The 288358-nt window shown below is 46.4% G+C and overlaps 3 protein-coding genes and 2 long non-coding RNA genes across 9 annotated transcripts; 2 read left to right on the top strand and 3 right to left on the bottom strand.

Annotated features, from left to right (window-relative positions):
* Positions 1-9081: 9081 nt before the first annotated feature.
* On the top strand, positions 9082-11809 carry LOC142802740 (mid1-interacting protein 1A-like). Its single transcript, XM_075887768.1, has one exon. It carries the CDS (start codon positions 9421-9423, stop codon positions 10183-10185), a length of 765 nt encoding a protein of 254 aa, XP_075743883.1. The 5' UTR covers positions 9082-9420; the 3' UTR covers positions 10186-11809.
* Positions 11810-24081: 12272 nt separating this feature from the next.
* On the bottom strand, positions 24082-27121 carry LOC142802736 (uncharacterized). The gene is made up of 2 exons (XR_012893974.1): positions 26663-27121; positions 24082-24294 (listed from the first exon to the last, which is right to left on the bottom strand). It is a non-coding gene; the product is annotated as an uncharacterized LOC142802736 (long non-coding RNA).
* A 52050-nt stretch (positions 27122-79171) lies between these two features.
* LOC119178569 (tissue alpha-L-fucosidase-like) lies at positions 79172-118718 on the bottom strand. 5 transcript variants are annotated; one of them, XM_075887723.1, is made up of 8 exons: positions 118700-118718; positions 97230-97493; positions 90427-90545; positions 89184-89290; positions 87693-87965; positions 84481-84701; positions 81070-81311; positions 79172-79922 (listed from the first exon to the last, which is right to left on the bottom strand). In XM_075887723.1, the coding sequence occupies exons 2-8, from the start codon at positions 97481-97483 to the stop codon at positions 79372-79374; spliced, it is 1767 nt and encodes a 588-aa protein (XP_075743838.1). In that variant the 5' UTR covers positions 97484-97493; positions 118700-118718; the 3' UTR covers positions 79172-79371. The 5 variants fall into 5 exon arrangements, with proteins under 5 accessions (XP_075743838.1, XP_075743821.1, XP_075743829.1 ...); XM_075887706.1 differs by lacking the exon at positions 118700-118718 and adding an exon at positions 107996-108149; XM_075887714.1 differs by lacking the exon at positions 118700-118718 and adding an exon at positions 106575-106815.
* LOC142802729 (uncharacterized) lies at positions 108540-282980 on the top strand. The gene is made up of 3 exons (XR_012893970.1): positions 108540-108678; positions 212567-212692; positions 282758-282980. It is a non-coding gene; the product is annotated as an uncharacterized LOC142802729 (long non-coding RNA).
* Positions 208273-220801, bottom strand: LOC119178570 (carbohydrate sulfotransferase 13). The gene is made up of 4 exons (XM_037429775.2): positions 220238-220801; positions 214674-214895; positions 212577-212812; positions 208273-210008 (listed from the first exon to the last, which is right to left on the bottom strand). The coding sequence occupies exons 1-4, from the start codon at positions 220418-220420 to the stop codon at positions 209534-209536; spliced, it is 1116 nt and encodes a 371-aa protein (XP_037285672.2). The 5' UTR covers positions 220421-220801; the 3' UTR covers positions 208273-209533.
* Positions 282981-288358: the final 5378 nt, after the last annotated feature.

Below are 288358 nucleotides of genomic sequence, written 5' to 3'. Positions count from 1 at the left end.
CTCATTGAACAATGCTATTAGTCAATCTGGAAACCGATGTTCATATTGAGTTCCATTTGAAAGTATATTTTTAATTTTTACGTAAAAAATAGTATCTATGTTCACAAAAACAAAATGGCCTCCATGACGAGATGAGAGTTCCCGCTTGTAATTTTTCCGGATTTACATCGTTGTTTATGTGCCTCAAGCTCGGCGTGAAATCCGTACATGTGCCGGCTTCTGGATGACGTTTTATTGAGTAAATGCTTACTATTCTTAACTACACTCATGTCAACAAGGCTCCTATTCTGGAGAATATGAGTTCGGCAACCTGGTGCGAACGTTCATGACTTAACTGGGAAAGTAACAGTTCAACGTGTGTCGGACCAGGAAAAACAGTACAGGTATACAACTCTCCAGCTGCATTATATTACAGCTTTTCTTTTTGGTTTCGGCAGTATAAGATTCGGTATATGCTAGAATATATCTTCAATTATTAGCGGACGCAAGTAACACGTGTCGATTTTGCTAGTGTCAAAACAGTTTCGCTTATTTAAGTGTCGGCAGGAATTTGTTTACTGTGACCAAGACACTTACTTCGTCACCATTAGAAGTGCCTGCCGACGTTTCCTCAGAGGCATTCTTCGTAGCAATAGGAGATGACAGGTGCGTTAGTTCAGCCTCATTATCTTTATCATGTAATGAAATAGATTTATTAGAAGGTACATTTGGATCCTTCTGGAACTGTAATGCGCGTGCAGTCAGCCCGTCACATTTCCGCAGAATGCAAGATTATCGTAGCGATTGCTTCTCGCTCGAGTATATTAATGTTGTACCTTCAAGGAAAAAAAAATGCAGTTGCAATTCTGCACTTCGTGTGCGTGCGCGTTCTCTGTTTCTAACGCGTCGTCTTCTTCGCGCAGTTTAAACGTGTCTTCAAAGTCGACGAGCCAACTTTAGTCCTGCAACGTGCATTACTTCCGTATCCAACACGCTATGCGTTATGCTTTGTGAAACACGGAGCTAACGAAAATTAGGTGTCACACTTAATGCACCGGTTGCACGAAGCGCCCTCATATCCCCTTCAGGCGCGAATTAAATCTGACGTAGCGAAAAAAAAATTTTGTTCAGATTATGAATACATAACGCTATTAAAGAAGGAATCCACAAGAAATTCAGAAAAAAATTCATTGGTTCAATTTTTCAATGGCGTCCACATATGTGGACATTGCGCCTCAAAGCAGTCATATTGTCACGTGACCGTTACCCAAGCGCGCGCACGAAGACGCAGGGAAAGGAAGACGACGAAGGTGCGCCATGGCTTGTGCGTGGGTTTTTCGCCATACTGCCTGTTGTATAGGCTCTAGTAAATACATATTTTACATCTCGCTTTCCTTGTTGCAATACCCATGAACGGTGGAGAAGAAGAAAACAAACGCTTTTATTTCGGAGGCTCGCAAATAATCATTGCAGGAACACTGCTTAGGAAGTCTTTTCCGCAAAAATAATCAGAAAGAGTCTATTTGGTATGAAACAAATAAAAACAGTCGTTCTGAGATGTCAGACAAAGGAAAATGTTGCATTTCCTGCAGCGGACACGGCTTTTGGATGTGCATTCCTCTCTCCGGCAGCGTTGTGCGTTAGCCATGTTTACTTGCTGCGGCCAATGATTAATCCCATCATAGCGAACAGTGCTGACTGGTAGTGGTGAAGCATTGGGTACCTTCTTTTTCACTGTTCGGGAGTTGTCATTGCTCGGACGTCCACGCTTCTTTTGTGGCTTATTGCTGTTCAGCAGGCAATTCGCGACGTCTGTTTGGAACGCCATCATGTCCAGTGTCTCTTTTCTTAGTAGCCCTGCTTTATTGGCATCCCTTAAGTATTCAAGCCAACTGTTGGAGAGCGCAAAAGATGCAAAATGGGAAATCACTCTCACAGGCCACTTTTTCGTTCGCGTCCGCATTGGGTAGAGGGACATGATGAAGTCTAGTTTGTCTACTCCACCCATGTATTTGTTGTAGTCCAGGACTACCTCTGGACAGTCAATGTCAACGTGGACCTTTTGGGATTCGCTCCATCTTCTCACGGTGCCAATATTTCCAACTCCAAGGTGGGTAGAAGCCATGTTGACGGTCCCGTTGTCTTGCCAACGAACAAGGACAACTTCGTCGTTCTGGGAAACCCGCTCATCATAGCTTCCCCGTCCTTCTTTCTTCATTTCCTTGTCTGTTTTCATGACGCATCCTGCCAAGCGGTTTCCCCTAATTGTGCCACTAGCCAAAATGCCGATCTTTTTTAACTCAAGAAAGAGCTTCACGGACGTAAAATAATTGTCCATGTAGCACTTGATGTTCTGTGCCTTCGGGAGGCTTTCAACAAGGCGCATTACGACGGAGCCACCAAGGCCAAGATGTGCATGTTCTTTGCTCACTCCCGTTCCCTTCCCTTGGTAAAACTCAAAGTCATGTGCAAGACCGTCAAAACTGCAGCGTACAAAAACCTTCACGCCTTCTGGGTTCGGTTTTCCTTTCACAAATTGCTTTGCAGCAATGCGTCCTGTGAACGGCACCATCTGTTCATCGATGCTATTCTGTTCCAAGGGAACAAGCTGTAAGCAGCGGCTTCTGACAGCTTCTAGCAACGGCCTAACTTTCCAAAATTTGTCTTGGCTGTTCGGGTCCCGTTCTTCATTAGCGTCGCTTATGTGGAGAGCGCCTCTGATTTTGAAGAATCGCTTCACGCCCATCGAATCGGCTATTGCGGGAATCCTCGTTGCAGTTTGCCAATACATTCTGACGCGTGGGTATTTCAGAACACCCATCAGCATGAGCATTCCAAAAAATATTTTGATCTCTTCTTTTGTAGTGGCTAATACGGCACCGTCTCTTTGCAGGACATACCTGTTTGTGAATTCAGCAAGGTCTTCAAATATCTGTTCGGTGAAATACTTGCTAAAATACACAAGTGGCTGCTGGCATGTCGAGGCTACTTCAGGATTGTAGTGGCAGTCAACATCACTTGGAGCAAAATCTTTCTTCACCCATTTGAACTCAGCCTTCGTAGATGCCGCAGGTGCGTTCGAGCTGACCGTGGCGTCTGGTCGTGCAGGCAGTGCAGCTGTGGTCGTGGATGCGGTCACCTGACCATTGGCAGGCTGAAACAAACAGCGTAAATTAGGGTCAAAGTACCTTTAGACAGTTTGGTGCCATATGTTTCCCGAGAACACAAAATAATGTCTCACAATCTCGAGCAAACTTACTATGTTTTCTTCATTTTCTGCTTCCAATTCGTCATCTGAAAAGTCGCCATCTGAGATATCTCCATTTGATATTCTCATGAGGATTTCTTCTGCTGTCGCATCATCAACTTTCTGACGTTTTGAAGCATGATCTTCAAGTCCTGGAGACAAAAAATCACACATAACCATCATATCTGCGCACACGGTGCGAAATGGCTGCCCTGCAACAAAGGCAGCACTAAGGCGCAATGTCCACGATCGTGGACGCGGTATTTTACGCACCCTTTTTGACGTTATAAATAGTTTCTAGTTGCAAAAGTCTTGTTTATTGGCATGAGGTATCTCTTAGCTCTTACTGACAAGTGCATAATTTCATGCCACCTCGAATGAAACATAGCAAGGGCTTGAAAAGTGAGAGCCACTTACGTGCGCCGCCGTAAAACGTGGAGGCGTCCATCTTTGAGAGTTGTTTTTGTAGTTATTTTGTGTCAGCTGCGGCAGATGGCGCCACGGGTCGCTGCAGCAACATGTAGTGATAGAGAGAGCACTGGTTGCGCGCGAGATTCAAAGTAAATTTCGAGATATTGAGCTGTGAAGTTGGCGTCCACAAATGTGGACGCTGCGCCTGAAGGGGATATAAAACAACGGCGCGCAGATTGTCTTTCGGCGGGACGTGCCGATTTCATGCTAACCCGCACAGACGTGAGATTCTGCACCGCGCTCCTGCATGGTCGACAGCTGGAACACTGCCCGAACTGGGAGACGCGTCTCGCACTGTTGAGAAAATAGTTCCGAGGAAAGAGAATAAAATAAAAATGTAGCAGCAGCAGAAAGCAGCAGCTGTATTCCAGCTCTCGACGCGGGCTATGCGATCGCGCCAGTTTCCGCACGCGAGCCGCCGTCGAGCCGTGATTGGTTGCGAGGCTCCTGAGGAGATATGCTCGTCCAATCGGGCCAGTGTCGTATCACCGCGACGACGTTGCTCTCGTAGGCCCGTGCGTTCTTTCTTTATTGTACGTTGGCGCGATTGCCGTGCGTATACAGTCTCGTATTCACGCCATTTCTGTGATCCCCCTTTTTCTTTACGGACGATCATAAAAGAGCTAGCTCCCTCTCGCCTCTAGAAGACGATGATAGAGTGAGCATAAAGAGCGGGTTTGTTGAGGAGAGCCTAAAGCCCGTAGATCTTTTGGAGGGGCTGCTGTTTAGAGCTTTCGCCGCATGGAGGACACCTACAACCCAACGTTTACTCGGTCCTAACACGGAGATGCTCCTGATAGCTGCGCGTTAGTACTGATAATGGGTATAACCATAGGCGCCTGCACGGGGAGGGTGAAGGGTGGTGGGGTGTAGGCTGCGGATAAATGTTAGCTGAATACTTGGCATATGGATGAAATACCAATGAATGAACCTAAGACCTTACTTATTATTAGTTTTTAAAAGCTTCACCATACACTGATCGCGTGACTTGCGGTCTTTAATTTTTGACGCGAAGAAGAATCTTGATTTGGGCAGCAGCAAAGTTGAGGCACAACAAAGCTAGACATTACTCATACCAGCTTCGTCGTAATATAACTCTTTCCGAGTTGCAGTCCTATTTCCCTTTTGCCGTTGGAGCATCTCTCCCTTCCTCTTTCCATGCAGTCGTTCCGCCTTTACAGGCCTTCTCAGCCGAGTAATTTTTATTCTCTCCCATACACAGCGTCTCTGCCACCATGTGTGCCTTACAGAGTACGCCACTTGCACAACACCGTTGACAGTCGCCCTTTATCTCGCTCTTCAACTTCCTCGTCAGCTCGCAGACGCAGGCGGAATTGGATCGCAGTCCGTTGGCCTTGGCAGTGACGCTCTTGCTGTGAGAGTGTTTGGAGTCTGACCAGCATTGCACGCTTCAAGTATTGCAGATTGTGCCGCCGCGTGTTGCACCGCATGCGAATTCAAATACGATTTTTATCGGGAATATCAAGAACTTCTATCAGTTTTTTTTTTTTGACAAGCCGGCATTAGATATTGCAGAAATACACGAAACACGGTTGGGTAAAGCCTGTTGAAGGTTACCAGCCAACAATGTTGGCTATCAATGTTCTATATGTAAGGTTACCGTACTTGTTTCGCATTCACTGATCAATCACCCTTCATTTTGCTATTTAATACTTCCATTTCCGGACACCTTTTCTTTTCACTTCGATGCTTCCTTTACTTCAGCATCGTGACTGCCACTAACCTTCACGATGACCATCAGTAGTCGAACATGAAGTAGCAGTAAAGCAGCTAGCAGTGGGGGGTATTAGTAGTACTATAGCAGTACTATTAGAATAACAGCAGGAGCATTACTAGTTGTAGTCGGTGCCGTAATAGTGGTCGTAGAACTTTTGGGGTTTTCTCTTTGTGTTTTCACCCATAGGCGCGACCCAACGAGGCCTGTAGACGTTGGGTGTGGTCAATTTTTTTTTCGTTTCTTTATTAATACTTCAACCCGAAACAACAAACAAGTGCGTGGCCATTTGTATACTTCATTAATGTGGCAATCACGAACGTACGAGGTTTAGTGCGCCGAAGTGTCATACAGACACGTGTGAGTTCAAATTCAACCTTCTTCATTTCCAACTTCTGTAAGGCTCGAGATAAAAGTAAAAAAAAAAAAAGGGGGTGGGGGCTCGATTCTGAAGTAACAGCCGTGTCACCTGTTGTGCAGTACATCCTTATATTTGTTTTCTCTTTTCGCAGTTTTTCCGTAATTGTCTCTATCTCTCTTTTCCTTTTCACATATGGTGGCCACCGTAGAACGTGAAAGGCCTCCATTAGCAGAAGGAAACATGGCTGAATGCAAAAATAAATAAAATAAAATAAGAAACATACGGACAACCTCGTCTCTCATGGTTTGTCAGTGATCACTTGACGTCAAAGACCATGTACGCCTGTCCGAGCTTTTAAAACGCCCGTAAATAATGGGATGTTTTGATGCGATACGTAATTAAGGTTCTTTCTCGTTTTCGTTTTACGTTCTTTTGCAGCATGTTTTTTTTTTGGAGTAGTTACTTTCCTAGGCAGTTTATTTACGTCGCATAGTTTTATTCACTAAAACGTAATAATTAATTGTCCCTTGAGTCTTTCAATTAGCAGTATTAGTATTGATTGATATGTGGGGTTTAACGTCCCAAAACCACCATATGATTATGAGAGACGCCGTAGTGGAGGGCTCCGGAAATTTAGACCACCTGGGGTTCTTTAACGTGCACCCAAATCTGAGCACACGGGCCTACAACATTTCCGCCTCCATCGGAAATGCAGCCGCCGCAGCCAGGATTCGAACCCGCGACCTGCGGGTCAGCAGCCGAGTACCTGAGCCACTAGACCACCACGGCGGGGCTAGCAGTATAGGTAAGGCAGTTAGTATATTTGGAGAACTTTCATTTAGTTTTTAAGGTATTTGTTACTTAGAAGCTTGGGATAGATTACTATTGACGTAATTAATAAAAAGTTAACATTTCCGGTAATGTTACTTTGGTGCGATCGTACCTGTTGTATCTATTTGACAGAAAATGGATGCGTCTGCGATGTTTACTCTGAGTTTAAGTCACGCCTAAGAACGCACTACTAAGCCATGCACCACACCTGTTTTTATAGACAAAAACTGCGACACTAAGCGGTAACCATTTTAGACCACCTTCTGACGTTCGCAGTTCATTACTCTTGGTGGCCGTCCCCTATCCGCTTGGCGAACGCACCATTAATGAAAACTGGCAGATAATCAAGCCGAAGACCGTATTGGGGACGTTAATTGTGTTGTTTAGGTGCATTGCGGTAATTGCGATGAATATGTGGACGAAGAGACAACCATGCCACCGGCCGGTTCCTGCCATTCCTTCCCTTCATCCTGGGAATGTAAGCTAGAGGTAATTAAAGTTTGTTTTATAATGAAGAATGTGGTACGGAACAGATAACACGCAAGAAAAAAAGAATACCCAAGTGATCATATAATCATCATTACTTAGCGACATTACTAATTTATTTGCCAACACTGCGTACGGCAAGTGCTGTTATGACGTTAAATATAATTTTCAAAGCGATACGACCGAAGTTAGTTTTACAGAAGCGCTCTCCAAGAACGTCTATAATTATTAAGCGGACTGAGTAAAAAAAAAAAAAAAAAAGCGATACAGGTTTGTTCTGACAACTCTATTCCACCGGTAACATATGCCTGGCCACAACATCTCCATGATCCGTTTCGGGGTGCTTGACTATATTGTTCAGCCGAAGTATCCGCGGCTCTCATCAAACACTAATTATAGCCATTCCTCCACCTGAGTAATTTATACGACGGCGATTCATGAAACGAAGCCATCGAACTTTGATTCTCCATGGTTTTAACCAAAGATTACTGTTTTGTATATTGCGAAAGCCGACCTTCGCTTATATATTTCACTGTGTAGGCTGTTGGGCAAACTTTCGAAAAAGAAATTCTTTCAAGTGATTAGTGTTTGGCCTTTAGTGACACGTCGGGTTCCTATTAACGGCGATCAAGAATGTGTATCTGTACATGCTCTTGAAGACATACATGAATGCATGATAACAGGCTTCGTCAGTCTTTTCTAAGTAATTCTTTTTTGAAACCTGAAAGATAATGTACGCGTGCTTCAAAATAGTGTCTTGGAACATAGGCGATCCTGTATGTTTTTTCTTCTACTGAGTCACTTTTTTTTTTTTTATCTGACGAAGCTATCGCTGCTGCATAGTCTACGTATCACTTTATGAACAACCCCATTCTAGGCTAATCTAACCCCGTACAAAGTGGGCTGTCAGAAAATCATTCGAGACTGTAAATTTACAGCACTGCCAAGTTGCTTTAATTACAACTAGCAAAGTGTCAAGCCCGCGAACCCATGTTACTGCAAGCATTCTCAGTCACGAAAAACTTATTTTCGGAGAAGCTCTTTCTAGCCCCGCCATATTAACTAAACAGTCGTTTCTATGAGCAGAAAATAAGTCAACTATAGGAAACACGAGGAATTGTTATTTGTCGATTGGCCGCTTAAGGGCGCAGAAATGAGGAGCTATCGTGGGAAAAGTTTGAAAGCGCGCGCCACTGGAAACCGAGATACGCCATCCGGATCATGCGCTACATATTCTATGGTGCTTCAGCAGGTTGACTTCGATGAACGGAGGTAAAGTGCTTCTAAGCTTCTCGAAAGCGCAAAACTGAGATTGCTGTGAAAACTAGCAGAGGCCACGAACTTTGCGGTTTGTGTTTAGCGTCGCGTGATTTGCATTCTTGCAGATCTAGCCACATTGAAAGCAATAGTTCCGCACTGTTTACCTAGATGGCGGTACTAACTCAGTGACTGCAGTATTTATTGCGCAAAATCCCGATTTAATGGGATAGTACTCGCCAGTTCGCGAAAGGGTGCAGAAAAAGCTGAGGCCAGTGCAGCGCCAGTTAAACACAGTTTTCTTTTTTTATATATACGCTAACACAGAGGGAAAAAAAAAGCTAGCTATGGATCAAAAACACGGGCGAAAACAGCCCATCGGATCACGGCCGCCTCGGAACATTTCCATGATTTTCCTAGGAAAGAACATCACCGCTACCCTCTCCGCGATTCTTTAAAGGCGTCCGATGCTCGTAATAAGCGCTTGAGAAAACCCTCTCATCAACGCACAAGTGTAACGAAAGCGGCCCATACATCGCATGAGCGTCAGCGATGCACGCCACAGCCGCGCCGGCAAGCACGTGTACAGCCGGGGTCACGTGACAAGGCGGCACCCATCAGAACAGATGAGCCGACCAATGGCGAGCCGCGCTCATCACCTGATAGTGGGGCGACATCGCGGCGGAAACGGGGTGCCACCATTGCATTCCACGCAGGGAAGAGTGAGAGACGGCTGCTACAGTTGATCGTTGTTAACCCGCGCCGTATTTCCCCGCTGTCGTCACCGGCCTCCCGGACGATCGACCTCGAGCGCGCCCAGCGTCTGCCCGACGAGCGTGGCGCAGCGTCGGGCAGGCCCCGCAGACGTCAGTGCAGCCCCCGGCGCACCCCCCTCGGCTCGGTGAGTGGGACAAACCCGTCTGCGTCGCTCGGGTGGGGGGACCTTTTTCCGGTCGCGGCCTGGCGTGGGGGCATAAAAAAAGTGGTCAATCGAGACGTGTACGCTGCGTGTGTATCTGCCCCCCGAGAGAAGAAGTCCTTGCCTCCTCGCGAATGGAGAGTGCAAACAGTCTGAGCCCCCGGCGACTTTCCGCCATTGGTGGTAGTCAAAAGTCGCGGCGACAGTCTTACGCGGGGCAGTCTCCCTCACAGGACTCTGCTCCTGCCGGCGGCCAACTCAAGCGGGTGCCCACTGTGAGCGGACCGGTGTCTGGACTGGACAACATAAACATGTATCGGCTCGACGCTAACCACCGGGCCTCGAGCTCGAGCGCGTCCCGGCGCACCAGCCGCAACGAGGATTCCTTCACCTGTTCGCAGCAGAGCATCCTCAGCGCCATGGATCGGTTCGTCAAGTCCGTGAACAACATGGATGCCACGGTGCTGGTGCCTTCGAGATTGCGTGACATGGACCTCACCGACAAGGCGGGACGTGCGCCGCCCGCGAACCTGATGCAGACCGACCTCTACTCCTTCTACAACATGCTCAACGACGTCAAGAACGAGCTGCTGTGGGGGCCCAGCGCGGCCGCCACCTCGGCCGTTGTGCCGCTGACCGGGGCGCTGCTACGGCCGCCCCCGAAGCACACGCGGCAGCCCTCAGACGACAGCCTTGGCTCCACGGGATCCACGTCCGACACTGATTCGGACGTCGACAGCGTGGTCACGGACCGCGACGGGCTCGAGCAGAGCCTTCACCTGGCCGCCGCCTTCAGGCATCACCTGCAAGGACTGCACGCCATCCTGCACCAGCTCGCCGACTCGGCCGACTACCTGGCGTGCAGGTACCAGGAGGAAGTGGACGCGTCGGCACTCTGATCCGTTCCACGTCGTGGTTGTGCGCGTCGGGACCCACACAGGCCACAACGGGATACTATACAGTGCTCCATCGTCGCCACTCCGAACGATGTTCATACAGTGTGCTCGCTTTTTTCTGTCGACCCCCGCCGCCGCCTGCCCGCCGCCTGAAGAGACCCGAGCAACGGAGAAAATTAGCCTTCCCACCCCAGCGCAAAACCTTGCGAACAACAGGGCCGTTTTAAATCCCCCGTGATAAAAAACTGCCTTCGTTTGCTCGCACTTTTTTTTTCTCTTCGCCATGACACGTGGATGACGCGACAGGTCTGTCTCGTTTTGTGCCAGTTTCGGTTTTCAGCGACCGAATCCATGCCACGCGCTCAGATTCGGGGCAGTCTCGTTCTGTGATCAACAGCTCTATCTTTTTCGTTCAAGTTTTGAAATTCGACTCCGACTCCGCTGCTCCTTCGTAGTAGCGCTAAACCATCATTTATTTTTTGTTTTTCCTGTCGTCGTCCCCCCCACTTATTGCGGCTGGTATGTCCATCAGGTTACCCGTTAGAAACGTTTATCTTCGTAGCAAAACGGCTGTACGCCCCAGGGTTTGGTTGTAAGCATCACGATATGGCCGTTCGTCCTCGTATTCGCGGCGCTCGGAATAAGAGGGCACGCAGAATGCGTAGCGGGAAGTTTTCGTTTTCCGGGTGAACCTGGTAAGACTCCGCAAAAATGGCTGCGGGAGGTCCCGTATGTGGGCCAGTAGTGTGTTAACTTATTTTGCTGCGCCTCGCGCATTTTGCCCGAAGCTACGACGTCTTGTCACGATGGTTTTTTTTTTGTACCTTCTCGTCCATTCTCTATTATATATGCCAGCAGAGTAGAGCAACCGATCGTAACAGTTAGCTAACAGCCCCGCGATGCGCACACTTTTTTGTTGAGCGGCCGTTGCCAAAATTTCTGAGTTCTTGCACGAAGCGCCATTTTGTAGCTGTCTCTTGCCACTCACTGTTTTGCATTTAACCGAAACGTCACACGAGTGATTTTTTTTTTTTCACGTGATAAAAGGGCGTTTCTGTGTGTCGGACGTGGCGCAAAGTTCTCGAGTCATGTAACCTAAAAAAAAAATCGCGCAACATTCCAAGCTGCTTAATTAGTCGCTAACCGTTGTATGGAAGGATACTCACATTTTTTTCTTCTTCTCATCTGACATGGTTGTTCTTCGTTCGGTGTTGCGACGCGAGCTATGGCTTCTCGGGGATAGTTGTGTGTTGCGGAGCTTTAAAAAAAAAAAAAGCGTGTGTTAGAGCGAGTGCATGATTGTACATATGTAAATATGACTACATACTTTTTTCTTTGGCTCAGTAGTGTGCACAACGACGTAAACTAAAAAGGCTGAAGAAATTTAGACACTTATGAAATGTTCTGTTTTTTTGTTGTTTCTAATGACGAAAGTCTAAAAAGTAACCAGTCAGAAAAAAAGCGTGATTGTATTGTTCTCTGTTGAAACGAGTGAGAGAGAGGAAAACATTGTATTTGTTGCACCTTTGTAAATTGGAAAGGAAAGCATGGAGGATGGTGGCCATCACACTTTGTTGTTCATTTGACAGAAGCGAATTAAAAACAGAGCTACATTGACGAAAAAAAAGCGGTCTCCTGTGTGTCTTTATTTCTTTCCTGGCTTCCTTCACTCGGTGGCCGACGCAAGCAACGTCGTCGCCAGAATTAGAAGCGCGTTTGGGCTTTTGCTTGAACGTGCCGAGTGCAGACGGAAGTGGTACAACGGTCGTAGTCTTTTGTTGGGCCGATGGAAAATAGGTTGGCGGGTACGGTCTCTGGCTGCATTGCCGTCAAATGAGCCGGATAGCAGCATCGAGTAACGCCCCCCCTTGGTATCTGTGGCGGGAAAATTCGAAGTAGACTGAAACTACTGAAACGTAGATGAGCCGCGCCACTGTTTCGAGAGCGGCCCACGGCGTAACTATATCCTACTAAATAGAATGGCGTCGTGTCCCCATTTTCACAACGGTTGCGTCAATGCCGTGGCCCACTTTTTTAGCTGCGCGCACGCGCCGAGGTTCTGTGTCGGGAAGGATCGCCCAATCTGCGATTATTAGCCGGCAACGCAGTCCTTTGTTTGTTTGTTTTTCCGAGACTTGGGGGGGGGGGGGGGAAATACGGAAATCTCGCGGATTGCGTCATTGTTATGCTTCAGAGCTGTGTTTGTAAGCGTACCTTTGCAGGCTGCAAACTGTAATGTCGCTGGTCGTGTATCGAGTCAGCCCTTCGTAAGTTAGATGGTGGAGCATGAAAAAAATAAACGAAAGATTGTTTACACACACACACACTCGCACATCTACGAGCACACACTCCGTTCACTTCTCGGGGCTATGACCTCTTCTCGGCATTCCGCGCTGGGCCGAAACTGGATCGTTGGCTGACCTTGACCGAGGAGTGGGTAATGATCATCGGCGCGACCGCATGAGCGATCTGCGTACAGCGCATAAATGCGGTCTCTTGCGAGATACACCTGCCAGGGTGCGTTATTAGCTACAGAAACGGTCCTGCCGTTTTTTTTTCTCTTTTTTTTCTTCCTTCTCGCCTACGTTGATCTTTTAGGTGAAATGGTCGTTTGCGGCTTGCCTCTCCTGAAACGCATTTTTTTCGCGCATCTCCTCCACGCTTCGACGAGGCAGAGTGCTAGCAAGTGGTTGCTTAATAAAGGAAACGTTTTCAAAACGTGAAAGTTTGGGGGGATGGTGTGGGGATAGTAATGAGTGATGGCCGCTATAACTGTCTCGCTTAAGAAAGGTGACACTGAACCGGTGGATGTAGTGTTCGAGGGGGGGGGGGGGGAGACGAGTTATTTTCTTAGAAAAGAGGGGGAGAAGCACGATCACTAGCCTTCTAACTTGCTACGTGGTATGAGGGAGTAATTTGGAGAAAGGGGAAGAGAAGAAAAAAAAATGCGGTTTGGGTAGACGCGGTTTCGCCGTCCCCTTTCCGACGTCTTGCCTTCCTTCGTTATCTAGGATGCTTCGTTTTTTATTTTGTTTACACTACCTCGGCGTGAGGGGCACGTCACCACTGGAATGCTACTTTCTTCGGGTTCTCCCCTTCCCGTGCTTGCAACTGTTGAGTTCCTCGCGTTGTTGGCTTCGCCCCTTCTCCTCTTACCCCTTTCGAAATCGCCCGGCGCTTTTGTTAACGGTTCGCGCGGGAATGCTGCGTCCCCGCTCGTCTCCAGGAAGCCAGTGTGCGAAGTTGGTTGCTTATCTGTGGCCTCTTTTGTACCTCGCCCACCCATCAGCCGAAGTTGTTAAGATAGCGATAAGGATAGTTATTTCACTGGAAATACGTTGAAGGAGAGTGGCCCCGCGAACGTAGTGTTCTGGAATGATCGACTTATTCGTAGTGAGTGAGTAAAAACTTTATTGAACATGTCCGGCGTCATTGAGCGGGGTGGGGCTACAAGCACCCCGGCCTAGGTGACGGCCTCGAGTGCTTGGACCCGGGCGGCATCCTGGGCTTGCCGGACGGCCCACAGTTGATCAGCAAGGTCGTGGCTGAGCAGAGCCGCCTCCCATCGCGCCTCGCGGTTCGAGACTGCCATGTCTGCCGGGTTCGTAGGGGACTGCTGCGCGTTACCGGAACACTTCCACAGCATGTGCTGCAGCGTCGCTCTGGCTCCGCACGCCTTACACGCGTCGGACGTATAAATGCCTGGGTAGCAGAGGCGAAGGATCACCGGATTCGGGTACGTGTGTGTCTGTAGTTGTCTCCAGGCAACCTGCTGTTTTTTGTTTAGTTTGGCGTGGGGTGGTGGATATTTGCATCTGTTCAGTCTGTAGTGTTGCGTGATGTCTCTGAAAGTGGTCATGCGATCCCCCCACGTCCATTCCCGCATCGCTGTCGAAGTGTGCGAGACATCGGGACTGTCGGCAGTCGTCGCAGCTCGGCGTGTAAGTCCTCGAGCCGCGGCGTGGGCAGTCGCGTTGCCCGCAAGCGGAGGGTCCGTGTGGGCGGGGGTCCATACGAGGAAACTGTCGTTTTTGCGGCAGATGTTGCGTTCGTGAATTTGGAGAATGCGGGCCGCTTCGCGGGAGATCCGGCCGCTGGCGTAGTTGCGTATCGCCGCCTGCGAGTCGCCTATTATCACCTCAGCGTCCGTGGTGGCCATCGCGAGGGCTATGGCAGCTTCTTCAGCCGCCTCCGTGTCTTCCGTGCCTATCGTCGCACTCGTGACGCAAGTTCCTACATGATCCGTGATCGCGACCGCGAAGCCGCGGTGGCAGTCGTAACGGGCCGCGTCCACGTAAACTGTGTCTTTGCTATTGCCGAATTTCTTTTCAAGGTCTTGGGCGCGCCTGTTGCGCCGACCGATGTGATGTGTCGGGTGCATGTTCTTAGGCAACGGCATAACGACGATGCGCTCGCGAATACGTCTGGGTATTCCGACCTTTTCGCCGCGCTGCGTATGGTAGTTGATACCCAGTATCTCGAGGATGTGTCGACCAGTTCTGGTCTTCGCCAGACGTTCGTACTGGGCGATGTTGTGTGCTTCGATTATCTCATCTAGAGTATTGTGCAACCCCAGCTCTAGAAATTTATCCGTGCTGGTATTGGCCGGTAATCCGATTGCGCGTTTGTACGCCTTGCGGATGAGACAATCTAGTTTGGTGCGTTCAGTCGCCTGCCACTTGAGGTAGGAGGCGACGTACGTTATATGGTTCATAGTGAAAGCATGTACCAGGCGAATGGTGTTGCTTTCCTTCATTCCGCTATGCCGATTTGTTATTCGTTTCAGCAACCGGATTGTTTCATTGACCGCGCCCTCTAGTCTGCGAACGGTTTCGCCGTTGTGGCCGTTGGCGGACAGGCGCAAGCCCAGTACCCTAATGGTGTTAACTTGTGGGATGACAGCGCCGTCTGATGTGCGTACATTAATTTCTCTATATGCGCACTCGAATGCGGAATCAGCGTTCTTGGGCTTACGGCCGACTTATTCGTAGTAAAAAAAAAAAAATGCCGCCACCTCCCCGAACGTAATCGTGAGGAAATGCGTTGGGTAGCGTCCATAACGGGGTTTCGCACGTGAGAGCCCAGCGTTAGAAGAATAATAGACAGTTATAGTTTACCGTCAGGTGATAGCAGAGGTTAAATGAATGGCGTTACCGTGCAGCAGATGTTCGTTGCTGACAGTGCCTTTCTTATAGTTTAGCGGAATAGCGTTTACGTGCCCCAGTTCGAATGGTGGCGCCACCTATCGGAGGGTTGAAAAGTAAGAACACTGAAAAGGAAAAGAAAACGAGAATGTCTGCCTGGGTCACCGCGCGAAGCTCTGTTACAAGTTTATTTTAGTAATAATGAAAGTAAGTATTGTCACGGAGTCGTGACGTGGACGAATGAAGCAGAGTGCAGGTCTAATAATAAACTGTTTATTTGGGCGAATCTGTGCCCGGTAAACGGAAAGTTTTGCACTGATAGCGGCGAACGGAGCGTCGGCAGTCCATCAACTCACAAGCGGCGAAGCGCATCGGCATTTATACACTTGCCATCGAATGTTCTAGCGTTATCGCTGGCGGCGACGTAGGTTCTAGAATAATTTGAAATGTTAACGAATTGGACGCAATCTTAACAAAACTATCTACTAAAGCCTACAAGCTTCTCGAACATCTTAGGCGCGGTTTGCGCTGAACGTAGTGTAACAGGGTGATAACACAACTTTGGGAAAGGAACGTGGCAATATGAACCACGCACCAAACGCGAAAACATTTATGCTGGTGATTTGTTCACATCGATCTTGTAGTTAGGCCTAGACAAGTTCGAAATGGGAAGCTATTTCAAAAACTACGCCAACTTATCCGCAATACTCGGTAGTCGAAGCTAACTGAAGGCAAACGAAGCCACTTGAAACAGTCGTTTGCTGCGCCAAAATCACTTCGAAGCAGGCGTCCGAGAGCACCGCCATGTTTACACGGTAACGTTAAATAAAAAAAAAATAGCGTTCGTACGGTAAGCGGTACGGGTAACGTACGTATGCGTATGCGCACTTTGATTCCGCTATTACGGTACGCCCGGCATCCCGGTAAGCCAGGTATACTATAACTGTCTGTTTTCTTTTTTTCATTTACACCGTGTAGCTAATAGGACACTGTACTAATGGGTACCGCGCACTGATCAGAGGGAGCTGCGTTGCTCACACTGTCCCGCCTCAAAGTTTCCGAGATTCGCCGTTAGGGGCACGCAGAAAAGAGACGAGTGCTCGCGTCCCCAATGTATCCCGGACACAATCCGCTGACAGATGTAGGGCGCGAGACGCGCGCGTTGGGTTCCATTTTCACCGATGCCGTCTCAAGGTTTCTTTTTCTATCCGCCAGGCTATGTATTTAGGCGTTGCAGTCAGATTGGAAAACTCGACTGAACGGAGCCTATAGCGCCATTTGCCGCATGTGGCGTTTTTTTTTTCTGTCGCGAGAAACGCGGTATGCGTTTCCAGCTCTAGTAGCTAGCGTGCACGGATAAAAAATTGCCCGCAGCTTCCCTCGGGGGAACACTGAGGAGGATGCGGAGCATATAATTGGTTAACGGGGTGTTAAAGTGCGACTTACTTGGGTCGATGGCTAAATTGGTTAACGTGGTTGTAGGAGGGGGTGTTAAATGAGTGAACACGTACACACGTATGCGAAAGGGCGGCGCTGGTCGAAGGGACGTCGATCATTGTGTTTGTGGATTCGTTGGAATTCATTTCACCGCGACCTTGGACGTCGACGCGCCGTACAAACCAACCGACGAGCGGCAACTGAGCGAGCGAGCGCCGACCTTGAGTATATATACAGCTCGACGGCGCATGCACTGTCAGCTGTTGAATGTTCTCGAAGCGCGACGCCACATGCGCGTCCACTGGAGAATCAGGAGAATTGTAGATGTCGAACGCGGTGTGTAGAGGAGGAAGGGTGCACAGATGGTGGAGGAGTGAAGCACGCGCGGTGTGTAGAGGAGGAAGGGATGCACAGATGGTGGAAGAGTGGGCGACGGCGCGACGGCGCATGCGCGCGCGTCAGCTGTCGAATGTTCGAGAAGCGGTGCGGACGGCGCGGACGGCGCACTACAAGGCGCGAGTATAAGATGCTTCCACATCTAAAAATGAATTGCTCGGTGGATCAACGCGCTTAAGTGTCTCCTTTTTGGGCGCCTTTTTCAACGAACGCTTCCTACGTGCGTTCATAATCATTTCAGGGATGTTGCCACCATCTAGAGCACTGCACGGGCTGATTTTTCCGGCCCGAGTACCCACAGCTCTTAGCAAGCGAGCCACTGTCCTCGTTGTTCCCTGATTATGCCTATTTTTGTCGTCTTCTCTTGATGGCCTTCGATCTTTGAAATTGTTATATCCTTGTGGGAAAATCTTTGAGCCTTTATTGGCGCTCAGTGCAGTGTCGTCTACAACATGGCGTGCATTCCAACACTCCTAGAACAAACAAGTCTCTGCCCCACAACCTTCTTTCGTCTCTTCAGTCCATGTCGCGCGCAAGTTTCTACATCTTCCCATCACAACAATTTCACTAACATTTCCCTAATATTCCCCGCAGGCACCCTTATTTTAAAGTCCTTGTCATCCTTCCCCAAATCCTCCCCACAACAAATGATGCTACAATTTTCACCTTACAGCAAAGCCCTATAATAATGTGTTTCAAAAGCCTCGACTTCAGTTCATGACTATCTGTATTGAGCGTTACTTCCTTATCAGAATATAAACTCTGCACTATAAAAGGACAAAAAAACCTTCAGAGATAGCCTCAGTGACACTTGAAATGTGTGCACTGTTCGAACTGGCACACGTGTAACGACTTTCGTGGTAGTCTCCTCTCGCAGCCACAGACACAAAGTCGACACTGCTGACTCGAAGGAGCTTCGATTGGAACACACTGTCTTTTGGAAAGCTGTTGTACTTGTGGAACCATTGAGTCTGGATCGCGTGCATGCATGAAAATTACAGCACGCTAATTTAGCACGTGGGTGTTATCTTAGTGACCAGAACAGTTCACATAGCCCAGCGATAGTGCCACGAAGGCCACCATAACGACCACGGCGCCGATGCATGTCACTCGCATTGAGGTTTGCGTAACTCTGATATTGCGGCAGCCATTTAGGCCAATTGCCGTCTTCTGGAGTTGTCGCGTCGTCGAAGGTAGAGGCTGACGTCAGGAGTACCTGTCTTCAACTGCCTCTTCAAGAGTGACTTTGAGAGCTACTTTTCTGCTCCATTCGAAGAGGCGTCATACACCGCTGGAGTTCTTATCGTACCTGTTTCACCGGTTACATCTGACAGTTTATCAGTGGCGATTTCCTCCGCATGTCCATTTTTCTCGTGTGATTTAATACTTTTTACACAAGGTTGAACTGGTTCTTTCTTCAAAGAAATGGCAACACTGTCACGATCCTTCGCTGATACATGCCCTTGGTAGCGCAACTTCATGGCAACCATTTCGGAAATCGATGGCTTTGTTTGACCCTCTTATGTCGATGTCTTGCTTCGGGAATGTCTTTCCTGCAATACTACTGGTATCGAGCTCCGAAACCCGTTGTGACGAGTCAGAGAAGTTCTCCTCCTGATAGATAGACCTCTGTTCGCATGACGCACACACGACTGCTCGAATACTGTCCACTTTCCTTCTTGACGGATATATGGTCATTGGAGAGTACACTTCGTTTTCGTGTTAATGGTTATTAACGCGCTGTTATCCGACACCCAACGGACTTCGCTGTCACTTGGTGTTACTTTCGGCAATCGGTCCGACCCAACCAGAAGACTTCCTGTGGGTTCGCTGGTGACGCTTGGGAAAACAACTGCATCCGCCAATGGTTTAACTTCTGGATCGATGGCTTCGTGAATTCCATTAGCCATTGAAGATTCACTGATGTCGCCGCAGATGAAAGGAATGACCTCTTCTATCTGCATAAATTACGGCAGTAATTACAGAAATTAAAACAACCGACTTTTACCCAGTGAAAATTTTTAGTTGAGTCAAATGGACGAATGAAAGTTTTTCCTATGGTGTATAGCCGCTTTGCAATTTTCGAAAGGTGGCCGCTGTAATCACGCCGGAGCGATAAAATCTGGCTAATTTAGCTCACGAAACCGACGCACAAAACAGCGCATCTACCCTTCTCTTCGAAAACGCGCTAATTGAGAACGTTTTGTTTCAACTTGTGCAAAATTTTAGCTGTTTTATTTTCTTTATTTACTTCTGTACTTAATGTTTGTACACATCTGAAGATGCATTCGGTTAAAGTAATGGCAACGCCGCATGTAGCATGTAGATGGCTCGTTTTTGTAATTTTTAAATAATATTGTACACATTTCTTGAAACACCCTGTATATGAGACCCGGCCCTAGTACGGGCCTGACTGAGGCTCGAGCCCGAAGCTCATAGGCCCGATCTCGGCCCGGGCCCGACCGAACAATGCCATACCCGGTGCGCGAGCAGGGCCCGTGCAGTGCTCCATCACCGCCTTCAATGCAGTACAAACGCGTTGAGAAAGCGCTGTTTTCAGGCTCTACCAAGGCAGCACAAATGCGTTTCAAACGCGCTGCATTCGCAAGTCTAGGCGGTCGCAAGGCGGTCGCCTTGACGAGGCGGTCGCAAGTCAAGGAGGTGGGGGCACCGGTTGCGAGGGCCGAAGATAAGCGCGCGCGCCCGCAGCTGTTGCTATGGGAGAGGGTGGTGGACAGATCTCGACGGACGCCTGACATAGCCCGTCTAAGAAATACATTCGCATTAAAAATAGAAAATTGATGTGGTGCACCCTTGATGATGGGGAAAAACATTTACGGAGGTTATCTGCAGAAAGGGTGGGGAGCGGACACGTACTCACTCAGCTGCCTGCGCATATAGATCACGGCGTTATAGGCACAGTGCAGTCGAGTTTTTCAGTGTGACTGCAGCGCCAGAACGCAATGCCTAGCGAAGAAAAAAAAGCACTAATGAGACGGGGTCAGTCAAATATGGAATAGATTGTCGCTGGGATGCACTGCACAGAAAAAATTTTTACACCCCTATGGGTGTAAAAAGGGTGTTTTACAGATTTACACTCTTTTTGAATGAATGTAACACCCTTTTCTTTGCTGGTACACCCTCAGAGAAGGGTGTAATGGGCATAAGGGTGTTATTATGCCGTTTGTGAGGGTGTTGAAGAACAGAAGAGTGTACACCTTATATGGGCGACGCGTGCGTGCGTCTTTTTTTTGCGTGCTCCTAACGGCCAACGTCATCGAACTTGGGATGGGCCAGTGCCAGCAACGCCGCAGCTCCGTCTGGTCAGCGGAAAGCGCGTGTCTTGTACAAATGCTGTAATGGTGGTGCGGACGCATGAGACGCGACTGTCTGCTCACGTACGTCACCCGTGCCGCGCATTTTGCTGCCTTTGCGCACACGCCTGTGCTCTGAAAATTTGTTAACATTGGTTAGAATCAGTTCATCTATCCACGTCACATGTAGAATCGAACTAACACTGAATTTCATTACCAGAATACTTGACCGAGATCTTTCGGCTAATAGTAATAATATGGGGGGGGGGGTGGTTACGTCCCAAAACTGCAGTATGATTATGAGTATACTCAGCAGTGAATAGCTCCGGGAAACTCGACCTTAGGGGGTTCTGCACTGGCGTCGCACATTACTCGGTCCTGTATCTCCAATGGCCGTTGGGCTTGGCAGTCCACTTGGACGGCTTTATTCGCGTGGACCTATCGTTGTGTACGCACACGACGTAATTTTTGTCGACGATACCTCATCAAGTGTGAAGCCCACGCGACGGCTTCATGCTCTCCCATAGTAGAGTATAGTACTCTGAACACACCTGGTACTCTCAATCGTTACCCACTTTTTTTTAAACACATCAACGTGCCTTTATCGAAATGCGACCGCCATGGCCGGGATCGAACCCGCGTCCTTTGGTTTAGCAGCCAAGCACCGTAATCAATGTTCCACCGAGGCGGACACTCGTGCACCTGACTGCTCTACGACATCTTTTTGTATACTTAAGCAGGTACGTTTCATACAATAGTAAATAACCTGAAACTAATCACCGCTCATGAAACAGGAGGTCGAGTGTTCGACGAGGTTCGTGTCAGGACGAGAATCTAAGGCGCGAAACGCCTCCGCTGGCGCCAAGTGAATTCAAATCGGCGAAGTTCTCAAGGCCCGTATTCAAAAACGCTCTTCGACTCGAAACTCGGCCTCAAAAAATCTCTGAGACTTTCCGCGTTGCAAAAATTGAAAACGAAACAGTCCTCAAGGATCCATTGAGGTCGAGTTTCGAGTCGAGGGGCGTTTGTGAATACGGGCCTGTTGAGTATATAGTCAAAGCTGCATTCGCACATATCAGACCGCGTAAAGGGCTGGATAGATCAGGCAATGAAAGCGTTCTTTGAATTTCGCGGCCTAACCGTGGCGCCCGCGTGTGACTATTAAGTAGCGGCTTTCGAACTTTTACGCGCTAGCAGCCCTCTCCATCGAATTATATTCACTCAATATTAATCTCAATATTATATTCATCTCAATATTCACTCAAAGCAATGTCTTGTTTCGACAGACTTCAAGGCGAGTCGCTATGCACACTTTGATGTCTTTCGTCAGGAAAATTGAGTTGTGACTGTGCCTTCATAATGTGTATTGCGCATTAATATGACATGGATAGTCGTCCATCGGCTGATTCGATAAAGCTCTTCTCTCTCTCTCTCTCTATTGTATTTTTATGACACTGTCGGACATCCTATAGTCTTTTTTTTTCATTTCATTCTTTGAAGCATATTTTTCCCTTTGTGAAGTGCAGGGAAGCCAGCTTGAGTGCTCTTCTGGTTAATCTCTCTCTCTCTCTTTCAGCATTGCCCTCGTCTCTCCATCTCTGGAAGCATACTTGCGTGTTTGAATCGTGTTTTTGCGGTGAAAGGTCTCGGCCCGCCAAGTAGGTCTAATGGTTAAGATGCTCGGCTGCTGACCTGCAGGTGGCGGGATCGAATCCCGGCTGCGGCGGCTGCATTTTCGATAGAGGCAAAAGTGCTGTAGGCCCGTGTGCTCAGATTTGGGTGCACGTTAAAGAACCCCAGGTGGTCGAAATTTTCGGAGCTTTCCACTACGGCGTCTCTCATAATCATATGGTTGTTTTGGGACGTTAAACCTCACATATCAGTGAGAGCTCTCAAAAACCGATTGACCATTTGGTCGCCTTAAAACGCAACGTAATCCTAAGTGGTAAACCGAGCATGTGCTGTATGAACGTGGTGTGTTAGCGTGGTACATAAAATAAAGAAAACACGACACATATGTAGAGACAGCTACGCTGTTAACTTCCTGCGGTTTATTATGGCCTCTTCACATTCATTTTTATACATGAGCGAGAAAACACAACTCTTCTTGCACTCGTTAATCCAAGGAACGTCATTTCCTATTCCGGTAAGGAAATTGATGTCGAGCTGACACACACGTGTCCTGGTTTTGTTTGTTTGTTGGTAACCTGGATGTCATGGCACATACCCACACTCAGGAGGATTTTCCAAAAAAGGGAATAAATGGTAGTCAAAGAAATTTAAGGGGTCAACCGTTCCAGGATAACTAATTGCTACCCTACATTATCGCTTACTAACAAAATAATGTAAACAAAAACACCAGAAAAATAATTGTGCTTCGGCTTTCGTTTCCCGCGTGTGCTGACTCCTGAAACGGCCGACGAATGCAAACATACAGATCAGGTGTACTGTGCTGATACACACTACGCTTATAGATGAACAACTCCTCCGAGCCGAAAAACACTTCTGAACGTGCCATAATGCCATCAATGCTAACATCGATGACGTCACGAGCCGATGCCACTTGCGCAATGCACCAAGGATTGCCAGTGTTTTATTCACCATTGATGTCAGACGCTCGTCGACGAACGAATATAATTGAACGCTTGCGCGCACGAAGGTCACAGCAATGTTGATGTATATACACCACTTCCGATGTTTGAGTTCGAACCTGACATTTCAGACAGTCGGAATAAAAAGTTTGGAGGCCGCTGCGTATGAGAAAACTTTTGATTTCCCAGCTATTCGTCACTGTATTCGGCTGAACTGCTCAACGAATCATATTAGGAAGCTTTAGATCAGGCGTTCTAAAATGATACGCTTTTTCTTTTCTTTTTTGGCAGTCGTCGCTTGCCACCTATACATGACTCCCTTTAAATGAGCATGTCAGCCCCTTTGACTCCCATGCTTCTTTACCAAGAATATATTCGTTGTCAAACAAGATTTCACGAGACTCTTTACCGAGAGTCAATTATGTGGCAAGGCAGGATCAACACACGCTTTCTTTTTTTCTTTCTTTCTTTCTTTCTTTCTTTCTTTCTTTCTTTCTTTCTTTCTTTCTTTCTTTCTTTCTTTCTTTCTTTCTTTCTTTCTTTCTTAAGAGTGAAGGCAGCCTGCCGAAGTAGTGAAAATACTCAGTGCAGGGTAGCAAACCGGACGTGCGTCTGGTTGACCTCCCTGCCTTTCATTTCTTCCCTTCTTCGTCCTCCTTAGCATTTTCTTGTGTTTAGTGATCTCTAGAACTTCTGAAGCTGACTGTCCGTTCCTCGCGGTGAACTCTCACACGGTAATATTTCGGCCGGCTGTCGGCCATCGAATGCAAACTAGGCGTACTTTGTCGTACCGCAACGCCACGGCACAAGCGATATCGCGCTTTCCTCTCACGTTCGAGTGCTAGAATATCTGACAGTGAGACATCGTTTTAAACGTCTTGTGCGTGCGACATGATGCGTGTGCGTGCGCGGAACCATAAATTTTCTCTATTGCTCTCTCCCTCTTCATAAGCTGTGCTGTTAGCGAGAGCTTCAGAGTTGACTGCGCTTGTGGAACTCTGTCGTTTCATTCATTCATTTTCATTCATTCATTTTATTACCTCAAAGGTCCCAGTTGGGATATTACATGAGGGAGTGGGTATTACAAAGGCTAACAATATAATGGTAGTTATGATGGGATAGTTTCGATGAGCCGTTTAAATGCTTGGGTGTCGATGATGGTGGTGACTTCGGTGGGCAGGTCATTCCAGTCTTGGGCTGTGCGCAGGAAAAACGATTGATCTTCCATTGCTGCAGACATAGAGAAGAACAAAGCAAACCAATCGTTAAAGGGATACTACTCTTGTACGAACTAATCTTGCTTTTTTCATTAATTAGAACTCCACCGCTCTAATGTAATCTCCATGCAGTTTTCTTCGTCAAGGATTTATTAGAACTTTCATTCTCGAACTTTTATGTTCAAGACAATGGACGACCTGTTTTGTTCATACTCTGATAATTACGTTAACATTATCGTTGTGTAATCTTCTAAAATGTCCATGAAATGGTGTGTACACATTGTGCATGTACATAGATTATGCAATTATGATGTGTATGCATTATTTTCAATGGCCCAAGGTCGTGGCGCTCATATGTCGAACGTAAAATTGTCTATTGTACGCGAGAAAAATTGTACGACATTTTTCATTCCAGTGACAATGCATCATTGCTCGTGTAATCGTTGCATATTGAGCTTTGCCGAGCTCAACTTTTGCGGTGTTCACGCTTTTTATTGTTCTATTATTGTTCACGATTAACTTTGCATCACATACCACATGTCTTCCTTCCTATGTCCGCTAGGTTAAGTGTGCAGGAACTGTGGAAAGTTGGAGTGGTAGGTGTCTTCCGTCGCTGGCTTGGCAAGGGTAGGGTGTTAGGGGGGTCAACCCACCTTCAGGTATATACACGCACACATACAAACACACGCGTGAACCTACATAAAAAGTGGTTGAAACTCCTCCTACTCCCCCCCCCCCCCCAAAAAAAAGAAAGGAGAATCTGGCTACACTCGTCCCACTGACTTATGAATCGCTATATATATTGGGCGAGAACGGCACAACACTTATAGTCGTATGCACCTTATGAAGACCAAACAACCAAAGCGCGACTGCCGGTTGCTTACGTGACTAAGGTATATAGTGCTGGACTTCGGCACTGTTCTAATGTCCTCACTGACCTTCTTGCTCATGACGTCAACTCAGTGTACGCGCTCATTGGTGCAGGCTTGTGTGGACCCGCCTTCGTGGAGCAAATTCAGCGGACCTCTAATGGGGTATACTGCTACAGATGGGATCTGTCAGGAAATCTTAGGGCAACCAAAGCCATTTAAGCGTGCCAAATCTAGAACACTCACACCTTATGGATACATGCCTTGGTACACGACCACCGGCCACACTTTGTCGACGATAAGATGAAACAGGTGCACAACAACGAAAAATCTAGCTCGCTACTTGAAATAGTGGTATATCTTGATACGAAGCGACGCAAGTATTCACTTCGTGGTCTCAAGTGTACTGACTCCTGATCGCCACGCGTGCGTGATATAACGCCATTACTCACCTACGGGACTAATGACGTCATGCTGTGACGTCAACGTGTGGCATCATCGGGTGGCAGCCAATTTTATAATTAGCGTTAGCAAAGCGGGCTTCTAGAATTTTGGGAAGCGTAGGCATTTCGTCGGAAGCGGCAAGGGCTCTGACCGGTAGACGGCTAAACAGAGAAATTAGCTTAATTTGGAACCCAGCACGCATGCAGGTCCGTTCCTGGGAACGCGGTGGCCCACGACTTTGCCCGAGTCTCAACTTACAGGTGACTTCGGAGTAGCCCGAATGCCGGAACATGAAGGAGCGTTCTAAAAATTATGTGGGGATTGTTGAAAATGATCGCTTTCATTCGAGACTGACGCTACCGCCGCATAAAAGTTTAAGCTATAAGGAATCGCACGCCGGCGCCCGCAAGCTGGAAATTTTTCAAGGCGTATCATCTTCAGATAGCTGATAGGTGAAACGATAAGCGTGGTGAGAGGGATCTTCGAGCGCATACTCTCGCATTGCGATAGCTCCCCGGGGGCCAAATCAAACACTACTATAGTAGAGAGACCTGGAAAGCCCTGTTGTGGAGCGAAGACCCACTGAGAAACAAGCCGTTCGCTTGGAAGAAGAGGCCACGAAGCCGATACCTCTTTGTTTGTTTTTAATCTCGGATGATTTGACCCCCCTCGCCTAAAGGCTGGCGTGCCAGGAACGGGGAGCAAGGGGGTCTCCTTACTTGGCGGAACAATAAAGTTGTCATCATCATCATCGTCACTTGGCGTCTTCGCTTGGTCAAAGATGGGCCAATCTCGGGATGGTGACACCAGGTAAGGGTCAGAAAAGTTCAGGGAGCAAGGTACGGAACCAACGCATTGGACTTTGAGCACCAAGGCAAATTAATCTGGTTCTCTCGCACAAGGACTGGTTATTTCTTGCAAGGACTATTACCGAGCTTGAAGCAGGCTTGTACCTTCACATGCTACTGGACGTTATACGCTAACGAACACTTTCCGGTTTGGGAACGGCTGCGATCATGCGCAGTAACGGCGCCTATACCCGAGCAAATGGCACACCGGTTTCCTCGCCGGCAGCTGTAGACGGCAAAGTGGTGCGCCCGAGAGAAGGCGACGCAGAGCGTTGACATCCGCCTCTGTGACGTCGCGTCTTCCGAGCTCCAAGTACAGCTGCACCGAGTAGCGGGAAGGTCGCCTCACGATGCGGTTGTCCTACAGATGTGTGATCGATAGCGCGGTTCTCACACCCGTTTATTCGCAGTCTGAAGTCGAAAATGAGGACAAAAACGGGGTCGTTGTGATTTCGTTAAAGCTGCTGGCTACATGTCGCGCAGGAAAAGAATGTTTTTCTTCTTTTTATCTATTTTCTCTGTTTCTGCAACGGAATCGCATTCCGTGCAGTGTCCTTGCAGCGGCAGCGTCTTTCGAGCTTCACGCTTAAGCTTCTGTCTCGCGTGCTTGAGCATTGTGTTTTGGGAATGCGAGTGTGTGGCTGCCATTGTATTATTCGCTTCTTCTCGTCATCTCGTGTCGTATCTTTAGACGGGAATGGAGGGCGCACTTTAGTTCGTAGTGTCTCAATTGAAAACGTTAACCTGCATGATTAATGCATGTGCAGGGGGGAAACGGATATGAACGACTCTGGAAGAATGCGGATGAAAGTGTTCGTGCCCAGACAAAAGTGCGAGAATCTACCTTTGTGGACAATCACGGTAAAGCTATAGACTGTGTCCGTGTGATACGGTTGGTTATGCGTGACAAAAAAAAAGTGGGACAGACAGACAGGCAGACAGATCGATCGATCGATAGATAGATAGATAGATAGATAGATAGATAGATAGATAGATAGATAGATAGATAGATAGATAGATAGATAGATAGATAGATAGCATTGCTGGCTGGTCAGGGGTCAGCTGGTAAATACTGTAACATATTGATGACATGTCTAAACCCGCATTCACAAACCAACCGTACCCTTATCGGTTTCCCTTATCGGTTCGGTGCCTCCAGTGCGCGTCGATAAACAAAATATGTCGCTATTCACCAAGAATTCTTGCATCTTTTAAGGAACAGTGACAACAAAATTTCGAAGGCGAGATTAATGAGCGAGATAGATTTTCGGAGAAGCATGCACAACATTTACGAAACATCAAGGGTTAATATAGCCTAATTAAAATGGAAGTTTTGAAGTGCATGCCGCGTGACTGAGCGAGATGCGGAGCACCTCGCGACATCTACCCGGTGCCAACGCAAACGAAATTATACTTCACGAGTTGGCTGGTCAGCGTGGCGCCTGCTCACGCCTCGCACTCGGGCCCACGCCACAGTTTTCCATGGTCACGTGGCCAGCTGTGTTTACCTAGCCTCCAGATCTGCTCTTGCCTAGCCGGGTGCTCTTTGAAACTGAAACTGTGACTGGGCGCTATAAAAACGTCCCTAAACAAACAACCGCCGCGCACTCGCTCAAATGAGGTTCTCGGCCGTGATAAGTGGGTCATAAGCTACCCATCAAAAAAAAAAAAAAAAAACAAGCTGCAAAATGATTGTGTCAGTGCTCTTTTTATTTACCCTGCTCGCGTCTTCGTTCCCTTATAACGCGTATAGAGAGTACAGAAACCTAAGGAAAGCGTCGGATAAGGATAAAACTATTTTGTTAATACGTGACTGAGTTTACAAACCATGGGATGCGCTGCACAGACGCGAACATGTCGGGGCGAGTTTTGTGGGCTCGCTTGTCGGATCCATTCGTCGATATGCTCTCAAACATAGTCGAGCAAAAGCTCGCTCAGTTCGTCTTCTGGCTTCAAGTTTCTGCAAACGAAACTTAATGATGCCCCCCCCCCCTCTCTGCCACTTGCCACCCCCCCCCCCCAGCAATGATTGAGGTAAATGTAAAATAAATAAACAAGTAATGGCACACGCCAATATATGATTAGGCACATGAACTTAATTTTGTTAATCAAGTGTACGTCAATGGTGAAGTTAACGATAAGAAGGTGCACATAATAATAATAATAATAATAATAATAATAATAATAATAATAATAATAATAATAATAATAATAATAATAATAATAATAATAATAATAATAATAATAATAATAATCGAAGGTGGCAATAATAAACGACGAAAAGACAGCGGTGCTGGTGGGAGTCCGACTCGCACCCTCTGCACGACTAATGTACTACGGCACCGTCTATCCCTGGTCTCTTGACAGTATGTACGACACTCATTTACAATCGGCATTGTTTGTTTGGTACAGATGCTCTTGGGGCCTGAATAATTTGTCTGACCTGGTTATTTTTCCGTGGACCTATCTGACCACACGTTGTGAACATAGAAATGTAAAAACATTGATTCTTAAAAAAAATTACGGCATATTCACGGGGTGAATGATGATGAATGGGCGAAGCTCCGGAGGGATTCATCGGTAAACTGTGAATCTTCTGTGTAATTCGCCCAGTCGATCATCATGTAAAGACGTGAGAAACGCTGTGTGTGTATATACACAAATCCACTTTTATTTGTTCTTAGACGATGGATGGCTTGCGATGTCCCTTGCCTCGCGCGCTCGCACATCGGGATTCTGTCTGCGAGCGCGCGCTGCTGCCGCCTTGCGCTCTCTCCGCTGTGCAGCCTTATCCATCCGGCGACTCCGAGCGCGCGCCAACAGCGAACGGATTTTATTACAACGCTCCCCCTAGCGTACGTCGCCGCACTAAATCGAACGATTGCCTTCAACCAATGACACGCGCCATATGTGACATCATTCCTATTTTATAAGATCTCGCGTCTTTCATCAACTACAAGTACCGCTTTCTAGTTTATAACATCTTGCATCTTTTCATCATCAGCTACAAGTACCACCATCTAGTAAACACTACAAGAACTAAACGAGAGGTGGCTACATACAGGAGACGGTACCGCCATCTAGTGAACACTGCAAAAACTAAACTAGAGGTGGCTACATACAGGGGACGGTACCGCCATCTAGTGAACACTGCAAGAACTAAACTAGAGGTGGCTACATACAGGTTACAGGGGACGCACAGCCCACGCCCTAAGGAGCTTCGCCCCTAAAAAAGAGTTTGGGGACCAAATCATAACCCCGCTACATGGTCGGCGTTTCTATAGTCCGGGACACCGCTTGACAACGTCCCCACTCGCGCCCGTTTCACCAGAGTCCGTTGAGACTCCAGAGATGAAATGTTTTAAGAGTAATTGGGGTTAACATAAGTATAACCATTAATTTCTTTTCCTGAGCCTTCTTGTCGTCCATAGACAAAGGAACCAATTCGTTTTTTTTAAAATGTGCTCTTGTCACCGTTTCAAGAAGAATGTTCGTGCAGCGAAAATTTTCGCGTCAAAATAAGATGCTAATATTCGAGAAGTGGACCTTGGAATACCGGATGCAATGCCCAATGTGTCACCAATTGTGAAAACACAAAATTGCGTCGAGCTTATTAGTTGAATAAAGTGAAGACTTGTACACTTTATATTTTACATGTACTCAACTACCCAACACCTATATGGAATAAAATAATGCTGTAAGCAACGTGATTGAGTAAACTTCAGTTAATTTGGTGTGGCGACAGCATGGTAAAAAAAAAAGATGTTAATGTATACCTTATTTCGTTGCACGTACTTTATTCCTTTCACAATAACTCGAAGTTCGTTCAACTAGGCATGGTTTCTAAATTATAAACAGCTGAAAAATATTTCATGTGTTCAGACAACGAGAATAACAGAAAAAAAAACGTCAGCAGATGTTATTTAATGCAGTGTTCATCGGTTAAGGTATATGTCTGGTGAAACATACCTTCCGGCGTAATGTACCTGATCTCAAACTGTGAAAGCTTCGATGCGAATCCAGTGTGAAGATTCTAGAAAGACGACCTTCGAATAGTTCTTCATTCACAAAGCTCTATTGACTAGAGTCCTGGAGCCCGGGTTTTTCGTATTAAAGCGGATGACGTCCATGCATGTGAGTACCGTTAGGTCGAGCCTTACGGCGCCATCGTCGAGCCTCTGCAAATACCGTAGTTGATCTTGATATTGATGTTGAGTTGATCTGCCAGTTGTACATTTTGTTTTCTGATTTCTAAAGCGAGGTACAGACGACGACAACAAGGACGACGACGGCGACTACCGCGCAGAACTGGAGCTTGTTGCCGCAAGGGATCTCTAAAAAATCGCAACTGGTTGCTTCCAACTGAACTATATACAATACCTCTGAATTAGTACAACTGAATTAGTACAACACCTCTATTTTAATATATTGTAGCGAAGCCTCCGAACTATGAAATGGGTCGAACTCTTGAGTACCTTCTAGTGGGGCTACCCAACAAGGACGCCGCTCGCACTGAGAGCCCGTGCTTGGCCGTTACTGTCGCCATTGTGCTTGCTCGCTGTGGACCGGCTATTAAACGCCTTAACATTTTGGTGGAGAGTGCTGTGCCCTTCAAACATCTTCGGTTCACATTCGATGCCCTTGGAGCTTAGATCCCGTACCGTGCCTTCAACCATGCAACAAGACGCCGCCCAGCAAACGCTTCCTCCTGCGCCGACGCCATGTTCCGGTGTCCCCCGCATCCGCGACCCACCTGTCTTCACCGGCGCGGATGGCACCGACGTCGAGGACTGGCTCGTCATGTACGAACGCGTCAGCGTCCCCAATCATTGGGACGAGGCAGGTAAACTCGGCAACCTAGTTTTCTACCTCGCGGGTGTGGCCGGCATGTGGTATAACAACCACGCGTCTGATTTCGCAACCTGGCCCGATTTTAAGACCGCTATCACCAACGTTTTTGGCCGCCCTGCCGTTCGTAAGCTGCAAGCCGAGCAGCGCTTACGCGAACGCGCTCAGCAGGCCGGTGAATCATTCACCAGCTACATTGAAGACGTCTTGGACCTATGCAAGAAATGCAACGACAGCATGTCCGAATCAGACAAGATCCGGAACGTCATGAAGGGCATTGCCGATGATGCCTTCACGATGCTGCTGGCCAAAAACCCAGGCACAGTAGCTGAGGTCATCACGCTGTGCCAGAGCTACGAGGAGCTCCGCCGGCAGCGTTCGATGACCCGTCGCTCCACACCACGAGATGCAGGGCTTGCAGGCTTGGAGGCGAGCTGTGACCAGGTGGCACTGCTGGCAGACCTCAAGTCCTTCATACGTGAGGAAATCGCACGGCAGTTCTCTCTCCTGCCCTTCGCCCACCCACCGGCTGCTCAACAATCGGCCACTACCATTTTCCCCCCCATCCGCCGAGCGATTGAGCAGGAAATAGCGGAGGTTATGCCTGCGTACCACCCAAAACAGCTTCCGGCTCCTGTACCCCCAAGTTACGCCCAAGTGGTCGCCAGGCCGCCTCCAGTCGTTCAAGCGCCCGCCCCACTGACTTACGCCGAAGCTGCCGCACGACCTCCATCCTTTGCAGCGGGTATGCCGGCTACGTATGTTGACGTGACCTCTCAGACTCAGCTCCAGCACCCCCTGCAGCCTTTCCAGCCACCGTTTCGTCCATCGGCTCTTGCGTCATGGACAAGACCTACCCCGGCGAACCGATGGCGCACATCCGACAACCGGCCCATTTGCTTTGCCTGCGGTTACGCCGGCCACGTAGCACGTTATTGCACTCGCGTACAGACGCCCCATATCTCGTCGCCTGTTGCTGGCCAGATTAGGCGTACCTATCACGAGGAAACGCCGTCTATGCCACCGCCAACTCGCCTAGCTTCATCTTCTCGTAGGTCACCGTCTCCACGACGTCGTTCCCCGTCCCCCATGCGACCAAGTTCAGCTGCTCACGAGCGGGAAAACTAGTCGTCGCAGTCCCCGAGGCAAGGACTGCGATGCTATCGCATTGTGAAAGCCCTGAGAGCCGCCCATCTAATGTCATTGACGTGCTTGTGGACGGTGTTCACGCATCTGCTCTTATTGACACAGGAGCTGCAGTATCCGTTATGGACGAAAAATTTTGCCGCTTGCTTCGTAAAGTGACGACGCCAATTTCTGGATTGTCCCTTCGTACCGCCGGTTTGCATCGTATCCATCCTACAGCAGGGTGCACAGCTCGCGTTGTCGTTCAGGACGTTCTGTATGTCGCCCAATTCATCATCATTCCCGCATGCTCTCATGACGTCATCCTGGGGTGGGATTTTCTCTCCCGCAACGACGCCGTCATCCATTGTGCCGCCGCCGAAATTGAACTCTCCCCCTTCTCGCATTTGACGCCGGAAGACAGTTCTTCGAAAGTGAGCAAGATTCTCGTGAAAGACGATACCATAGTGCCTCCAAGCTCCACGATGGGTGTATCTGTCTACTGCGCTGGACTCTCCGACACAATTGCACTCGTTTCGCCATCCGACCGTGCTTGCCGAAGGAAAGGGTTGCTAGTACCTTTCGCGACCGTGCAAATCACCCAGGGCAACGCCTCTATTTTCGTGACCAACCCATCCCCGTACACTGTTACCTTGGTTCGAGGGGAATGTCTCGGCAGAGTGGAACCAGTGGATAACGCACAAGTCCTGGACGTACCTGATGACTCGCGTTGTCCCAATTTGCGTACCATCAGTGCTGTTTCCACTTCTGATTCGTCATCTCCTGATGTATTTGGCCCTTGCATTGATGACAACCTCACGTCGGTACAGCGTTCCCAGCTTCTGAACCTGTTGCGAGAATATCGTTCTTCTTTCGATGTCGGGCGAAGTTCTCTCGGTCGTGCGTCCGCTGTTACGCATCGTATCGACACTGGTGCCCATCCACCATTACGGCAACGTCCCTACCGCGTGTCGCCTGCTGAACGTCGGGAAATTAACGAGCAGGTTGATGATATGCTCAGACGCGACGTTATTCGGCCCTCGGACAGTCCATGGGCGTCTCCAGTTGTTCTTGTTGCGAAGAAAGATGGTTCTGCGCGGTTCTGTGTAGACTACAGACGGCTCAATAAAATCACTCGCAAGGATGTTTACCCACTGCCGCGCATCGATGACGCAATTGACAGCCTTCACGGAGCCGAATTTTTTTCTTCTCTCGATCTGCGCTCGGGGTACTGGCAAGTACCCATGGCTGAAGACGCTCGACCGAAGACTGCGTTCATCACACCCGACGGCTTGTACGAATTCAACGTCATGCCGTTTGGTCTATGTAATGCACCTGCGACCTTTGAGCGCATGATGGACACCGTTCTGCGCAACTTGAAATGGCACACGTGCTTGTGTTACCTCGATGACGTTGTGGTGTTCGCTCCAGATTTCTCTACGCACCTCCAACGTCTGAAAGAAGTTTTTGCACGTGTCAGCAATGCCGGCTTGCAACTAAATCTGAAGAAGTGCCGCTTTGCAGCACGGCAACTTACCATCCTTGGGTACGTCGTGTCCAAGGATGGCATTCTTCCTGACCCAGCCAAGCTTCGGGCCGTGGCCGAATTCCCCAAACCTGCGTCCGTCAAAGAACTGCGTAGTTTCGTGGGCCTGTGCTCGTACTTCCGACGCTTCATACGAAACTTTGCCACGATCATATCACCGCTGACGAAGCTCCTTGGAAGTAACGGGTCCCTCAATTCGTGGTCGTCTGAGTGCGACGACGCGTTCGCGAAGCTCCGCCATGTGTTGACATCTCCTCCTATTCTACGCCACTACGACCCTACGGCCCCGACGGAGGTGCACACAGACGCCAGCGGTGTAGGCCTCGGCGCTGTTCTGGCGCAGCGCAAACCCGGATTCCCTGAATATGTCGTAGCATATGCAAGCCGTACGCTCACGAGAGCTGAGACAAACTACACCGTCACGGAGAAAGAGTGCCTGGCGATCGTCTGGGCTCTTACAAAGTTTCGACCGTATTTGTATGGTCGCCCATTCGATGTCGTCACCGACCATCATGCACTATGCTGGCTTTCATCATTGAAGGATCCCTCAGGCCGTCTCGCCCGTTGGGCTCTTCGTTTACAAGACTACGACATCCGCGTGCTGTACCGCAATGGACGCCAGCATGCTGATGCCGACGCCCTCTCGCGCTCCCCTCTGCCTGAAGGTGATGTGCTCTGCTCAGTATCCTCGGCTGCTGTTTCTGCCATTGACGTTGACATAATCGCTACCGAACAGCGAAAGGATAATTGGATCGGCTCGCTGATCGACTTGCTCTCTGATCCATCCGCAACGCCATCCACACGTGCATTGCGTCGTCAAGCTCGCCATTTCGCCATTCGTGACGGCCTTCTACACCGACGCAATTACGACGCCGACGGCCGGCAGTGGTTACTCGTGATACCCCACAGTCTGCGGTCAGAGATATGTGAATCCTTCCATTCTGATCCGCAATGCGCGCACTCTGGGGTATTCAAAACCTACCATCGCATTCGACAACGCTACTTCTGGCGCGGGATGTACCGCTATGTGCAGCAGTTCGTTCGCTCTTGCCTCACTTGCCAACGCCGTAAACCGTCAGCTCACATGTCGCACGCCAGTCTACAACCGTTACCTTGCCCTGACCGTCCCTTTGGGCGCGTAGGTATCGATTTGTATGGACCACTTCCTCTGACGTCGGCTGGTAACCGCTGGGCCATCGTTGCCGTTGACCATTTAACGCGATACGCCGAAACCGCCGCTCTCCCTGCGGCTGCTGCGCGCGATGTTGCGTCCTTCCTGCTGCATCGATTTATACTGCGCCACGGACCACCCCAAGAGCTTCTCAGCGATCGAGGCCGTGTCTTCTTGTCGGAAGTCGTCGAAGCCATTCTGACGGAATGCCATTCTGTCCACCGCAAAACTACTGCTTACCACCCACAGACGAATGGCCTCACCGAACGCTTTAACCGCACCCTCGGCGACATGCTTTCTATGTACGTCGCTGCCAACCACACTAATTGGGATAATATACTGCCCTTCGTCACCTACGCCTACAACACCGCCCCTCAGAGCACGACTGGTTTTTCACCTTTCTACTTGCTGTACGGAAGGCACCCGTCGCACACCATGGACACGATACTCCCGTACACGCCGGATCCATCTGAGTGTACACCTATTTCCGAGACAGCCAGGCTTGCTGAAGAGTGTCGCGAGCTTGCCAAGACTTTTACGACGCACGAGCAAGAGCGGCAGAAGAGTATCCGTGATGCCAGCACCACTTCTGAGCCCACGTTCCTTCCTGGTGCGCTTGTATGGCTCTCGATTCCGACCTCTGCCGCTGGCCTCTCTTCCAAACTACGTCCCAAATACGAAGGCCCCTACCGTGTCATCGAGCGCACCTCACTTGTCAACTATCTGATCGAACCCGTTGAACAATCTTCGGACATGCGCCGCCGTGGGCGAGACATCGTCAACGTGGAGCGCCTGAAGGCTTATTATGACCCGCTCATAATAACAAGCTGTTGGGTCGCCAGGCGGCTCCCTCTTCGACCCCGGAGTAATTGTAGCGAAGCCTCCGAACTATGAAATGGGTCGAACTCTTGAGTACCTTCTAGTGGGGCTACCCAACAAGGACGCCGCTCGCACTGAGAGCCCGTGCTTGGCCGTTACTGTCGCCATTGTGCTTGCTCGCTGTGGACCGGCTATTAAACGCCTTAACAACATATTTATATAGCGTGAGGCGTGCTTGGAGACGCGCTTCCGTGCATTTAGTTTGAGTTTAGTAGCGTCGTTGTTAAGTTTGTTTTGCTGGCGGAATATATTCCTGTGTAAATTAATCAAACTGTTTAGAAGGCGCAGTTTGACTGTAAATCGAGACGCTCCGGCTACAGGCAGAAACGAGACCGGGCAGCATGCACTCGCGTGAGCATTTCAGCAAGTCTATAGCTGTGTCCTCGTACGGCGTCACCGAAAGGACGAAATGTTACCTGCTGTGACCATTTTTCCGCCTTAATTGATGTGGAGCTTCTACAAACCGTGATTACGACTAGCTACGTCTGCGCAGTATGTGGAGGAACCGTAAAATTCGTAGAGAACACGGCTGATCGCATTTCTTGCAAGGGGAACCCCCAGAACTGCCACTTTTGAAACCATTGTACCTTTCATAAAAGCGTGCGACCCGATGAAACGTTCTTAAGGCTGTTTGGCATACCACCTCGGCGTAATACTGTGATATAGCTGGGTAAGATCAACTAACATTGACAGTATAAAACCAATATTTAGAAAAGCCCCGAAAACACGAAAAAAGAAATCGAGAAACTGCTTCGGTGGGATGAATATATGGCAGGCTGATATATTGCGTCGTTCAGTACCTCTTCTTTTTCAACACAACACGAAATAAACTTGTGTTTCCTCCAACTCTCGGTATGTTGAGGTCAACATTTCGTTACATTGGTCCCATTATCTAAACAACTTGAAAAAAAAAACAAAAAAAAAACGAAAGGCTGATTGTTTACAAGAATAAAGCAGACATTGATACGAAGCTACCGAGCTAGGATGGTGCACGTAAACAGAATATTATTATTTTTGTCATTTTTACTTCAAACATATTGACAAAAATTACTTACTTTGCTGCCAAAATTGCGAAAATCTCGGCACTCGAGGTATACACCGCTGTTTTGTAATTTTATTTCTGTTGTAAGAAGAAACGCTGACGAATGAAATGAGATCAATCCTAACGCTCTACATATTGTAGTCTCAGAACAAAGGGGTCTTAAATAAGCCTTAAAATACACGGGAGGTATAGGGCCGACTAGTGTGCATTTAATACTGTGACGCGAAAACCGCGGCTATCTTGTATGGGAACGGTCGTCGGCCGCTTCGAAAATACCGCGTGACTATAGTAGCTACGCACACGTCGTAGTTGGTTCGCTTTCTGCCATGGGCGAGCTCTATACCACAACGCTATTGTAGGGAGTTATTATTCAGACTATACAGGTCTTTTTAAATATATCGCCCGTGACTGATAGCTTGACTGTACCACTCGGGGAACATTACTTGAATAAAAAGGTGGTGTACATAATGGACACGTTGACTCGCACATTTGTGAATCACGACAAGTTCCGTAAAAAACATTGATTAAAAGTTTGATTTGTGATCTTACGTTGTTTAGCAGATTAGCTGTGCTTCAGTTTTCGCGCCATGTCCATGGCTTTAGATTGATCAGTCAGCCCGGTTACAGCGACGCCACTTGCCACAATTGGACAAAACTCTTTTTTTTTTGCACCATATACAATAAAAGAAAATAGTATGTCACGGTACAATGTCTCTTGACTTTACATCAAAAGAACATTACTTCGACTTTTCATCAAAACAACTGTCGTTCCAATCTCTTGCTGCCATTCAGACGTTATTTAGCAGTGACCGGTGAAACGAGGGAATGTTGATCAGTCCCAGTTTCATTATGTCGCTGTTGTGTTCCGAGTACAGATGTTCGATGCTCTACGAAAAGCGCCATTTCTTTCGCGACGCTACAAAAAAAAAAAAAAGGGAGATAGGACGATTAGAAACACGCGGATAACATATTTATAATCTATTTCTGTAGTGTCACAGATTTTCTTTCTTTCTTTCTTTCTTTCTTTCTTTCTTTCTTTCTTTCTTTCTTTCTTTCTTTCTTTCTTTCTTTCTTTCTTTCTTTCTTTCTTTCTTCTTTCTTTCTTTCTTTCTTTCTTTCTTTCTCTGCGCAGTCGCAGTGGGTGGGACAGAGTAATGACAATGAAAAGGGCTTCGTTTAGACGTATCTCGGACAAAAAGAGGCTGCTGGAATAAAAGAAAGTAAATGCGTCAACATGGTACACGCATGCGTCAAAGGCACAAGTGGCGTAGCCAGGGGGGTCGTTTGAAGGGCCCAGTGCATCCCCACCTCACGGAATTGTTTGTACTTTGTATGTGTATATGCAATTCGCCCCCTGAGTTACTCAGCAACTCAATGTCATCGGCGAAGCGCAGGTTACTAAGGTACTCTTCATTAACTCTTATGCCTAACTGTTCCCATTCTAGGCCTCTGAAAACCTCCTGTAAGCACGCGGTGAATAGCATTGGGGAGATCGTATCCCCCTGCCTTACACCCATCTTGATTGGTATTCTGTTGCTTTCTTTATGAAGCACTATGGCAGCAGTTTATCCCCTGTAGATTTCTTCCAGGATGTTCATATATGCTTCGTCGACGCCCTGCTTCCGCAGTGCCTGCATGAGTGCGTGCTGATATTTCTACTGAATCAAACGCCTTCTTGTAATCTATGAAGGCTATGTATAGTGGTTGGCTATATTTTGAGCATTTCTCTATTACCTGATTGATAATATTGTCACGTGCTTGATCAAGAAAGACGATGGCAGTCGTGCATGTGCCATGAAGGACTATAAAATGGATGAAAAAGAAGAACTCGCTTGCGCGTTCTAATTAAAAGATCGACCTGCTTCTGGTGTCTCAATCTCTGCGGCAAGACCACTGTATTGACCTCGTGACAATATGAATGTGGTCGATTGTTGAGTAGCCTGTTCGAAATCTTGCTCGTTCCTTTGGTTGATTGAATTCTAATGTTGTGTTAATTCTGTTGGCAATTACCTCAGAGTAACTCAGGGGACGAATTGTAACTCATGATTACGGAGTTAGACAAGGAGAGCAGAAAAGTAGGTCTTAGAATGAATCTGCCGAAAACGAAAGTAATGCACAACAACCTCAAAAGAGAACAGCGCTTCGAGATGGATTATAGTGCACTTGAAGTTGTAGAAGACCATGTCTGCTTAGGACAGGTAGTAGCCGCGGAGCCAAACCGCGAGGCTGAGGTGCATTAAGGGAGTGTCGAACACCCCCTCCCCCAAGTAAGAAAGAAGGAAAGAAAGAAAGAAAGAAAGAAAAAAACAAACAAACAAAGAAAGAAATGTCCCTGGCATGCAGGTGCATGTGTACAATGTGTAGTACCAGGCGCGTGTGGAACGGACGCATCATAGGCAGCACTTCCTGAAATCTCGTTATATCGGTTAAGGTAATTAAGGCGCGTAAGCTTGCCTTAATCAAGTCCGCCTATGGCGTTCTGGAGACCATCCGTCTTCAGTCAGCGCGAAGCGAACCGTCACTTTCGAAAGCTGTCTGTGACGGCGTCGCTTTGCTTTGGGCCTCCCAAGCCTCTCGTTGCACAGCTGTTGCCTGTTCTGTCAGTCAGAGCCAATGCAATCGTCGCTCACACAGCTGACGCACCGGATAAGTCATGAAAGCGAGGCAGTGTATGGGTTCGTCGGGGGAGGAGGAGGGGTATGAGGGGGGTAGAATCAAGCCGGAATAACTCTGTATTAAATGACGTACACAAAATAAACCAGTCATTGCTGTAGTCACAGCTGCGAAATTTGTTTGCGCAAGCTTCGCACTAGCAGTGTACATCTTGGTGCAATCACGGTCATTTTAAGATACCACGCAATCTGTACTTACAGGACCCAGCTAAACACTCACTTAGGACAAACCATAATAAGGTAATCTTTCAAACTGCTAGCCGTCTCAATACACATAAGTATTCTTTATTCCCAATGGCCATTAGTTATTGGAATAGGCTGCCAGTCAATGCTGTGAATTGTTCTACGCTGCAATCTTTTGTCAACTGTCTAGAAGAGATTGATTTTTCTAAAAATGTATACATGTGAATTATGAAGTATCCAATGTGTATCAATACTTTCTTTCTTTTCTTTTTGTGGAGCGTTATTATGCCTCATGTTACTTCTATGTATCCACTCCTGCATGGGCCCGATTAGGGCCTGCAGTATGTACAAATAAATAGAAAAATAAAACGCAGCCACTGATAAGTGTTCGCTAAGCTAAAGGCCTGTGAAGCTCTTTCGTGGATGACATTGAGGAATAGGGGGTGAGGGAGAGAAGTGAACTCTCCCCTCCCCCAGCTATCCTAACGGAAACATATGATAGACAGACTCTATCACTGTGCATTTATGTGTACGTGCACTGCCTCGGGTACAGTCGTGACAAAGTCCGCAGACTGCAGATTTTGTGGCTTGTTTTCGTTTTATATCGTGCCCTAGGAACGATCTGAAAAACAAATTTAGCCATCGTCTGCCTGCTAATGTAATGAAATTCATTGACAATATTCCACTTTGCCCAGCTGTGCCGTACGTATTGGATAGATAGATGAACGGAAAAGTTTCTCGACCGTTCGTTAAGTCGCACTAGCTTCATATATGGCTCCAAACGGACCGCTGCCACGTTGATACTGAAATGTCTGTCCTTTCGGTTGCTTCGCGGGCCCGTTGGACTGCCCATATCTGTTTTTTTTTTTGTTGTTGTAATATGAGACCCCGTTAATATGAGACCACTCTTCAGTGTCATTCTTGTCGCTGCGTAACAAGGAGCAACGCCGGAGCATATGACTGGTGTTGTTGAATTTGTCACATGTTTTAGGAGTGGAGAACTTCGCATAAACCTTGAAGTGAAATATTGATCAATAGCTGTTTCGGAAAGGTTTTTATTTGTAAAACATCTTGTACGCGCTAAGGAAACCCAGGTCGACGAAAGTTCCGGATCCCTCCACTATACAGCGTCTCTCATAACCATATAGTGGTTTCGGGAGGATAAACCCCACATATCAATCAATCTTGTACGAGCACTATCGGGCACGTGCAGCTATGTTTATACGGTACGGAACTACCAAAACCACGATAAACTGCTAAAGCTATGCTATAGTATAGTTATAGAAGAATAAGGAGTATCAGCAGGATACTGCTTCGCATATACAAATATTGTTCGCATTGTTAATAATTACCAGACGGTTGTGGTCGCAATTTTTATAGTGTTTCACGACAACTGTGTTTAATGTACGGCCAAGTGCCGTGTGAATGTTGCGCGAGAACCACCTGCAAGAAACTGTGAGATGAACTATTATCTAAAACACGAACGCTTCTTAAGTGTGAACATTCTTCATGGCACGTCGAATTGCTTTTCTCAACAGACAACTTCGTGTGCGAATTTCGCATTACTCTATCGTTATTGGTAACTTGATGACGCCAATTATTGTGTGAAAGAATAAGAGTAGCCCGAGCCATAACTAGGCGCCAACGTCTTAAACACATTTAACAACAAAATAGCACAGCCTGCACTAGACAGTCACACACTTGTGACTGACCCTGCGGTGATATCGTCGTGCTTTAACTGGTATTTCCAGTCTGTTTTTACACGTACAGATAGGGTTGGCGCTCTATCCTAGTTTAGCCATGAATGCTCTGGCGCACCGGTGGCTGGTTCAGCATTAACACACGGTGTAATTCTATCCCTTATTCTAGAAATGGACGAAAAGAAATCTATTGGCCCAGACGAAATACCTAATGCATTTTTGCGACGATATGCGGAATGGGTAGCCTATTAGTTGGGAAATGATGTTTACGGCCTCAATCACACAAAAACAGCTTCCGGACGATTGGCTGGTGGCGAGAGTAATACGTATACATAAAACCGGTGACAAGCAGCAAATTGGAAATTATCGTCACATAAATTTGACTTGTGTTTGCTGCAAGCTACTCGAGGATATTATAGCAAAGTCCATATACACTTATTCTGAGGGAAACAACATATTTTTTCCAGACCAGGACGCGTTCAGACAACGCCTTTCTACCACCACACAAATTAAGCAAACTATCAATAACTTTTGCAAAGCTTTGAACAATAAAAACAACTTGATACGGCTTGTTTAGACTTCGACAGAGTCGCTCACTCTTTGTTGATAGACAAATTATTACAAATGGGAACAAATCGCAAGTTAGTAGAATTAATCGAAGCATATCTGTCCGGTCGAACACAATACGTGGACATATATCGCACAAAATCGAACACCTTATCAGTTAGCTCAGGCGTACCACAGGGATCTGTTTTAGGCCGTGTTTTATTTTTAGCGGACAAAAATGACATCAGTTTTGGCATCAGGAAATATGTCACTGTATGGTTGTACGCAGATGACCACCTGATATACCGTGAGATTAGTGACATGAGGGATCAACAATTACTTAGTGATGCGCTGACTGCGATTAAAGCCTGGTGTGAAAAGTGGGAAATGAAAATAAACGAGCAAAGGACAGTTGTCTTCAGGGTATCGAGCAAAGTGAAAAATTAGCAGGACTATAAATACTTTGTGAACTCCCAAATGCTTACTGAAGTTGATACGCTCAAACACTTAGGAGTAAATATCGCATCAAACCTAAGATGGAAAGCTCATGCCACTAATATCACTAGCGCTGTGAAAAAGAAACTTTGGTTCTGGCGCAGAAAGTTGAAGTTTGCACCCCAATCTGTCAAGCTAACTACGTTTCTAACCTGTATGTTAGGCCAACGCTGGAATATGCAAGCGTTATATGGGATCCGTTCCAAGTTGGTCTCATAAATGAACTCAAAATGGTACAAAAAGGGCTGCATGGTTTATTCTCTCTAAGTATTCATCGACTGACTCAGTAACAGTGATGCTGGAACAACTCATGCTACCACCATTATCACAGTGGCGCCTAGTAGCAAGGCTCAAATTTCCGTTTTTACTTTCAAAACACCAATTTCACATTGACATTTCACGGTACCTTATGCCTGATCTAAAGCGAACTCTCAGGCAAAAGCATGATTTCACGTTCATGGTGCCAACCCTACATATCGATGCATATGCAAAGTCCTTCCTGCCACGAACTATAAAAAAACTGGAACGCTTTACCATCATCAGTTGTGCAGTGCATATCAGCAGAAGCCTTCGAAAATAGCGTAATAGCGACATTACAAACGTGAGTGTGAATACTTATACTTGCCTTATCTTTTTTCTTTTTTGTCACGTAGCTTAATTTACTGATTTCATTGAAAATATTGCTCTTCAATTGTTGATTTGTAGTTTGTTTGGGCTCAGCAGCTAACGTGGATTTGTAAAACTCTTTTAATGTTTTGATAACTACTGTTTAGATTATGAGCATACATGTATTTTGATATTGTATTGATGCACTTTTTCTTTTAACATTCACTTTTGTTGCGTGTGTGTTGCCTTACAGCCTAATCTGTAACGCCCGTGTGGCCAACAGTATTCTGAATAAAAACGTCGCACAAAGCTTGATCACGCCAGAGCTGGTGTGCACCTTGATAATTCTGAATCGGCTAGGCTTTTACCCTCTCACTTGCTGTTTCTCACACTTGCTGTACTATACAACGCAATAGTGTTTATACTATACCATACCTGTACTATAATGTATTATGCTGTACACGGTTACGCTTGCTGTCTTTTTTTGTCTATATCGATATAATTGGAAGGTCTCTCGCATAAATATATCATTACTGATTATTGGCGTTGTAAAAATCATATTAATTAACTGCCAAATCTAGAAATGATACACTACAAAAATACTGGAAAAGTCCACTCGCTATTCGGCTGAATCCCGAATTTGCTGTTTTTCATATTTACTTTATTATGAACAAAAACAACAAGAAAACATGAAAATTGTTAAAACATGGCAAACGAATGAAATAATAAGGAAAAAAATAAAAGCACTCTACACGTGAGCCATGCTCAGGGGACGACGACGACGACGACGATGACGACGACAACAACAACAACAACAACAACAACAACAACAACAACAACAACAACAACAACAACAACAGCTGACCATCTGTGTGGCTGTGGCAGAAAGCGCCCCTTCGCCCGCGAATTTCGCCATGAGCGCATAGATTTTGTCTACAATGACAATATACGTATATAGCACTCGCTACGGAGCACGCATGCGCTGCATCAAGCGTCGCGATCACTTATTCTATTTACGTACGTTGATAACAGTACCCCAAGTCATGCTTCGTTTATTCTTGCTTTGTATACGCTGTCATCGCAAGTCGCGTTGGAAGGGTGAACTTGACAGGACGAGCAATGTGGTATGTACCGACTGCACTGGCCTCGCGTATTTCCGTCTTTCTCTGCACCTGTGTCGCTTTGCTTGTGCTCTATAGTACATGTCATACGCTTTGCTATGAAATGCAATCATCGTCGCTAAGTGTGACGTTCTGTAAATGAAAACATGCCCTTTCGCGAATGAATAACCTCTGGCTTGGCGGACAGTCATTTGATTGATTGATATGTAGGGTTTAACGTCCCAAAATCACTATATGATTATGAGAGACGCCGTAGTGGAGGGCTCCGGAAATTTAGACCACCTGGGGTTCTTTAACGTGCACCCAAATCTGAGCACACGGGCCTACAACATTTCTGCCTCCATCGGAAATGCAGACGCCACAGCCGGGATTCGAACCCGCGCCCTGCGGGTCAGCAGCCGAGTACCTTAGCCACTAGACCACCGCGGCGGGGCGGCGGACAGTCATTTGGAAATTCAAGTTAGACCACGATATGATACTATCAGAGTATACTGTCGAGGTAGAGTAGCTCTACGTGCGATCTAAAAAAAAAAGCGCTAAGAAACAGACGGGGGCTAAGCAAGACGCGACAAGGGCGCTGAACTCGCAAATAAAGATTTTTTGTAAGGCACACGCACTCGTATCAAGCAGCCGACCTGGAGTCACGTGGCACACCCTGTCGTCAGCGCAGCGGGGCAATTAGGGTAAAGAACTTACCTAACCACGACGAAAAGCTACACGTGCGTAAACACCCGCGAGAAAAAAAAGACCACGAACTGGCCCAACTTTTTCATTATAGAGTTACTGTCTACGGTAATTATATGTCGGGCTAGTAAGACATGCCCTAATTGGGTGGACTGTATTTTCCTCTTATATCTGCTTATTTATTTTCAATATTTCAACTCTCATCTGAGAGCATAGAAAGTGGGTGGGCAGTACATAGTGTTCCAATGTCTTACAGAGTGTTATTTGAAAACTTTAATGAAAGCCAACATATATTGAAGCCATGAAAGGTGCAGGAGACTTCGATTGGTCTGTTTCAACTGCATTGCAGTAGTTATGCTATAAATCTGAAGCTAGTAAATGGTTCGAAAAGACAACTTGGCACTGGCAAGGACCAAGCCAGCAACCTTCGGATAACGCGCCTGATGGTTCGTGCTAAGTGAGTTACTTTATTGTGTATTTATGTGTATATATGCGAACCTGAGAGTGTTAGTCAACGTAGTGTTACTTGGTCGCTTTCAAAGACGGAATGTAAGACTTTCGAAGCAAAAAATTAATGAGAAAAAGAATACCACGCAATCCGAAATAGACAATTGTACAACCACTAAGCGAGTAGTATCGTGTTTGATAATACTATCTGGAATGATGAAGAGCAGCTTTTCACAGCTTTCGAAGCACATATGAATCAATATAAAGGCGTACACTCAGTTTGTCTGCGCGTATTACGAACAGCCGAGCATAAATTCAAAGATGAGACAAAAAGCGACCGGATTTCTCTCTATCCCTCTCAACTGTACGCGCGCATACGTTTCCCAGGAAAAAAAAAAGAAAACCTTTATGTAACATGCGTTTTCATGAAGTTCTCGTGTGAAACACACCTGTTTCCTTTGTAGCTCTCCCAATTTCAACGGTGACACCAGGGAAATTTGACGGATTTGAGGCCCCAAACCCAGCTTTTGCTTTTCGTAATTGGTCGACCGCCCTTGCTCGTCGGCCACATTGCGGCAGGAAATGTTCGTTTACGTCATCACCGACAATAAAGCCGATATCACAGAGAATCGGCACAATTCGCATTGCTAACAGGAGTCCACATTTCCCCCGTTTTCATACACGTTATTTCTGCGCGCATTTTTTCTCGCGAGCTTGCGTCGCCTCGCTTGATGTAGAAGCTGCTGTATCAATGTGTTGCCCCTTGGAAGCAGCCAACGGCGTGGTTTATCTTTCACGGTGGATCTTTCCGTGGATGCTCGCGCAAACATGAGTGTTGAAGATAACCGTTAATAAATCTGTACAGAGTCTACGGGAACTCTCGCATCTAATCTGCTTTCAAGAGTCCGCTCGTGCTGCTATACTGCAGCTTTGCTTTTGCTGAAGGTCGTGAGGGCTTATGAGGACTTATGAGGGCTTATATGAGGGTTTATGGTTAACGACCGCGACCATTTCATTCTTATTAAACCATGAACTGCCGTCTCTCTCTCCTTTCCGTGCCTACAGTGTGTACATTTCTGGAAGCCTCGTCTACGTTACTGGCCTCACTGACTGCGTCGAGAGTTTTTCTTTGTAGCTTTTCTGTAGCGTCCACCAACAGTTTCCAAAGATGCCAGGTGTACGATACGCTTCCAGCCGCTTACAGTTGCATTTTTTTCCGCGTTATGGTGTTTATTACGATGCGCCGAAGCTCGGAAAATGCAACTACGTTGCTAGAAACGAGTGACAAGAAGGTTCTGCGTGCGGTCCGAATACCGCACACTAATGGCGTTCAATGGCTATTGCATTGATTCCCCGAATACTTTCTGCACCTATAGTGATGTTTGGTACGGCTTCCGTGATCAGAGGCACCTTAACTGGTTTTTCACGGCCTCTGCGATCAGAACACCTTTGAACGAGCTACGGTATCATGTGGTGACGTCATCGTGTGACGATCATGTGACGTGACAGTGACTTCACGAGGACGCCGCAGTGCTGCCACAAGTTCCGGAGATAGGTGACATCGTGGTGACGTCATCACGTATTGATGGTTTTCTGCATCACTCGTACCGACGCCGCCGACGCGAGACGCTGGGCAATGTTCGCGTTTGACGAGGTATGTGCGGCTGTCGTCATAATGCATATGCGCTGCTTAAACTATACTCTTGAACTGTTTCAGCGCTGTTGGTCACGTGACCACGTCCGTCAGGTAACGTTACCGTACACGGCGTTCCTCGCCTGCTTTGTCCCTCAACCCAAATGCATGCTTGTAGTTTGTATACGGATATTGCGAAGGAGGAGCCGCACTCGTCTGCACTCATTTCGCGTTCCTATCGAGAGAATAGCTACTTCCTTCAACTGAGTTCAAGCTATTACATCGCAGTTTACGCTCTTGGACGCTTTCTTGAATGCTTTCCATTCTTCCTCGCCATTAGCTTTTCAGGTGGAGGCGCTCGAAGCTTTCACGATAATCAAGGTGTGGCCTCTTTGTCTTTAGTCGTTGCTTTGGATGAATAACGAAGATAAAACGAACGTGGGGATCAACTTGCCGGAACCGATATATTCGTCACGAGCCTCGCTATAAAGAAATAGTACCCCAATACTGCGTGCCTCGCTTTGTAATTGGATGAGTCTGTATTAAACATGACCGCCTGGGATTCTTTGACGGGGCACCTCGATTTAAGCAGACGGGCACTTTTGCCGCATTTAGCTCTCCATAGAAATGGGACCGCCGTGACTGGGAATCGGAACTCACACTCTCACACATCGCGGTGAAGTGGCCGTAGGTGTAGAACTGCAATTTTGGACGCACTTTATCAATGTCTGGCAAAATTCAAGGTGCGTTGCTTCTGTCTAAACAGGTCTGTCTTCTCGGGTTTATCATATCTAACGTTCTTGTCACCGACAAATCGTTACTGTTGACAGATATTTCAGAACCGTTTTTCTTTCAAGTCTACTCGACCTTTACTGCTTCTTGAAATCACACTCGCCGGCTGCAGCGTGACGCCGTAACAAGAGCAGAGAAAGAGTGGAAGAAAAACGCATGAAAGAGAAAAAAAAATGAAATGAAACAAGGAAAGCTGTGGGAATTTCCTGTCAAGCCGTTATGTTCCTATAGGGTTTCTTACGTACGCAGAACCTCGCTATAGGCTACGAGACGTAACATCTGTGCATGCATTACTCGCAGCGCCAGAGGGTGCTACAGCGGCAGTAATAACAGCACCGCATATTAGCACACGTGGGGCTACTGCCCGAAGTAAGTGCCTTATTTTCTCGAATGTAATGACCTACGCATACGTTGCTCGGTTTTTATTGTCATCTTGGAGGTGTTAGCTATGGAGAGAGAGAGAATCGGCGCAATTTCCCTAACGAGAACTGTCGCGTACTGTTTGGATTATTTCATTAATTGAGCCAGGCGTATTATAGTATACACGTGTATTGATAACAGTTACCACTCTGTTGATGTTCTGTAGGCGTTGTTTTTTTCTCAGTTTTATTTATTTGCTCGAATCTCGGGAATGATTAGAGAGATGAAAAAAGTGCGAATATTTGGTGCTTTGAATAAATGCAAGTGTTTTTTTCTTCACCCAAAGAGCCTACTTAGTCTGAAAAGCCATTATTCGTTGCTGGTTTCTTGGACTGGTTTAGCGTGTGTGATGACCATAGGTAGGCAAAACTTGTGGAGCTTACTCACATTCACTCATGTATTATATTTTGCGCTTTGGACTTACTCGGACAGTGACTCACGACAATTTTTTTTGTGCCAGTCTCACTCGGAGTCACACGCAACCACGAAAATTTTCTTCAACATGACTCACCCGGAATCACCCACACTCAAGGCTTGGTCAGAGTATGGGTGAGCCAGAGTGAATCGATTGATGAGTCCGTTAGCCTAGAAGTTGCTTCTTCGACCACAGTGTCTATGTTCTTTAACCCCAATGTCTCACGTAATCGGTGCTCTTCTTGGCGCCATCTGGCATCGTATCTTCGGATACGAGTTTTAAGTACTTGAAATCCAGAAAGGACATTTATCTTCGAAGAGATGGCAACATAAAGTATAATTCCCATAAAGATCTTCCCTGGAAGTGTTGGTGGCGGAGGTCAAGGCAACCTCCTACGTGATTCAGGTCTCTGATCAATAAATATTGAAATCGTGCATGAACGACACTGTTTTGGAATAGATGGGAGTAGACGGGGATACAAACGTATATCCAGAAAAGGCTGATAGTAATGCTGAGGATGAGTTGAAAGGACTTTAGGCCGGCAAAAGACAGTCGAACTCACTCAGAATCATTAAAGAGATATAGATTGCACTTTGAACTCATTCAGACTCGGACTCATGAAACTTTTCCTGAGCCGAACTTGCTCGGACTAACACTCGCTAAAACTTTCTTCAGCCGGACTCACTCGAATTCATACCCACCAAAATATTACTTGTCCTTACTCACCCAGACTCACATTAGCGGTTTCGTCCTAGTCTTAGCGAGTCCGACTGAGTCGACTCATGAGTTCGTCGCTGACCCATGGTGATGACAAACACTGAACTGTTGCTACGTTGCCGGCAACAACAGCGGCCTTTCTCTTCGCCTCGTCTCTAACTTTTTAGGGGTGATGCTCCTTAAGGCGCGGGTCTGTCCATCCACCGTCGTTTCCGTTCGTAGCCACCGAGATGCGAGATGAGAAATGGCGGTACTTGGAGTGTTCACTACATTGACGCACGGATGGACGGACGGACGGATGGATAGACGCATGGAGCATGTATGTGCCACAGGAGATGCGACATGCGAGATGGTGGTACTTGGAGTATTCACTATATTGGACGCACGGACGGACGGACGGACGGACAGAGTAGAAGACGGATGGACAGATGGACGGACGTGCGGACGTACGTAAGGATGGGCGCACGGATAGACGGATGGATGCATGGATGGACGCACGGGTGGTCGCGCGGACGGACGGAAGCAAGCACGAACTGATGGACGCTTCACCCCACTCATCATCATTCACTACGTGCATATGCTGCGATTTTTTTTTCACTTTCATCATTGCAGGGTAGCCAACCGGGGCTCAGCTTTGGTTAACCCCTGCCTTTCTTTAAATCCTCTTCTCCCTCTGTCTTGTCTTGGCTCACTGGCTTTCACTGATACTTCAAATCCAAGGCGACAAATGAGCACGGCTTCCCGCAATTCTTCACGGCGTTCTTCGCACAAGTCATGAGTTCGACGGCTGAAAGAAGAAATAATAAAAAAAGAAAGATGCGAACAATGCAGTCAGATGATCGAGATTGAATGGAGACAGTGTTGTTATCAAAAAAGAGGAAAACAAACAATACCAAACACTAGAACGTTTGACTATCATTTAACCAACAGTTAGACAACATTGACGAGCGCTGGTACTGAGCGAGTAACTGAGGTAGCTGAATCCGGTCGGCAATTACTCCCTTCGACATTACGCTCCCTTATATACACAAAGTGCGCGGAACCGTCCAAATGGACGGTTCCGTACACTTCCATGAGAGCGCCTTCAATGCCTTCACTTCAGAGACTGCCTTCAAAGTACAGGTCGGTTGTGTTTGAACGCATACGGTACCTTGCACCGCTCCCTTCGACACATCGCGCCATTTAAAATGAATGCCTGCTCAATTTTTTCTGCACGCGCACAGTATGGGGGGAGGGGGAAGGGGAGGAGGAGGAAAAGCGATCACGCCACCGCAGAAAACAGACGGGCGTACCTCCGTGCATCGTTCCTTCCCGTACAGCCACAGTGATTTACGAAACTCGTCTGTGCGCACTGCTCGGATTTTTTGTACTTCTTTTTCGTTGTTGTGGTGCGGTACGTCTTGTGACAAGCATTTGTGATGAGTGCAGACGATCTCCAGTGTCCAAACGAAGGGCTGATGCACGTCTTTCAAGATTATCATTTCGGTGAAAAAGAAGCACCCAGAAAGCACATTAGCATCTTGCGCTTAGTACAGGTAAATCAACCCCCCCCCTCGCTTTTTGATAACAAAGCCTGTTGGTCACGTGACCGTGTCCGTCAGGTAACGTTACCATACACGGGTTTCCTTGAGCCTCCAACCTTACACGGGTTTCCTTGAGCCTCCAACCCTCCTTTCAGGGCTTGTTTTGCACCTCCTATCGCCGATTAGAATAAATAAGTGGGACCGCTGCGAGCACAAATTAACAGTATTTAATCTCTGATGGGGTCCTTGTGATGATAGTGTCGCGGGGTTGTGACGCTGATGAAGGCTCCAGGCAGCGTGTCCAAGATGAAACTCTTTATTTGGCCGAACGTCAGTGGCTGGAAAACAAAAAACTCGTACTATAGCAAGCAATGCACGCTGTACACTGATATCGCTGATTGAATGAGATGTGGAGTTTAACATGCCAAAACCACCAGATGATTGAGAGGCACCGTAGAGGAGGGCTCCGCAAATTTCGACCACCTGGGGTTCTTTAATCCGATTCCATTTCTAGGGTTCGCGATCTCAGCATCTTTAACACAAAAGTGTTTATGCCGGGGTCTATTACGACTCCGCTGACCTACATCCGTCACGGGAGTGACGCTGAAAAATATATACTCATATATGGCAAAAAAAAAAAAAAACGAAGACAAACACACGACGCGCGGAATCGAACTAGCAGCCTCTCGATTCTAAGCACTCGACGCTATCCACTAGGTGTTGAATCGTTTTTTTTTTCTCTTTATTGCCTTGCATATTAAGACTGTTCATATTGACATGTTGGACGAATACAAGTGCGTCACGAAATTCACCAACAAAATTCAATGAAGAACCGGCAGCTCTGATCTGACTATTGATCAATACTTTGGAATTCGTAACAATTATTTAATGAGCACAATACACTCTGGTACATCCTCTTAGCCATTTTTTCGTCTTTCCACTTTTGTTCAGTGAGATTTTCGTTAGAGTATCTGACTGAACTATCACGTGAAAAAAATGTGTAAGGACCTAGTGGATGTTTTACCGCCTCAGCTATACTGCGCAGGCCCAGGACAGGATGTTCTTAAACGTGTTAAAAGAATGCTTGTAGCGCCAGGGGTCAGAACTTTTTCTTTAACTTACACACTGGTACTTTACAAGTTAAAACGTAATTGGAGAATAACGGGTTATTCGTCCCATGGAGCACACATTTTCACTTTTGTAGTAAACAGGAAACAAATGAACATGTGTTTATAGATTGCTGCAGCGGGGTCCTTTTCGGGGACATATTGCAGATAACCTTCAAAAAAAGAATCACCGTTAAGTCTACATGACATCCTTTTTCTTTTTGATAAAACAAGGCCAGCATACCTTATGATGTAATGATGCTTCTGGGCCAGCACAGTAAATGAAAAACCCGATGTGCCTTTGAAAATGCCGATGTAGAAGTGCTATTTGTGAGCCAATATTTTTGCGAATAAGAGTGCCATTTACTAGGCCACGAATGGTAGTTGTCTGCAGAGCTAACGACAAGCCATTTATAAACACCATACACCGTTTGGCAGTCCTCAGAGCTTCGAAGCTTTAGCGCGTTTTTGTTATCAGTGGTGAGATGGCGCGACGGGCACGCGTTGGGCCAAAGGTCATCGCTTACACGAAGCGCCGCCTCCATGGAGCGTGGCCTCTCCTGCGCGCTCTTACCAGACTCATAATTCGGGATAGGACGAGTGTCACTTCGCACGCTGCCGTGGCCGCGTTTACGAAAAGAGCAAGCTGATGACACACGACGATGTAAGAATTATAACAGTTGTTTGCGCTTGTATTGCGGATACGTTTTCGCTCGTTTTGTGCGTCTTTATGTTCGACCAGTGCGCTTAGTGTCAAGCTGTAACTGTTGTAAGTCCGCGCTTGTCATGTGTCTGCTAATTTCGTGCGTGCTTTCCGCTAGGTTTCGAGCTACTTGTCGTTCCTAACGTGACTTCACAATTTGTTGATGTTGCTTCAGCAATTTACAATAGACGCTAAACTTCCTCTCGAAAAACACGTTTGAATTTCGTGTTATACCGATTTCTATTTGGGGGAATCAACTATGGTTTTAATTTAATTTCCAGAAACAGCGCGAAAGATTGTGGAATTCGTGACAGTACAATTTTAACGACACCTTGAACAATTGGTTGGCCGACGTGCGTCTCTTCGAACTGAACCTGTGTCAATCGGTGACCCTTGGTCAGACCAGGTGAGCCAGGTTTCACCAAGCAAGTAAAGCCCTGAAATATGGGCTCTAGCGGTAGGAACCAAGCACAATAATTGTTTCAGTGAAACTTGATATCTCTCCGGCTACACACACAGTCACTATGACTTCATTGCTTATAACTCAATGTCTACTAGAACGCCGTATATCACTAAGGCCCTGGGATTTCTACGTATGCGTAGCTATAGGTGACGCTGCGTTGATTCTACGTTTATTTTCAGCGGAGAGAGGTTCGGGATAGACCACAGACAGTCACAGACGCGACACGGGCTCGTCGTCGTTGGCGCAGGCATTCCATCAGTTTGAGGTCTTCTCGCAGCCGCCGTTGTCTTTCCCGTTCCCTATGGTATTCTTTCGTTGTACGTATTCGGGGTCTTCGAGGGACCGTTTGCTTGCTTGCTTTCTTGCTAGTGCTTTGACTTCTCTATGCGAAGCAGCTCTTTGACTAGCCCGTGTAACGCTGTCCCTCCTTCCGCACCGCACTTCCCTGGCCGCAGGTGTTGGGGCGGTGCCAAGTAGGTCACGCCTTCGCAGTGCGCGCGTTAACGTCACTCTCTCCCTAGCCTGTCGCTACTCGCCGCATGTCATCCCGCTCGCTTCACCCTCTCCGCCACTCGCAACGTTCGAGCGCACATAGAGTTGAAACACTCTTTCGGCTTGTTTATCTGCAATGAAACTTACGCGAAATCCAACCGGTCTTCCGTGTCTTTGTGTTTCAAAGAAATGTTTACTTGAGTAAAGGCTACAGCGAGTTTCACTTTAAACCGTTCTTCCAGAACCCGCGTCGACGCCCATTTATTTCAACCGGGTCAACGCCGTGCGCACCGCTGCTGCTTCGCATCCCATTATGGTTCCTTTCGGGGAGATGGGGTCCATACCTTTTATTTACCTCGGGGGGGGGGGGGGGATGGGCTATGAAACCGGTAGTTAAATTAAGGAGCTTTTCTTTTTATATTTGAAAAAAATAAAGAATGTGGAAGAAAGTGATCGTCACCGGAATTAACGAACATTTAAGCCTACGCGAGGCACACACACAAAAACATTTTATAATAGACTTTAACGTAGACAGAGGCTGATTTGGAGGTAAGTAATCACTTTTTTCGGTGAAAATAACCTATTGAGAGAGGTATTGAGGAGTTGATCTCTACTAAATTGTGCCTAGATGTTGATGTTTCTCAAGGAAACCTGTAACATAAAATACACACATCGAGCACTGTATGTCCAAACATATTACCCAACGGTATTTTGACGGGTTTTTGCATTCACTTTCGAGGCATATATTCCACTCCAGTAATTTTCTAAGTCCCCCTTGAATTGCCTAAGGCGACCACAAAGCGAAATAAATTTACATTTTTATGTACAACTTACGTAGCTCAATATACATTAAATGGGGAGTTCCCGGGTCACGCATGGTTAACCACTGATACGATGCCGAGAGATTCGCCCATTCTTCATGATTCACTTCGCGGAGATGCTTGAAATGATAAGAACACTTGAAATGATAAGAACAGAGTTTAGACAGACCTCTGTATAGAATATGAATAGCCCTTATGTAGCGGTCGACTGACTGATGTGGCGATCATGATATTGCAATATAATAAAGAAATAAAAACGTCGAAGTGGGGTGCCACGTTTTGATGCGTTATACGCGACATATGACGGGGCAGGGGAGAGTGGGACTTGGTGATGATTGAAAGGTAACATGAATGGAGGCCGTCCACAGCCGTACACTAAGCCGTTCTGTGCGTACAAGTATCACTATAGCGATGGCTGAAATGCTATTGCAGCTGTTGCACTATAGACACTGAAACGCCAGAGTCTAGTGATTTTCGAAGGAGGCACTTTGGTTACGCGTTCGCAGCGCTCCGCAAGTTGCCGAATGATTTGCGAACGAAGCGTCAAAGATAGACTCGCGTATGTGACAACAGACAAAGCTGAAGGGGCAGTGCGCAGCGCACATGTGCAGCGCGTCCGGACGAGGCGACTTCCATGAGCGTAGTTGATTGTTTACATCGTGGCTCGCATGGGCTGGTGGCCAAATTGAACGACACCGCGTGATTGACAGGGACGCGTCGTGCTCTGACATTGTTACATTTCTCTTGGACTGCTAAGGTTACTGCGCGAGTACGTGTATGCGCGTGTGTGCGATCTTTTTGCTGCGACGCACCGTGTGCGTTTTTTTCTTCTCTAGCGCCCCGCCGCGCACATGAGCGTCTCCGTCTCATACATTGTTTTTTTTTTAAATTTTTTTCAAGTATGTTGATGAGCTACACAGACATGACAAGTTGCAAGCATTATTTTTTTTTTGTGACGCGCTCCCTGTGGTTGCCAAGGGTCGAAAAGCCACAGTGGAACAAAAACTCTTGTATTCTAAATGATTCACCCGAATTTAAAGCCGCCACGGTGATCTAGTAGTTAAGACACTCGAATGTCGACCAGAGGGTTGCGGCATCGAATCCCTTCTGTGGCGGCCGCATTTTCGACAAAGGTTGAAATGCTTGAGGCCCGTATACTTAGATTTTGGTGCACGTTAAGTAACACCAGATGGTCAAAATTATCCTATAGCTCTCCACTATGGCATCTCTCATAATCATATCGCGGTTTCAGGATGTTAAACCGCAACAAATATTATTACTATAGCCCCGATCTAAGTCATTCCGAAGCTCGGTATACACGTGCTACTCGAAACCTGACGTCGAATTTTCTTCAGAAGTGAACAATGGTAAATGCCTTCTTTCAAATGGTAACGTATAGGCTCACATGCTGTCCATCAGTGGAGCACCATAGCGAGCAGACCATTGGGGCGGATGAATATCTTTGTTGTGGACGGAACACATCCAATGAGGTATTTTACAGATTCATTGAACCACCAGTGTACATAATTGATTCTTTGTAGCCATTCATTGTTTTGCTACATGAAGAGTATGGGTTGGCCGAGTGGCACTTTGGACTTTGTCAACCAACAGGAAGTTGATATGATTAACCTGGCATCATGCGCTTATCAGGCGAGAAGCCGAAAGATGACTTCCGGCAAACGCTGAGATTCTCGGTTAAAAAGAGAAACTCTGCTTTCAAAAGGAAAAACACAGTGTAAACAAATGTGCTTCATATACACTTCTCATCATCGTCGTTGGACTATAATATTTTTTAATAGTGCTGAACAGTTGCGTAATTCTTATAAAACACAGAAAAGTAGGCCCCTCCGTTCGTCGTTTCTTCTTGACGCGAAACTTATTTGCACTGGATTGACATCTATTTGCCTGTCCAGCTGCGTATTTCCGATGTGCTTGTTAAATTTGTACGACCACTCTGTCGTTCCAAAGTGCAGCTGTCGTGAAAATTGTCGGTCATTGCCTTTGACGCTTCGTTCGAACTTCATCCGGAGAGCCCCGGCAGGAGGCAGCAGTGTACAAGTATAGTGACTCAGTGCCACCAGTGCCTGCATTGTGCAGCTGTGTCGCGTACGTACATCGTAATAATTTTTTATCGCACGGAAAGAGAACCGAAAGACACAATACTCGCGAAGAGGTACACGGCTCATCTGGTTTATACTTAAAACTGAGACTAGTCAAATCTGTCACCTAAACGTGAACGCTGTGGGATATAATTATCGTTATATACATAAATGTTTTGATATTTGATATAGAGGCGCTGAAAACATATTGCTACCAGCGCAAAGCTGTAGGGCTTGAAAAGTTCTTAACGTTAACTGCGGATAACTGACTTATTCAAAATTTACGACTATAAGATAACCATGCACTGACTCATATTAACCGCAAGTTCGAACGCTTTTTATCCTCCCCCTCCCCCCCCCCCACATAAAACGACGTCACATCAAGTGACGTAAGTGACGTTGACCACACGCTTTAGAGGCTCAAGCGACTCGAAAAGAAATTGTTTTTGTTTCAGGGCACATAGTAAGAAAAAACTCAGAAAGAAGAATGCAGAACATTAATAATTGTTGGGGTTTTACATCCCAAAACCACGATATGATTATGAGAGACACCATAGTAGGGGACCGGAAATTGCGACCTCTCCTGGTTGTTTAATGTGCACTCAAACCTCAGAACATGAGCCTCGCAGCCATTTAAACAAAAATATAATGATTACAGATGGACCAGCGAAATAAATACAGAAAAATCTCAAGTTCTGACACATCTTGCCGTTTTTTTTTCTAGATGTGGGTTTCGTTTTTATTGATATCTAAAAAGTAAAAATTAAAAAAATAAAATTAAGAAACGCAAACATGGGCCTCGGCGCCTAGTTTTGGAGCTTAACCTGACAGGAGTTAGCAACCAATAGCAGAAACATGAGTTAGCATCATGAATGGGCTCAAGCATATTTTTAGTTGATATGTTATTATTGTTATCCATGCTTTTCATGGGCATGATTGTCTTTCAATTCTCAATAATATTGATCCACTAATTCAAGTTGGATGACTCCTCCCCCAGTTTGGCTTTCCCGTTTGTTTTGTTTATCTTATGCTCTTATGAAAACGGTAAACGTGGGCGAGGCATGTTTTAAAACATAACGATAATAATAATAAAAAACACGATAAGAGTACGAAAGACGTCGTAGGAAAGGGCTCCGGAAATTTTGACTACCTGAGGTTCTTAAGCGTGCACATAAATCTAACTACAAGGGCATCTAGCGTTTTTGCCTCCGTCGAGGAGGTCGCCGCGGCCGGCATCCGATGCCGCGACTTTTGTCAACCACTAGACAACCGTCATCGCGGGTCCACTGTCAAACGCAGCAGCCATGACAAACGTAACAAAAACTCAGGGACGCTCAACGAAGACGTTTGGGGGGTGACACACGAAATTTTTAAAAAAGGCATGTTAGTCTGTGAGTGCTTTCTTCTGGCGTTGTTCGAGCTGCATCGAGGCTGGATCTATTGATAGGCTGAGAGACAACTGTATTTCCTATCCATTGATTGTACTTTTGCGAGGCGTTAGCCTGTCCATGTAAAGATATAGTAGTTTAGTATTCCAAGCGGGGCGTGTGACGGTGGTTGCGAAACGATGCTGCCTAAATATGTGGTTCCCGGTTTTCGAAGTATGTACGCATTGTTGCGAGTTGGCGCCTGTTTTTGTCACACCTTTCTTTGTGCGTTGATAGAAGCTTCCCTATGACATACCAACACGCCAAAAAACGCTACGTTGCTGAGCTCCAGCTGTATGTCTTAATGATTCGGACATTTTACGTAGAACAGGCATTCTCGACGTGCTCGAGTTTGCAGCTGACACGAGTGAAACACACACACACACACACACACACACACACACACACACACACACACACACACACACACACACACACACACACACACACACACACACACACACACACACGCACGCACGCACACGCACACACACACACACACACACACACACACACACACACACACACGCACGCACAGCGAAAGAGAGAGAGAGATTTAAACTATTCACTTTGATACAAACAGGTATAATCTTTTTACAGGAAGCGTTTTCTTGCTGTCCTATTAGACTGACAAGCTCGTGAGCGAGGAAGATGCCACAAGGACACATCATGTAGGCTGCGATGGAACGCTATTCAGTTTTTATAAACGTTTGTCACGGTGGAACGCTGTTTTACAGCAGGGCATCGTGTTCGCATTCCAGTGCAGCCGTTTATGATAGAGCACCTTGGTTCAGTGTCAGAACCCTTGTAATTAAAACAGCGTCAGAAAGCTCTCGTGTGCTTTGATTGATACACAGCTGCTGGGCTTACGAATTAATTACTTTTTACTGGTCTGGGAAGTTAAAGAAAGATGAACTCAAAATTTTCAATGGGGCTTGTTGACGCATCTTAGGAAAGAAAAAAAAAAACGCATCAAAAAGTGTTGCACGGGACAAATACAGCCATTGAAGCCTCTGATTGTGGAACCTCTGCGTGTTATTTGTGGAAACTAACGATATCAACGAAAAAAAAGTGTGCCACATCCCGTGCATTCTGGGTATCGATTTCACGTGAAGCCGCCACACTGGCGAAATTTAAGCCAAGAGTTGCGGGGTGGACCGACGTTGTCGTGCAAATTGAGCAGTTGTGCGCATATATAACAGGAACGCCGAGCGTACTTGTGTGTAAAGGGTACTTCATGGTGGAACGTAACGTCGACACTGGCGTTAGAGCACAGATCTGATGCTTTATCTTCACGAAGTGCACGCTAAGGCAATATGATGTGCTTATTGTCACGTTACGTCGAAGAAGGCGGCAGTCGGGTTGTTAAAGAAGACTCTTTATTTGAACTCTTTACTTGGGTACCTGGGAAACGAAAAGTCAAAATACCAGTAATACACTGATTGCAGCAAACAGAGCGTCAGCCGTTGATGATCTACGAAGCGGCAACGCGCGTCAGCTTTCATTTGTGCTAATGAAGATCGCTGCATGAACTCTGCTGGCCGCGTGCCATTCTGAAATGGTTCTAAGAGAGGGAAAAGAAGAGAAAAGTGAGCCCCGTAACTGTCTGCATCACGGTGCGACACCTCATCAGTAGCTCACAGGGGATGGGGGTGAGGAGGGATTAAAAGGACAGGAATAGAGGTGCAGAGAAAGTGAGATGCGCTAAGCCAGCGAGCGAGGACATATTGAGGGGATAGGAGAGATAGGAAAGATGGAAACACGGTCACTGGAGTCCGAGGACGGGGCACCACTTGCGAGAGCTCTTGTCGGCGTCAAGAGATGGCGTAGAGCAAGTCCAGTAGGTCAGAGCTACGCTGTCGTCGGAGGTCGGCGTCAGGAGATGACGTAGGGCGAGCCCAGTCGGCCAGAGCTACGCTGACGTCGGAGATCACAAGGGCACAACTGGTCGGCACGGAATCCAGCGAGCGAGTCGTGCCGTTCTCAAATCAACCATATCTACCTGCTGCGCTCAATCTCGACAAAAGGGTCTCAAACGATCACAAAGCGTCCCGTGTTGCTAACAGTCTCTATGGGTGAAATCTGAATGCATCAAAATAAAACATGCGTGGAAGTACCGTAAGTATAGTGTAAAGCTTGAATGTAGCTTACGAAGTCACAGCTATTAATATTTTATGTTTAGTAAGTTTATATAAAGGGCGTTAGGCAGCACTGAAACCACAGTTGAAGTTGACCTGACATACTGCTTGCCTAGGGTGTTTTTCCGAAGCAGTTTGAAGTACTGACGTGTCTTTATGGTGAAATACTTGACTGACACGCAGAATGCCTGGGGTTGATTGAGAATTGAGTCGTATTTACTTTTGTTATTTTTATATTTGACCCATCATTTAAGCTGCCGATGTTAGCACCTGAGTTTCTGTGACACGGGTTCCTTTACGCTGTTGCGTTAAGGTTTCGAAATTCTGTGCATATGTACTGTGAATCACACGTCGTGCATACCAGTACATAGAGGGCCGTGCTATACGGTTATGCGCCACAATTGACTGTGGTGAAAAGGATTTCATGACATGCGTGACAGAAAGGCAAGGTTGTTCATGTCAGTGACCTGCGAATAGGCTTCGTCATACACTGAAGTCTTAGGGTAGCAGTATTGGTATGTATCAAGTTATGGAGATGACCATGAGAGCGCCATGACTTAGATGGCTGATGGATGGGTATGTTGAAACGGTCAACGTGCAACTTAGAAGTGTGGCAGCTTGGGCTAGTTGGTATGGCATGACGATAGTTAAAGCGCGAGAACAGAACGACGACACAGAGACAAGAAGGACACGAGCGCTACGAAAAGGACACGAAGGACACAAGCGCTCGTGTCCTTTGTGTCCTTCTTGTCTCTGTGTCATCGTTCTGTTCGCGTGCTATAACTATCGTCAGGTCAACGTGCCTTCGGTTCACTTACAATAATCATCTGGAACTGAAGGGCGCAGCGTTCTGCCATGTGTTCCCGTTCAACATCCTTGGTAAAGCTGTGTGATATTTCTTTTTAAAGAAACAAGACCTGTGACGAAGTGCATTCAATACGCCTCTTATCAAAACGCCACACTGCACAGACGCGACGACATACTGCCGGTGCGTAGGTGAATGCATATTAGCACTCGTAGTGGTTTAGCTTACGCTGCATGTTAACTCAGTATGCAGTGTGGCCAATGCACCTTGACCCTTGGCGGTTTGCAGCACTAGCCATAAAATAGACGGTTGGAGCTTGAGCAGCAAGAATTGTAACGTTTTACTGCAGTACCATTGCCCGATACACGCACTCGCTGTTTAGTTTATTAGCTTAACCAGCTGCATGTAGCTAGGGTCATACTGCTAACAAACTGATGCAGTAAAACGGGTTGACAAGCCCTCTGTTACGTTGGCCTCATTGTAATGCTGTAAGTTAAGTGGTTTGTTCGTATACCAGTACAAAAATAGGTTCAGAAGTAACGGGATGAATGCCATAATTAGTGTACTATATAACAGCCCCGCGAAATAAAAGAAAAAAGGAGAAGAAGAAGAAGAGAGAGAGGAATGTACATAAAGAACAAGAACGAGGGACAGAAGAAAGTGGGTGAAAGAGGAATAACGCAAATCTATTTCGATTCTTGCTTATGCCTGCTGCGAACGTGCAGTGTCAATGACACCATTTTCTCTTTCTGTCCTCTTTCTAAATCTGTTTGCCCTCGGCTGAAATAATTACGGGGTCTGCTAGGTTTGTGAATTGCCGTCTGGAGGACAATTGCTCGAAAAAGATTAGCACCACAAGCGAAGCGCGTATTGCGTACACATCAACAAACTCGCCCTCATGCGTACCCTTTCCACCGAAAAGGAAGAGGAGAATAAAACACGGGGAGCATGTTAGGGCTCTTTCACCTTGACGCGTGACTCGCAGCGGGATTCGGTCTTGGAGGGTGCATACCATTGCTGCATCGCAGCTGTGGGAGAAGGAGAGTACTAGTGTATAGAAAGGGTGAGGAGGGCGGCCGCTTGTGTGGTTTGAGGAGGGCAGGTGCTCCTTTTCAACTCCTTTGCCGACGCCCATGCCTTTGATTTGTCTATTCAATTGGAGCAAGCGCCCGCCGTATCTGCTGCGCATGTACACAGTCAACTGTATTCAGGGTGAACACCTCGTTCTTATTGTAGTCGTTAAAACAAGAAAGCTTCATAGAATGAGAGCCCTATATGGCTCATCAAATGCCAATATTGATCGTCGGAGTCAACACGAGTGTTGTAGTAAAATCGTGTGATGACATCGTTGGGGGACCACATTATGACGTCGCACAAATCGCCACGATTTGTGACCTCGTCGGGGTATGACTATGACGATGCGTAACGCGACGTGACGTGTGGCTTCAAAGCATGACGCCGTCGTTTTGTCAGAGGTGGACCTGATCAAGGAGGCAGTGCGGAAAGAAGCTCGTTAGGAGCAGAAAGCTTTTGGAGGTTGGCTGGAGACGAAAAGTATGACGACGGAGACGAAACAGAGGAAGATGAATTTCGGGTACTGGTTGTCTTAAGCAAATGCCCAAGCGATCCTCAGAGTTTTAATTCTGTCTCACGAGAGAAAGGTTCGTTATACGAGTGCTAATCATGACGTCTATAAGCACAATGATAGTTTTCCGAATAGTTTATTGATCATTAGCGTCTACGAGGCCTTGGATGTTAATGAGTTGTCCCCCTCTTACTACCTGTAACAAGTACAGGTAGAAACAGTCTGTATGTACAGTCGCGCTTAATATGACTTGCGAACACGTTGTGTGGGCTCAAAATGACGCCAACACTACAAATCGGTACCTACAAAATAAAATTGGTGAATTAAACTGTCTCAGTCAGCGGTACTTTCTGAACCAATCTATCGTTTGCCGGTGGCTTTAACCACAGCCAGCATGTTGCAACTGATATTCAATGTGACTGTGCATACCACAGGCAGCTTTTGCATAGCGTGCGTGTACTGGATTGCAAAGTTCGTGCACGCCTAGTGGGACGTTGCTGCACACGCTGTAAATGCATGCACAGCTTTCACATGTGCTCCACGTACACGCTCGTCAACAATGCTTCTACGCTGCGCACTGCGTACGTGAGGGGCACTAAAACCGCTTCTCTCGCGAGAAACTGCCGCTCATTATAAAGAGGCCGTACATTTTGTTGTCAGAAGACATCGATGGAAAATTAAGGCATCACCTGATATGAAGTAACACCTGTTGAAAACTTTTAGCAGCCTTTGTGTTGAAACCAATGTCGACGGCCACTTTCCATGTTTGGCGAGGCATTTAAGGCTTTCGCCTTGCTGTGGTGTGTTTCGAGTTCGGTTTCCTGCAAAGCTAGTTACGGTTTTATGTAAAGCATTTTCGTCCTTAGGAGCGCTACGCTGTGTACATAACAAAAGAGTCCCTGCTCGGCTAAAGGCTGCTGCAAACTTCCTGTGGGCCGGCGTTTCGGCACCGTGCCCTGTGTTCTCCGTGTGTCGCGTCCGACGCACGATACTACACTTACAAAAGGCTTTTGCGATACAATAGTTGTCAAGAAAAAATTTCAGCCAATCGTATATGGATCGTGCGATACAACCTACGAAGTCCGGAGATGCCCCAAACAGATAAATGAAGAGCAGCAGCTGATCACCGCCGCGACTGTGAAAAGACAATGCCACTCATGGACTCGGAAGCGTTTTCCGCAGGTGGGTTTACCCCGCTCGAGAACGTCAGTGCGCACCCTTTAAGGAGAACATGCCGCGGACTTATAGAATTGTATCCCTGTTTAGTGACGGTCGTATTATTTTGTGCAAAACACCTTATAGGCTATAGACTTTCCGCGTCTTTTTTCGTCACGGTGTGTCGTGCAGCCCGGGTCCATCCTAAAAATGAGTATGGGCCACAATGGCTAAATCCCACCACTTGGCTCCGGTAAACGAAGAAGGCGATGGTGAGCCCAACGGCGATGTTAGTAGAGCGGAAACAGCTCTTCCCTACATGTCGTAAGAGACTGAAATTGGACATCTAGGGAATAATAATAATAATAATAATAATAATAATAATAATAATAATAATAATAATAATAATAATAATAATAATAATAATAATAATAATAATAATAATAATAATAATAATAATAATAATAATAATAATAATAATAATAATAATAATAATAATAATTATAATTGTGGGATTTCAAGTGCCAGAACCATGATGTGATTATTTATGAATGTCGAGACACGCCGTAGCGGAAGGCTTCAGAAACTTCGACCACCCGGCCTTCTTTGACTTTTTCGAAGTGCATGGGACTCTAGCATTTCCACCTTCATAGAACGTCGCCGCGGCCGATACTTCAACTCGCGATCTTGGGGTCGGCGGCCAAGGGGCCGAGCATCCTTACCTCTGTGCCACCGCAGCGCCACACACAAAGCCTTAACGAACAATCCTCAACCATGCAAGAAATGCCAATGCATTTTGGGCTCGAAGCCTTGAGTACTTATTTCCTTTTCTCATAATAATAACTAATTTGGTGAAGCATAAGCTGATATATTGATGTTCAAGCTAAGGCGAATTCACGCATCTCCACGAAGAGTAAATTACGACGAGTGGGCGAAGCTCAGGGTATACTGTATCAGTGAGTAACCGTATACGTTACCCGGACGTTGCTCCATTTAATGTAAATTGAGGGGCATAAAGTGTGTTTAGATATGTAAATTTATCTTGCCTTCCAGGAGGATTTAGGAGGATTTGGGTAATTTCTGGAGTGGAGGATGTCTTACCACCATCTACCGGTAGCTAATAGAGGTTGGGACATATTGCGCTCGAATTGTGCCCTTGTGTGAAAGGTTTAGTTGAGAAACCACGACATCTAGGTACACTTTAGTAGAAATAATCTCATCAATACTATTCTGGATATAGGTTATTTTCGTTGGGAGCAGTGATCTCCTACCTTATAACTACTCTATGGCTATACTATAATGAAGTCTCTTGTAAAACGAACTTTGCGTGTGTGTGTCTATGTCTCACACGTGATTCGACTGTAGCAACGGTTCTATACCGTGACCACAATGGAAGACAAGGCTATAGGTCCTAGGGAGTTTCGCCCCTACAGACGTCTTTGAACACTTCAGCATTTATCCGTCGTTATTTTTCTTCCGGAACCCTCGGCCCCCCTCTTGCGTCTTCAGAAGAAGTGGTGCCTCCAAGGGCCATTCGAGGCAGTGCATTTGAAATGTACGTTACTGAATAAAATACGGACATTATCTGCTCGCGCATGGCCATGGCGAGTCACACAGTGGTGCAGTGATAAGAGCGCACTGCCTTTACGAGCCCACCGAAGAAAAATATTGTAATATCTGAGGTTTAACGTCCCAAATACCTATGAAGAACGCTGTAGTGGAGGGCTCCGGAAATTTTGGCAATCTATAATATTCTTCAACGTCGCTCAGCATACGAGCCTCGGGCATTTCGCTTCCGTCGAAATGCGACCACCGGGGTCGGAATCAAACCCGCGACCTTCGGTTCAGCAGCCGAGCACCTTAGCACCTGACCCACCACAGCGTCGAACTGATGAAATAAAACGCAACGTATTAATGAATCGTGGGGAATTCCTACTGGCCGTGCATGTATAGCATCGCTGAAGCTAAGCTAGATGTGACAGCAACATAAACAGATTATCTTAAATATTGCATTACGCACTGTAAGTCGCATGGACCCTCATAGACATAGTCGCCATGCAATGGTGGCAATATTCGCTGGCGGCAAGTAAGTCCTACTGTGCCCAAATGATTCCACAGTTGCTCCTGCATGCCTCGCTTTTGAGGCCGCACGACGTCGGAGCCGTTCCCGTTTGGACGTGTTCTGCTTTAATGTCACGAAGCGACATCCCCGCGTGCGTATACTTGTTTCCCGCCTTTGCTGAGTATTTTAACGTTCCGCAGCCTCCGATTGCTTATTGTAGGGGAATGTTTCTCCCAGCTTCGCAATCAAAAAAGTGGGTCGAGGACTGCCGCCGTTTATTTTGTTCACATTATAATAAAGTGATGTTATTCGCATACGACAATAAAACCAGGATTATAGTCGTGCGTTTGGCTTTGGGTTTTCGCGTAGGATAAAGTTGTCCTATGTAAATCTAGTCTGTGCGCAAGATCTAGATTTCGTTTATTAAAGGTTTCTGCCAATCGAAATGACATTACAAAAGAGGCGTCGAATACATATCGTGCTTGCTTGGGCTCCCGAATCTAAAAGCGGCAGGTGCATACATACGTAACGAGACACTTTCATAACGGGATTATTATAACAGGATAACAGTCATCAATGTACCCGTCAAGGTGGGGCAGTGGTTACCGCGCTTTGGCTGCTGACCTGGAGGTCGCGGTTTCGACTCCGGTCACGGCGGTCACATTCTGATGGAGGCGAAAATTGTGTAGGCCCGTGTGCTCTGATTTCGGTGCACGTTAAAGAAGTTCAGGTCGTCAACATTTCCTGAGCCCCCCACTAGGGCGTTTCTCATATTAATATGGTGGTTTTGGGAGATCAAACTCCACATGTTAGTCAATCAATCGTGTACAAATTATGCGCAATCTGTCACGGTAGTCCCATAGTCAAAGGCTAGTGGGGGTCCCATTCAGAAACATACACCACCAATACTGTATTAGTTACTATAAAGAGGCGGAAATGTTGTAGGCCCGTGTGCTCAGATTTGGGTGCACGTTAAAGAACCCCAGGTGGTCTAAATTTCCGGAGCCCTCCACTACGGCGTCTCTCATAATCATATAGTAGTTTCGGGACGTTAAACCCCACATATCAATCAATCAATTAGTTACTATAAAGATAACCAGAGGTAGGAAATTAAAAAAAAAGATATCTTTATGCAAAAAATAACGTTTGACTACTAGCAAAAGTCACCTGAATTAGATTAAACAAAAGGAAAAAGAAAGAATATGATTTGTCGTAAACGCAAAAAAAATGCTAGCTAAATGTGGTACACAGTTCGGCAGAGTGAAACTTTGAGTTACAAGTAATCGATGTTTGCTAATATTTTAATCGCAGCTTTTTTATTACTATGGAATGCACAGAGTTTCCCAAAATTAAATAGAGGGGACTCTTGCGCTGCGATCGTTTAGAGACCATGGGAATGATAGGTAGTACACGAATTTGTCTAGTTTTGTACTTGTGGCGGGTGAATCACACTTGTGGCTTCGTTTATTGCTGTGTTTCGGTTTTGCTTCAAAGGAATAAACGAACCCTTTTGAACTTCGTGACTCCGTTTGAAAAGGTAAGCCTAAAAAAAAAAATAAGGTGGTGAAGCACAACCGCTGATCATTTGCCGATTTTTGTTTCGTGAGAAAACAGCTCCAAGTCACATGAACTCACCCGGAGCCAGAAGCAGGCCAGAAGTACGAAGATTAGACAAATCTGTGTATTACCCATCATTCCCATGCTCGCTGAAGAGCCGTGCGTTGCAGCTCCCATAGACACCAGCGCCAGAGTTCCCTCTAGTGCATATTAGAAAACTCTACGGTAGAATGTGATTTTTCTATTTGTCCACGTTCAACTGATTCTTCGTCATTTCTTGCGTACGGTGGCGTTTGCGTCTTGCGCGACCCCCAATACAGCGATCTGTACAAGACTTAGCAGAGAACTACATAAGTTGAACTCCCTGGTGACGTGGCTCGCGTAGACGTTCACACGAGGGTGGGAGGGGGGGATGATCGGTATTATAACCCCAATGACCGTATCCGTATGTGGAGCGAAATGCAGAGACAAAATTCCGCCATATCCACGAAGTGAATGATGATGAGTGGGCGAAGCTCCGGAGGTAAACCTGGTAAACCATGAATCCTCTGTACATTTTGCCCACTCGATTTTATTACATCGCTCCCCCTAGCGTACGTCGCCGCACTAAATCGAACGATTGCCTTCGACCAATGACACGCGCCATATGTGACATCATTCCTATTTTATAAGATCTCGCGTCTTTCATCAACTACAAGTACCGCTTTCTAGTTTATAACATCTCGCATCTTTTCATCATCAGCTACAAGTACCACCATCTAGTAAACACTACAAGAACTAAACGAGAGGTGGCTACATACAGGAGACGGTACCGCCATCTAGTGAACACTGCAAGAACTAAACTAGAGGTGGCTACATACAGGGGACGGTACCGCCATCTAGTGAACACTGCAAGAACTAAACTAGAGGTGGCTACATACAGGCTACAGGGGACGCACAGCCCACGCCCTAAGGAGCTTCGCCCCTAAAAGGGGAAGGGGGAGTGGCAGGATCCAGTTCACAATGATTGTCGAAGTCAATGTGACTTATAGCGTGCAGATAATGCATAAGGATATGTGTGTACTTATTTGATATATTATTTTGTACACTGTTACAAAGGGGCTGGTCACTTTAGCAAAACCACTGTTATGACGGGCAATGTCTCACAGCGGCTGTGCCGGCACACGGTGGCCGATACTAACCCCCGTATTTACAAACGCTCCTCAACTCGACTTTCACCCTTCACTTGACTGAGTTGAGTACCTCGCCGCTGCTCGGCTGAAAATGACGCTGCGCTGCACAAGAATCGCACCACATTATCGCTAGTACGCAGTGACTCACCGTGCCTGGAGAGGGCGCTTCCATCGGTTTTCACACGTGAAGGTGAAGCGTTGAGTGAAGGGACGTTCTAGAATACGGAAGTAAGTTCGCAATGGTGACGCAGCGTTTCTGAAGCGTGAGTGGTGTGCTCGCGTCGTTTAGGCGCACGTAACACGTAGTTCGGCCACCACACCGGTACGACAGTTGTTGTCTCGTCACTATACACTCTAAGAGGTAAAGGAGGAAGAGGGGCATCGAGGTTGCTTCTTCAAAGGAGTAACTAACCTACCACACCCATTGCACCATTTTGGGAGTAACTGCGGACGAGTAACTGCGTGCTCTCGTGGTTACTTCTGTAAAGAGCAACGGTTATCTTGCGCGAAAGAAAGAGCAGGTTTTGGTGGACTTGACTAGACTTTCGAACTGCGTGGAGGCATTTGATTAGATGCACAATCGATGTGCAAGCATCACGCTCAAAAATGAATTTCGGGAAATTTGCAGCAAACACACGGGATTCGGACTCAGGACTACTCCGTCAGCTTGAGCGTGCACTAACCACTACACCACACTGCGATATGGCACCGTCTGAAAGGAAGCAGGCTTGTATAGGAAACAATAGGTCGTTTCCACATGGCATGAACATTCCTCCAGTTACTAAACACACACACACACACACACACACACACACACACACACACACACACACACACACACACACACACACACACACACACACACACACACACACACACACACACACACACACACACACACACACACACACACACACACACACACGTGCTTTACTCCACAAGGAGGAAAGTGCCCCTTGCCGTGCCATGTGCTATCTCTTGTGCACATTTCGTCTTTTGGAGGAGCAAAGATCCTTTTTTGGGTTAACTCTGCAGTTCCCCTGGAAGGAAACTTTTTAGAGTGTAGCGCTGTTGAAGTTACGGGTCCTCACTCTGTGTACAACTTCACTTCCGTTTTATGACTTGATACTCGCGCATTTACGTAATATTCTTTCCCTTGCGCCTACGCTCTTTATGAGCCTACCACTGTGCCACTGTTTTTTTTTTTTCAGCATGCGCCAGAAACTTGCCAGTCACGGCGGTCGTTTACATGAAGCACGACGCCGCGGTGTTGTCTTTTCGTGCCCGCTCTACAGAGCGCGACAAAAAAAGGTTCGCACTGTCGCTAATCGTTTTCTCCAAGATGTGAAGATCTACTTGGCCGTAAGATTTCGTTGAAAACAGGCTTGTCGACGTAAAAGACGGACTGATATATTGTCGGGAATGGCTCAAGTGTTTGCTCTTGACGGCCTCTTAATAAGCGAGGGCAGAAAAAAAAAAGAAACCTCAAGAGTGAATAGGCCCTCTAAAGAATGAAAAAAAACTACACACACAAAAAAACGAGACGTACCGCCAGACTGGCGGCGATAGCGCCCAGATATCGTCTCATTCGTGACTTGCAAATTTTTGCTGCTTCTTGCCTGCTGAGTTTCGCTCATGTCTCACGCCACGCTTTACGTCACGATAAGACGACGAGTCCTCACGATAACGCGAAGCTGTCGCTGTCAAGATCGAGCTTGGCGGTGTTGGCGACAACAACCCTTTCAAAAGCGCAACGAGCGTGCTGCATGATGCAACGGCCAAAAGCGATAAACCCGTAGATGTCGCGTTGCTCGCTGTCTGCGAATGACGCGCGGCAGCAGTTGAAGGCGTGCTGCGGTATGCTAGTCCACTCCACACTCTGGCTAGCCCCATCACCGACGGCCGTTGGTGCAATTCATTCTTGATCGTCTTCATGCCATTGGTAGTGTCTTCGTCGGATCATAATGATCTCCTTGAGGACTTCGCGCCGTCCACCACAGTGCTTCCGTGCTCGACTGCTGCCTAGAGAGACGCGAGCATGATCCAGGCCGCAGCGGTGGCATTTAGATGGAACCGAAAAGCCCATATGCTCGTGTACTGTGGGTTGTCGGTGCACCCTAAACAACACCGGACGATCGAAATATCCGGAGCCCTTAACTTCGGCGTCCCTCATAGTCACATCGTTGTCTTTGAATGTTAAACTCCTGATATTATTATCAAGGACTGCACTGGATTTTTGTTTTATTACAATGATGTAATTGTAGCGGTTTTAGGGTTGCGAAACTAGGGAACCACTACGAGAGACGCCGTAGTAAAGGACTGCGGAAATTCCGAACACCTGCTTTTTTTTATTGTTAACATGCTCCTAAATCTATGTACATGGGCCAATTTCATTTTGCCTGTATCAAAATGCGGCCGCTGTGGCTGCAGCCGAGATTTTATCCCATGACCTTCGGGTGAGCAGTCGAGCAGCATAACTACTATAGGCCACAGCGTTGGGTGTGGTTTTGCGGTGAGGCCCCTTTGTTTGATGTTGCCGTGGAAATTTTAAGCTCATACGGTCGGTTGCTTGGTTAGGCAGTCGGGTTTAACATCCCGAAGCGATTCAGGTTACGTCAGACCCCGTTGTGCTGGTCGTCGGATAACTTTTATCATTTGGTGTTTTTTTTTTTTTTCGTGCACTGACATCGCACACTTTACACGGGCGCCTCCGTCCAAATGCGGCCGCCGCGGCTGGTATCGAACTCGTGTCCTTGCGGTTGGCAATAGCGGCTGAGGTGTCAACCCGCTAAGTTCTGAATGAGTGGATTGAGTCCCTGCCACAACGGCAGCGTTTCAAGGAAGGCGAAGTGTTAAAACACACGTGGACTTATTTATGGTCGGGTGCGCGTTGATAATGCTCAGCTGGTAGAAATTAATCGGAGTCTCTTCTGCATGACGGTAGACCTCACGCCTTTTCCCATCTGTAGTGCATTTACCATTTTCTGTTATTTCGGGACATTCTGATTAGCCAACACCTGACGCCCATACTTTTTTCCTCCTGCTATTCTATTTATCTAGTGTTTATGGGAATGAACTTTTAAAATCTAATTTATGATGGATATCGTAATTCAGGGGAACCTTATGGGAAAGATATGTGACACACAGTGACGCCGCGAATTAAGTCGGTAGTTAAGTGACGTGACTTCTGGTACAACCTGTCAAGGCAGCAGTAGTTAACGACGAATGTACTGTCCCAATACTGTGTAGATATAATGACAAAACTTTTCAGTTTGAATACCGGCAAGATTCATGACACTTCATGTTCTAGGTGCACCTGAATCCACCGAAGACTCTGACGGGTGATTTTTGTTTTTAGCGCCTGTTTTTCGAACTGGTGCGTCGCTGCGACTCTCATAAATGATTTACCGTTAGACACAGAGCCGCGCGCTGGTCTATCTACTGTCACGGCTTAATTGAGCAACTGATTGATGGAGTTCAATGTCCCGTAACAACATGTAGAAGTTGTGAGGGATGCCGCGAAATGGAGTGCACGAAATGATTTTTGAATACGGCAGGGCCTTTGACAATGACTGAAAGCGTGGTACATGGCCGCGTACTTGCATTCTGTTCACGCCGCAGTATAACCGCTCATGGCAAGAACCGAACCCGGGACCTTATGCTAGCAGTCCACTGCGCAGCTTATTGCGAACGCACGTCGCTCCCATGCTCGCACACAAAATGCGCAAGGGACTGCTGAAGTGTGTGTTGTTTTGAAAATTTTTGCCTGCAAGTCTTCGTTGACGGCGAAGGTAAACCAGGGGCCATTTGTTAGTTAACAAATTACTAAGGCAAAAGCCTTAGACGCTTCATGAAACTAGAAAAATGAGATTTGGCGTCCCGTGGCGTCGGCTTCAACAAGACCGAGTGATACAAAAAGGTATCACAAGAAGACGTCAGCATGCGACATTATCATGACGTCACAGATTGTCAAGGTATATGAATGTAATGTAAGGTATATGGAATGTAATTCCTGTGTTTAAATCGGGTAATAAGCAACTTATTTCTAACTACAGGCCTATTTCATTAACGTGTACCTGTTGCAAGCTTTTAGAGCACATAATTCATAAACATGTACTTCAGCACCTTACTAATAACAACTTATTGTCCCGTAATCAGCATGGCTTCCGCTCTGGTTTTTATACAACTACACAGCTCATTGAATTCACTCACGACATCGCTTCGGCTCTTAATACTCGAGGACAGGTTGACGCCATATTCATAGATTATAGCGAAGCATTTGATATGTTACAAAAAACTTCTTACTAGACTCAGAAGTATTAATAACGATGACAAAATAATAGGCTGGATAGCTGATTGGCTACGTTTGAGGTCACAATTTGTTACGTTTGAGCATACGCAGTCATCGTCGTGTGCAGTCATTTCCGGGGTACCACAGGGCTCGGTGCTTGGGCCCCTATTGTTCATTATTTATATTAATGATGTCACACAGGTCATTAAGGACACACCGGTGAAGCTGCAATTGTACGCTGACGACTGCGTTTTATATACTAGCGTAAATAATGCTCATGACTAAGATGTTCTGAACAAAGTATTTTCGTCTTTTTGTGGTTGGAGCGCCACGTGGCAAATGAACATTAATTACCAAAAAACTGTTCAAATGACAATTACTAATAAAAAAACAGCCGCTAAGGTTTAGTTATAGTTACAATGGGCACTACCTAAACTCTGTTAATACATTCAAATATCTTGGTGTTACCTACACTCAAAACCTAAAGTGGCACCATTACATTGAAACAATTTGCGCTAGAGCACTTCGAAAACTGGGATACATAAAACGAACACTCAAGCACTCTACCAAGGACTGCAAATTAACGGCGTATTAATCGCTCGTCCGACCATTGCTAGAGTACGCCTCAGCGGTATGGTCACCCTATACTGCACTTGACATAAATATGCTCGAGGGCATACAGAAAAAAGCAATACGATTTATATTTGGCCGGTATGACCGCAATTTTTCTCCCTCATCTCACGCATGCTCATTGTCGTTAGAACCCCTTGCTTTCCGACCCACACTTGACCGCATCACTCTGCTACATAAGATTGTACGCAGCCGCAGTTGCATTGAAGCACCGATTACTTTTTGTGATTCAGCACGACGAACCACGCGCCGATCTCACCCACTCAACATTGTTCCCTTCCAGCCATTTGTAAATTGCTTTAAGCATTCCTTTTTTCCAGCCATTGTTGAGATTTGGAACAACCTAGATGGTTCCCTACGCGAAAAATCAATTGAACTGTTTTTGAAAGAACTGCCTAACCATATTTTGTAATATGTTTTAAATGCTTTGTATGTTTCTTTGGTATTGCTTAATGTATGTTCGTTCCTTTTCCTAATGTACCCACTTCTGCTATGTCTCGTGTATCGAGACAGCAGTATCTGCAAATAAATAAATAAATAAATAATGTCAACATTGCGAGACAGTGGCATCATACTTTCACATGGCATTTTCTCTTCATCAAAAAAAAAAAAAAAAGTACCGATCACAGAGGCAATGCAAAAGCGTTAGGTGCAGAAAGATTTTATATGTTGGGTGGTGGAGCGGATTAGTATATCTATTGAGAGGAAAAAAAAAAGGATTTCGCTTTTGAATCGTCTTAGGCAAATGCATAAGGTACCTCTGAGTTTTTATAGTGTAGGTAGGATAAACTTTTTATATAAATTCGGGAGATCCCACGCACTTTAGCAATCGATGTTATGCGAAGTATGCGGAGGGAAGGTGACTGTGTTGTAATTCGACTATTAAAAAACATTTATTTTGATTGCCTATTTTTGGTAGGACAACTTTCTCCATGAAACTTTTGGGGAGGCCCGTATCCTTAGGAAAGTGTCCCCACTCTCTCCCCCGGCTTCGAGCTTGCTAACAGCTTTCACAAGGAACGAGCCAATAAGAAATACGTCGAATAATGTCGCTGTTGACGCCACGGTCATACCTTGCCAGTAAAAAAAAATAACTTTGGAGCACGCTGATGTAGGATTATATTACTCGAATAAACACGTTGTCGAAAGCTTTTTATAGCGCTTTCTTGACCTTCGTTAGCACCCAGTAATTTACCGCGCCTTCGCGCGCATTTGCACGCACATAGGGGTATCGACTGCGATGGGTAATTTCCAAGGCTGGAGATGGTGAGGCACGATTGCTGGACTAACTACTCTGGTGTTATGACTGCGCGAAACCCCAAGCAGTGAGAGACGCGTGGCAATCTGTTATTGACCACCTGCGATCATACAACAGTTAAGCCACGTATCCTTAGAGCCGCATGCATGTACACGTGGGAATGGCCCATCTCCAAAGGCGGTAAAAACCGCTTAACTTGTGGACGTTAATTGAACCCCTATAGCTTTCACTGTGCTGTCGTTGCTCTATTGATTGGAGGAAACGGCGAAGCGTTAAGACTATCGTATGTGACTTTCGCCTGTACGTACGCTTCTTCGGAGAGACGCTTGAAGCTTGCGCGTTCGAAAGAAGAGCCGACCGCGAACGTTTCGAGTGTCATTCGTTAGGAAGCACGTGTGGGGCCATCCGGTGTGTACCAGTGACTCTTTGATGAGATGACCGACTCTCGGGGGCGCCATCCTTGGATTTCCCTAACGGTCGTGCACGTGACGACCGGAGACATCTTAGACAGTGCCGATTGCACGAGGCGTGTGATTTGTCTCTGTTGGCGGAGCTTAGAGAAATCGCGGGTGTCAAGCGCACTTGCTTTGTTAGTTTGGTTTCGCCAATTTAAGATTGAGTGTAGTTGTTTGCGAGACGACTCTACGCAGTTAGTAATTTATATATTCTCTACGAAAGGGAAATATCCATTGATTTTGTGCATACCGTATGTTAGTTATGAAAAAGAAGAGCTGGAATAAGGTTTGAATATTCGTCGATAACATTTAAAAATGAAGAAAGAAATGCAGCGTTTTCTTTATTGACCATGCTTCCTAAAATTATAAGCGATAATTATTGGACTGTGAAAGTGGTGAGCCCATAATTATAGTATATGGTTATGATACGACGTGTCAACCCCTGAAATATATACGCATACGTGTCATCTTCACCATCTAGGTGGGTCAGTCCGCCAGGAAGATGAACCGACACAACGAGAACAATTTGGAGTTCTTAAACTTGTTGTCACGGTAAAAAAAAAAGGCAAATGTAAAAGTGACAAGCGCACAGCGTTGACAGACGATCACGATCTCAGAACGCTCTACGCATTCTACTTGAGGCCCGTATCTAGTCTATAAAGACCCCCAACGGCGTCCCGCTGGGGCACTCTTAGTGATGCCATATAGCTAACGGAGACGTCTTGCCAAACTGTGTGTTCCATCCCGTGCTTCCATTCCGGCCTCTGCACAATGCAGCCTCTGCAATCGGGAATCGAACCTATAAGCCCTCCTGGTCTGCAGCTATGCTCAGACTGCTGACAACGCAGGTGATGTTTTTGCTTGGTTCATGTCGATCCCGCACCACACTCCCACCGCTTAGTCTTCAAGTTTATCCCTGCGCTTAATGGTCAAAAAACCATCGCCGTAAATTTTTCACAGATAAAGTAGATAATCGTTCACACTCAAGAGATTAAAGTGTTAGGACACGCTGGAAGCAACTAATATTGACACTAGCAGCTCTCGATGTGCTTCTCCGTTACTTGAGCCGGCTTGGCCAGACCGTACCACACATATCTTGGCTTTTTGATACTGCGCACCGCGAGAAACTGTAAGGCTATCTTTGTGATAATGCCTAGGTGTCTGCAGACACTCCGGCTACACGCAGTGTGTGACGATGACCAAATAAATGGCACTTCTCTGTGGTACTTCATTTAGAGACGCAACATTGGAGACACATTTGGTAAATATTTCCGCCTCTCCTTCGATCTCCCTCGCTTCCTTTTAGTTTTTTTTTTGCGTGCACAATGAGTGAAACAGCTCGCTTGGGAATGTCTAAAACCAATTCCCAAAATAGAGAAAACGAAATGGTGTTTTCGTGTGCTCGTAAATATGGTGCATGGGGCACAAAGGTGGGCTGCACGTATACACGAAACTTGCCAGAACAACGTATACTTGTGAGACATTTGGGAGTATTCTGGGTGTCTTTTGTTTTTTTTTTCTTGCAACTTAACAGCCATTTGGATTGATTTCTTGTTCGCTTGCCTGTTCTGTATAACCTGTTCTATAAACGTAGGTGGTAGCCATCAAACATGTCGTAATGCGATGTGGCAAAACCAGCACTGCGAACCATTGCGGTGATGTGTGTCCTGGAAACCTTATAACTTTAGGTAAAGAAAACAGCTATTCACGACGAGTTCGATGGTTTCAAATGACATTTCTTGGGAAACGTGGTTGTGCCAGGCAATCGCAAAGGCTATGCGTAATTGTCCCAAGACTTGTCACAAGCGCAGTAAACCTGCTGAGCCTTTGAACAGACCTATGAGTGTCTTGCACTGCAATTACAAAGTAATGCCAGGAAACTGTAATGTGAAGATGACCCGCCATCAGTGCCCTTCCGTTGCTCTCAAACCTCCTTTCGTCTGCGAATTCGAGTATCTCCGAAGTGACCAAAACAGAACGCTACAGCCGATCAACAAGAAGCTACTTAAAAAAAAATAAAAGAATACGTGACCGCAATCTCCTGCTGGGTTATGCAATTGACGTCATCATTGACGTCAAAAGAGATCGTGGTTAAAAAAAAAAAAGAAACTGCAAGAGCGGATATACCAGTCGCGCGACAGTTGACGCGTCCCCTTTCTTCACGATTGCTTTCTGCGGGTTCCTTTGAGCGTGGACGTTTCGGAAAAGCAGCTTGGTCCCTCTCCAGCTTCTTTCCGGAAAAAAGAATTTAGGTTCGGTAAGCAAGTCTATTTGTGCGTGCTCTGGCGCCGTGAACTCTCGATCACCGTCTCCCGTACTCGAAGAATTCACAGATGGGGAAGTGATTAGAAACACACACACACACACGCACACACACACGCACGCGCGCACATATAGAGGGCGTTTTGCACTGAAGCGTACCTCAGTGGAATCCGAGGTCAAACGACGATGCGGGTCTATCTTTATGTGGTGAGGTCGCCGCTTGAAGATTTTTTAACCTTTAGAGGCACCGATCAGGTTCGGCATACGTGTTGTGGGATATAAATACTGCCTCTGTACCAAGCAGTAAGGATGGTGATATATTGTTTAGGCAACACTTTTTTTTGTCTATTGTTTATTTAGCCTCCCCAACGCCCAGACTTCGTAAAATGCTACGCGCTTACAAAATGGTAAGTGGCGTACACTGATGACGTCAAGGAAGCTCTTCGGCAAACTTTCGTATTCTGCCAATGTCCTCCCCCCCCCCCCCCCCCTTCCTTGGTAAAGGGCACGCGAACAGGACATAGCCTTAGTTTAAATGTTTTAAAATTACCCTGTTTGACTTGTTCCACTCTCCAGTATGTAGCAGTGTACGCCCTTGATTTCCAGACGCCACTTGAGGAGGAAAAGGTTTTTTTTATTGCAGCGAACGTCTTTGGTTAAAGCCACGCTTGAAGAATTGTGGCTCTCGTTCGCACACGGCATTTTGACGCGGGAAAAACGGGGGCAAATGAAGGCGACTTTCGTCACTTTGTCTCAGCGACTGTAGCTTGCTGCATACGTCCGCGGGATCCCTGCTGTATAAAGCGCCGTTTGATTAGATATGTAGACCAGCGTGGTCGGCAGTTCCGAGTTACACTCTTCCTCGGGGAAGAAACCACATTGCTGTACTCAGAGTGTCGCCATTACTTCGTTTACGATCTGTAAGTGTCATCGTCGAATGACGCAGAAAGATAGGTGTCAGCAGTAGTAGCATGTCGTCCTCACATAAAAAAAAAAAAAACGGGCCCGATAGTAGACAGAGAGCCCCGCCGCGGTGGTCTAGTGGCTAAGGTACTCGGCTGCTGACCCGCAGGTCACGGGATCGAATCCCGACTGCGGCGGCTGCATTTCCGATGGAGGCGGAAATGTTGTAGGCCCGTGTGCTCAGATTTAGGCGCACGTTGAAGAACTTCAGGTGGTCTAAACTTCCGGAGCCCTCCACTACGGCGTCTCTCATAATCATATTGTGGTTTTGAGAAGTTAAATCCCACGTATCAATAGTAGACAGAGAAAGACAAACTTTGAATTGCAAGCATCCTCTCCACATTCTAAGCTTTGTTGTTGCCTTTTTTGTCGCTATTTACGGTTCAAGACACTAAACACTGCAAAGTCACTACTGCCAGAAATACCGGGCGTGATGATTACGACAAAGTAATTACCTCGCACACGCATTCAACTTTTGAATAAGGAGCTGAGGCTGCTGATCCGAAATGAGGTAGTTCAATCCCAGCCATGGCGGTCGCGTTCCGATAGAGGCGACATGCTATAATTCCCGTGTACAGTGCCATGTCACTTAAACACCTGACTATTGAAATTTCTGTAGCTCTCCACTATGGCATGCCTCGTAATCGCATCGTGGTTTCCGCACGCAAAACCTCAAAGTTTAGGCTATAGGGCTCGGACGAGTAAAAAAGAGAAGCTGCATGTGCGTAGCAATGTCATAATTTATTTTACGCAGCATCAAGAACCGTGTAATTCATCCACTTATTCCACGCAAAAGTTAGAACACGCAATTAGCTAAAAGGTCACCAAGTGCAACCACTGTTAGAATTATTGCCGTCATTTGATGCACTGTTATGGATGCACATATACGAGCAGGCCATTCGCCAATCCGACGAAGCAGTTCACGCTACTCCTTCTACCTTGAGCACCCATGCCCACGGTGTCGGCAGGATGTCCGGCGTTAAAGGTGGCAGCGTGACCACCAACGCCCGTGCGCTGCTGCTGTTCTTCTGCACGACGCTGGACAGCCGCAGGTTTGGAACTCCGAGCATGGTGATGTTAGCTCCTTCAGTCAACTCCAAAGCACCCAGCGTGAGGTTGCTTCCTCTGGGCCACTTCAGTATGAAAGCGTAGACGGTGGAGCCAGTGGACGCCTGGACGCCCGGCTTGGACGTGTACCAGACGTGGGAGGCCAGCGGGTCCTTCTGGTGTTTCCACGGTCGCGAACCGTACACGGCTTCTCCGTTCACGTCGAGCCACGCACCGAGCTGCGTGAGGCGCTCTTCGAACGCGGCCGAGATGGTGCCGTCGCTGCCGGGTCCGATGTTGAAGAGCAGGTTGCCGTTGCAGCTGACCGTGGACACCAGCTCGTGAATGAGCTCCTCGATGGTGAGGTATTGAGAGGCACGAATGTTGCGGCGGTAGCCCCATGTACCACCGGTGTTCGAATCGCCTGCGTGAAAAAAACGTTTGCCGAGAAACTCAATTTGATGTCCTTGAGTTGAAACAGGTGATAATAGTCTCAGGAGGTGCCAGAGAAAGAATAAACTCCTGCCCAGGCAAATGACATCGGTTCATACCACTTGTTGACATTTATCCACGGAAAAGGGAGTGCCTTTTCTCTGCTACTTTCTGCAGTAATAAATAAACGTTCGTATGGGATTGTGCGGTATAGGTTAAAACCGCGTTGATTGCACGATGAATGAAAGTTATTGTCGGTTGCAAAACTGACAGGTAGCATCGATGAGGGTTTATTCGAACTGCTGGCTCTCTTGCTGGTGGGCTTGGGGCTTGCGCGTTTCGCAATTTTTTCTTGTAACATTATTTGAACGTGACTGCCAACGTTTTAAATACAAGCAGCGCATGACGCGTGTCATCACGCTTCACAAAACCCCGCTGTCTGAGAACTCTGCTTCAGGTATAGCGTTAATGTGTCTTTTGTTATCGACATGACAAGATATGGGTGGCGCTGCGCCGCTCGTAAGCGTCTCGGCATCCATCAACTGGTGCAACAAAGGTACGGGAGCACTGACTTTCGTGTTTGTTGGTATTCCATCGCCAAACACTTATACGTGCTGTACCGTGTGCGTCAGAATTAAGTATACAATGAGGTACCATTGTCACGCGGCTTCACCTACATCGGCCAGACTGGTAGGTGTCGGAACCAAAGACTTACGGAACTCACAAGGAAGTTGGAGAGCTATCGTTACTGCAATCCTTTGGCGCTGTGTCGTGAATGCGGAATAAAGAATGGATAGCCTTGTAAACCATTGTATGATTTGTGTATAGGGTGGTAGCTGGGAATAGAATCCAAATTCTGAGGGAGATGATAGAGGCGGATTTGATTATAAAGGCGGTTCAGTCGTGTGTAAGCGCAATTTTATCCGTTAGTTTGTCATCTAAAAAAGCACAGTTCCTGAAGATGTTCCCGTGATATCAGTATTACGTTTTTGTGACGTCATAAATGAAGTGTTCATATCAAGCATTTACGCGAATAAATGGTCAGTTGTAACTAAGTGCTCTCGTTGTCGTCACTTCCCTTTGCCCTTGTTTGCGCGCACCGAAGTGCAAAACAATTGCTCATGTAAGCTTGTACGGACCCTTGTCCAGTGGCATGGCGTTTTCCCACTTGTGGGGGACCAGTCTTCCCGGGTTGTAGTGGTCGTGGCAGGCGTAGACGTCTCCGTGTCGGCAGCTGGTGTTGACGCCCCAGCGGTCGTTGACAACTACGCTGTTCCGGACGGGACTGTCGTTGTACAGCCAGGCGAGGAAGTGCGTGCTGTTCCAGTACGTGTCCGGGGCCTCCCAGTCACCGTCGGACCAAATCGCGTCTGGCCGGTACCTGCTCCCGGATGACCGGTGAAGAGCTCACCATCAAAGAAGAGCTAGAGGTGACCAATCAAATGTGGCCATCAAAGGTCACCACCAAAGTGACATACTTGGTTTGAGAACTTGATTGGCGGTTTGCATGATTGTTTGGGCGCACGAACAAAGGAAAAAGGACAGGGTAGACAGAAAGAGCGCAGTGATCTTTCTGTCTACGCTGTCCTTTTTCCTTTGTTCGCGCTGAAACAATCTTGCAAATATGACTACGCACCAACTAGCCCAAGCTTCCACACTTGATTGGCGGTGTTTGGCTATTGCTGGTTTATTATTAGAAGAGGAAATGACGAATCGAAGCACAAGAATTTTCTATAAATCTGCCTCCCCAATCGCGATGCTTGTTCGTCAGCGTGGGGTCGCTTATTCCGACGTGCTGTCCATAGTATTGCTACGTTGTAATAAGAAATGTTCCTGAAGCTTGCATTGTTGGGTGTTGGGCTTTCCTAGAACATAGTGTAATTTGTATCTGCCGATAAATAACTGAATGTACCCTAACTCAGACGTCGTCAGAATCTATGACAACAGGGAGAGTGGACGCGTTTACTTCAAGGCGGTGTCACCATTCGTCAGTTACTTAGTGCGTTTTCTTTGTTGCTTACTAGATTGATATGTGGAGTTTTAACGTCTTAAAACCACCATTTAGCTATGAGAGACGCCGTAGTGGAGGGATCTGGAAATATGGAGCACTTGGGTTTTTTTAACCTGCACCCGAATCTGAGCACACGGGCCTACAGCATTTCCACCTTCATCGAAAATGCAGCCACCACAGCCGAGACTCGATTCAACAACCTCTGGGTCAGCAGCCGACTACCTTAGCCACTAGAACACAGCCGCGATGCCTTTGTTGCTTACTAAGTATCTCCTTTACGCGAGTATGGTGTTATTGAGAATTTCATATGGTAATTTACTAATAAAAGACAATTAATTTTATAAACCCTTTTTACATCGAAAATGCGTGGTTTGTTTTCGGAGAAGCGTCTTAGGCTGGAATTTTTTGTAAGAAAAGTTTTTCAACCAATCGTCAGGCTGGTCGTATCACTAATTATGCCGGATGAACAATGATTATTTTCTTTTACCAACTGAAGGCTTCGTAAATTCGGTTTCGTCGCATGAAAGGAGAGGAAGCATGAGGGAGATCAGTATTGCCAATAAGGACAGTTATGGGCAGTTTTATATGGACGACGTCGTATTTTTGCTCGAAACACGTACCGAACAGTGATAAGACTACCACAACAAATATGCCGCATTTACGAGAGTTTGGGCCATTGATCCCTTCCCATGCTACTCCTACACAGGGCATACAGTTGTTGCGGTATTGACAGTAACGGTGACGTATCATCGACGCCACAAAGAACGAAAGAGGAAAATAAACAAAAAAGAAAGATGAACAAAACCTGGCATGCTCTTCACCGTCACCGCATTGCCATTTATCGCCACGATCGATGGTCTAGAGCGATTGATGGTGATGATTCAGACATCAATACAATAGCAAGAACATAATCGTAACGAAATACAGCAGCTGTGAACGGTGTACGAAGGTAACGGCGGATGACGTTGGAAGCGTATAAAACCAGAGAAAAAGAAATCGCCCTTCGCCACCGTTCTTCTTTCCTTGAGGACGTTGTCTTCTTATGGCTCACAGCGGCCGCATCTTCGATGGATGCGCAAATGCTTGAAGCCTGTGTGCTCTTATTTAGGTGCGCGTTAAGGAACCCCAAGTGGTCGAAATTTCCGGCGCCCTCCACTAAAGCGTGTCTCAGAATCATATGACGGTTTTGGGATGTTAAACCACACATATTAGTCAAAGGAAGAAGGAATCACCTTGTGGAATTCATGAAAATAACAACTATTATTATTATTATTATTATTATTATTATTATTATTATTATTATTATTATTATTATTATTATTATTATTATTATTATTATTATTTTATCGTCTCTCGTGTCATGTCATTGATTATGGCGATAAAAGTTGAGTGGAAGCTCGAATACCATTGACGAGGTACGTCCAGGAGGGTGTCAGAATCGATACCCGTATGCTCTCCCAAGTCTAAAATTGTTATGCCGCGATCATTTCCTTCTTCCATGAACAGTATCAGAAAACAACGGCCTGCCTGGTTTCCACAATCACGGAGTTGACCATGTTTATTGGCGAGCGTCTCCGCGACTGCCGTACATTCCTGAACGGGTCACTTTTAACGACGGGCACACGGCGGCACGTAGGCATCTTTCCGCGATGATGATAATTACTACACACGGTCTGCGTTTGGAACGGTAACAGGTCAACGCACGTGTGAACAAATAGCTGTGAAACAGTCGTAAGCGTCGTGACGAAGTTTTGAAATTTGTGGTATATCTCAGAATTACGAGACATTCGAGACACTGAGAGCTACGGTTTGCATCGCTGAGTTCGAGGACGCGAGTGCGACTCCCGTTTCACGGGGGCCGAGTTTCTATGGGCTCGAAATGTAAAGAAAATTCGTGCACGTTTCATTTAGCTGAACATTAAAGAACACCAGTTGATGAAGATCAATCCGTCATCTTCCACTACGGCATGATTCACGATCATGCCGGAGTATTGACGCATTAAGGGAATACTGACAAGAATTTTAAATATTTGGAATCGTTGCGCTAAATAGGAGCCCTAGTCGTGAAAACTCTGGAACGAATGTTGCGGTGCGTGGAAATGCACCGCATATTTTTTTTTTCATACTGCTACCTTGAATAGACACTATCGGTTTCGATTGTGAGGGGTGGCTTCTCCATGACGTGTCACGGCGGTGTGACGTCACGGGTAGGTGAATTACTAGCGGCGGATCTGCCATCTGCTCGTGGCACACGTAAACATCAATGAGTACATTGTTCCCAGCCACCCTGACAGTGATTGCTGCTGGTTAAGTGGCATGCTGGACGTCGAGTTTGCAAACTCAGTGGAACTTTGTTGACTCGTTGGGATAGTGTCTATAGCGCTGGGGCTGGCTCGCTGACGCTCAGCGATGTAAACTTTAAAATTGAAGAAAATATTTTGCACGGATTGGCAAAATATTTTCTTCCCCCCACAATCAGCACGGGCGCACATCATTAGTTCGGTCACCGGAACACATCCTCCGCCTACTGCAGACTCACGTCTCCACGATGTCCCTGAGTTCGGGCGTGACCTTGGCCCTGACGTAATGGTCGGTCGTCCAGCCGGCGTCCTTGTCTCGCAGGTAGAGTGGATTGAACCACTCGTAGAGGGAGTAGTACAGGCCGAACCGCATCCCGCCCGCCTCACGTACGGCACGGGCAAGTTCCCCCACTAGGTCCCGCCGAGGACCCACGTCCCTGGCGTTCCAGTTCCACGAGACCTTCGAGCGAGCGCATACGAGAGAACGCAGGAGAGAGCGTTTTAAGCAAACTTCGTGAAATGAAGCTCATTATAGACGGGACAACAAAATAAGAAAGAGACAGTACTGAACCCGTCGTTCTCTCATTTTGTCGTCCCGTCTAATGCGTTTAATTTCGCCAAGTATGCATCACGAAATGGCCCAAAATTCTGCTCTTTTAAAGTAAATTTTAAGCGAACCTTCTAATGACGAATTCTGTTAGGAGAAGAGGAGCACTCAAAGCACACGGGAATTGTTCTCATCGGAGCCGGCGTGTTCCAGTGGTCGAACAGGAGGAGGTGTATTGCCATCCAGTGTCAAAGCGAGTGCGCTTTTTCGACGCCTAGAGCAGCCAGGAGGAGTGAGCTCGCCTCAAAAGCGGAGTAGGCGCAGTGCGACGAGAGTCACGAGACTTTTAAACGTCACGTTCTCTCTATTAGCTTTAATTTTGCTACAGCTGGCGAGCGCGGTGGCGTTGGTAGACACCACTGATATTGGCCAAATCGTTTGTACGGGTAAGGAACAACGAAGGCTAGGAAGTGTACGTAACTACGATAGCTGGATCCGTCGTTGCGCAAACGAAGGATGTAACTAGTAGCGAAAGTTGGCCAAGTTTGTGCTTTATGCTTGGGTGTAAAACTACGTAATTGTGATTTAGGATAATGGCGACTGACATATTTCACGCGTATTTCGCTGCTACCACAGACAATGCGAGGGCTTCGAGTATTTTGATCACATATGGTATATTTCTTCCCATTTGTCACCCTCTACTTTGCTCTCCGGAAGTGTGCCGCATTTCAGTGGTAGATCAATTCAAATCAAACTTTGTTTCTTCCACGAGTTTGTGTGTTGTTGAACACGAGGGCTCCAGAAAACGTCAAGCTATCCGCTTGAGAAGCCTCGAGCACCGTTTTACTTGGCATACAACGAGAGCGCACAATACATATCCACTTTTTATGCAGCATATCTGTTGTACAAATGCTACAGAACAATACAATAGTTACAAGAAATACTATATAATACGATATTTATAGAATAAATTCGTCCGAAATCATGACAACAAAATTTGCTTGCCTTTACACAATTTTTAGGTGAACATAGGATAGTGGCCCTGCTCTTGATGCTCGGCCCGCCACTCTAGAATTCACCGCACGATGCCCCTGCGGAATTTCCTATCCCGCTTATAATAGGACAATTTCGGGTTCTTTTTCACCAAGTCACTTGCAGAATTTTCCCGTCGCTTGTCACGTTTTTTGGCTTATTTGCATGCGTATAGAACGTTTCGCATAATGTCGAAGTGTTTGAATTTGGCCCGGCCTGCGTTTTCGCGAATTTGCCGCGTTTTGTGGTGTCTCTAATCTCGGGGCGGAAGACATGAAGACTGTAGCTGAGTTGTCTTCAGGTGATCAAATCAATCGAAACGATTGTTTATATTTCAATGACAAGCGTGGATGAAGCGGGGGAAAACAGCCGCAAGTCGATCTCTCCTCTCCCTCTTCGCGATTCCAACGAATGAGAAAAAAAATAAAAGACGTATATGTTAGCGATTTGTTAGGCAAGGTACGATGTTTGGCTAGTCGTTCTGAAGCTGTAAATGGCTGTCATCATAACCTTCGTGCTAGAACCAGTCGTGCTAACAGTGGCTAATTGATAAGGGTTGCATAGAAAACACACACACGCACAAACACTGAAGCAGCGAACATACCAATGAACAAGAATACCTCAGATGCACCGAGATTGGCATTACAACTGCCTGTGTAATATACGCACGTGGCTTAAGAACTGACTGTGCTGTTTTGAAGCTGCGGGATTGGCGGCTTCATTTTCTACAATCTAACGTAGTGGGTGAAACAAAGGTAGCCTTAAATGAGCCATGTAGTGTCCTTCAACATAAAACACAACATTGAGGTCAAATATGCAACAATTGGAGACAACACTACGATAGAACTGTGACAGCACTGTGGCGGTATACGGCTGGAAAACGACGATGACCTAGAGAATACAATCATTGTTTTGTCACAGGCATTAATTTAGTTCATTGAAATATGTGAGGTCGTTACCGAGAGGTCTTACATAAGATCGGCTTATCCATTGAAAAAATAATAAGCGGGCTGCTCGGTCACGTTGTAATATTAAATGTATATCAATTGCGTAAAAATTCAACTGCCGTTTCAAAGAGCAACAAAGTAGAAGTACGGTGAGTTCGGAATATATTGCGATGGCCATTTGGCAAAGAAGGAAAGCTGTTCTGTCCCGAGCTTCATATGTTTGATTGGCATTAGCTTTAGTGAGCCCGAAGTAGTTTTCTAAAGAGCCTATATTATGTTTCACTAATCGCCTGTAAAATTTATGCGTTCAATAGAAATATTTATTCCGCTACCAGTCGCTTATTAAGTGCGGAGCGCTTTGGACGGCCAGGCCGTCGTTGCGATTCTACGCTGATGCCACGCAATATATGATGCGCCAAAGAGACTCAAGCTTCCACTACATAAGATTCCTATAATGCTGTTTTTTTCCAAAACAGCCTCTACTAATATTGTGGTTCTGGGGTAGAACATCTACTTTCCACGCAGACGACCTGGGTTTGATGCTAAACTTGGACCCGGAAATTTTCGCTATTTACTTTACTTACATCTTTCTAGATTTCTTAGTGACGAATAAGATGATTTTTCGCTCACATTCCAAAAGTGATGGAATATCTGCGAAACGAGCTCTGTAAGTCTATCACGTTAAAAGCGCGAAGAGAAGCAAAGAAGGCCATCTGGCTCTGTCCAGGCTGTTTTGATAATTTCTGTTCTTTTGCTTTCCAAATCTACTTTTTCTGTAGCAAAAGAAACATGACGAAGGAAAAAGACCGAGAAATGGGAGGATATAAGAAAGGAAACAGGGCTGAATGAAGGACGGAACGAAGAGGTAAAATGGAAAGAGTGAAATTGATAGGAAGAGGAATAAATGAATGAATAAATGACTTACGCTGGAGGGCCACAGCGTGTAACCCTCGTGGTGCTTGCTGGTCAGCACCACGTATCGCGCGCCGGCCCTCTTGAACAGGCGCGCCCAGTGGCGCGGGTCGAAGAACTCCGCCCTGAATCGGGGTGCGAACTCCGCGTAGGTGAAGTCCGACCGGTAGTTCTGAGCCACGAAGTCGACGACCGCGTCGGTGCGGTTCATTTGCCAGTGCCACCAGAACCACTCCGAGTAGAAGCCGGGCACCGAGTAGACGCCCCAGTGCACGAACACACCCACCTGCGCGCGAATCGTTTTCGCACACCTCTGGCTCGTTTCTTTTCCGCCGGTTTCTTTCTTCAATGGAGGCGCAAATGCTCGGAGCCCGTGTACCTTTAGAGTTAAATGCACTTCAAAGAGCCACGGTTGGTCGAAATTCACTGAGTCCTCTACTACGGTGTGTCTTGCAATCGTATCGTGGTTTAGGGACGTTAAACGTCAACAATTATTTATAAACACATTTCATTCAATTGAATTCCTTTTCAGTGACAAGCATAATGCACTGTACGTACACCCCTAAATGTTCGGACGCATAGCCAAGCGACAGCAGTTGTTCTAATACGAAAGTACTTGTGAACTTAAACATAAAGATGTGTACAGGTGCATACCAAAAAGAGCAAATTTGCATGTGAATTTTTGAGTCAAACATTGTTACGCTTAAGGGCAGACTTTAAGGGCCGATGAAAGGGCAGATATTTTTGAAGCAGATGAAAGAAATGAATGATGTACACAGCAAGAAGGTGTGCTAAATTACCTTTGGTAACATCGCAGAGAATCGTAATGCTGAGAGACAGATAGAAAGCAAAGAGATCGTTCAGTATATTCAAAGCTACCAATTACACTATCATTGCGTTAAGGGCAAGTAAAGTATGTACAGGACTACTTAAGGAGGCTGCTATCATGATAACGCCCTGCATTTGTGGCACTAGCCTTGTCATAGGTGTCCGTCGAGATGTATTTTCTTGCTTGCGGGCGCAGGTATGGTGCGCTTCAGTGTGTAGTGTACGTGAACGCACGGGTATACGTGTACTATGCCTCAGCGTAGCGTACTTGAATATCTACTTAAAATATGTATAATGCTTAAGAAAGATGGAATAGTGCGTGTCTTTCATATAAACAATTTACTATCTCTTTTTGGCTGAGATTTTCTTAAGTAACATCAAACGTATTTGAAATTATAAATTTTTCATTAGGGGATAGGTGCATTGCGTTGAATTTACAATCGCTTCTCGGCTGAGATTTACTTAAGTAACATCAAACGCAATTGACAACTGGGTTTAGGGGATGCCTGCATTGCGTTGAAGGCAGCGTGGAGACACGGGACTTATCTGTTTACTTATTATTATTTTTTTTGCTCTCCCAGTCCAGAGCTCTTTGAAAGCTGCAGAGGTGAGCATGTAATTTTATGTGGAACGCTACAGTAACAATCGTAACCCTATTTTGACATTAAATTCCCACCTTGGCATCGTCGTACCAGGCGGGCAGCGGGCGCGTGTCCAGGGAATTCCAGTCGGCCGTGTAACGTCCGAGCGGCGCTTGGGTCAGCGAGCCCATGGAATTCTGAGCTGCATGAGTGCGAAGATGATTGGATAGGATTCGATCACTATTCTTTGCGACCTTCCATCTCAAGGTGAAGCAATCGTATTGAGAAAAATAAAAGAGTACGTAAGCGATCTATAGGTGTTATTTCTTATTGCCTTTCTTTGAAGTGGAATGCGCAACGTGGTGACATTTTATCTTCAATTTTTCACCATAAAACCAATGCACGAGACTTCATTTCTTGAATGGAACATTTCGTTATCACGTGAAACAGTACAGTATAGACGGTATAGACAAAGAGACCAGTCACCACGAACACTGTACCCCCTCCCCCAACCACTCCCCTACCCCTCCCAACCGAAAATTGTTCAAGACCAGCCTGACGTCCTCCCACATTATATGGTATCCGCTCCCCAGCCTTCCCCACCCCGTGCTGGTTAAGTCCCTTCAATATCAAAATGCCAGAAAAAAAAGCCTAGTTTATCGTTGGCCACAGCGCAAGGAACGGGACAAACAGACAGAGAAAAGCGAAGTGCTGTCAAGTTCCAATGTCTTCAAGGCCGTTGCTTTTCGCACGCTACACGCAACCTTCTGTGCCAACGATCTCCGAACAATAAACATGGATCATTTGATCTAATGCCATTTAACCTGAAAAAAACTTCAAAGAAATAGCGATTAACAAATTTGGCGTGATAATTGCCAATACAACTAACTAACCATATTTTAGTGCTGAACTTTCTTAAATCAAGAGACGTTGGGAAGCATGTTGTTATTGTAAAATTGAAGTAAGATAGCACTTAAAGCATACTATTTTGCTTAAAACAATGAGTGAACATATATCAAAAGTTAAAAGCAGTATAGATGCGAAATCTACCATGCTTCGCAACATGGTACAAGAGCGATCTGACTGCGCGTGCATTGCCATGAAACCAGCCGTGCCATTGTCACGGCTGGCAATCGAAGCCGTGACTCGTCGCTGTGCAGGAGAATACCTTAATAGGCAAGCCACCGTGTCAATTCTGCCACGGCCGCTCGATCTCGGATCGAGTGGCCGAGGTCTTACGGTACCTTAATATTGCGGATCATCACACTCAAGAGGACAAACGGCGCATAGGAACGAGAGAAAGAGGCAAACGCCGCATGCGCGGTGTGATGTGTATACCTCTGACGGCGGCCCTGAGTCCCCGCACAATGTAGAGCACGACGAAGACTTGCACGGCGACCAAGCCGATCCAAAGCCGCGACTCCTTTGACAAGCGAATGCTCGGCCAGTGGTAGTGTCTGCGGCAGAGGGTGACAGGAGACTAGTGTTATTCAAAGCATAATTTCTTTTTGAAAGGAGCGAAGCTCCAGAGGGCCCACAGTTTGGGGGAGGGACATGCCCTTCCTGTCCCAACGTATATAGGTGCGGCCCGCAGCCGACCCGCCCTCTTGAGGGGCATCAGCTCCTCAGGGCGATTTGTGAATAACGTTCGTTGACTGACTGACTCATAAAGCTCAATTTAAAACATCAGGTGTCCACAAAAAAACCTTCCGTGCTTATCAGCCGCGTCCAGCGACGCCGAGTTTCGCGGCATGGCGCGAGCCAAGTACGAGCAACACAAGGCCCACCCTTCTACCGGGTGTGCCAGGCAACTTTGCATGTTAGTTTTGGCGCTGGATGTAGGACATTCTTGCATGGTCTGTGACGAGCTGTGGTTTTACTTTGTCTACGCCATCGCAAGACATAGCATCAGCCAAGAGGGCTGCGTTTAGCCCCTCAGATCAACCGGCTTCGTTGTTTCGTAAGCTTCGCACAATAGTGTAACCCACCAGCCTTTTCTTTCTTTTTTTTACTCAACTCTAAATTGACTGCGTGCGTTGTTATCTTAGCCGTAGAGTGAGATATTTATGTGGCGACGATAAAAAAAAGTGTAAAGGACGATTGTTTGCAACTCAAAAGTGACCTTTCCTTAAGGTGTCTGCGCAACTACGAAATCATTCGATCAGAACAAGTGGTGTGAATGTTGACGCAAGAGTTGCTTTTGTTCCGTTCTCATTGTTGTAATATCCTGTTGCGAGAAATGCCGGATAGTCGACGCATGTTTCTCATGCACGAACGCGAACCTTTTCTAATTGCATTTCGGAATAAATTGGGGCATCGTTCTCTCACTCAAGCGTTGCGGGGTGTTTGCTAATAGAAACCACACGCATGCACATTGGAATGAACATATCATTTGTTCAGTAGGTGATTATTCAGTTGATAAAATTTAGCGAAGGTCGTCAAATAGACTGCATAATTAGAGCCAAGCAAGACGTTGGGCTGTGCTTCGAAATCACCGTGCCTTTTAGATGAAGTTAAGTTCGCATCTTTTGCACGCAAGGATGCTGTGCTGTTGGATTTTCTGCACACAAGATGAAATCTGGTCGTGTGAAAACATCTATGATGTGTAGATTTTGACAGACACGGTATTTAACTTGCGAAACGCCTGGTGAATAGCGTAACGGTGATGAGTAAATGTTGGACTGTTTGACGGCAGTGGGTTTCTATGCTGTGTTCAGTACCAGGTGCGCGAACGGAAATAGCGAGAAAACATGACGCCGACTTTCGAGTTCAAAACCTCTTCGAATAACAAGTCATCCGCAGTAACGATACGGAAAATATTTTGTCAGCGCACAAGCGTATTAAACACACTACGACACGTTCCACCGTTTGCATGTAGCACTCGCTTCGTTGTGTTTGATTCGACCAAACATCGGTTAATAAATACCGTAATGCGGGTCTGTTGAAGACGCACGAACCAGAACTGCGTGTCAAATAGCGGAATTGCCGTATGGGGAAATATGCCCCGCACGCATAGAATATATATATAAATATATATATATATATATATATAAATATATATATATATATATATAAATATATATATATATATATAAATATATATATATATATATATATATATATATATATATATATATATATATATATATATATATATATATATATATATATATATATATATATATATATATTGCAGCTTGTACTAGCACCTTTAGTCAAGCATCGCATGACCAAGTCACACAAGCACTGTTAAGCACCTATCTGGTATTGGCTTGGCTAGACTTTTACCTTTTCATTTTACACTAGCTACCTTATACTTTACATCCTTATTCGTGCTCTTTATAATAGTTTTTGTATCTTTTTTCTTTTCTGTTTCTTCTCTCTCTTTGTCTGTTTCTCAATTTCTGCTTCGTTCGCTCTTCGTCTCTCTGTGTCTCTCCCGCTCTATAGCTGTTCTCTAGCTTTCTATCGTCTTATCAATTTATTTGATATATATTTATCTATTTATGTTTTTCGATTTCTATCTCTTTCTTCCTCCCGCACTCTTTGTACTCCTTATTCTCTCATCTTTTCCGTCATCATCGCACTCACTTTGCCTTTCCGTTTTCCTCGCTATAGTATACAGTAGTTTGCCCGAAAGCCGAGTGATTATGACACTCGCCTTGTCATCGTGTGTATGCGGGTTTGACTGACACCTTGCCGAGAAAACACCCCCCCCCCCCTCCCCCAAGGATTCCTCTTTCTTTCTCTCCTTTTGTACCCGCCCGCTCGCCCATCATAGTTGTCGGACAGCGCGTCGTCGCAATAGGCGCACGTGTTCTGACAGCGAAGCAGAAGAATGAAGGCAACGATGACGAAGAGGAAGTCGAAGAGAGTGCATGCCGGTTATGACGACGACCATTTCTGTTCCCTCTGCGCGGAGTAACTAACGGCAGAGTCCTTCTGCCTGCTAACGGCTTGAACAGCTCTGCTGTTAAAAGATGAAGAGTACTCACGAAACGAAAATTTCGTGAACCATGGCCATGAAATCTATTCCTGTCGCGTGCGTAGCACAACCCGATGACGTCTCCGAGTGACATGGCGTGGTATATAACGTCTTTGTATAACTCATCGAATCACTTGTGGCGCTCTCATTGCAGCTTACTTCTAAATGGACCGGCTGCAGCATCGGTTGACTGCGCAGGTAACGGTCGTTCGTTACCACGCGTCAAAACTACCCCGCTTGCAAAACAAGCACACTGCAAGCTAAACGTGATAGTGTATATATAAGCTGTCACCTACGTCTTTCTTCTTGAGCTTTTAGGCAGAATAGATCGTGTGGACAATCTGTAGGCTAAGTGAAAAACAGATAGAGAGATAGTAGGGACACATTCTAGGAGAGCCACTCGAATCAGCAAACCATAAGCTCGGACGGAGCAACGTCGTTGAGGAAAAGAAAAGAAAAACTGTGAATCACGGAAGCTAGCAGAAAAAATGGGTCACCTCCTGGAAAAGAGCATCTTAACCAAATTCTCAGTATCAGTTGCTACCCGCTGTGAGGTGTATTTCTCAAGTACAAATGGGGTCTTCTTCAACTATACTGGAATCGGACCTCAGCACCACGCTTCTCAGATCACAGGGGATCACCTAGCTCAATGCACAAGGGATAGTGGTTTAGGCCAGGAAACACTTATTTCTGCAACACGCAGTATTATAGTGGTTTGTGAACATGAAATACGCTTATTCATGCGAACCCATGAGGACGCAAGGCTCAGTGTCTTTGGGTAGCGGAGGTGAAGAGAGAGAGAATAAGATGAGGGAAAGGCAGGGAGGTTAACCAGAAAATGGAGCATCCGGTTTGTTACCCTGCACTAGGGGAAGGGGGAAGAAAGATGGGAAAGAAAGCGGAGAGGGAAATAGACGCGCACAAAAAAAAAGGGGGTGCTGGGGTGCTATAGTCTATACAATAGGCCACTGCCACGCAAAAAGTTCAGTAAGGCCTTCACTGATTTCCTGTGAGCACACAAATCACGTCGCCTTTCAAGCACTGATTGTTCAGACAAAGGTCTGTCGTCAAGGCGAGCTAATGCAGCAGCTAGTTGCCGTCTTTGCACGCTGTAACGAGGGCAGTGACAGAGAACGTGCTCTATAGTTTCATCGCTGCCGCAATGACCGCAAGCAGCACTGTCTTCCATGCCGATTCGGAAGGCGAAAGCCTTGGTGAAGGCGACACCAAGCCATAGTCTGCGAAGCACCGTTGTCTCGAGTCGAGAGAGTCCAGACGGAGGCTGGAGTCGACGAGACGTGTCCAGTCTATGTATTCGCGTGTGCCGTAAGCACTCGGGGCGGAGGTGAAAGTGTGAAAAGGGGATACGCTCTCTCGGTATTTAAGTACTCGCAACGCCGAGCGACAAGGCAGGGTATAAATATTGTTAAGAACCCGGCGGAACAAGGTATCGAACCCAGCGCCTTCCACGTTGGAGGCGGAAGGCACTGGGTTCGATTCTGAGTATTACCACGAATTCCCAGACACCCTCCCGCTAGAGTACCACTGTGAACTCGACGTGAGGAATAATTTGTCGACTGAGAGGGAAGAGGTCAAAGCCCAGTTGCGTTAACTTTTGGTGTGTGCTCTCCAACGGTACCATCAAAATGGTGGAGGGCCGATTCCACCCTCCCTCGTTCGCCCAATCTCTAGGATGTATGGCTTTAAATGAATGACGCGATAAGGCAACGGTATACTCTTTTTCTGAACAAGGGGCAAGAATCTTGCGTCACTGAGCGTCATCGATAAAAGTCACGTAAGCATGTGTCGATGTTGTTATCAACAGCGGGCAGATAGGCATGTTTTGCCTGTATTGGTCAATAACGTTTGGAAATCAATGTTGATCCATCTAAGTTAACTTCGTAATGTCGTAAAATTAAAGATAAGGTACTCTACGGAGCCATTACTCAATGGTTCTGATGGGTTTGCTAAGGCACGTTGCCGGGCTAGTTGGTTAAGATTCATCAACGTGACATTATCCAGGTTTCATCGTTCTACTGTTCTATAAAAAGCGTGTGTGATCGCAAATAAAACATTAGTTGCAAGTTAGCGCTGTGTGTGTGTGTGTGCATCTCTCCTTTGTGTGTGTCCTTGTCGTGGTGCGCTATACCAGTGAAAATGATGGTTCTGATGGGCAACGGTGACATTTTTGTTTCTGTGCTGGGAACATCAATTAAATTGAGCAGTCGCTGCAGGTCTGGCAAGGCCTTATGCTTTGAAATTGTGGTGCTTTACGTGTGCAAGGAACAAGTGCAAGGTAACAAAGCGTCAATTACTGGAGAAGCACGTACAAGATGATGCTAGTCGATCCATTGTATATAGAACAGCCCTTCATAAAAGTACTTCAATCTATTCGATTACGGTACATATGGTATTTAACGTTTAGCTCTATTAAGTCTATTAGATATTCAAACATTTTTTATGACACTTTATTTCACCATGCAGATATAGTGCATTTGCACGTCAAGCAGTTTCTATTGCTTGGCTTGGGTTAGCCTGAAAAATACTTTATAATACATCTCTTTTCAAAATAGTTGACATTTGCTTTTTCTATAGACGGGGCCCTCCAAAAATACGCCCTTAAAAGTACAGGTGTTATTGTCCGGGAGAAGCTTCACTGTATCTGTACGTGCCACGTTTGAAAGGAACATTTCGGGAGGAGCGTGGAGCAGCACTACAGTAGTACGTATGTGTCTGCCGGATGCGGCGCACGACAAGTGCCTCAGGCGAAGCCCAAAAGTGGCGCGCTGATCGGATGTTGCGCGTAACGTAGCAGACACGGGGTAGCGCGCCGGAAAGCACCCTGTGCAACGAAGTCTTATCACGGGATGCGGCTCCTACAGGACTTCAAAGAATCGTACTGTTCAAGGCTATAGACAAATATGGAGTCGACAGAGTTGCTGGCGATTTGCGGAGCGCCTTCTTTCTGTTCTTGGGCAATTAACCTCTGAACAGTAATTTATGTGGACGGGAACTATAGCACCCTTTTTTGACTGCTCTCAAACAGCGTCAGGTTTCTTTCTCGGGTGACCATTATCAGTGACTACCTCAGAAACGACGAAAAGTTTGTCGCAATACCGTGACCACAGTATGACCATTTTTTTGTAGCGACACTTCAAGGCAATTAACGCAAAATTTACACGTACAACGGATACACTGTTTTGATATTAAAGTGAACGTTCATGCTTTCTGACTTCTGTACCATTACTTCGAATATTAGTGGTGAACCGAATGGCTTTGCGTTTACGTTGACTGAAGCATACAGTTCTACAAACAACGAGCATCCCCCTACCCTGTAATTTCCAAAAGCGTTTGCCATAATGGCAGAGCGGAGAAATATTTAATGCCGTGCTGCAGGTGAATTTTAAATGGTAATGCAATGCTGCGTATACATCCCTGACACGGTAGTACGTATCACAGTTATGCAATGTCGGCGTGATTATTTGTTTGTTTTCTGTGTGCATTTTCGTCGCTAAGAGTCTTCAGTAATGACGACGAGCGCTACGATGAAGTAGAAAAAAGAACTTTATTGCTGGCCAACGCCAAGTGGGGGGAAGTGGGCGGGGGGGGGGGGGGGTCACCATAGCTACGGTAGCAATTATACTGACTCTCGAGGCTGAACATAACATTACACAGAACATGCCGTCGCCGTCATGTCCTGTATAAGTACATATCGAGTGTCGCCCCTTGCTTTGCGTGTCACATGTGTATGCGTGAGCACTAGCCAAGGCTGCAGATGGGCGTGGCTCAAGAAAAGACGAAACGTGTTGGCTGGCTCCCGTTGGGCGAAGGAGCATCGAGTGTGCCAGTGTTGGGGTGAGTGGGGGGAGGGCGTTTGGGAAGAGGGTGCGAACCTTGATCAAAAGGGCGCTGGCACGCACGCAATGTCTTCGGAATAAAAATAACTTCGCTCATATCTGATGCCCTAGACCTCTCGGCCAGCATTTAGTATACTTACGTCAGATAGGATCTTTAAGGGGTTTGCTATAAACCTGACTTCTTATAACATTCCAGTCTGTTGTTATAACATTCACTGCATCACCCTCGCAGTGAAACCGTGACATTGTTTATAGAAATTGGTGAGTAGTACACTGTATAAGTCAGTCAGAATTCTTACTTCCAAGCATCTTGAATCGACGCCGCGATCTCTTGAGGCAGTTTCTTGGATGGTACTGTGGCTTGCTTCTTCGGCGTCCGCTTGGTCTTGTCGCGTTCTGAGCCCTTGGGCGCCACGCTTGCGCCAGCCGGTGGCAAACGGGATGAAGCGTCATTGGCGGGCTCTCCAGCATGTCTTGTCTTCGCGGCCGTCCGCTCCCTGACAGAGGAGTGGCCAGAATTGAGCTTGGGCACCTGTTCACCCGCTCCTTCCATTGGGTGGTATCTGGAATGGTGTATATTCATGCAGGTGGTTTTACTAGAGGGCCTTGTTTTTTTTATTTATTGACACTCCCCCCTACCGCGAAGCAATCGTACTGTTGACTCCAAGAGATGCGAGTGCCACTAGCAGTGGCATGACACCGTCCGCTGCAGTGGCATAGTGCTGCGGCTCTCGGCTGCTGACACAAAGGTCCCGGGTTCGGAGCCGTGTGCTTCTGCAGCCATATTTCGATGGAGGCGAAATTTTAGTGGGCCCGTGTACTGAGCGATGTCACTGCACGTTGAAGAACTCCACATAGGCGAAAATTCTGGAGTCTTCTACTATAGCGTGCCTCATAATTACACCGTGGTTTTGGTGTGTAAAACTCCACAAATAATTAAGGGCATGGTGATGCGATACCGCTGACACACCGAAACGGCCCATACTCTGGGGTTCAAGAACCCTTGAATGGGCGATTACATTTTATAATATATGGAGTTTAATGCCAGGCCTACGGGTGGCATTCGTACTCGAGCTCTCCAGTTTCTTTGAACCCTCTCCACTTCTTTTTTCGCCATTCACCTACACGAAGTGAATTTAGGTACGCCCGCTCTCTTGTATTTAGGAGGGAGGGGGACGCATGAACTTGGGGACCAATCGGCTAGGGTTTCCAACCCTAAAACCCTTTAAAAAACACGGCGGTTTTATGTGCCATCTATAACCTCAATATAATAAAAAAGGTGCACTGGGGTGAGCGGCCTTGGATTTATTTTGACGTGGCGTTTACTGACGCGTTCCTCAATCTAGTACGCGAGTGCTGTTGCGTTTTGCCCCCATCGAACTGAGGCCGCCACAGTAGGGAATCGAACTCGTGCCTTGGAGCTTAGCAGCGCAATGCCTTTGCCACTGAGCTACCATTACAGGTTCTTTTTCTGAGAGCAGAGTTAACTGTCAGCCTATTCCTCACGTCCATATACATCAGCTTCCTATTCATCATAAGGTGGGTGCCAAATCTGAAAGCGGGGCGTCATTGTGGACAACCGTGCGCATTCCTATGCTTTCAACGCCATATCAATCAATCAATCAATCAATCAATCAATCAATCAATCAATCAATCAATCATTGTTTCATTTTGATAAGAGGAGTACAGGACCAAAAGGTCGAGAGCTTGACATGGTCCCGACCCCGTTACAAGTCGGCAAAGCAGCAGGAATGACAGACAATCATGCATAGAGAATACCAAATAAACTTATACTGCCTGCCAGCCGCGTGCATTTGTGCATGCGTAGTTGGCTAAAGAAAGCTGCTGCGGCCGCGGATGTCATGTGGAGGTACAAGTTCACAACAACTGTCGGCGCTGTGACGTGTCATGCCGGTTCCCGCAGCATACAATGCATCGAATAGCACGTGGTGGCGAAAAAGATTGCTTTTTAAATATTACTGATCTTTTTTTTGCCTTTCTTAGCAATAACACAGTCTTCTATACGCAAAAAAGAAAAGGGAAAGTAAGTCTTCGAAAGTGAATGATCCATCGGGATAGACGGATCACGTTAACGGCTAATCGAATAGAATTTTTCGCAACACCAGGCTTGACGGTCAATCAAAATCAGCCAAGAATCAGCGAAATTAGTAAGCTTGACGGTCAATCGAAATCAGCTAAAACTTATCAGCGACCTCAAGCGCAGTCATCTCGCACAAAATGGATCGCATGGATGATTAAGCTCAATCAGGCAACGGAACATATACACCGCACCAAATCACATGCTGGCCTTATATAGTGAAATCGGCGGAAGATTGATGTATGTATTTCAAGGAAGAAGCTCAAATGAGTAGCAACCACATTCCTCCGTGATAAAGTAAAGCAGATAAGTGCCAGTCCTCCACGTAGTGATGCCCCTTATAGATAAAAAGTGCGCATCCACCCAGTTCAAGATGAAAGTCGGAAGAAAGCTTAGTCAGCGTCTCGAGTAGCTGATAGCGACGAGGTAGAAAATTGGACATGACAAGGTGAATGAGAAGCACAGGATAAGGAGGACCACGAGATAACAGCTTTTTGGGCCTTGTCGAAAGCGTTTGGTTTCTTGTGAATTGCAAGGGAATTCTACGCATGCGATTGGTTTTAAAGTTAAGCTCAAGCGCCTATTTCATACGTTTGCAGACAGTGGTGACCTTGAGAACGTAAGAGTTCTTTTTTTCTTCTTTTTAGCTTGCTGACACACTTCTTTTAAATCAATGATAACTTAAACTGAAAAGAAGAGCAACCCGAGAGGTCCGTATAGTTGTCTTGTCTCGCATGCTTCACTTGGTCTTGCAAACTGCACCCCAATACAAGGGACGGCAAGTTTGTAACCACTAAATGCGGCTCATATGTTTGCTCCAGAATCTACAGAACTAAATTTACTGAAACTGCTCGTGTAATTTTTTTTTCAATTTGCAGACTATCATGTCATTAGTAGTGTGCACACTTGCAAAGATGTACTTCTTTCATGTAAAAATGTTCTCTCTTTTTCTAAGCTTTAGGTGTGTGTGTGTGTGTGTGTGTGTGTGTGTGTGTGTGTGTGTGTGTGCGCGTGCGTGCGTGTGCGTGCGTGTGTGTGTGTGTGTGTGTGTGAGCGTGTGCGTGAGCGAGATAGTGGAGGGTGTTTTTGTGCGTGCCATTTTTTTTGTCTGTCTCCACTGACAGTCGCACTGCGCGGTCATCGACCCATCCATCCGTCAACTCTCTCTGAAACAGTAAGCCTGTAGCAATAAACCTTTCATCAGTGTATAAAAAATGGCCCTTTTTAAGACACCAACATGAAGGATTTGACACATGAGAACTGTTTAAGTATTGTCAAAATTTCTTGACAATGCCATGACAGACGCGGGAATGCGGCTGTTGGGGCTGATGCTGGTTAACGATGGGAATAATGCGAAAGGTGCCGAACCGATGCAGCCAGGGAAAAAAAAAAGTTCCAGGGAAGCCTTAATGTTACAGTAGAGCTCTACCTACGCGCGTCACAGACAACGCCGAAGATATCAACAAGACATTTCTGGAGTTCCTGTGTGAATTCATTTGTTAATTCATTATTTTATTCATTCATACGACAAATAATTAATCAGTTAAGTTATGGTAATATTCATGCGTCATTGCTATAATAATTAATTAAACAATTTATTCATCCAACTTGTTCGTTCTTTCCGGTTCCCTTGTTCGTTGATTCCTTGTTGTGCGTATCAAAGTATACATCCCACTTTTTGTTTTGGGAACTAATTCGTAGCAGACATTTAAATGGCACTTTCTCAACCATTCTATTTTCTTTTTAACCGCTTGCTTGAAGGATGAAGAGGGAAAATCATTATTTTTGGCAGAAGATCTTTTTTGGCAGGTTACAAGTAAAAACCATATTTTATATAGGCAGCCATGCTCTGCATGTAGCCAGATTTAGCATGGTGGTTTTAGAGTATGAGATATCTTCGGTTTGCCTCAAAATTTGCCTTCATTAAAAATAACATGATACGCATGCGGGTCTGTAAGTGGTAACGCATTTCATTGGAGCATGAGCAGTGCCATATCCTCCTTTCATGCCTCGTCCTGGGACATCAATTTTTCACGAGACCGTCTTTGATAGCTGGCTGTACACAAACATAATCCCTTTGAAAAATCACAGCATATTCATGGAGTGAATGATGATGAATAAGGCGAAGCATGTCAGTCCGTCCGTCTATCCATCCGTCCGTCCGTCCATCTAGTGAACACTCCAAGTACCGCAATCTCTCGCATCTTGTGATTATATATGCATCATACACAAGTACCGCAATCCAGCGGACATTCCAAGGACTAAACGAGAACTGGCTTACATACATACATACCAAACATACATACATACATACATACATACATACATACATACATACATACATACATACATACATACATACATACATACATACATACATACATACATACATACATGCGTACATACATGCATACATGCATGCATGCATGCATACATACATAGATAGATAAATACATAGATAGTTACATACATACATACATACATACATACATACATACATACATACATACATACATACATACATACATACATACATACATACATACATACATACATACATACATACATACATACATACATACATACATACATACATACATCGGGGACACACGACCCACGGCTTAAACAGTTTCGTCCCTAAAAATGAGGAGGAAGCACAATCAACACTAAGCAATGAGCTAGAAAGGGTATTTCAGCTGTGAAACCTAGGCAGGGGTGAAGCATGCAGCGTGCGGTGGGGCTTCCCACAGCAAAATCTATGCTCCTCACTGTTTTATTCGTCTCCGGTCCATTAACGAATTATCACTTTGCGGATATGTTCAATAAATTGGCGTTTCAAATAGATGACTTTGCCGTAGAGATGCATGTTCGTGATGCTGGCTTTGAAATGAGCCTTGGTAAGTTTCGTCAGGAATTCCGACACCGCTGCTAATCCAAACATAACGTTTTAGGCAGTAACAACCAACCTTTAACTCAAAATATGCATTGTGTGAACCAGTGGCAAGTAGTATAATTCACACAATATTTGTAGCGCCTACCCATATATGACGGACCATGTTAACGACATAGCACGCCGAGAAGCCGAGATCCCTAAGGTGCGTCTAAGGCCGTGGTCACACTGAGCATTCCGGCCGCCGAAAGAGACCTCTCCGCACCGATCACCCTGAGACCGATTTTCGTGGTGTCTGCCGTCGAATCGGTCGCTAAGGACCAATAGTGTAGTGAATTATTACCAATAGTAGCGCTAGTTAAAGAATTTTGAAAAATGACTGCCCTGCCCTACTCACTTGTCATGCCGCAGTGCATGTCACAGTGCACGTAACTGAATGTTGCAACCAATGACATTAACCCCCTCTGCCTACTTCACGTCCCTATTTCTTGGAAGAAGGGACCGAGCTTGTCATTGGCGTGGCCGAGCTGGTCGCACACTTGTAGAGCAAGATGAATCCATTAACGCCGTTGGCATCAGTGGTTTTTTCTGCTCTTCATGCATTACAAGAGAGCGACTTGCCAGTAAATTAAGTACAGCTTTTTCTTGCTTCCTGCGTCCAAGAATCATGGAGGACCACCGGATGGCGTAGTGGCGTTTGTGAGCCGCGACAACAACCGGGTGACAGCGCATCCATTGCTGCGTTCTCCCCGTGGTAGATGGCATATTCGGCGGCGCGGGGAACGTTCAAGAGTGAACAACGCTACGTTTCGGCGGCAGGATATTTTCGCACACTGTAGAAAGTGGATGCTTCAGGGTGAACTAGGGGTAACTGTTGCCCTAACGCGTTACGCCGAAAAACGAAGTCGAGGCATATCCACGGAGTGAATCATAATGAGTGGGGCGAAGCTTCGAAGGGTTTTATCGCTAAACCGTGAATCATCCACTAGCCGTGTCTGTCTGCCTCTGTCTGTCTGTCTGTCTGTCTGTCTGTCTGTCTGTCTGTCTGTCTGTCTATCTGTCTCTGTCTGTCTGTCTATCTGTCTCTGTCTGTCTGTCTGTCTGTCTGTCTGTCTGTCTGTCTGTCTGTCTGTCTGTCTGTCTGTCTGTCTGTCTGTCTGTCTGTCTGTCTGTCTCTGTCTGTCTGTCTATCTGTCTGTCTCTGTCTGTCTGTCTATCTGTCTGTCTGTCTGTCTGTCTGTCTGTCTGTCTGTCCGTCTGTCTGTCTGTCTGTCTGTCTGTCTCTGTCTGTGTGTCTGTCTGTCTGTGTGTGTGTCTGTGTGTCTGTGTGTCTGTCTGTCTGTGTGTCTGCCTGTGTGTCTGTCTGTCTGTCTATCTGTCTCTGTCTGTTTGTCTGTCTGTCTGTTTGTCTGTCTGTCTGTCTGTCTGTCTGTCTGTGTGTGTGTGTGTCTGTCTGTCTGTCTGTCTGTCTGTGTGTCTGTCTGTGTGTCTGTCTGTCTGTCTGTCTGTCTGTCTGTCTGTCTGTCTGTCTGTCTGTGTCTGTCTCTGTGTGTCTGTCTGTCTGTGTCTGTCTCTGTGTGTGTCTCTGTCTCTGTCAGTCTCTCTGTCTGTCTGTTGAACACTTTAACTACCACCGTCTCGCATCTTTTCATCATATATTCATCATACACAGTTACCGCCATCCAGCGGACATTTTAAGGACTAAATCGAGAGGTGGCTACTATATATGCAGGGGACGCACCACCCACGCCTTAAGGAGCTTCGCCCGTACAACAAGCTGGCATAGGCTCTCTCATTTGTTAATGACGCCAGATGAACTGGGATCGACCGCAATCGAGGCGACACGAGTATTTCTTCGTCGCCGCTTTCGCGGTCATCGTCCTCTTCCATCCGGCTTGTATTCAAGGGTGCCGGAAGTCGAACCGTGCAGAGCGTTCAGATTGCGTCCTGCCCTGGGCCGACCCCAATTAAGCGACTTCCGCAAAGCGGTACGCTCAAGGGTGTGAGCACAAAGGAACAATGATCCCCAATAAGGCCAATGATTGATTGACATGTTTTTTTTTTCCTGTTGGATCGCAGCATGGCTGGCTTAGTTCACCAAGTTTTCCAAACTTGACGCAGTGTGTAGCTTTCTTAGTATGATTTGAGTTCTCGATTATCGTTGCTCTCATACATTTCAACTTCATGGTGGCAGTAATGGTTTTTGATAAAACAAAACACGCCAATCTCCGTTTCCCAGGGGCGAGGGGGGTCGGCTAAACATATGTGGGCGGGGGTGGGAAATGTGGGCGGAAGGTACATAGGGAAGACAGATGAAAGAAAGGGGAGTCAGAGGCAGCACAGAACATATGTCTGGCGGCACATTGTTGCCATTTTTTATCTCTTTGTGTTCTTTATAGTGACAACAGTATGTTATTGGATTTATCAACTCTCTTCTGAGTAATGCAACAAATCAAAAGGTTCAAGAATTCATTAATATTCACTAATTGATTATCGGTGCCACTGACTACGATAACATTGTTAGAGGAAAGGTCATGGTGCCGTGGCCGCTGCGCTGCCATGGAAGTGCCAATTAGAGCCTTGCAATCTTCGAGTCTTCGTCGCGTCGAGCTTACTGGTATAGTTATTGATCGGATTGGATAAACTTTTATTTGGTCCTCCAAAACACAGATCACTGTGTCGCGGGCCACTCCCACGTGGGGACTGAGATGCCGAGTTATCGATTGCGCCTTATCTTTCCAAACACTCTGGTCATTCATTAAAGTGACATTATGTTTAGGCGACGCTAGGTTGCTTCCACGTTGATTCACAGCGAAGAGGGTTCGAGTTCGGAAACCCGAGACAGACACAGACGCCACAAGGAATGTCCGAACTCAGGGGACGGGAACTCGCGCTGAAGCCAAGCGTTCGCACCTGTGATATACGTAAGGGCGCGTCGTTATTGGCGTTGGCCTTCCGTCGTTTCGGAGCCTTGTCGCGGTCGCCGTTATACCTTTCCCGTTCCCCAGTATTCTCTCGTTGTACGTGCTCGGGGTCTTCGTTTGGCAGCCATTTGTCGGGCTAACTGTTGCCCTCTTCATTTTTAGTTGACCAGTGGGCCGTGGGACCCAATTTCTGTGGCACATATCAGTTTAGGATTATGATAGTGTTTTTTGTTCGTCGGACAAGGAACGATTTGCCAAGCAGATTTAACAAGCTGTAACGCTAGCAGAACAAGAAAGGCCCAGCACAGACGCTACTTGTACTGTTAAGCTCGAGCAGCTAGCCCAATTTTGAACGCTGTTCCGATAGACACTCCGTTCACACGACACGGCCCGTTCGCTGTTCGGACTCGATTCTTTATCATTCTGCCAATACGCAAGTTATCGTTCGGATGGGAGTCCAAGTAGTAGTCTGGAGGGGGTCTCAAAAAGCGAAGCGGCGACATCACTACACGGACCAACTAGGGCGTTTGTTTACCAGAATTTCGGGACAGGGACTCTCGCCTTGCTTGCGGAGAAACGGAAGTTGTGGGGCAGTCGCGGAAGGCACGCGCGTTCACGGAAGCGTGGGCCACGGACGTTTCCCGCTGACGGTGTTGTAAGAATGTGAGCGGAAAAACGGTCCGAGTTACGCCAAGCGCGAGCTCGTCGGAAATTGTGGTGCAAATAGTGCCGATTCGTGTATGGCGGATGTCGCTGCTTGTGTGCGAGGGTTGATAGACGTTGCGAAGCGTATGACGTGCTTAAAGCGTGCGAAATTTTCTTGCTCAGGTCCTACACTCAAATTTGCCACACTTTTTCTTTTATTTGCTGTTGCTGCTGGCATGTGTGATCCCTGTACAGTTCTTGACATTGAAATCCGAGTCTCGTGTTGCTCAAACAAACATTGTCGAGGTCGTCTTTGCGGGTACCAATGCATCTTTGTCGCTCCTGGGGCCATGTTTTTTTTTTCGACAAAAAGAAAGATATTGGTACATTAAAACGGCGCAGAAGTTCGCTGTAAATTAACACAGAAAATTACATCACATAACATCACTCATACTATAGGCAAGCAACCATGCTTCAACAAATCAAGCTAAGTGAGAATGGCGCTCGATGATTCTTTTCGTGAAACCGAGTGGGAAAGAAAGACGGCCTCGTGGACAGACCTTACTCACATGTGGCGCCCTGGCCGCCCCTGAACTTAGTGATGTGCGTTTAATTTCTCCGATCTGTTCGCCGCGGTGCAGGTGGTTACGTTGCTCTGTTGCTTACCCCATTGTTGCGATTTCGATCCCTGCCATGGTGGTCACATTTTGATAGAGGCGAAGTGCTAGAGACGCTTGTACTGTGCGATATTGACGCACGTTAAGCTACGCCGGGTGGTGGAAATTCGCGGAGGCCTCCACTATGGTGTGCTTCTTAAACATATTACGACTCAAATGCCTAGAACACCAATATATTGTTGTTATTATTACAATTTCTTCGACCTGTCTTCAACACTGGCTCACACAGTGGTCCATTCGAATAATAAGTGTGATCTCTCCATTACTTTCTGCAGTGCTTCCAATGTGATGAGCTTTGCTGAACGGGCTATCATAGTAACGCGCACTTCGTCGGTGAGGATCATGTGGTATACAGCAACGGTAGCCCAGCAACGGTACATCGCGTAAGACAGGAGGAGCCTTGAACGCACCACACTTCTTGTCGCAACAAAGTCTGTTCCTCCTCCTGTAGTCGTGTTGCATGGGTGCACCAGCATCCGTTCTATCTCGCGAATACGAGGCAGCTCGTGCGCGGCGGTACGTCGAGTACTGGTAGATATCGGCAGACGAAGATAGATAAAGAGAAAAGAGGAGCTCTGCATGCGATAACGACGGCTACACGTTATGCCGACGCGTGCCGTGGTGCCACGAGCAAGCGTGGCGTTCCTCGAGTCGGGCGTGTTGTCACTCTGCGTGCAAAGGCGTCGGTGCGCTAATCTGAGCAAACAGGAGGAGTCGTGCCACACTGAACACGCCACCGCAAGGGGCGCGCGCGACCGACGCCAGCGGAAAGAAGCGCCGCACGCTGCATTCATCTACGTGGGCGGGATCAACACCCGCGGCGCGGGATTGCACGGTGGCCTGCATGATATCGCAAGAGAAAAACTTGTCGGCTTTCCATTGTATGCGCTGCATTTACGGCGAAGCTGCGTATAGATAGAAGGCTAGAACAAACATTTGCTAGAATGTTTGCTAGAACAAACATTTTGCTAAAACAAGCATTTTCAAATACTCGTTCTTTCCTCGAACCATAAACGACTGGAACTGCCTACCTCAATTGTTAACCGGCTCTGTAGAGGCACTTGAGCGTATTTAACCATGACCTATGTTTTTGTATCTTTTGTATATAATGTGTCTTTTTATTGTTCTTGCTGTTTTAAACCTGTGTGCAATGTTATCATCTTGCCACTCCTGCTGGGGCCCTTAAATGAGTATTTTGTAAATAAATAAATAAATAAAAGAAAATACGGTGGTCCGTGAATGGGAAAAAAAAACTATTGCGAAGAAGCAATCCTATAACAGACGCCACCTCAAAGGGTCTCCGCGCTTGCGTTTGTTTCTCTGCAGGCTTTTTCAGTATATTTATTGTACTTATTCAATTGTAACGCCACCAACATTGTAACGCGAAGAGTGACTTTTCATTGCGCACAGGAAAAAAAGAAACACAGTCATTTCAGTTCATGATTGTAACGTGAGTTTCTACATTCGGTAGCAAAAATGCAAAAAAAAAAACAACAACGTTTCATTCGAGTGAATACGGTTGCTAGGTATCGCGGCCCCATGAATCGCTGCCCTTGAAACGTTTCAACTCTTTTTATTATACTTCAAGGTAGCAACACAAAGCGCAAAGTTTGAAGCATGCATCAATTTTAAATACAGAATTAGAAAGTTATGACAGAAGCCACTTCGAAACATCCCGGTGTGTGCACGCATTTTAGGTTCACTGCTCAGGATTTCGGCTGGTTAACCATCTGTAAGCATGCAGTATAATTAAGGGCGGTTATTTTTTTATTTTTCTCTTGATGAACTGCATCTTTTAGTCGCGTGAATCCATAGGGCATATGGCACTCACGGAATGATACACGATGTTGCGCCTTTGGGTAGCGTGGTGCGGACTCGGGCCATCCGAGTCCCCGGAGAGGACGAGTAGAGAAGCCGGAGAAGGAGAAAAAAAATGTTTATATACAGTATTTACATGGTAGCGTGGTACAACATGAAAAGAGAATCACACCCGAGCGCCTCTGCGCTAGCGTTTTTATACATCGTCCGCCTTCCCAAGATCCCTTGCAAAGAAAATTTATGCGCAGGATACTCCAATGAGATCGTCGTCTTCCTCTCCGTCCCCGAAGAGGGAAAGCCAAACACCGCCTCCCTCTGAACCTAGGAAAGGGGCAAGACATGCCCAGTTCGCTGTTTGGTGAGGGAGACCCCACGCGCCAGCGTGGCACCACAGCGAGATGACGTGGAATCCCATGCGCAAAGTCGCTCCCTGATGCAGCCAGGTTGACTCAAGCAAGGCAGAATACCCCGTACAGCTGCTGGGTCGACGCTGCTTCGGAGTGTTGCTCTCGGCGGCTGACAAAAGCTTGGCCAACGACTTTTGTGTCAAGAGGAGCCGGCGACGTGGTTTTTCCAGATTGTCCGCGTCCGTCGCCGTCCCGGTGCAGGGTTGACTCATCAACAGCTGCCAGGTGCCAGCAGGCCGCGAAGACCACGTGGAACTTGGGCGAGGCACAACAACGACAATTAAACTAAGTATGACAATTTGTATGCGCAATTGTTTGAGATAATCACTTCATGTCGCTATGAATTCGGCATAAAACAGGCCACTACGAATCTGGTCACTTATCTGGCATCCTATTACGCGCGTACTTTGATTTATGGCTATACGTTGAGAACTACCCCGCCGCGGTGGTCTAGTGGCTAAGGTACTCGGCTGCTGATCCGCAGGTCGCGGATTCGATTCCCGGCTGAGGCGGCTGCATTTCCGATGGAGGCGGAAATGTTGTAGGCCCGTGTACTCAGACTTGGGTGCACGTTAAAGAACCCCAGGTGGTCAAAATTTCCGGAGCCCTCCACTACGGCGTCTCTCATAATCAAATGGTGGTTTTGGGACGTTAAACCCCACAAATCAATCAATCAATCAATATACGTTGAGAACTCGAGATATCGGAAATGGCATTTGCGCATGAGCAGGCCAACGTCACCCCTTTTAGTTGAAACACACTAAGCTCTTTCAGGCGGATATCTGTCGAATGTTTAACGTTTCTGGTCCTTACACATGCGCCGTTAGAGAAGGTATACAGGCGGCGCTAACATAGCGGTCGTCGTGATAAAAAACGAATAATAATAATAAAAAACAATAACGAAAGATGAAAACAATTGCTAAACCGGTCGGCAAACGCGCCACTGAACAAAAGGCCTAGACAGGCATTACTGCAGCACACTGGAAATAAGCTGGCGTTTCTTGCTGCTTCCGTATTGCCGGAATGCGAAGCGTGACGAAGCGAGGATCTTTCCGGAAGCAGAACGCGCATACACGGGACGCCGCTCGTTGAAGTCGCGTATTCCTTTTCGTTTAACGCAGCGCGAGAGAACGGACGCTGAGCGGACACGGTTCCCCGAAAGCACAGACATCGCTCGGCTCCAGTTTCACGGCTGCCGAGTCACGTCTGCTGGCGCCTCGCGAAGAAACCAATCCGCGGCGATGCAACCTTGACGCGACCGCGAAGAACGCGCTTGCATGCCAGCGACAAACCCGACGATGGTTAAAGGATCAACTTGAAGTATAATGTACCATTAATGAGTATTTCGATACCCGTCGGAATATGCTAAGACGGCTGCTGCTGCTGTTTTGGTGTTGCATAGGCGCGTGCCCCGCGACTACAAGAGATCTATGGAGAGTATGAATGAGCAAGCTCTAACGCACACGCACACGCTTATTCCGTGGTATATATATATATATATATATATATATATATATATATATATATTTAAGGGCTCGTTTTTCCGTGTTTCCGTGTTTTGACACAATATTAATGATATCTAACAGATAATAATGCCAAGGAATGTATAGGGTAAGTTATTAGAACAAATGTAATGTAAATAAGAAGAAAGAAAAGTGGGTGAAAAAATAACTTGCGGGATCATATATATATATATATATATATATATATATATATATATATATATATATATATATATATATATATATATATATATATATATATATATATATATATATATATATATATATATATATATATATATAATCACGGTTTAGCTGACGCTCTATTCAAGCAATAGCAAGATGGCGCTGATGATGAAGAGGGCCCAAGCGAAGACTGATGATGGTTATTGACAAATGAGGAAGACGAAGTCCAATGAATTCTTACTATATATATATATATATATATATATATATATATATATATATATATATATATATATATATATATATATATATATATATATATATATATATATATATATATATGTATGTATGTATGTATACTGCAGGTCTGCCTTTTCACTTCATATTTGCGTTACAATTCGGTCTAATAAGTTTCCCTATACTTTCCTTGGCATTATTGTCTGTTAGATCTCATAATTATTGTTTCAAAACACGGAAAAGCGAGCCCTTATGTGTGCACTTCTTTCCCTTATATATGTGACAATGCGACACAGGATACAGAACAAGGAACCACACGTGCAGAGCAAAGATACAGGAAATACTAAATTCCGTCATATGCTTTATGTGCTGTTTACCGTGTTACGCTGTTTCGAAATGGCTGTCGAACAAGTTGTTCAGATCTTAAATGATCTTAAACATTCTGTGAATAGTTTAAAGGACCCCTCACCAGCCTTAATAAACAGGAAGAACCGGAGTTTTCCGTCGTAGCGGGGCAGTTCGTGACGTCATAAAGGATGTAGCTATCGATTGGTCCATACAGTAGACACACCAGACATGAAATGTTCACTACTTTGCTTCCCCATACAGCCGCGCGCCCGTTGTCTCTCAATACTATCGTGCACTATCGACTCATTTCACTTCGGTTTTAAGGACGAAGCCTTGTCGTCGTCCGGGTCCGCCACGGGGACATTCGTGGATGTGAGCCCCTGCGCTACCCAGCTCACAAAAGGAAGGTTTTACAACAGACTCATGTCCATCATGATTCTGACGGAACTATATGAGACACCTACAAGCACTAACCTTTTATGCAAGCCGGTGATTCCAACGTACTCACTAAAGGGGTACTAACACCTTTTTTGGAAGGCCAGTTTACTATGCCATACAAATCTCCTGTGTACAGAGACTGCTCTGAGCAAGTGTGATGCTCGGTTAATGCTGTTGAGATGTTTTACTTTGATATTAATGTAAAATTTCTCGCGGCGCACCTACCAACATCGACACTAACTTGACGTCGGGCTACAGTAGTAATCCTGGTGACTTCACGCAACAGGCTGGCAAGTTGTGATGACGTCAAGTACCAAAATACAAAAAAAAAAAAGATGACATCTTGCGCGTCACCCGCTCGATCGTCTTCTCGCGCCCTGTGAAGCGAGCTAGCGGAGTCTGGAATAGTACACGTGCACACGAATGCAAGATGCAGGTTTATCGGAGGGCATATGACTCGTTTGATTTCATTCATTGTCATGACGCCAACATTTTGCCCTGTGAACTCTTGCGCCAGTAAAAAACGGGAGACGATAGGTGCTAGTTCCACCGATTACAGTCCGACCCTGCGCTGAGACAAGCGTGGGTCGACTTCGTGCGCTGCGGCAGGGGCGGAGACATGACGCCAACCAAGCGGAGTTTACACTGTTCACTGCCCTTCACGCCGGACGGGTACAAGCGTGGCATGCAGTTGCTGACCGACTTCGGATTGTCGTCGAAGAACCCGCGCCTTAAAAGTGATGCCATCCCAACGTGTGCCCCCCCCCCCCCCCCTCCTGCCGCGACAGTTGCCACACGTTCGAAGCGCAGCAGACGAAACAGACGATCGAGAAAGCAACGTGCTGACGAGGATACGTCATGAAAACTTGCGCTTAGACATACTACCGCCTGGTGGCACTGCTATACTACCTTGTCGTAACGTCGGAGTGCAGTAGAAACCGAAACTAGCTTTTAAAAGCATGCTGTAGTTGGTTTTCCATGGCGCATTCAGGCTTAGAAGTATGTTTCCTTAGCTCTCTGGCGTTTGGCCTATCATTTGACACACACACGCACACACGCACGCGCACACAGACACACACACACGCACACACACGCGCACACACAAAACGATAAATGAAAAGTTTCGTGTGATTATCCTACGATGGACGTTAGGACTTAACTCTATCACGACTCTCGGCGGTGTGAAAACCGTTGCTGCAATCGAAACATGTATGTGGGAATAAAAAAAAAACGATAGACGGACACAAATCGTAATTGCAACACATTATAAAACAACTACAAGCACAAACTCTTTATGCTAGCCAGTGACTTCGACGTAGACATTATGGACCTTATTTATAGTATACTGAGCTTTGTCGTCGTCTTTTTATGTCACCTAAATCTCACTCAATATACATTATATGAAGCAACGGTCGGGTAACATACGCGAGACACACACCCACACACAGGTTTAACAACACAGAACGATCTTTCACAATTGTCACGGAACAGTATAAAACACCTATACAAGCACAAACTCGTTGAAGCCAGCGACTTCAACGTAGATGTTCTGAACCTCAAGACCTAGCTTCGCCCACTCGTTATGATACACTTCGTGGAAGTGCGTGGACCATAGGCTTTTTTTTTTTTGACCGCGCAAGGGGAAATATTACCCTGTGGCCGAAAAGCGTGAACTCCTGGCAGGTTCAAGGCTTAGTACTGACATTGCCGGTGCACTATATGCAAAATTATTATTGCCGAGGCAAAGATAGCGAGTGAACGCGAAAAAAAAAAGCTTTCTTCCTTGAACTCTGCGTGCTGTAGGTTTTTTTTTAAACAAAAACATGGCATGACAATAGCAAAAAGATATCTACTTTCAAATGCAGTTCCAACGCGTTTTTCTATCCATTCTTTCGAAAAAACAATAAGAGAGGTTGAACAGCTCAACTGACGACTTAGTTAATATAACAAATAATGATTTTTTATGCTGTGAAACTGTTCTTGCATTATGTATGCCCTGTGTGTATCAAAATATACTTGGTGAACCATTATTATGTTTTGATAAATGGACGGTGGTTTTTGTTTGTGTGTTTATGTATTTTGCTTCAAATTCCTTTGTACTGATTGTTTTTTTTTTGCCCCCTCCCCCACCATGCTTATGTAAATAAATTCAGCAGACCAAAATTTTCAGCGCTTGCAGAGGTCAGTCATCTTTGGACGGTGGGACTGTGGCTCGGGTAAAGCGAGTGGCCCCGATAACGCCCTTCTCGTGCTTATCGCATGCTTTCCATGAGCTGTGACGTAACCACGTGCTGGCCATGCAGTTGGGTGATAACCGGGGTCAAGGTTACGTTCACTCGCTATAACAGCGCAGAATATAGAGCACTATTTTCGAAGCATCGCCTTCGAATGTGGTATTATCGATTACCGGCTTTCTTACGAGATAGTATGTCTAGAATAGGACTGAGAGAAATTTTCCGTAACAAAAAAAAATTTAGTGAAAGCGATTGTTGGGATAACGGATAGTGATCATTATATCAGCTCTATGTTTGATATTTTTGTTTGAAAGCAGGCAAATAGATTGATAATAGTAAATGTTGGTGTTCAACTTCCCAAAACCGCGACATGACTATGAGAGACGCGCATAGTGGAGGGCTCCGGAAATTTAGACCACCTGGGTTTTTTTAACGTGCACTTAAATCTAAGCGCACGAGCCTCGAGTATTTTCACCTCCAGCGAAAATGCCGCCGCCGCGGACGAGATTCGATTCCGCGACCTGCGGGTCAGCAGCCGAGTGCCTTAGCCACTAGTGGTGGGTCGTAGGCATAAATCGGCGAACTCACTCCTGAGCTGACTCACTTAGGCTTAGATCAAGTCACGAGTCTGAGTGAGTTAGGCTGAGTAATATTTTCGCGAGTCTGAGTCCGAGTGAGCCCAAAGCGAAAAATATATTTCTTGAGTGAGTCTGAGTGAGTTCTACGTTTCTTTTGTCGACTTAAAGTTTTCTTTAGTCACCAACAGCATTATTACCAGCCTTACCTGGGTTGACATTTATGCTCACGTCTACTTGCAAGTATTCCAAAGCAGTCCCGTTCATACACCATTTCAATATTTGTCATTTAAATGCGTGAATTACGTAAGGGGAGATGCCTCTACCTCCCCCCACCAACTGCTCAGGGAATTTCTTCATTATTATATCACGTGATGTGATCTCTTCCAAGAAAAAAAGACCTTGTTTGGAAGCCCCCAGGACTCGTTTTCGAATATGATATGCCATACAACATCAAGAAGAGCACCTGATTATGCGTGATATTGGTGTGAAAGACCATTGAAATCTTGATCGAAGAAGCTAATCATTGGCTGATGGACTCCTGAATCGACAACTCGCTCAGATCGAGCCGTTGGTCTGAGTGGGTTCGGGTGAGTAATGTTTTGGTGAGTTTGAGTGAGTCCAAAGCTCAAAATATACTTCATGAGCGAGCCTGAGTGAGCTCCACATGTTGTGCCGACCTATGGTCTTAGGTGGCTCGATTAAGCCGTTCGATTTCCTAAGTTTGCTTGTCGCGTGAATCCATCCCTAGTAACGAAACTATATAACAAGTTAATGACTTTATAGCTATATCTTCGTACAAATGTGGGCATGTTCAGCCAAAGTCGTGCCCAGTGTTCTATTTTGGAGGGGGGGAATTCGTTGCAGCACCCACTTCCCTATCAGGCCAATGTATGAGTCTCACTACGCCTCCCCCCCCCCCCTTCCCTGCTCGTGTTCCAGCGCACCCCATCTCTGTTATGTCAATGTGTGAGGTTGTATGCCCATGTGTTCAGCCACACAATGACGTTAGACGTATATGCACAAAGAATTGCTTAGATAGCTTTCGTCGTCTTGCACTGTTATTGCTGACATACTCTACCAATGTCGCGCTCTGCGCGACATACATGCCTAGCCTGCAACACTCGTACAAGTACAGAAGCTCGCGTACCAAGAGGATTACAAAAAAAACAAAACAAAACAAACACCTCGAACGACATCGTATAACGCCGCCGCCGGATATGACAAACATCGCGCGACTGATGTTGGGTCTGCCGTATCGCGAGTGAATCAGTGCCGTTATGCGGAGGAGGAGACACGATGCTGGCACTCATAGCACTAACTTTCGTATACGTCACCGACGCGGAACGCGTTCTGCGAGCTCGTATAGAGGAGAAATTGTCGAGCAAACAATGGATGACGCTGCTGGAGATATTGTGTGTGCGTGCGTGTGTGTGTGTGTGTTTGTGTGCGTGCGTGTTTGTGTGCGTGCCGTTACACCGGACGTGGCGCGAAGTTGCGTACAACGTTTTCGCGAGTGTCAGATGAAACGTGAGTGAAGGGCATGGTCACGCGTTTTTGTACGCTATGTAGGCATGACGAATTGGAAAAAAAAACATAGCGAGATTCAGTACTCCATACGTAGCGTCGGTAATGATGTTGCGTTAATAAGAACAATACGTTTCGGCATAGATCTTTGGCGCAGAATTTCCGCCTATGCACATTAAAGGAAACGCGACGTTCTTACGTACGCAATGACGTCGTGGGCGCTACGTACTGAGTACCGAAACTCGCTAATCTATGAAGGCGCCATCGCTGCAGTTGAGGCTTGTTAGCGTGCGGTTGTATAGGTAAATGGATTATGAATAGTGCAAGAAAGAATAAAAGAAACGTGAAAACTAGTCTGAACACCACTTGTGACAACCTTCAATCCCGGAAACTACGACTACGCAGGTCTCGGTGCCAGCACGTGATATATCCAACAAACTCAACGTGTTCACACGACCTTTTCAAACGCGACCTGCTCAATGTCAGCATTTGCAGAAAGTGTCTTCAGCAAGAAAGTCAATCGCATCAATTAAAAGCACTGATGGTGCCTCTGATTGATAAGCCTGCCGAAAAGAGTAGCTTCCTAAAATTGGACAAAATCAAGTTCTTTCCTATCCTCCGCGCTTATAACTATTTATGAAGGCACAATAATTAACAACTGCTACCTTGCGACGTTTTAAATATAAGCTATGTACTCTATAGCAGCCCCGAACACAAGGATTGCGACGTGCACAAGCCGTGCACGGCACGTTCACTACGTCGTCACAGAGAATGCTTTGTTACATTGACGGAGTCAAAGTTAAATTTCATTATTACTTACAATTCAGTGAGAACGGCTGACAGGAAGACGCTAAGTTTTAGTGAGCTCTTCTTGAAGTTAACATTGAACTTACTACGGAATCATCAAAGCAGGTTCAGAGTCGTGCACCGAATGATGTGCGTGAGTGATACACATCTTTTTCTGGCACAGCCATACTCTATCATAACTTTGTGATGCTTATGCAGTGCCGGCGAAAATATATATCTCTCGTTGCAGCTTATCAGGTCTTGGCCGTATTATGCAGTCGCAATAATGCACCAAATATATTGTTACGTCTACGAGAGGGGTTTATTCAGAGCCGACGTAACGGTCGACTCGACGGTATACAGCAGTGAACACGCAGCAGCGAGCTCTTGCTTGTTTGTTTGTTTGTTTGTTTGTTTGTTTGTATCCTCTAATCCATGGCTCGTACCCACTCTGGGGGAATGGCCAAGAGAACATATAGTCTCATATGGACGATAACTGCATTATTGCTTACAACTAAAAAAAAAGGGGGGGGGGGGGTTGGGGGAGTTGTATAGTGAAGACAGTATGTTAAAAAAAGAAAGAAAGAAACCAAAGATTTAGATAGAAAAAAGAATCAACAACAAAGTAGACACTAATAGCTACAACTTGATTTTAGGAGCCGACAAGACAGCTGGTTTTGCCAAACCCGATTAATTTGGTATGTCACGGATTTATCCAGAATTGAAAATTACTTTTCGACCCGTTTTTTTTTTAGTGGGGGGGGGTATCTGTTAACGTGGGCTTTATGTTGAAAAACGTTTAGAGTCTTGAATAAAATTACACACCACATCGAATGCATCTCTGTGGCAATTTCCCAAAACAGAGGCACCAAAACTTAAAACATTTTCTGTGGTTAAATTTAAACCTAGCTTCGCAAATGGAATATCTAAATGTCGTTTCCTAATTAATGCATAGTTACGACATGAGCCAAAATAATGTTCAATAGTTTCTGATTCTTCGCAGAACGGACAAAGGGGGGAAAGTGTCAGACCAGCTCTGTGTAAATAAAAATTTAATGGGGGGACACGGCACCGGAATCTGGAGATAACCACCAACCGAACGTCCTCTTCTTCTGCCACCACCATGTTCTCCGCTACACAGGTGCACATACCTAAATTACACATGTGGTAAGAATATATAAAGACGCATTCAACTCGTCGCATAGCCAACATCGGCACAGATACGACATGGGCAGATGATATTCCAAGTCCACATGTCCCGATGCCCAGTTCACATGTTCCGACGCTCGAGTAATTCATGCACGCGTGGATAGCACCGCTTGAGGTCGTCGTTATACGTTTGAATCAGGCACAAAAGGAACGCGATACTTGATTGTTGACGTCATCAACACTCCAGAAAAACTGTGGCATGTCGTCACTTTCAGTGTTATCGAGCTTCGCCTGATTGACACAGACAGGGCGAAAAACAGGCTACATGTTCATTTTCTCCATATCTGCGACATCCAAAGGGCACCTCCGCATTCTTTCATGTAAGTGCAGTTAATCTGTAGCTGCAACGGGTTAACAACTATGTACGTACGCGCTGCGTATATATGCGTCCATGTTTTATCTCATACATTCTGATTTCGAAGTAATCTCTACACTTTCGTGTGACGTTAATTTTGCCACAGAAAGAATATGCAATAACAGCCATGGAAGTCTAGTGGTTTTCTGCTCCATTGCTGACCAGCAGATCGCGGGATCGAACGCCGGCCGCCGCGAACGAATTTTCTACGGAATCGAAAATGCATGAGGCCCTTGTATTCAGATTTAGGTGCGCGTCAAGAAACATCACGTAGTCGGATTTTCCGAAGCCTGCAATGTCTCTCATAATCTCAAGGTGGTTTTTGGGACGTTAAATCTCGGATATAAATATTGAGAATATGCAATGTAGCGTGGAACGCAGTGCTATTTACCCAATCTATCCAAAATGCGTAGCACAGCTGCGTGGACTGTGCTGACGTGGCTGAAACTGAAACTCCAAGAGCAGCTTACTAAGTTGTGTCGGAAGGACACTTCAGTGACTAAGAAACAAGAGGGAATTTTCATGCACCTATCTCAAGGCTTCTTGGTGCATACATACATTAAGATGCAGTAGTGAGAGTGTGGTTAATTTGGACATAAGTGACCTCCTTATTACGAAAAGTTGTTTCTCAGTCCATTGAGAGCAACACTAGCTACTTGAATTAAACCGTTGAATAGGGAATGCCGATTGAGCAGAGACGTGTTGGCAAGAGGACTTCTGTATAGGGATGCGTTGACTGCAGCGACGTCTAATAATCAACTGCTCATGAGTTGTGCACTTCGTGCGCCTCGGGACAACAAAATACGGGACCTTGCATGCACCACGTTTTTTTTGCGTGCCTCGATACCTTGCTCTGCCTCAATACCGCTGGTCAACGGTGTTGCCATTAAGAGCCATTTACGCGTCTACTCACCCCTGAATTTGCCCCGCGGAGCTTGTACAGGTGTGGAGCGCTTGACTTCGAGGTCCAGCTTATGCGATGTCGATGATAATGGCATTACGAACTCTGGCACGCACCCACTTTGCCTGGTCGGCCAAGAAATGTCGTTGCTATAGAGCAAAAAAAGAAAACCTCTAGGGTTGCGTTACTTTTGAGCAAAAGAAAAAAAAACGCTATATTAAGAGCAGTCAGCATGACCAGAAACGTCCGGGTAAGAAGTAACGAAATATCACTATAATTACGCTTATCAAAAATTTAAAATATAGTATAAGAAAATATAAGGAAACCACAGAAATAGAATGAATCGGGTAGATAGTGCGATACAGCGAATGCATACATGGCAATGCCAGCGTCCACACATAGATTGCCACAGAAAGATATACATTCAGAAGAGTTCTGTGAGAAGGAAACCATGCCGCGCATCACCAAACATTAGAAGAAATATGGTCTCATAATATATTATGTATATATGCAAAAAAAAAAAACATGGGAACGTAGGCTGCGTTAGAGCCAGCTATGCTATAGTACATACATGTCGGAAAGCGGCCGAGCAATTCGTGTAAAGAATGTAGATATAGAAAAGTAGTACACGGTATATACTTGGCTACTGGTCTATACTTCTTTTTAAGATGGCTTGAAATTTGTCAGACATAGGAGTGCGCGAACCTTGTTGAACGGAAGTTGTGCACGCAAATAATGGATGTCGTTTCACCTACCCGGTTTGAGTAATTGTGTAGAAACCTGGTAGCTGAAAGTAAAGGGAGAAATTTTAAAGGTCCACGTTGAGAAGGCCGAAGGTTCAACAAAACGAATACTAATGCTAGCCACAGAAAGAGCTAACCCGCCACAGTGGTCTAGTGGCTAAGACGCTTGGCTGTTGACCAGCAGGTCGCGGGATTGAATCCCGGCCGTGGTGGCCACATTTTTAATGGAGACGAATATGTTTGAGGCCCATGTGCTTAGATTTAGGTACATGCTAAAGAACCACAGGTGGTCGAAATTTCCGGATTCCTCCACTATGGTGTCTCTCATAAACACATCGTGGTTTTGTGACGTTAAATCCTAACAATTACTAGTATTAAGATAGAAGTTAAGCAAGAGACGAGGTGATTTTTCCTTGAGAAGGTTGCGCGGTATCCGTCAGCTCGCATTTCTAAAAATGTCTTTAGGCTGGCTTAGTGAACGTGTAGTAAACAGATATCAATGGTGTTCATGCGCCCATAGCGCCATCAGGTGTTGTCAGCGTCTCGGTGGTGGCCCCGCCGCGGTGGTCTATAGTGGCTAAGGTACTCGGCTGCTGACCCGCAGGTCGCGGGATCAAATCCCGCCTGCGGTGGCAGCATTTCCGATTGATGCGGAAATGTTGTAGACCCATGTGCTCAGATTTGGGTGCACGTTAAAGAACGCCAGGTTGTCGAAATTTCCGGAACCCTCCACTATATAGGCGTCTCTCATAATCATATGGTGATTTTGGGATGTTAAACCCAACATATCAATAAATAAATAAATAAATAAATAAATAAATAAATAAATAAATAAATAAATAAATAAATAAATAAATAAATAAATAAATAAATAAATAAATAAATAAATAAATAAATAAATACATAAATAAATAAATAAATAAATAAATAAATAAATAAATAAATCAGCGTCTCGGTGGTGATGAGGAAGAGAACGATGACGACGATAACAACAATAACAACAACAATAACAATAATAATAACAACAACAATAACAACAATAACGAAAACAACAAAATTTTAGAGACGGGAGGGCTACTACTCAGGTGGGATATTGTTTGGAGTCTGAAGGCTGATCATTTGAGATTGAAATAATGGCAGCTGTCACTCTGTTCGCTTCCGTTCGTTCCTTCAATTGCAGAACTTCTGCAGAACCTCGTTATTTCTTACATACTGCAGCGTGATGCTTTATGCTCATACCCCTTTTCAAGTGACTTCGATTACCCCGAGAGAAGAGTTAAATTCGTTGCTGACATTGCCGTGAACGGACCTGAATATGGATCGGCCGTCTTTCCATGAGAAACTATCTCTAAAGAAGCACCTAAAAAGGAGTGTCCGCTTGTCGAAAAATCCAGAGGTTTATACAAGTCAGTTTCGCCTGTTTGTGTTTAGTCTGACTTAAATAATAATACGCTGGTCATATAACGTGTTTTATAACATTCAATGGCGATTCATGTATAAGTTCAATCTTCTAATGCTCCTAAACATCTGAATGGCAAAGGTGCTGAGTGCCTTCGCTGTTATGAGGTCACGTGAGGAAACCAGCAAATAAAATTATATAAACAGCGGCGAGCAGCCGATTTAGGAGTGCTCGAATCGGTCAAAAGTGTAGTCGGCTCTACGAAACGCTGGTAACAATGCAGAGGTAAGCATTCAGCAAACAATTGTATAAAGGAAGGCAATGCTCCCCCACCTAAAATAGGTATTGACCATGATTTTAGACTATGCCTTTAATCGTCTATTGCTGCCAATCAGAATACCAAGTTTACAATAGTTCAGTTTGAGATCGCACAGTGTCAAGGCAAGATAGCTGGATTCCGCGCGAGAGAGACTGATAGCGTTTTCAGTATTTTAATAAAAAGCTATCTGACACTCTGTTTTTCAAGAAGCCGACGAATGTGTGCTAAATAAGTTTAGTTCATAATCGTTGCTGGTTCACTTTACTTGTCGATAGAAAATTTCTGCACGCACGCTTTACATTCAATCAAATTCATTGAAGGAGCACTTATTTGAGGTACTTGGAAGGACGTTCAAAGGAGGGTGCTGCTGTACTTCCGCACGGTGTTTTATTCGTACCAGTCGCGGAACTACGTTCCGAAACCTGGTGAACAAATCTGGTGGGGTTAGCGAACGGACGCGCCACTTGTTAGCAATGGGAGAACGACAACTGAGAGCCGCACACCGCATCCCACAGCAATCTTCAGGGTCCCTGAGCTAGTTACCGCGGTAAGAACTACAAAAATCATTCAGAAGGTTGAAGAATGCTGTGACCACAATAACGTTTGCAACTAGAAAACCGCAAACGTAAACACGCCGCTCGCGTCCTCAGCCCAGACGATTTTGTGCAACGCAAAACACAAAAAATGCCGTTTATTAGTTTTTTCCACTAAAGATAGGTGACGCAACCATCAGCAAACCTCTTCATTTTGGCTCAATACCGTGTCCGGATTCTGATGAACTGAACCTACGGGGAGTTGAGAACTCAAGTCGCGAGATTGCTATCGGAGGGTGCAAACTGAGGCCGAGCTGTGCCCGTGGACAAGAAAACGACAGACAGACTGTGCTCGGAGTGGTGCTTCGATTTCCCACTTCACATCGCTTATTCAGCCAAACAATTCTTTAGCCTCGACAAGAGTTGGGTAACTTGTCTGTGCTTTAGTCTTAACGGCTACTCATGAAGTGTCCTTGAGAGATCGGAAGATGGCTGAGCCGTGCTTTATCTTACTGGAACGGAGCCGTGACGACGGTCAGATGGGCCCTGAACCAGAGATTTTATCAAAATCACGCGCGTGGTGGTGGTTCGACAATCGCGTGTCACCCGGAACAGAAATTAAAAAAAAAAATAGCGAACTTTATCCACGACAATCTAGGCTCTGACCGTAGAAGCACCCTTGGAAGAGCCACAACTACACGACGCAGCACTTGGCCGTAGTAGTCGCCTCTGAACAGCTTCGAAACGAGAAAACACTCTCTGGCTTGTTTAGTTTTTGCTCGCGTAAAGCAATATTAGTGTTATGTCTTAAACCAAGTTTAATGATATGAAAGAGACATAGAAGGTGGTAAGGACCGGGATGAGGAGTGTCTTGGTGCGTTCACAAGTCAAACGCATGTTTCCTAAATTTGGCCACGAACGACCACCTCGGTTTAGCAGATCACTGGGCTCCGCTTCAAAAAAGACAGACGTTGTTGGCACAAAACAGACACCGGGTGCTTCCTTGATGACCCAGGGTCATGAGGTGTCCTTCGTCGGGCACAAGATGTGATCGCGACTCATGGTGTCTTCGTGGCCGACAGTGCTGTCACGTTTAGAAACTGATGTTACGTTTCTCGACTTTCGTCCCACTGCACTGGGAATAGAACGGTACACGCTGAGTGACCTATAGATCTGCAGGGACGCAACGTCTTGATGGGCTTACGCATCAAGGAGCATGGAAGTCTTGTGTATCTATGTCGTAAGCTCTAAGGTGCGGTAGCTGGATTCAGAGCAAGCAAAGAGAAAATGGAAACACAAACCTATCCTGTGGCCTAGATTGCAAATACCGGCTATGTGTATTTAGGTTTGACTTTGCGGTAACTCGTTTTTTCTGTTTTTTTTATTCCGTCTTGGTTCATGTTATGCTTCGCTGAACTTCGGGGGAAATGTTTGTAAAACATTGACTTGAGTTTACTTTCTTTTGAGGAGGAGAGGTCGCAAATTTTTCATCTTTAGAGGTCTCTTGACAGCAAAAGGATGCCACATTCTCAAATTATATGCTGACAGCATTCACGTGATGTTAGCAGAGCTACAGCTTAATACATCGTGAATATAAATTGAAGGTAGTTGTCTTACCTTTAAAACGCCGGGCTTTTTCGTCTAGGCCTTCCGGCCACTTCTTGAGACAACACATACCATTTCATATCTTTGAGTCAGTTCGGAGGTTGTTTTTAAAGGCTATTCAAAAGGCTCCCTATTCGTAGACAAAAATAGCAAAACAGAACAGACATATAATTTTCCTTTAGCGGTTCCTGGCTGCATGGTTTGGCCGTAGTGTTGTAATGTCCTCATGTATGTCCGACCGAATTCATTTGAACTGAGGTTGATTTTTCCTTTATAAAGAAGGACTGTTTGGTCATGACACTGTCACGAAACCGTCAGTCTCACGTTGTGGCTGCCCATTTATGCAGCTATTGTTGTATACATATTAATTCGAATCATATACATACATATTTGTCTATCAAACACAAATGTAGAATGAATAAATTCTTGTGGTTTAAAGTGTATTAGAAGACCAGACTTATGTATAACTATATATTCTTCTTTATATCTAATTTAGTTATTTTGATACGATAAACATGGTTTAAATAGGCTCTTGCTACAACAATACCATCTAGTACAATCCAGTACCACAAGAACGAGGCAATAAAATATATCTTCAGCGACTTTCGTGTTCAATGCGGCCCTCTTATACTGCTATGTGGTATTTCATTTTTAGGGAGGGAGGGAGAAAGGAAGGAAAGGAGGGAGGGAGAAAGGAAGGATGAAAGGGAGGAAGAAAAGGGAGGAAGAAAAGGGAGGAAGGAAGGAGGGAAGGTCAACCAGATGCGCGTCCGATTTGCTATCCTACGCTTGAGGAAAGAGAAAATTTTGCCCCGTATCTGCATGTAATCTGCAAATGTCTTCAAAAGACGATAGTCTTGCGCGTGGAGAAAGTGAACAAAATATTTATTCGATGTTCTGCGCACGAAAATTCGTGAATGGTATTCTGGAGGCGCTGCGTTAGAGTGCCTCGAGCGTGCAGCGAAGGCGAACGAACGCATCAAGTCACGTCACACGTGAGACATGAGCGCCTTCTGGCAGTTTTCTTAGAAAACAAAGCGCGTGGCTCTGAGACGGGTGCGCGCGCCCGTTTCAGAGGTGATAAGGTGTAGAGCGCAAGGCGACGAGTAGGTGCCACCACCATCTCGTCTTAGCAAAGCGTTGGAAACAGTCGCCTTTTCGTGCAAGTGTTGCATGGTCAGCGCAGCGTGATAAGCGCTATGGTCCTTAAAATTTCTTATGCATGCCTTTTCTTGTAAAAGACGCACATGCACAATATATACGTTTTGTTATTGTGCCCCAGACATGCGCAATAATTGCCTTTGAATTGACAGTTGCACAAGTATGAACGCTAAATATTGAGCAACATTGGCGGGTGCTGCGGATGGGGTCGGCCGTTTCAAGTACCCGGTGCCGTTAATATTGGAGAAACAGACAAACGTACGTACATACATACATGCATACATACATACATACATACGTACGTACGTACGTACGTACATACATACATATACATACATACATACATACATACATACATACATACATACATACATACATACATACATACATACATACATACATACATACATACATACATACATACATACATACATACATACATACATACGTACATACATACACCGAAATTTTTGCGTCGGAGGTCCCTAAGAAAGAGTACCGTTCCTAAAAAGGTACCCCTTGGTTTAAACACGCCGCTGCGTTGGACAGTCATGGACGCAGGATTTCCCGCGTATCCCATTTCACTGCAGACCGTCCACTTATGGTCCCTAGTGAATGTTTGCAAGCACTGGACATAGAGCATTCAGTACACGTTGTAGGGACTCCGCGTACGGTGATTTCAGCCTGCTGACTGCCGACAAACGGGGGAAGTGTGCACGACAGTGATCGAATCACGACGACGATTGAGGTTTCTTGTTATGGCAACTTATAAGTCATAGATTCAGGGTTCACACTTGGCGATGTGCTCAGTGAATCTGCATACCGCTGCGGCTTCGGCAACAGAGGCGAAGCCGCGTCAATTGTGTCCATGCCTTCCATGGGGTTCTGGTATGTACCGGCCATCGCCGGTACAGGAGGTTTTTAGGGCCCTGGATTAGGAAGAGTGAGGGATAACATTTAAAGTAGAGTATGTAAGTAACCTTCAATTCGCTAATGGCATTGCCTTAGTGAGTAACTCATGATACGAAATACAGCTCATTATTACTGAACTGGACATGGAAAGCCGAAGAGTAGGTATAGAAATATTATGCACCAAACTAACATCATATCCAACAGTCCCGGCAGAAAACAGCGCTTTGCGATAGTTGGTGAGACGCTGGTAGTTGTAGAGGAATATGTGCATCTCATTAAGACAGGTAGTAACCATGGAGCCGAACGACGAAAGTGAAATAACTATAAGAATAAGGATTGGACGGATCACATTTGGCAAGCAATCTAAAATTACGAATGGTAATCTACCGCTAACCCTCAAAGGCAAGGTATATAACAGCTGCGCATCTTGCCGGTTACCTACGGAGCAGGAACCTGGATGCTTACAAAGAGGTTTCAGCTTAAATTGAGGATGACGCAGTGAGCGGTGGAAAAGGAAATGATAGTAGTAGCCTTATGAGACAAGGATAGAGCAGAGTGGGTCAGAGAAAAAGCCGGGATTAAGAATATCATAGTTCTAATGAAGAAAAAAAAAAGAAATGAACATGGGCCGGGCACGTAGCACGTAGGCAGGATAACCACTGGTCATTATGGGTAACTGACTAGATTCCCGGTGAAGTAAAACGTACGAAGGGGAGACAAAAAGTTAGGTGGGCCGATGAGATTAAAAAGTTCGCAGCTACAACGTGGCAGCAGAAAACACAAGACCTGTATGATTGGTGTATCATGGGAGAGGCCTTTGCCCTGCAGCGGATTTAGTCAGGCTGATGATGATGATGATGATGATGATGATGATGATGCAGAAGCCATGCACATACAAATGTACGCATGCACGAATACACGCAGATGTATGCACTATAATCGTAAATGTCTTAATTCCATTGTTTTGTTCTACTGTCCTTTACGTCATATTCATCGCAACACGAACTTGTTGTTTTCGCCAGTCCGCCTAATAGCAGACTTCAAACAATATGCAACAAAAGCAGCAGCCGTTGCTTCTCCAGAATCGATAGTTTTAAAGTGAAAGGTGTTAATAGATCACAACCAATGTGCCGTGGTTTGGGTCCACCGCCGCCACCACCGTTGTGCGTTGCCGATATCACGCGAAAAAAGAAACAAAGAAATTAAAAAAAATAGTCTATCAAAGAGCCACGCTGGCGCTTGAAGCTTTTTTGCAAAAACGCGTCACGTAGGGCGAGAAATCGCGTTAACTTATGTAATACAGTGAGGCAAAAGAGTAAGACAAGTAAAAATTACCATCGTGTCACAGGTGTCACACGATGGTAATCACGCAACGAGTGTGTGATTTCGAGCTTCTGCCCGTTACGAAGAACTGACCCATAATTCTTGATCGTCATGAGGCACAACATCAACAAAGTGCACAAAATGCTTCACAGATGTGTAGTGCTGGTCTGCTGAAACATGAATAATGGCACAGTGGGTAGTTCCCTACTTTAAAATAATTATGATTTATGGCATAGTGGATTCGTTGCGTGTGCATTTGCGTTAGTTGCCGCATGGATTGTTTAGAACGGGCTCCACAAAGGCCACTCTTCGAGCTTTCGCTATGACAGTGGACCCGTTACTAACTTATGTCATTTGAATTTTATTCTGTCGAATAATGCAGGTAGACCTTCACGTACAGCTCAAGAAATCCCACATTCTAATCATCCGACGTTAATGAAGGCAAATAAAAACGTGCTTGCTAGAATACCTCTTGAGTATTGTTGGTGCTGATATGTGGGGTTTAACGTCCCAAAACCACCATATGATTATGAGAGACGCCGCAGTGGAGGGCTCCGGAAATTTTGACCACCTGGGGTTCTTTAACGTGCACCCAAATCTGAGTACACGGGCCTACAACATTTCCGCCTTTATCGGAAATGCAGCCGCCACAGCCGGGATTTGATCCCGCGACCTGCGGGTCAGCAGCCGAGTACCTTAGCCACTAGACCACCGTGGCGGGGCTATTGTTGGAGCTGGCTCGTATGAAACAGAAGCCCCTAGGTGGCAGAGATCACGGGCACTCATGCGTGGAAACTGCCAGCACAAGCAATCAGTCGCCGCGCGTTTGGATATGGCGCTAGTCCAGGTTAACTTCCGGCCAGACGCTCGAGTTCTTGAAGTATTAAGGCATGAAACATGCAGACAAGCGTGCGAGGCAGTGATGCTTTGATAAAGCCTCGGGTGTTATATCGAGGTATATGGCTCGTATTTCAGCTCCGTATCTTGATAACGTCTCGCCACATCGGAACCGGCTGCGGCCAGACTCGGAAGGCGACTGATCTCGAATGCTTTGAACGGAGGTCGTGCAAGCGCTTGAAGTAAACGTTGGTTCAAGGCGAGACGTGTTGCGCGATAACGACGTATACTCGCATAACGTTACAATATGTGATTATAAAGACGAAAGGCTGCGCATATTGAAGGACAGAATTCGTACAATCTACTACATCTTGATTAAACCACGTCGTACGCAGTAGCTTACTCTCGCGGAACACTTTATACCAGAGACCTTCGACAGCTGGATACGTGCGTATCAACGAAGCTTGCGGTGGTGACTGCACTGGCTTTTAGTTTGTCTTTTTTTTCTGTCTTTTAATCCTTTGATTTGCGGACTGCGACCTTGGTGCACGTAACTTTCCGCGCCTGTTCACCTCGAAAACTCTCCAGTATTGTAGATTTGAGAATTACGTACGTTCGTGTCGAAGTATTGGTCTCTTCTCCATGCGCGTGACTGCGTGCACGAACGCATCAGACTGCGCCTGTTTAGCTTCCCTAGAATTCACTGGCTATAAACCTATTCAAGAACGCCTTCTTGGGCGGCACAATATTCCTCTTTAGACTGTGCGAATTGGCGTGACCCTTCGTAAATGCACTGACAAGGCTGCGCCCTTGGCCTTTGTACTCCCGCGCGCAGCCCATCATGGCGGTGTGTTTTCCCTCCTGTGAAAAGGTGTATAGCGTTGCGTGAGAGGTAAGCAAAATGGAAGGCCGCGCGCTAGCACGTCGTGATGCGTATAATCATTTACACCCAACAGTAAACGTTTCCTGTTAGAAAAAAAAATCATTCTACGAAGTGTGAGAACATAGCCTCCAATAAAATGCTGCAAGCTGTTGCAGTTATTGCCACCCATAAAGTTAGCCGCTGTATCAGAAATGCCATGTACGAACAGAGTGCAATTCTCATTTTCAGGAAGATTTTTATTCTCAGGACTTTTGCTGTGGGCACTGCCATGGCACTGCCGTCGCCTACGCTGAAGCCTTGGAGGACGTGACGTCATCGAGTGTTTTGCGTGCGAAGACAGCCGTGATGGGACAGCCGTAACAGATGTTGACACAAGCTATGCACTATCGGAAGGGAACCGGAAGTCTATGTGACAGCTGTTACCTGAATTCAAGGCGTGCTTTGCTCAATCTTCTATAGTCAGTCAGGCGCCAATCACACAGCACAGAATAATCACGACCATGCGGTACGTATCCACCGACAGCCATACCATATCTCACAGAAAGAACGTCAAGCAATCAAGGAGCAAGTGAAGTAAATGATTGACGATGACGTTATCCAGTCTTGGAAGAGCCAGTGGTCATCACTGGTCGTCCTGGTCAAGAAGAAAGATGGAACGCTTCGCTTCTGTGTCGATTACAAAAAGCTAAACAACGTCACAAAAAAAAGGCGTTTATCCACACCCACGTACTGATGACTCTCTTGACAGGCTACTTATCTGTCTTCCATAGATTTGAAAAGTGGCTATTGGCCAATCGAGTTTGATAAGCTCAACTACAAAAAAGCTGAATGGCCTGTACGAATTTCAAGTGCTCACGTTTGGTTTCTGTTCTGCGCCAGCTGCCTTCCAGCGTGTAATGGACAGTGTGTTAGGCAACTTAAAGTGGAAAAGCTGCCTTGTTGTTTTCAGCCAGCTTCTCCGAACTGGTTCGGCTAAGACAAGTACTCGAGGCAATCCGATCGGCTAACCATACGTCCAAGCCTGAAAAATGCCACTTTGGTTACGAGAACTTGAAATTCTTTGGCCTTTTTGTGAGCGCGGAAGGCGTCCATCTTGATTTCTAGAAAACAGGTGCTGTAGAAGCCTTCCCAACTCCTACAGATGAGTGTTCGGCGGTACCTTGGGTTATGTGCACACTACCGGCAATTTAGAGGCAAGTTTTCCAAATTGCCGAACCCCCTATTCGAGTTCAGAGCTTCGTTTGGAGCTCCGAACTAGAAACGGCATTCACCGAGCTGCAGCATCGCCTGGCATCACCACCTGTTCTTGGGGACTTTGACGAAAAAGCCGAGACAGAAATTCATACCGACGCCAGTAACATCGGTCTGGCCACACTCGTACAGCGGCAGGAGGGAGTTGAAAAAGTTATCACTTATGCAAGTCGCGCTCTGTCACGCCAACTGCAGCACAACGGAAAAGGAGTACCTTGCCGTCGTATGGTCACTTGCTAAGTTTCGACATTACCTCTATGGACGCATATTCAAGGTAGTGAAAGATCATCACTTGCTGTGGTGGTTGGCGAACCTACTTTGGCCCTTATAAGATGCTACGATGAGTGAGCGATCTTAACTATACGAAGTCCTTCCGGATGGAAGTCAACCGCCACGACGCCGACAGCCACGGCCTGCTATTTTGCACGTGGCGCTGTTAAAACCATACACTCGTGGTTTTCCGGACATTAGGTTTTCGTTTGTTTACCACAAGCGCACCGTTTAGCACCGAGGCGATGCTCTTTCGTGAGGAGGGGCAATGCCACGCGCTTAATCTGCTATCGTGAAATAGGCAGACGAAGACACAGTAGTTTTCGTTCATCTGCCTTTGTTTTTGCTTTCTGCGCCGACCACTATCGGGACTTGGACCTTGTGAAGCCGCCTTATAAGTGTCGCCTTCGTTTTGAACGTGACAATATTAACCTTAATTATCTCCAGCTACGAGCGACTGTTTCTGCTTATGTAAGCTAGACGATTGCACAAACGCAACAATCTTCTGAGTGCGTGTTTGCAAGTGTGTAATCTTCATTCGAATGCACGTGAGATAGTTCCGTAGGGCATAGCTTCCTGTAAAGCTCTCAAACAGTGAAACTAATTTTCAGCGCTTTCGTAGTATACGTAACTTGTGCTACCTCGGAATAATTGGTTAATATAACCAACGGACTTTTGCCTACTAATATAGTCTTTTGGGTGGGTTGATACGTCATACTGCAGTTTTTTCGTGCACTATAAACGGAATTCCCGGAGCCCTTCACTACGGCGTCTCTCATAATCAAATGGTGGTTTCGGGGCGTTAAATCCTACATATTAATCAATCAATCAATCAATCAATCAATCAATCAATCAATCAACCAACCGTGTGCTATAAAACCACAGTTTGTCTGTTGTTCATATCTATTATATGTGGGGTCTCGCAATTAGAGCCCGCTATTGGAGCGAATGCACTCAGCGGACACGGTCGAAACCACCCAAACAACACATTTATTTAACTACTTTTTACATCGACAATATCGTCCGCCGAATCAAATACATCACTATTGATGAGCACGCTAAATTCAACCTTATAGGATACCCCAATACACTCAGTCAACATAATAACAAACGCAAAGTAGCGCAAAGGCTCGACTCACTACGAGGGCCCACGGGCAAGTACCCGCCACGGTGGACAACCGTTCACGCCAGCCACCACACGCCAAAGATAGCCGCTCATGTGCCACGTGCCGCCACATGCCACCGGGCGTCACTACTGGCGCTACCGCGCTAATCATGATGATGATGATGATGAAACACGCTCGTGAGCACAAGGGCCACCTACCACTCGATCGTTTGTGAACCCTAAACGCAGCCTATCCGCTATAGTTACGTGTACACCACGAGGCACAAACAACTTCGCAGAGGTGCATAGCACTCCCACATATATTTGCCTAAATTCCAGCAAGGGGATGTGACGGCAGGTATTTTCTGTGGACATTACTAGTTTTTAGTTAGCTCTGATCTCCACATAGTATACGCCGTCGAATTTCACTTATTACGAAATGTGCCTGCTGTGCTTTTTCAAAAACCTAACCTACGTTTTTGTCGTACTTCATACGATTGAACGGAAAAGTTATATACTTCAGGACTGCAATTGCATGTACGGTATGCAAGATAATCAATCGGCCAGCAGTTAGGTCGTGCTTTTTTGTCTTCTTTGATTGAATTTGTTATTCCCAGTTCTGTCGGATGCCCTGCTACAGCGCCTTGCTATCTGCTGCAGCGATTGAGTTGGCAGGGTATTTCTAAGCAGGGACATTTTCCGACTTGTGTGTTGTCGCATAATGAAGACTTGAATGGTACGTATGTAAATCAAACACATTCCCCTTTAGTTCCGCAGCTGGTGGCTTCAACACTTCTATCAACAGTTATTCTAGCTCCTCACATTCATTCTCTTCTAGATTCTGCAATGACGTCAGTCACTGGCAATGACGAAAGAAAGATATAAGGACAATTTCTTGCATTTTGGTAGAAATCGCATTGATGAATGATTACGAAGGCCTCCAGTAGGCCGGAAACGGATGCTGCAAGGACCACAACAAATAAACGCGTGGATCGACTAGAACAGGCTCGTGCCCCTCCCATATGCCGAGATATTATCTGTGTATTCAGCCTACCTTCTCTGATTGGAAGTGAAGATTCCTACGCCTATTTAGTAAGGTGTGCGCATTTATTCTGGCCTAATAGGTCGGCGTCAGCGATTGCTTATACGTATCTACGAGCTTGTTACTTCGTACACTTGAACTGCGCGTAATTACATCTACGCCCCACTATTTGTATTCTGAAAAAAAAAAAAACCTGAATAATATCATTTGCAAGGTAACACGTCTGATGAGGCCCCAACTCAATTCGTGGGCATGTGTGGCACTCAGATCATTTGATGCTATTTTTGCTTAGTGTGTGAGAGTGAGAGGCTGGCGATGTTTGAGATCGTTATCAGGCCCATCTGAATATTGTCATGACGAAACTAGCAAATCAATCCTATTAATGAGAGACCAATTCCAAGAGTGATCGACATTCTGCGCGTACCATTCATCGCGCCCATGTCCTTCAATGTTCACTCGTACAAACTTTGTTAATGACACGATAAAGATGTGCCGTAGATATATTTACTCGATGATGCAAGATCGCGGCGTGACCTTCCCTCAGGCCCTCGCAGGCGTTCCGTTGGGCTCGGTCAAGAAACGAGGTCTCATGATTTGTTCCCTTTATCAAAGCACCCTTGAACGATGCGTGTTCATTTCCAATTTTTCAAATTAAACGAGTGTCAAGGCCCCTACGTATGATGGTGGTCGACTATTATGTGGTCTTGTACTACAATTACTCATTTAGGCTGTTCGAAGCACGTTAGAGATGACGACGCTTCGTAGCTACTCCGCTTATGCACTTTCCAATGTTGACCTGTTTTTTATTTGCCGAGATGTCTGCCGTCATCAAGATCCACACATTACTAAACAGTGGCAATGAAAGAAGGCAGGAAGAAAACTAATAACAATACTAAGTGTAGAGATTTTGCGTCTCAAAATCACGATGTAATTATATGTTACCACCCAAGCTTCTTTTCATATGTTGCCACCCAAGCTCCTTTTAAGTGTATCCAAAGAAGTAAACGGGCTGTATCGCTTTCATCGAAATGTGGCTGCCACGGCCAGGATTCAATTCCGTGACCTTGGGATCGACGACAAAGCTATTGCAAGCCATACTGTTTTGCACTGGCATGGATGCCCAACGAGAGGCGGTGAACATAAAGTCCCCGGATTTTCCCCTCACAATCTATTCCACTCCCTCCGTCCAACTGCATGTTCCTCATATAGCCGTCATCGATTAATTTCAAGGTTTAAAGGCCTCCAAGAAACAACGTAGCTCACAGAGGCATCGTAGAAGTGGATGTAGTTTGAGATTTGTCGTCTCGTCAATTAATGCGGCCGCCACAAAACGAAAAACTGAAATCATTGTTATCAGGAGCGACAACGCCGGATTTCGTTACCAGTACGCGAGTGCCACTTCCCGAGAAAAAAAAATATTCCTTGTGAAGGAAGGATATATAGTATCCGTTTATAGCGCGTAAGTTTCCTCTACGCTGGAGAATACAAACGTTCGGCGTGGATGAGCTAGAAGCCAGACGGAAAAAGAAATCAAATAGCTGTTACCTAGGAGAGGTGGTAATTCACTGCTCACTATTTATATCTTATCACTTTGCGGGACATCCATCATTATCGGGCTTACTCTGCGCACGAAGTGAATAATTGTTATCAGCAATCGTTTATTTCATGCCCCTATTTCGTCCCTGCATAAATTCAAACTTAACCAAATTTGGGTGCACGTTAAAGAACCCCAGGTGGTCTAAATTTCCGGAGCCCTCCACTACGGCGTCTCTTATAATCATATAGTGGTTTTGGGACGTTAAACCACACATATCAATCAATCAATCAATCAATCAATCAATCAATCAATCAATCAATCAATCAATCAATCAATCAATCAATCAATCAATCAATCAATCAATCAATCAATCAATCAATCAAACTTGACCAAAAAAATCGAATCCGTTTATACGTCGAGTACTAGATGTGGCGCACTCTGGTCCTTCTTTCCCCAGAGCAATGTCAACAAACTGAGCGCTTAAGGGTATACCGTCACTGCTAGCATAACACACGAGACAAAAACCTCTTTAACTGAACGGGGCATGTGAGATTAAACTCTAGTTGGTAAAGCAAAGAAAGAGAGAGAGAGAGAGAGAGAGAGAGAGAGAGAAAAAAGAAAATTCGGCAGATACCACGTACCAGGAAATCGACGTTATGCGAAGCATGCGGAGGAAAGATGACCGTGTCGCATTCTTTTATTGAGCTACACGTGATGAAATGACGCTAAATATATGTACAAATGTTGCACGCACAGACATATGCTGAAGAATTGCAGCTATAACCAGTTGTTTGCACTTGTGCATCGATGCCAACTGGAACACGCGTATTAGCAACCCCTGAAGCTGATATGAAGCGCTGACGCTGGCGAGGATGCTGGCCCCGAACACTGCTACATAAATCATCTTCAGCGTTTGGCAACCAACCACAATTTGCCATAACCCGACGTGACGGCTGTATCCAAGGGGTACACATGTAATGTATATAAACTTGGGTAGGCAGCACTGCAACTACTATTGACGGTACACGAAAATTAGCGTCTATTTGAAAAGTATTTCTGAGACCTGGCGTAGCTCTGTGGCAAAATGCTTCATTGCCACGCAGAATGCTTGGGTTCGATTCCAGCTGGCACCCTGACATTTACTCTATGCATTCATCGGGTCGACGCTACCGATGTCGGGTATTTCTTAACGCTCATGCGTTAGAATTGCTCATGTGTGTTCTCGTCGTTCTTGGGTAAATACGAAGTGTCAATCACCTGTGGCACATACCCGCATACCAGCGGCACATACTAGCCCATGGGTATGTGCCACAGTCTGGCGGGAAGTGTTCGACGACGTACGTGGCGGGATTGTGACGTTATTCATTTCTTGACTAGTGCGTCATATTCGTCCAACCATCCTACCTTTCCGTGCTAATTTTGGTTGACGCCAAGTTGAGGGGGTGACCATGAGCACCCAAACGTAATCGGCTAGATAGATAGATAGATAGATAGATAGATAGATAGATAGATAGATAGATAGATAGATAGATAGATAGATACGCTCGAATTTCAAGGAATAGCGTCTATCTCAAATGATATCTCCGGGTCTATTTGCGGAATTGGGTATAGGACGGGCGGGCCTATACAGGACCCACTGTCGAAGCTCTGCATGCGTTATATAGGATAAACGATGCATGCCAACTTGTGACAGCTGTGCCGCACATCTCCTCGTTACATCTCCTCGTCACACAGGCTGCACGCAGACCACGCTCTCGCTTCTGGAAATGCCCTAAATGAAGACGTTAAATGGAGCGTGCTTAGCCCTATACTTACCCATATACCCAGCGCGTAACTTTCCCAACGCCGCAGTGCCACTGCTGCCGTGTCACGTGCCACTTTAGGTCAATGCCGCGACGTTTCGTCGTCGTCGTCGCATTTTCTGTCTAGATACCTCTCGTAACTGTCCATCAATGTCGGAATTGCCTTCGTGCTTCGCGCGTGACGAAGAGCTGTCAATCGGGCGTTAAGAACAATCGACTTTTTTTTGGCCAGTCTATAGGTTTGCCAACTGACGCACATGCTTTCGTCTGACTCATCCACGCTCGCTTCCTTTCATCTTTAGGATCATTATTTTCGCGGCCGCACAAAACCATTGACGCTATTGCACAGGGCAATGACCTCAACTCCTGCCAGAACAACAAAGCAACGCGAAATTTAACCACATTGATATTATGGGTGCGCACGTTGATATTGCTCTTTGAAATACTTTAATGTAACTTGTTTGTTTTATTGAAATAAAAACAAATGAAGGAGTTGCCGCTACGGCTTGGTGACATCCACTCCTGTTCACTTGCTCACTTATGTGCTAGAATAAAAATGCAATTTTAAAAAGTGTAAATTTATTATATATATATATATATATATATATATATATATATATATATATATATATATATATATATATATATATACACGTAGGTTACGAAAGCGCTGTCTTCGGTTTGTGGTAGACAAATAGCCAAAAAGGTTTACGTTTGTCCTAAACTGCCTATTGGTTGATGTTTCAATTGGAGACCGATTACACTCGGTCTCCGATCGAGACACCGACCACAAAACAGTTTTGAATTGGGCAAGCATAAACCTTCTTCATATATTATGTAGTTGTGGCAGAAAAGTAACAAAAGTTACGCTGGCCCCGGTAGACTAGGGAAAAATAGAGTACGATGCACGTTGGTTTTGCACGTATATTTGCTGACGTTCCGGCTGGTGGTCCAGCCTTCACAAAGGCTGGGCCACCAGCTGGAACGTCAGCAAATATACGTGCAAAACCAACGTGCGTCGTACTTTATTTTACTCTCTCTCTCTCTATGTATATATATATATATATATATATATATATATATATATATCCCACGTATAAATTGACATAAATACTCAATGTGGCTGGGGGGATAGCTGTCGTGGTAGCTCAAGTGGTAGAGCATCGAACATGTTATTCGAAGGTCGCAGGTTCGGATCCTGCCCACGGCAAGTTATCTTTTCACTCACTTTTCTTTCTTCTCATTTACACTACAACTAGCCTAATAACTTCCCTTATACCTTCCTTGGCATTATTGTCTGTTAGATCTCATAATTATTGTGTAAACACGAAAAACGAGCCCTTAAGTGTACACTTGTTTCCCTTATATATATATATAGTTGCAGAAAGGAAGTAAGGCTGGCCCCGGTAGAATAAGGAAAACTAGAGTACGGCACACGTTGGTTTTGCACGGTATATTCTGACTGACGTTTCAGCTGCTGAACCAGCGTTTGTCAAAGTAACCACTTTGACAAAGGCTGGTATATATATATATATATATATATATATATATATATATATATATATAGGCTTCTATTTCTTTCTGACTTATTCCCGATGGCCGCGGTCCTATAGCTCTTTCGCTACTGAAAAACGTCGCTTTGAATCCAGCTAGTGGTGTTTCTGTTGGTTTCGCTGCTGTACATGTGCGATGTGCTTGGCATTGTAGCTCAACTGAAATGCGGTGGAACCCCTTTATAAGAAGCATGCTCTGGGCAACATTTCTTGTCTTTTATATGAGATGTCCCTTATTAGCAGGGTTCCATGTGTACATTTTCCTATTAACCCGCATTGTACTGTAGGTACACTGGTGCTTCTTATATCCATTTGTAAGAGGCACTGATATAAATCAGTGCCTCTTATAAAGGGGTTCGACTGTATGCTCATTAGGAATATAGAAATTTTTGATAAGATTACACGCTATCTTCATTCCCCAGCTTGATTAACTGAAAGGGTTTTGTGGCCTCGATTTCATAGAGTGTCAGCTGGGTACGTTGGATCAGAAACACCCGCACATCTGCGAGCCTTCGTGTTTGCAGCCACGTCCGAATCTGCGAGGTGGCACCTGTTTGCAGTGGGTGAGATAACGCCGAGATGGCCATCGATAACCTGCGTGGAAAAAGACTGAACGCCCACTTAGTGTTGTATAATGTATGGTCTATTGGAAGCAGTCCCATAACCAGGAATTTTTCTTTTCGGAGGAGGGGACCGTTGCTGGAAGCCTCGATTATGTGATAAAAGGAATTATTTTCATTATTTTCATATTTAAGGGCAGTATGTAAGTTGTGTTTTTATTTTAAAAGTCGTTTTATTGAATATCAAGGTTACACTGCAGTTGCACAACGCTGCCGGCGGTGCGTTTCACGTGGAACGCGGCCACGTTGACCGGACGCCGCGTCAGCTGCGTGAGCGACGCAACGCAACCATAGAAGGCGACGCACGGGCGATCGTGTTGTCTCTACAGTGCGTGAATGTAAATGTCGTGAAAACATTGACACCACACTCGTCGTAGTCAATGCGTCTAGCACGCGTTCTATTGCACTTGCTTCGTTGTCGAGGTGAGCTGTTAGTCGCTGTTTTACACACGGACGAAATGATTTCGCCAACGGCGCCAACGGTATCGTGCTCGGGGTGAGCTGTCAGTCGCTGTTTAGTACACGGACAAAATGATTTCGCCAACGGTATCGCGCTGGCACAGTGTTGAGCCCTGTTTCATTGGTTTCGGATCGTCGCGACACGCGCGCCCCGAAGCCCACGTACTATCCGATCCGGGAAGAAAGCCGGGCTTTCTACTTCACATTCGGATATAAACAAGAGAGGCGAATGTGCCCTGTCAACATGACCGACTTTCGCCTCCACTACGGCTTCACAACGAGTGAAGTCAGGACCTCTGCTCGGTTGTTCCCTTCCTCCATGCCTTTTCTTAGTACGTCCGCTACCTCCAGGATCAGCATCGGCAACGCGCCTTGAGCAACGGTGCGTTGATGGAACTAATCTCGGAGGCCTAGGTCTGCTCCATACCGGCCCGCCGGCTCGCTTGTAGGGAGCGCTACGGAAACAGTAAACCTAAAGTTTGTGCAGACGTTTTAGGGGCGAAGCTCCTTATGGCATGGCTTGTGCGTCCCTCGTAGTACGCAACCACCAGTGGCACATACCCTAAATAGCGGTCCTCACGATTTTGACCTCCAAGGTGGTTCCGGTGAGAGATTTCTTCTGTGCGTTGTTGAACAATAAAAGATAGTGCTCAATGCACTTGTTAATGGCTGCTAATGGGGAATGAGACACAGGAGCATTCGGCCTTTAGGTAACGCGCAAGTTGAGATCCCCATTAGCAGCTATTGGCTTGTACATTGAGCACGATCTGACAAGAAAGGGTTGCTACGTTATACTCGCTGGGTGTAACCTCCTTGGGTTTAGAAAGGTTTAGCGAGCGTTAGGCCGCATATAGCCACGAATACAGTGAACTAGTATATACCATGAACTCGAGGTGGTTAAAGGTGGGAAGTAAACCCGAAGCGCAAGCCGTAAGAAAGTGTGCATGTGCCACCTCCCGTTTAGTCCTTGAAATGTCCGCTAGATGGCGGTGCTTCTATATGGAGAATATATGATGAAAAGATGCGAGATGGTGGTACTTGTAGTGTTGGACACACTCCAAGTACCACCATCTGGACGAACGGACACACAGACAGATGCATGGATGGACGCATGAACGGACGCAGGCGCGGATGCATGGACGAACGCAGGGACGGACGCACGAACAGACGCACGCACGAACGGGTGGATGGACGCATGGACGGTTACACAGACGTACGCAGGAACGGACGGAAGCAAGAACGAATGGACGGACGAATGCTTCGCCCCACTCCCCATCATTCACTCCGTGGATATGCTGCCATTTTTTTTTGCTTTCTCGATGGAGAGAGGTCGAACTGGAGGCCGCTCGTGCTCGCATGTGTTCTGTATTTTGCGCGAGAAAAATGGGTTGCCGGCTCAAAAAAACCTACCCCCCCACCAAAATTTCAGAAGAAAGGGGGGGGGGGGGCTTCGCCCTTGGCTACGAGCCTGATTGGAGGATTGCCTTTACTTGTTGACACGATGAAAGGGTTTAGCAAACGAGTGCGCCGCCGGCTACTTCTTGGCGGTGTCTATCGCTGCATCTATTATTTTGGAAGATTGGGATATCTTTGTTTTTACTACGTTTCAAAGTCGTTCTCCGTTCCACTGTGACCTGGGTAGTTCGTAGCTTTTTTTCAAGTTTCTTTGTTATTTTGCAGGTTTCTTCTCCATATGTTTCCGTAATGGGTATGCGTAGCAAGGGGGGATAGCTTAGGGTTCGTTTTTCTTCGTTAGATATAGTAATACTAAGAACTAACACAAAATAAAACCAAGAAAAGTAAATGGGGTGTCATTTCTAGTTATTAGGATGTTACCGTGAAGAGAGAAACAAAAAGGTGCCTCTGGCAGGGACCTCACCTGCGACTTTCGAATAACGCGTCTGATGCTCTACCAAATGAGATACAGCCGTGGTAATTCCTTCCGTCCACTTTATGGTGAGATGACCGCTTCTGTAGCTCAGTTGGTAGAGCATCGGACGCGTTATTTGAAGGCCGCAGGTTGTCTAGCCACGCCACCTATGCTCGCCGTCTTCAGATGCTGCACCCTCTATGACAATGGCGGCAGGTATTGGTGGTGCTGGCTGTTTATTTTTTTTTCCTACAGCAAACAAAATACGCCGTTCTTGCCTGCTCGGTCGTATACACCCAGAAGTTATAAAGGTGAAAGCCTTACATGCCTCAGCGAACGGGGAACTTTAACGTCGGCGGTGAAGGTCCGACGGTGCTGTCGATGAAGAATAAAAAAAAATCATCACATTATGACGTCACCATATGGCGTCATCATGCCGTCACAAATCCTGGCGTGACGTCATTCGACGTAACGCCCCACGTTGCCGTTGTAGCGCCTTCCTCAATTCTCGGCCAATCATCCACAGTGGGCATACGAGCCACAAGAGAAGGTGAGCAAGTAGTATTACGTGAAGCCACGGCTCGTGTCTCGAGTGCTCCCTTTCACACCATCTGAAAAGAAAAAGAAGACAGCCTTGGCCTTCCTATTGCCTTAGGTGAATGCACAAGGATTTATGGAAGATTTTGTAATTAAGGAGCCCCACGGTCACTGTAAATGCAAGCATTAAAGAAGAACCAGTCTTTGTCTTGTGAATACGAGCCTGTAAGGTGCAGTTGACGCTTCGTCGTCGTCTGTATAGCGGCTGGCCGGTTAATCTCCCTTCCCAGCTTGCGTTCGCACAAATAAGATATAGCGGAGTAGATACGCCCTCAAACCATGCAGAGACGAGTGTTCGCATTAGAGAGAGGAATGAAGAACCCAAACAGCACTGAGAAAGTACAACATTCAGCGTTTCCGTGATAAGCGATCCCGATAATGACCTACAAAACGAAATAGTAGTCACTGATAGACTCACTATGCATACGTGGAGCATATTGACTTAGAATGGAGAGACGGCTGCCACTTTTCCGTTCACTGTTCTTCCTAAGTTAACTTCACTGCAATAACAGCATATTACAAAGGAACACTGCCCCTCTGTATGTATATAGTGTTCGTAACAGCCTAGAATAATTATATTAATAGAACAGAATTAGAATATCTTTATTTTTAGGAAGGGGAGTGTACTAGTGAATTTATGCCATGATACACTCAAGGGTATGATCATGTGTTAGCTGTGCCAATAACAGCAACTGCAGAAAGATGAATTTTATAACAACTTCTAGTGTTTTACGTGCCAAAACTACAATGTCATTATGAGACACGCTGTAGTAGAGGGCCCTGAAAATTTCAATAATCTTACGTTTATTTTACTAACTTCGCGCAGTACATGGGCCTCTAGTCTTTCGAATCGATCGAAATGCGACCGTCGCTGCCACAAAATAGTTCTACCATAATGCACAAACGCAGTGAATGTTGGGCATTTTCTTCGCATACGGGAGTCAATCTAGCGTGGTCCACCCTTATGAACCCTGAAGATTCGTTCATTTATTTTGTGAAATTTTCCGTTGACCAACAATTCCTTCTGCGCCAACTTGCTTACCTCGAACTGATTACACGCCCCGCTGCGGTGGTCTAGTGGCTAAGGTACTCGGCTGCTGACCCGCAGGCCGCGGTATCGAATCCCGGCTGCGGCGGCTGCATTGCCGATGGAGGCGGAAATGTTGTAGGCCCATGTGCTCAGATTTGGGCTCACGTTAAAGAACCCCAGGTGGTTGAAATTTCTGGAGCCCTCCACTACGGCGTCCCTCATAATCATATGGTGGTTTTGGGACATTAAACCCAACTAATCAATCAATCATCGAACTGATTACACGTGGCTACTGTTGCTGTATTCTATTGTCGAACATGTTTTCTCTGAGAAGCTGCGCTCCTCACCTGCTCTTTTACACATCAGACTCATTTTACACATTTGGCTTGTTTTGGACATTTAAGTGCGATAGAATTTCGCCCAATGCTACTCGAGCAGATAAACAGATATTGTAGGTGTGCTTCCTGTGTATTTCATTTACTTGAACGACTGTTTGCATGATCTAGGGAGAGAAAATATATTTATCTAATTTCAAAGGACAAGGGTTGTGAGGAGAAGGAGGCTATCCTGCTATAGCGGTAGGCCTCCACTACCACCTCAGTATATACACCCGAACTTCGGGGTGGAATCTGCGCGTGGCCGGCTACCAGTAAAGCCCGTATACTTCCAGCTACGTACAACTCTACAGGTAAGCGGGAGTGGTTCTCGCACTGCTCATGTGGTGAACTTAGGCTCCTTTTTGCTAGCGGGACACAGCTTGCAGGCTCAGGCATAGGATATATTCTCGGTGGATTTTTTAATGTAAGGCATGGGAGAGAAACGTGGGAATCCGCAGTTTGCGCCGTAGCTCGTATGCTATGCGTGAACTTGTCACTGTATGAGTGCAATGCGATGTCGGATTTGGGGTAAGGCCATCGCGTATGTGCATTAGCTGTCTTACTTTCGCCACACGTCCTCACAGAACTGAGAGGGCATCTACAGCGTGTCAGTCAGAATTGTATAACCAACCCCGCATCCCTTTCTGCTGGTTAACACTGAAGAACACCATAGCAAATCAAGTAATAAATAAATAAATTGTTAAGGCGTTTATTAGCCGGCAACGAGCGAGAATATGCAATGGCGACAGTCACAGCAAAGCACGGGCTCTCAGCGCGAGCGGCGTCCTTGTTGGGTAGCCCCACTAGAAGGTACGCAAGAGTTCGACCCATTTCATAGTTCGGAGGCTTCGCTACAATTACCCCGGGGTCGAAGAGGGAGCCGCCTGGCGACCTAACAGCTTGTTATTATTAGCGGGTCATAATAAGCCTTCAGGCGCTCCACGTTGACGATGTCTCGCCCACGGCGGCGCATGTCCGAAGATATTTCAACGGGTTCGATCAGATAGTTGACGGGTGAGGTGCGCTCGATGACACGGTAGGGGCCTTCGTATTTAGGACGTAGTTTGGAAGAGGGGCCAGCGGCAGAGGTCGGGGTCGAGAGCCATACAAGCGCACCAGGAAGGAACATGGGCTCAGAAGTGGTGGAGCCATCACGGATACTCTTCTGCCGCTTTTGATCTTGCGTCGTAAAAGTCTTGGCAAGCTCGCGACACTCTTCAGCAAGCCTGGCTGTCTCGGAAATAGGTGTACACTCAGATGGATCCGGCGTGTACGGGAGTATCGTGTCCATGGTGTGCGACGGGTGCCTTCCGTACAGCAAGTAGAAAGGTGAAAAACCAGTCGTGCTCTGAGGGGCGGTGTTGTAGGCGTAGGTGACGAAGGGCAGTATATTATCCCAATTAGTGTGGTTGGCAGCGACGTACATAGAAAGCATGTCGCCGAGGGTGCGGTTAAAGCGTTCGGTGAGGCCATTCGTCTGTGGGTGGTAAGCAGTAGTTTTGCGGTGGACAGAATGGCACTCCGTCAGAATGGCTTCGACGACTTCCGACAAGAAGACACGGCCTCGATCGCTGAGAAGCTCTTGGGGTGGTCCGTGGCGCAGTATAAATCGATGCAGCAGGAAGGACGCAACATCGCGCGCAGCAGCCGCAGGGAGAGCGGCGGTTTCGGCGTATCGCGTTAAATGGTCAACGGCAACGATGGCCCAGCGGTTACCAGCCGACGTCAGAGGAAGTGGTCCATACAAATCGATACCTACGCGCCCAAAGGGACGGTCAGGGCAAGGTAACGGTTGTAGACTGGCGTGCGACATGTGGGCTGACGGTTTACGGCGTTGGCAAGTGAGGCAAGAGCGAACGAACTGCTGCACATAGCGGTACATCCCGCGCCAGAAGTAGCGTTGTCGAATGCGATGGTAGGTTTTGAATACCCCAGAGTGCGCGCATTGCGCATCAGAATGGAATGATTCACATATCTCTGACCGCAGACTGCGGGGTATCACGAGTAACCACTGCCGGCCGTCGGCGTCGTAATTGCGTCGGTGTAGGAGGCCGTCACGAATGGCGAAATGGCGAGCTTGACGACGCAATGCACGCGTGGATGGCGTTGCGGATGGATCAGAGAGCATGTCGATGAGCGGGCCGATCCAATTATCCTTTCGCTGTTCGGTAGCGATGATGTCAACATCAATGGCAGAAACAGCAGCCGAGGATACTGAGCAGAGCACATCACCTTCAGGCAGAGGGGAGCGCGAGAGGGCGTCGGCGTCAGCATGCTGGCGTCCGTTGCGGTACAGCACGCGGATATCGTAGTCTTGTAAGCGAAGAGCCCAACGGGCGAGACGGCCTGAGGGATCCTTCAATGATGAAAGCCAGCATAGTGCATGATGGTCGGTGACGACATCGAATGGGCAACCACACAAATAAGGTCGAAACTTTGTAAGAGCCCAGACGATCGCCAGGCACTCTTTCTCCGTGACGGTGTAGTTTTTCTCGGCTCTCGTGAGCGTACGGCTTGCATATGCTACGACATATTCAGGGAATCCGGGTTTTCGCTGCGCCAGGACAGCGCCGAGGCCTACTCCGCTGGCGTCCGTGTGCACCTCCGTTGGGGCTGTAGGGTCGTAGTGGCGTAGAATGGGAGGCGACGTCAACAAATGGCGGAGCTTCGCGAACGCGTCGTCGCACTCGGATGACCACGAATTGAAGGGCCCGTTGCTTCCAAGGAGCTTTGTCAGCGGTGATATGATCGTGGCGAAATTTCGTATGAAGCGTCGGAAGTATGAGCACAGGCCCACGAAACTACGCAGTTCTTTGACAGATGCAGGTTTGGGGAATTCGGCCACGGCCTGAAGCTTGGCAGGATCAGGAAGAATGCCGTCTTTGGACACGACGTACCCCAGTATGGTGAGTTGCCGTGCTGCAAAGCGGCACTTTTTCAGATTTAGTTGTAAGCCGGCATTGCTCACACGTGCGAAAACTTCTTTCAGACGTTGGAGATGCGTGGAGAAATCCGGAGCAAAGACAATGACATCGTCGAGGTAACACAAGCACGTGTACCATTTCAAGTTGCGCAGAATGGTGTCCATCATGCGCTCAAAGGTCGCAGGTGCATTACATAGACCAAACGGCATGACGTTAAACTCGTACAAGCCGTCTGGCGTGACGAAGGCGGTCTTTGGTCGAGCGTCGTCAGCCATGGGTACTTGCCAGTACCCCGAGCGCAGATCGAGAGAAGAAAAAAAATCGGCTCCATGAAGGCTGTCAATCGCGTCATCGATGCGTGGCAGTGGATAAACATCCTTGCGAGTGATCTTATTGAGCCGTCTGTAGTCTACACAGAACCGCACAGAACCGTCTTTCTTCGCAACAAGAACAACAGGAGACGCCCATGGACTGTCGGAGGGCCGAATAACGTCGCGTCGGAGCATATCGTCAACCTGATCATTAATTACTCGACGTTCAGCAGGCGACACGCGATATGGACGTTGCCGTAAAGGTGGATGGGCACCAGTGTCGATGCGATGCGTAACAACGGACGTGCGACCGAGAGAACTTCGCCCGACATCGAAAGAAGAACGATATTCTTGTAACAGGTCCAGAAGTTGGGAACGCTGTGCGGCCGTAAGGTTGTCAGCGATGGAGGGGCCAAATACATCAGCAGACGACGAATCAGAAGTGGAAACAGCATTGATGGTACACGACCTGGGAGCGCGCGTGTCATCGGGTACGTCCAGGACTTGTGCGTCGTCGACTGGTTCCACTCTGCCGAGACATTCCCCTCGAAGCAAGGTAACAGCGTACGGGAATGGGTTGGTTACAAAAATAGCAGTGTTGCCCTGGTTGGCCTGCACGGTCGCGAAAGGTACTAGCAACCCTTTCCTGCTGCAAGCGCGGTCAGATGGCGAAACAAGTCCAATGGTGTCGGAGAGACCAGCGCAGTAGACAGACACAGCCGTCGTCGAGTTTGGAGGCACTGTTGTATCGTCTCTCGTTAGAATCTTGCTCAGTGTCGGGGGACTGTCTTCTGGCGTCAAATGCGAGAAGGGTGAGAGCTCAATTTCGGCAGCGGCACAATGGATGACGGCGTCATGGCGGGAGAGAAAGTCCCATCCCAGGATGACGTCATGAGAGCATGCCTGAATGACGATGAACTGGGCGACATACAGAACGTCCTGGATGACAACGCGAGCTGTGCACCCTGCTGTAGGATGAATCCGGTGCAAACTCGCAGTACAAAGGGATAACCCAGAAAGTGGCGTCGTCACTTTTCGAAGTAAGCGGCAGAGTTTTTCGTCCATAACTGATACGGCAGCTCCAGTGTCAATAAGAGCCGATGCACAAACACCGTCCACAAGCACGTCAATGACATTCGAGGGGCTGCTCTGAGGGCTTTCACATTGCGATAGCGTCGCAGTCCTTGCCTCAGGGACTGCGACGACTAGTTTTCCCGCTCATGAGATGCCGCACTTGGCCGCATGGGAGACAGGGAATGGCGTCGTGGAGACGGTGATCTTCGAGATGGACCTGGGCGAGATCGAGGTGGCATAGACGGCGGTTCTTCGCGATAAGGACGGCTGAGTTGGCCAGCAACAGGTGAAGAAATTGGAGCCGACTGTACGCGATGGCAATAACGGGCCACGTGACCGGCGTAACCGCAGGCAAAGCAGATGGGCCGGTTGTCGGGTGTGCGCCATCTGTTCACCGGGGTAGGTCTCACCCATGTTGCAAGGGCTGATGGACGGAACGGTGGCTGCATGGTGGACTGAAGCTGAGGCTGAGGGGTTACGTCAACATACGTAGCGGGCATACCCGCTGCAACGGACGGAGGTCGTGCAGCACCTTCAGCGTAGGTCAGAGGGGCGGGTGCTTGAACGACTTGGGGTGGCCTGGCGACCACTTGCGCGTAACTCAGGGACGCAGGAGCCGGAGGCTGTTGGGGGTGGTAAGCAGGCATTACCTCCGCTATTTCCTGTTCAATCGCTCGGCGGATGGGAGGGAGAAGGGTAGTAGCCGATTGTTGAACAGCAGGTTGGTGGGAAAAGGGCAGGAGGGAGAACTGACGCGCGATTTCCTCACGGATAAAGGACTTCAGTTCTGCCATCAACGCCACTTGGTCACAACTGGCCTCCAAGCTAGCAAGCGTTGCAGCTCGTGGTGGGGAGCGTCGGGTCATCGAACGCTGCCGGCGGAGCTCCTCGTAGCTCTGGCACAGTGTGATGACCTCAGCCACCGTGCCGGGGTTTTTGGCGAGCAGCATCGTGAAGGCATCATCGTCGATGCCTTTCATGATGTTTCGGATCTTGTCAGACTCGGACATGGTGTGATTGGATTTGTTGCATAGGTCCAGGACATCTTCAATATAGCTGGTGAATGACTCACCAGCCTCCTGAGCCCGTTCACGCAAGCGCTGCTCGGCTTGCAGCTTGCAAACAGCAGGGCGGCCGAAGACGTTGACGATTGCGGTCTTGAAGTCGGACCAGGTGGCAAAATCGGACGCGTGGTTGTTGTACCACAAACTGGCGACACCGGCAAGGTAAAACACCAAGTTTGTCAGCTTGCCGTCCTCGTCCTATTTGTTGGGGACGCTCACGCGGTCGTAAATGGCGAGCCAGTCCTCCACGTCAGTGCCATCAGCGCCAGTGAAGATGGGTGGATCGCGGATTCTGGGGACACCGGGACAAGGGGGTGGCATTGGAGGAGGCGTTTGCTGAGAAGCGTCTTGGTACATAGTAGATTGCAGGGTACGTGATCGTAGCTCCAAAGGCATAGACAGGGATCGCAGCACCTCCACCAAATTGTTAAGGCGTTTATTAGCCGGCAACGAGCGAGAATATGCAATGGCGACAGTCACAGCAAAGCACGGGCTCTCAGCGCGAGCGGCGTCCTTGTTGGGTAGCCCCACTAGAAGGTACGCAAGAGTTCGACCCATTTCATAGTTCGGAGGCTTCGCTACAAAATAAATAAATAAATAAATAAATAAATAAATAAATAAATAAATACATAAATAAGTATATAGAAAAAAACACGAAAACAAGCAAAAACACGTGGCATATACACGATGTAAACGATGACGAGTGGACGAACAGTGGGAGTGCTTGGTGCTACCGTAACTCATTCGTGACATTGACCACTCACACGTGTAAATGAGTGACAAAACGGTGTACATTTATAGGATGTGTAATGAATCTCAACTTCACTGTTACTGAATACTTTGACGATGATCATGGGCTTTAATTGTCGCTCGCGCTCGCCGGTAGACAGACCTGCCTCATAAAGAGCCTTTCGCCAAGCTACGTCCGAACCTTTCTCGACGTATAGAACACCCCTATTTTAGGTGTTTTCTTAGCAGTACACATTTTCGATTAAAATACTATAATAGGAAGTTGTCGTCTTCGAAGCCAATTATTAAGCTGAGGCGGAAAATTTTTTTCGATAATTAGAACATTCAGAAATGAATGATTAACAAAAAGTATTAAATTATTTTTATTACCAATTCTAAGATGGGTGCTTATTAGCGAAGTTGTTCTACGTCGCAAATTATGGTGGGCCTACTTTTAAAAAATATTATGGACCATCTCCCCAAGGGGAATCCTGATGAAATGCGAAGCAGGAGTGGTGCGCATGGCGTAGACCCGGTTGAAACGGGCGTCGACGTGGGTGCCGGAAGAACGGTCTGAAGCGAAACTCGGTGTAGCGTTCACTAGAGTAGACATTTGTTCGAAAAGCAAAGACACGCGAGGTCTTTGCTTTGTTGGGGTGTGAGACCGCCCCCAACACCTGTAGCTAAAGGAACGTTGTGCGGACGGAGGGACAGCGTTACGCAGGCTAGTCAAACAGCTGCTTCACATCTGAAATCGAAAACTTCACGCGTAGTTTTGAAGATCCACCGTAGGATTTCCAGACCACGATGCCGGAGAAACCGAAACTAAACGCACCGGGGGGGGGGGGGGGCGGAAAGGTGGTCCCTGCGCGGTGTCACGCGCGAACTTCCCTTTACGTAATCGCAGTGAGACTACGAGACTAGCCTGCCTCCGTTTTCGTGCAGATGCCCTCCGTGTTCAAGCGCTCATTAAGCTAATTTATTCTCCCGTGTGAAAGGGAGATGCTACAGCTGGCACCGTGCCAGGAAACCAAACACGTCCTGAGTAAAATGCATCCCCCGTTATACTCTCCTCTCTGCTCATGGGGTTCAGGTAAAGCCACTCTGTACCACGTCACGGGGGAAGGCCAGGCCATTACAGCCTTAAAAGCTATACAGAATCCAACAACGGAGCGACGGGAGGAGCTGCTGGCCAGTGAGAACCTGTAAGATCAGCTAAGTCTCATCGGCCGGGCTCGCAAAGCGGCTGCTTCAAGCGGAGCCCTGGTCTAAGCCCCACCACCGCAAACCAATAATGTCCGACTACTCGGAGCTTCTCTGCAGAAAATGTCCTGTAAATAAATGAAGTGTTCGCCATCCCCACCGGTCATTGCGAGTATGAAGGCTTTCGCCTTAATATACGAGTCTTGTACCTTTCAGAATTTAAAATTACAAAGAATCAGATAACAACGGCACATCACGCATGAAGGACCATCGGCATGCTCTGCTATCATGTCACAACGTCTTTAGCGCAATCCGCCATCATTAGAATAACGTGAAGTGAAGTTCTTGCATGACGCAGCACAGGGACCACCTTTCCGGCACAACCAGTGCGTTTATAATTTCGGTATCTCTAGCATTGTGGTCTGGAAATTCGACGATGGATCTTCGAAATTACACGTGAGATTTTCTAGTTTTAAAAACCAGGCTCTCCATAATATGTGACGTAAAACAACGTAAACGTAAAACTCCACCCTAAAATTCATCATAAAAGTTAGTTCGATTATTTTGGTAAATAATAATTCCTGAGTGATCTAATTAGTGGCAGAATATTTCCGCCTCGGCCTAGAAATTGGCTAGAAAGATGGCAAGTGCCTAACTATCATAGTTTTCTAATAAAAATGTATAATATTAAAAAACCTATATACAGTGTTTTTTGGTCATAAACGGTATGTTGTGCGTATCTGGGAATTTCGTTTTGTCTTCATTATTGCTGATTTGTGGTATCGGATCTAACCTGAAATCGGCAAAGACGAGGTCCTGGCACGTTCCCTTGGTGGTTGTTGGTTGTTTCCAGTCGTACGAAATAGCCTCGCCACGGTGGTCTAGTGGCTAAGGTACTCGGCTGCTGACCCGCAGGTCGCGGGTTCGAATCCCGGCTGTGGTGGCTGCATTTCCGATGGAGGCGGAAATGTTGTAGGCCCGTGTACTCAGATTTGGGTGCACGTTAAAGAACCCCAGGTGGTCAAAATTTCCGGAGCCCTTCACTACGGCGTCTCTCATAATCAAATGGTAGTTTTGGGACGTTAAACCCCACATATCAATCAATCAATCAATCAATCAATCAATCAATCAATCAATCAATCAATCAATCAATCAATCCAGTCGTACGAAATACATCGTAGAGCATATCGAGACGTCATATATTACACAAGCCAGTCGTTGTCCGTATTCATCATTGTCATCATTTTCATTCTCACCACGGCAACGGCGCACGCCAACGCCGCCAATGGACAAGTTTCGACGTTAAGGAGCTTCGCCCCTTAAATAAAGAAAAACGGGGGGGGGGGGGGGCGCAGGCTGGGATTAAAGGGTGTCCTGGTGGTATACCGGATGTTCCGGGATTTAAGCAACACACATAATCGGAGTGACGGTGTCGCAACCGTCTGGAGGACCTGGTTTATATAAGTCAGAGGAAAAAGAAGTACGCGAGGGGATCGGGAACCGAGAAAGTAAAACAGATAAGGAAGAAGGAACCTTCGTGCCTTTTACAATAACTCAAATGACAACGGTGGTGACGTAGAGATAAAAATCAATGAAGAACAATAAAAAAAATTAGGGGGGAGGGAGGAACGGTGCTGTACGCACACGCAACCAACCAGTGCTAAGCATAAAGGCAGCGCGCGTTGCACGAGTGGTGCTCCTTCTTCCATAGTGCTGTACGACGATCGTCCAGAGGTCGAGGTGTTACGGGCCACGCGGAAGTATACACTCGCGTCCTCGTCTATTTCTGCGAGTTCCGTTGGCTCTGGCTGTCCGCTTTGCTCGCAGCAGCCAACAGCGTGCGTTCCACTTCCGCATCAAGAAGGAGGGTGGCGAACGAGACTGGACCCTAAAAGCGCCAGTAACCCTCGCTGCGGGCACCTTTCTCTCGACTCCGTAAGCGTGGCCGAAGTATATTATAACTACCAGGATTGTACGATAAAAAAAAAGCAAGAACACTGAGAAAAAACGCGAGATAAATTTCAGTTTCTCTTGCGTGCCTGTAATGGTTACTACTCGAAGAGAACAAAAAGTGGGGGAAAGCGACGGATGCCTTAATATATGCGCTTGATTTGCCGCGCGAAGAGTGTGACGCGTCAATCCCGAGTGCGCCGTAACTCTTTGAAGCGGCTGCCGACGGCCTAACGTATGCGAAAGTGCGTGCGGAATTACCGGTAGTGCAAGGAAGCTGGTGACGACGCCATCTTGTCCGGAATAGGCGCACTTCTGGTTCCGCGGCCTCTTTCTACTTCGTTCACTGCTTTTTTTTTTTTTGCTTTTCCTTGCTCTCTGTCTGCGTCTTACTGTCTTTCTCTCTCGTCGTCGCACTTTCTCCTACCAAGCGTGAGAGGTCCAATGTCGCGCGGTGATGGAATTCAGCTTGTTCCTTTCCGCTCTTTGTATTAAGCTGTGACCTTGAATCAGCGTTCACGTGCTTCGCGCGAGTGTGACGCTTTACGCGAGAGACTTAAGCTCAGAAAAGAAGAACAAACAATCGAGAAACGCAATAAGAAATGAATAACCAAAGTATGCCACCATGAATCTGTCTGTCTGTCTGTCTGTCTGTCTGTCTGTCTGTCTGTCTGTCTGTCTGTCTGTCTGTCTGTCTGTCTGTCTGTCTGTCTGTCTGTCTGTCTGTCTGTCTGTCTGTCTGTCTGTCTGTCTGTCTGTCTGTAATAGGGCAGTAGGACAGGGGCTGCCTCTAGGACGTTACTGGTTCCATGTCGCTTCGAAAAAGAATGCCGTCCCGCCGCCCTCTTCGTAGCGGCCGAGCCGGCAGTTGGCTGTCTTCCTTCCATATTCTTTGCGAGTCAAACTTGTGACTACGTTATTGAAGTTCTGCGAATGAAAAAAATGGAACTTGCATTATTTTCCCGCCTACAGCGCTTAATAAACGTTACTTTTTTCAGGTAGGCTACACAGGCATGACTGGTCTCTAGCAAGGTACTCGGCTGCTGACCCGCAGGTTACGGAATCGAATCCCGGCTGCGGCGGTGCATTTCTGATGGAGGCGAAGATGTTTTAGGCCCATGTGCTCAGATTTACGAGCGCATTGAAGAACCTCAGGTGGTCGAAGTTTCCGGAGCCCTCCACTACGGCGTCTCTCATAATCATGTGGTGGTTTTGGGACGTAAAGCCCCAGATATCAATCAATCAATTGGTCTCTGGCATTATCTTTTTTGTTAGGCATTTACTTCACTCTCTATGAGTTCCACATAATCATGGACCATAAACTCGATTTCAGAATTGGCGTCCCTGAATTTGGTCATTCTCGAGGTCAGCATGAACAGGTTTGTCGAGTCTAGAGGCCAAATGATTTTCATAAATGGCCGATGCATGAGATATGCAAAATGCCTTTTTCAAAGCACCCCCCTTCCCTCTAGTGGCGTTTAGCCAATGTCAAGAAATTGTTTCCTCGTTAGCCTTTAGATTGCTGCGGAGTGTATTTATTAAGTTAACGCCGGTCGGGTCAACACTGCACACGGCGAACAGTAATGCAGGACTGCAGGGCAGCTCATACTCAGCCGCACAACAACAACAACGTCGTCGTCTGCATTCATTTGCTGTCATTTCGGCGGCCGTGCAAGAGGTACCTTGATGGGACGTACACGTGTTGAACCACTTTTCCTTTTTAATAAATGCTGTCTCTCTCTATACCCGTGACAGTATATACAGTATTTAATATGTGCGGTTTTACGTCTCGCAACCAGGGGTATTACTGTGGGAGACGTTGTGGTGGAAAGCTCTGGAAACTTCGAGCATCTGGTGTTCTTTAACGTGCGCTGACATGGTACAGTACACTTGCCTCTACCACTTCGCCTTAACTTCGCCTCCTGGATTGAATCCGCGGCCTTCGAGTGAGCAGCCGAGCAACCTAGCACACCCTATAGTCACTGATCCACCGAGGCAAACTACTCTTTAGTTTTTGCCCGTAGAATTGGTAGCGCGCGCGTTCTCAGATACTTGGACGTGGATGATACAACGTCGACCTGTTGTTGCATCATATCCTCGCCAGAGGAACGTTGCAATTACCAGTTCCACAGTGAGGCGCATTGAATGCCAATGAAGCGAGATATGATCAGCGTGTATACGCTCGACACCTGCGGCGTGTACGTTCTCATTCACCTAAATTAGCGTTATCAATCACTTCTTCGTTCTCATTGCGTAGCAGGCGAATGCAGTGTCAGAGTTTTTCCTTATCTCAACATCTTTCTCTCTCCAGTTGCCTTTCTCTATGCAGCAAGTAGCACGTATAAGTTGGGCTGCATGTTACACTTTCTAACATCTCAAATGTAAAGTCTGCTGCAAACCTGGTAATGCATAAAGTATGCAATAGAAAATGAGACTCGTGGCAAGAATTAAAACGCCGCGGTGTGAGAGACGTGTTAAATCATCTCTACGTCCTCAGTCGATTGCATTGGCTACACCTTTAGGGGCGAAGCCCCTCACAGGGTCTCGACTTGTCGGCGTGTCATCACGACGTCATGGTAGATCTTAAACTGGTATGTGCCACAAACTTTGAGTGAATCTCACTACTTGGCACATACTTAGCGCATTATGAGTTAAAATGGTCCTGGCGTTCAGCCGCGCCTTCGTCGTCTTTATTCGCGACAACCTTCTGCAATGGTTTCTGCTGTCATAGGTCTGCGATCTGCCCGAGCTAGAGAGACTGCGAGTGATTCTATACGCATTGCAGCGCAGAGACTGATAACTTATTGAAGTAATCAGACTTGCACTGGTGGTTATAGACTGACGGTTGTAATGACTGTGAGGTGTGTGACATTGTGGTCTCCTCTTTCTCTATCTTTCTCTATCTTTAAAACTCCCTCAACGCTTTCCTCAGTGTATACCGGTCCTTCTTATACTGGTTAACATCCCCGCCTTTCCTTTATCTCCTGTTTCTTGCTTACAGAGGTGTGCTGACACGAACACTTTTAATTGTCGTTATCACACATCAAATAAAGTACCAAGCCCTCAACAGCCTATAAAAATGAACAGCTATGCATGTGCACCCTGAAAGAGTAAATAAAGCGTGTCTTCAAAAGATAGTTTTGGTTCCCCTGTACCATGACGTCGCAACACGGTATGAACTCGTCACGTTGTCGCGAAAGATATCGTCACGTTTGCACGGCCGTTCCACGCCGTGGCTCCAGCAGTGATGCAAAAGCGGCCATTTTGAATGGTTTTGTGGTGCACGAGTGGCCAGTTTAGAAGTTTCGTACCTCAAGCTGTCACAGCTTGCCATACTGCTTCGTGGAGTCACCATGAGTATTGTAGCTTTAAGTCAAGCTATGTCGGTGTCGGTAGCGGTGCCACGAAAAATCTCACTTTGATATCAAAATAAAATATCTTATAGGTATTTGCTGAGCTTAATACTTGCTCAGAGCCGTCTCAGTGGACAGGAGACTTGTAAGGTTGAGTTAGTTCGCGTTCGAAAAATGATGTCGGTACCTCTTTGATGGTGCGTCGTTACTGCCTAAAACATCAAGTTTGGCTTAGCAGCGGTGTCAAAAAAAAAAAGAAAGAAAAAAGTCGCCAGGCCTGCGCGGAATGCGCATTTCGGTCTCAGTGAAAGCTGGAGTTGTGGCTTTTCAGAGCGTTTTTACAGCGAAAGCCGTTACGAGGTCATAACGGCGCTGAAGGTTCCGCCGCCGCCACCGGTGTCCGTAACCACTATCGAACGAAATAAAAAAACAGATAAAAACACTATGCGTTTCCAACCAGAGTCCCCCACGTACAAATCTAGTATTCTGCCACTGAGCCACGCCTGTGGTTGATGTTTCGTTGCCAACTCACCCTAGACAAGGTTCTAAAAGAATCTCTTAATATGAGTAAAAAAACGAGTTTTAGAATGGCAAAAGAACATCGAGGCGTCAAACTTGGAAGTCGAGTGGGTTATCGAATGCTCCACCCTCGTTACAAAAGCCTGAGCCATAATTCTTGATTATCGTCAGCCACAGCATCAAAAAAATTGAACAACATTTCTTGCGAGTGTATGCGGGTATCACGCTTCACCGAAAGATGACGAAGGATGTCATAGTGAATGCCTCCTTACTACACAAAAATTAGGATGATTTATGACGTACGTAGTGGGTACCCTACAAGTGTGCTTGCAGCAGCTGCCTGACAAGTGTTTAAAAAAGGCTGTTAAAGGCCGCTCTTAGAGCTTTCGCTGTGACTGTGCTGCTCGTTTCACGCAGGCCTGGCGTTCTTTTGTGTAGTAGGTAGGGATTCTTGCTTGTTTGTTTTGTCACTATATCACCCTTGATCATTCTTCGGAGAAGCGTGTACATTTTTTTTTTTTTTGACGTTGTGTCTGACGACGATGAAGAATTATGCCTGAAGATTCTAGCGAGTTTTAGTACTGCGGAATGGTGCTACGTACGCATCACGCAAGCGCCTTGCGTTACGTGGCGTCGTTTGCCACTAATCGGCTTTTAGTACGTCGTAGTACCCGCGTACGTAACGAGCCTGAAGCGCGTTGCGTCATCTGGTATATCAAAATAAAAGTACGTGTTGTTGACAGCCAAATTCAGCCAATCCAAGTGTTATAGCCAGATTATGGCCATATTTTAAGCCACAGAGCCAGTCGGTGCTTGGCTTCGATGCCGCCATTATGCAAAACGAAGTCTCGCGCTGTCGCGAACTTGTTCGAGAGCGGCGCGATCACCTCATACGTACGCACGCACGCATCTCATGCGTGCGTACGTAGCAGCTGCGTACGTAATGCGATACGTGCGCGTTGCGGTCTGCGCATGCGCACTACGCAGAACGTGGCGTCCTTACGTACGCAACACTGCCACGTACGCAGCGTACGCAGTACTAAAACTCTCTTCTGTGATAGGTTGGAAAATTTGAGGACCCACTCGTTACGCAATTGGCATTGTGAGACGCCTGATTTTTTTTTTTTTGCTGTTCTAAAATGCTTATTTACTCATTCTAACGCGATTCCTTTCCCGACATACGTCTGCCTAAGGTCAGTTTGCGACGGAGCTTGAAGTACCGGCGTGGCTATAGAATACTAGGCTAGTGCGCGGTGGACCCTGGTTCGAATCCCACTGTGTCTGTGATGCTCTTGATTTACTTAGTTTGCGTGGTAGTGGTTTACAGACTCCGGCGGTGGCGGCGGACAACTATGGCGTACGATAACAACTTTCACTGTAAAATTTTGACGAAATTTACCATGGTGTTCAGGTTTCTTATCCAAAACCGAAGACAAAAACGTAAAACTCTATATATAAGGTAAAGTAATCTATTTTAAACACCATTTCTTGAAACGTATCTTTAAAGTGATGGCGTGGAAGTAGACTGGTGGCGAGTGAATAAGTAAAAAACAGTAAAGGTTTGGTCGTTGAAAATACCGGCACCCGCTGCATGCTTCACCCCTTCCTCCGGTGTCATGTTAGCGGAGCTAAAACGCCCCCCCCCCTTTTTTTTTCAGTACGTCATTTCAGGAAACCTCGTGTTGAGATACATCTCTAAGCACCGGTGTTTGAGATTGAACTTTTCTTTTCCTTATATTAAGATAGATCTAATTGAAGTGGACAATGCATTAAGTCTTATTTATTTATTTATTTATTTCAGAATGCGTTAACTGCGAGTACACCTGGCTTGGTTTTGGGACGTTAAACCCCCAAATCAATCAATCAGTACACCTGGCTTATGTACCTTCAAGAAGGCAGAACAAGCAGTGCATTCCAGGTTTTGAATCAGTAACGTCTGAAAATTAGGCCATAGCTGCCTTTTTTTGCGGGGGGGGGGGGGGTATTTCTTGACAAGTACTTCAGGATAGGCGAGTTTTGGGACAGTAGAGAGGGCGCAGAGCGCTGATTCCGTATCTTCTTGTCGGTTGTGCTGATTCGCACTCGTAATCATGTTCTATCAACACGCCCAATCCTATAGTCTTTCGAGTGCACCCAAGCTAAGATCACTAATGTCCTTTGCATACCGTTCCATGTAAGTGAAGCCCCGGTGTCGAAATTGCGCCCTCGAGATACAGACGACGTCTCGGCAGCGAAAGCTGTTTCGAACAACAAAAGCGGCAACTTCCCTTAACTCTATCGAGTGAATAATTCATCACAAAATGAGCAGTGGGCTTGGGAAATGACCATGTACTGCTGAAAATGAAACCACGCCAGCTGGGCCTTTAAAAAGTTTGACAGGTAAGTGATGGACGTTCGAGTGGTCACGTTACCGCTTCGGATTAACCCAGCTCGTCTTTGCCGAAATGAACTCCAACCGCTTTGAACGAGTGTGGTTCGTTCACTCGACGTGAAGGCTTTGTGTCATGGTCAGAACAATTGGAATTGCTGGGAAAACGAATGCTCAAAACTTCCAACAGCGTTCTTTTTGTTTATTTTTGTTCGTTATTAGGAAGTAGCCAGTCGTTTATCTACTTCCCTTTTTTTTTCAAAAAAAAAAACGCGCAGTTTAGGCCTATTCAATATAACTATGAAAACACACAAAAACAAATACCAAGTAGGTTAAGGACTGCACGTGCGTAGCCGTTGCCGCGTTGCGCCCAATTAAGGCGCGACCGTCCTCCGAAGTTTATAAATGCTCCGGAACTACGCTGACGGTGATGCCACGACGTGGTCCGCTAGCTGCCTCCCTTACCTGCAACATCCACAACTTTCTGCTTTACCGAGTCGTTTATTACCCGGACAAAGCTGTCTCTCTCTCACTACCCCTCTTCCTCCAGCTGTGCCGACTGGCAGCTTCCGTTGGAGGGGAAAACCGCCGCTGCGCATTAACTGAAATGGGTCAAGATCACTTCAAGGCGATCACTTCGAGAAAAGAGAAAGCGAACGGGCCCGGCCGGCTGGTTCTTTTAACCGAGTTCGTTCTCGACGAGTAGTGTGCGGGTAGAGGCAGTACTTTTGTTAATTGCGAATCGCGTAACTGGCGGATGGCTCGCTGACTTGGGGGTGGTCGGAATGAGAATATCCCATTTATCTGTAAGGCGGACTCGAGAGGATTCGCCAAATGAGATATTATCGTTGTAATGTTGCATCAGTGCAGATTGCTGTGTGACATGATTTGTACAGGTGTAGTTTAAACATTGAACAGCAGGGTTGATGATCGGGCGAGTTGGTCATACATGAACGTAGAGTGTACTAGCGCAGTACATAAAAGAAAGTGACACGACACAGACGTTAGCACCCACCTTTTTCTACGTCTGTGTCGTGTCTCTTTCTTTTATGTACTGCGCTAATACACGCTACTGAACAGCATTTAGGAAAGCCGGGCTAGTTGGTATATGAATGCATTGTGGGATAGCGCGTAAAACACGAGGGCAAAGACAGATGGAACAAGCTCTGGTTGTGTCTGTCTAACCGGTGTCATGGTGTTTTACGTGACAATATATAACACACTAAACAATAACTGCGAGTTGGTTGGAGCGAATTGTTATGACAGTGGCAGCTCCTGGGCACGCTCGACCACCAGGCCCGAGGAAACACCCTATCACAAACACCGGGCCCGTTGCGGTGGTCTAGCGGTAATGATACTCCACTGCTCACCCGAAAGCCGTGATCATCGGATCCCGACCGTGTTGGCCGCTTTTCGGTGGAGGTGATTGACTTGAGGCCCGCGTGCTTATATGTTGAGGGACACGTTAAATAATACCAGGTAGTCGAAATTTCCGGAGCGTCCCTCCTTATAATCATATTGCCACATTCCTTCCTCAAGTTTTGGTATCGCCTCCTGGTACTCTAAGTAATGTTCAGCGCAAACCACGCCTGCAGTGTTCAAGAAGCTTCGTGACCGTAGTAGACCCTGTTGTTAAGATAACGCGCAACGCGAACATTGCAGATTACTCTGGAACTTATGTGGCCGCCAGCGCTCACCCTGGAATATTCGACGGCACATGTATAAATGCCGACGCGCTTCGCCACTTGTGATGTATTTCTTACCACACGTAAGTAGCAACATGTACACCACGCCTACGACGCATGCCACGGAAAAATGGCGATGTTCTTTTTGGCATTCTGCCGGCTTTCTAGGCTGGGTTGGTTAGCTTACATCACGAGCACAAGCAAAACGTAGCTTGATACATGTATGGGCAGCTGTTCACACTTTGCAATGACTGTGGTATTCACCTATGTATTCAAGATGTATCATAATCGGTCGGCACAGGGGTGAGTGTACTCTCGAAATCATCGAAGCAAAGACCATAATCATCCTAGCGGATAATTGTGTCAGCTTACCGTCGTTAATGTTATCAGAGAAAGAAATGCTGTTCTTTAATTCGTCAATGCACTAAAATTGTCACGTGGCCAAGGATGCATATAGGACGAGCGAATTTTCAATAAAAAAAACTAGTAGCTAGAGTGGCGCCCTATTCTGTCTCCTCCTTTTCTTTCCTTGTCCGAGTTGTGCCACAAATATTTTATTCAGCTACTTCCTTCGTCGCCGTCACGACTCCGTGACGATATCATTGTTTCGGTTAGCAAAACCTCAACAATTATATTATATTCACGAAGATTGGGGGGGGGGGGGCTCTTGCGTGTGGTAAATTTTTGTTTGTTTATGGCAAATGCTGATGCCGTTTCTGGCACCGGCTGCACCTCTTCCTGGGAAATGCGTAACCTGAAGAACGCACTGACAGGAGGATTGTGAAGGAATCGTCAAAAAAGAAAAGCATCTGCGGTGCGGCCTCACGCCAGTAATGCACTCCATCTACAGTGCGGGATTGGCCACCCTGATGCATTACTTGGCCACTACCTGTCATACAAACGTAGCATTTAACAGGAGATGGCGAGAAAGGTTTCACAAGTTCCACGCACATGAGAACAAAGACGCCATGAGGGCTCATGCAGTTCAATAACCAAACATATGTAGCACAAAAGAGAAATGTTCTTGAAACCACACTTAAATTCTGCACGTAGATAAAATCAAAATACATAACCAACAAAGTAAAAAAAATCAGTAAAGACCGATTTTTCACGTGCAATCTACCTGGTAAGAAAGAAATACAAAATTGGTCCACAAATGCTTAGTTCGTGTCTATGATACCTTTGTAAACTCAACAAAGTCTTCAAATCCCGTTAGTACCGTTCCCTGTGTAGTTTAATTCTTGACCATGGTCGAGGTTTTTTTTTCTCTTAAAGTGAAGTGTTGGCGGTGCTAAGGTATTCACTCGTCGTTCAGTTTTCTCCACCGCGTATCGTGTCGCGGAGTCTGCCGTGGTGGAAGTGCGGTTACGGAGCTTGTTTGCCGACTCGGAAGGTTGCGGGTTCGGTCCCGGCCACAGCGATTGTATTTCGATGGAGACGATATGCTAGAGGCTCCTGTACTACACAACCTCGGTGCGCGGTGAAGAACAGCAGGTGATCGGAATTTGCTGAGACACTTGAGCCACACTGTACATGATAGTTATATCCTGCTTATGGCCACTGAACCGCTCAATTTATTATTATTATTATTATTATTATTATTATTATTATTATTATTATTATTATTATTATTATTATTATCGTGTGGTGGGCACAAAAAAATGACATCACTGCAACTAATACCTCTAATACTATAGCAGTAGCAGTAGTAGTTGAACATATGACAAAAGCACTCAGCACGGAATGTCGCTGGCCTCAACGTTTTAACAAGACGGCTTGTCTTCTTGAAGGCTGCAATGGATTGTTGTTGTTGTTTTTCTCTATGAACGGCTCACATCCACTGACCGAGATTGCGCGAGAATCGCAAGATACGTGCGACTCTCCTCCTTGCAATCTTTGTTTTCCGGGATGGTCAGTACGTAGGTAATGATGATAATGAATGTTATTATTTATATTATTATTACGGTCCATCTAGTTGCGTCCAATATCCACGAAGAGCGACCGGCCAATCATTGCTGCGGTACCAGCCCAAAAATCACTTCCCGCAACCTCTACAGAGCGCGCGGTAATTTGTTATAGCGAGTTCATTACGTTTTCCATTCAGGGGCGAAGCTCCTAAAGCCATGGGTCTGTCCATGCATATCTTTTTTGACCGATTCGTAACCACCTAGTTGTGTGACTAACTCAGAGGTGGCGCTGGTGTGAGTGACAGACGGAAGGACGCAAGGACGGGCGGATGGACAGACGTGCGGATGGAAGGATAGACGGACAGACGGACAAACCTCCACGATCCGAGGGACGTGCATGGACTTGGTGTTTACAAACTTCCCTCCGCAGCCAGTACAAGAACCACTCGCTTCATTTCATGCACCATAAAGTCGTAATACTGAAGGAACCTCGCAATCCAACCACCATGACAACAAAGAAATCAAAAGAACAAACGAAGAAACGAAACTACAAACGAACATGAACAAAATAAAATTTGATTTGTACAATATACGCACAGTCTTGTGTCTTTATATTGATGTAATGGGCTAACTTTTGACGAGAGTTACGGTTTACCGATGACCTCCCCCTCTCGAGCTTCGCCCACTTATCATCATTCATTCCGAGGATATGACGTGATTTTTTTGTTTGTCCCTTCCGCAGCGGTCAACCTCAATCACTCTGTAAAGCCATCAGAGCAGTCACTAACTGCCCGTTTAAGGGCACTAGGAGAGCTAGGAGTAAACTGATGGCAGTTCGTAACTCTTCATCGACGACTTTATGATGCGAGCCGAGAACGGCGCGTAATGCATTCTAGGCGTCACGCTCATAGACAAACAGAGGATAACGAAGGAGGATAAATCTCCGCAAAGCCTGTTTCCGTAAGCCATTAGATGGGCCAGCCGGCATACTCTTATTTTTTTCTATTTGATTTTTGTGAAGGCTTTCGGTTCATGTACTAATGCATGCATCTTTGCACGACACTGGTCATATATCCTCGTGCACTAACGAGATGCATAGTGGCATAGTACGTAATCATCGAGCGAGGATGTGACGGACACTCGTTAGAGGAACTCCGCCTCTGCTGATGTCGTTATATGCTACTGCTACTGGATTTTTAAATGCGAAGCATTTCTTAGCGAACTTCGGCGACTTTGAGTGTATCTATCTATCTATCTAGCCGCTTACGTTTGGGTGCTGTCGTGGTCACCCTCTTAGCTTGGCGTGAACCAAAATTAGCATGGGAGGGTAAGACGATTTTACGACTATGACGCGCTGGTCAAGCCATGAAAAATGTCACAATTCCGTCCCGTACGGCGTCAAACACGCCCCGCCAGACAGTGGCACATACCCATGGGCGGGTATGTGCCGCAGGTATGCGGGTATCTGCCACACGTAATAACTGCAAATAACTGGTTATATAAACATCTGCAACTCTCCAACATACGTCTGTGAGTGCAACGCTTGTACATGTATTTAGCGTCATTTCATGACGTATCACACAATAAAAAAATTGCAACACGGTCACCTTCCTTCACATCCTTCGCATAACGTCGATTTCAAGATACGTGGGATCAGCCGAATTCTTTTTGTAGAAATTTGCATATACACCTGCTGTGCATGCTGATTTTTCAGCAATCACGCTATTTCACGCGTACTTTGAAGCACCTAGATTCGGCAAATTGTTGCTTTCCATCTTATATAAATGATCATTTCTCCCTTGCTCCCTCCCTCTATTGCTGTATACAAGCATATAATATGGTAAGTACACGCACACACACGCACACACACACACACATGCTCACACACACGCACACACACACGCACACACGCACGCACACACGCACATGTGAAACGAAAGAGAGGCTGTGGTAAATTTAACAGGCAGTGTTAGTTCAGGGTCCGCATCATCTCTGCGCCCACGCAGCCAGCCATTGGAAATGGCTTGTGGAGGCTGCGTGTGGTAAGTTGCTGCGGACGTCAGACTAAATCGGTCTATTGACAATCTGATGATGACCTATTTCATAGAGGCGCTTTAAGGATTAATTTTTGACTATCTGGTTTTCTTTAACGCACACGCATCTTGTGCTGTACACATGTGTTCTCGTGATTCGTCTGCCATCTGAGTGCGACCGTGGCAACCGGTATCGGAACACAGAGCATCACGCTCAGCAGCGCGAAGCCACAAAACGAAGTTTGGACTCTGTGATAAACATCATTCCACGTAGTAGTTGAAACGAAGCCATGCGCTGGTTCTGTCAAGTGGTATACAGCTGAGGATATATACAGAATGGAAGGGAAACATTAGAGTGCTCGAGCGCAGTTACACACGCCGATAATGCTCTTCAAACAGTGGTAGTGTGGGCTTGAAAACAATGTATACAGGGATCATAAGTTGATGTGGACCTTACATGCATGGTCATAATGTAGGAACTTCTTAACTTGTAGTTCACGCGCAGAAATTGTTCACTTGTATATGAAAAAAAAACAGTCAGTGCCTTGGAGCGGGCCGAATAGCTGATGAACGCCAGGAATGTTCCGTAAAATGTTCGTGACTTTCGTCCTATTTGTACCAATTTCAGGTCCTCTCCGTTTATTAGGTAGACCTTTATTGACTAAGCAACATTGGCTTGACATTTGATGGTTGCTTCTTCACCGAAGTCACCAAAGATGAATGCTCAAGGTGTGTATCTGAATGTGTTGAGCTAAGACGAGGACTGTAAGGAGGGCTGCCAAAAAACTGGATTTAGTTGCCTCAGAGCTTTTCTCGAGGGGACCACGCGTTCTCTCGGCTAATAAAGAGGGTTGCTGTGTGTTGATGTCGGATGGCGTCTTTAGTGAAAAAGCGAGACCAGCTGTTACCGAAAATTTCCAAAGCATTGACGTAAAACCCCAAAAGGTCAAGCATTAAGTTGTGGCTTTTGTAGATCCGCTTAACCTAGAAAGCTTGACTTTTGCAGTATAAAGAGCAAAAAAGCTTGGCTTATGCAGTCGAAAGAGCAGAGAGCCTGTAATCGGAAGTATACCTTTCTTGTAAAACGCACAAGCCATATCAACAGTTTACAGCGAGAGTCTCTGAAACACGTGACAACTGCTAGTATAGCTTGTTATCTTCACAAACACTTTTAGACGTTCAAGATTTATGACCCACTAGTAATACGTAATTCCGATGTTGTCAATAAATACTTAAGCAGCGAAAATCCAGGTAGTTGAAGTGCCTCCAGTGTTGACGTACAAAAACGTTACTATTCGATCCCATGCGCGGAACTAACGAAATGTGTCAAATCATGCATATGTTATCGCAATCATAAAGCCAAATTTACAAATGATACCGGGGTATCTGTTGTGGACTTTTGGAACTCTTGGCCTTTCATTAAAAATCTACATTCGTGAAATGTGTGTCCAGAATGCAGGAGTCTGATTGCCTCGAAAGTAGCTCCTGTTTTCAGGGTTTTTTTTCTGGCCGGAAGAGACGGGGATATTCATAAATGTTTACTTGGTTTTGCCAAAAAGATTTGTTTGTTTGTTGATCATTTTTTAATTATCTCCGAGAAAGACGTGTAAGGCTCTATTGCTGCGAATGTTTTGAAGTTGTTTAGGGAATATGGAATGGGTCTTAAGTTCACACATGAGGTTGCCCATAATAACCAGCTGCAGTTTTTTAACACTGCATCTACGATAAGGAGACACATGTTGGTTGTACAATACGCATACAGTGAAATCTCCACTCAACTTTAGCTCGGACCATTCAAAAATTGTGAAAAATGAAATCGCAGTGTCTTGTCTAAGGAGTGCCTTGTCGAAGTCATGCATTCATATCCTGAAATCACCATTTTCACGTCAAATCAGTTGTCTATAGCAACGACAGCTTATCGAGACAATGTTGTACGTTGAGCCATTGAAAAAATTATTAAGATTTTAAACGTTGGACAAAAGCACATGCCTGTAACAACAACAAAAAAGACATACAGCGAACACGCTTTGCTGTTTTACCGTACATCCATCCGTTTTCACATCAGCTCAAGCCCATGGCAAACGTACGTTTTGGTGTAAACGCTGTTTTCAGTGTACCGAATAAGGTTCAATGCATCTGTCGTGCGTTGGGCAAAAAGATTGGACAAAATTAAAATATGATTGCCTTCCAAAGGAAAGTGGAATGCATGTGTGGTGCAAACAATAGGAGTGGTTGATTTACTGACCTCAACCTGCGGCCATCTATATATAGCTCAGACTGGCCGGTGCATTAACACTCGCTTTAATCAACATGTGAAGTATTTGAACCAAGGCAATCATTCCCACCTAGCTGAGCACTGTAGGAGCTGCCAATATTATCCTATTTGGTGTGACACGAACATCTGGTTTTATCCCAAAGACAAGTTAACTCAGGAAACAGTAGAAGCCTTTCATATCACCAGGTGTGCTGATAAATGCGTAAGCAGCCCATCGATTGTTTTGACAAGGAGTTCACTTTTTGAGCTATACTTTTCTTTTATTTTCTTCTGGGCGTTTTAAATTCCACTTAAGTAAAAAAAATACTGTCATGGAGTGTTTCCGTTTTTTTCTCGCTTGTTTTTTTTTTTACGCACGTGTGCTCTTCAGCAACACCGGGATATGGTTTTTCGAGAAATTTGTCAAATATTCTTTAAAGATCAGCAAAAGGCGTTATTTGCTCGCTGTGTTCGCAGTTACTTTTTCAGTAGCAGCAGGTGTCTGAAGAGGGCTGAAGATATCGTTTGGAACAGTAATTAGAAAAGTTAACTGTCACAAATTCAAAAGCTAATCCATTTGTGTCCATAGGAAGAATTGAAGACCTTTATGTGAAGAATTTATTGCTGCTTTGAGGTTTCGGAAAAGCGGCCTCTAGTATATACTGCGAATTAATGAATTTCTTCCCTATTCTGCGGCGAAACCGAAACGCGAAAGAGCGCAGCTGACATAAGGAAGCGTTGTTATATCAACTATCAATCGACTTCGTTGTGTGGGCTGCACTCACAATTACAGCACGCATGACGCACATACATTAACGAACGGGGAATAACTGCACCCCTGTTACCACTGTTTTGAACAGTGACGTCACTCTAATTTTGTACTTCTTGCGCTCATCGGTCCTTTGGTTTCGGTTTCGCCGCTGAATCCATAAGAACTTGATTATTTCTTAGTGATTACTCGAGACGGTTTTTTCCGAAATCTCAAAGCGGCATTGGGATCTGCGCATTAAGGGCTCCAATTCTCTCGTTTGACTAAACTGCTTACCGCAACTAATTAAAAAGTTATTGATATTAAGTTTCCTAATGACTGTTTCATATGACGTTTTCAGCCCTATTAGGATACCTGCCGGTACAGAGAAATCAACTGAAGACATCGAACAAATAGCGTCTTTTGCTCATTTTTATACAATATTGGGCACATTTCGTGAAAGACCCTACTTCGTGTATTTCCTTCAATAAACTGAGTTGTGAGTTCACGCCCGTTTGTCTTCGTGCCTTTCATTTTTCTCGTATATTGTGTGCGTACCTAAATGTTTCCAAGAGTGCCCCAAAATCACTGCTGACTCTCGGGTCGCGGGTTTGAATCCCGGCCGCGGTGGCTGCATTTTTCATGGGGGCATGAATGGTCGAGGCCCGTGAGTTCAGATTTAGCTGTACGGTAAAGAACCCCTGGTGGTCGAAATTTTAGATGTCCTCCAATACGGCGTCTTGCATATTCTTGTCGGCCATGTGGTACGTTAAACTCCAATAAATAATGATGCATTAACTATCCAAGACCACGATATGAGTATAACGCACACCGTATAGTGTATCCCCACCGCGGTGGTCTAGTGGCTAAGGTACTCGGCTGCCCACCCGCAGGTCGCGGCCCGGCTGTGGCGGCTGCATTTCCGATGGAGGCGGAACTGTTGTAGGCCCGTGTGCTTAGATTTGGGTGCACGTTAAAGAACCCCAGGTGGTGGAAATTTCCGGAGCCCTCCACTACGGCGTCTCTCATAATCACATGGTGGTTTTGGGACGTTAAACCCTACATATTAATCAATCAATCATCATCAATGAACCGTATTGTGTAGGGCTCCGGAAATTTTCGCCAACCAAGGTACCGAAACAAAAGATGAAAGTACGTGACTGCATGTGATTAAGTGAGTGAAACAGGAGCGAAAGTGAGGTTCTTGAATCGTAGACGTACGCACATAATTTTCTGCGACCTTCATGGTATAATAGTACAGATAACGTGCAAGGTGACCGCATGGCCGGGACAGGGAAAAGGGAAACGTCGGAAGCCGCTCCTTCCAGATGTTCTCGGAGAAGGCAGTTAAACCGCAGATCAGTTGGCCGTCGTGTATTGCACAGAGACTGTTGCGGTCGGACGACTCGAAGTTTATTCGTACGCTACAGAGAAGCAGGAAAACTGCGATAATACAGGAGGAAAATAAAGCTAAAAGCACAACGTCCGAAATGGATAGACCACACCGGACTGCCTCTACTGTTATAGTTTTCCTTGTTATCTGTTTAGCTGCCCTGTGCAGTCACAAAAGCGTCTTGAAAGAGATGGCATCAGCGTTCGCCCCTATTTCCGTTGCCGTCGTGCGGTCAGACGCAACTGTAATTGGCAGCGTTCACATGAACGCACAAAAGTTGAAACAGGACTGATAGTTGAGATAGTTGGTTATACATTATGGGCAGTACCAGCGCACCAACTCACGGGACGAAGAAAAAAAGACAGAGTTGAGAGTCAGCGCTTGTTTGTGTCTCGTTTCTTCGTCCCACGAGTTTGTGCGCTGGTACGGCCCATAACGCACAAAAGTTACTTCTTTCATCAGAATGGCCTACGAAGAGTCTGGCAAGAAAACTACAAGAAAGAGAGAGAGAAAACACGGCTACTATATTATCCTGAATCTCCAACAATTCTGTAAAAGGCTCAGATTCAAGCTTCTCCCTTTTTATATCCTGTTCTTCACTTGAAAAAAGTCACAGCTTTGCCACAAAGGCGAACCAATGAACGTGATAGCAACAAGTCGGAAAGTCACGTGCAAAATGGCAAGCAGATCGAAACACGCCCCGCGTTTCTCACGCACAAACGACGCACGAAACCTACTCACAGGTACAGATGAACACGAATAAGCGTCTGAGTTGTTACATCGCCGTGTCTGAAAAGCGCGCCCTTTTCATAAACGGAGGCTGTGCAACGATGGCAGTGACCTTTTGCGCCCCGTAACTACAACAGAATCGTTCCAGTGCAAGCCCAATGCGAGTTAAGATGTACGATCCTTCCACCGGGAGATCAGGGCACGTGATAGATCGTCCACTCCACTCCCCTACTCTCCGCGGGCCAAAGTACGCGTGAGAGATGAGAGCCGCCGCGCGCTCAGTGCGCCATCTTGCTGATAATGCTGAAAACATGATTTCCCCCCACCCCCCGCCCAAGATGCCCGCCAACAGCGGTAAGTGGTATACATAAATAGCTTGCCGTTTGAACGTATATGTGGAGGTACCTCTCGGAGGCTCAGTTGTTACCGCTTCGCATTCACGACGCGGAGGTCCCGCGTTTGATTCCGCGCACCGGTGTCTTTTTTTCCTGGATTTTTTTTTGCTTTCTGCGTTTTCATATATATAGATACCTATAAATTTACGGTGCATGACGCCGGCAGCGAAATACAGCTGAGAGTGCCCATATAATTGCTATCGCAATAAAACAACCACCTCGCTGTAAACCTCGATTCCTATATGGAACCACCGGCAACACACGTAATCTGAAATCTTCACCCTGATTGGAAAACACCGTTGAAATGACGAAGTACCTCCGTACGAGTAGCCCTTCTTTCCTCGTATGAGTTCCGATAAAAACACGTTACCATTGTGTATGCTTCGTGATAGCGATTAGTTCAACACGATAATGTCAGAACTTTCTTTCTTTCTTTCTTTCTTTCTTTCTTTCTTTCTTTCTTTCTTTCTTTCTTTCTTTCTTTCTTTCTTATAAATAACCCTTCTTTTATGCATACATATCATAACCTTCCAGGCACTAGTGGTCACCGACCCCTCTGTTACACTACTCCCGTGATTGTACGCTAAGCCCCCCCTCCCCCCTCCCCGCAGGTCGCGGGATCAAATCCCGGCTGTGGCGGCTGCATTTCCGATGGAGGCGGAAATGTTGTAGGCCCGTGTACTCAGATTTGGGTGCGCGTTAAAGAACTCCAGGTGGTCAAAAATTCCGGAGCCCTCCACTACGGCGTCTCTCATAATCAAATAGTGGTTTTGGGACGTTAAACCCCACAAATCAATCAATCAATCGATCAATCCCTCCCCCCTTAGTCTTTCCTGCTGTTTTTTTTTCTTTTTACAAGCGCTATAATAGAGAGTCATAGCTTAGCGCGCACAACGGCCTAGCGCACGCATCGCCCGAGAGGAAGCATGGCTGCGCATGCGCTGTACTTAAGAGAGATGGCTGCTTTTGCGCACGCGAGGGTTTCGTACACTAGATCTCGGCTCTTACGTTGCGCACGCTACAGACGTTGGGTAGCTTAGCAGTAACTCTCGCGAGATCTCGAACAGCCGAGACCAAAAACAGGCAAGATGGCTGTGACCGACAACGCTACTGCAGTGTTCTATAGTAAACTGTAACACTACGGTGGTCGTGGCAGCGAACAAAGTCCGTGTGAATTCGGATGCATTTGGAACTTAAATAAGCAACCTGAAGCTAACAAGTGAACAGGTGCAGTTGATTGGGATCTCTGCTAAGCTGGAGCGCTACGTTTTCCGATTGGACATCGTCATTTACGAAGGAGCAGGAACGCGATGGTGACGGGAAGCACCGCGACGGATTCGTTGGCTGTGTACGGGGCGCCGTGTGTGTGATCCCTTCGAACTGTCGTGGTTGCTGCGTGTGTCTCATACCCCTGTCACACGTGGCAACTTAAGTGCACTTTGAGTTAGTGTACTTATGCTCACGAAGTGCTATTTCGGCAGTTCGCTGCTACACGAGAAAACGAAGTGTACTTTGGAAATTATGGCAGTGGCGATGGACGGATCTGTAGCACAACGAATATTTGTTATTTTTGCACCTGTGTCTCATAGTCGGACCACGTTGTCTTCGTGGAAGTAGCACCTGTGGCAAATGCCATCTCAAATGACTAGGGAACAACTCACCGACACAGGTGCAAGTGTACCTGGAAGTAAACAACGCGGCGGACCCAGCCATTTCTGTGCATGTGCTGCCGCATCCCCCAAGCGGACGTGGCCGCAAGCAGCCCGACGGTGGAAGTAGCCAAGTTATTGTTGTGTTTTATGACTTGTTTTACACATAGCAGTATCCACCATAACAAAAACATTGGTTTAAATATAGTATGAGCACCACTTTAGGCAACAGCGTCTTTCTGTAGAAGCCACTGTTGCCGAGGCTACACACTTCATCCCAGTTATCGCAGTGAAGTGAGGTTGGGGAACGCACTTGCTGGCAAGTGTACTTTGCAGCGAGTGACACCAAACTCGCTCGTGTGGCAGCGCGCAAATGACACTCGCGGCTAAGTGTACTAGCTCGAATTGCACTGAGTTGCTACGTGTGACATGTGTATAATCGAAAAATATCTGAATGATTGCCTTCAAAAGCACTTAAAGCGTTGGAAAGTAAAGGCTAGTTCTGGTCATGCATTTAGCGTGCACGTGGATGCACCTACGTGTTCTACGAAGCTCAGGTGATTTTTGTCGCACATGGTGCCCTCATCATTGTGAAAGCAACTGTCATGGCGTGAACAATGACACGTGAAGACACCACCGCCAATGAGGGCATTTCTGTATTTAGCGTTTAGCGACCCCAGTTTGGCCTTTTTTTTTGTCTTGTGATCTCAGAAAACATCTGTAGCAAACAATAAATGTTAAATTGGCAGTAAGCGATCGCCTTCGCCGTCTATGTCCTTCATGTTTCTAGTTGACCCCTCAACACCCCAAACCAGCACTCATCCTCAAAAAATATGCCTTGTCTCGTGCCTTGACTTGTGTGTTGCGTCGACGAATATCGGTTATTACAACTTCTTGCCTCTCCACGAGATGGCGTGAAGCAACACATAAAGGCAGGCCTGTTGACGCTCAGGTGCAGTACACGTTTCAGATATTGCGCACGGTAAACTAATGCTGTAGGACACAGCCTTAAACGTATGCAGCGCGCAGCACGTACGTTTACGTTCGCAGCACGCAAGCACGCAGCACGCAAGCCTTACGTTCACTAAAATAAACTCCCTCAAACTCGAAACATCTATTGTCACGAATAAACAATATCGCGGTTTAACATCACGATGTATTTCTTGCTGACGTGTCAACACAAGACTAGTTTGGGCGGTACTGTCCTGTTGCCTTAGAGGTTTAATTCCTGGCTTGCAAAGGGCTCACACGTGTGTCGTTCGACACACAGTATTGTAAAGATAAGTAGGTGTGGTCGTATTGCAAACCCACCACTCGCTTTGGAAAGCTCAGAAATTTTTCTGCTCTAGCAGTCGCGTGCATCGATGTACATATCTGCGAAATCGTTTAATTGCTCTAAGCAATTTTGCTGGACTGCAGTCTGCCTTTGATTGCACTTGTTGTACAGCGCTGAAAAGCCCTTACGTATGCCATCTTCTCTCGTCATAGCTTGACATCTCATCGGGCTATTGTTTCTGTTGATTATCCGCCACCGATGAATGTATGTGCATTGTCATCATTTGCCTTACCTTGTTAGACACCGGAAGAACTCAGGCTTTGAGGAGCGCTACAGCACAAATCATTGAACGAGAGACAAGAGTCCACGAAGTCTTCGGGAACAAATTTTCTTATCTAGTAGTTATTATATACTTGAGAAATGCATGTACTTGCCGTCACTTGTGATCTGGTATTTATCTTCCTTTTTTTTGTGCGACACCTCCGATATTTTTATCGGCCGCGGAACGATTGGTTAACATGGCGCGAGAAAACTGGCGTGTAGCGAATTCACTAACACGTGGCAAAAAAAAAAAAAGAAAGTGCTGCTAGGAGCGAAACGAAACACGAAAAGATCAAGTAGGCAACAATATATGGCCGTAGCGTAAACATATATTTCGCGCATCATGACCTTATTGTTGTTCTGGTGCGTGGAGCCCCAGGTATTGTTGTTGCTTTTTAGAAGAAAAAAGAACCTGTGATAAGACTAGTTTTTTTCAGTGCCACATGATCAATGAGTGAGTGAGTGAGTGAGTGAGTGAGTGAGCGAGTGAGTGAGTGGGAACATTATTATGGTCCAAAAAGTGGCAGAAGCTGAACGGGACCGGACGCCCCCCGCATGCTCAGCAGGTGTCTCCAGCCTAGAACGAACGAACGAACGAACGAACGAACGAACGAACGAACGAACGAACGAACGAACGAACGAACGAACGAACGAACGAACGAACGAACGAACGAACGAACGAACGAACGAACGAACGAACGAACGAACGAACGAACGAACGAACGAACGAACGAACGAACGAACGAACGAACGAACGAACGAACGAACGAACGAACGAACGAACGAACGAACGAACGAACGAACGAACGAACGAACGAACGAACGAACGAACGAACGAACGAACGAACGAACGAACGAACGAACGAACGAACGAACGAACGAACGAACGAACGAACGAACGAACGAACGAACGAACGAACGAACGAACGAACGAACGAACGAACGAACGAACGAACGAACGAACGAACGAACGAACGAACGAACGAACGAACGAACGAACGAACGAACGAACGAACGAACGAACGAACGAACGAACGAACGAACGAACGAACGAACGAACGAACGAACGAACGAACGAACGAACGAACGAACGAACGAACGAACGAACGAACGAACGAACGAACGAACGAACGAACGAACGAACGAACGAACGAACGAACGAACGAACGAACGAACGAACGAACGAACGAACGAACGAACGAACGAACGAACGAACGAACGAACGAACGAACGAACGAACGAACGAACGAACGAACGAACGAACGAACGAACGAACGAACGAACGAACGAACGAACGAACGAACGAGTGTTCTAGTGCTAGATCGGGCTGTTAATGCGATGGCCGAAGCATTGTCGTCGTTCCGCCTCAGGGGAATAACCAGATGGCGCGGTCGGATGATGATGTGCAGTGGCGCGATCTGCGCTCGTTCGATGAGGCGATGCCGCCTGTGGCCCTGCCTGCGTAATTGGCCACCACGCTCGCCGCCGCCGACGTGTGGCCTTCGACGCCCAAGCGGGGAGACCGAGGAACTAACTGGTCGCGCATCCATGGAACGCGAACGGAGGAAAAAAAAAAAACCTGTCTGCTTGGTTCGTGGTCTGCATTAATGACATCACTTGTTTTATTAAGAGAGGGGGGGGGCAAGTGACGGTATGCAATGCTTTTAATTACATTGGCGCTGACGTGCGTATTGTGACACGATGGAAGCCCGCTTACTTGCTCGTTAGATACCATGTTTTGTGAAGTGCACGGCGTTTCCCGCCTGGATGCTGTTTTGAATGTGTCCGTCTATATTATACTACGAATGATCGATCTAGACTGTCTGTATTTCAGCAGACTCGATTCCAAGAAGAGGCAAGCGTGTGAGGGGGAGGCAGAAAGTTAGGCGGGCAGCTGAGATTAAGAAGTGTGCGGGAATAAAACTCGGTCAGGCGCAGGGCTGGTTCGTTGCCGAAGCATGAGAGAGTCCTTTGTTCCGCAGTGGGTATAATGAGATTGACGATGGTGATCAGAAGAATGATTATTTTCCTATTTCCGTCACTTGAAGGGCCCACAAGAGGATAGCATTTTCAGCTTTCAACTCGTGTCATCTGTCATATGCTGTCATCCCATAACGCCGCTTGACGCCCCGCAGGCATACCCTGCGTAGCACATATATAACATATCTATGTATGGTATTGTACAGCAAAGAGTCTTGAAAGGGAAAATTAGGATTGGGGGAGGGTAAATAATTGAACTGCGCTGTACAGTGAAGCCTGTGCAGTAAGGATAGAAAGGTGTGGGAAAGAGAAGTGAAGGCAAGGAGTGATGTATGAGTGAGGAGGAAAAGCTGGAGGGGAGGGCAGTGCGCAGCATAACCGTGTGTGGATACAGTAAGGCTCAGGTGAAGGAACAGAGGATGATTCTTGCGAGGTGAGGAGAAGGAAAAGGAGGGGGTAGTTATAAATGATTGCACAGCCGTGATTAGTACAGCACGGAATCGAAATGAATTTTCGACCCATTTTTTTCCCCCGCTAATCATTTGCCCGAGTATTTATGCTTATTGAGCGTCTGATATAAAGGATGGAGTAATCGCTTGCTGCACTTGTGCAATTGAGGGGCCTAGTCATGCGTCGAGTCGCTGTGTCCAAGCTCTCATGCCTTTCTCCATGGCCTCGGAGGTCATGCTTTCTCCAACACAAGACTCTGCTGGGAAGCTAAGGGCATCAATTCGTTCCGAGCTAATCAGTGCTCTTTAGCGGGAATGTTCCTTTCAAAGAGCTACATATGCTTGCTCTAACTATTTTTCATTCGTCAACAGTACGCTGGCTACCACCTCTTCAGCAGTGAACGTGGTGCATATATCTCAAGCCGAGAGTTTCCGATGGCATAATCATAGATGTTCGCGCAAGGGAGGGTGAGGGGGGCGGGTTCCTATTTACCTAAGGGTGCTTGTTTTGATGAATCTGTCGCTATTGTTCGTCCTTGTTTAAAGCGCGGGTTAGCCCTTTAAGGTTCTTGGTGATAAGGGCGACCGAGGACCCTTGATATTGCATTCTGAGGACTGGTCACATGAATCCTTAACCTCGCGGAAAGTCGGAGACCAAAGACATGCCATAGTGAGAAGTACGTCATCACTTCATATTCATTTTTGCATTTTTGCGAGGCTTGTGTTTGCCGTAGTGGGAACTTTGGGTTAACTTCAACCACCTCGGTATCTTTGACGTGTGCTTATGCCTAAGCGTACGGGTGTTCTTTGCGTTTCGTAGCTGCCGCATCCGAGAATTATCCCGTTGCCCTCGAGCTTAGCAGCGCGACGCCCTTATACGCGTTACGCCACCACGCCGTGTGGCGTTTCTCTCATCGCTTTGATTTCGCCTTTACTTTGCCTCTTCGGTACATCGTAGTAAGCCGTTTGAAGATAGATAGCGGAGTATGGAGATAGAGACGTTTACCGTGAAGGCTTGTTATGAGATCCCAACAACGGCCGCGTTTGGCGCCGTGATTGTCAGGGAGCTTTCGTATGCGCGCGTCTCCGGAAACGCGCGCATATGAAGGTGCCTTAGTGGTTGTCAGCCGCCACCGCCGCCAGTGTCCGTAAGTGCTATTACGCGAAATAAGAAAGAAATGGGAAATAAAAAAAAAACATTCAGGGTAAGGGGTTCGAACGTGCGCTACCTCCGTGGCAGCCAACAATTTCTCGAAGTATTTTCAGCCGCCGCATGGCTCTGTAATCACAGAGCCATGCGGCGGCTGAAAGTATTTCGCGAAAATACTCGGTACACGCTTAGTGTCGAGGAGGGTACGTAATATGGCGGGATAGAAGGGTAAAATAAAGAAAGAAATAACAACGAGGCGCCAGACAACTTGAATAGCGTAGCTAGTGGCTGTTTGAATGAATTTCAACCATTACGAAAGGCTCAGTGGCAATTATTTATCACCATCAGCCACCGCATCAACAAAGCACCTATAATATCTTGCGCATATGGAGGGTATACCTCGCTTCTCCGCAGATTGGCGTAGTGGTGCTTCGAAACTTGACAAAATTTGTTACTTATGGCGCAGTGTCTCCCTTGCAAGTGTACTTGTCTTAATCCCCAGGAAGTCTACGGCGGGCTCTCGAAATGCCACTCTTCAAGCTTTCGCTCTGACTGTGAAGCACTTTCCGCGCAGGCCATGCTTTTCTTTTTTTTCCAGCAACATGCTTCGCTGCAATAGGTTCTCAAAAATTTGTTGTTTTTTTGTTCTCCTTAAAAATACGCTGTACTACAGATCTCCAACGCTCTCACTGCGCAGCCAACCTGGGATTACCCTCTCTCACATTTGCATGGCTGCTAGAGTAAATGTGTGTTCGCACTGCAAAATCTGCACACTCGACGCCCAGTCTGCGAGGCACCTTGATGTTTGTGACACTCCGATGTACGTCGCGAATCAAAGAACGTAAACACTACGGAAAAGTTTCATCCTGTTTACCGTAACGAAGTATGCTAGGTTGTCCAAACTGATTGCGGTAATTCGGCCTCCCCCCCCCCCTTTTTTTTTTCGTTTTCGCTTTCTTCGTCGACTCGGGGGCTTCCCGCGTGGATGACTTCGGTGATCGCGGGGGACGGTGCGTGTTTACCACAAGCCGTGTCGGGTATAGCGTGACGGCCGTCGCAGTTCCTGTAAACAGATATTGTTGACGCAAGCACTCCGGTTGACCGCGTGCAAGTAATATCGAGAAACTGTGAAGAAAACTGCGTCAGAAAAAGAAAAAAGTGTAAGAGTCTAGAAAACAGCACCATTATAGAAAGGAAGGAAGAAAGGAAGAAAGAAAGATAAAAAGGAAGGATAGACGGAAGGAAGACAGGCAGGCAGGCAGGCAGGCAGGCAGGCAGGCAGGCAGGCAGGCAGACAGACAGACAGACAGGCAGACAGACAGACAGACAGACAGACAGACAGACAGACAGACAGACAGACAGACGGAAGACGGACGGACGGACAGACGGACGGACAGACGGACGGATTCACGGTCTGCCGATAAAATTCTCCGAAGCCTCGTCCTACTCATCATTATTCACTCCGTGGATATGCTGTAATTTTTTTTCTTATTGTGTACTTGTCCGATAGTCTGCCGCTGTTCGTGTTATATTTTTATGTGTGGTTGTAGTATAGTTACGAATTCAAGCGTAATTTAACCTATATTCTACCTATACCTATTGCGATAACATCATCGCGTTGTGCACATATTGACAAATTTTGAAACCTGCCGCTTCGTCGAGGAACTACATGGTTCTTCAAGAAATGTGCCGGAAGAACCCCGGTTATCAGTAAAAGTAGACATCTTCAGGCGGTCTTCATAATTACCTTTTATGTTGTGGCAGGCAACTTATGCTAACTATAGAGGCATCAATTACGACAAGAATGAAATTAGTCAAGTTGATTATCTTTTTTAATTGGTGAAGAGAGGTGGTCTGGTCAAATGCGTAAACTGCAGCGCCCTTCCAGCGAAGAGTTTTTTGCCGCTTTGAGATTTCACAGAAGCAGCCGCTGACAATCATTAACGACCAATGAAATTTAACACATTTCGCTGGTGAAACTTACACTCGGAAGAGCGCGACTACCATACCCTTCCGAGACGTTCAGTATGAGCGAGCGTCGTTGTACGAACAGTTGTCCGAATTCGCTTCGTGGCTGTGCGGATTTAGTTTGTGATTAAAGCACGTGCGCACCGGGCAGCCTGACCAATCAGACCAGACGTCAACACCGCCTGAGTTGTTTGATGAAGGCCTGTATCCCTACTGGACCACGCCGAGGCGATATGCAGCACTGCCTTGTCGTTTATGGTTAGGTGTGGCATTCACCAAATCTCTCTGCGATGCTTGTCGTTGCGAGGAGACGCTACGCCACATCCTGTGTTACTGTCTGGTATACAATACGTTCATAGACGGTCACTGGCGTCCGTTTTTGAGCACAGTGACAATATACCAATGTCTGTTGAATCTATTCTTGAATGTTGTCAGCAGAGCACGACGAAGGTGAAGGCGACCAGGGAACTCTTGACGTTTCTATGAAAAAACTAACTTGACAAGCGGCTGTGACAGCGATGGCTCGTACCAAGCGAGCGTGATGGACATGTAACAGACCGCATGTTTATGTGTGTGCTGTCATGTGCTAGCTTTCGCTCTTGCCTCTCTTTCATTTCCCCCTTTCGGCATCCCATCTTATTTTCCGCACCCACAAGTAGGATAGCAAACCGTCTTTCCAGGACTGGTTAACATCCCTGCCTAACCATCTCTACAATTTCTTCCTACCTATGATGCACATACTCTAACAAATGTACCTAACAAAAGTTAATCTAACATTACCTTGTGCTGAGGTCAAAAAAAAAAAAAAGAGCTGCCTTGCACCGACATCAATTCCGTGACGGAAACTACTTCGGTAAGTTGTTGGTCGTGACCGTTGTAAAACGTACTCGCGTTAGAAAAGCGCAGAATGCATGGTAGCTTTGGGTGCGAGATTGCTCTCAAGACTCTGTGGCACCAGCAAGCGGCTAGTACCACCGTCTTCCGCGCTACAAGCCGTCATAGGCACCCGATTCATCGTTCCAGTGAACCTGGCAGGGTCGAGAAGCGCGGCACTGGAGTAGGTCAGCGCGGCGTTTCCCTTGCGAACGTCAGAGCTCGCAGGTGGGCCTTGACCCAGTCGGCGGCCACGCCAAACACCTCCTCTTGCGAGCGGACATGTAACCGGGCACGCACACACATGTACGCGTCTAGAAAGTGACAGCAGGTCCAGTTGAAGCATGCCCTCTTCCGTACGTGGAATGAAGGCAGAAACACTAAACGCTTTCGCTGTTCGCGCTATGGCGGATGCACTGAAAACTAGACCACTGAAATGTTCGCCAGCTTCTCAAGAAAGAAAACGAAAAGAACATTAACTTTCGACAACGTAACGAAACAAAGGAATGCAGAGATGAATTATGAATCACCCATTACAATTCATGAGCAGTGATCTAGAGAGCAGCATGTAGATTTTCGCAATAGATGAATGTCCGGGACATGCTACCAGGGCACTTGTGCAATCTGGTATACGAAATGTTTCTGGAAGGAAACTAAGGAGCAGTAACACATGGAAACAATAGACCACGCACTAAACAGTGCAGCAGTCGCTACCGTGCGTGTTTTTTTTTTCTTCTTACGAACAAGCTATATCACAAAGAAAGAAACAAGAAAAAAAAATCAAACCCTGTTGCATCTCAAGCTTAACGAACTGCGGGGCATCGATTATCTGTTTCATATTGCTGCTCTTTTGTGTTCTTTTGAAGTGTTCCCCTACTCTTTCTTGCTCTTTTCTGTTCTGTTCCTGTGATTGTGTGATATTTTAAATCACTCTCTATTCTTTTCCCGTGATTATCTATATTTTTTCGCGATTGTCTATGTGCCACTTTGTGGTTTCGTTTCTAATGTTCGTTTGCTGCTTCGAGCGCGGTGTTTTCAACTCCCGACGCTCAGTCGGTCCCCGGTGCGTGGCACCGCGGGTTGCGCGTCGGGGGCCCTCGTAGAAAGCCAAGCGTTGCCGACGCCGGGCCGTTTCGCCGTCTCCGATATGTGAATTAGCCCTTCAGCGACGCTGGCATGCACGGGCAAGCAAGTGCTGGCATTACAATCGTACAGCCTGCTCGTCTTATGTGTATCAAACTTGAGACCTGTGTGACGCTAAATCCAGACGGGAGACTCCGTGACACAGCAGCACGAGACACGAGACGACGATAGTGCGGTACCGTGAACTGTGCTTCATTTAAAGGGGTCATGACACTCAATTTTCGATCCTTGTGCATTCAAATGTATGCGGGAGAAATTCTAACGCTTTTGGGCTTGCGCTTAATTAATACCTGAATATTTTCACAAACTCGCGAGTGGACTGATGGTCGGACAGCACTGGCACACTCGTGAGCCGTGACGTAACGAGGAGCTGACTGTCCCAGCGTGTGCTCTCCGGCGAACGATGTTGTTCAGTCGTTAGCCGCACGTGAAATCGAGATGTTTCAGCTTTCTTCAGCATGGAACTGAAATTGAACTACTTTCCTGCAGTGGCTGAAACTTTGGTAGTAGACGACGGCTCCGCTCCTTGCTCCACGTGACGTCACAGACGGCACGCAATGTGGCGGTCACAGGCGGCGAGCGGGGTTTACAGCCGGCGACTTCCCCGGCTTGTTTCTTTCACTGCCCGCCTTTCCGATTTTTAAAGGCATAACAGACACCCCACTTCTAGGTTTCACTAAAAAGCGACAATTCGGTATGCTTCTTTGTGGTGCACAGGCAGAATTCAGTGAAGATGTGCTACCAACGACTCCTCATCGCATCCCGCATGAAGTCGTATTATGTGCCCAGAGCAAAACTTTCACGAGTTGTTCTTTCATGGCAGCATCATCTGATCACCTGGCTCTGTCAGTGCCCCTTATCTCAGCCCGATTCATTTGGAAGCCCCAGCTGCAAGAGCCTCCACCGGTGGCCACAAAATGTATGAATTTGTCTTAGGGCCTCATCTTCTCGTCTGGATTGTTTGAAGCTGAGAAGGTGACACAGTTTAGCGACGACACTGGCTGCGAATCGCGAGTGTGTTTCGAAATGCGCAGAAGTTCATAGTCCAGCCACAGCTTACGTTATCGATAACGTAGAAGCTTCGACAAAGGTAAAAACGTTGCACGGATGACAACACTAAAAAAAGAAGCGTCGGTAGAATTCTCTGAGCTTCTCTTCGCGTTTGTAATTTTCTGGTCCGACTCCACGTTTGGCTGTCATCTGCTCTTATGACAAATACTCGAATAAGAGCCTTTCAATAAGCGCCGACTGGCTTTACTACCTTTGTAGATAATTAACCTGCGCACAATTGTGACCCACTTCCTTAGGTGTTTATCTAAAAATTTGTCGTGGTGTTTGTCTGCGCATTGGCTCGACTGCCGCGTGTACCACTAGAATCACTCCTGTGTTTAACTCGATTCATAGCGCGGCGGACGCCACCACACACGCCGTAACCCGCTATTACGTCTTCCGGCCTCCGCTACCTTAATGAAAGAGTCTGGCATCCACGACAAAACAAACTACGCTTCCAGGCTACTAAACACTCCCCTGGTGTAGATGCAATTTTTCAGCTAACAACGACAGATCCCCGAAGGTTAACTTACCTTTATCCCCTCACCTCCTTCGACGACTAACCTTCGCAGCCTCACCTCCGACGCTACGGCAGTGGCGAGGACGCCAGACGCGGAGCCGTTCTTCGAGCGAGGTCGCGAAATCGTGAGACGCAGGGTCATCCGCGGCTGGAAAACTCCCGCCTTGACCAACGAGTAGTAGCGTACCCTTACAAACTGTCCCGGCTGAACGAACTGTGGAAAAGTACGGAACCTAGTGGTGCAAGTCATCTACAGCAGTGCATTGAGCGATCACGTGCACACGACATCTTTTCACATCCGCCTGGTTCTTTTTACTTGTCATTACATCATTTATGAGCACAAGGGTTTGTTTAATATTGAGGGATGTTAGTCGTCGGGATGGAGATGTATGACTAAGCGCCAACGTGAATGCATTCATCTTGAACGGTGTTTGATATCTGAAACATCAAAAGACATTGAGGGAGCTTTCTTATATCAATGTAAACTAAACATTAAAGTACTCTTGTAAGGAGACGTTTTACTTTTTCGTGTTTTACCGATTGCTATGACGGAGAGATCTACCACGTTTTTAGGGGCGAAGCTCCTTAAGGCGTAGGTCGTGCGTTTCTTGTATGTAGTAACCGCCTCTCGTTTTAGTCCTCGAAATATCCGCTGAATGGCGGTACTTCTAGTGATGAATATAGGATGAAAATATGCAAGATGGTGATACTGAGTGTTCACTAGATGAACAAACAGAGAGACGGACGGACGGACGGACGGACGGACGGACGGACGGATGGACGGACGGATGGATGGATGGATGGATGGATGGATGGATGGATGGATGGATGGATGGATGGATGGATGGATGGAGGGATGGATGGATGGATGGATGGATGGATGGATGGACCCGAGAGGTGGTGGTGAAACGCGCACAAAATGGGTGGATTTCGTGCTGAGAGCCCACGATACTTTGGCCATTCATCATCATTCACTTCGCGGATAGCTGTGAATATTTTTTTTTGCTTTCTGATGACGCGTATTCTTTCATGTCATTTCCGTGATGAAAATGCGTCACTGGAGCGTTGGCGAATCCCGACATAAAACACTTTGGTATTAAAGTACGTGTCTTTTTTAACAAAAGCCACCTGGAACGACTCTCTTGCACAGATCGACAGCAGGCGCACAACCCTTGGAAGAGGGAGGGGGCTTGTACTTAACTTTAGTGTTGAAGAAAGGTACGAGAGTAAGCGGATTCCCGAAGAAAATGTATTTTGTGAACTGAGGCCCCTTTGTTTGTTTGTTTGTTTGTTTGTTTGAGGTCGGGCTATCTTCGTTATGCCTTGCTAGTCTAAGATGGAATGAGTACCAGGCACCACACTCTCTGCCAACATTTTCCCACGGACGCCTTCTTTAACAAGAAAACACCAAGGAAACGTGGATTAATCAAGCATAGCGAGAGCGGAAGAAAAAGGCCGCCGGTTTCTCCCGCAAATTGGACGTCCAAACACACTTTGGGTGTCCGCGGCGTGTCAGCAGCGAATGGCTTCAGCTTGGCACCGTGCAACGCGTGCACCGGGCGCACACAGGCTTCTCGTTATCGGACTCATCGTCTCTTCCGAGTTGGCTGAGGGTACGGCTGACCGCGGCACGCGGTGCTCTAGCAGATCATGCGAACACCGAGATTGAGATCTGGTGGCTGCACGGCTCCTTCCCTGCCAAGCAGCACGGATAACATCAGGAACGCAACCGGCGCGGCCTTGTCCTCTTAGTGTGTCACGGCTACTCAGTTGCCTAAGACCGCTTTGCTTGCGCTCCATTGCTGCTGCGCATACTGCGGAGAAACAGGGAATCCTTGAAGCGGGGCTTGACGTCTCTCTTCCGTACACACGCATGAGTCGGCTTCCTCTATTTTCCGAAATGGCTGTGCCGCGTCGCATGTGTTTGTATACCGTGGTGCATCAAGCGCGGGGATGAATACTGCGAACAACGTTGCTCAGTTTCCTTTCTCCTTATTTTTTAGCGTAATTATTTCTTTTTCCTAATGAGGAGCTGATTTTAAAGGACTGAGTAAGCTAGCGAAAACTCTAGTTTTAAAGGTCCGGCCATAATAATAACAAATGGCAGAGTTTAACGTTCCAAAACCACGATATGATTACGCACGGAGGCGTATTGGTGGACCGCCCGGAAATTTAGACCACCTGAGTGTTTTTTTTTCTTTAACATGCGTGTAAATTTCTAAGCGCACGGGCTGTTCTAAGCAAACAATTTCTAACCCACCCATCTAAATAGTCTAACCAGGACCGGTGGGTAAATAGTCTAATCAGGACAGTAATTCATACTCTAAATCGTCGAACATTTGTTCTCAACACACGGGCGTTTACCATTTTGCCGAGAACGAAACGCTGTCGTCGGAGCTGGTGCTTGAACCCAGGACTTCTGAGACAGAAACAGAGCACCATAACAACTAGACCCCCGCGGCGTGTGCAGGACATAAGTTTGGAAGTACTTATTTACAGCTATAGGGTATCAAGAAAAAGAGTCGTGAGTCTCGCTTCGTTAACGAGGATTATCGTTTATCAAAACTGTCGCAAATCAGTCAGTTCACTAGAGGACGATCAATATAACTAAAATACTAATAACAGAGGTAATAATATTATGTCATTTAATAAACCTCATCCCTGTCTCACTACGAGGTGAGAACACTTACAGTAGCTCACAAGGGTCCTCCAAACTGTCCGCTCAAATTTGCGGGGCACTTTGCGGCTGCCGCCGCGGCCTCTTCCGAGGAAGATGTTGCCACCGCGTCAACACTTGTCGTCGTCTCGTGAAACGGCTAACGGCGTCGGGCGACTCGACGCCCCACCTTCCGGCAAGGAAGGACAATACATGGAGGACGTAGGCCGCCAGCCGTTCGGTGACTTGTTTGTGGAACAAAAGAACCCCGCTCCCTCATCAGCCCAGGTACCGGTCGTACACCTCTCACAGTAGGCCTACATTTGGTAAAGGTTAATAAGGCATCATAACCGCAAAATCCGCGATTAGTTCCTTGAACGCGTCGTTTTTTACCATGCTATGAATAGGCAACCTTAACCTAAGTTTGGCGTATACAATCAGTCATGCTATTCTAGATATCAGGCCACCTTCTTCGTTCCGCTCTGAGCGCTATCTACTATAGCTGTCACATACATTCATGACCACAGGGGCGTGTTTAATCATTAATCAGTCATTAATCACGAACGTTAGTCATCGGAACGGAGATGTATGACTAAGCGTTAACGTGAATCCATTTACGAAAAACGGTGCTTCAGCTGTCGAACACCAACAGGCATTGTATAAGCTTTCATACAACAATGAACAGTAAGCACTTGACTACTTTGGTAATGAAACGTTTTGCTTTCGTGTTATACCGATTCCTATGACGGAGGGATCAGCCATGTTTGTTTCTAAACACACTGAGACAGCTTATTTACTCCCCCATAGTAGAGCGCATCCTATATCCTAAATAGTTGAAAACTCGTTCTGAACGCAAGTGTTAGGTGTTTACGTTTTACCGGGGTTATTGGCTTTCTCTTTTAAGTAGAGAGCATATTCTAATTTTTCGTCGGTATCAACTTGGCAAGAGCAGAATGTTGCTACCCAAAAGATGTCCGGTCATTTCAATTACCCCTCTCTAACACCAAAGCAGAAAGCTTGCTTTAGGGGCAAGCTCCTTAAGCCGTGGTTCGTGCGTCCCCGATGTATGTAGTAGTACTAGTAGAAGTAGTAGTCGTCTTAGTGGTAGGTAGCCACGTCTCGCATGGTCCTTGGAATATCCGCTGGATGGTGGTACTTTTATATGATGAATATATGATGAAAATATGCGAGATGGCGGTACCTGGAATGCCCACTAGATGGACGAACGAACGGACGGACAGGCAGACAAACACGCGTGCAGACCGACGGACGCATGGACGAATTCTTGGATGGGTGGACGCACGAACAGATGCACGCACAGACGGACAGACAGATGAACGGACGGACGCATGGATGAACGCACGGACGGACTGATAGACGCTTCGCCCCACTCATCATCATTCACTTCGTGGATATGCTGGGATTTTTTAAAAGTTGTGATAGACTAAGGAAATACTCTTTCAGCGCTTTCAGCTAAAATGAAGGCGCTTAAATGTAAAGATTAACTCTCAGAATTTTGTGTCCCACTTAAAAGAAAGTGTATTTCAAATATTTGGCCACACAACGGAAAAGACTTTAAAATGAGTGGGCTACTCGCTAAGGCTTTTGTTCCTCGCCAATTTACTAGGCCACGCCAGCGCACAAAACCGAAAGCCGTCCAGGATCTAAAGCATCCACAATGGGTTCTAAACACGCAAACTTCTATCGGGCTCATCGTTTTGCTTGTTTCAGTTTATTACAATATTACCACGACACGTTCATTACTTCTGTATTTGCGGGTGGTCTGAAATAATAATAATAATAATAATAATAATAATAATAATAATAATAATAATAATAATAATAATAATAATAATAATAATAATAATAATAATAATAATAATAATTATAATAATAATAATAATAATAATAATAATAATAATAATAATAATAATAATAATAATAATAATAATAATAATAATAATAATACGTTTATTTCATCATCATTGTGTACATGATGACAGGGGCCCGCAGTAAAAGCTGCAAAATCCGAGGATCGTTCCAATGAAAACTCCAAAAAAAAACAGCTTGACTGAGCTGCTGACCCCTAACTTGGCGAACAGCAAGGATTCAAGAATAAAAAAAAACACAACCAAATGTGCATAACATAACAGAAAAAGAAAAATGAAAGACACAATACAAGGAAGTACACTTTCAAGGCACAGAAATCGCGAGCGAACAGATAACAGGAATTATGAAAGAAAAAATGATAACAACTCATTATTTGTCAATGTTTCAAGGGGTGTGTTTTTAGCTGCGAAGCTATTGAGCAGTCGCGGAAGCTGGTTTTCCAGGGTTTGCGTGCCGTAAGTTGTTCCGTATGTTTGAACGTGCCATATATCTATATTTCTTGTTCTGCATATATGTTTTCGGGGCTCTAGCAGAGCAATTTTACGAAGTAGAGATGTACTATACTTGATTTCACGCTTGAAGGAATGACAAAGATGATACTCATATAATTTAGTTACTCGCACAATTTTGTGCTTGGTAAAAAGTTCGGTTGTTGTGTGCCAGCGAGGGAGGTTTTCCATTACGCGTAAGAAGCTCTTTTGCAGGACGTGTAATTTGTTTAGGTTTTTTTGTGTCGTGGTGCCCCAGACTAAGTGACAGTAGTTTAGATGAGAATAAAATAAAGACCAAGAAATAACAATAGAGAAATTAAGAGAAAATAAGGAGCTTAAGGATGGTAAGGGGTGAGGGGTCTCCCTGTAGTCTGCTGCGTCACAGCCATTTCAAATCTTCTTGCGAATAATTGGGGTAAATATATCAAGGAGAGACATCAAACGGAATTGCGAGAAGTGGGGAGAAATAATACAGTGAATGTTACTCGAGGGATCAAAAATGCCTTGCAGTACGCACGGGACCGTACAGTTTTTTTTTTACGTACGACACGTGCTGTTTTTAACGTATTGCATGCCAAGTCGACTTATGCAGCATCCGCATTTCCAAATTTCCGTACACGAGCAAGGCCTACGTAGGAGGTAACATAACTAAACCAATAGATAACTATAGTGAGAAGTGTTCCAAACTCTTTTTATACAAGCCGGCGTCACATTACACGTAACGTTTTTTTTTTCTTGCGAATTAGCAGTTACCCAAAAGCTCTCGCAGACTCGCCGTCAAAAACTATCAGTGGCGCTGGCTAACAATCCCAGTATTCAGCACCCAGATATATACAATAAAGTGAATAGAAAAACGACCGATGGTGTAGCTCAGCACGTTAAAGTGTGACTTTCCATACTTCCATACCCTCGCACTTCTGTCATGATTACTGCACTGCCTTCAAAAATTACAAACACCTGATATACCTACCTTGACTTATAGCTGTCTCTTGGATTCAAGTGGGTTTCTAATTAACACTTGTTGGAGTTTAACGACCCGAAACATTTGTGGGAGGCTCGGCAAATTTCGACCACCTGGGGTTCTTTAACGTTCGCCTAAATCTACACACACGGGCTTCAAGCATTTTCGCCGCTATCGAAAATGCGGTCGCCGCGGCGGGGATTCGATCCCGTGACCTGCAAGTCACCAGTTGAATACCATAACCACCGCGGTAGGTTAAACTTGGTTGTGTCTATCGATGACACGAACCCTTGATCCACTCCCTCTTTATTCCTAGGTACAAGGTGCACGATAGCGCACATACATACATACATACATACATACATACATACATACATACATACATACATACATACATACATACATACATACATACATACATACATACATACATACATACATACATACATACATACATACATTCATACATACGTGCATACATACATACGTGCATACGCACGTACATACATACATACATACATACATACATACATACATACATACATACATACGTACGTACGTACATACATACATACATACGTACATACATACATACATACATACATACATACATACATACATACATACATACATACATACATACATACATACATACATACATACGTACATACATACGTACATACATACATACGTACATACATACATACATACATACATACATACATACATACATACATACATACATACATACATACATACATACATACTTACATAACATCTCGAACCAAACCAGACACCATTGCGCAGAAAGGGCCCCGTCTCGTTGGTCTAGTGGCTAAGGTACTCACTCGGTTGCTGACCCGCAAGTCGCGGGTTCGAATAGCGGCTGCGGCGGCTGCATTTCCGATGGAGGCGGAAATGTTGTAGGCCCGTGTGCGCAGATTTGGGTGCACGTTAAAGAACCCCAGGTGGTCGAAATTTCCGGAGCCCTCCAATACGGCGTCTCTCATAATCATGTGGTGGTTTCGGGACGTTAAACCCCACATATCAAATCAATTCCGCAGAAAGGGTCACAGTTGAATGACCCATGGGAGGATCACAATCCTTAAACGCTGCCTTCCCCTTTTGCATGCTAATGCAGCCACTGCTTCATGTAATAGAAAAGCTGGCAAAGCTTCTGCGTCCCCATGTATAGTTTTCTTGATTCTGAGATCAAGCAGTCTCTGACTTTTTTTCTTTGTTAGTTTCCTCTCCTTTCGGCGGGAATCTCCCAGGTGTCAGGAAGGTCTGCTGGACGACCCCATTCGACGCACGTGAGCGGCGTGTTACGGTATCAAAACATCCGCGTATCATTACGTCAAAGCTGAACGTCTGCCCGTCCCTCACGTGTCGTGAAGCCGAGTGCCACCAGGGGGCTCTCCATACTGTTTGCCGAGGTTACGAAAGACGGGTTTCCACTGAGAAAAAAAAAAGAACATAACAAAGAATTGGGTCGCTTCCGAGTGCCAGGAGTCCCTTTCATCCCGCCCCCTCCACCCATTTTATCTCCTTCCGTATTTGACCCCAATGTGGTTCCCACGAGTGAACGACGGGAGGCCGAAAGAAAAAAATATATATACATACTTACAGATTTATACACGCGCGCATGGTAGGTAACAAACATATCATGCCTGCATACCTGGATTATCAGCGCAGTCTGCACTAATGGCTGGCGAGCTTTCTTAGAAGGTACGCTGAGTGCGACCAGTTATTTCGAGCCCGTAGCTGGGACATTGTCATAAAACCAACCCCGTAGTGAGCCCTTTCTCCAAGCGGAAGTTGTAGATTGTGGAGTGATGTCAGTACATGACACCTTAGACGCAATGCTATAGGCAAAGCTCTGCGGTTCAAAACATGGATCAGAGCGTCCAAAACACGAGAACTTATGTCCATATAAAGACGAATTCTGCATCAGGCGTAGAAAGGAGGGGGGAGGCTAGGACGGATAGGTGGGAGGGCAAACCAGACGCATGCCCGGTTAGCTATCCTACGTTTAAGGAAGTGGATTAAAGGATAAAAATATATAAAGAACTTGTCAGCATGCTCAATCTTTTCAAGAGAGGTCTGCGACAGATAGTGTCCACCAGTACCGTCTAAATAGCTGCACTGATTTGTTAACACGCTTGACGTACCCTTAGTAGCGCTCATGATTACGTGTCGGCTTGACTCTAGTAGTGTCTCTGAATAAAAACAAATACTGATTTACAATGTGCGTCCGCGGGTGGTGTAGTTGTTACGGTGCTCGAGTGCTGACCCGTAGGTCGTGGGATCGAATCCTGGTGGTGGCAGCCGCATTTTCGGTGGAGGCGAAAATACCTGAGGCCCGGGTACTCTCATATTTAGGTGTTCAAGAACACCAGATGGTCGGAATATCCGGAGTCCTCTTCTGTGGTGTCTATCATAATCACGTCGTGGTACCATTGTTATTAGTGTATGTGCTTGGGTAACCTTGAACCAAATAGTTCGATTGCATGAGTGATTACATGAGGCTACAGTGATGCACCAAATCAGTCGTCCTCCTTTCTGGTCTATCATGCGGAGGGAAATTGTCTTACGAAATGCGCGACCCGCTCGGATGGAGGTCATCACAGGGGTTGCATGCTACTAGTCGCCTAGAATCCTGCGGTGTGTGTGTGTGTGTGTGTGTGTGTGTGTGTGATGAACTCTATACCTTACCGTTCGCGCTCTTGCGTTATACAGTGCGTGCGTAAGGGCTCGTCTGTGTACTTGTGCGGGAGGATGGGGGTTGTCAGGTGGCTTTGGCTTGTGACCCCGCCTCTCGAGGTGCCTCAGATCTTGCGAACGGAGCAGCGACTGCGTGACCCCACGACCTTGAACAAAGGTGTTGCGCTGGAATCCGGCTCATTTCACGTTACGCTGCCATGTTACGCTTGTTTCCATATATGGTTCCTACCTTACTTTGCGGCTTGTTTTATTGTTTGCGTGAGTTTATACTCTTAAAAGTGCGCTCACGTTCTCTTTTTCCTCTTTCTATGAAATCATAATGTCAGTCAGGAAAAGCCGCAGAGAAGTAGATTATTGACTTCAGAGTGAGGAAAAAATAAGAGTGCTGGCATAGGCGTGCGTAGGATTTCCATTCAATGGAAGGGAGACGGGGTCGTGATCGTTCATCGCAGCATTGGCATTGCATCAGCCTTCACACTAAAGTTGAAACGGTCATAACTTGTCAGTAATACAGCGTCACCTTGTGGGCACCGGGAACTGGGAGTCACTTCAAGCCTTCGTTTCGAGGCACGAAGGAAACGCGCCCGTTACAGGCTGCCATCCGAGGACGTACCCCTTGCAGGTCGTTTCGCAAACAACGTCGGAAGCCCGTTTTCCTCCGAGTAGAATTAGCGGTGCCTTCTGACAAGTATAAGCACTCATCGTGTTGGCTTTCATAGAGAAATCTGTACATGTGTTGCGATCAATGTCAGCGTTCAGCCTCTGCGCGGTTTCGTAATTAGACGATTTCAATAAAAGAGCGGGAAAGCTTATCATCTGTCAGCCCACCACGAGCCTGTTCACGTGAGCGTGGGCACGTCTCCATAGGCCGAGTTGCAAGATTGACCGAGTGAAAAAAGGAACGAGATTATGTATGTATGTATGTATGTATGTATGTATGTATGTATGTATGTATGTATGTATGTATGTATGTATGTATGTATGTATGTATGTATGTATGTATGTATGTATGTATGTATGTATGTATGTATGTATGTATGTATGTATGTATGTATGTATGTATGTATGTATGTATGTATGTATGTATGAAGTGGATTGAATAAATAGTTTCATATTGTTGATTTATTATAAGCATTTATTCATCATTCTTCCTTCTTAGACGTTCTCAAATCACCGTATCAACTTTTCTTGCGTCTTTCTTTCGCTCAGTGTATTAAATTTCCTTACGTTAGACAAAGCGAGCCATTCTTATACTGTCACCGCACACTGAAAGGGCAAACTAAGGCAACGTTTCCGAATAAAGGAACTGGTGCTGTGGTTCCCAATACAGTCAAAGTTTCACACGACTACGTTAGTATTCCATAGCTCTTTACGTAACGTCTGTTCTTCCTAGTAGCGTTATTAAAGCATGCGATATCATTATGTGAGTCATGTCTTCCTAGAAAATACCATGGCAATAGAGCACCTGTTAAACAAGAATGATTGAGTGACTGATTTGTAGGGTTTAACGTCCCAAAACCACTATTTGATTATGAGAGACGCCGTAGTGGAGGGCTCCGGAAATTTTGACCACCTGGGGTTCTTTAACCTGCACCCAAGTCTGAGTACACGGGCCTACAACATTTCCGCCTCCATCGGAAATGCAGCCGCCACAGCCGGGATTTGATCCCGCGACGTGCGGGTCAGCAGCCGAGTACCTTATCCACTAGACCACCGTGGCGGGGTGTCAAACAAGAATGTCGATTCACCATTGATTTTTAACGCGATATCGTTAAAGAGCTCATTTCGCAGAAATTATGGGGTCGGCTTTGGTGTCGGCGTGGACGTCGTTGGTTGGGAGCGGAAAATCATCTTGTGAGTGACCGAAGAATCTAGAAAGATGCGTATGAAATAAGTAATGAAAACTTCCGGGTCTGAGTGAGGATCGAGCCCGCGTCATTTGAATGGCGAGTGGGTGTTTTACCACTCGGCCACGCGTCCGCTTGTAAAAGCAGCGAAAACTTCATCTGTTTCGAAGTGCATTGAAAACAGCTTCCACGCATTACAAACACCCACGTCCTGTATACAGGCCTCACAGTACACAAGATGTAACGTCGCAGTGATATTACGTGGTACAAGCGCACATTGTCATCGGGCGTCCAAACAAGTGATTATCACAACGGCTTCTTGGTTTGAAGCCGGACATCCATCACAAAAGGCACGCGTGTTACTGCGCGTATTCCCTTAGTCTACGTAGAGAATGCAGAGCAAGTTCTGAAATATTTGACGTACATAATTGCTCGTGGTTTAGTGAATGCTATCCAATACACCCTGCATGGGGGCTTACCAATAAGGTACAATTTAATTCAAGGATGACGAAGCGAGCGATGGAAAGGAAAGATAGAAGAGGTGTAAGAAACAAAGAGAGAGCGGAGTGGGCCAGCGAACAAATCAGGGTTAAGAATATCGTAGTCGAAATTAGGAAGAAGGAATGCATATGAGCCGGGCATGTAGCGCGTAGACAGGATCACCGCTAATCATTAAGGGTAACAAACTGGATTCCCAGAAAAGGCAAACACATGAAGGGGAGGGAGACAGAAAGTTTGGTTGGCAGATAAGGTTAAGAAGTTTTGCAGGTATAAAGGGGCAGCAGCAAGCACAGGACTGAGTTCACTGGCGGAATATGGCAGAGGTCTTCGTCCTGGACTGGACGTAGCCAGGCTGATGTTGTTGTTGTTGATGATGATGATGATGATGATGGCGGCCCATCACACAGATTTCAGCCATATGCGAAAGCTTCACTGACACAAGCCACTTTCAACTTTGCCCATTTCGTTGTAGTAATCCGCAATTTAATCTTCTCGAGTAATATCATACAAGAGAAAGCATGCACTCAATGAATGGTTGAAGTAAGCACTATAGGGGCAAGATAATGTTATCGCGTTCGACTTTTAAAGGTAGTCCAATTTTTTCTCTTGTGTTGTTTGCTAAATTGCTTTTAGAGCGAAAGCTCTACTGCGATATATATATATATATATATATATATATATATATATATATATATATATATATATATATATATATATATATATATATATATATATATATATATATATATATATATATATATATATTAATGAGATCTAACAGACAGTAATGCCAAGGAATGTATTGGGGAAGTTATTAGAACCAATGTAATGTAAATAAGAAGAAGAAGAAGGAAAAGTGGATGAAAAAATAACCAGCCGTGAGCAGGGGCTGGTTATTTTTTCATCCACTTTTTCTTCTTCTTCTTTTCCTTATTTACATTCCATTGATTCTAATAACTTCTAATAACTATATATGCCATTGTCATTCATTCTATCGCAATGATCTTGAGCTGCTGGAGCGCATGCGTGGCAGGTGCGACATCGCGCCATGTGATCCGCTGCGGAGAGGTGTCGAAGCTGCGCTCTGTCGGAGTCTCGCCGCTGTAATGACACGTGACCTGGCGAAGGTTTAACAAACACCGTGTAGATGTCCTTTGAAAAACCAAGCCGAACATATTTTCGCTCGTCATAACGAGGTTTATAAAAGTTAGAGCTTAGGCAGTTTCTTTTTCTTTTTTCGTATCCCACTTGCACCGACTTGGGCGGCAGCCTTCTCACCTTCGTGACATATCATTACAGATGTACCCCCGTATTCACAAACGATCCTCGACTTGACTTTCCCCCTTCACTTGACAGAGTCGAGCACTGCGCCGCTGTTCAGCCGAAATTGACGCTGCGCTGCTCGAGAATCGCATCACATTATTGCTGATACCTAGGCAGTGACTTGCCGTGCCTAGAGAAGGCGCTTCCATCAGCTCTCTCAAGTGAAGGTGAAGCGTTGAGTGAAGGGACGTTCTAGAATACGGGGGATAATCTTGCGGAACATTCGAGGCGTCACACCATTCAACTTGTATTACTTAGTTAGTCTACACACCCTCACACCATGCGCTGGAAATTGACACTGCTTCACGTAATAGTCAGGTATGCGTCAAAAATGTCGCTCTCCGGGTTTCGTCGTGCGTCTCGCGTATACAGCCGACGACGAGCGCAGATTTTGCCGTTCTCTCGGCGAATATCGCGCAGAGGAGCCCCGTTACTCTGTGCGACTGACAGGTGCTACGTTCGAGCCTATCGAAGCAACACGGCACGATCAGTTTCTCACGGGTGCCATTATACCGCCGACTCTTCACACGCTCTTTCTCATAACTCCTCTTGCTGGAGGCGCGCACACGAATGCGTGGCTAGAGAAACGCGTGTGCTGTTCTATGAACAGCGTGCGACCTAGTCAAGCAACCAGCAAGAAATGTTTTTTTTTTTCTCACACCGTGACTCTCATGAATAAAGCAAAAGGAAGAGTGAGAGAGAAGACGGTGGTTTAAAGAACATGAATTACGGGCTTTTTCGTTCGTGATACTTCATTCGTTGACAAATCTCGTTCCATGAAGTCTATGGTTTGACGATGAATCATGTGGTCGGGAAGAGGCATGATGGTCGGGAAGGAACCGTTTACGTTTATCAGAGTTTGTTGGTATTACACTGCCGTTCAGGTGTACTGCATTTCGTGTTCCTGTAATCCTGCAGAGTACTTCGGAACTTAAAATGCTTACACCTAAGAGACTTTATGTGCGTAACACTATTGCTCATGCATATTTTCACTTGTACTCCGCAAAACTTTCCGTGCATCTGTTATTTGATCTGTCACCCTTATGTTCTCGATGTGCCCGGGAGATTCGGGTTCCGCTCAAGTGGCGATCGCCCACCCCCTTTTCTCACGAGCCTACTCTCACCCTTGAGATGAAATGAAATTGAACTGAACTTAATTTGAATTCTGCGTTTTCTTCGAAAGCCCTTATTAAAACGTGCGGCCACACTAGCGTTCATGACTGACTAACGCTGGCATTCACAGTATTGAAACGCTTGAGATATAGTTAACACTGCGAAGCTGCGGAACTTGAGTTGCGTCGCGCCTCTAGGGCTAAAGCCGACCGTGCCCTGAACGAGACCATATTGCTATCTGTACAGCGATTGCGGTAAGGTCATCGCTACGGTGGTTCAGCGTGCTCGCTGCTATAGGTCAACCGTGGTTGCTGGGCGTTCTGGATTCTGCCTTCCTCTTTGCACCGGTACAAACATTCACTGTTGGAGCTGCCGCCGGAGGTCCAACCGAATTGAAACTTACTAGCGCCCAATCATGAAGAGGACAAGAAGGAGGAACGCACCAACGCGCTTGTTTTCGTCGTGATTGCGCGCTGCTCCAAAAGCCAAAATTTTCGTTATTTTCTCTAACCAAATATTTTTTGTGCCTTCTTCCCACTCACCACTCGCGTCGTTGGCAGTGGACAGTCACTGATGATGGTGTTGATGATTCCTCAACCATTACTCATACCGACTCACTCTTAATTGATCCGCCACTCTTCTCGATGCGTCATTGTCTTCTTCATTGTCAGTGTTGTGCGTCTTTTCGTGGCGCCGTTTCATAATCATAAGCGCCTTTCTTAATCCATTTTCAGAACTAAAAAAAACAACTTATGCTAAGTCTTATGCATTCTCAGTGACGAGGATGAAGAGACACAGTATGCATGACGATAATCCTGAAGCTTTATTCGTCCAATCAAGTGCGCTTGAGGTGCGCATCCACCTTCTCAAGTAAAAAAAACCATGCTCCTAATCCGACCTTCGAGCCCTGTTCACCCAAGCTAGCTATTCCTCAGGGCTCGATTTTGACGTCCGGAGTATCCACCGCATCTCTGCTGTTACGTTCGTTCAGCGCCTACCACCCACGCCAGCACCCTCCTGTATCTTATGAAACTGGGTGTCGGGGGCATCACAAAACTTCAAATAGTATTGGTGTTGCGTCTGGAAGAGTTTGTTTGCCTTCTTGCCACTGGTTTAGGGAATGTGCAATTACATGAGAGGGACCGCTTCCTCTCTAACAAGTACAGAACGTCACGGAGAATAAGTAAAAATGCTTAGCTCGAAGTGTTGTAAAATGTAAGCATATTGACTTGCAACCGCGTGCTTTTCTTTGCGGCCTATCCGCCGTGATTTATATCATGTATACAGAAACACCAAGAGACCAAGGCAGCAGTCGCGTGTTCGCGTAGACGTTGTGCCAGTATCGACTGTCACGTTCTCGGTCGTCTCACACGCGTGACGTGGGAAGCGGTCGCAGGCTGTTAGTACACGCGGACTCAACAGGAAAAGATCGCCGCATCGCGCACGCAATCTTAGCTGCTTCTCCCACAGATGTTCAGAAGATACTTGGCGCAGCCATGCCATCACTACTTCTGCCTTAACGCGTCACCTTGAAGGACCAAAAAGTCAAAGCAGTAGACTTCTCGACCTGTGGAGGCGTGGTCATCCGGTACGTTGTTTCGCAAGCGAGAGGTGCATAACGGAGTTCGGTCGAACGCACTCGACGGAGTGATAGCAGGAAAGATTCGCCGATGTATCTTGTATGCTAAAACGGAAACAAATGGTATCATTAGAGCACACCATTTCACGTGTGTTGCTCGTGCGGCCCTCTCGTGACCGTAGTCTAGAACAACACACCGGCTGATGGAGTGGGAAAGTATAGGCAACACATTAAGCAACAGGAAGAAGAGGAAAACAGCGGCGCACAAGAGAACGAAGAGTTGTATACCTATAGACGTGCACAGGGTTCTTCATCAGCTCCCCCCCCCCCCCTTTATTCTAGTTGAGTTTAAAAATTAGTAGGAAACATTAAGCGATGAGAAAGAAAGGGTGTTTCAGCGTTACAAACGCGTAAACTGGGGCGGGAGAGCGAAGCATGTATAGTGTGCACCGGTGTTTGCCAAAGAAGCTTATTTGCTCTTTACCGATTCACTCACCTCCGGTCCAGCACCGTACCATCACTATGTAAATTTGTTCCTAGAAGTGGTATTTCAAATTACCATAGAGACGCAAGTTTGTGTCTCTGGTTTCAGATAAGAAACATGAGCGTTTGGAGAATTTCGTCAGGGATTCTGACACCACTGCTAAACCAAACATCATGCTTAAGATAGTAACAACGAACCAGTCATACTATGCTCCACTGCGTCATACTATGCTTAGTATGACACAGTGGAGAGTGGTCGGATCGGGATTTAGGCAGCTTTTGTGGCCCATACCCGCTTATGACGGACCGTGATGACAACATGACGTGCCGACAGGCCGAGAGCACGGCGACGACAGGACATGGCGGCAAGCCGACACTCCTAAGAGGAAAGGCTTCGTAATCCGTGCAAAAATGAAGCTGAAGTAATGAAGTTCTCTCCAAAGCAACCTGCATCTGGACCACCGCTGTCCGTAGGTAAAGATGATAATTTATTGTATTGCGACATCACTGGTCATCAGCCGTCAATACCGTCAAAAACTTTCGTGGCCATAGCGCTGAACTTCAAGCGATGATGCGACGTGTCCAAATGTGTAGAAAGAGAAATGAAAGGAGGAAAGGTAGTTGAAATGCACGAGAAGACTTTGCGTGCGCGCTCCTTCGATAAGTATGGGCCTGGGTGAAGGGCGGCCCCGTTGTACTTGTGAACCCGCTTATGGTTGTAGCCAACATCTTTATAAAGGAACCTGAGCCAGATGCGTAATGCGCAGGGCCGAGAACACGACCAAGGAAAATAGGAGGAAAAGAACGGCAGGGAGGTTAACCAGCCTATAGGCAGCCGGTTTGCTACCCTGCGCATGGGAGAAGAATGGGGGAGACAAAAGATAGAGAGCAGAGATGGAAAAGAGATAAACACGGCACATTTGGCAGCACACGCGCGCACACTCAGTCATAGTCCAGTCTTGTCTTTCCCGGTGTGTGACATTGCTTTTACAGCCGCTTGTTCAAGTCCGCGTCGCTTAGGAATTTCAATAGAGCATGACCAAAAAACACGACCAAATGTGTGTTAGAGCGACGGAATGAAGAGCAAGGAATGAGAAGCGCTACCGAAAATGGGGGTGTTGAAATTTAAGGAACTTACAGGAACAAGGAATCAACTCGCGCCAGACAGGGTAAACTGGACATGATTTGTAGAGGCCTTCACCCTGCAGTGGACACAGAAAAAATAAACGTCTATGAAAGAAAACAGCAGTTTTATTACCACAGACAGGACGCTCGTTTTCGAACTATAGACGAAAACCTTTAGCAGACCGAAATGAATAAAAGGCAATTGATTTGGCGATTCTTGTCATTTAGACTAAGATCAAACTGCCGAGAAATTTAGGAGGTAAGTGCGACCCCCTTTTTGTCCTAGTACGTGATCGCTGAATAAAACGACAGATCAAGATATTGGGAATCGTAATTTATCCGCTCAACCGTCACCCACGTTTCTTGCGTGACGTATCAAAGTAAACTTAGCTTCACAATCAGTACATCCAACCACGCCAAAGGTTTGTGCAATACCTCGTCAATTAAAACCTTCAGAAAATACCACTATAGCGAACAAAGGCTTCTTTATATATGCATGCATCTTCTGCCGGACTTCATTGTTCCATCATTTTTTTTTGTCATTATCGTTCTTGAAAGACCTAATCTAACAAACAACTTGAGACTCTAGCGCATGGTTGCGCTACCGCATATTATCAACGTAGTGAGCAATTATTTTGCGGGGAAAAAAATGAGTTGACATAAAGAAATGGAGCGCATGGAAGGAAGTATCGCGGCGGAGACCATTCACTCTCATTGTTTTCTCTAGTTGACAAAAGGAGGAAGCCGAAGCCGAGGCTCGGCGAGACTTCATAGAACAATGAAGAAGACGCCAGTGAACGTTTTTTGTTTCCAGGGGATTCCCTCGACCTTGAGACAATCAACAGGTCTATTAAGCGATTCGCTGCACGACGCCTTTGGATACAGGCGTGGTTGTTCCCAGACTCGCAACGCATATAGCCCCAACTCGCAAGCGAGTCCAATGTTCACTGCGTGTGGAAGAGCACCGTGCAATAACCGGCTCGGGCCGGTTAGACGTCGCACGTCGGACGATGCAGATGTCACGGAGACGTGACCTCTATCATGCAAGGTTGTTGCTATCCCTGTGCTGGCGGTAACGAAGCTGTCCCCGGTGTTACGCAGCCTGCGTGCAACTAGCCACGTAGTACGTGACACCGGCAGCTGGTGTTTATGGGGGCCTTGGTCCATCTTCGGGGCATTTCTATTCAAGGTTGAACCTCTGCCAAGGGAAAAAACGTCCCTGTCTGGGCCAGGAAAGTGCATTAATTGTGGTGCGGCGGGACGAAAAAGTATGCGGTCACGTTTCTGTGTATGACTGTCCCGCCCACACTTTCTTCGGTTGCTATTGATGCCTCGCTACCCCTACCCTTTCCTTGGAACCGTCGGTCAATGTTTCCTCGAGATAACCCTCAAGACAGTGTTTATCGAGCATTGGTTGTGATGTACGTGATTGACGGCAGGCAATTGCAAAGACCGTCTACCGCGTACACACTGGGTCGTTGCCTCGTCTACGCACTTGCACAAGCGGGTACACATGACTTGTGCATACAAGAAGCGGGGCACGGAAGATTGCCTGTTCTTATTATTGATCACCTTCACCTACTCTCTTCGTTTTTCATTTGGTTCTTTATCGTGGCCTACGCTAGGGCAAGTAGGAGTGTTGCGATACAGCACTACGAAGGGTTGCAAAACGAGTGTTCGCGTTTCTGTCAATTATGCTTATCGCGAACAATTGCCGCCCTTTGTGTTCAATTCTTCTGATAATTCATTTACACCGATATATTCTGCGATGCCAGTGGTTTCAGCGCCTCAGAAATGGGATTACAGAATTAACGCATACATGACCACGAAACTTGAAAAAGGGCTTGTTTTGTTCTTCTAGGTGCTACCCTTCGCTGAGCTCATCATGGACATTATACTATATGCCTCGTGCACGGCAGTAAGATTTCAAGATATGGGATGCATTATCAAATATTTTATTTAGAATTTACCAACGTGACTTTTGATACGCGAAAATGAGACGATAATCTACGTAGTACCTAATGTGTCATATGCAGCAACCACCGTAAATAGCTATATTGGAGGCTTTGATTTAATGCCGTCAAAACAATTAAGCAACAACACTAAGTAGTAACTGCAGGGTGTTTTCGTCGTAAGGTGGTCTCAAAGACAAAATGAAGTATGTCAGAAATTGTCATCCTACATAAGGAATGAGTTCCTTGTAAAAAGAATGGATGGTTACTGCTATTGTGCATTTTCGTGGCGTGAATACTACATGTAAAACTTGTAAATTGACGTTTTGCTTGATGATATTGCTTTATCTTACCTGTATATAAAATATGTGCACCACATATGGTGAGGCCAGCACGGGACAAGCCTTACTTAGCAGCAGCGTATAAGTGATGCAGTGTTGTGGTCATTACTACTTATAACTGCTGAGAGCTTAATACTATCGTCTTCTGTTAATGTAGATAACGAATATTAAAAAGCAGACGTTTTGGAACGCCTTGCATGAAGACCTCTACTTCCTAGGTCGGCCTCATGTGTTCAAGTCTCGATTGCTGCGATCTATTCATCACAATTGGCATCAGTGACTTTGTACTGCGCAGGCGCGTGCTTGCGACCGCTCACGTGCGCGTGCGCAAGAGTTTATAGACACGTAAAATTAAAAAAAAAAACCAGAAAACTCAACCAACTTGTCACTTTAAGCGTCTTAAGTATAGTGTTCACACCACCAACCTCCCAAAAAATGCAGTAATGATTCATGGCTTGATAAGGTCCTCCCGTGCGTGAGCGTTACCATGCATGCGTTGTAAACCTCGCCGTGACGAGTGTGCCACTCGTTTGAATAGACGACACATCTAGCACCCCTGAGAATATGCCTGATTTTCTCGAATTTCATTTACGAACGCCAAAACAGTCTGAGCTCCTGGAATTAGCCGCACCCTGCTCTCGAATACACTTCCACGTCTTTCGTTTCTTCGAAGAATCTGAGCGCCGGTTTCGCTTAGTGCTTCGTTCGTCGACTCCGGTATCTGTACGCACGACACGAGGCTGCCCCCAAAGCGTCCAGCAGCGGGCGCGCGCCGTTCGGCTTGCGCAGTGCCAGCCCAGAGGCGAGAGGTATTAACGCGCGCGCCACCTTGACACAGTGCTCCTGTTGCCTCTATCGCCGCCGCCGCCGCGGTAGACGATGACGGGCGCGCTGCGATTCTTTCGCGAGTACGAGCCGGGTTCGGCGACCGGCACTTGCGCCACTGCGGAGCGCACGACTCGATGCGTTGCGGGTTACTTAAGAGAACAAGCCTCGAAACCTGGTTTCCCTTGCGACGTCGGACTACGTCGCGTCGCCTCACCCACCACCGTCTGTATACTATATCTCAGTAGTTTGGGGCAGCACGGCCGAAAGGCTGCAGGCGGCAAGTGCTGAAGGCTGCTGCTGTAAACACAGGCGTTTGAGCGCAGGGGCGTAGCTAAAAATTATTTCCAGAAAAAAAAAAAAAAGAGATGTGTGCGAAGGGTTCAATCACCCTTTCGATATGTTCACGGCTGTGTTTGTATGCGAGCGCAAAACACAGATGCAGAATAGCGAAAATTCGGGATAGTGGGGGAGGGGGGGGGGTTGAAATCCCCCAAACCCCACTCCTGCCCATTCCAGTGCTTGAGTGGACAATATAGGTTGTGGAACGACAAGAAAACATGCGGAGAGAATGAGGAGCTATTGCTTTTAGCGCACTGCCAATTTCTGCAATAGTGATGACATCTTCGATGACGGCATCTCGATTCAGTAGGAAGGTCACAGCAACCTTGCGGGGTAACTGAAGCTAACAAGGTGGCGAATCATACGGTATAATTGAATCACATCTGGTAATCTGGCAGACCCGTTAATTCGTAACAGTTCGGAAAGTGAATGATTCACTTTCCCCATAGTGATTGATCGGAATCGTGCTTTGGACAGGAGAATCCAGGCTCTCGCCAATCACACATGCAGGGTAAGCACAGGTGGCGCTTGCCCTGCATGTGGAGAAACATTACGAGCTTCACTATGCCTGTGTATCATACCAGGGGCTAATATGTATCTTGAGTTGGGCTCGCATACCCGGAACACCAATGAGCTTGTAGCTTCTAGCGTGCTGCACGAAACTACAAAGGCACGGCGTGGGCCTGCAGCGCGGGCGCCGCTGCGCACCACTCAGCACAAATACCACGCAAGCCCCCAGACTCAGTATACGAGCTGGGGCGCTTTTTGTCGATAAGCCTCGCCGATGAAAATTGGTCGCCTTCCCGCAGATCTAACGGACCACAGCGCGCGCCGTGAGCAAAAATTGTGCGTGGATTGCGGAAAAGCAGCGTGGTGTGACAATCGCGCGGCGTGTTTGTGTGCGCGGCTGGCGTTCCGAATGACGACACGAACTGAACAGCTAACACAGCTTCGCAACCGTCTGCGCTCTTGAACTTAGTCGCATCGCCTACGCCACGGTGAAAAGTATGGCGCTTTTGTCACGTTACCGATCCATCAGCATAGCTAAACCGCCTCGCTGCGCGACGAACTTGTACGAAAATTCTTCAGAGGTACGGGATATGCTGACAGACTCCAGTTGATGGTCGTTAAGACCGGCGCTAGGCGCATTTGTGACCTATCATAGAGGTCACAAATGCGACCAACTTAGTCTCAAAGCATTGCGATCATTCAACTTTCGACCATTCGCACATTAGACTTTTGCGAACATTCGGGAACAGTCGCTTTTCGCCTAACTTGGTCGGACGACTGTTGCTATATAGGCGCAAAGGGACTAGTGAATGGTCGCAAAGTGCAGCATTGGTCGCAAACTGACTGCTTTGGTCGGTCATTTGCTGCTCGATTTTTCGGTCGCGCGACTGCAGCCGCAAAGCTCTTAAGCAAATCAGATGCGCTGGAATGAATCTCCCAATCTCGGCCAGGGGGCGCTGCGCCGCGCGCGTTTCACCGCCTTTCAGGTGTTCTGTTGCCTTTCTAGCAAAAGCCGGTCACTCCGTACCCCGCTCCCGCCTTTTGCCTGCGCATCAGCACGTTCACGCACTCTGCAAGCGCTGTTATCTGATCGCTCTCCACGTACAACGTCACCTGTGACTTGCCCCGAAGGTTTAAAAAGATCATATAAACGTGTTCACAGTGTCAATCTTATCAGAACCGAGAGCGATTCATTGACAACCTTTGCGGGACCAAGCAAGTCAAACGCGATGTGTTTGAGCGAGTGCTATGTGAATGTCTATGGCGAACAGTTGCCTTTTTATGATATTAAAAGTGAAGTGACGGCGTGAATTCTATATGTATGTTACCAACGAACCGCGCATTTGCTGCGGCATTCGTGTCTTCTCGGAGCTGTCGGCAAACTACCACCACGCTTTCGCGTGCATTTGGGTATAGCGTTCAGATTTCTATTGCTTGAATGCCTACTTTGTAGCGCGGCTTTCATTTTATTAAGAAGTCAGTGTGGAGAGACTAAACTTACGTCTGCCCGGTTCAGTCCCTGACACCATTTCAATGTGGTGTGTTCAGGTTAATAAGAGTTTCACTTTTGGGCGTTGCTTGCAAAGCGTGTGCGTATGAACGCTTAGCGTGAACCCACCGGAAAAAACTGTTTACACTGAGCGGCGACGAGAAGTCTACAGCCGTCAGCTCAATAAAACACTTACAGGGCTCACAGTAATGTATTTTAGGTGTATTAAGCTAGCAAGCTCCACCACTTTCACACTACCAATGGTTGTCTCGGAAAGCCAGAGCCCAGTCGCGAAATGTACAGTGGTTGTCCATTTGCTGCAGTTTCAGTTTACAAACGCGCTATCTTTTAATATGAGTTCGGCCATCGCGTTTCTTTCAGTCAATTATTAGTTTGTAGTACTGTGCACGACAAAAAATTGCCCGCAGCTTCCCTCGGGGGAACACTGAGGAGGATGCGGAGCATATAATTGGTTAACGGGGTGTTAAAGTGCGACTTACTTGGGTCGATGGCTAAATTGGTTAACGTGGTTGTGAAATGGGGTGTTAAATTGCGACTTACTTGGGTCGATGGCTAAATTGATTAACGTGGTTGTAGGAGGGGGTGTTAAATGAGTGAACACGTACACACGTATGCGAAAGGGCGGCGCTGGTCGAAGGGACGTCGATCATTGTGTTTGTGGATTCGTTGGAATTCATTTCCCCGCGACCTTGGACGTCGACGCGCCGTACAAACCAACCGACGAGCGGCAACTGAGCGAGCGAGCGCCGACCTTGAGTATATATACAGCGCGACGGCGCATGCACTGTCAGCTGTCGAATGTTCGAGAAGGGGGAGAAGCGCAACGGCGCATGCGCGCGCGTCAGCTGCCGATGTTTTCGAAGCGCGGCGGCGCATGCGCGCGCGTCAGCTGCCGATGTTCTCGAAGCGTGACGGTGCATGCGCGCTACATTATACAGCTAGCGAATGTTCGTGAAGAGGAGAAGCGCACGCGGTGTGTAGAGGAGGAAGGGTGCACAGATGGTGGAGGAGTGAAGCGCGCGCGGTGTGTAGAGGAGGAAGGGATGCACAGATGGTGGAAGAAGGAGGAGGAAGCTTGCGGACGGCGCCGCACTACAAGCCTCGAGTATTAGATGCTCCGCATCTAAAAATTTTCAAAGTAACGAGACCACGGTGTATCGGCGAACTGCCATAATCCACTCTGGACGCTTTTGCTCCTCGCGCTGCTTGCGTTGGAAACGGTAGAACTTGACGGGCAGTTTTAAGGTCTTCGTCATGTTTAAACTTTTGTAGCAGCTCACAATGCAGCAGTAGTGCGTGCCTGCTTTCCAAAATGACGAAGGAGCGCTACCCTATAGCATATGAAATGCGAGATAAGCGCTCCAAATTAAGGAACACGTTTTCCGTGCGCGCAATGGGAAAACCCAGCAAGCGCGACCCGTCCGAGTGACCGGAGCTTCGCCTTCTTTCCGCTAGGGTGGTGAGCGGCGCTGCGCAAATATGAGCCTGTCCGCCAATAGACGTCTGACTCTGGAGTTTTGCGCACATGCAGCGCTACCTGTCGACGCAGTTCTGAGTAGTGCAAAGCCTGACTCCCTTGCACAGTTTGCTGCGCAACCAGGTGCAACTACAGCGTACGAAACAACGATTGAGCTAAATATTAGATGTGTTTGAACATTGAACACTCAGAAAAGCAGCTACGAATTTCTCTCCGCTAGTTGGACGCGTTACCAAACCGCCGCGAAGTGCTTGCTGGTTCACTCGCCTGAATGATGGCGAAAACAAGAGCAGACGCAACAGCTCTGCGCTCTACAAAAAAAAAAAAAAAAGACTTCGGTCGACGCTACTGTTGCGTTGGGAATTGTCCCGAACGTAGATGACTTGAGCTTCACTAATTTTTCGCAGCTTTCGCAAAGCAGAATGGCGAGAGCCCTAAATACAGGCCGTTACGAATATGTTCACGTCGTGTTGGTTAAGCGAATACTCTCCTTCTTCACATCCGTTCGCTTTAGTAAGTGCGATAATGTAGGTTTCTGTTATTGTTTTGAGTAGCCTTGACGGAGAATCGTGGTTACTTTGATTATGAAGCTTAACAGACCCTCCGACCGTGGTTCGCGACGTGCAACAGTATATAGACAGGTGACGCCCGGCCGCGATAAACATCACACACGCTGCGACCACCGATAATCTGAAGTTATCGCCACTACACAGCATTGTGCGCACTAGGGCTTTGTAGGCTCCAAGTGCCGGCTTTAACTAGTAAATGTGAACACGTGCGTCATACAGGTAAATCTCAAAATGATCGCGACCACAAACAGTTTTTCTTTCCTTTCTTTCTTTTTTTCTTGCCGTCGGTCTTCGGGATTACCGGAGCTATCGGGAGGCATCGGTTTTGCGTTTCGTTGTACACTGAGAAAGTGGACACGCATGTATCCGAATTTGCAGTATATAGAAACGGAAGACAACTGACAACAGAGCATTCGAGCATGCGTAATAAAACTTCTAAATGCACAGCAAGCGAGAAATCGATAGAGATGGCAACTGCAAAGCAAAAAGCACCACGGCCTTTTATGCCGGATAAAGCGTGCTTCGTACCACTGATCGCATAGATTTTTCGTTCATGCACTTCACCGCTTTAGCACCATGTGTATGCCCAAGTTTAGTGCTTGCCCCGACCTCGATGTCATGCAATGCTCGATTGCACTTAAATTGCTAGGTGCAGAACGCCGAAATAAATTAAACGTATTATGCATTCTGCCCGCATTTCGTTTTGATGAGTTTCCTTCTATGAAGCGAGCTTAAATTGAAGAGAGGAGCTTGCCAGGTCCTTGATTTTGAGGAAACCGCGCCTGAAGACCAACGAAAAAGGAGGGCCGTTGCACGTTCACTTGTGGACGGCTCTTTGTGCACTACCCAATTATGGCCAGCGCGGCGATGGGGGCGCTGGTGGCGGCGTTTTTCGCAGGGCCACTTGGGTAGAGTTTGACGTCTATAGGACATCAGCCTATTTAACCGGTCGATGGCAGTACGGGCAGACGAAAATACTGTGTGGTTTTGGGGACGGGTTACACGCAGTGGGAAACATCAGTCGCGTTGAGTCACTTTTTGATCGCTATGGTCACAAATAGTCGTGCGACCACTACTATGCTTGCCGCTGTGAATCAGTTTTTCTTGAGCTGCCTCATTGACTAACAGCGTATAATGATGTAAATGGCTGTTCGCAGACAATGTTGGTGGGTCGTTTATGGATGGTGCAATTACCATGGCATTGCTGTCATAACCACGAGATGATAGCCCTCCTTAGCCGCATTCGTCTGAGCTTATTTAAGTGGTGTTTTGTCACCTGAATAATTCACCTCAAATTTGGCGGCTTTTCTGCCATGTTCAACCAAGATTTTTCGAAGCTAACATTGTGTACCACAGCATATATCGTCCACCAGATCAGGGAGTCCCGTTACTGTCTTAAGCAGAGCCTTAGGCTGCCATAATTAATTAAATTAATTGATTTATTGACTGACTGTACAATTGACCAACTGATTGATTGACTGAATGAATGAATGGCCTACACGGCCAACCGGCGTAATGAATGACCACACATTGACCTATGAATCTGTTACTACAATCCTATGAAATGGGATGACGAGAGGAAATTCCGTTACAATTTGACGACGTTGCGAACGTCTGGTTCGGTACTCAGGAGGGTGACATACAAACCTAGTCTGCGTTAAAGAGAAGTTTCGCGGAACACTGGTCGCTCAGCTGAGAGAAAATGTGTACGGAACATTACTTACGCGCCAATCACTCCACGTCATCTCGGCGAGACTTATTCGAAGCTTTGGTGGTGCCCTGTTGTCACTCTTTGTCAATTTGGCCTTTCTGTAAGTCTGTGCTTTGCTAAGGTTTGGTGGTCTGCCGCTTATATAAATGTTCTGTCATTCATACGGACATAGCGTTTGTAGGAAGATTTAAAATTGAACATAACACGAGGTAAGGTTCAGCATGAAGCTAGTGCTTCGTCAAAACGGCTGGTTCTTGCTCGATCAAGATGTTCGCATTGTCAAAACGCTTGCTTGTTCTGCCCGAGGCATTCCTTTTTTTGTTTTTGGCAACTGTTACTAGATCACTCTGTTTGACATCGGTGGTTTCGCGTTGAACCTAGTAACTTTATTGACATTATCTAATCGAGCCTTAAGAAAAGAAAACATTTTGTCTGCCTAACTGTCACAGATCTTCTAATGAAGGCTTTGAATTCTTACAGTACGGAAGTTCAGGGAGGACATGGAGGTTTGAAGTAATAAGAAATTGTTGGACAGTGAATACGTCTGAAACCAACGTTTGGAGAAGAGGGGTTGTCTGCATCAGAACAGCAATCAGCTTTCTCAAAAGCGTGTTTAAGTACGCTGCTGAAGAAGACATAAGCATGAGAGCAAACTGCCCTTGTTTTTTTTGAAGCCGTTATTAGTTTTTTTTTTTTGTCACTTTGTGTTATGCCCGGAGAGATGGCATTTTATTTTGCAGCGTTCTATGGAGCTTCGTGCATTTTTAATGCTTCTACAAGGTGTGTGGAGATATTCGCGGAAGACAATACGTGCTTCATGAGTTGAATGAGGCAGAGTTCGAAATTTTTTTGTTGAACTTGTAGAGCTTAGTTTATACTAAGCGCCAACCCCAGCTTGTTTCGATGATTCCACTCCCTATATATAGGTATTGTGTTTCACGTTATCTTACCACCTTATCTTTTCTTTCACCTTATCTTAACCATCGAGTGCATGATTTAAAGCCATCACCACCAACACCATCATCGTCGACGTCGTCACCATCATCATCATCATTACCTTTTTGTCTTTCTGCATTGTGTGAGCATGATCATCAAACACCAACAATACAGCTTCGCACTTCCATGTTTGATTTTTCATTCGACTGCTGATAATAGCTTCAAAATAGCAATTTTATGTTATGCTAGTTTTTTTTTTCATCCATCAGCACATTCGTACAAAGGTAAAAATCTGCTATCGCGCTGGAACGTACGCTTCATGCTTTTTTAATAAATTTATGCACCCATGCATCGTCATTGTTTTGAATTTCGCCCAAGGCCACTCACCGATTTCTTGTCAATAGCATGAATGCTGCCACAATAAACAAAAATGTTATGGTAAAAAAATGTTCATGTAACTCAGGACACAAATGATCGGTTGAGTTCTTTATTCAACCACCACGTCTTACATTACACACACTTTATTGTGCTGAGTCTTACTTAACTGAGCTGCAACGAAATTCTCACTGTTTCAGCAAAAGCAAACGTTTGGATGAGTATTTAGTTGAGGCACTGATCGTTCAAGTGCTGTCTTTGGCTTAGCTATATTCGTACATTGTTTGCACTTTCGTTATCGTGACAGTTCCACAATAATATCGGATACAAAAGCTAGATGAGAATGCTTTTAAATGTCGGATAAGCGAGTTTCGCTAGTAACGAGAACACAATTGAAAAAAAAAATTGTACACTAAGCATCTGGGCCATGCTTATCACAAAAAAAATTAAATTACTCAATTTTCATGAGTGCTTGAGACTCGACCAGTTGTTTTTCCTTCAATCTGAGAAACAGCGCATTCAGTTAACTCTCACTCACTTTCTTAACTACTCAATTCAGAAGTTTCAAGGACTCCCCCTGTGAGGAATTCTCTCTCTCCATCCCAAGTCTGCTTGGCAGCAAACTAATTCAAATTCGAGATCATGATTCAGGGGTGTCAGACGTCACAAAAGCGTAAAGTTTAGTGATCATTGTTGTAGTTCCCTCTACCATCACGAGGCAAATCAGTGACGCGCATACGCTTATACTAATAGTTACGTCTCTTCGCTGCAACAATTTTCAATAGGTATACCAAAAGTTGAGCTACTGGGTAGGTTTTATCGTTAAAAAAGTAAGGCGTGAAATCACCGACTTAAAAAGAAGTCTCTTCTCATTTGTCTGTCTTTGCGTGGTTTACTTATTTCAACGATGATCTTTGCCTACTTGAGACACGTTTTAATATATCATAAAAGAACTAAGGAAAAAGCGAAGGTGAAAAACAGGACGCAGGGATGTTCCCTTCGGCTTGTCCTCCCTTCTATCTTGCACGAATTAGGTATGTATCTAGTCAGTGCCACGTGCCAATGAACCCAACTTTCGCTTCTAACAGACTCTTTTCTTAATCTGACTGTTTCCTACGGCTCGCTTTGCGTAGCTCTCCGCTGGCTTCCATGTCATTATTTTGCTCTGTACCTTCTTCACTGAAATGCCTGTACAATACGGAACACATGAACACGCCGCTGACTGCGCGCTGTCACACATGAGCCCTCTTCACTTTCCGATATAACCTGCGAACATTGTCTCTGGGATCTTGCTTGAAGTTGGACACTGAGTAATTTTTTAGCCTGTCATTTTAACATTGCAAGCTATTTCACTCAGTGTTACTTGGGATCAGCTCGTCCGCACGTGAGGTAGCTCCTGAAGTCGTAGCCGAAAAGCTCAAAGTCGTAGAAATATCGCGAGTAAAGTCTCACGACTTGGTCGTGCGAGAGAGTCGCGAAGTAGTCCGCCGTAGACCCCACATTGTGGCCAGTGCAGTTGGCTCCTAATGAACAACCGGTGCTGCTTCTGCGGCTCACGTGGACGCGGCCGAAGCGTGTTCCGTCGATGCCGATCTCGGAGAACAGTAGCGCGAAGTCCCTGTCGGCCGTCTCCAGTTTGCCGACGAAGTCGTAGTCCAGCAGGCAGGGCTGGCAGCGCGAGTAGTACGGCGACCAGTGCTCGTCCCATTCACGAACGGGCGTGCCGAGTATGAAGTCGACGAACTCTGAGAAAGTCGGCGCGCGGTTCTCGGCTTTGACTCCCGGTATCTTCTCCCAGTACACTTCATAGAACCATTTCACCTCTGAACGGGGCCTGCAAGAAAAGGTCATGCATATCCACATCTGACAATTCGTTCGAGTATGGCGCGGTTTTTCAACGTGACGGCTCGTAGCCATTGTTGTGTCGTAAACTTTGCTGAATTGACTTGCGAAATATGCATCTTTATGTGTCTTATACTTACAGACATCAGCGTGAATGTTGTCTCTCTCTCTCTCTCTCTATCTGTGTGCGTGTGTGTGTGTGTGTGTGCGTGTGCGTGTGTGTGCGTGCGTGTGTGTGTGTGTGTGTGTGTGTGTGTGCGGTGTGTGCGGTGTGTGTGTGTAATTTTTGGCCCCTATATATGAAAATAACTAAAGAGCAAATGGGTAGGTCCCGCACCTTCAGAAGGTATGATGGCTCAAGCCAATCTGATACAAATGAAGACGGGAAATGAACAAAAGTATTTATTGAAAAAGAGCGAACTTGTTAAAAAAATCACAGAAAAAAAACTCAATCATTTTGGCGTGTGAGTGCAAGCAATAAATGGATTGGGTTTCCAGGAATCAGCAGGTTGAAATGCATCAGGGGCGTATTTCCCTATTTTCAGTGTTTGTGGTTCATGTGTGTGTGTGTTTGTGTTTGTGTGCGTATGTGTTTGTGTGCGTGCGTGTTCGTGTGCCTTTGTGTTGGGTGGAGGGGTCGTTTCAAGCTAGCATTATGTCGGCAGTTCATCCACTGAAATTGACTGCGGGGCTGGTTCTGAAAAAGCTGAGTGACTCTGTCACAAACGACTCCAATTTTCGGAGCATCCGCGGGCCCCACCTACCAAGGAAGGGCGCTTTTGTGTTGGGGGACGACATCCGGCGACTATAACGACCCAACGTGGCGCCGGCTTGCCTTCCCTGCACCGGTACCGGAAGGGGCACCGGCGATCTAAACAGGGAATATTACTCCCAGATGAGACGGGAGCACGTGTACGCCCCTGAGGCGGTTTGAACTGCATCGGAAGAGCAGTTGACGTATAGACAGCAACAAGTGCGGTCGTCGGTGTCGCGAGTCTCGCGTAGGCGGCGAGCACGGAGTGACCCGCGCAACGTATTGAGACGGCTGCAATTCCGGGCACCCTCGTCGTCTACCAAGCCGGCGAGACCTTCAGCGGCACCCGTCAACTCCCCTACGTGCACCAAGGGCTGGTTTGGTCCGTATGGAACTTTTTATTGTGACTTTTTTTGTTAAAGCGTAAACTTGTTTTAACCAGCCTTTTTTTTAAATATTTGTAGTGTGCGCTGCGTCGCACGTTTAAATTCTAAAGCGCCACCATGATCATTCTGTAATTAATTTCTAGTGTCTCTCTCCTTTGATTTCCATCTTGTTGTTATTTTATTAATGTTCCACATATTTGTCTTTAGTCTGTATCTTTTGTAGTGTTTTTTAGCATATTTTGTTATATAGCTGTTCTTTCCTTTGCGTATCAGTGTTACTCCTCTCTGTTATTTTTCTTAACTCCTGCCTTTGCCAGTGTTCCAATTAAATGCTTGTTTATGTATAATCAAACTCCGTGTCTGCTCTATGAGTTCGTCGGTCAGGCTCATTCATCACCACACGTGCAACCCCGCACGGGTCGGCCAACCCGCAAATAAATTCGAAATGTGCCACTTCGAGGCCTTTCAGGCGTCGCAGGTCGAAGCGTAAAGTGGAAGCCTGCGAGTCTGCCGCACGTCGGTGTTGGATCGGCGGGGCCTCACCCGAAGTGTGTGACAGACTCCCAGGCAGGGTACAAACATCGCTAAGAATGGGACAACGAGAGCACGACGGACAAGGCCCTAAAGAACAAGTCAAGCTTTGACCGTCTCGTCTTTAGCGCTGTTTTTTCCCGTAAACTACAATAGGTTGTTCCCATAACTCCCAACAGTGATTCTAAGTTTATTTTACAGCATCAAATAAAGGTGCTGTCAAGAACTTGATTTGTTGGTCGAGAAGCTGCACCCCCCTCATAGGTAGCATACACCTGGCTAGAAGCTCTTGACGCAATATTTGAGAATACCTGTCTACAATATGCTCACACGTACACCAGATCCAACGATACTATATTCGAACTAGGGATCTTCATCCTACGATACCACCTGGATACAGTTATTTGCTTATGAGCCCGGCCATTAATTCCTACTCATGTATCCTGTCAACTGCGTCATTGTAATGACCGTAACAGAGGCAACGCCCGAACCTTTGCCCAGCTCTTTGTTTGTTTGTAGCCTTGAATCTATGACACATTCGCACTCTGGGAGATTGGCCAAGAAAGCACATAGTATGCTTATCTTATGGACGGTAACTGCACTAATGCTTACAAAAAAAGAAAATAAAAGGATATAGATACTGTCGTCCTAACTCTTCATTTGCCAGCTCTGTCCTCGCGCTAGCCGAGCCCGGGCCCCATTGCCACTTCTCCTCATCGCACAAGCCTCAATTTGTATACGTGATCGATTATGCCAAAGCGCAAACTTTCTAAACTAAATCAACAACAATAAACTTAGCATTCTGAGTGACCGCAGCGATATCCCAGTCACAGGAATGCCACAGCCACAATATACATGAGTATTAATTGCCATTTTCAGGGAGACGTGCCTGAGTGCCTTGTCGATGTACGCCGAGACGAGCCTGTCAAAAGGGTGCCGTACGAAGAGGGCCTTGAAGTAGTTTCTCCCACCGTTCTGCATGAACAGAGTGCGTGGACCAACCCGGTAAGTCTGACGGTGGAAGGCTCGGTGTAGCTTGTCCCAGGTTGTCATGCTGTCATTGGAAGTGTTGGCCTTTACGCTTAGCAGATCGCGGAAGAGAGTCTTCATGCTAGTAGAAGCCACCTGCACGATATGCGTAAGAGCGAATTAGCCACACCTCTTGAGGTCATAAGGAATCTGCTGCGGCAGTTGCAGAATTTACTTAATATCTGCTTGAACCTAATGAAAAAAAAAAAAACTCAAGGCCTGTCACAGCGAAAGCTGGAAGGGCGGCCTTTCAAATCCTTTTTTAAATGACATTTAGGTAACTATCATGCACATTCACATGGTACCCACTGCGCCATTAGTCACTGTATAGTAAGTAGGCGTTCACTATGCCATCCATCGTCCTTCTTCGGAGAAGCGTGGTACCTGCTGCAGACTTGCAATGAAGTTTGTGCAATTTTTGTGCTGTGGTTGACGACAATGAAAAATTCTGACACAAGCTTTTGTAATCCCCACAATCTCCCATAGTGGACATGTGACACAGTTAATATATGAACAAGATCAAGCTCTTCTAAACTAACGGTTAGAGCATTCGACGACCCACTCTTTGTGCAGTTCGCATTATGTGACACCTGATTGTTCTTTTGCTGTACTGAAACGCTTTATTACTCATATTCACGCGAATCTTTCCCGACATCAAGCCTGCTAAGGCCAGTTTGCAAAGAAGTTTCAACCACCAGCTCGGCTTATTGGTGGAATACTGGGCTGGTGCGCAGGGGACCCGGGTTTAAATTCCATAGTGTCTTTGGTGTTTTTGTTTACCATTTTTTTATTTCTTATTTCGTGCGATAGTGGTTACGGACACCGGCGGCGACGGCGGACAACTACGGCAGGCACGTGAACTGTGTTGTGATCTCATAACAGCGTTCACTGTAAAACAGAAACTGCAGATACAACACGCTTTGTTGCCATCTACACTCAAGTAAGCTTCCTTGTATCTTCGTGTATCACCCAACGCTAAGATGCGCCATGCACGATGCCGTATGTCTTCCCGGGGCCTCCTCCATTCAATTTTTGTGACGTAAGTGAACTTATATGACGCCAACAATGTACAAGATGATGTCTAACGATGCTTCTTCAAAGGCCATCTTTAGTTAGGCTGACACCTCAATTAGAGTCTGAACTAGAAGAAAATTGTGAATCGGAAGTGAAAACTGAATTATGTTAGAAGACAAAAGGAAGACACAGAAAATTAACCTGATCAACCAGAGATGCATGTTCTGAAATGTAGTCCACCGAAAATTACGTTTCGAAAGCTACATACAATCGCGTTCAGTGTGCTGAACTGTTTTTTTTAAGTGTGTCGTGTTTGGTTGGACATGAGTAGCAGCACTACCAAGCACAGTAATCAAAAATCGAAGCTTCACTTTTTTGAAAAGCACACTAGGACACCATCCACGTGTCTTTGCTTATGAAAACCTACCGATTCACAAGCGACCGAGTGCTGAACCACCATCAATATACTTTAGACTCGCCACAGCTACAGCTACATTCGAAAACATTCAGAAGAGGTTGGCTATAATTTCAGGTCTGGTGGTTTTATGCCACGTATTTCTCACAAAGTGGGGGCATATTAGGCGACCATGTACTTCGTTCTGCCGAGCACCAGGCCGGAAGTGCGCGTGTGGCCAGTTACCAGTAGGCATCCGGCGGCAGCAATTCTCTGCCTCCCATAGCAGTGGCGTATGCTCGACTGTTACGTCAAGGCTGCGGTTGGTTGAAATGCACCCAAGGGCCTCGCAGAACCTTATGGGACCACCTTTCCATATGAGCACCCAAAAACATTCGTGTCAGGTGGATGTACTTCTATTGTCTATTAGCAAAAAGCGGTGGGTTCCTGGTCGGCACTGGGAATCTAAACCAGCAACTATCGCAGGTAAACGGACGTTCTACCGTGTAGCCACAACCGTGGTCCTACGCAAACCACAGTACTACGCACCTTTGATATGAAGCAGAAGGCGAATGATCGTGCTCTGTCGATGAAGATGGGGCACTGTTCTGGAACGCAGTACGTGCTCTTGTTCCGGGGCGTCGGTAGGTTGATGCCCAAGCCATCGGTTGGCCTGTGTAGCTCCTCGCAGGACGCATAGCGCTGGCATACGTTTCGAATCCTCATAGAACGCGACACTACGCCATTCGTCATGGCCTGTTCGACGCCAACCTGCGGAAAACATGAGAGAAGAGTGCATTATCTAAAGCAATAAAGAGCTTATGTCGGACAGCAAATTCGTTAAGGTTATAGGAAAAACATGGACAGAGAAACATACCTTTCCAACACTAGCGAGAACATGTGTTCTGTATTGAAATATTGTATTCTCTACCCCAACCCTCCATTGTAATGCCCTTGGGCACTGTGGGTACTAGGACAAATAAATAAATAAATAAATAAATAACCGCAGGCTGCAGCCTGAAACATTTCGTCGCTCAATAATTGTTGATCACATTGTCAACGTTCCCTTAAAGATATGCAACAATGAGTAAAAAAATTCGGGAGATCCCACGTACCTTGAGAATCGATGTTATGCGTAGCATGCGGATGCAAGGTGAATGTGTTTAATTTTTTTTATTGAGCGAGACATTATGAAGTGGGCGCTCAATCTGTTTTCAGATCCACACAGACACATACTTTAAACAGCCACATATGTGTTATATTAGCAGTTGTTTCCAGTTGCGTAACGATTCAAACAGACACATGTATATTAGCAACACCAGAAGCGGTAAGCTGATATTAAGCGCTGGTGTTTGCGCTGGTGATCACAATATTTGTGGCCCTCAACAATGCTACACAAACCAACTTAGTGAGTGGCACCTAACTATAATTGACGTTAACCCGACGTGATGGCTGTATCACAGAAATACATATGTAATATTTATTAAAAATTGGGGGACTCTTAAGCTTTGCCTTTGAGAGTTGAACGCAATAGCGATATTCTGTTCCTAGTGCGTACTTCAAACACTTAGTGTATGAAATATTTTCAAACTTGCGATGCCCCACTGCGTGGCCTTAAGGGTGCAAGCGTGTGTGCCTTTTGTAGTAGGTGACTGGCTTTAAACGATGATGTCATTATTATAATCCCTTCTCACATTCAATGGCAATGTACGCTTGCACCACACATTATTACGGCAATATTTCATGCCGTATATATACTGCGAAGCATGTATACAAGACGCGTGTGTTTTCTGAAGCATGACAGTTATTTTCACTGCATGTCCAAGCAAAGAAAGGTATTTTCACTGTTTTGATAAGCAGAAGTGTGGCTGTGTAAACTGACAGAATACCCACAAGGCAGTATTAAAAAAAGCGTATTAACGGTCATAGAAGTAACAAGAAAGAATGAATGTGTTCCTTCATGGTCAGAAAGGGCATAGAAGCCCTACTTACTACGAAGGAGTTTTAAGGCGTGATGTGCTTTAGTATAGTGCTTGACGGTCGTGGTAATTATTCTGCAATGTTCGATGTGTATTGCAATATGTTTACCTCGTCCTCCTGTATGGGAAGTTTAACCAGAAATAAAGAAAAGTAGGTGGGGCTGTGTAGAAGAACATCAGCTTGCCACGCAAACGACCTGGGTTCGATTGATTGAGTGATTGATTTATTGATTGGTTGTTATGTGGGGTTAAACGTCCCAAAACCACCGTCTAATTATGAGAGACACCGTAGTATAGGGCTCTGGAAATTTCGACCACCTGGGGTTCTTTAACGTGCACCCAAATCATAGCACCCAGGCCTACAGCATTTCCGCCTCCATCGAAAATGCAGCCGCCGCAGCCGGCATTCAATCCCGCGACCTGCGCGTCAGCAACCGAGTACCTTAGCCACTAAACCACCGCGGCGGGGCCGACCTGAAGCCGAACCCCACACATACCAGGAACTTCTCATTATTTATTTTATTTGCATCTTTCTCAATTTTTTTGTTTGGTTACGCGAACATGGCTGATTTTTTCGCTCTCATCCAACGACGCCGATGCCGACACCGACCTCAGAATTTATGAGAAACGAGCTCTTTTATGCTATCGCGTTAAATTTTGACAGCCAGTACTGGAACCAGAATTGACGTTTCACGAATAATAAGGTCTATTTGAAATGTATATAGTTCCGAGAGCTGGCTTGGCTCTATGGTAGAATATCTGATCGCCAAGCAGAATGCTAGGGTTTGAGTCCTGTTGGTACAATGACATTTACTTATTGCATTCGTCCGGTTAACCCTGCCCTCGCCAGCTTTTTCTTTACGCTCATGCGTTGAAATTACCATATGTGTTCGGGCCGTTTTTAGGTAGATATAAAATGTCCATCAACAGGGGCACATACCCGCCCCCCGGTTGTGTTTTTTTTAACGCATTTGATGGCGTACGTGACGAGATTGTGACATGAATGTCATGACCAGTTCGTCGTATTAGTTCCTATTAGTTATACCATCTTACTTTCCCGCGCGATTTGGTGTACCCCAAGTTAAGGGAGTGATTATGAGAGCACCAGACGTAGGCGGATAGATAGATAGAAGCTGAAAAGCCTCGCAGAGCGCAAAAAAAAATGCTTCACATTTAAAAACAGGAACAAGAGTATAGAGCAAAGAGCAGTAACAAAGAATGTACTATATGCACTGTTTCGGAAATCTCCTTCTTCTATAGTTACGATGTTTCTGTGCATGATTTCTTTCTAGATACGTATGACCTAAGAAGACGATATGCGCTAAAGAGCGCGCATACCTTGAAGACGGGGTTTCAAACAGCTGGCTCATCGTACTCTCACTAGCGGCTCGCACGGGACTCTCTTTGTTTCATATAAAAAACAATAATCATGTTCGTGAGTTGAACCGGCGTGACTGATTTCAAAGATTTTTCTCTTTGAGGCATCTTGTGCGCGGTAACCGTGTGTTGATACATAACCTTTAAACAAAACTCGAAATTGGCGTCCAGATTTCGATCATTTTGTAGACCATTATCAGACGGGCTATCGAATCCGCATATAAGATACGGAGAAGGCTTTTTGAATGACACAGCCAGCTGAAGTATCGTACAGCTGCCTGCAGCGCTGCTCGCGATTCGATGGGCGAGAAATGCTTGAGGTCCGTGTGCTGTGCGTTGTCTGGGCACGTCGAAGAACTCCAGATGGTTGAAACTTGAGGAGGCCCTCCACTGAATCGTGCCTCTTAACGATATCGTTGGTCTGGCATGTAAAACCCCAGATATCATTATTAGTCATATCACCAACTCGTGCGAGTATTGTCGTAATAGGGTCACGCTAGCGTACATTCTGCGGAAATGTCCAGCACTAATTGGTAAAATCACAGATGCGGGCACCAATGAGGACATTCGGGAACGTCGGCGGACCACGCTATAGACTCAGCTTAGGATTAAATAACCAACTCTGGGTGATCCACCAGGCTGAGGAAGCTGCTGAGAGAGATTGTCTCTCGGCCGACTCCTTGGTGGGAACCCAGCCCCGGTAACCTGCAGGAACTGAATAAAGTTGTTCACTCATTCACTTGTCTGATAACACCCTCTTGTGTCTGCAGCAATTTTCACCACGAGTGTACGTTTAGTAAGAAGCTCTATGGCGCACTTTTAATCAGTTCGTGTTGCACATTAATCCAGTATATTATCTCCTTCAGGCGCGAATTATGGTGAACTCTCTGCAAATGCGTCAAATTCGCACAGTATATGAATCCAAAGTATTCAATAATACATTCCAAGCAAAAAAAAAAAGGAATGCGTTTAATGAAATATCTAATAATTCTTCAATCATTCAGCTTTAATAATTGCTTAAAAGGAACAAAATATGATGTCTAAAAGGCATGCACAATTCGTTTTTGTTTTTTGGTTGTATGTGCTGCTTGCGATCATTGCGGCCGCGATGAAACAATAGAGCACGTTCTCTGTCACTGCCCTCGTTACAGCGTGCAAAGATGACAGACCCTTGTCAGAACAGCCAGTGCTCGAAAGCCGACATGATCTGTCTTCGCACAGAAAATCAATGAAGGCCGTATTGAACTTTTTGCGTGGTAGTGGCCTGTTGATCACTTTTTCTTTTTTGCGCGTATGTTTCGCTCTTCACTTCCTTTCTCATCTTTCTTCCCGGGCCATACCCTTTTCTCTTTGTGCAGGGTAGCAAACCGAATGCTCCAATTTCTGGTTAACCTCTTTGCTTTTCTTTCATTTATTCTCTCTCTCTCTCTCTCTCTTGGTTGTATTCGTTTCGAGCTAATTAAAAGAATACTGTCGATGTTTGTCCCGAAACGCAGCACGTGGAACGATCGTCAAACATGGTAGCGTCTTCAGCGAAGTGATCCTCTAGTGCGAGGGGCAGTACATTGAAGTTTAATGACCGGGATAGTTGTCCACTATGGAAGCAGGTACGCGCAGACTGTGTTTCAAGCCTTTTGAAAACAAAAAAGACAGGCAGCGCGTTATGCGCCTCCCAAGTTGCTGTGCACAATCGTACACACGGCCACTGAAGGAGTTTTTGAAGGTGGTGACATGGTCTTGATAAGCAGCGTAACGTAGTTATCTAATCGGCTCGGCACGGCACGAACCATGATTCAGTCGCCTATCTGCTTATACAGAGCATCTTCTTGTGTGACGAAAAAAAATTAGCTGACTCATCTTTCGTCGAAAACTATCTTCCCTTGACTCATATGGCTAGGTTTCGTCATCCAGTCTTTTTTGCTTTGTGCACCACGTGCACCGTAAACTTTCTTTTCATCTTTATCAGTCAAACCCAAGCCGGAAGGCGGCCATTGATGTACATCAAATGCAGTTCCCAGCTCGGTGCTCCGCTGCAGACCCGATTGTCTAGGGATGGAATCCCTGTCGCAGCGGCCGTGATTCGATGGAAGCCATGTGCTAGAGACCCGCGTACTTAGATTTAGGGGAACGCTAAAGAATACCAGATGATTAACATTTCTGGATACGTCTACTACTGCATACCTTATTTTATGTGGGGGTTTCGGGACGTAAAGTTTCAACAATTCTTATGCGTTGTGAGCTCAAGAACGTCAAACAGACATCAATACACACCAACTCTTGTCCACACAGACATTGATCCACACCGATCCATCAATCCACACCGCATACCCTGGGTGCCGACTGTGTCTTCCAGCATTTGAGCCTGCAGTCGCGGTCGTAGGTACTAACTAGCTCACTAGCTCTTGGTAATTGTCGCTGTATTTTGTACCGTAGTACATTCCCGTACTCTATAGCACGAATTGTGCGCAAAGAGACTGAACATCAGAGACTGAACAGTGACAGAAGCTGCACGTCATTAATAATTACTTGGATTTAACATCCCCAAACTACGATATAACGATGGGGTCGTTGTAGTGAAGGGCTCAGCAATTTCGACCTTTTGGAGCTTTTTTACATGTACCTTAATCTAAGTATATGGACCTCCAGCATTTGTGCCTCCTTGGACAATGCGACCGTCACGGCCGGGATTCAATCTCGTGACCTTTGGGCCAGCAGTCTATACCATAACCACTAGACCACCATGAAAGCTGCACATACCTGCTGGGCAAAGGTATCTTCATGGCAAGGACACAATGACGAGACTTGATTGGGCTCCATGAGGAATTGCACCGTCATGATCATAATCACGATTAGCAGGGCTGACGCCAACGCGAGAGAAGTAAAGCGCGTGAACGCGCTCGTGATAGTCACAGGGGCGCGAAACTGCGCGCGAAGCACCATGTCTTCACGTTCACTGGTCTTACGAAACTGTGGAGCCTTCTTCACTGCCTCGTGCCGTTCCCTGTTGTTCAAAAAGTCCCGAGTCCAGATCCTCTGATGTCTCGGTGACGAGACACAAGGCGAGAACGGAAAGCACCGGAAAACCAAACAGCAATGCAAAGAACTGAGCCGCCTTTACTGCCTTTACTCCTCCTTATCGGCGGCTTTACTTTATTGCATCGGCGATTAAGTATAACTGAAGCACGCTCGGCTGTGACGAAGCTCTGCTGCGATTGGTCACCGCGCAGATAGTCGATGCTATAGCGCTATCGCACCGTTATCACCGATCGGAGCCAGTCAACCATACTAAGGCAAGCGCGGCGACCGAAACTGAGAAGCTGATGCCGGGGCCGGCTGCAGTGTCTGTCGAATATCTGGTGCTATTCGACTCGACGATGGTTGCCGCATGCTGCGTTTCGGTGGTCGACCAAAGGTATCGTGTTAACGCGTGTACCTTGGAATAGTGCGCTTCTTTCTTGCATCTAACGTAACAATAGCAATATTGTTTATGTTGTGGCTCGTTCTCGGATTTGTTTCTGTCAGTGATGCATCTTGGGAAACCGCTCCTCGGGCTTCAATATGGCGAAACTGTCAGGACGTTTTTTTATATTAATGTGTGGTTTAACGTCCAAAAACCACCATATGATTATGAGAGACGCCGTAGTGGAGGGTTCCGAAAATTTCGACCACCTGGGGTTCTTTAACGTGCACCCAAATGTGAGCCCACGGGCCTACAACACTTCTCCGCCTCCATCGCAAATGCATTCGCTGCAGCCGCGATTCGATCCCGCGACCTGCTGTGTCGGAACGTTATTACTGTGTTTAAAGCAAACCAGCTTCCGTGATGTCCACAAGGTGGAAAGAGGTGCTTGAAACGAAAAATGTTGACTCCTATTTGCATCGTGAAGTTAGGAAGAAATACGTCTTACGCGAAGTTGGAATACATACACGAAATGACACTAAGTTAGAGCGCCTCATGGCTGCTATTGTAGAAAAATTGGTCCTGGACTCGGGCTGGATGCCGGCACCAACAAATTTCAGGGATGGATGGTCCGCCGATTGACCTCATCAGGAGGCTGACAGTCTTATTGCTTCTTTTCTCTTCCTGTTCTATTCAGTTATTTTCATGAGATAAAGAGTGGATAATCTTTCAACTAGACCTCGTGCTCAACACCATAGTTTCGGTATTTTTGTTGCTTAGCGCCAAAAAATTGTCTGGCGGATCACTTACTATAGCCATGAATGCTGTAGACTATGAGGATCGTTTAGTTTTGTCGCTAACGATGCACTGCTTGTCATAATTCGAGTCATTTGTCGTAGCTTTTAGAAAGGGTCGGCGATCGAGTTAGTCTATTGTGTAATCAGGAAGTTTATGCATACGAGAAGTGCGCCCGTCGTTGACGAATTGCCAATTTCCTCGCCTTGGAGGGGGGCTCTAATTTATCGTTGCTTGGCTGGTCAGTATTGTCGATAACATTGATGGTCAGAGGCATGATCAGCGACGACGAGGTCAGTGGTCAGTTTGTCATCGGCTCCTCTCATAAGTCATCCTGCCAGCAGACGTGCCCGCCCAAGATGCAAAAAGAAAAAAAGTGTCGGTATATATAGTTCTTTCTGTTTTTAACTTTCACTGGGTTTTTGCTCTCTCTCTCTCTCTCTTTGTCTGTTTCAGTCACCAATTTCCTTCCTCGCGCAGAGTAGCAAGTCAGCGATATACACACGCCGGCTAAATTCTCTGCCTTTTATTTATTTATTTATTTATTTATTTATTTATTTATTTATTTATTTACGAATGCGGCTGTCTCAATTATTGAGACCTAGCAGGAGTGGATACAAATGCTCAACACAGGAAAACTACATTTAGCAAAATACATGATTACGTGACTCTTTTTTAGAAAAATCGCTGAGCTTCGAGTCTGTGCATAGATCCTTCAAGCTCATTCCATAGATTCACGGTTCGCGGAAAAAGGAAAACTTAAAACAATTAGAATCAGCTCTAAAGGGATCAGCTCTATTTAAGTGATCGAAACTTTTATTAAAGAACTTTCTCTCTGTCCTTTAATTATTCAAAGGCAAATTATGCGGGCCTCAGCAGAGCAAACTTAATTTCAGCACATAATACGCGTGAATGAGATCTCTATGAACTGTCTTGTAAAGTGGCATGCGGCGTAGAACAGATAAAGAACGTGTAGAAAGATGAAGTATTCAACGTACAGAAGTGGGAACTTTCAACACTGAAATTTTCGCGGCGAGCGCTGCACTGGCTAAGGATGAGCGAAGTCACGTGGCTTATTGAGAGTCGTGTTGCGCGTGCCCGAAAAGTAGTGACGTCACACGGGGCACAGCTGGCGTGCCGGAGAAGGCCTGCATACTCCTGGAGTGACAAGTCACTAGTGTGATGACGCTTTACTCACGTGAGGTCACTCGCAGCCCGTTTGTTCGTCAGTAGCTCAAGCTACGTATATCCTGGCATAGCCGAGCTAAACCTCTACTAAGTTTTATTCCCATATATCATCATCATCATCATCTCCACCACCATCATCATCATCAGCCTCACTACGCCCACTGCAGGACAAATGCTTCTCCCATGTTCCGCCAGTCAACTTGGTCCTGTGCTCGCCACTGCCAATTTACACTTGCAGACTTAATCTCACCTACGCGCCAAACTTAATGTCTCCCCCTCACCCGCTTGCCAATTCTCTTGAAATTTAGTCGGCGATCCTCAATGACCAGCGGTTATCTTGGCTTCACGCTACGTGCCCGACCCGTGACCATTTCTTCTTCTTGATTTCGACTATGATGCCCTTAACAACAGTTGTTAACAACAGTTGGGCCATCTTTTCAATTCTCCAGGTTTCTGCTCCGCCGTTAAGTACCGGTGACATGCAGCTCGTACCTTCCTCTTGAGGGATAGTGGCAATCTACCATTCGTGATTTGAGAATGCTTGCCGAATATGCTTCACCCCGTTCTTATTCTTCTAGTTACTTCACTCTCGTGGTTCGGCTCTGCATGCGGTTACTACCTACCTCATAAGCAGGTGTACTCTTTCACAACTTCAAGTGCACTGCTATCCATCTCGAAGCGCTGTTTTCTTCCGAGGTGGTTGTACATTACTTTCGTTTTTTGTATATCATTTTAAAACCTACCTTTCTTCTTTCGTTGTCTAATTCGGTCATCAAAAATTGCAATTCGTACGTCCTATGAGTTACTCTAAAATGCAAGTCAAAGGCGAAGCGCAGGTTACTAAGATACTCTCTATTGACTCGTATAAATATCATTGCGGAGAGTGTATCCCCTTCGCTTACATCCTTCTTTATCGGTATTCTGTTCCTTTCTTTGTGGATTACTATGGTGGTTGGAGATTCGCTGTAGATCTCTTCCTGGATATTCATATATGCCTCATTGACACCCTGATTTCGCAGTGTCTGCTTGACTGCTGATATTTCTACTGAATCAAATGCCTTCTCATATTCTGTGAAGGCTATGTATAATTGTTGGGCGTATTCTGAGTGTTTATCTATCACCTGATTGATAGTATGAATGTGGTCGATTGTTTTGCCCAAGAGCAATAAAATGCAAATCCAACACATTTCTTTTGAAGGCAGCTTTGTGGCCCGTGGCCGCATACATGTTTCGAACCGACCCTATCTCAACCCCCGCCAACGCGATCCTCACAGGCACACATAGCGCCATAGCCGTGAAAACACCTGAGCATCCTTTAGGAATATCGCGTGAGTAGTGGCGCCACAGATCTCTGTGGGTACTCTACTGAGAAGCTATTTTTACGCGCCTAACTTCCCTTAACCAATATAGCTAATCGTTTTGCAAGTACGCTTTCTTAAAGATAAGGACCATTTTATGAGATTTCGCATATAAAGTGTTAGTAAAGGAAGAAAGCTTGAATCGCAGCGTTGATCGAGACGCTGACGCCTTGTTTACGACTATGCTGCTCTTAAGTATACGCCATCTTGGTTCGGTAAGACGAAATTTCGTGAAGAGTGACGCTTACTGCGTCCGCAAATCGCAGAAAGTTTTTCTTTTTATTTTCCTGCTTTTATTTATTTTATAGGTTGTTACGTTTAACTAAGTGATTGATATGTGGTGTTTAACTTCCCAAAACCACGATATCTTTATGAGAGATGCTGTAGTGGAGGGCTCCGGAAATTTTGACCACCCGAGGTTTTTTTAACGAGCACCCAAATCTTAGCACACGGGCTTAATATGAGCACACGGATACTCAATAATTATATGAAGCTCTTCGCAAGAGTACGCAAGCTGGTCTCGTGCGGATGCTGTAGAACGTATTGCATGAAAGCCATCGTTCATAATAATAAAAATTCAGGTTATTTACATACCAGTTTCATGTCGCCGCTCAGGAAACTCATAGCTTGTACGGACATGTACGCGCGTAACATTTTTCCACACATATATATATATATCATATATATATATATATATATATATATATATATATATATATATATATATATATAGCGTTTCCGCAATAACTGCGTTTCCTGTAATAATCTTTCATGGTTCATTGAGGTAGCCGATAAATAACCACTCAGTTTCCTTGCACATTTTGGACGTAAAAATGGTAGGTCTAAGTCATGCGGTTTGTAATGTACGACCAGCTGGACACCCATCGTACGTTTACAAACGAAACACAGCGAGTCGTACGCCCGTTTGCTGCAACTGACATGCTCCGCTGGGATGATCGAGGAAGTGAATCAATCGACCTTGCGGTTTGGTACGCCCCGTCGCGAGGCTTTAGACGAGGAAGATAACAAACAAAACATTAACACACGAAAGATGGTTGTTATAACATGGGGAGTCGCGCTATAACACACACAGACACACACACATAAACACACACACACACACACACACACACACACACACACACACACACACACACAAGTAAAGAAGAAAATGAACAACAATAACGCAGGTAGGTCGAGAAAAGAAATGAAAAAAAATGCGAGGCGGAAGCAGCACGGCAATCCACTGTCGTGCGTTGGAGGAAATACGTGACACGTTTGTAAGTGCCGGGATTGATGATTCTTGTTGACAGGTCTGCAAGCGGGCAGTTGAGACGGAAAACTTGGCCACGGTGTCACGTGTGTACATCGGCTGAATGCCGCCCGACAGGTAACTTTTAATAACAGCCCGTGGGAAGGCAACACGCAGTGAAGGTAGCGAAACAACAAGGAGAAATCGTCCGAGGGCAAACTGAAGAGAAGAAAAAGAAACTAAGGAAAAAAAGTGGAAGTTGCGAAGAGAAGACGACTCGCCGCATGTGGGGGTCTCACCCACAACAGCATTGAGCTTGCATCCACCACAAGGTTTAACTTCACCGTCACCTTCATCTTCAACGGGAACACTTTCACTCTCCTCTTTTTTTCACCCCCTCACAACACTGAGTAGCAGGGCAGAAAACTCATTTGAGCTGACCTCTCATGTTTTCCGTCATTATGAATCTCTCTGCGTGGCATGTCCGTAGATCATTCCAGCAGTGGTGCTTGCAGTGATTGGTAACGTCCTTGGAGGCCTAGTCTTTGAAAGTACTGAGAAAACCGTACTGCGGAATGACGTTGAATGGCTGCCGTTGCTTCGAGTAATCTACGAAGCAGGGAGCAAATGGACAATGGCAGGTTGTAAGCAATCTATCTGATACCACTACCCCTTTCCTTTCACAATGAATTACACTTAACCTTCGCTACGGTCTGTGACTCTCAGTTGTGAGGTATACGGTTAATTTAACACCCTCTCAAACACCTGCAGTAGCTTCTTGCACAATGTCATCTGGTTTCTATGAAGACTGGAGAACGGCTAAGAATGAGGCGACAGTTCTTTATAATGACTCCAGCTATCCCTCCTTTTTTATGTTATTAGAAAGGTCATCTTAGAGAGACAGATATAGTGGTGTAAATCTATAAAGACCACAAGGGGGACATACATCTTGCAATAGCGCCCATTTTTTAGGCGCGAAGCAGCTCATGGCGAAGCTCAACCCGGCGTGCGTAACTACCTTTACTGCGCATGCGCAACAGCTGGTCCAAGCACTGCCAGAACGCGTTCACGCGCTGGCGTGTTCCAGCCTGCGTAAGGGGCTGGGTAAGACTATGTGGCCTCTCCCCCTTACACTTTCTCAGGAATCACGTGATGGCGTTGGGTAGATTATGCAGACGTGCGATCAACCAACGCGTTGTATCCTAGCCAGAACGCCCTGGAACGCGCTAGCGCATTCAGACCAGCGTCAGTGGTTGTGTAAGAGCCGCGGTGCGCATGGCCCGAGCTACTTTGCATTTCTGCTTTGCATGGCCTCATGGTCGCCTTTAGCGGGAGATGGTGTGATTTTTTTATGCATATGGTATATTTTAAATCATATAAAATTAAAGTTGTTTATGGACGTGTAGTCCCGTCGCGGTGGTCTAGTGCCTAAGGTACTCGGCTGCTGACCCGCCGGTCGCGGGATCGAATCTCGGCTGCGGCGGCTGCATTTCCGATGGAGGCGGAAATGTTGTACGCCCATGTGCTTAGGTTTGGGTGCCCGTTAAAGAACCACAGCTGTTCGAAATTTCCGGAGCCCTCCACTACGGCGTCTCTCATAATATTATGGTGGTTTTGGGACGTTAAACCCCACATATCAATCAGTAAATCATATCAATCAATGTATTGACATGTAACAATAGTAATAATAATAATTATTATTATTAATATTACTATTAGTATAAACGAGCATGAATATCAGCACCTTATCAGAAGAAATAGCACTGAGTATCTATGAGTATATAAGCGACATCACATAGCAAAGTATACTAGCCAAAAAAACACAAATAAGCTTCGTAAGGAAAATGTAGAGCCAAAGCATTATGCCAGTGCCACGCAAAAAAGTTCAGTAAGCCTTTGACTGATATTCGGTAAGCAGACGGTTCGTGTCAGCATTAGAACACTGACTATTCTAACAGGTATCAAGGCGGGCCAACACTGTCCCTCCTGCCCTTCCCCCAGAAAATTTTCCACACCAATCGCGGTTTTGCGCTGCCTCCGGGATTCGAGGCATTGGAGGCGTTTTTGCTTCACGTCGTCTCGCAGTGCATACGAGTCGTTTGATGACGTCGTCAAGTGACGCCACGTTGTGCGACTTCATAATGCTGTTACAATGGCGTCAATGATTTTCGCGACACCGGATGGGGGTGTCATAGGGCGACGTCATCACACGATGATGATTTTTCGCGTCACACGCGTTGACACTGATGTTATTTATCGCGTTTTAACAGGAATGAAAGGCTTTCGCCGTAATGAAGCGCTGACACGAATTTTCAAATAATGTTGCTTCGTTGATTTTAATAAAAACACATGTGTCGAGAACCTTAAAGAGCGTGTCTTAGTACTACAGAACGCACTGGATGAATTGTTATCAACCCTACATTAAAAAACTAATTCGGTTTCGGTATCAAAGGGGCAGCTTCGCAGTGACGTGTCAACACAAATCTGGCGTCACGGGACGACTTAACTCGTGGCATACTGGTAACAGCTGCAAGTTTGCTCTCAGTCGCACAGTTTTCACGTAAACAACGACAAGTGAATGGTCACCCAGAGACTGTGACATCAATTTTTGCGATTGACGTTACATAGAGGGCACAGGTATCGTGGCACCAGTGAACTGTTCTGCCGTGTCATGAATAAAACAGGGCAATTGAAACTTTAAAATTAATGTCAAATATTTTATACGTCTTTTCTGGCTCCGAAATTGGGAGAGCGTTGATAGTGCGCATTATGGAAACTATATATATATATATATATATATATATATATATATATATATATATAAATATATATATATATATATATATATATATATAAATTGTAAGCACATTCCAAGCATTTGATCGTTCTCACTTGCACATACCCATCATCATCGTTCTCACTTGCACATACCCATCATCATCGTCCTCTCTCTTGGGGTGGTTCTGAGCCGAGCCAGACATCGCAGAATAAACGCTTCTGCTCGCCCTGCCTGCTCGCCGTACCTAGTCTGCCTGCGTCTTTCAGAGTGGTGGAGGTGCTGGGTACAATCGGCGACCAGATCGGAGCTCCAGGTGGGAAATGAACGTAGGAGGACGTCGGGATCTTACCCCTCTGAAAGACGCAGGCAGACTAGGTACGGCGAGCAGGCAGGGCGAGCAGAAGCGTTTATTCTGCGATGTCTGGCTCGGCTCAGAACCACCCCAAGAGAGAGGACGATGATGATGGGTATGTGCAAGTGAGAACGATGATGATGGGTATGTGCAAGTGAGAACGATCAAATGCTTGGAATGTGCTTACAATTTCCCCCCCCCTCTGCGAAGCGGCCAACCTGGCCGCCAGTCAGAGATCGGCCGAACGAGTAACAAAAGGCTTCATGCGTGAGACGTGAACTATTTCCGTGCTGCGCAGACGGCGGTCAGTGACAGACTGAAGCGGGGTGACGAGGTAGTTAACTGGAGATGTCTGTCGTACAACGGTGTATGGGCCAACATACCGGTGAAGAAATTTCTCGCAAAGGCCCGACGCTCGAACCGGGGTCCATAGTAAAACCTTATCGCCAGCATTAAAGGCCACGTCGCGTCGTTTTTTATCACAGCGATGTTTTCTCTCCTTTTGGGTTGCTTCCGTGTTTTTGCGAGCAATTTCACGGCATTGTGTGACTCGGGCTGCGAACTCTTCTGGGAGCGAGGTACTGCTTGGAGCCGGTGCAAAGAAAAATGCCGTGTCGAAGACCGAGGAGGCAGATCGGCCGTACACGAGAAAAAACGGGCTGTAGCCAGTTGATCGTTGTACCGCAGTATTGTATGCGAAGGTGACAAACGGTAAAATGTTATCCCAATTTTTGTGGTCAGGATGCAAGTACATCGATATCATGTCAGAGAGTGTTCGGTGGAAGCGCTCGGTAAGGCCATTCGTTTGCGGATGGTATGTAGAAGTGGTTTTATGCACTGTATTGCACGCCTGCAGGACTTCATCCAGGACCTTGGAAAGGAAGGCTTTGCCACGGTCACTCAAAAGGACGCGAGGGGCTCCGTGGCGCAAGACGATGGAGTTCAAGAAAAAATTGGCGATTTCTGTGGCGGTAGCAGAATGAAGAGGTGAAGTCTCGGCGTATCTTGTTTGATGGTCGACTGCAGTGACGATCCAACGGTGACCGGAAGGTGTCAACGGCAAAGGACCATACAAGTCTATTCCGACAAATTCGAATGGTGTGGTGGGACAGGGAAGAGGCTGAAGGAAACCAGCAGGCGGGGATGTGGATCGCTTGCGGTGCTGACACAACGCGCACGAGCCCACGTATTTGGCCACCGTTGTGGACAAGCCAGGCCAGAAGCAGCGCGTCTTGATGCGATCGTAGGTCTTGTGGAAGCCTAGATGACCGGCAGCAATATCATCGTGGAATGCTTCCAAAACTCGAAGACGAAGGCAGCGGGGAAGAACTGGCACCCACTTGTTACCGGTGGGATGGTAAATGTAGCGCTTAAGCACACCGTCCTGAAGGCGAAATTGTCGAAGCTGGCGTCGCAAGCGGCTGTTGGGTGGTTTAGTGACACCGCGAAGGCGATCAATGAAAGACCGACAGTAGGAATCTGCCAGCTGAAGTGAACGTAAATCGGAGTTCGAAGATAGCTGCATTGGATCCAGCGATGCGAGCGATACGTGTTGTGAGGCAAGCTGGGTGTCAGAGTCATTCGAACGCGATGCGGTGGACGTATTGTCACGAGAGAGCGAAAGTGGGCACCGGGACAGCGCGTCGGCATCATGATGACATTTGCCAGACTTGTACGTAACTGTAAAGTCGTACTCTTGTAAGCGCAGTATCCAGCGCGCAAGACGTCCTGACATATTCTTCATTGATGAAAGCCAACAGAGTGCGTGGTGGTCGGTGATGATGGTGAAGTGCCGACCGTAGAGATACGGGCGGAATTTCTGTATCGACCATACGATAGCCAAGCACTCCTGCTCCGTGATGGTGTAATTCCGCTCAGCTGTTGACAGAGTCCGGCTAGCGTAGGCCACAACCTGCTCTTTAGAGGTGGAATCACGCTGCAGAAGGACTGCTCCAATGCCTTGTGCGCTTGCGTCAGTATGGAGTATGGTAGGCGCTCTCTCATCGAAGTGGCGCAGCACTGGTCCGGAAGTCAGGCGTTCTTTCAAAATTTCAAATGCAGATTCGCAGTCGTTGGACCATGAGAAAGGAGCACCAGTGGCCAATAACTTATTTAGCGGAGCCGCTAAGGTAGCAAAGTTGCGTATAAAGCGACGAAAATAGGACGCGAGACCAAGAAAGCTGCGCAACGTCTTTTGGTTGGACGGTCGAGGGAACTGTAGCACAGCTGCGATCTTCTCGGGATCTGGTTGGATTCCGTCTTTGGAAACGACGTGACCGAGGACTTTGATGCTTTTGCTGGCAAATGTACACTTCTTTGTATTTATCTGAAGGCCAGCCTTGGAGAGACATTGTAGCACCTCGTCTAATCGTTGAAGATGTTGGGCAAAGGTACTTGAAAAAACAACGATATCATCTAAGTAACAGAGGCAGGTCTTCCATTTTAGGCCACGAAGAACAGTATCAATCATTCGCTCAAACGTGGCTGGAGCGTTGCACAAGCCGAATGGCATTACATTAAATTCATAAAGGCCGTCCGGTGTGGCAAATGCAGTTTTTTCTTTGTCAGCCTCGTTCATGGGGATTTGCCAGTAACCTGATCGTAAGTCAAGGCTCGAAAAATAGTTCGCCCCTTGCAGTGTGTCTAAAGCGTCATCAATTCTAGGCATAGGATATACGTCCTTGCGTGTGATCTTATTTAACGCGCGGTAGTCAATGCAAAAACGAACAGAGCCATCCTTCTTTTTAACTAAAACGACTGGAGATGCCCAGGAACTCGAAGAAGGTCGTATTATATTTCGCGATAGCATCTCGTTCACTTCTTTTTCAATTATTTCTCTCTCTGATTGCGAAACCCGATATGGGCGACGGCGTATCACACGAGAACCGTCGGTTTCAATGCGATGTACAGCCGCGGAAGTCTGACTCAGTGTTGTGGTACAGCTATCAAAGCAGGCTTTGTGCTTAGCCAAAAGGGCCAATAGTGCTTCAGACTGTTTTGGTGTGAGGTCTGAACCAATGACAGGTCGAAAAGGGAAAGAACGTGAACCTGGAGCTGGTACTGGTGACGAAGACGGGCAGAGTGTCGCGATGGAGGTCAATGGAGAGAAGTCAATCTTTGCCACTGTCATTCCCTTGGGCAGCAGCACAGATTCTGCAGTTGTGTTAGAAACGGGCAGAAAAGCGCAGCCAGAGGAAAACCGGAGGAGGCAAGAGGCGACGAGAATTCCACGGGAGGTGCAGCGAAACGAAGGAGCCACAAGTGCATCACCGTCGGTTACTTGGGTAGATGCGACAGCTATCACGTGTTCGTGACCAGGGTGCAGGACGCAGTCTTCAACAATGACCAAGTTGGAGATCGAGGGTGATGAAACTGGAATGGGCGCATCCGTTGTATCCGTTATGTGAATGACGTTCTCTTTAAAGGATATAACAGCGGAAGCAGAATGCAGAAAGTCCCAACCAAGGATAAGTTCATGAATGCACGTGGGCAACACAATCATCTCGATGTGGTGACGTATACCATCAATAGAAACACGAGCCGTACACTGTCCGTCAGGTTGAATCAGCACGTTATTTGCCCCACGCAACACAGGTCCCACATAGGGCGTTCTGACTTTACGGAGGCGCGAGCACAAGTCACTACGCAAAACAGAAGTGGTTGCACCGGTGTCAACGAGAGCTTGCACAGGAATACCTTCAATAGTCACTGACAACATATTAGCTGGGCGAACAGGAGGTATTTTTGTTGGTCGACGGGACGCAGTTTTCCCTCCAAAAACTGCAATCCTTAGTTTTCCGAAGATTGGTCAACAGGACGGGAGATGATTGGACGAAGTGGCGATGCGGAGCGGCGATAGGGCGATGGAGAGCGTCGTCTGGAGGAGCGGTATTCCTGATGTTGACGAGGGGACACTGGAGGAGACGGAGACCGGTACTGCGCGGACGGGTAGGTGTCTGGAGCATAAAGATCTGGTCTTCGGAACCGGTCTCGTTCGAACTCAGCATAGCCTCGTCGTTCCTCTTGCTGGCGGCGACGGCAGTAACGAGAAATGTGGCCTCGTATACCGCAGTAAAAGCAAACAGGACGGGATTGACGCCACTGAGGATACAAGGGTGCAGCAGTCATTCCACCTCGCATAGCAGCCAAATGGCTACTAGCAGTATCCGTAGAGCTAGATGCCCCGGGAGCAGGCGGAATCGCAGCGATCTCCGCATATGTGGGCATTACCGTTTGAACAACCGGTGCTGCCGGTGTCGACCTGGACACCGGCAGTTTCATCACCCTCGATCTCCAACTTGGTCATTGTTGAAGACTGCGTCCTGCACCCTGGTCACGAACACGTGATAGCTGTCGCATCTACCCAAGTAACCGACGGTGATGCACTTGTGGCTCCTTCGTTTCGCTGCACCTCCCGTGGAATTCTCGTCGCCTCTTGCCTCCTCCGGTTTTCCTCTGGCTGCGCTTTTCTGCCCGTTTCTAACACAACTGCAGAATCTGTGCTGCTGCCCAAGGGAATGACAGTGGCAAAGATTGACTTCTCTCCATTGACCTCCATCGCGACACTCTGCCCGTCTTCGTCACCAGTACCAGCTCCAGGTTCACGTTCTTTCCCTTTTCGACCTGTCATTGGTTCAGACCTCACACCAAAACAGTCTGAAGCACTATTGGCCCTTTTGGCTAAGCACAAAGCCTGCTTTGATAGCTGTACCACAACACTGAGTCAGACTTCCGCGGCTGTACATCGCATTGAAACCGACGGTTCTCGTGTGATACGCCGTCGCCCATATCGGGTTTCGCAATCAGAGAGAGAAATAATTGAAAAAGAAGTGAACGAGATGCTATCGCGAAATATAATACGACCTTCTTCGAGTTCCTGGGCATCTCCAGTCGTTTTAGTTAAAAAGAAGGATGGCTCTGTTCGTTTTTGCATTGACTACCGCGCGTTAAATAAGATCACACGCAAGGACGTATATCCTATGCCTAGAATTGATGACGCTTTAGACACACTGCAAGGGGCGAACTATTTTTCGAGCCTTGACTTACGATCAGGTTACTGGCAAATCCCCATGAACGAGGCTGACAAAGAAAAAACTGCATTTGCCACACCGGACGGCCTTTATGAATTTAATGTAATGCCATTCGGCTTGTGCAACGCTCCAGCCACGTTTGAGCGAATGATTGATACTGTTCTTCGTGGCCTAAAATGGAAGACCTGCCTCTGTTACTTAGATGATATCGTTGTTTTTTCAAGTACCTTTGCCCAACATCTTCAACGATTAGACGAGGTGCTACAATGTCTCTCCAAGGCTGGCCTTCAGATAAATACAAAGAAGTGTACATTTGCCAGCAAAAGCATCAAAGTCCTCGGTCACGTCGTTTCCAAAGACGGAATCCAACCAGATCCCGAGAAGATCGCAGCTGTGCTACAGTTCCCTCGACCGTCCAACCAAAAGACGTTGCGCAGCTTTCTTGGTCTCGCGTCCTATTTTCGTCGCTTTATACGCAACTTTGCTACCTTAGCGGCTCCGCTAAATAAGTTATTGGCCACTGGTGCTCCTTTCTCATGGTCCAACGACTGCGAATCTGCATTTGAAATTTTGAAAGAACGCCTGACTTCCGGACCAGTGCTGCGCCACTTCGATGAGAGAGCGCCTACCATACTCCATACTGACGCAAGCGCACAAGGCATTGGAGCAGTCCTTCTGCAGCGTGATTCCCCCTCTAAAGAGCAGGTTGTGGCCTACGCTAGCCGGACTCTGTCAACAGCTGAGCGGAATTACACCATCACGGAGCAGGAGTGCTTGGCTATCGTATGGTCGATACAGAAATTCCGCCCGTATCTCTACGGTCGGCACTTCACCATCATCACCGACCACCACGCACTCTGTTGGCTTTCATCAATGAAGAATATGTCAGGACGTCTTGCGCGCTGGATACTGCGCTTACAAGAGTACGACTTTACAGTTACGTACAAGTCTGGCAAATGTCATCATGATGCCGACGCGCTGTCCCGGTGCCCACTTTCGCTCTCTCGTGACAATACGTCCACCGCATCGCGTTCGAATGACTCTGACACCCAGCTTGCCTCACAACACGTATCGCTCGCATCGCTGGATCCAATGCAGCTATCTTCGAACTCCGATTTACGTTCACTTCAGCTGGCAGATTCCTACTGTCGGTCTTTCATTGATCGCCTTCGCGGTGTCACTAAACCACCCAACAGCCGCTTGCGACGCCAGCTTCGACAATTTCGCCTTCAGGACGGTGTGCTTAAGCGCTACATTTACCATCCCACCGGTAACAAGTGGGTGCCAGTTCTTCCCCGCTGCCTTCGTCTTCGAGTTTTGGAAGCATTCCACGATGATATTGCTGCCGGTCATCTAGGCTTCCACAAGACCTACGATCGCATCAAGACGCGCTGCTTCTGGCCTGGCTTGTCCACAACGGTGGCCAAATACGTGGGCTCGTGCGCGTTGTGTCAGCACCGCAAGCGATCCACATCCCCGCCTGCTGGTTTCCTTCAGCCTCTTCCCTGTCCCACCACACCATTCGAATTTGTCGGAATAGACTTGTATGGTCCTTTGCCGTTGACACCTTCCGGTCACCGTTGGATCGTCACTGCAGTCGACCATCAAACAAGATACGCCGAGACTTCACCTCTTCATTCTGCTACCGCCACAGAAATCGCCAATTTTTTCTTGAACTCCATCGTCTTGCGCCACGGAGCCCCTCGCGTCCTTTTGAGTGACCGTGGCAAAGCCTTCCTTTCCAAGGTCCTGGATGAAGTCCTGCAGGCGTGCAATACAGTGCATAAAACCACTTCTACATACCATCCGCAAACGAATGGCCTTACCGAGCGCTTCCACCGAACACTCTCTGACATGATATCGATGTACTTGCATCCTGACCACAAAAATTGGGATAACATTTTACCGTTTGTCACCTTCGCATACAATACTGCGGTACAACGATCAACTGGCTACAGCCCGTTTTTTCTCGTGTACGGCCGATCTGCCTCCTCGGTCTTCGACACGGCATTTTTCTTTGCACCGGCTCCAAGCAGTACCTCGCTCCCAGAAGAGTTCGCAGCCCGAGTCACACAATGCCGTGAAATTGCTCGCAAAAACACGGAAGCAACCCAAAAGGAGAGAAAACATCGCTGTGATAAAAAACGACGCGACGTGGCCTTTAATGCTGGCGATAAGGTTTTACTATGGACCCCGGTTCGAGCGTCGGGCCTTTGCGAGAAATTTCTTCACCGGTATGTTGGCCCATACACCGTTGTACGACAGACATCTCCAGTTAACTACCTCGTCACCCCGCTTCAGTCTGTCACTGACCGCCGTCTGCGCAGCACGGAAATAGTTCACGTCTCACGCATGAAGCCTTTTGTTACTCGTTCGGCCGATCTCTGACTGGCGGCCAGGTTGGCCGCTTCGCAGAGGGGGGGGGGGAAATTGTAAGCACATTCCAAGCATTTGATCGTTCTCACTTGCACATACCCATCATCATCGTTCTCACTTGCACATACCCATCATCATCGTCCTCTCTCTTGGGGTGGTTCTGAGCCGAGCCAGACATCGCAGAATAAACGCTTCTGCTCGCCCTGCCTGCTCGCCGTACCTAGTCTGCCTGCGTCTTTCAATATATATATATATATATATATATTGTTATCACATATGTAATTTAGGTATGTGCACCTGTGTAGCGGGGAACAGGGTGGTGGCAAAGGAGCTAATGGCGCCGCCGTGTAGTAGGGCGGATTGGTAGGTGGATGAGGAATGGTTTCGTCAACCCCACCACCTTGTCGCTGCAGCTCTTCACGCACTATTGCCCGAATAGTAGCGGCAAGGTCGGTGGGCGGGCTCACGTCGACGCTGGCGACCGTTGTCACATTTGCCAGCCTACCAAATTTTGGGGCAATGCGACGAGTCTTCAGTTTTTCAAACGTGCGGCAGTGATGTTGGACGTCGGAGACAGAGGTGAGGTCATCCCTGCCTATCAGAAAATTGTAAAGGTCTTCCGCTATGCCTTTCAAGAGGTGTCCGACCCTGTCTTCTTCAGACATCTGCGGGTTTATAATCTTGCAAAGCTTAAGAACGTCCTCTATATAAGCAGTGCACGTCTCCCCAGGAGTCAAAGCTCTTCCAGCCAGAGCCCGCTCCGCGCTTTTCTTCTTTGAGTCGGAGTCACCAAAACACTTCTTCAGTTCTTGAGAAAACAGAGCCCACGTTGTCAAGGACTCTTCGTGGTTTTCACACCACATCATGGCAGTGTCTGTGAGAAGCAGCGCGACGTTTTCCAGCTGATCGATAGAGTTCCAGTGGTTGTACCGGCTCACCCTTCTGTAGTGCGTTAGCCACGTGTCCACATCTTCTCCTGCCATTCCCGTGAACGGCGAGGTTCCATGTATTGATGCCTAGGTGTAGCCAGCGTAGACCTGCGCGAAGTCGAGGCGGTTGATTCCTGACCTTCGCTCTGGGCCATGACGACTGTTGTCGGCGGCAGACCGGCAAGACGACGGCTCCGGCGAACTCCGAACAGCTGTGGCTGCGTGGTACGTCGGCGTGCCGTACCCAGCACCTCCACCACTCTGCTACGTCTGCGAGAGGGGTTTATTCAGAGCCGACGTAACGGTCGACTCGACGGTGCACAGCAGTGAACGCGCACCAGCGAGCTCTTGCCACCAACCGAACGTCCTCTTCTTCTGCCACCACCATGTTCCCCGCTACACAGGTGCACATACCTAAATTACATATGTGGTAACAATATATATATATATATATATATATATATATATATATATATATCTTTTTGGTGTGGCTGAAAATCCTATCAGTAGTCCTTCAGCAAAACGACTCTCTGCACTCACTTTATTCCAGAGCTCGGATACACAAGATAGCTTGCTTAGAAAAGCCCTCTCCGAGTCGCAGGTACTCATTGCGCAATCAGAATACAGACTTGCGTGCGGAAAACAAAAGGAACGAGATTGTGCCCGTGTCGGAGGAGACGCAGAGGGGGCGGGGTTTATTTTCTCACACGTAGACGCACGCGCATGCACGCACACCTATTCTGTCCGCCGCCCCAAAATTACGCGTTTCGGTCTCCCTCTATTCATTGTGATCTCTCAAGTTTTCTTCTCATGCATCTCTCTAACCTGTTTCGCGAGACCCATGAGAAAGAAAACACAGCGAATGGTCCGGTTGCGCAGCGGAAAGCAGGCGAACGTGAAGCTATGAGGCTGTCTTTCTCAACGATGCGTTCTTAAGCCTCTGACGTCACAGGCAAACCGGCGTGGTATACGCGTCGTATGTGACAAACTGCGTATAAGCTGCATCGTGCGATGTATTATATATATATATATAAATATATATATATATATATATATATATATATATATATATATATATATATATATATATATATATATATATATATATATATATATATATATATATATTACTAACTATAACATGGAGAATGTGCACAAATTGGAAAACAGGCAAGTTAATATACACAATATGTCGCTTTCTTTCTTTCTGCCGTTCCCTTGATAGTTTGGTCAGAGCCTGGGACATCTATCAGCAAAAGAAGACCTGGTCGGTAAGCTGTGTTCAGTTTCTCGCGAGCAAAAGAAACGCGAGTATGAAGACGAGCGCGTTGCAAGCGAGCGAAAGCGACGATAGCTCCATGAGCAATAAGAACACGTGCGCATCAAATTGATGTAAAGAAGTAAATAAGATTGCTAACGTACAAGCGATGCACGGTGATTATGAGTACAAAAAAGGGAGGTGAAAAGTCATTAACGCTCAATTTAGCTCTGATTGATGCAATGACCATTCGTTGTAACTACCTTGAATTGGTACAACCACAGTTTGACTTTCTGACGCGCATTCCGAGCAAGTGGTCTTGGCAAATGTGTACACTCTTTGCCAAGACCGTTTGCTTTGTGCTGTAAGTCGGGCTTCTGGGCTTGTTGGTATTAGCATTCGTTGACAAGTTGACTTCACCCGATAGAGCAGTCATAGAAAACACGAAACAGTAATGAATGTGTGTCCGTTTCATGTGTTCCTTCTGCCTTGTTCCACAAAATGTGTCCGCCTTGTACGGTTTTATGAGCCACGAAGTCCGTTTTGACGTCGAGGAGTTACCAAATCACCGCTAATTGTACGCCCTGCCGCGGTGGTCTAGTGGCTAAGGTACTCGGCTGCTGACCCGCAGGTCGCGGGATCGAATCTCGGCTGCGGCGGCTGCATTTACGATGGAGGCGGAAATATTGTAGGCCCGTGTGCTCAGATTCGGGTGCACATTAAGGAACCCCAGGTGGTCTAAATTTCCGGAGCCCTCCACTACGGCGTCTCTCATAATCAACAATATGGTGGTTTGGGACGTTAAACCCCACATATCAATGAATCACCGCTAATTGTATCGCGAGTGCAGGTCGGCCCTCGAATATAGCACCTATAACAATAAAAGGCAGTGCCTAAAACTGCCATGAATATTTTTTGCTCATTTATCGTATCTGATGCACTCGTTAATCCTACGAAATTCATCACAAGGTGTCATTTATTTGGCGGTTTATATGTAGACAAGTCCCGCACTTCCAAGTTCAAACGGGAGCGCTTTTCACTGACGCTGTTGCGGGCGTGTGGTTTAGTTCTTCTTCTTCTTCTTCTTCTTTTTTTCCCTTCTTCTTCAATACCTGAAGCTTTAGACGTGTGCGCATCTCTTTTACTTAGAGGCGCCCCTGCTGTCTGATACGTACGCACCGGATACCCGGCACGGTGGTCTATAGGTATTTTGGTGCTCGACGGTTGACCCGTAGGTCGCAGGTCAACCGTTGAGACCTGTGAGTTTAGATTTAATGCTCTATAACTGTGAGCTTATATTTAGGTGCACGTTAAAGAAACCCAGGTGCGTGGTCGAAATTTCCTGAGCCCTCCACTGTGGTGTCTTCATATTGCGGTTTTAGAACGTTAAATGATTCTTAAATACGCAGTAGCTTTTCCCCCTGATCATGTTTTTCAAGCCGTCGTTCATTATGCATGTTATCTTTTGTTCTCTTTCTGTTGTTTTTAATACCATCTTTAGCTGAAGCTCCATCAGCAATTGGGTTTTCTATTTTTCCCCGCTCTCTTATCTCCGCCGTTGCTTCTTTCTTTTTTCATTCTTGCACGTGCAAGGAAAGCGCTTCCATGACGAACGTAGATACATGTCTAAATGGGCACTTACAAAAAAAAAAAGTGCGCAAGAAGGGTAATAAAATAGAGCGGGAGGAAAAAATCCTGAAGGTCGCGAAAGGGACTCTCGAAGGCAGTTTGCGGTGGATTCCCTTTGTTTACAGTACGCTCTCATTAATATTTGCCTTAGACTTCATTAGTCGTGTCATGTTTGTTTATACTTTTACGCATTTATTATGGTCTACATATTTATTTTTCTTAATGAGCACATAAATAGCTCGTGAATGTTAACAGCTCAGACGCGCTTTCGCTGATATACAAACCTGGTCACGACATTAATCTCTGGCTACTTTAGTTAACGCATTAGACCAATTTCACTTAAATCTTGTTTGTTTCACTGCCTTCGTCTCATCTTCTCTTGCGTCCCTGCTCATGCGGGCACATCTTTTACATTCGATCATGTGTTTTACGTGACGCTTAATCATTTATCTTCTGTGCATTGCTGTGCATTATACGTTGCACAAATATCTGACTCCGTGCGTGCTCAGGTGCACTGTTCTTGCTCACCCGAACTCTTGCTTCAATATTTGTAACTCGTGTCTTGTTGTATTGCACTATTCCTGCACGTACACGGTGTGCCACTGTATGACATATACAACCGCGTTTTTATCTTTTCTTGCATTTTGTGTTTTGTCTGCCAAACGAGAAAATGTAGCCGGTGCAGTCGTAAAGGCGTGAACGTTTAACCTCATCTCAATAATAAAGAAGGAAAGGGCGCCTATGTGCAGGTGAGATTTTATTAACAGTAGCGAATCGCTGAACGTGAGAGATATACCGCCAGACCAGCCGTTATAGCTGCAATATGGTCGAGCCAAGAACGACGACCTCGTGGTCATCATTTTATGCGCTGTAACGCGTAAGAAATGTCGGTTAGCGTCCGATATGTAAAACGCTATTCTTCGCTGCTACCGTCGTCTAATTCTTCCTTCCATTCTCGATACCGTTGTGAAAACACGCGAAACCAAAAAGCGGGACTGAAAAGAAAAGCCTTCAAGAACCTTCCGCCACCGTTTTTTATTTCGTTGTAGAAAATTACGCATTCCGTCAAAAACAAACAAAAGACGCCAACATCTTAATAATATGTAAAACATTATCTGGGTACACCTCGGACACAAAGCTAAAAAAAAAAGCTTACGAATTAAAAGACATAGTCCTTTGTAAACATGTTGACGTGTTTCGCTTTTCTAGATGCATTAATCTCTCTGTCATGATTCCTTTTTTCTTTTTTTTCTTCTTTCATGAAGCCTTCGCTAAACGCAGCCGCAGTTAGAACGCATTCACCGTTCCAGAACGTTCTAAAGGAAACAAAACGAAAGCGAGCGTATTGTGGGAAAAATGATTCGTCGATCACGTTTGTATAGTCGACTACACCGTGTGAGTTTCACAAGACAGCGTCACCGCCGTCGGTGCTCTGACCGTTCTCGTACCACACCCAAAGAGCCATTCGCGCCATCTATCAGACTGTCTTTGGGCATGCCGTCGGTTGCGGTCCCACCACGTGCACACGTGTAGCTTCGCAGTTTTCTTCGTGTCGTGTGCCCTTGCGGGCCGATTCTCATTTTCTTTATTTGTCCTTGTTAGCATTTTTCTTTTGCGTTTTTTTCCGCCATCAAGTGAAAGCTTGACGGGTGGCAGAGGGTCGAAAGTTCCCAAGCCACTATCCCCTGTATTTCTACGGAAGTGTGGCCCATGAACTTTTCACCAGGACTGTACACACATTACAGCGATGCTGTCATAGTCTACCCTGCGCCGCCGCCATTGTTGCGGTCGTTATAATAGTACTAGTAGTAGTTCTAATAGCAGTCCATCGTCGCGGTCATAGTAGTAGTAGTGGTGGTAGTAGTAGTCCTAATAGTATCAGTATTAGTACTAAAAGTCGTTGCCGTATCAATAGTAGTAGTAGTAGTAGTAGTAATAGTGCTGTTATAGCAGTAGTAGTAGTAGTAGTAGTAGAGTTGTAGTAATATTCGTAGCAGTTGTAGTGGTATAGCAGTAGCAGTTGTTGTAGAAGAGTAGTAGTAGTAGTAGTAGTAGTAGTAGTAGTAGTAGTAGTAGTAGTCACGCAGGTGGTAACGCGACCATGGTGAACTCGGTCACCACAGGGTCACGCGCATTGGGCAAAAAGCAAGAAGAGACTTGAAGGGACCGAATGAATTGGCCAGCAGCAACGCTGTCCGATGGTTTTCACGACGTGGAACTGGTAGACTTTTTTTTTTTTACCATCGTTCATGCTCCTATAGTACGTACCTTGCGCTCGCCTTTTAGGTAGTTTCACGCGTGCTTGCAACGTGTTAGGGTTAACTGTTTATGGCTGTCTTTTTTTATGTCTTGCGTACGTGTGTAGATTTTCCTCGTTGTAAAACAATGGACACGTGCCACCCTTGAACTGAGCGCAAGACCGAAAGTGCGCTAACATTGCAATCCCGACAAACGGACGTTTCCCAGGAAAGACCGTTGGTTTTAGGCGTCACCCGTGCTTACACTATACGGTCACGCTTTCCTGTCTACGTTCCGTTTACGGCCTCGTCTTGCAGTTCTGACGTCATTGCGGCCCCGTCGCGGAGTTAACCTGTTCGAACGACAAACGAAATGCGAACTTTCCCCTTCTTTTTCAACTTCACTTTCTCTCTGTCTCTCTGCCGTTATTGCGTACGTGTAGTGGTTTCCTAGACAGAATTCCCCGCTTAATGGTCGTCTATTGGTGAATTGGCCCCGATTTGGCGCGATCTGCGTTTTGCGGGACCCCGTTGTTATGAAACACGGCGGGCAAGTGGAAAGAGAGAGAAAGACGTAAATTTTTACGAACCACATGGCTGGGTGAAAGAGAATACCTTAAAATAGAAAAAAAAACTGATAAGGAGACGATGTGGGAGAATATCTTGGCAAGCATGGCTCTGTTGCTCGCTTAAGGAGCAAAATAAGCGTCGGGGCGTCAAACACGTGGAGAGTGTTGCCAGTCCCGAGTACAACCTCCGTCCAGTTTTTCTTTTCTTCTTATTTATGAACAACCGTACTTTGTCCCACCACGTAAACCAAGGTGCAGTTGTAGAGCGTGCAGTGGTCGTCCTTGCCCCGCCGCGGTGGTCTAGTGTCTAAGGTACTCGGCTGCTGACCCGCATGCAGGTCGCGGGGTCGTATCCCGGCTGCGGCGGCTGCATTTCCGATGGAGGCGTTAAGGCTGTAGGCCCGTGTGCTCAGATTTGGGCGCACGGTAAAGAACCTCAGGTGGTTGAAATTTCCGGAGACCTCCACTACAGCGTCTCTCATAATCACATGGTGGTTTTGGGACGTTAATTCTCACATATCAATCGGTAGTCATCCTTAAGTAATCTTTGTTTGCCGAGATAATCGCGATAGTGCCAATATTGAGCCAAATAATATTGCTCGAGTGGCTTCGATTAGAAATACGAATTAGTCAGAGATATTTGAACCATAGCCTTTTACCGAAGCAAACTTGAGCCCGAAGAAGTTCACCCTTCTGACTTTAAGTTATGTTGAACTTTAGGGCTGTCATTGGCGTCTCATCTTTTTTTATTCCTGTAGAAAAACTCAAGAGGTCACGGATGCCATTGTGTCTTCGCAACACCTCGTTCTTTTCTTCTGGACTCTAAGGGCGGTAGCATGTGTGCGCGCATTTAGGTTTTCGCAGCAGGCAACAACAATAGTATATGTGCTTTAACGCCCCAAAACCACGATATAACTTTGAGGGACGCTGTAGTGAAAGGCTATAAAAACTTCGACCATGCGGTGTTCTTCAACGTATACATGGTATTGGAACTGTACCGAAACTGTACCGGAACTGTACCGGAAGTGTAGTACATGGAACTGTACCGATCCGCCTCAATCGGACTGTGATATCCGCGGCTTGTATCGAACCGGCGACCTGCAGGTCAGTGACCAATCATCGTAACCGCCCCTCCACTGAGGTGGCCGATTACAGTAGGCATGGGTAATGCTGATTACATTGTCTCTATGGCAGGGACATTGTTCTTGACAATATGGTACACGGTTTATATACACGCTGCTCAAAGACAGTACGAATTGCTTTCTGTCATGCTGTTGAGGGAGGAAACGTCGATGAAGTTTACATTACACGGCGCGCAAGCATTCAAACAGTGAAACTGGATGATTCTAAAGACTGATCTGGTTGCTTCTGAGATATTTTTCAGGCTTTAGCCAAGTAATGCAGGTTGTTTCTGGGTAGCTTCTAGGTTGTTGGTAGGCTTCAGCTAGGTGATGCTAAATTGTTTGCACGCTAAATCTCAGTGTAGGGAGATTCTTGTTGCACCGCAGACAGTCAAAGACGCGACACGGTTGTTCGAACTTCTGAGACAGAAACTCACGCCGAAGCAAAGTGTTTGCAGCTCTCACAGATCTACGGGCACGTCGCCATTGACGCATCTTCCCGTGGATTCGAGGTCTTCTCACGACGGCCGTTAACTTTCCCGTTCACTCGCGTTCTCTCGTTGTACGTACCCTGGCTTCTTCGATTCGCCGCCGTCGCTTCGCAGGTATTGGTTGAGCCAACCAATCGCCTTCTGATTTAGTGTACTAGTGGTGAGTAGTAGATTTTACCCAATTTCTCTAGTGCATACCGATCATGATTATAACAGTTCGACGGATCGACCCACAAGGAACGATTTGCTAAACAGCTGGGCTGTTAAAGCAGTGTGAAGGTCATCGATGGAGTCATTGACAACTATGACGCATCAACAGCGCACGGTGTTTTAGCCCCGAGTACACACCTCGTGCGAATCACCACCGTCAATTACCCGATGTACAGACGGGTTCACCGTTAAAAGGAGCACGTGCGTGTGCCCCAAGCCCTGATTTAGCTCTCTGGCAAAAGCATAGTGGCTTAGATTTTCGTAACACCACTGCTGGTTGACTGTTCCCATTCTTTTTGATAGAGTAGTGTCGTCCACAAACAATGTTTCTACGTCTACTTGCAGTTATGAGGTCCAAAATATTGTAAGTGCTCAACAGAGTGTTGTATTTAACAGTAAACGGTACATACCCGGAAAGCGTGCTTCATGTAAAATCATTTTGCTAAACTATACCATATAAGAAAACCGTAATGTTAGCTGTAGGTTAAATTTCAGCATTCTAGTAAGATGATCCGTAAATTTTTGACAAGTCTCTTGCATATTTCCAATATCTGTTAAATTGTTCACACGTGAATTACGATGAAGGCGTATCTCATCACTGCCGTCGGTAAAGCCGCACCAACGCTGAAAGTCTCACCAGCAAAGTGGCGTGAAGTCTCGATCATAGCCGTGTGCATTGCCAGCAAGCTACAAAGAAGAAATCTCATGGCTGATCCCTCATTGATAGGAATCAGTATAATACGAAAGCAATCAAAGCTGCCTCCGAGCACAGCTCGCCACAGCACTCTGTGTGATCATAGAGGGTGATGGCGAGCTTTGAGTTGAACGGAACCTAGGCGTTACGACGTCGCTTGAACGCCTCAGTATGTCGGCGGCGTCTAGCGTTGTTTACAAACGTTGAATAGGTCTATAGTAAGAGAAAAATCGCCAACAGTCCCACGGGGCTCATTCCGTAGGTCTTCGGGTGTAAATATACATCATATCTACACTCTACTTGGTTTCATGTTAGAACTTCTGGCCGCGCCTAAAGTAGAAAACCATTAGCTCCGGTTCATCAACACTGTGCAGAACCGCATCTTTTCAGGGTCGCGCTCGCGCACTCTCCTTAGGATCGCGGTAAAAGGGGCAAAGAAAAAGCAAACTTTGTTTTAGTGGACGCATGCCAAGAACCTTCCGTGGCCGGTCATTGAGACTCCAGGTATATTAGGATCGTCCGTGTTTTTCGCGCACAATGTGCGTTGTTTCGGTTTACCGTTTCCACGCTCGCTTAATCTCCGAGGCACGCGATTGCTCATGCCTATATTTAGACGATTGGCTCGCTTCCATCGCTCCCGCAGTCACTTGTGGAGCCACGTTGTGGGCGGTGCTAAGGTCCCTAGATGAAACAAGGTAGCGTCACTCATTGTTCTCGAGCCGTCCTCCTCACTCTCTCGATTATTCCTCTTTTTCTCTGCCATCCGCGTCTGTAATTGGTGCATTACTTTCACGTGATCTTGCAAATGGCTAGTGGTGTTATTTATTATTATGCAAAAGGTTCAAAACGAGTACGCATGCGCATATGGCTCCAGCCGGATTCTTGCCGTGACCAGAAGACAAAATCGTAGCCAGAACATAAACTGAAGAGGAGGAGCGTATCGGTGTGCGCTAAGTCGACCAAGATTGTTTCGCCATGCTCGTTCAATGCAACATCTGCGTTTTTCAGCAATGCTGCGTTGCCGTAAACAACAGAAAATGGTTTCGCTCTCTTCAACTTACCTCGTGCTTTCCGAGATGAAGCGCACCATGAAGTGCAACTATGAACCATTTCACGCGAATGCTTTCGTGCAACTCCGTCAACGTATGTCGACGCGGATCTGCGAAGCGAGTTCACTTGTAGGTTTTTATTGAAACGCCAGGCGTGCGTCTAATGCGTGTCTAGTGCATGCCAGTTGGTAAAAATACATTTTGGTATGCACGTATACAGAGCAGCTGTAGGTTGTAATAAACGCACCTTCAGAAACATTTCACTCTTGACCAGTTCCCGCTTGAGCAGAAACGCGCAGCTTCGAGACACCTCACCAGTAAAACTCTCACTTTTCAGGAAATTCCCAGCACCGCATCAGAATCACTTGGCATCACGATTGTCCAAATGGGCACATTTAAAAAAAATTGCCCGCAGCTTCCCTCGGGGGAACACTGAGGATGCGGAGCATATAATTGGTTAACGGGGTGTTAAAGTGCGACTTACTTGGGTCGATGGCTAAATTGGTTAACGTGGTTGGAGTTGTTCTGAATGTTGCCGATCCGAGTTAAGTTGTTATCGAACCAAAGACGATCACACACCTTGCAGGTGTGGCCGAAGCTTCGGTCGAGGAAGTCGCGCTTGAAGCGAGCGTTGGGCGTGGCATACTGCTTGGCGCGCCACGCCGCTACCTCGGCGCGCTTGCGCTCGCGGGCAGCATCGGGATCGACCTCTCGTCGCCGACGCTTGCACTCGGCTTCCCGTTTTCGAAAGTCCGGGTCCTCTTGTCGACGCTTACGTTTCAAAGCGGCCGAATCCGGTGCTGCTGCTCGACGCTGACGTCTCTCAGCGGCTTCACGTTCTCTAAGTTGAGCATCTTCCGCTCGACGCTGACGTTTACGTTCGGCGTCGCGAGCTCTTCTCCGCGCTGCCTTGTCTTCGGACGACGACTTGGTTGCGGTTCCGCCAACACTTTGGCCGGCGCTGGTCGAAGGGACGTCGATCATTGCGACCTCAGACGTCGACGCGCCGTACAAACCAACCGACGAGCGGCAACTGAGCGAGCGAGCACCGACCTTGAGTATATATACAGCGCGACGGCGCATGCACTGTCAGCTGTCGAATGTTCGAGAAGGGGGAGAAGCGCAACGGCGCATGCGCGCGCGTCAGCTGCCGATATTCTCGAAGCGCGACGGCGCATGCGCGCGCGTCAGCTGCCGATGTTCTCGAAGCGTGACGGCGCATGCGCGCTACGTTATACAGCTAGCGAATGTTCGTGAAGAGGAGAAGCGCACGCGGTGTGTAGAGGAGGGAGGGTGCACAGATGGTGGAGGAGTGAAGCGCGCGCGGTGTGTAGAGGAGGAAGGGATGCACAGATGGTGGAAGAAGGAGGAGGAAGCTTGCGGACGGCGCCGCACTACAAGCCTCGAGTATTAGATGCTCCGCATCTAAAAACGTCATCGCAGTGCTGCTGGACGAGTGTTCGTACCAGTCTGGTCATAGTTTTTTTTTTCTTTCGTGTGCACAAGCCGGTTGTAATCAATCGTCACAACTTCACGCCCTGTGGCCACTTACAGGATCCAGCAAGAAGCGCGTTCACAGTGTCACAACACGAACAAAACACAATCGGAGAAGTGGACTAGTTAGAACTGGACGAAATACCACGGCCGTGGAACTAAAATGCACTACGCGAGACGCCATGGCTAGTGGTGTAAAGTATAGAACTGCACAACGTTGCCGGTTGAGTAACGCACATCCCGCTTGCTCTTGTGTTGTGCCGTTTATGTTCATAAAGGTAACTGTTTATTCTACGTCTTATTTCGTTCCATTTTGTTTCATTTACATCTATTCAACGTAGCAACAGAACCCAAACATTCGCTTTTGGATGAAAGTTTTGAATCTTCTAGGGGGCGCTTCAGGCAAATAAGCGAGGAGGAAAAGGGAGGGTGTCGCTACCTTGGAAACTTGTTTCATCTAGGGACCTTAGTCGGTGCATGCGCACGCGACAATTGATGCTCCATTTCTCTCTCACCCTCTCTTTCTCTCTTCTGAGCTACGGTGTATGGGACCACGACACGCTCAGGCTACGTACACCCCTGCTGTCATTCATTTCGGATGCCGGGAAAGGAATGGTGAGTGCGAGGAAAATGAACGCCAGCGTCAACAGAAGTGACCTTCGGCCAGGGACTCGTTATTTGTGTTTACCGGAAGAGAACGACTCGAGCGTTGCCCGGCGCGTATCTTCTCAAGTCGTCACGTGGTTAGGACAAGAGGCAAGCGATCGCTTGACGTCTCCTCCCCGCACGGTGCTAAATTTTATCGACCGCGTTTCTCGTGGGTATTGTAATTATACGCTAAGGCAAGCGTATTGACTCGTTTTGCAGTGAAAGCTGTCATGAGGTCGCAACACTGGTTACGTGCGCCGTAGTTGTGTAGCCCCACTACCGGTGTCCGCAACCACTATCGCACGAAATTAGAAAAAACAACTTGTAAACAAAGAAAAACACTACGGCCACTCTAGGATTCAAACCCGTGCCCCCTGCGTGCCATCCAAGAGACCACTGAGCCACACCGGTGCTTCGAACTCCTTTGAAAACTGACCCTAGGCTGGTTTCATGTCGCGAAAGGAATCTCGTTATTATACGTAATAAAGCGTTTTAAAACAGTGCAGGAAGAACCAGGTGTCACATACGAGTAATGCGAATTGCGCAACGAGTGTGTCGTCGAATGTTCCAACTCTTTACAAAGGCTTGATTAACTGTGGCGCATACCCACTGTGGAGGATTGTGGGGATTACAAAAGCTTCTGACACAATTATTTATCTTCGTCAGCCACAGCACACAAGAAAAATTGCACAAATTTTCTTGCAAGTGTGCAGCGGGTAACACGCTTCTGCGAAGAAAGATGAAGGATGACATAGGAAATGTCTGCCTACTACACAATGATTAATGGTGTAGTGGTTACCCTGCAAGTGTTCTTGTAGCACGTGACCCAGAAAAGTGTTTTTGTTATATACAAACGACATCGTCGATAACTTATCCGTAAAATTTAGGCTTTATGGTGACGACTGCGTGCTATATAAGGAAATAATGGCTCAGGCATACCAGGTTACCCTAAACAGAAATTTTAATAAAGTAGTTCATTGGTGTAAACAATGGAAAATGTGCATCAACTTTGAAAAAACTGTGTACATGCGGATGTCATTAAAAAATAAGCCACTAATATATTGCTATGGCACAGAAGACCTTTTTTTATCAGAAGTTACTCAGTATACATACTTAGGCCTCCACATAGCGAGTGATCTCTCGTGGTCAAAACACCTTGACAAAGTGCTAGGAAATCGCAGGTGTAAGTTGTTCTTAAGGCGTGTATTAAAATCGGCCACACTAGCAGTACGTTTGTTGGCATATAAAGCACTCATCCGTCCTGTTTTAAAACACGCCGTTATTATATGGAACTCGTGTACTAAAAGCGACATAGAAAAATGAGAAAGCTTACAGAAAGAAGCTGTTAGATTCATCTACAATACGTATGGCCGCCCTTCAGTCACTAACATCGTATCTCAAAGTGGCCTACCTGTTATAAGCAATTGAAATCGTGTGTGTCGTTTAAAATTCGTTTTTTCAGTTGATAAAAGGTCAGTACAAGATAGACATGTCACATCTTGCATATACGAAGGGTCACGCTACCATACACACACATTCACTAGCCGTTACTCCATTCACTACTCGTGTCAACTGTTACAACTACTCTTTCTTTCCAAGAACGATAGTCGATTGGAACAAACTGCATGCCTTATAAAAGTGTTACACAAGACTCAATATCACAATTTGAGTCACACCTTCAATAGTAATCGCTTTCCTTGTCTAGGTGGTATGTTTCATGCGCTTTTTATAGTTGTGTTAAACGGATTCTCTGCTCGATTTGAAATTTGTCGGAATAACGTCGCTTGCCTTACTTTTTTCTTTGTCGAAAGCGCGCGTATAATGATATTCACATGTGCGTTTCCCATTGAACTGTTCAGTTCACCTGTTATATACCACGCTGCCAAGGTCTTGATGAAAAATCGCAGTATGTATAAATAAAAATAAATAATATAAAATAAGAAGAGCGCTCTAGAAAGGCCGCTCTTCTAGCTTTCGCTGTGACAGTGCTGTTCGTTCCGCACAGGCCTGGTGGTCTTTTGAGAGTGGAAGAATGGGGCAGCACATATGAATAGAATTACGTAGGCATCTGTCTCGTCCGGCGGCTCCGGTTCCCTGCGAGTTGACACTGCTACGGCTGTTTCTTTGTAAATATTCATAGTCTCACTCATTCGCTTGGTTTCCTGAATATGTGCTTCTCACTAGAGGAGTAGATGCTCTTTATTCACGAACCGTGAAAGTTGCAAGGACATGTTGAAAAACTTGCTGTAGGCCAGTTATGGTACAAATGTGTAGCCGGAACTGCATTTCGAAGGCGGGAATCTATGAGCCGCTTATATAAACGTACGTGTGTGTGTGTGTGTGTGTGTGTGTGTGTGCGTGTGCGTGTGCGTGTGCGTGTGCGTGTGCGTGTGCGTGTGCGTGCGTGCGTGCGTGCGTGTGTGTGTGTGTGTGTGTGTGTGTGTGTGTGTGTGTGTGTGTGTGTGTGTGTGTGTGTGTGTGTGTGTGTGTGTGTGTGTGCCAATGTCAGCATGGGAACATCGGTGGGAGGGAGAGAAGTGTACCCACATTCTCTCGAAACATGACGTCACACCACCAGGATGCTCTCAAATAGGCGTTAAAGGGGCCATACAACACTTTTTGAGCATGGTCAGAAAACGCTGCCAAATTGGTAGTAGAGGCTCCCGACAACATACAAGCCAAATAATATAGCGCAGCATGCACGTGGCCAGGAATTCACAATAAATTTTTAAAATCGGCTAAAAATAGCTTTCTCTCCTCTCGACAAATCACGGCATAAGCCCAAAAATCACTCGTAGTAAGCCCATCTATCAGCCATTGGCTGATTTGAACATGGCGCGCTCGTTTGTTAGAGAGGTCGCCGTGGACAATTCAAGGGGAACCCTATGCGCGCCTAACTGCCGGGCAACGCTTGTCCGGCTGCCTGGTTTTGAACCTTTTCTATTGGTTCTGCATGAAACTTTTAGGCCGGGTTTCAAATTTTAAATGCGGAGCATTTTATAAACGCACCTACTATCAATCCGGCGTCGGTGGTGTCATCGACGCCCCCACTGCGCATTTTCGCGTCTCATGTGGCATGCTCGCGTCTCGTGCCAACTATCGCTCCCCCCTCCCCCTCTCTCGCCTCATGAGGCCGACGCATGCAGGCAGCGTCTGCTAGTAAGAGTCAACTGCTCGCGCTGCACAACCGTTCGCTGGGCACCCCGTATATGCAGGGACTGCATCGCGTCTTCAGAATTCAGTCAAGGGCGTCTTGGTTCTTGCTTGACCTGACGCTTTGCTTGACTCAAGTAGATGCGATGAAAACAACAGTAGCTTCAACGAGTCAGGGACACAACCCAACACCAGCGCCACACCACTCGTTGAAGGCAACGCTTCTCCTCCATTCAATAAATTAGAATATTAAAGACGAAAAAAATTGCCCGCAGCTTCCCTCGGGGGAACACTGAGGAGGATGCGGAGCATATAATTGGTTAACGGGGTGTTAAAGTGCGACTTACTTAGGTCGATGGCTAAATTGGTCAACGTGGTTGTGAAATGGGGTGTTAAATTGCGACTTACTTGGGTCGATGGCTAAATTGGTTAACGTGGTTGTAGGAGGGGGTGTGCGAAAGGGCGACCAGCGCCGCCCTTTCGCATACACACGTATGCGAAAGGGCGGCGCTGGTCGAAGGGACGTCGATCATTGTGTTTGTGGATTCGTTGGAATTCATTTCACCGCGACCTTGGACGTCGACGCGCCGTACAAACCAACCGACGAGCGGCAACTGAGCGAGCGAGCGCCGACCTTGAGTATATATACAGCTCGACGGCGCATGCACTGTCAGCTGTTGAATGTTCTCGAAGCGCGACGCCACATGCGCGTCCACTGGAGAATCAGGAGAATTGTAGATGTCGAACGCGGCGTGTAGAGGAGGAAGGGTGCACAGATGGTGGAGGAGTGAAGCACGCGCGGTGTGTAGAGGAGGAAGGGATGCACAGATGGTGGAAGAGTGGGCGACGGCGCGACGGCGCATGCGCGCGCGTCAGCTGTCGAATGTTCGAGAAGCGGTGCGGACGGCGCGGACGGCGCGGACGGCGCACTACAAGGCGCGAGTATAAGATGCTTCCGCATCTAATAACAATTCAACATTCCCGAGCCATATTCACTTACGCAACATCCACGCGATACCTCATCACTCTGCGACGCATTTACTCGAGTTCCCTCCCATGGGAAGATGCGGGTGGCTTATTTATTTTAGAACTACAGTCAACCCTCTATAGAGGGTCATTGCAAAGAAGGTACTATTTCAGTCATATTCCTACCAATACTTGCAGCAGATGTCACTGGGGAGTGATCAGTCCTTTTGGCGATTAGGATCAGTATATGTATTCTACGCCGTGTATTTCGGACGCTTGCGTTTAGAAGAGTGGTTAACAAATTTGAGTACTTGGTATACTCTACCATGAAAGAGCTGCAGGCTGTGTTTAGGTGAAATGGTTAATTATTTAGAGTACTTGGTACTCTGCTGTGTTTAAAAAAATGAATAACGATTTCGAGTATTTCGTACTCAACTATGGGAGAGAACTGAGCCATCCGGCTAAAAGGCGCTCAGCTATATGTGAGGGTATAAACCGTCCATGCAAAGGGCGCAATTTCCACATTGCTCATGAAAGTCGACTCTCTTAAGTATGCAGAGTTCAGTTGATCCCGAAAAACCTCCATGTTTGATCTGGTTATATCGGTAAGCTCAGCAGCCTGCGCAAATAGTTTAACTATTAACCTTGGCCACGAAATGTTTGAAAAAGGTACTTGCAGTTTCCAGTTTATCATTAAGGCTAACAACTACAAGATAGAGAAAAAAAATGCCTGAAGTGGCACCGTTCAAATATCTGCTACATATTTCTCGCTGAGCAAGGGGCATAACGCAAGATAGTCAAGTAGAAAAAAAGTCTCGTTTACATATTTTGTTTCGCAACGAAAGTTTATGCAAATAAAACAAAAATTGTGCTAGGCATTCTACTCTATTTAATGACATTTTTTCTATCCAATGATATAATTCTGCTAAGCGATTCTTCAGCATTTACACTCTGGTACTTCTTTTAATGCACTGTTATTGATAGTGAGTGTACATTAGATTTCTGGAATGTATTTTTGCAAATCTAACGGGATTGAACATCGACATATTTCAGCACATACTACGGGTGGAGCAACAATGTGTTAATGCGTTTAAGTCATGTAGTAAAAATGAGTCTTCTTCTATTGAAGCAATATGCGACGGTAGATGACGCAGTCATCCGCGAATAGTTTTATGCAAAATTTGATGCTATCGACTATATAATTTATGCAGGCGTAAACTAACACCGGATCCAAAAAACTACCTCGCGGCGCGCATTAAGTGACGCTTTCAATGAATGATAACTTTTCAGCATTGAGAACGACACTAAGGAGATTTATAATAACGTTTGCAGGTGTTGCGGGCGCCATATGAGTTTTGGAATAGCATTTGCTCTCCCTAGGAAAAAGTCTAGGGACTTTCGCGCCGACCGCAAACCTAAATGCAGCGAAGCTACACATAACGCTTCGCGGACCTCGCGGGCCGCAATCGCTGCACGCTATTTCAGATTTTCTGCGGCCGGGCCACGACCGCGAACGGCGGCGGCTTGCGTTACGACGCATGTGCAGTAGCAGGGACCACACCGCAAGGGCTGGTGGTGCGCTATTCTAAAATCCCCTACTCTGTTCGAGACTACTTGAACTATTCCGAAGCCAGGTTTGGAGTTCAGCTATAATATTTGAACAAGCAAGTTTGATATCTAATAGATTATGTGGTACTCTGCCCAATGCCTTGCGAAAGTGGAGAAACAAAGAATCAATAATGTTGCTACTGTCAAAATCAATGATTGTGTCCTGTTCAAAGTCAGTTTGATGTGTTGTGCATGAATGACTCTGCCGAAATCTATGCCGAGAGACAGCAAAAAAGAACGTATTCAAGATATTTGAATGGCGCTCTAAAATAACGTGCTTTAATTATTTGAAAGAGTTAAAAATAAAGATAAGGGACGATAATTTGGAACATGTTTTTCTTCTGCCTTTGATGCACAGGTAACACATTTGCTGCTTTCTAATCCTTTAGAATCATGCCTGCATTTAGAAACAACTTGTGCATTATACGGCACGACAATACCGTGACCAAAAAACTCGAGTATGGACCAGCTGGTTCTCACTGTTAGGCATCTCGACCGCACATACAGCCGTCAACTTGTGTTCTTAGGGTACTGCAGGTGACAGGACCCATCAAGTATGAGGCTCATGGGACGGCCGTATGCTCTCCTATAGTAGAGTACCTAGTACTCTAAATCGTTACCCACTTTTTCTAAACCAAGAAAGACGAGGAGAGAAGGAGGTACGACGACACGAGTGTTGTCGTCGTAGCTTTGTTCCTCCTCCTTTCGTCGTAGCTTTGTTCCTCCTCCTTTCGTCGTACCTCCTTTATTCTTGCGGTAAAGATGTCGAACAGTCAGGTGACACTTACGCACGTTAAGTGATACACCGTATGGTCCCTTAGTTTGTGCGTGTCCAGGTTGAGTAGCAGACTATCCAAACCAGCATAATCAACTTCTATTTCAGCCGCATATCATTACCAATGATGACTTCAGTGATCGAGCGATCAGCGTTTTGAAGATTAAGAACAACGTATGCACTCAACGTTGTGCATTTCGGACAAATTGTGGACGCTTTCGAGTAGTATGTCGTATAGTAAGGTCGGAGCAAAGTTGCTTTTTTTTATCAGTATAAGAATCATTAGAGACACTTATACACTAAACACTTCGAAATCACGTCAGCAAAGCTTATACAAACACTAGAAGCTATTCTATACAGACTTCGGTAATACACTGTGTGCTGCAACGAAACTATGAAAAAAAAAAACGCTACGTTGCAAGGATCTAAAGAGGGGGAGAGAAAGGAGGGGGAAGAGGTCGAGTAGCATAGTCAGTCGGAGGATGACTTGTTTCTTTTCTTCAAGTCAGTGTGGCGCTGCAGTAAACTCCAGGTTTTCCCAAGTACTATGAAAAAAAGCGAGTGTGCCATCGCCTTAAAAAAAGGCATCAATAACAGCTCGTCAATGAGGTATCCAAAAACAATTTCATAAATTCAGTGTAAAACTGGGAACGCTGCTCGCCGTGGCTGTCGACTGGCTTCTGCCTGGCGTCCCCAAATCACGTACGCTGCCCAAGTTAGACTCGAACCTATTATCTCCAGACGTGCGTGTGTTTAGAAAAAGTGGTTAACGATATAGAATACCTACTACTCGACTAGGGAGGAGCATAAAGCCGTCCCTTGGGTCTCACTCTCGATGAGGCCGCGTCGACGAAAACTGCCAAAGGATTGTACCATGTCTGCCCAATGCTTGTTTGTTTACCAGAAGTCCTTCACTATTTAGAGTACTTTATACTCTACTATGAGAGAACAAAAGCCGTCCCGTGGGCCTCACATTTTATAAGGCCATGTCAACGGAAATTGTTTAGAAAATTTGGGTAACCATTTAGAGTACCAGGTATTCTACTATGGGAGAGCTGAAAACCATCCCGTAGGCATCACACCGGCTGAGACAGTGAGCACCTTGCTTCTGTTTAGTAAAAAATTATTTACACTATGTACAGAAAACAAAGGTATCATAACATTCCAGTAATAGGGCGTATGCACTTCGGCACATCTATGTGCCACGGCAAACATCACTACGTTGCAATGAAGACATCATTGCTCTAATATACATGACACTGTTTGCATACATGTACACAAGAACGCAATGCAACATCATGATACAAGGGTATAACGTGCAATAGATGCAATGAAACAATTGGTTGCAAACGAAATTATGAATAACTACTCAGCGGGTGCTGCTTAGCACCACATGGGTCGAAAAATCAGTTTTACCCTTTCGTGTTCAACAGTGACAAAAGGACACGACCAATGCCCCAGAAACTCGGGCTCCTCGAGAAAGAAAAGCTCCTCAGAGATGAACGCGAAGATCTCTTATCTCATTCGGCCCAGTATCGGCCACAAAGCACGCCGGCGGCAGTTCGCAGCCACGGCCTCGCATCGGTTTCACCAAAGGCTAGCCCCGCAATTATTAAAAGATCCGAGAAGCGCCCACGCGGGAATCGGCCGTTGGCCACGAATGTTCGCACACCTTGTCCCCAAAAACCAGCATGGACCACACGCCAAAAAAGGTGGGAGACCACACATTCAATTGTCGCATGTCGATTGGTCTCGACCATGACGCAATTGGGGCAAGTGCAAGTGCGAACCACCTGCCATCGCTGCAACCGATCTCGAGTGGGGAGCAAGCCCCAGCCCAACCGCCAGATAAAGCCCCGGAGACGTCCTGGCAACACTGGTGCAGTTATTGGTTTCAAAAGTCGGTTCATTATAGATTGACGATGCTGGGGCACCAAGGGCCGTAGCAGAGCGGTCATTGTGTGCACCACTGTAGATTCGGCCACATCTATCTCTGAGCACGTAGCCTCCACCGTCAGTGAAATGCCAGAAGGGCTCGATACAAAGATTGTAATTCAGTTAATTGGGGACCTTGGGTAATTTGGCTAGCCAGCAGGAAGGCACGTAGTGATTGCTCCAGATGGTAGCGAGCCAGTGTCTGAGCGGGCGTGCAGTCATTGCTTAGTATTCGCAATAGAGTTCGGAGGCACTATGCAGAAGCCGTGACAGAAACGTCAGGGAATGCAAAACCACCTTGATCTCGTGGTTGAGCTAACGCTGGACGAGATATAAATTTTGTGCCATCAGACAAAAAAAAAATGAACTGATGCAGCTTTGCACTTTCGTGCAGACGTGGAGCGGCGGCTTAACAGAATGGCAAAGGTACCAAAATTTTTTGAGGTACACCATTTGAGATAAGTATTTGCATTCCAAGAGGAGGAAGTTCAAGTGCCTGGCTGCTTTTATGTCACTTTGAAGAGTTTGTACATCAGATGACCAGATGCTGTCCTGTACACCAAATGCAGTGAAAGTAACTCCCGGTATTTCAATGTTAGGAGACTACTGTAAAGGCGACGGAATGCTGATATGACCGCTGGGGTTTCCAATAAAAAAATATTGGCTTTTAGAAAAGTTCAACCTTGCACCAGAGATAATGCCTAAATTATGGAAAGTGTTGAGAGCATGCAGCAGCGACTGTTCATTGTGTACATATATAGTAATGTTATCTGCATATGCTGTGACCTTTACTTCAGTGTTACCAGGTAGGGGTAAACCTCGAATCGGCGGGTGACGTTCAACGGCACTTAAGAAGGGTTCTATGCAAGGATGAATAAAACTGGGGAAAGAAGACATCCTTGACCCCATGCGTTAAATTAAATGAGTGACTCTCACGGAAATTTATGTAAAGGTACTTTCTAAATTAGTGTACATCGCGCGAATGAGGTCAATGAACTTATCCTGGAATTTGAATGCATGTAAAATATTTAGTAAGTTGTCATGTTCTATGAAATGAAAAGCTTTCTCCTTATCTAAGGTAACAAACAGTACCTGTGCACGTCGGCTAGTGGCGTACTGAATGATGTCACGCGTTAGCCCCGCATGGGTCTGCCCGGAACAGAAGAGACCTGGTGGGGAGCGATTAATGTTGCAAGAGATGGACTGATTCGGCGCACCAAGATGTTGGCCAAGAGCTTGTACTCTACATTAGGCAGGCTAATAGCGCGCCAATCTTCTGGTTGCGTGGACATTGGGTCTTTCTTGGGAACTAGTGTTATACGGCCTCTGTGGAAAGTCTTTGAAAAGGTAATATCTCGGAAACAGTTGCGAATGACGCGTGACATAATTAGACCAACGATAGGCCAGAACTGTACGTAAAACTCTGCAGGGAGTCCATCATGCCTTGGGGCCAAATCCTTTTTTATTGCGTCTAATGCACCCTTTATTTCGTCATCGAATGGCGGTGATAGCATAGCGTCTTGTGACATGTTGGAATCACGTGGTAAGTGGCAGTGGATGCCAAGAAACGGATCCTGGGTAACTGACACTAGCAACAGATTGAGCCATCGACTGAAGGTGTTGAGTGAATGCCTGAAAGTTACGCGTACCCGCAGCAGCTGGCGTGGTAGAGTTTAGCGAGTTGGCAGGCGAGCCTGGTGGACGAAGCAGAGCTCTGCGTGCATACTTTAGCACCTCAGGGTGCGCACACGGTGCACGTCTACAGTGCCAAACCGCAACCGAGAGCGAAGAAGCGCGCATAGTACATTGGTACCGTTCGATGAGCTCCTCTTGCCATGCCCGCATGACGGGGGAAGGGCTGGGATCACAGTGAGCAATGTGTATTTTTTTTTTGTTTAATAATGACGGGCGCTAAGTCCCCTGCCCGACGCAGTGCAATGATGACGCCACTGTTCTTTGAGGCGATACCAATCAGCTATATCCGCCCCAATGAGCGATGCGCGTAACGCTCGGGACAATGTTTCCGTAGACTGAGAGTCCTGGAGGACGCGGCAATCGAGACGCCATGGTCTGTGAATCGTTGGCGTCTCCACTGACAAGTGGAGAGAGAGCATAACCGGGTGGTGGTCACTTATGTACACTGATGTCAGTGGCAATAACATTACCCCAGCGTCGTGAACGTAAGTAATTAGAACAGGGGATGCGTACACGCGATCAATTCTGCTACTTGATCTGCTCGATGCCAAGTATAGGCATATAATTGCTACCATGTACGCTTTCATGAATGTCAATCAATGCCAATTGCTGCCCTAGACGTTCGAATTCTCTGGCGTTCCAGTTTGACTGGCCGCGACCCCGACCTCGAACGCCTGCGTGTGTCTAAGACACAATTAAAGTCCCCTAAAAGTACCACATGTTGTGAATTCAAAAGGACACATCAAGAGATTGGAAGAACGCATTACATTAGAGTTCACGGACACCGCTGGGGCCTACACGCCAACAAATCTTATTCTTAACGAAAAAAAAAAAGGTGCGGTCGAACGCCAGCACGCGTCCGAAGGCATCGAAGGAAACATGATGGTCACGCAAAAGACTTCAGTTAAACATAATAACTTCGACGCCAGTCGGACGCGTGCTGGCGTACGAAAAGAAACAATCAATATTGAATGCGCGCTTGAAAGCGAGTACATCAGAAAGCTTAAAAAGTAGTAGTAATAGACTTTTATTCAGCCACAATTTACAGGCCGAGCATTTCGACCACCTGTGCGACCAGTGGACGCTGTTTTAAGGGCGAAGCTCCTTATGGCGTGGCTTGTGCGTCCCTCGTAGAACGTAACCACCAGCGGCACATAGCCGAAATAGCGGTCCTTACGATTTTCACCTCCAAGGTGATTCCGGTGAGAGATTTTTTCTGTGCGTTGTTGAACAATAAAAGATAGTGCTCAATGCACATGTTAATGGCTGCTAAGGGGGAATGAGAGACAGGAGCATTCGGCCTTTAGGTAACGCGCACGCTGCGATCCCCATTAGCAGCTATTGGCATGTACATTGAGCACGATCTGACAAGAAAGGGTTTACGTTATACTCGCTGGGTGTAACCTCCTTGGTTTTAGAAAGGTTTAGCGAGCGTTGGGCCGAATAGCCATGAATACAGTGAACTAGTATATACCATGAACTCGAGGTGGTGAAAGGTGGGAAGTAAACCCGAAGCGTAAGCCGTAAGAAAGTGTGCATGTGCCACCTCCCGTTTAGTCCTTGATATGCCCGCTGGATGGCGGTGCTTCTATATGGAGAATATATGATGAAAAGATGCGAGATGGTGGTACTTGGAGTGCTGAATAGATGGACGAACGGACACACAGACAGATGCATGGATGGACGCATGAACGGACGCAGGCGCGAATGCATGGACGAACGCAGGGACGGACGCACGAACAGACGCACGCACGGACGGGTGGATGGATGCATGGACGGTTACACAGACGTACGCAGGAACGGACGGAAGCAAGAACGAATGGACGGACGTTTGCTTCGCCCCACTCCCCATCATTCACTCCGTGGATATGCTGACATTTTTTAGGAGCGAAGCTCCTTAAGGCATGGGCTGTGCGTCCCCTGTATGTAGCCACCTCTCGTTCAGTTCTAAGTATTACGCTAGCCACCGCCCGATCTAAAGGGTACAGCCATATCCATCCGTCCATCCGTCCGTCCGTCCGTCCGTCCGTCCGTCCGTCCGTCCATCCATCCGTCCGTCCATCCAAAACATGCAAGATGTTATAAACTAGACGGCGGTACGTGTAGTTGATTATGAAAGATGCGAGGTGTTATAAAATAGGAATGATGCCACATATGGCGCGTGTCATCGTTCGATATAGTGCGGCGACGTACGCTAGGGGGAGCGTTGCAATAAAATCGAGTGGGCAAAATGTACGGAGGATTCATGGTTTACCAGGTTTACCTCCGGAGCTTCGCCCACTCATCATCATTCACTTCGTGGATATGGCGGCATTTTTTTCTTCCCCTTCGGCACCGATCCAGTAGAGCCAGGAGGTGAACGAAAAAATTCTTTCTTGCACGAACAGCAAATCACAGTGCACTGAACGCGCGAGAGCCAATATCTCAGCCTGTTTTTGTGGATTGCGGAAACCTTGAACGTTAAAAGTAATAGCTTTTAGAGTAAGAGCCATGGGGAAAATTACAACATAATATAAGATAACGCAAAGGCAGGAGTGCCTTTAGCAGGAACGGGATCCGGTTACCCGCGAGCGGCTGAGTCATTTTTTACGGCCAGGTGATCCACCAGAGGCTCGGGGCTTCCGGGACCGCGTCGAAGTCCGCAGGGGACTTCTCTGGTGGGGGCTTCTGAGTCACTAGTAGATATCCGGTGGCGTTTGGTGTCCGGGTCCTTGAAAGAGGATGGTACAAAGGCGTCTACACTGTCCTGGCTTATGTCACTGGGGCTAGCGTCTTCATCAATTTGTAGGGGCACCTCACTCGCGGTGCTGCTAGAGTCCTCGTAGATGCAGGCGTCGTCGTCCTGGGATGTAGTCTCCTCAATTACATCTGAACTTGTGGTCGACTGAGCAGCCATGTGAGGAGGATCAGATGTAATATTTCCATTTGAGACGTCTTCCTCACGAGGTACCTTGTCTGACCAAGGCTCGGCTTGCGGTTTTTCAGAAATGGCCACCAGACGCGGGAACATGAGTTTTCAGAGCCTGGTAGAATTACCATGTCTGGAATTGTTGGGGACACAGTGGGCGTCTGGTGCAGCGTCGCAATTGGTGCAACATGGCCGTGGTCGGTTACCGCTGCTTGCGTTGACGGCCCGTCGCACTTGTTCTTAGACGGCCTTCCTGGCTGTAGTGGAGGGAAATCCTTGGATGCCGCCTCTTAGTACGACTGTTCCATCGTGCAAGTGACAGTGGCATGTGGGTCGCCACAGCGGCGGCATGGCCGTGAACAGCCCTTCCCGTCATGGCCATAGACTCCTCACCGACCACAAAATGGAGCGGGGCAGTTCATACGAAAGTGGCCACTGTCACCACATCGACGGCACACCCACTGTATTCTTTTATATTCGCTGGTCACATGGTGGCCAGCGACTCTGAAGATATTGGGTATAGGTGACGATGCCTTCATGTCTATGCGGACGTATCACGTCCCAGTGGCCACGGTTGGCCGTGATCCCATGAGTCCTCAAGTTATATGCAACACCTTCTCGTAGGGTGACAGTGCTTGTGCGAAAACTTCGCTGGGGACGCGGCACGGCAGGAACAGGACAGTTACCTGGGTGACTTGGGGTCCCAGGGGTACGATGGCGACACGCTCTCCTCTGATGTTAAGGTGTGACGCGTCCACGATTTCAGCCAGGGCAGCTTCGCTGTTCACGGTGACTTGATAGTTCTGACCTCCGAAGTGCTGAACACAGTAAACTTCTTCAATTCTCATTATTGAAGACGTCGCGTCAACGACGTCTTCAGGACTTGCCCCCTCAAGTCGACGACATCGAAGGCTAATGCATTTTTCGGTAGCTGGCTCGCCATGATGGGTGGCGTGCGCACCAGCCTAAAAACGCCCTTTAACGTGCTTCTTAGCAAGAGAACTGCGTTTTTCTGCTATCAGAAAGAATGTGATACAGCAGCAGAATGTGACACTGGTTTAAGAGAGTTTTATTTCTGCAAGAAGCATACACACACAGAGTACATTCGTATATCTCATTTTTCGTTCTCAAAACATTGCTAATATATCCTAATATACGTTCAAATGCACAACCGGAACTGTTTGTACATGTAAACAGAAATTTTAACGTGCACAAAGAAAGTTATGCGCAGGGATACGTAGAATTATTTAAAACGAACAAAAAACAACATTATAAAAATGCGTATGTGAATAAATATATACTTATACAATGCTAAATGCAAGTTCAGTGAAAACACGAACACAACCCTACCTTCTCAGTATTGAAGGCACGGCATGGACACTTTCGTTCTTTCTAAGAATAATAAATTGTGTTGACCACCACAGCAGGAAAGCTTCCTCCCCCATGAATAACTGTTCATGACACTGGTTTAAGAGAATTTTATTTCCAGATATATCTTGCATATCTTATGTGCACAGAGAAAGATAGACAATGATGATGATGCGTATGTACAGTGCAAGCTGATATGTACTGCGAAAATTACTGGTTTAGGATAATTTTCCAAATATGTCTTACATGGCTTATGTGCACACAGAAAGATGGACAATGATGATCATGTGTATGTACAGTGCAAGCTGTTATATACATCGATAATGACTTATTGCTGTATGCAGTGATGGACACTGCAAAAATTGTACAAGGACAGAACATTCATGAACATCGAGATCAGTATACTTATATAAACAGTAGGCTATATATGCACAAAATGACTGGTAGACAGCACAGGCTAACCTTAAAATTCTAAAAAAGGCTGAATCTTACATTGGTACATATAATTTACTTAATCCTGAAAAGCCTCGATGGTTGTACTGGTTTTATCAGAGAGCTAAGCAGCCCTTTTAACTTGCTTCACTAGTTACGTATACGGCAAAAAGTTTGGAGAAGGTACTACGTGTTTTCATTTTATCTTTATGCTAACCACTCCAAGCTAAAAAAAATAGCTGAAATAAGACCCTGTTAGAAAAAATATCTGCTATATATTCCGCACTGAGCAAGGTACATGTTTGAACCAAAGAAGGTTTAAAAAAAATTGCTGGAGTGGAAATTCTTGCCCACGAGTGAAGCCGTGCCAACCGTAAGATGGTGGCTGCAGAAGCCATCTTACTAGGGGCATGATGAGCTGTGGACGTTCGGCAAATGAAAAGGAGCGTTTTCCTCGCACGCCCAACGAGTTTTAAAAAGCAACCTTTTCGGGTCAGATAATTTTCAGAGTGCGTCCTTGTGTTACTAGTTTTCTTTAGTAAACCTCAAATTCAAGGCAAATTTCATAGGAGAATAATTCAGTGATACTAGTCTCTGTGAATTATTTCTTCGGGAAACACTTCTCATCCTCACCATAAAAGAAAGTGATCTAATACAAGGGAACAAAGAAATGGTTGAGAGGGCATATCTTGAAAAGAAATTACCATCGTCACGGGCAGCCACTATATTGAAAACGCTGAGTACAATGGCCTTAAATACAAGCATTTCTGCAGTTGCGCAAGCGTTTCGGCAGTTCTTGCTGGTGTAAACGCTAGTGATTTATTTCACATGAACAAAGCAATGGTGATGGAGGAGGAGAGCACACAGTTTTCTAAATGTACACTAGAGCGAACTCTGTCGCTATAGTACCTACGAGAGCTGCAATGCATGGCGCTTCAGTGAGCAGTGGGAATGATGGGTAGTACATGGATTTTTACAATCTTCGTACTTCTGGCTCTGTGTGTGTTCGTGTCTTGAAGCTGTTTTAAACAAAAATAAGCGAATTTTTCAGTGATTGCGCTTCAACACCTTATTCTTTTAGGCTTACCATTTCAAATCGGGTCACGAAGTTCAAAAGGGTTCGTTATTTCTTTCGAAACAAAACCAAAACACAGCCCCACCATGGTTGTCTAGTGGCTACGGTACTCGGCTGCTGACCCGCAGGTCGAGGGATCGAATACTGGCTGCGGCGGCTGCATTTTTGATGGAGGCGAGAACAGGCCCATGTGCTCAAATTGGGGTGCCTGTTAAAGAATCCCAGGTGTTGAAAAACTTAGGAGTACTCCACTAAAGCGTCTCTCACAATCATATGGTGGTTTTGGGACGCTAAAACACACATACTAATAAATCAAAACCAATACACAGCAACAAACAAAGTCCAAGTGTGATTCGCCGCCCGCAATTACGAAGACTAGGCGAATCCGTGTACTATACCCACGATTCCCATGGTCGCTGAACGATTTCAGCGCTTGAGTCTCCTCTAGTTAATTTCAGGAAACTCTATGGAGGAGAGAAACACTTTTGTAGGACACTGCTATAGTGCTATGACTGAGGGAAACTTTATAGCAACATTTCCGCTGTTGCTCCATCGTTCTGGCCCAGTGTGCAACGACGTGAACTTGGCAGGTTTTCTTAGTTCCTGGCAACACTGGAAACAAGCAAAAGAGAGGAAAGCAAGGACCAAGGTGGTATCTGAACAACAGAAATGTCCGGTGTGTGTACCTACAGGCAGTGGGTAGGGGGCCTGAAAGGCGGAACACGAGTGTGGCGCGAACGGGCGAATTTCTCCACGCGACGAAACAAAGAAGCAAGCAAGCTATGCTCGCGGACAACTTTTCTTGGCAATGAAGGGGAGCACCGATTGTAGAAAGCCAAAAAAAGGGCGCCGATTGTAAGACTGTCTGGCACCAGGGCGGGTAGACGACTCTTCATAGATGGATGTTCCACCCGCCAAAGTTGAAGACACTTACTAGGGCATTTCGAAAGAGCAAAAAAAAAACAATATCATCATATCCCACGCTCCGCGCAATATGCATCCCCAGCGCAACGTCGAAAAGGAAGGCCAGGGCAGTGGCGCCCCTACGTCGGGTGACAGAACTTCCTGGCGGAAGCTGCTTCGTCGACGTGGCCTGATATGGCAACATCAATAAGTTTTGCACCAGTGTAGATCAACCACAGGGGTTACATGATTAACGCCGTTTCTGTACGATGTTCGTCGTGACGTTCGGCTGAGCATGCATGTGGCCATTGTGCTGGCCCTTCTGGATGACAAACATTAGCGTATATTCAGCGACTCCAGGGGAGCCATCAGCGCTTTCAGCGTTGGCGCCGTGTGTAAGGAAGTCTATGCCATACTGGAGGCTAAAAGAATCAACACGCACACTCTCACGTGGTTGCCCGCTCACACGAGATCTGCAAGGTGAGGCCCCACAAACCTTAACGAACTGGCCCACTACAAGGCGTGAGGTCTTGCTTTCCGCGACCATGGAGAATTCCCCCGCCGGCTCGCAGCTGTGGAGAACAGAGATCACCCGACCACTTATAATCAAATTGCAAAGTACTTTTACCTCAATAGTAGAGACTTTCCCCTTCCTAAGAAGAAGTTAAATCGAGCACAGGCTCTGATAATGCTGCAGACGGGTTCGTATCGCAGCCCGGCTCTATTGTATAAAATTTATCCCGTCATATATTCTCATAGCTCCGGTAGGGACTGTAACGAATTCACTAGCCTGGACCACATGCTCTGACGTTGCCCCTCGTTACGGGGCACGGACTAATCCAACGAAGACTAGTGGCTATCCACTATCAAGAGCCCCGATGTCGGGGATCAACGGCGGACTGTCCAGAGGACCCATGATGTGATGGTCAGGCTTGGCCTGACTGTTCCAACGCGGGAGCGGCCCGCTGTGCGTTGAATCGCGCACCTTAGGGCTTAAAATAAAGTTTCGCGTCCATTCGTCCATAAAGGGGAAGCTACGGAGCTTCTGCACATATAATACTACGCGAAGTAGTCCGGTATGCCTTGCGTCGTACCGCTGTGGAGATTGGTGGCTGTGCGCGCGACCAGCGTTTCATATCGACGCAGACGCAAAATGTGCGGCTTTATCATGCGTTCAAAAACGCGAAGTAACAGCGAATAAGTTAAAACTAATGCGAATATTTAGTGGTGTCAGCTGTGTCCTGTGCCAAAGAGCTACATGCGAAAATTGAAGGCAGTATTTTTCATATCTCACATCGAAAATGAGGACACAATTGTGGGACTACATTCATTAGTGGTCGGATACGCGCGATTTGATTCTGTAGCCTTCGCTGCATTGGCAAAGGCCATTCGTTTGTGTGTACAGCTTCTATTTCAGTCACCACTGTTAATATAGGACAAAAGGGCAGTTGAATATAACGCAGGGGTGACTATTCAGCCGATACGAAATATATAAGTACAGTGTTGTCACTTTATTGATGTTTGCAAAGCAATGACAATGATATGGTGCTATATCTGTGGCCTCTATCTCTCTCTCTCTCTCTGTGTGTGTGTGTGTGTTTGTGTGTGTGTGTGTGTGTTCACGTTCATATTTGTGTTTGTGTTTTCGTGGACGTTTTAGTTTGGCTAAAATAAGTTCCCAACTACTCTAAGATTATTATAAAGGCAGTGACAGGTTCTCATGCTTCTTTTTTTATTTAAAGCACATGCCCCGAGAGTGCCCCTATTCGCAGCACCGCATGGACCACGGATTGACGGAGGAAGCATTTTATTCAACACTTAAGAGCCACGACAGGTTTGATCGCCTCCGGGCTGTCCAGAAGGCCCACAATATAGCAGTGAGGCTTGGCTGTCGCGTCAAAATCTGGTAGTAGCCCGCCTTCTTGCCCTTATAAAAAGAGGATGATAATTCTTCTGGACCCGAATAAACTTTACTGCCTATTGTCTTGGGGATCTTCACCATCCTCACTGGAAAAAATAAAGCTTGCAGCAGGATATTCCCGCCCCAGTTATGACATTCTGGCTCACACAACCTCGAAACTTCACACGATCTGCGCTTGAGGCATCCCAATTGATCGGCTTTGCTGTAAGAAATTCTCTCTTTCACTTCTTGTAATCAGCAGTACGCTATTCCGTGCGGACTCGTCAGGTAAGATTGTCGAGGAGAGTCACCGATGAACATTCCTCAATCGAATATTGCGATCTTGATAATCGGATAACAAGATATAGTGTACCGCTAAACTCTCGTGTCGTAATGTGTGTTGAATTTTGATTGATTTGATTGATATGTGGGGTTTAACGTCCCAAAACCACTATATGATTATGAGTGACGCCGTAGTGGAGGGCTCCGGAAATTTTGACCACCTGGGTTTTTTAACGTGCGCCCAAATCTGAGCACACGGTGTAGAATTTTGAGCTTCGCATCTTTGTAAGCTAGCAACTAAATAATGGCAATTGTTTTAGATTGTCTTCTTTAAGCTTTTTTGTTTGTTTTTCACGCGCAGACTTGCTCCGGCCAGGAGGTGACCCAAATTACAAAATCAACCGGACATGTACGAGTGGTGCTGCCGGCCCTATAATGATTAATGATCACACCGGACCGCTATTACACAGCCCGGAAGCAAGCGAGGCGCAGCGCGCGAGCTTTCTGATCCGGCATAGCCACAGAAGCCGAATTACCGCTGCCCCCTTCTCTTCTGATCCCCTCGGCGGCTCATAATCGAAGATGAACAAGCCGCTCTTCGCGCTCTCCTTTCAAATCGCCGCCGCACTCTCGAAGAATCCCTAGATATGCATCCAACCGGAGAGGAACAGTAACCGGCCGTCCACTCACCCGTCATGTTTTTGTCCCTTACTTTCAAATCGTCTCCTCCGCATCCCCCCTCTCTCTTTCTCCACCAGCGGGCGAAACGGCAACAGCGATCTACGATGGACGTTGTCATTAGCGCTCGGACAGACCGGATGCCCGACGATGGCCGGCCGCGGGGGTTTCTTGACCGACGTAAGTCTCCCAGACTGATCTTCGTCCTGGTTGGTGGCGGTGGTGGTCCGATGGCTCTAGCGCCACATCGCGCCACCGCGCTTTAATGACCTTGGAAAAGGCGTGACCTCTGACCCCCTCCTTCGATTCTCCTCCCCGCAGTGACGTCGGGCCGTTGCCCTCCGCCACGTCTTTGCGTCTTTGCGCGTCATTGTATTTATAATAGGGAGGTAGTTCAATTCGTCTCGCGCACGCTTTCGGCGTGTGCCACTAACCCCCTCCCCCCCACAAAAATCAAAAATAAAATTTTTGCGATCTAATTTTACCCTTCTCTGTAGAAGATGTTGGGACACGCAACGACTGTTACGAAAGTAGGGTTTGGTAGTGTGCTAGCTATAATCAGCCTGTCAATGAACCCTCCTTTAATGATTGCCGTACACGGACGAAGGAAGTCGTAGACCAGGCAGCTTTCATGTTCTTGGTGAGATTTCTGCTGCCAAAGTCCGCAGCAATGCAAATAGCTCAACACTGTTTTGGAGCTCTTCGTTTGTTTGTTTCAATAATTGATACTTTGCATATTTGTAGCCAATGACCTAATAATCAAAGATCAGCTCTTTTAGATATTGTCACGTGATCATGAATAGAACACAACGTCTGTTCACGAAAGCACTGGACGTCCAGCCGTACCGATCACCACGAAGACGAGCTCATCGCCTAGTCTTCATCTTCTTTGTCACAATGGTGCATACACGCATTGGCATGGCTCGATCTCGTTACATGCCAGTGGCAGTATGAATGACCGATGTTTCTTGTTGAACTGAGGAGTACTCACATAAAGATATACATAGAGAGAAAGATATGCAAATTAAAGATAGAATTTCCTCGAGGTATATAATACACTTGAACAAAAATTTTGTCGTTTCCACTCAATGTCATATCGTATAGATAACGCCGGGGGATACAATCATGGTCCTGGAACGTACACCAGGACATAGTTTACAGAAGCAAGCGAGTTGATCTATGTCCCACTAGATGCCCGAATAGTCGACTTGATACACTCGGTATAAGTAGCTAGACCATTAAAGAATCTCCAAACGCGTTTTGCCAATATAGTGATGATTAATTTAGTGCGAACTCGGCCTATCAGCATCAGCTGCCTCCGGCTGTTCATACCGCTTTGTAGAAGTGGTGCTGAGCGGCAACTGAATCGTCACGTCACGTGATCGTCGTCACATAATCATCATAATACAGTGCGTTCCTCTGACCCCCCGCTTCTACTTTCTGGGTGTTAACTTGTGACATCGCCTGCCACCGGGGCAATGCAGCAATTACGGATCACGGCTGCCGAATCGATGGTTGCGGGCTGGATCCCGACCCTTGTGGTCGCATTTAGGTATACAGGCGAAACGCTAGGGTTTCCTGCACTTTGCGATGGCAGTGCACGCCGCAGAACACCCGATGATCGAAATTTCCGTAGCTCTCCACTACGGTGTCTAGTAATCACATCGTGATTTCAGGACGTAAAACTCCAACATTTGTCCTTTTCCACCGCGGAACAACTTCGAGGTGTCGAGTATTGTAGGGTGCACCTGAAAAGACGAGCGAAACAAAATGCCAAATGCTAAGTCGGGCATAAAAAAACGATTGAAGTGGTCGAGCACGCAGAAGTAAAATATTGGCAACAGAAACCAGCAAAAAAACAACCAAGAAAGCGAGAGAAAGGAAGCAGAAAAAAAATCTGGAGAAAATGAAACAGAATGGCAGTTAACGAAAACTTTGCCTGCTACCAATTCGCACAATTGCGATTTTTTTTCCTTGTACGCTATAAATGCGTGAGTCAGGCGAGATAACATCAATAATTTCACGCAACGGAAAAATGTCATTTGCTTTTTTTTTTTGCAAAATTTGAGCTGAGGGTGCATCTTGTGGCTGTGCATGACACCAAAGTGGCTTCGAATAAGCAGGCTTGGTCAATCATTACAGACTTTGATCCCAGTCGGGGTCATCCCGATTGGTATCTAACCAGGTACTCCCTGTCGGTCCCTACGTGGGAGAGGCCCGCTGCGCGCTAAGCGCGTCCTGCAGGACTGAAATAAAGTTTTGTTCATTCCATTCCATCCCAGTCAGGGTCTCCACGTTGCTTTATTTCAGCTGGAAAAACTGCAGTGCCTAGTTGGATAATTTGCAAACGCTATGCGTCAACATGTTTAAATATTCACTGTAATGGCGTGTGTCGTGGTTAAGGTATTAAACATACGCTGCAATGAGGTTACGCACCATCTCTAGCAGTTCCGCCACAGCGAATGTGGAAAGGCGGTATACAAAGAAAAACGCCTCCCAGTACATTGACGTTTAATTTGGAGTTTCCAGAAAGCTAGACAGGCGGTAGAGAAAGCATTTTGTAACGCATTCAGCAAAGTTAAATATATTAGAACCATAAGTGTTGTGAACGTTTTCGCCGAATCAGCATGACTTCAACGTTACCCGGCTACGGTTACGTAATTGAGGGTTCACCTTAATGTTATGAATAATTAATCGATCGGCTGGACCCCGCTAATATACGTATGAAAATGGCGATTATCTATTACGAGCACTGATCGCCCCTCCAATCCATAAGGAGAACCACGATGTGTGCGCCTGTCTATCAAAAACTTTCGCATGAAAAAAAAAATTACGGATGATTACGATGGGCAATTATATAAATTTCGAGTGCAGCTTCGTGTCGGGGCATCAGCAGTGTTTGACGTTTTGGCTTTCCGCAACGTATCGACTACGCCATGAAGCATACTTTCAGCGCATAGGCTATACCGACAGCGCCCACTACGCCATTATTCTTCTTCCTACTCATGATAGAGGTACTCGCTACCCATCTGTAAGGTGTTACGCACACATTTTTGATGCTGCGTGATACTGATGACGATTTTTAGGGCTGAGTACATTTCGGCGGGTGAAAAACACTAAACCAGACATTTGTTGCGCAGTTAGCATTGTGTGATGACCGGTTGTTATCTTATTTTTCCGCCATTTCCTAGTTCAGAATGATTCCCTGTCCGACCGGATGCCTGTATATAGGTTGTTTTTGCAAATGAGTTCTGAGCGCCAGCGTTGCTTTTTGGCACAGTATTCTACTGCAACGCAAGAGGTCAGGGTTCAGATACCATTAAATCCCGAGCATTCTTTTTTTTTTTGTCATTTCATTTTTTTCGTGTGCGTCTGTAACTTTTTGATATCTGTCGGCTACCCCGGCGACGTCGCTCAACGCAGGAAAGGGCTCCGATAAGAGGAGCGCTGTAAAAGACAAGAGAGACAGGTGGCATCAGTGCGGGTTTTTTATGCATCATTGGCTAATGCGAATCGTGAAAATACGCAAGGCACTTTCGAATAGCAGTTTGCGTCTATACGCTTTCGTTGTGCGTCATCACGATACCCCGACAACTCTTCTTCGCGTTTGAGCTACTGCGCAATCATTCCGCAGTTTCATTTTATGGACGTACGTCATTTCAGACCTGGGAATTTTATATAGAATACAGCATCGACGAACATTCCCTCTGAGCGGGGATATAAGTGGTGGTTGCGCCACTTGCGTCCTGCTCAAGTACAGCTACGCCGTCACTTCGTTTCCACGTCTAAGAAAAGTACAGCGAGCATCACAAGAGCAATCAGTGAGGGACTTGGGCAACCGAGATGCATTTATGCATCACCCGTAATCTTGCTCAACAGCGGCACCTTGTAAGTAAACAAAGTTATCTTTCCTCGTTGCGTACGACAAGCAAGGCGCCGAAGAAAAATGGGAAAAAAACAGAAAGAGAAGCTGGCCTTCTCTGTGGTGTTCCTGTTGTGACGACACGCAAACACAGAAGCCATAACAAGAATTTAAAATAGGAAAAGCTATAGATAATCGTCCTTGCGCAACATGCATGCTCGGAAATAAAACCAAAACACCCGAAGGCGTACCACCTTGCGTATACTCTCGTTACGAGCGTTGGTCGCAAGGAATGGCAGTGGAAGTACAGTTTCAGATCGCAAAGGCGACGCGAAGGTGACGTTCCGAAGGCTTGTACCTGTGAAGGTATACACGCGATGGCCGTTAGAGGAAAAGATGGCGCTGAAGCTCACGCGTGAACCGCTGGTACGAATTAGGGGCGCTGCGCGCGAGAGAGAAAAAAAAAAACAACAATCGAGACAAGTCACGACGGTTTCATTTTCTTGTCTTTGAGGTACCTCGATATACATTAACCCACCGCAGTGGAGAATCGGTTACTTTACTCGGCTGTGGACCCGAAGATCGCGGGTTCGATTCCTACCGCGGCAGACGCACTTCATGAGGCCCGTGTGTACTGCACAATGTCAGTTCACGTTCAAGAGATCACGTGATTTCTTCATTGATTTTTTGCAGTGTTACCTTTTCGAGCAAACGTGGGCGACGATTTCATGGCTACCTTTTTTTTTACGATGTGCGTATAAACAAAGGAAGCGACAGCTAAGGGTTTAATGAAACGTCATTGGATTGAAGGCAATAGAATGAAAAAAAAAATGACCACTGCAACGATTGAGAACACCACGAATGTTATATGCGACTTATAGCGCAGAAAGAGTGTCGTCGTGTTACATCCATACTTGTCATTAACGTGATCATAACAATAATATTTGTTCTGTTAAGCAATCGAATATGATTGATCGTTTCCGCGGAGCCACCACTTTCTCAACAATTCCTATATTCTCTGAAATAGGAATTTTTTTTTTGGGACGGCTCAGTGCTCTCCCATAGTTGAGTACGAAGTACTCGAAATCGTTAAACATTTTTTTTTAAAAACACAAATCTATAAGCGTGCAAATTATCTATTGCGAGTATATGTCACTCCTATATGAAAGTCATCTTTCAATGTTGCTGAATCATTTACAGCATGGGTCGTTGTCATAAAAATTTTGTTATGATAGTCAGCGGAAAGCGAGTGCGACAGGAGAAAAAGCCCACACCGTGAGACTGGCGTTCAGTAAATAGTCTTTTTAGAACGCGGTGATAGCTCTGGCTGGCGAGATATCTTGCCAAGCATGTATGCTTTTGGAAATTGAGATAATTTGCTCATTGAGAAGTATTGGCGTCCTGAGGCAACAAAGGAATTAAGAGAGAAGTTGGTGTAGAACGATTCATCAACGCGCACGAAAGTCACAGAACGCAAGGATTTTGCAACCATCCTCATTCAGAATGTGGTCGTCGCGACAGGAAATCGAGCCCAAGACCTTGAGGTCCCCACTACAGCAGAAAGCTGCAGCTACCGCGGCATTTCAGAACATGGAACAACAATGGACTGCTCTATTTTCGAGTTGCGAACCACAAAATTTGTCAAATTAGTCACCTCTGTCAACTATAGTATAACGTCAGGGTAGTGGTTTTAGGGGGCTCGCATCCTCCCCAAAATTTTTCGCGTTTTGTATGTGTTTATATATGCGCACACATGAAGTCGCCCCCACCCCCAACCACCACTTTAAAAAAATTGTAGCCACTACCCTTAATGATAACGCCTGTCACGTTTTTGAAAGCCACTTTACAAGTAGTTTAGGGCTCACATTCTGGAAAATACAGCCATTGTCCAGGCGAAATCGAACGAGTCATAAAGCGATAAGATCAGTGAGTCATTTCCGGACATTTAGGCATGTGGAAACAACGTAAATGAAAGAATGAAACACTAAGAAAGATAACAACGAAAGGACTCGAAAGTCAGCCATGAGGACACGGTGTTTACTACCCTGCACAATGGGAGGAACGTGAGCACATTGGAGTAACAATGCACATTAAGAGGGCCCTGCAACACTTTTTTAACGATGTCGGAAAATGATGCTGATCGGTAGTAGAGGCTTTCGAGAACACGTGAGCCAAATGTTATAGCGCAGCACGCGGCCTGCAATTTACAATGAATTATCAAAGCCAACTGAAAAGTGCTATGTCTTCTTTCTACAAATGACGGCCGACGCTCAGAAATCACTTGTAGAAAGCCATCTATCAGCCATTAGCTGATTTCAACATAGGGCGCTCGGTCGTTGCAGACATCACCGCTATAGGCCGCGACTTGTCCACGCATGCGCGCCCGATCACACTGAAAAAGTTGCGTATTTAAAAAAACTGTGCCCAAGGTCACGAAGCGTGCGTGACGTGTTTTCTTTGCCCCTGCCATTCCTTCCTGCTTACTTGCAATGCTTTCGTCGGGAAGAGAGGAGATTTGACTGATTGATATGTGGGGTTTAACGCCCCAAAACCACCATATTATTATGAGAGACGCCGTAGTGGAGGGCTCTGGAAATTTCGACCACCTGGGGTTCTTTAACGTGCACCCAAATCTGAGCACACGGGCCTACAACATTTCCACCTCCATCGGAAATGCAGCCGCCGCAGCCGGGAATTAAACCCGCGACCTGCGGGACGGCAGCCGAGTACCTTAGCCACTAGACCACCACGGTGGGGCGGGACGAGTGGAGAGAAAATGCGATTTAAGCGTGCGACAAATCTTTGTAACTCCACTCGCACAGGAGAGATTCCCGTTATTCTTGCGGCGTTGAATTCGTGAAACCATAAGCTTTTCCAGTGAATTCATTCCATGGTTACTTGAAAAAGTTTTTCGGAGACCCTTTAAAGAGAAAATGCACCTGCAAGCGTGGGTTGGTCTCGGGAACTTGTCTGGTTAGCCAACGGCGAAATCACGACAAGTTACGTAAGGTCACACCGACGTCATTATCATTAGGACGCGGTACCAGCTAGCGCGTGGTCCCGCTCCTAATTATGCGTCTCACCTTAACTACATATACGTCACCGACGCGCGTCGACGGGATCGCAGTGACAAACAGTGCTATCTTACATGGCTACGCATTCAGATGATGCAAATTGCGCGTTATTTGGGTACAGTAATCAGGTCCTCATTACGCGGGCACGCAGTGCACGCACACATTTAAAGTAAGCGTAATAACGGTCGCGTCGTCTGGGACGTATACTCTCCCAGGGCTGCTTCCGACGAATTTTGCGTCTTTCGAGAGGCCGGTTCTCAAACGAAGCGATGGTTCTTCCCCGGTGTGACGTCATCGGTGGCCTTGAGTTTTCCTAGGTGTCGGGAGCGCGAGCGCGCGCTGCCAAGATTACAGTCAGGTGAGGTGAAGTGAAAGAAGATAAAGAAAGACAGGAGTAAAAAAAAAAGAAGACGTGTGGTTTTGAAACGAACCATACTATTGTGAGAGAACGCAAAAAGAACTCGCTCAAACAAGCATTATTGCGAAACAAACATAAAACGGAATCACGGAGACGGCAACATCGCCGTGGTGCTGAGGCTCTCCTTTCTCGGTGATTTTGTCAAACTGCTTGTAAACAAGCCACGCTTCAAAAGAGGGAATGGGCGCGTCCCTTTCATTTAAAGCCAGAGCTGGCTACATGCACCGTTCTATGGTGTCATCGCGAAAAAAAGATTAGCCTCTTTAAATGAGAGGGAGGTGGGAGCATTCGGAGAGGGGAACGAGGAGACGCCTTTCGGCTACGTTCTTCTTGTTCTCTTGAGGTAGCGGGGTGTGTTGGCCTGTAGCGAAGGGGCCATGGTGCGGTCCAGGAAGAAATTAGGCGCACGCTTGTTTCTGTTGAGGTCTTTCCCAGTGACGCTGACGTAGTCGGCAACTGCGTCGTTTCTTTTCCCGAGGCCGTATACGTGTTTGCGTATGGAGAAAGGTCGCTTTAAACAATGGGAAAACAGCGTCACGTTCGAGCCGCGGAAGTGTGCGAGAAGTGTACCGAGAGTTCAGCGCGTATATTTGCGCGTGCGGCAAATTAGATAAGATGGGCCGTGCTTGTTACCGAAATGTTGACGCAAAACTCGTTACTTGTAAACGCGAGGGAGAAGTTATACTTTGTCTCTCTTTCTGCTTCGTCTAACGGTTCAGCAAGTCACTCTATTAGTGTTTCCCATAAACAAATAAACTTATTTGGTGTATAAAAGTTTTTGAAAGCGTGCTATCGAGGGTTGTCACAAATGGCCATGGTACCTCGTTTTAAGGATGTGGTGGTGGTGTAGCATCGAGTTCCTAGAAGGTGTAAGATTGGTGCAATAGGAAGTGTGTAATATATTTTTTTACGTTTTCTGAAATTGAGAGTGTTAAATGATGTATGTATGGTGAGAAGAGCAAAATGATTGATTGATTTATTGATATGTGGGGTGTAACGTCCCAAAACCATCATATGATTATGAGAGACGTCGTAGTGGAGGGCTCCGGAAGTTTCGACGACCTGGGGTTCTTTAACGTGCACCCAAATCTGAGCACACGGGCCTACAACATTTCCGCCTCCATCGGAAATGCAGCCGCCGCAGCTGGGATCCGATCCCGCGACCTGCGGGTCAGCAGCCGAGTACCTTAGCCACTAGACCACCGCGGTGGGGCAGCCGAGCAAAATGGAAAAGGTCGCACAGGTGGAGCGAACTTCGGGCCAGCTCTGCCAGGATAACACTGCCTGTGCTAGCATCATCAACATAATCACCACTATCACCACAACCACCACCAACACCACCACCACCCGAATACTTGGAGCATGTTCGTTGCAACCTGCGCCGAAGTTTACGAAACAATCATCTAAAATCACGCGCGAACATTGCTGTTTATAGAGCGTCAATATGTCTAGTGTTGGTATGATCGTTATGGTTAAAATTCTTTAAGCAGCAGTAATGAAAAATGAATATTCAGTCCTGTTGGTGTACAAGAGAAAAGAAAACAAAACAAAGCATTAAATGAGCGGTTGTAACTACAAGATTGCGTTTTCATAACTTGCCTACGACAAAAGGCGGGAACGGGAAAAGCGGAAAATGAGATGAAAGACATGATGAATTCGCGCGTGCGCGTGAATGCGCCTAGCAGCCTGCATTGAGATGACAGAGAGGAGTGTTTTAATAAAAAACTACAGATGCACGCCTGGCTAATCACCTGACAAGCTACACAAGCTGCTATGTGACGAATATGACACACACACACACACACACACACACACACACACACTCACACACACACACACACACGCGCGCGCGCACACACACACACACACGCACACACACACACACACACACACATACACACAGGCACACACACACACACACATACACACACACATACACACACACACACACACACACACACACGCGCGCGCGCGCGCACCGAAAGATAGAGAGAGAGAGAGACGTGTCACTCCTCCGTATTCGTAAATCAAAAGAGGGCAATGACACAATTGCCAGACGTGTACGGCAGCATTGTCGGCCGTTCCGAATGAATAGTGAACAAGCTCTCGTGAAAGCGACCGTTAACCGCAAGCGGCATAGGAAAGTTGTAGGGTGGAAATAGTCCGGGTGCAAGTCGAGGCGGCAGCGAAGGGCTCACTTCCAGCAATCAATAGCGAGAAATATCTCTAATTTCTTGTGATATGTGTGTTCTCGTCAGCAGTGCCACAGAGGATGGGCAAACTCTTCATGATATAACGAGGTACACAAGTGGAACTCGGAACATTTACACGTTTGGGAACTTGTCGAAGTCGAGGTTTTTCAAGTCAAGGTTTCAGAGGGTGGATCAAAACAGTATGGCCGTATGTTGGAAACCAAGCATGGAAGAAAAACTTTGATGCAAGAAGAGTGGGGCTGACATCGTTGCTAGAGTTTCAAATGCGATGACCTCGGAAAAAATTTCACGCACGTATTCCAGGGAAAAGTGCAGTAGTCCCATTGGGGGCTGCAAACCAGAACAGTATTGAAATACAGGCGGGAGATTATGACCTTCCGTTCGGCTGTACAGCAGTTTTTAGCAATACGTTAGTTTGGACCCTTTGGTGCATAGCATTTGTTATTGTTGAAACACTTGTTGTGACAAATTGAAGTTTTATTAATTTCCTTTTGTATTTATGCACCCCCCTTAGCCTTCTATGGACTCCTCAAAGAAAGTGAATCCACGATGGGGAGACAGTAAGTTAGGTGGACAGATGAAATTAAGAACTTCGCAGGTGTAACATGGACGCAGAAAGTACAAGATTGGGCTCATTGGCGGATTATAGGAGAAGCCGTTGCCCTGCAGTGGGCGTAGTCTAGCTGATGATGATAATCATACATGAATCACATAACAGTTAGGTGCAGCACATTCAGTTTATTTTGAAGAATGTATATTTTTTTGCGTGTACCCGTGTTCACTACCCCTCGGCCGTGTGAGACTATGGAAATTGCCAAAGCTGTTTCACTGGTTTCAAATAAAACTGATTAGATCAACAAAATTACTCTAGCTCAGACACCATGATTGTTTTGTTAAATTTGGTTTAAGAGCATAATTTAATCATCATGTAAATGAATAACAATGAGATCTAACAGACAATCCTGCCAAAAAAGTATAGAAAATGTTATTAGAAGTAATTGTAATGTAAATCTGAAGAATGAGAAGTGGATGAAAAGATAACTTGACTGGGCAGGGACCGCATCTGCAAGCTTCGAATTACGCGTCCGATGGTCTACCAACTGTGCTACTGTGGCGGCTATCCCTCCGTCCACTTTTCGTGGTATATATGTACATTCCCTATACTTTGCTTGGCATGATTGTCCGTTAGATCTCATTAATATGGTGTCTGACGAAAAATTCAAGCCCTAAGATGTACACCTCATTCCTTCATTCATCAAAGTTAAGCAATACAACCCATATTAAAAAAGAAAATTGCAGCTTTGGTCTGATTTGTGTCCCCCCCCCCCCTTGTGATTTTTCTGAATTCTTGTCACTGCTCGTCGCCAACTAATGAAGATCATAATGCTGCGCAATTATATATAGACCGCTTACACTGAAACTTTCCGGAATAGTGCTATGGCAAAAAAACTAGCAAGAGGTAAAAGGAAAAAAAAAAACCGGAAGGACGCTCTAAACGTCCACTATGAAACCTCCGATTGTTCATAACAGTCAACGAAAGAGTTATTACCCTAGGTGTGAAATGTCGAAGCACGCATGCTCTGCACATGACTTCTCACATCAACTTGAAAAACAGCAAGAAGCGTATCTATCAACTGCTCATTATTAAAGAACGAGGAGAAAGGTAGTAGGGTGGGCACTGTGGGCAGACAGAACACGCACAACCTGACAGAGCCTGACGCGCTAATTCAGCTTGCTGAATGGAGCTTATGCAATCGTGTTGGCCCTCAATGTTTACCCTCTTTCCCCACTCATTTTTTTTTCCTAACAACCAGCTGATTATACTTTAACTAGCCCGAAGAAAGTTTTATCATGACTTCACATATTTTAAGATTGTGGCTCTGAATTCGGACACTATTGAGCTCGAGATCGGCGGAGAAAGCCCAGCAACAGTCGCCTCGCCGCGGTGGTCTAGTGGCTAAGGTGCTCGGCTGCTGACCCGCAGGATGCGTGATCAAATCCCGACTGCGGCGGCTGCATTTTCGATGGAGGCGGAAATGCTGTACGCCCGTGTGCTCAGGGTACACGTTAAGGAACTTCAGTTGGTCGAAATTTCCAGTTCCCCCCACTACGGCGTCTCTCGTAATCATATGTTGGTTTTAGGACGTTACATCCCACGTATCAATCAACCAATCAATCAATCAACCAAACCTAGCAGCAGTCAGACCAAGCACCGAATCATGCCTCATCGGTCGTTCGTAATGGCGTCCCGTTTTTGTCACGTCTCTAACAGAGGGCGGTGTCGGCACATTGGCGCGATAAACAGAAGTGTCGATCGTGGCGCCCTCTGGCTGGTGCAAAGAGCATATATATGGCGCAACAGTTCGACGCACGTGGTTCGACAGCACGCGCTCGAGGTCGTCGAGATGACATGTCAGCGCCCGATTGTTCGCACTTCACACCCTCCTTGACGTAGCGGCCGGCGTGGCCGCGACAGTCTTGGCCGCCCGCGGTTGCCACCACCTTCACCGTAAGGAAGCACAAGGGCACGACGCGTGGTGTACCGCTGGCCCGTTTCTCGAGGAGGCTCCTCCGACCTTGTCCGCTTTGTTTATGCGCGTCGCTCGGACGTCCAAGGACCCTCACACACCCTGGCCGTTGTCGCGTCTTCCTGCTGCCATACTAAAAAAAAACACGCACCTTGAAGAACCCCTCCGCTGCTTCTCGCGCATGCCGCTGTCGCACTTTCAGCGTCGCCCCTGCTGGTCTTCCGTATCGTCCGGGCAGCGTACGCGCATTAACAACGTCTTATCGTGTCATTTTCAAGCGTTTCCGTGAAGCCCAATCCCATCTGTAAAGTGACACATTGTCCAGGGCCTAATTGACCTGTTGGGCCAATAAAGACACGAAACGAGAGAAAGCAATGGAAACCAAGTGACGATACGTGGCATAAATTAATTCAGTGATAATCGTCCTACATAGTACGTATTCGTCTAGCGGACGAAGTAGAGGTAAAGGAAAGAAAATCAACAAAATTTCCAAGGTGTGCTGCCTCGAATGCCCCGTACGTCCACATTTCAGCCTTCAAAGTTCTGGGTATCCCCGACCTCCTTCTTGTAATCGCGGCAAAGCTATGCTCACTGAAGGCGTTATTTCAGTGCCATAAAACTAGCGGCGCTAGTAGTCTCGCGTGACGCAAAGTGCAGTATATATCAAGAAGTGTAGGCGCTTTCATCTAAGAGCGGTGCTCTCGAAGCGTTTCGTTGTGCAGGGTAGTGCATACAGAAACTATTATAAACTTGAATTGCTGATGATGATGATGCCTCAACCATGGCTCATGCCCACTTAAAGAGAACGGTCCACGCTCTCTTTGTCATTTTTTTCTTCTAAGCACTCTTCTTCATCTTCACTACCAAAACATGTGCGCCGATGTCTCTGTCGCGGGATGGATTAGCTGACGAGGCAAGTACACGGGGAGAGAAAAAAAGATAAAGGAACAGGGATGGAGGGCAGGACTCTCAGTGAAAAGGAGTGTCTTGGTGAAGCGGGCCGGCCCGAATGCAAGCTTCCTAACCACTCGGCTATCCAGGCACGCTAACACAGCATAGAATAGCCTTGTACAGTGAAGTATGGCAAGGTGGAAGAGAAAAGAAAGCGAGGGTGAGGTGGATGGAAACAATGAGGGGAGAGAATAAAGTGTAGCCTACAAAGAAAGAAAGAGTATTAGAAAAGACGAAAGAGTGAAAAGACAGAAAGAGAAAGAAAGACAGACAGAGAGAGAATCAAATTAAAGAAGCACACCAAGGAAGGAAGAGAGATAGAGAGAGAAAGAAAGAAGAATGGCAGGAAGAGGGAATGAGAGAGAGAGAAAGTGGAAACATAAAATATATAAACAGGTGCATAGAGAAAGATAAAAAAGAAATTGGAATTAGTAAAAAAATAGAAACTAGCGGAAACAAAGAAATAAACAAAGAAAAAAATTAAAATGAAAAAGAAACAAATAGTGACGCCAAGTTCCGCACTTCTTTTGGGCTTGCGGCACTCGCATAGTACGAAACTTGCTTGATATTTTGTCATTAATAAAATGAAATTTATATCGGCATACTATACATGAACAGATATTTAGAATATTATTATTCTCAATCTGACTGACAATGCTTGCAATGTGCTCCAATGTACAATGCACTGCTTCGCAAGCAGTATACATGCGTACTACATGAGGTACAGTTTTTTTTTTCTTTTTTATAGTTCGAAGGTAACCTTCAGGTACGAGAATATGCGCGTAGCCTCACCACAACGGGAAGCCGGAATGTTTCTCGTGGCGGCCGAAATCTGCTCTCACTCTCTGCTAGGTCAGAGATACTGCTGCAGTGGTCGAAATAGTAATTGCTGGGAGTTTACGCGCGAAAACCACAATATCATTACGAGGCACACCTTAGTGAGAAACTTCAGATTAATTTTGACCCCCTGGGGTTCGTGCGCGGGCGGCTAAATCTATGCACGCGAATATATTCGTTGCATTTTGACCCATCGAAATGCGACCACCGTGGCCCGGGAAACAGCAGTGGTTGTCTTATCTAAACGTCTAGATTTATGCTCAGACGAGACAAAAAGCACTTGCTAAAGCTACGCCCAGCGTGTTAATATGCACAATCTATTAAACACCCCCCCCCTACCCTTTATCTCTCATCTTATGGTTATGGCGGCCGACCGCTCGCCCAAAGACCGTGGAATGAAAGCCCGGCGAAATATTTGAGGCCAGTGGACTTACATTTAGGCGCGCGGTAAAGAACGCCAATAGCCTGAATTTCCGGAGAGCACGGTGTCCCTCATCATTATATCGGGGTTCTGGGGCATAGAACGCCAAGGAATATTATATTATGAGATCCTCTTGTCGTTCGGCTTTGCTGGCACGTGCGTGCCCGCTCAAACATCATCGTTTACTATAAGGCGACGACAGCAATCAGACTGTCGGGCCTCACTCCAGTGTTTCCTAAAATTTTGTAGCATTCTTATTTTAATCATTGAAAATGCTGATTTGTGAGCGTCGCAGCGTCGTTTGGGTATATGGCGTTGTTATTTGGGCGTATCAAATCATTCGTAGAAAGAAGAGGGTATGATTTCAGACTTTGATAATTAATTGCAACTTCCAGGCCGCCTGCTGCACTATAATGTTTGGTTCGTCTCTTTTCAGGAACCTTGACGATTGGCAGAGTCTTATGACCATGTCGAAAAATGAACTCCAGGGCGCCTTTAACAATAACTACAAGCTCCGCCCCCACAGAAGACGGGCGCCTGTGATTCAACTGTGCAGGAGAGTTGTTCTGGGTGCATGGTCTCCGCTGTAACCTTTAATCACTGCTATAATGTAAATGCTATGTACATTAACAGATTACACTTTTTCACCCCTTGCTAAATTATTGCGTTCCTCAGACCAGCGACGCCAGAGTCTTTGCCGAAATTTGCCAGGACGTTCAAGGTCTCAATAAAAAACCAGCGACACGAACTTACCTGCCTGTACACTCTAAATCAAGTTCCCCTTAAAGTGCCGGATATAGCCAGGAAAGCGGACATTTTTCGTCTAATTTGCTTGATATAGCCAGCACATAACCAGGACCTGATTAAGAGTGTATGGGAAAGTAGAGGAAAGTGCTCGACGTCACGGAAATGGACGAATGCGATTGCATAGGACATCTATACTTAAGTTTTACGGGGGTGGGACAGTGGTGACTGTGGATGAAGCTTGCGTTTATTCTAAAGTTGTGACTGACTATAAAATGTTTACTATTAACGGGTACATGGACGAAATTCTCTCGTGAGAGCGAACTGAAGCGCTCGTGCCTTTCGTGTCCTTCTTGTCTCTGTGTCGTCGTTTTGTTCTCGCGCTATAACTATCGTCATGCCATACAAACTAGTCCAAGCTGCCACACTTCTACGCGTATGTCTATTTGGGCTGCTGCCTTTGCCCCAATGGCAAAGGCAGCAGCCCACTATGGAAGGTACTCGCTATTTCACAGGTGTAATAATAATAATAATAATAATAATAATAATAATAATAATAATAATAATAATAATAATAATAATAATAATAATAAAAACGCTTTAAAAATGACAGTTCAGCTATAGCCACAGATGCTTCTGTTAATGCCTAGAAAGCAGGAGTGGGCATCTACTGAACAGCATTTGATAGGTCTTATTCACGGCGACTGCCCGATTTTACGCCAACATTCCAGGCAGAATTAATGACAGGGATTCGGAGCGTACGCAAGCTCCCAACATACATCTCTACTGTTGTTATACGGAAAGATTCTTTGTCCGTTTGCACTGCTCGGACAGCACCAAAGACACCACCTTGTTTATTAGAATTTCACACGTATATACCCAATCTCGTTCGTGTTGTCCGATTGATTTGGGTTCCAGGTCACACTGGACTATTACTAAATGAAGCGGCGGGCACACTGGCGGCAGAATCAATTCAGGGCCCCGTTCTGAATATTCTAAGACCCTGCTGCCTATATACAATCGCACTATTTTGAAATTTCTGTATACTGCAGGAATACACCAACTCTTCTGTTCTAAACGGCGCAGATTTTCAGCACCTTAAGTTTCAGTGGTACAGCTCATGGTGCGCAAGAAGTCAATTCGAAGGGACATTCACTAAATTACGATGCAGGATTACACTTTTGAGCTTTTATTTATACAGACCTGGTTTCGTTTCTTCTCCCACTGTCACCATTGTACACAAACAGAAACTATACAGCACTTTTTTCACGGAATGCCGCAGATATCGAAATTTAAGCCGAAAATTTCTAACACCAGCTGTCTGAAACGGTGCTCTCCCTAGAAGCTTCGGCACTAGGTCATTCCAACAGGGACATATATGGAGCGATATATAACTATATCAAACAATCAAAACGGCTACCGTGCAAATATCACAAGTACATACTCATTACTTATTTTTGTCATTAGTCAATTTTATATATTCTTTACTGCATTTTTATTTATTTTTAAATTTTCTCTTTCTATTTGTTTTATTTTTAAACAGCTCATAATAGCCTGTTAGCACAACTAATCTTTTCGTTCATCTAAAAAAATATTTGGGCATCCCCTTTCTCTTTTTTCCCCCGAAATCCTACTGCCGCGCAATTCATGGCCTATCCCCCGCAGTGGGTTGAGCCATTCCTTTTGGTTCCAACCAACCAACCTGCACGGAAGGCACAGTACCGTCACCGCGAAAGCTTAGGAGGGCGGCTTTTCTGAGCCTTTTCTAAACACTCATTGGGTAACTGTTCGCAAGCACACTTGCTGAGTACCCATTACGGCATTAATAATAATATTGTCTGGGTAGTATGCCGGCATTCCCTATCCTATTTTTCGTCATTCTTCGGGGAAGCGTTGTATCCGCTGAACACTAGCAAGGAATTTTGTGACAATTGTTCTCGCTGTGCCTGACGACGATGAAGAATCATGCCTGAAGTGGGTATGCGCCACAGTTAAGAGTTTTTTAAAAACAAGCTTTTGTAATGGGTTGGAGCATTGGATGACGCACTCGTCCCGCTATTCGCATAGTGTGTCGTGTGGTTGTTCTTTTGCTGTTCTAAAACGCTTTAGTACTCATATTAACGCGATTCTTTTCCAGACATCAAGCCTATACTTAAGGCAAGTTTGCGAACTCCGGCGTGGCTCAGTGGTATAATACTGGGCTGGCACGCAGCGGACCCAGGTTCGAGCGTCACTGTGCCTTTGGTATCAAGTGTTTTTTTCTTATTTCGCGATAGTGGTTACAGACACCGGTGGCAGCGCCGGACAACTACGGCGCTGAGTGTGACCCGAGTTGTGATTTCATAACAGGTTTCGCTGTAAAAACCCGTAACTGAAAAAAAGGTTTCAAGCTTCTGGGATACCGCCGCAGGGATTCCTTTGATGCATGTGTAGTTTAATTATAACTATTAGAAGAGTGCCATTGTCATCTTGTATTTGAAATATGTGTTATTAAAACGAGGTAAGGTCAAACTTAATTCTTCAAAATTGCTTCCATCAGGTTCAAAAATACGGCAGTCTAAGATACAAGCTCAATAGCATAATACCTAATGTCTTAATTTAATATATTACGCGCTATCGTCATTTCTTTATTTTCAAGGCACCTAACATTCTTCAAACAAGATTTTAAATTTTCATCTTCGCGATATTGGCCGATCCCCCAGATTGGGTACGTGCCATAAATTGAAGAGAAAAAAAAAGCAAAGGTTGTCACAAAATGGGTTACATGATTTTATTTTGCAAAGTACATCGAATGTCGTGCGGCTCTTTCAGTGGAAACATTGCACAATGTGCTCCAGCGTCAAATGAACATCTTCGCCTGCGGCCTCTCTGTTTCTAGCGTCCTGACTGAAAGTTCTGCAGCTAAGGTTTTTGTTGCAGCACTGAACAAGTGTTCACTTTGTTTACGGGCTTGGCAAACCACAAAGTGTCTGTGGGAGATCCGGGTAATTAGAGATTCGACTGAGAACAAAACTTGCAAATTTTCTACGTTCACGAGTTTCATGCGGGAGGCCGCGTCGTCTATTCGCATCCGAGTGGTTCGGTGGTTCGTTGCTCTGCGTACGTTAACGCACACCAGCCGACATAGAGCACCATCACTGTTTGCTTCCATAGAGTGCACCAACGACGGCTACATACAATGCCTTCCGGAAGTCGCTGCCCTGGAATGCCAGCAGGTCGAAAATTCTCCCGCGCACTTGGCTTGCGCCGATGACCCCTTCCGATGTTCTTTCTTTCTCTGAGCTCCCTTTCATTTTGTTCACTTATTTCTGGTTACGCCGTCCTTTCTTGTAGGACATCAAGATTTCCCGGTCTTGCCGAAATCGAGTCTCTCAAACGTCAATCCAAGCAGGCAAGCTATACCTCGTGATCATGCTCGTGATTGTCCATGTTTTGGTAGTGCTCTGTGAAAGTGCACGGAATCCTGCTTTTCAGAAGCTGCGCACTTGAATGAAGAAGTCAGAAAAAAGAAAAAAAAGACTGCCGTCCAGTGAGTCCAAGTTTCAAGAAGCGGGATGACATATATATGCCTATAGCGCTATAGCCCTTTTTACGACTTTATAGTGGGCCGACTCAAACGGTAGCAAAGAGCTATAGCAAATGCCTGCTTCGCCCACGCTTTAGGGAAGTCATGCTACCACAAGATCCAGGCCAGTTTTAATATTCAGGTAGAATGCCTCACCAATGCAGGATACCCGTATCAATTGACTACCGCTTGCACTGAATGTTTGCTTAAAAAACAAAAAAGTGAGTCCAGGGTTGCCTGCTCAGACTCGCGGAAGTAGACCGCAAAATAAGCAGTACGATGTCATTCCGTATACATCCACGGCGTGGCCCACCAACTAAAGAGGATAGCCGGCATATGTGACATCGAGGTTCTTTTTCTGCCCCAGAGAAACTGGCTAGCATGTGTAGGGCCATCAACCCAGGAGCTAGGGAGACCACCACCTGCCGAACTATGCATCCGAATAAGTTCGTTCGATGCGTTCATGGCATCCTGTGGTAAACTATACGTAGGACCAACTGGGCGACGTCTGAATGAGCGTCTCAAGGAACACGCTTACAGCATTTTATTTCCTCGATGGTGTCTGGCCACATATAGGCATTCATTGCCGAGATTGTGGGTGTACCCCTTATTTTCGGTCATGGGCGGTTACCATGCAAGCTCCACCGGGACCAGCTTACCCGTGAAGTACTGCAGGCCTTGGATATTGCTAGGCTGGGGGATGCATGCGTGAGTAGGCCTTCGGTTGCCCTATCAGAAAAGGAAGTTTTCTTTTTATCTGTTTGGTTGCACGAGCTATGAGAATGATTTTATCGTTTGTTCTTTGATTATCACTTTTGTTTCTTCTTTTTTCGTTCCACTGCATCGGCATAAATGCGTGGTTTGAAGAATAAAGTTTTTGTTGTAAGTCAGCGCTCTGTATATGTACTTCTTCGTCTCGTCTCTAGTTTTTTTGTGCTGCTTGTTTGTTTGTTTTTTCGCTGTGCCGTACCAACAGGCCCAAGCAATCACTTTAGTGTGTATTTGTCCTTGTGAATAATATAGTTAGATGGCTTTAGTAATTTTCACAACATGTCCCATGAGTGAATGATCATGGGCGGGGCGAAGCGTCCACCTGTGTGTCGATCTTGTCCGCGAATCCGTCCGTTCTCCCAATCGTCCATCCGTTCGTTCTCTCATACGTCCGTTCGTACTTTCGTCTGTCCGTGCGTCCATTCGTGAGTGCATCTGTGCGTTCGTCTGGTCGTTTGTCCATTCATGCGTCCGTTCGTGCTACCGTGCATCTGTCCGTCCGGACGGACGGACGGACGGATAGACATACTGATGACGGACGGACAGACGTTTCGCCCCAGTCATCGTCATTGACTCCGCGGATATGCTGTGATTTTTTTTTTTCATTCACAGGCTCCTAACAGAGGGAACTTTAGCACGTCTATATATTCACTCGTGCCCCATGGCGCGTATAGCAGGTGTACATACACTGAAAAAGGCCCAGTACCGCATTAAACGCAGCAAAAACCAGCAATTGCACGCTTTCGCAGGCTACGACGCGTGCGCTTCTTATAAAGGCGTTCTTCATATATTCAGTACAAAGTGACTACAGTGGTGCCGCTACTGTCATCTGCCAGAGAATCAGCCGAGATGCTGTGGCGCAGCCATCTCGTTCATTCCTCTACCCTACTCTTTCTGTGTATATAAGCACTCGATCTTGACCTCCAAGATAGTGCCGGTGGGATATTTCTCCTGTGC

Source organism: Rhipicephalus microplus, chromosome 1 (assembly GCF_043290135.1).
Source record: "Rhipicephalus microplus isolate Deutch F79 chromosome 1, USDA_Rmic, whole genome shotgun sequence".
In the NCBI taxonomy this organism is placed as follows: Eukaryota; Metazoa; Arthropoda; class Arachnida; order Ixodida; family Ixodidae; genus Rhipicephalus; species Rhipicephalus microplus.
The sequence above is the reverse complement of the archived record's forward strand: the minus strand, read 5'-3'. Positions and strand labels throughout refer to the sequence as shown.

Bases quoted from the DNA above. Each gene is read 5' to 3' on its own strand.
- LOC142802740 (XM_075887768.1), top strand. From the start codon at position 9,421: ATGGAGAGTGCAAACAGTCTGAGCCCCCGGCGACTTTCCGCCATTGGT.
- LOC119178569 (XM_075887706.1), bottom strand. From the start codon at position 108,048: ATGGCCCGAGTCCGCACCACGCTACCCAAAGGCGCAACATCGTGTATC. The intron at 97,494-107,995 runs GTGAGTGCCATA...ACACCATTCCAG, and splicing joins GCAACATCGTGTATCATTCC to ATACCACCCAATGGAAGGAG. The intron at 90,546-97,229 runs GTAAGAATTCTG...CCTCTGCCGCAG, and splicing joins TCGATTCAAGATGCTTGGAA to ACACTACCACTGGCCGAGCA.
- LOC119178570 (XM_037429775.2), bottom strand. From the start codon at position 220,420: ATGGTGCTTCGCGCGCAGTTTCGCGCCCCTGTGACTATCACGAGCGCG. The intron at 214,896-220,237 runs GTATGTGCAGCT...TGTTTTCCGCAG, and splicing joins AAGATACCTTTGCCCAGCAG to GTTGGCGTCGAACAGGCCAT. The intron at 212,813-214,673 runs GTGCGTAGTACT...CATATCGTGCAG, and splicing joins CCTTCTGCTTCATATCAAAG to GTGGCTTCTACTAGCATGAA.